The 288358-nt window shown below is 37.5% G+C and overlaps 1 protein-coding gene, 1 non-coding gene and 1 pseudogene across 2 annotated transcripts; 1 reads left to right on the top strand and 2 right to left on the bottom strand.

The window, feature by feature from the left end:
* The first annotated feature begins 23604 nt into the window (after positions 1-23604).
* On the top strand, positions 23605-237936 carry CHM (CHM Rab escort protein). Its single transcript, XM_068963181.1, has 15 exons — positions 23605-23698; positions 28117-28183; positions 77038-77110; positions 82677-82801; positions 100257-100644; positions 102393-102509; positions 105099-105219; positions 108199-108424; positions 157559-157636; positions 167398-167502; positions 167915-167978; positions 176854-176950; positions 215448-215546; positions 224773-224933; positions 237394-237936. Exons 1-15 carry the CDS (start codon positions 23605-23607, stop codon positions 237583-237585), a joined length of 2007 nt encoding a protein of 668 aa, XP_068819282.1. The 3' UTR covers positions 237586-237936.
* On the bottom strand, positions 62767-62839 carry TRNAS-GGA (transfer RNA serine (anticodon GGA)). Its single transcript has one exon. It is a non-coding gene; the product is annotated as a tRNA-Ser (tRNA).
* A 29907-nt stretch (positions 237937-267843) lies between the features above and the next one.
* LOC138071278 (transcription factor BTF3 pseudogene) lies at positions 267844-268143 on the bottom strand (annotated as a pseudogene).
* Between the last annotated feature and the right edge of the window lie 20215 nt (positions 268144-288358).

Below are 288358 nucleotides of genomic sequence, written 5' to 3' on the forward strand. Positions count from 1 at the left end.
AAAAGTGAAAGTGAAGTCGCTTAGTCGTGTCCAAAGCTTAGGGGGTTGTAATTTGTTGAGGTAGCCATTATTCCTGCTTTATGGTGCTGAAAGAAATCATTTTGCTTTCTTCTAGCCACCTATCTACCCACAGCTAAATGAGCTGAAAACAAGTTCTGTGAGTCCAGTTCTGGTGTGTGATCGTTTCTTTCTCTTGTTTGTCCCTGGTTGATTCTTCATGTTTTGGGTGGTGCCAGAACTCCCTCTGCAGTTTCTAGTTGACAAATTACACGTACAACACGTGGCAGAAAACATTTGGAAAAAGTTGTTATTTTGTTTTTCTTAACAGTGTAAAGGGTGAATTTTAGATGGGATGAAATAGTTTGTTGGGTGGGGTTTTGTCCTGTCTACAGAATGTGGTAGGCTGGAAAACCTCTGATGAATGAGACCCTGTCCATTGTGTTAATAAATTCAGCTCATTGTCTTGTCAAACAGTAGGAGCAGCCATGTTTCCAGGTCGGGAGTAAAAATAACTACCTATTTTCGAGTGATTATTTGCTAATCCGTGTGCTAAGCTCTTTTACAAATCGTATGTAATCCTCATAACTTTGTTAGAGTAGGTATTCTCTACACTTTACAGAGGAGGAAAAAGGGCTTAAAAAGGTTGCAGTTTGCTCAAGATCGCACTGCTGGTAAATTTCCAAAAGTCCGTTGTATACTAAAAGGAGAATCAGTAGTTCTGACACTCAGAATTAAACCGTATTAATAGAAATAACTGAGAAAACTTGGTTGTAGACCTTGCTTGGCCATTAACCAGCTGTGTGAATTTCTAGGGTTAGGAACTTAATCTCTCAGAGCCTCAGTTTCCTTGGTTTTGAATATAGGCAGGATAAACTAAATAACCTTTCCAGTGTTGTCTAACAAAAAATTCACTTATTCTAGTTATACATGGGTGATTGTTCTCAAAACAGTAAGGACATGTTTATTCTCAACCTGAGAATTGCATGGCTACAAATTACCTTGCTGTAGTTGCTATGAACAGATCTTGGATGACAGCTAGGAGTCAGTAGACTCTATTTATTCTCTCCAGTCTATCTTAAAACTTAGAACAGTATCCATTTTAGAATAGTTGTTATACCATACTTGGGTCCTGTGTTACTCCCTTTTTTTGTTGTACTTTGGAATTTAGGGCGTTTTAAAAATTACTTTGTATCATTAAAATATTTTTTCTTGATTAAAATTTTAATCGATAAGTGGCAATTCTTATTATTAAGTGCTTTTAATTATTATATAAGAAATATTTTGCTCTCTAGTTCAGTTTGTAATATGGACTATATCCATCTTCCTGGAGTCTGTTATGATAGAGGTAGGAAGATTCTCTGAGTGATCCAGAAAATTGCATCAGGAAACATCTGGTTTATTTGGAAAAAGATTCATTTTAGACTTATTAACACGAGAGTAATGTTACTTCTCAAAGTATGGGAAGAACTTATTTGAGTTAGAGGTTTTCATATCACTTAGTGAACACTGTTTAACTTTTCAAGCATATTGTTTAAATTTATGATTTGAAGCTTTGTATTTAGGTAAAAGTCATTCCCAAATTAATGAATTCAATAATTATAATCATTATTGAATAAGTGATTTTTAATGTGTTTGGAATATTTCTCTTCTGAGATAGTATGCTGAAAGTGGCCTTTAGATGTGTTTGCCTTACTAAGTGTGCTAGCTTGAGTCAATCAGAAAAATCAGTATTTCAAAGATTCAGTTTTGATAACAAAAGCAGAATTAATCATGCATGTATCAGAAACATGAAAATGGGCTTTGAGATGCAGTTTTTCTTTTAGCAGATTTAGTTTTAGTTAAAATGTCATAAAGAAACAGTTGTTTTATCAAGTAAAATAACCTGTGGATAATATTTTAAATCCTTTTGGCCTTGATTAACTTGTTTTTCTTTTCATTCTTCATAATATAACATTTTCATTAAGGTCATGTTTTGAAGAGATTATGGGAAAATAAAGATTTGTATGTATTTTCTTAGTTAAGCCCATTTACTCCTGATTACAAAATACAGGAAATAATCTCTCAAACACCTGAAAACAGAGTTTTCTTAAACCATGCAAAATATAGAAGAAACCGAAATAAGGAAGGAGGGCCAAATGGAGCCTCAAGGGAGAGGACAGAAATGGAATAGTGACTCCAGTATAAAATTAAAAAAAATTTAAAAGTGAAAAAAAATCATGACAATTATCTTAAAAAAATAGATGTAGAGATAAGTGTCTAGAAAGTGGCCTTCAGTTTGGGTGCACGGTTGTAATTTTTAAGACATTCCATTTATAAAGACATTTGAATAATAACTTTGTAGGTTACAGAGAAGTATCATTGGTCACAGGTTAAAAATCGTCCTAGTCACGTAGTAAAATAATAGCACCTCACTGGATGTGACTTATCTGGCATCTTGTATAATCTGTAACCTGAAGCAGAGCCATCAATTCAACATAAGGGCAGGTGGGATGGAAGTTACAAGCATCATGGCATATTATTGACATTCTTCTTACATAGGGGAATCCCTCATTCTCTCACTTAGAGCATATTCATTCTTATTTTAGAAAATTCTAGCATGCTCAGAGCATATTAAGTCTTAGTCACTCAGTCGTGTCCATCTCTGTGACTCCTTGGACTGTAACCCACCAGGCTCCTCTGTTCATGGGATTTTCCAGGCAAGAATATTAGAGTGGGTTGGCATTTCTTCTTCCAGAGAAGACACAGGAGATGTTAACAACTGCTGCAGAAGCTGTGTTTGGAGGGTATCATTAGACCCAAGTGACAGTTTATAGCCTAATGTGAAAGGGGAAAGACAAACACCTAAAATGCAAACCTACATCAGGCAACACAATGACCTGGGACCATTTGGCATAGGGACAGACTACACATTTTTTAGAATATTCAGCCCAGAATTATTGAGAACCTAGTCCTTGCCCTTGTGACGTTTACTGTGTTACCTATTCTGAGGAGCTGTTTGGGGTTCCTGACAGTCACATGCTCAGAGCTGTTCTAAGACAATGTGGGCTTTTCATTGCATCTTTCTTGCTTTCTGAAGACCACATAGAGATTTATTTAGCATCCCTTTCCTTTCTAAAGTACATCACACATATTATATTTTGGAGTTCTTCCCCTAAATGGGCTGTGGAGTAGACTAGCTTAAACATTTTTCCTGCAGAGGATAAACGTGGATCCTTTTCATTTAAGAATTTTATTGCTAAAGATTATGGGGAAATAAATGAAATAAGAAAAATGAAAAACATGGGGGAAATTACAGAGATATTGCTCATAAATCCTGACTGCCTTGCTATATCATGCTCAGCATAGTCCAGAATCAGTCATTGTGGCATCCTGGCATAAAGGGAATCACTTAACCTTCCTTCTAGGTGACTTTGGGCAAGTTGCATAACATCTTGGAACATCAATTTGTTCATTTGTAAAGTGAGAGACTTGAATTAGGTGACCTCTAAGATAGGCATCTCCCAACTCTAAAATTTACCATTGTGTGTGCATAATTATGACACTGGGTCCTTGAGAAAAGACTAAATTTTATGTAGTCCTCATTTGAAGTCAAGTCAGTGTTTTCAGAAATTTTTCTATCAGAGCAGCTTATAAAGAATCATTTTCTTGGAAATGATAAACTGCTTTCATCAGGAATGGTCATGTAGGTAGCACAGCTGAATTTCTTGATGTTCAGTTCAGTCACTCAGTCGTATCTGACTCTTTGCGACCCCATGGACTGCAGCACACCAGGCTTCCCTATCCATCACCAACTCCCAGAGCTTGCTCAGACTCATGTCCATCGAGTCCGTGCTGCCATCCAACCATCTCATCCTCTGTCGTCCCCTTCTCCTCCTGCCTTTAATTTTTCCCAGCATCAAGGTCTTTTCTAATGAGTCAGTTCGTCTCATCAGGTAGCCAAAGTATTGGAGCTTCAGCTTCAGCATGTCCTTCCAATGAATATCCAGGATTGATTTCCTTTAGGATTGACAGGTTTGATCTCCCTGCAGTCCAAGGGACTCTCAAGAGTCTCCTCTAACACCACAGTTCAAAAGCATCAATTCCTCAGTGCTCAGCCTTCTTTATGGTCCAACTCTCACATCCATACATGACTAGTGAAAAAACATAACTTTGACTAGATGGACCTTTATCGGCAAAGTAATGTCTCTGCTTTTTAATATGCTGTCTAGATTTGTCATAGGTTTTTTCCCAAGGAGCAAGGGTCTTATAATTTGATGGCTGTAGTCACCATCCACAGTGATTTTTGAGCCCAAGAAAATAAAGTCCTTCACTGTTTACATTGTTTCCCCATCTATTTGCCATGAGGTGATGGGAGTGGATGCCATGATCTTAGTTTTTTGAATGTTGAGTTTTAAGCCACCTTTTTCACTCTTCTCTTTCACCTTTATCAGAGAGGCTCTTTAGTTCCTCTTTCCTTTCTGCCATAAAGGTGGTGTCATCTGCATATTAGATGTTATTGATGTTTCTCCCGGTAATCTTGATTCCAGCTTGTGCTTCATCTAGCCTGGCATTTCGCATGAGGTACTCTGCATATAAGTTAAATAAACAGGGTGACAATGTACAACCTTGATGTACCTCTTTCCCAATTTTGAACCAGTCCGTTGTTTCGTGTCTGGTTCTAACTATTGCTTCTTGAAACATTGGGGGACAGTAATGTTGTCGGGGGTATAGTTGAAACTGATTTTTACTAAATACCTGTTTGTGCCAGACTTTCTGCCAAGTGATGTCTCATATATGTGTATTATTTAGTCCTTTCCTGGGATGCCAGTATGTGGTTCTAACTTCAGAGGATGTCCATGCTTTTTTTTGCCTGTATTTCCCAAAATCCATGAACCTGTGGTCTAGAGCAGAGTTGTGTGTTTTTTTTTTTTTTCCCAAGATGCCACCTATTTGTGGGCCATGGAATCAATTCCAACATTTAAAAAAAACAGAGGTAGAATAGAATATGTGTTAGAATATATTATATGTAATAAGGATGAATATAGTTTTATGGAACATATTTCATGTGTGTATCACTGAATATTGATTAACTGAATAATTTAGTAGGAATGAAAGTACTATTTTAAACGTCCTTTTGTTTTATAAATGGTATACCATCCGTATGTTCTATTTACTTTGACATGTATGTATCTTATTTGAGAGCATCGTGTAGTGCAGCAGTCCCTGATCTTTTTGGTACCAGGGACCGATTTTGTGGAAAATATTTTTTCCATGGATGGGGGACAGGATGGTTTGGGGATGATACAAGTGCATTACATTTATTGTGCACTTTATTTCAATTATTATTACATCAGCTCCACCTCAGAGCATCAGGCATTAGATCTCAGAGGTGGGATAACCTGATTTAGTGATTCACAGTGTGGCTCTGAAATTGGACAGACTGTGTGTGAATCAGTTATGACTCTTGTGCCACCTTACACATGTTCTTTAATGTCTAAGTTTCTTAGCTCTAAAAGAGAGTAAACTTCAGAGAGTTGTGTTGAGGATTCAGTGGAATAATTATTTACAATGCTTCGTAGGTGTTCAGAAAACGTAGTTGACATTTATAGCCGATAATCTCCTATTGAGGGACTTTTATCACCACTGCTGTCAAGCAGTGAAGCCTTCCTAGGAAAGGCTCATGGTTTCCATGGAGAGCAGTGGAAAGATTCAGGTGTCTGAGTCATTGTCCTGCTCTTCTCATTGGCTGTTTGGTGGGAAAGACCTTTGTGTGTCTATTACCACTATTTCTATCAGACTTATTAACTGATGATTTTCTTTTACTCTGTTTTGTTCACCAGCTTGCATTATTTGTTATTTATTTTGCCTGACGGTTTTGAACACGTTTATCTTGTTTGAGGCATAGTATGAAACTCTTGTCAGTGTAAAATGATGAAGGAACTAAAGAAAGCATACAGATTTTGTTGTTTGAAAAATGCTTTGCAATTCTTCAGCCATTATTGATGGAGAAGTATGTCTTTTCTGTTGTGAATACCTAGAAAAGTAAAGGGAATTATATAACTGTGGAGAAGATTCTTTGGGAGAGGCTTACCCTTCCCTGTAAATCATAAGTTTGAACCAATCCCTCAGAGAGAGCTGCATCTGTAACCAGAGTTCTCTCTGCAGCATCATTTTCATCTCCCATGCCTCATGTCATTTTCTCGTTTCCTTCAGTGTTCTCATGATGTTTTGGGTAATTAAAGCTACAGCAATTAAAATCAAATACGGCTGCTCTCCATCACATTCTCATGTTTAACATAAAATCCCAACACACAGAAACAACTATTATTCCATATAATTGACCTGTATACTCATGTTCTTAAGTTTCAGTGCAATCTTCTAACTGAAAAGTTAGGCTTTGTAACTATGTAAATGGTTTAAAATGGTCTATGTAAATGGTTTAAAACCTAGAACAGCTTAAAAATCACTAACACTTCTCAGTTTATATTCATATGTATATTATAAACTATATATAGGTATATGTACACATATATTATGCATAAATGCTAGAGAGATTGGAAACATTTGGGGGATATTTAGTTGTGACAAACAAAATAGGGATACTTTTGAAAGATTGATTTATTGTCATTTTTGCTTTTCTGATAATCTTATTAAAAGGCAGTGTAAAAGATGAGAATTTATCATGGATATTGACTTCTCCAAGTATGATTATGAGAGCTATTGTGTTATTCATAATGAGACTATTTAAAAACTAGTTTGAAAATAGGTGAAGAGACCAGGGGCAGCTTTGCCTGTGTGGTGCTTCATGAGAGTGTTTGATCTTATATTAGATTTTTACCAAGAGTTTAAGTGAATAATATCATACCGTTTGACTGATTTCATTTATATCACGTTTATAAAAGTACCAGTATCTGCTTTTTCTCCTGAGTAGTGTTCATACATACCTTTTTTGTCCAACCCAGTATTCATGTTGAGTTACAGTGGCTTTTGGTTAATGGTAATTTTAGTCATTTTGTATTGCTTTGAACTATTTTGGGTCATGTATCTGTGATCTGAATTTGCATATTTGTTAAACTGCTTTTCAATATATGCATGGGGAGGGAGGTGGGAGGGGGGTTCAGGATTGGGAACACGTGTACACCTGTGGCGGATTCATGTTGATATATGGCAAAACCAATACAATACTGTAAAGTAATTAGCCTCCAATTAAAATAAATAAATTTAAATTAAAAAAATAATTGTGATAGGAAGCTTGCACAAAATAAAGTGTAGGGATATAACATTTTACATACAGATATCAAGCATATTAGGAAGATGCTGAGTTGTGTTCTAATCTTTAGTTTTCTATGTTACTTTGCCATGAGCTATCTAAGTTAAATAGATGACAGAAAATTAAATTTAGTATATACAACACACTGTTAAACAAATGTATGAAATTATTTCCAGCATTTGTTATATGCTGAGCACTATATTAAGCCTGTAAAGTGCATTATCTTATCTGATTCTCACAGTAACCTTGTCTGTTGATAGATGCTTATTGTTATCTCCATTTTACAAATGTGGAACCCAAGACTTAGTTAAGTTTGACTGACGTCAGACTGTTAAGACTGAAGTTGCTCTGGCTAGGTGTTGTTAGATTGAACTGGTTGTATTTTTCCATGTGAAAAAATACCTTATATTGTCAAGGTTAGATTATTGTATTATAGTTTAGTGGTTGGCAATTGCTTCATTTTGGGGAGTTCCTATTGTTGACATTAAAGTCCTGATGCCAGAGAAGCCTTGTGATGTTAACTCTTATTATTGACAGCATCATGACATCTGTTGTCTTCTTGCAAACCTTTTGAAGAAGGCGAACTGAATGACCTGGTTGTGTTTATCCCTTATAACTGAAAAAATAGAATCAGCCACTGAAGTAATGGCAAGAAATGGGATCAGAGACTACAGTCATATTTCCACTTGAAAATCTGTTTGCCTAGGGATTACTCACTGTTTTCAGTTCAGTCGCTCAGTCGTGTCCAACTCTTTGCGACCCCATGAATTGCAGCACGCCAGGCCTCTCTGTCCATCACCATCTCCCGGAGTTCACTCAGATTCACGTCCATCGAGTCAGTGATGCCATCCAGCCATCTCATCCTCTGTCGTCCCCTTCTCCTCCTGCCCCCAATCCCTCCCAGCATCAGAGTCTTTTCCAATGAGTCAACTCTTCACGTGAGGTGGCCAAAGAACTGGAGTTTCAGCTTTAGCATCATTCCTTCCAAAGAAATCCCAGGGTTGATCTCCTTCAGAATGGACTGGTTGGATCTCCTTGCAGTCCAAGGGACTCTCAAGAGTCTTCTCCAACACCACAGTTCAAACGCATCAATTCTTCGGTGCTCAGCCTTCTTCACAGTCCAACTCTCACATCCATACATGACCACAGGAAAAACCATAGCCTTGACTAGACGGACCTTAGTTGACAAAGTAATGTCTCTGCTTTTGAATATGCTATCTAGGTTGGTCATAACTTTTCTTCCAAGGAGTAAGTGTCTTTTAATTTCATGGCTGCAATCACCATCTGCAGTGATTTTGGAGCCCAAAAAAATACAGTCTGACACTGTTTCTACTGTTTCCCCATCTATTTCCCATGAAGTGATGGGACTGGATGCCATGATCTTCGTTTTCTGAATGTTGAGCTTTAAGCCAACTTTTTTGCTCTCCTCTTTCACTTTCATCAAGAGGCTTCTTAGTTCCTCTTCACTTTCTGCCGTAAGGGTGGTGTCATCTGCATATCTGAGGTTATTGATATTTCTCCTGGCAACCTTGATTCCAGCTTTTGCTTCTTCCAGCCCAGCGTTTCTCTTGTTGTATTCTGCATATAAGTTAAATAAGCAGGGTGACAGTATACAGCCTTGACGTACTCCTTTTTCTATTTGGAACCAGTCTGTTGTTCCATGTCCAGTTCTAACTGTTGCTTCCTGACCTGCATATAGGTTACTCAAGAGACAGGTCAGGTGGTCTGGTATTCCCATCTCTTTCAGAATTTTCCAGTTTCTTGTGATCCACACAGTCAAAGGCTTTGGCATAGCCAATGAAGCAGAAATAGATGTTTTTCTGGAACTCTCTTGCTTTTTCGATGATCCAGAGGATGTTGGCAATTTGATTTCTGGTTCCTCTGCCTTTTCTAAAACCAGCTTGGACATCAGGAAATTCATGGTTCATGTATTGCTGGAGCCTGGCTTGGAGAATTTTGAGCATTACTTCACTAGCATTTGAGATGAGTGCAATTGTGCGGTAGTTTAAGCATTCTTTCGCATTGCCTTTCTTTGGGATTGGAATGAAAACTGCCCTTTTCCAGTCCTGTGGCCACTGCTGAGTTTTCCCAAATTGCTGGCATATTGAGTACAGCACTTTCACAGTATCATCTTTCAGGATTTGAAATAGTTCCACTGGAATTCCATCACCTCCACCAGCTTTGTTCGTAGTGATTCTTTCTAAGGCCCACTTGACTTCACATTCCAGGATGTCTGGCTCTACGTGAGTGATCACACCATCGTGATTATCTTCATCGTGAAGATCTTTTTTGTACAGTTCTTCCGTGTATTCTTGCCACCTCTTCTTCATATCTTCTGCTTCTGTTATGTCCATACAATTTCTGTCCTTTATTGAGCCCATCTTTGCATAAAATGTTCCCTTGGTATCTCTGATTTTCTTGAAGACATCTCTAGTCTTTCGCATTCTGTTGTTTGCCTCTATTTCTTTGCATTGATCGCTGAGGAAGTCTTTTTTTAATCTCTTCTTGCTATCCATTGGAACTCTGCATTTAGATGCTTATATCTTACCTTTTCTCTTTTGCTTTTCACTTGTCTTCTTTTCACAGCTATTTGTAAGACCTTCCCAGACAGCCATTTTGCTTCATTTCTTTTCCATGGGGATGGTCTTGATCCCTGTCTCCTGTACATTGTCACGAACCTCCGTTCATAGTTCATCAGGCACTCTGTCTATCAGATCTAGTCCTTTAAATCTATTTCTCACTTCCACTGTGTAATCATAAAGGATTTTATTTAGTTCATACCTGAATGGTCTAGTGGTTTTCCCTACTTTCTTCAATTTAAGTCTGAATTTGGCAATAAGGAGCTCATCATTTGAGCCAGTCAGCTCCCGGTCTTGTTTTTGCTGCCTGTATAGAGCTTCTCCATCTTTGGCTGCAAAGAATATAATCAATCTGATTTCAGTGTTGACCATCTGGTGATGTCCATGTGTAGAGTCTTCTCTTGTGTTGTTGGAAGAGGGTGTTTGCCAGTGCATTGTCTTGGCAAAATCCTGTTAGCCTTTGCCCTGCTTCATTCCATATTCCAAGGCCAAATTTTCTGTTATTCCAGGTGTTTCTTGACTTCCTGCTTTTGCATTCCAGTCCCCTATAATGAAAAGGACATCTGTTTTGGGTGCTGACAGAATGTTGTCCACTGTAGAAGGGAATGGCAAACCACTTCAGTATTCTTGACTTGAGAACCCCATGAACAGTATGAAAAGCCAAAGTGATAGGATAGTGAAAGAGAAAGTTCCCAGGTCAGTAGGTGCCCAGTATGCTCCTGGAGATCAGTGGAGAAATAACTCCAGAAAGAATGAAGGGATGGAGCCAAAGCAAAAAAAAATACCCAGCTATGGATGTGACTGGTGGTAGAAGCAAGGGCCGATGCTGTAAAGAGCAATATTGCATAGGAATCTGGAATGTTAGGTCCATGAATCAAGGTAAGTTAGAGGTGGTCAAACAAGAGATGGCAAGAGTGAACGTCGATATTCTAGGTATTAGTGAACGAAAATGGACAGGAATGGGTGAATTTAACTCAGATGACCATTATATCTACTACTGCAGGCAGGAATCCTTTAGAGGAAATCGAGTAGCCATCATGGTCAACAAAAGATTGTGAAATGCAGTACTTGGATGCAATCTCATAAACGAAAGAATGATCTCTTTTCGTTTCCAAGGCAAACCATTCAGTATCACAGAAATCCAAGTCTATGCCCCAACCAGTAACGCTGAAGAAGCTGAAGTTGAACGGTTCTATGAAGAACTACAAGACCTTTTAGAACTAACACCCCAAAAAGATGTCACTTCCAAAAGCTTATTAAATGCCATTTCTAGTAGATGATTAGTTAATATACTAGTACTTCTGTAGATATCCTGTCATTTATTTAAGTTAACAACTTTTTTTTGACATTTGTAGTTTTCAGTTTTTCACTTTCATGAAGTGATGCTATGATGAACATGCTGTACCTAAACCTTTTGTATGTATTTAGTCATTTCCTTATGATAAATACCTAGAACTGTACATGTTAAATTGAATTTTAGAGGGTGGTCATGTAAAGATTTTAATTTGTATTGGTTAATTATCTTAAGGAAAGTTTGCTAATCTAGTATCACTAGCAGAGTATGAGAATGCTTACTTTCCCATAGTCTTTCAATATTTTCTATGAATGTCAACATCATAGCCAGAAAATGTTTCCTTGTCTGAATTTACATTTTCAGGTTATAAGTGAGATTATTTAATAGGTATATTGGTCAGTTTTGTTTCTTTTATTCATTTCCTTTATCCATGTTCCTATTGTGCGATTTTTTGCCTTTTCAATATGTAATAAATCTTCATATATTAAAAACAATTCTTTGTTATGCATTTTATAAATTTGCCTTCTATTTTCATGGCAGTTTTTCATGTGCGAAACTTGTTAATTTTTATGTATCTATCTTTTTTTTTTTCCTTTTATGATTCCTGCCTTTGGAGGTATGCATAGAAAGCCTTCCCCTCAAAAATTAAGTAAATATTGACTCTGTTTCTTTTTAATATTTTATATCTTACATTTAAATTTTAATACACCTGAGATTTACTTTATTTTAGAACATGAGGATTTTTCCTCCTAAATCATTAACTTGTAATTCTAACATGATTGATCTATTTTTACTTCACTAATTTAAATACTGCCTTTATTTTTTAATGGTAAGAATAATTTTTGAACTTTCTGCCAGTAATCTGAGTGTCTCTTTGAGTATAGTTGGAACTGTTAAGTGGGAATAGATGGGTCATCTGATCTGTAGAGAAATGATAACTTTTCCTCTTTGAAATCTCAAGAAACACAAGGAAATGTTAGAATATATAAAAAATTATAGCATCTTCTCTGAAAAATAGCAAACTAAAAGAAAAAGGAAAACAAAGTAGGAATATTTGTAATTCATAACAAAGGACTGCTGCTGCTGCTGCTGCTGCTAAGTCACTTCAGTCGTGTCTGACTCTGTGCGACCCCATAGACGGCAGCCCACCAGCCTCCCCCGTCCCTAGGACTCTCCAGGCAAGAAGGCATTTCCTTCTCCAGTGCATGAAAGTGAAAAATGAAAGTGAAGTTGCTCAGTCCTGTCTGACTCTTAGCGACCCCATGGATTGCAGCCTACCAGGCCCCTCCATCCATGGGATTTTCCAGGCAAGAGCATTGGAGTGGGTTGCCAGTGCCTTCTCCAGAACAAAGGACTACTTACATACAAATAATACCTTCAAATTTGTATGAAAAACGTTGAGATCTCTACAGGTAAGATGGGTAGAGAATGTAAACAGACAAGAGGAGTTACAGACAGTTGACAAACTGTGGGCAAAATATTTTTCCTGATCAGTAGTCAAGTGTAAATAACCTAATAGTTAAAAACATTAAGGACACAAAAAGGTTTTACAAATTTAATGTTCTAAGAACATTAACATCAACTAATTGTTGATAAAGTTGTATTCAGTTGAAATGCTGATGATATTATAAATTGAGACAACACTGTAGCAAAGTAATACATCGATTAGTCCTAAGAATTGTGCATATGTTTATTCTATTAGACTCAGTAACTCCAGATCTGAGAATTTATTGTGAGAACATCACTTAATAGAGGTAAAAAGCTACAAGGGTGACAGCATCTATTTTAAAGCTGCTTATCATAGTAAAATTTGTAAATAATCTAATGTTCTATATTGGAGAGCCCCAGTGTCTCAAAGGAATCTGGTGGATGGATGGAGTAGGCAGTTTTACAGTATTTCTCAGGATATTTTTTATTACAAGATACCATACATACAAATGAAATATGTGTGTGTGTATGTGTGTGTGTATATATATATAAATATAATTTCTTTCTTTCAATGAACAATAGCAAAGTGAGTGATATGTATGTATGACCCAGCTGAAGAAAAAGAACATTACCCAAACCTTGGCAGCTCCCTGTATGTATATGTATCACTGTCCATCTTCCCTTCCTTTCCCAGGCTATAACCATTATGACCCACTGCTTTAATTGTTCTCTTGGTTTTTTTTTTGAAGTTTTTTTATTACATGTGTATATCCCCAAACCATATGTTGTTAGTTTTTTCTGTTTTTGACACTTGTCAAAAATTCTGTATATTCTTTCCGTGACATGCTTTCCTTGATAAATATTATGCTTGTGAGATTCATCTGTACAGATGCATTTAGCGGTAACCCCCTCCCCTACCCACAGATATTAGTATTTTGTAGTAGTCTAGGATTGCAAATCTTCAACTTCAGTAGGTCATGCATATTCACCAAGATGATTGTATTTATTTGCCCTTCAGTTTTCAGCTTTTCAAGCCCCTGTCTCCCTTAGGAAATATATGATGTCATAAACGCACTCACACATTCACGACACAATAAGATCATTAAGTACATGTTTTTCTGCAACTTTTCAGTACATAATTCTCACCTTTCTTTTCATTCCAGTAGTTTTATCTTATCTAACACACAGGCTGTATTTAACTTTTGTAAGGTATAGTTCGGGCTGAGGCAGAAAAGGAGAGACTACCTCAAGGGAAGTAGGTTACCTTTATTCAGGCAAGGAGGGCGACAGTCGGCCTAACCACCAGGCTGAGATGATTGAGATGTCAAAGAGAGACTAGGCCTGTGATCCTTCCCTTTTAGATTTAGCTGCTTTCTTGCTCATAGTATCATTTACCTTGTTCCTCTAGACTGTCTTTGCTATAAACTGAAATATATATATATAGGCTTGGTGGGTTCAAGGTTAACATTTTTGGCTAGAACCTCTTTGGTGATACAGATATGTTGAATCATACCAGAAGACACAAAATATCTGGTTGATCCACTATGAGTGTTGCTAACATTGACCCAGGATTGGGATGATGACAATATGATGCCTCCATTGTATGGATGTATTTTTTCCTTGCGTATTGAAAATAATCTGTATGTTGCTTCTGACACTGCAAAAAACATTGTCTGATACCAGCTATTCACAGCATTGTTTTAAAATTGATTGGTAGTCCTTATATGAATAAATATTTTCATTAGGACTTAGAAAATGATGTTTTTGTTTAGGTCTTTGATTTCTTCTATATTTAATAGCTACCACTGAATGCCAATTTCTTAATTTACAAAAAGGAACATACCTTTATAGCATTATTGTTCTCTGCTAAGTTGCTTCAGTTGCGTATGACTCTGCAAACACAGGGACCATAGCTCACCAGGCTTCTCTGTCCATGGGATTCTCCAGGCAAGAATACTGGAGTGAGTTGTCATGACCTTCTCCAAGGGATCTTCCCGACCCAGGGATTGAACCTGCCATTTTATTGTCTCCTGCATTTTCAGGTTGGTTCTTTACCACTAGCGCCACCTGGGAAGCCCTTTATAGCATTATTGGTATCTACCAATAAGTACCTATTTCCAAGATTCAAGTCATTTGGGAAACTGAATTAATTTTAAGATTACTTAATGGAGATGGACAAAGAGATTTAGATGTCCTGAAGCAGGATAGTACTTAAGAGCACAGACTCTGGGCCCAGACTAGATAGGTTTCAATATTAACTTTGCCATTTACTGGGTATGTGACTTTGGGTACAGCCCTGTTGTCTGTTTTTCCATCCTTTACTGCTTAATGTATACCTGTGGACAAAGAATAGTAAGTAAAGGAAAAATGAAAAAAAAATATTAAGGGTTGGGTTATGGGTGAGTAAAATATTTTCCTTAGCATTGTGTCATATTTGCAGTGTAAGAGAGAAATGAAAAAGAAAAGTCATGCTGATTTTTAGATATTTTTAATGTGTATTTTCAAGTGCAAGATCATTGACAAATGACTCACAAACCGTTTACATTGACTTTGGTTTATCTCTCTCATTACAGTGTTTTAGAAATTCTTAATGCAATAAAATTGTTATTTTCATTAGATAAAATTTTATGTTTTATTTTAGTAAACTCAGTGTAATCACTGTTCAGCTTTTTAATAAATAGTATAAAATATTATCCTCAATGTTTTCTTAATGAAATGTAGCCAGTTTTTTCTTAAATACATAATAAGACTACATTTAAAACTTAATTTAAAGTGGTTTACCTCAAGGAATGATATATAGTAACAAATTCATAGACTCTTTCAAGATTTAGTTCACAAGGATCATAAGGTTTTTCTCTCTACTTTTTAAAAAATGGATTTCATGAAAGGATTCATATAAGGAAGAAAGGTTATCTGTTGCATGATTTTGTAACATTCTTGGAATAAGCACAATCTCTCTTATCATCTATTTTAGTCTCATAGCTCTATAAGTAATACACTAAAGGTCATTTTTCTTCTGTGACACCTAAGTAAAATATGTTCTGAACAAGAGACTTTATTTTCCTTATCACAAGTTAAATATTGCTATTAAATTTGAAGAGAGCTCAGTTGGGATATCCTTTGTTGTGAAAGATGGTTTTAGTCATTTAAATTTATAAAATTTAAATTGATTAAAACACAAACACTAGCATTAAGAAAATCAAGTGAAAATTAATTGTAGTTGAGTCTGCTTATTTTATTTCCTGGTATGAAATAGGTCTTTGTCAAATATTACATTACTTAGTAAAACTTCCATTAAGAGATTTGAGTTGATACAGTTTTCTCAGTTTAAAGAACAAAATACTAAATGTCTATTTTCCAAGGGATTATTTTATTTCATAGACCCAGCCTTTCATTATCTCACTAAATTTGGTATTAAATTTTATTTTTTTAAATGTTTTATTATGGCCAGTTTCAAACTTAAAAAAATAGAATAATAAAACTCCTCATGTACCAGTTTCCCCAGTTTCAAACTTAAAAAAATAGAATAATAAAACTCCTCATGTACCAGTTTCCCAGTTTCAACTGTTATTAATTTATGGCCTATCTCTTTCATTTGGTACCATCCACCTTCTCATTTCAGCATCCAATCATGGATTATTTTAATGAAAATCCTATATGTCATATTGTTCCATCTGTAAATATTTCAATATGTATCTAAAAGATAAGGGCTCATCTTTTTAAAAATAACTACAGTTCTTTTGGACTGGGCTTCCCAGGTGGCCTAGTGGCAAAGAATTCACCTGCCAGTGCAAGGGATGCAGATTCAATCCCTGGGTTTGGAAGATCACCTGGAGAAGGAAATGGTAGCCCACTCCAATGTTCTTGCCTGGAAAATTCCATGGAGATAGGAGCCTGGTGGGCTACAGTCTGTGGGGTCACAAAGAGTTGGGCATGCACCAATAGTTACTCCTCCATGCAGGAATTTATCTAGAAGTTTTTCATTTTCCTGAGTTCATAGGGCACAACTCCATCCCCACTTTCTCACCTGTCTAGCATTCCCAGGGGTTCCTTTGCACTCATCCACAGCTTGGAGTCTGTAATGTCCCCTCCCACTTGCTGCTGTTATTCTCAGAATGACTTCCCAAGCTTCCAGTGAGTACCTGATTTGGGGGTTTTCTGGCCATCAATTATGTCACAGATTTCTTTGTCTTCCGGTCATTTTCCTGGTATAGTTTCTGATACCAGGCGGATCTTACAGCTATTAAAGTTTCCTATTGACCCACTTGTATTTTGGAGTTCATCACAATATTTTGTCACCTATCTTTGTTGTAGATCTTGTCCCTGGGTGTTTGGTTTTGGTATCCTGGTTGCATTGTCTATTTTTATGGGGGTCTTAGGGGGAGATTCAGAAACTTCTCTCCTAATGCCATCTTCCCTGAATCCTGTTTTTAAGTTCAAGCCATTTGCATAAGAACAGAGGCCAAGTTGTTGATCTGTCATTAACATTCACCTTTGAGAACTTGCAACAAACCTTACAGATCACTTACTTCCAGTTCTTCATTTTATCTATAAGGATATTTATAAGGAAGCTGAATTCCAGAGAGGCTAAGTGACTTTTCAGCTATTTACTATAAGCCTGAAAACAAGAAGCCAGTTTTCCTAATATTGAAACACTGCTGCTATTCAGTCAGTTCAGTCGCTCAGTCGTGTCTGATTCTTTGTGACCCCATGGACTATAGCAGGCCAGGCTTCCCTGTCCATCAACAACTCACAGAGGTTGGTTAAACTTATGTCCATTGAGTTGATGATGCCATCCAGCCATCTCATCCTCTGTCATCCCCTTTTCCTCCTTGTGGGTCAGCTGGTAAAGACTCCACCTGTAATGCAGGAGACCTGGGTTTGATCCCTGGGTTTGATCCCAGGTTTGGGAAGATGCCCTGGAGAAGGGAAAGGCTGCCTACTCCAGTATTCTGACCTGGAGAATTCCATGGACTGTATAGTTCATGGGGTCACAAAGAGTTGGACACGACTGAGTGAATTTCACTTCACAGTGCTCTTATTAGACATTCCTAAAAATTCACATGAACAAAGCTAGTGGAGGTGATGGAATTCCAGCTGAGCTATTTCAGATCCTGAAAGATGATGCTGTTAAAGTGCTGCAGTCAATATACCAGCAAAATTGGAAAACTCAGCAGTGGGCTAGAAAAGGTCAGTTTTCATTCCAGTCCCAAAGAAAGGCAATGCCAGAGTTTGAGCACAAACTACCACACAATTGCGATAGTTTGAACTTACCTCACACACTAGTAAAGAAATGTGAAAATTCTCGAGGCTAGGCTTCAATAGTAGGTAAACCGAGAACTTCCAGATGTTCAAGCTGGATTTAGAAAAGGCAGAGGAACCAGAGATCAAATTGTCAGCATCTGTTGGATAATCAAAAAAGCAAGAGAATTCCAGAAAAACATCTACTTCTACTTCATTGTCTATGCTAAAGCCTTTGACTGTGTGCATCATAACAAACTGTGGAAAATTCTTCAAAAGATGGGGATACCAGACCACCTTCTTGCCTCCTGAGAAATCTGTATGCAAGTCAAGAAGCAACAGTTAGAACTGGACATGGAACAGTTGATTAGTTCAAAATTGGGAAAAGAGTACTGTAAGGCTCTATGTTGTCACCTTGCTTGTTTAACTTATATGCAGAGTACATCTTGCAGAATGCCAGACTGCATGAAGCACAAGCTGGAATCAAGATTGCTCGGAGATATATCAATAACCTGAGATATACAGATGAAACCACTCTGATGAGAGAAAGCAAAGAGGAACTAAAGAGCTCCTGATGAAAGTGAAAGAGGAGGGTGAAAAAGTTGGCTTAAAATTCAGCATTCAAAGAACTAAGATTATGGCATCCAGTCCCATCACTTCATGGCATATAGGTGGAGAAACAATGGAAACAGTGACATACTTTATTTTCTTGGGCCCTAAAATCACTGCAAATGGTGATTGCAGCCATGAAATTAAAAGATGCTCCTGGAAGAAAAGCTATGACCAACCTAGATAGCATATTAAGAAGCAGAGACAATACTTTGCCTGCATAGTTCCATAGAGTCAAAGTTATGGTTTTTCCAGTAGTCATGTATGGATGTGAGTGTTGGACCATAAACAAAGCTGAGTGCTGAAGAATTGATGCTTTTGAACTGTGGTGTTGGAGAAGACTCTCAAGAGTCCCTTGGACAGCAATGATATCAAACCTGTCAATCCTAAAGGAAATCAACCCCAAATATTCATTAGAAGGACTGATGCTGAAGCTGAAGCTCCAATACTTTGGCCACCTGATGTGAAGAACTGACTTATTAGAAAAGACCTTGGTGCTGGGAAAGATTGAATGCAGGAGGAGAAGGGCATAACAGAGGATGAGATGGTTGGATGGCATCACCAACTCAATGGACATGAGTTTGAGGAAGCTCCAGGAATTGATGATGGACAAGGAAGTCTAGTGTGCTGCAGTCCATGGCATCACCAAGAGTTGGAACCAACTTAGCAACTGAACTGAATTGAAAAGTTCATACTGTATTAAATTTTTAAAGAAAAACTAAATTTTGTGTGTTAATATTTCAATGGATAGTATATTTATCTAAAGTTCTAATAATTGGATATTTATGAATAACAGCCTTTTCTCCCATGAAGAAGAAATCCATAGATACTGAGTTAGTACATTCATTAATATTTTTGGTTGTTTGTGTGGGTCAAAGTGAATTATAATAATTGTCAATTTAAAAACAGCATTTGAATCTGTACTTCTTAGAATTCCCCTACACTGCTTCACTGGCAGGTTTTTTTCTTTTTAAGGTAAACACTAAAATATATAAACCTTTTAATTTATAATTTAATAGGAATTAACAAAACTACTTGAACCTGATTTGAAATTTAATTTCTGTCTAATTTTGTAATGTCACTTTTTTTTGAATGGCTATGACATGAGTTAAGTGGATAGTTTTATGTTTGCCTTGCTCAGTCTAGTCAGTTTTGTACTTGTTTATGCTTTGTTTACTGTGGTATGGAAGGTCTGTACATAGGGTTGTTTGATAGTAAAGGGTGTGGCTCTCTAAAAGCTTCTTGTACTTATGAGTTTTTCCTTGCCAGTAATTCTGTTTCATTCCTTAAAAAAAAAGTTATTCTTTATAACAAACAGTCACAGTAAATTTTCTAGTTCTGTGTAATTTTCTTTCCATTCTGGTCTTCACTAGGTATAAATAACACATGAAGTGACTTCCAAGGTAGAAAGTAAGAATCCATTTTGAAATGTTCTAGAAAATAAATAGTGATTTATAGTTTCATATGATTTGGGCTGAAAGCACTCAGGTTTTGCCAGGTCATCAAAGTCCTGTCAGGGGAATCTATTATTTATTGTTTGATATGCTGGGAGTGGTGTAAGTACTTACTGTTTATCTTATGTAAGTATAGTGTTAGGAAAAATCAATTCCAGGTATAATACAGTTTTAAGAAAGATCATAGGGAACTAACCTAAATAATATAGTTGTAAGGGATGAAGTTCAACATTAAGGATTTGCATTAAAGGGTTTTTGAAAAATGAATGAATAATAGTTGCATTCCTATAAAATATTTTAGGTAAGATTCTTGAAAATACTAATTTCATACCTTTTTGATGCTGATTTTAGCTTAGCCCTGTTTGATGGTGAAACATTTCTATTTTATCTAGATGTATTTTGGAAAATTATAGAAAGTTGGGACTATACATATTTGTTATAGGATCACAGAACATTCTAGAGTTTCTAATATATTTTTTCTAGTTGCCAACTTTATAACAGAACCTCAGCTGAGGAAGAAGTGATGTAAGAAACCTCAGTTTCCCCTGTTACAAGCTGTTATGAAATGCTAATGTAATACCTAATATTTAACTGTGTTTGACAGAATTAACTTGCTGGTAAAAGTTGTTGATCTTGCATCAGATTTATAAATTTTCCTATAACCCTTTGGTAGATTATTTCTTTGAAACAGCCTCACTAATGAATTTAATAATCATATTTAATGTTGTGAAATGTTTAAATGATATTGTGTTTGATGAACTTCTATAGTATAAATCTAGGAAAGGCTTATAGTATACATATAGAAAAGGTTATTGGATTAAAAAAAAACTATTTTAAGTTTGTTAGATCTTTAAGGATAACTTAATAATAAGCAAATGATAGTTTTCTTCCCCCATCAAATATTAGGTTGGTACAAAAAGTAATTGCAGTTTTGGACTGCAAATTTCAAATCATTGTAACTAGGCTCAAACACATCTTTATTAATCAAAATAGGAATCATTACAGTCAACACATTTTTGCCAACAAGAAATAAGTTTGTTTATTCCCGTAGCATAAAAATCTGTGCTTAGGGATTTGACAAACTCTTGGAAAACATTTTCTGTCTCCTGCTGGTTGTGGAAGCATTTTCCCTGCAAAAAGTTGTTGAGATGCTTGAGGAAGTAGTTGTTGGTTGGCGAGAGGTCGGGTGAATATGGCAGATGAGGCAAAACTTTGTAGCCCGTTTTGTTCAACTTGTGAAGCATTGGTTGTGGTGCATGCAGTTGGGTGATGTCATGGAGAAGAATTGGGCCTTTTCTGTTGACCAATGCTGGCTATAGGCATTGCAGTTTTTGGTGCATCTCATCGATTTACTGAGTATACTTCTCAGCTGTAATGGTTTTGCCAGGATTCAGGAAGCTGTAGTTGATCAGATGGGCAGCAGACCACCGAACAGTGACCATGACCTTTTTTTGGTGCAAGTTTGGCTTTTGGAAGTGCTTTGGAGCTTCTCAGTCCAACCACTGAGCTGGTCATTGCTGGTTGTCATATAAAACCCACTTTTTGTTTTACATCACAATCAGATTGAGAAAAGGTTCATCGTTGTTGTGTAGAATAATTTTGATTTTTGGTCAACTCATGAGGCACCCACTTACTGAGCTTTTTCACCTTTCCAGTTTGCTTCGAATGCCACGCGACCATAGAATGGTTGACATTGACTTCTTGGGCAACTTCTTGTGTAGTTCTAAGAGGATCAGCTTCAGTGATGGCTCTTGGTTGTCATCAGCTTCCCATGGCTGACTCCTGTGCTCCTCATCTTCAAGGCTCTTGTTTCCTTTGCAAAACTTCTTGAACCACCGCTCCCTTGTACATTCATTAGCAGTTCCTGGGCCAAATGCCTTGTTAATGTTGCGAATTGTCTCTGCTGCTTTACTACCCATTTTGAACTTGAATAAAAAATTAACTCAAATGTGCTTTTTGTCTAACATTTCTGGAGTTTAAAATAAATACAAAATATACAGCAAGTAATGTCATTAGCAAAAAAAAACATAAAGCGAGAAATGTGTATTAAGATGATGTATAACATAGCCACATTTATTTAAGAATGTATTCCAGTGTCAAACAAGAAAATTCAAGAATGCAAAACTGTAATTACTTTTGTACCAACCTAATAACTCGAACTAGATAACTTCAGGTTTGTTATTGAAGGGATAGGACGAGAAGGGAAGGGAACTGACATTTATTCAATATAAGTAACATGCTTAGAGATCTTGTGTAAGGTATTTTGTATCATTTTTACCCTATTCCTCCCTGTACCCCATGAGATATATTATTAGCCCCATATTATGGTTGAAAACATTGTACTTGTATATTTGTACTCAGTTTTTACAGTGTGTTTCCAGTGTAATGCTGTGTGAGTTGACCCTGATCTAAGGTGTGTGTTAAAGTCGCTCAGTCGTGTCTGACCGTTTGCGATCCCATGGACTATACAGTCCGTGGAATTCTCCAGGCCAGGGTAGCCTTTCCTTTCTCTAGGGGATTGTCCCAAGCCAGGGATTGAAGCCAAATCTCCTGCATTGCAGGCCGATTCTTTACCAGCTGAGCCACCAGGAAAGCTGATCTAAGGTATTTGTTTCTAACTCAAGTTTGGCTTTCCCTTGTGGGAGAGACTGCATAATTCATTGTAAGCATATGTATATTCCATATAAAAATGCCTCACAGGGATGTGTGAATTTGAGTAATGATTCAGAAGTAAGTAGTTCACTTTTTATGGTGCCAAGTCTTAAAAAAAGCATTGTTTTGAAATTATTCAAGGATTTAAAAGCTATTAAAATTGAGCTTATAAATAATAATTTAAACAAAACCAGCAGTTATGTATTTTGCTAAATTGTAAGACCAAAAAGTTTAATTATGTTAACTTTTCCAAAACAGGAATTTAACAAATGTGAAAGCTAAAGCTCCAGTTTTATGCAAATTCATCCTTCATGCTGTGAATAGATGTATTTTTCTGAAACGCTGATTTGATCTTGTTCTTACGGCTAACATCTTAGACTCCCTGTTGCTTACAGGTTCAAGTTCAGATACCACAGTTTGGCTCCAGCTACTCTTTGAGGCATTACTTTTTGATACTCTCCTCCTTCACCCTTTGCCAAGACTATTCCCTTCCACTTTCTTCCACAGTTTTCAGTTGGGTTATTATAGATATGAAAGACCAAGCTGGTTTGTGGCACCTGCTCTTTAGAGCTTTCCATGACTACCCTTTACAGAGGGAATGCTTCTTTCCTTTGTGTTCCTTTAACAGTTGTAATTACATTTATTATTTTAAACCTTTTAAATTCCTGTTGTTTAGACTTTGAGCTTTTTTAGTCTAGAAATTACCTTTATCTATTTTTTTTTCCTCACTATCTATCACAGTCTGTTCTGTCCCTTCCTTTCCCCATTACCTTATCTCTTTCTTTTCTTTCTTCAAACAAATCTACTGTGTGCCTCCTCTGTTCAAGGGACTTGGTGTTTATTGAATGAGTGGGAAGAAGTATGAAATCCTGACCAGGAAAACTTTAGCTGTGTTATTAGCTTGTTGCTTTAATCATTTTAAGCATGAGGATAATAGGCCCTTGCCATTTAACACTGGAATGGTCTATTGCTTTCACCAACTTGAGTGGGACTATTAAGGGAAAACACAAATGATGGTCATTTTGGTTTTGTGTGATTTGGATTCAGATCATGTTCAGTACTGAAATCCATTCTTGGCTTTACTTTGTCAGTAGAGACATGACTTCTGACCATGTTGATTGCAGCGTTGGAAATAACCACATGCCTATTTACCTATCCAAGGTAACAGCTAATTTGAGCCAGATAGAGGAGAGTAATTTTATTACTGTTTGCCATTGGAGTTGGCATCTGGTAAAAGTGGGTATATGTTTGGAGTAGTATTTAGGTGAAAATGTACTGCTTCTAAAATACCTCTCTGAAGAGAATAAAAGTAGGTATTCTTTATAGAGCAAATACCCTCTGCTACAATTAACAATCCTCCAGGGTAGATGGTGGTATTCCCATTGATGGATGAAGTAAAGGCCTGAGGTCACAGAGCTAGTTAAGCAGCAAAACTAAAATTCAAACTTAGCTTTGTCTGACTGGGACCATGCCCGTTTCATTATGTTACCATCCTGCCCGTACATCCTCATTCTCAGACTCAAGTCCAAATTAGAGAGAGTGAATTTATCATGGTAATTTGAATTTGTGATGCCAAATTACTGAATTGCTTGATCTTTGGCAAGTAATTTTACATTTCTCATCCCATTTTTTTCACATGAATAATACTGCTTGCCTCCCAGGGTTATAATGAAGAATAAATGAGCTGATATATATGAAAATACATTGTGAATCATAAAGCCCTGTGCTGATATTTGGTAGTATATTATTAATGCTGTCTTTATTACACACTTAAACATACTAATTCTACTTCCTGAATATTTCTATGCTGTTGTCCTTTTTAACTAAGCCACTTAGTCATTCAGTGTTGGTCGCTCAGTCATGTCCAACTCTTTGAGACCCCATGGACTGTAGCCCACCAGGCTCCTCTGTCCATGGAATTCTCCAGGCAGGAATACTGGACTGGGTAGCCATTCCCTTTTCTAGGGGATCTTCCTGATCCAGGGATCGAACCCAGGTCTCCTGCATTGCGGGCAGATTCTTTCTCATCTGAGCCACCAGGGAAAGCCACTAAATCATTTAGCAGCCTGTAAAGTACCATAGTGACTGCAATTTCTTTATAAAGAAAACTTATTTTTTATGTATAAAGAGTTTATGTATACATGTTTATGTATAAATAGTTAAGATAAAATGTTAGAACAGTACAGTTTTTACCGTCATGAAAAACTAAGCGTACTTAGCTATTTAGAATTTTCATTTCTTCCTCCTATTTCCTTCTACACTACAAACTCTCACTTTTTTCCCTTTGAATTATATCCTAAGTTAAGGTTTCAACTTTATAATGGCTTATTTCCAACAGTTGATATTTAATGGCTATATCAAAGAATAGCAAGAAGAGATAAGAAAGCCTTCTTCAGCGATCAATGCAGAGAAATAGAGGAAAACAACAGAATGGGAAATACTAGAGATGTCTTCAAGAAAATTAGAGATACCAAGGGAACATTTCATGCAAAGATGGGCTCGATAAAGGACAGAAATGGTATGGACCTAACAGAAGCGGAAGATATTAAGAAGAGATGGCAAGTATACACAGAAGAACTGTACAAAAAAGATCTTCATGACCCAGATAATCATGATGGTCTGATCACTCATCTAGAGCCAGACATCCTGGAATGTGAAGTCAAGCGGGCCTTAGAAAGCATCACTAGGAACAAAGCTAGTGGAGGTGATGGAATTCCAGTTGAGCTATTTCAATTCTTGGAAGATGATGCTGTGAAAGTGCTGCACTCAATATGCCAGCAAATTTTGAAAACTCAGCAGTGGCCACAGGACTGGAAAAGGTCAGCTTTCATTCCAATCCCAAAGAAAGGCAATGCCAAGGAATGCTCAAACTACTGCACAATTGCACTCATCTCACATGCTAGTAAAGTAATGCTCAAACTTCTCCAAGCCAGGCATCAGCAATGCGTGAACCATGAACTTCCAGATGTTCAAGCTGGTTTTCGAAAAAGCAGAGGAACCAGAGATCAAATTGCCAACATCCGCTGGATCATGGAAAAAGCAAGAGAGTTCTAGAAAAACATCTATTTCTGCATTATTGACTATGCCAAAGCCTTTGACTGTGTGGATCACAATAAACTGTGGAAAATTCTGAAAGAGATGGGAATCCCAGGCCACCTAACCTGCCTCTTGAGAAATCTGTATCCAGGTCAGGAAGCAACAGTTAGAACTGGACATGGAACACCAGACTGGTTCCAAACAGGAAAAGGAGTACATCAAGGCTGTATATTGTCACCCTGCTTATTTAACTTCTATGCAGAGTACATCATGAGAAACACTGGACTGGAAGAAGCACAGCTGGAATCAAGATTGCTGGGAGAAATATCAATCACCTCAGATATGCAGATGACACCACCCTTATGGCAGAAAGTGAAGAGGAACTAAAAAGCCTCTTGATGAAAGTGAAAGAGAGTGAAAAAGTTGGCTTAAAGCTCAACATTCAGAAAACGAAGATCATGGCTTCTGGTCCCATCACTTCATGGGAAATAGATAGAAACAGTAGAAACAGTGTCAGACTTTATTTTTTGGGGCTCCAAAATCACTGCAGATGGTGACTACAGCCATGAAATTAAAGGACACTTACTCCTTGGAAGAAAAGTTATGAGCAACCTAGATAGAATATTGAAAAGCAGAGACATTACTTTGCCATAAAGTCCGTCTAGTCAAGGCTATGGTTTTTCCAGTAGTCATGTATGGATGTGAGAGTTGGACTGTGAAGAAGGCTGAGTGCCGAAGAATTGATGCTTTTGAACTGTGGTATTAGAGAAGACCCTTGAGAGTCCCTTGGATTGCAAGGAGATCCAACCAGTCCATTCTGAAGATCAACCCTGGGATTTCTTCGGAAGGAATGATTCTAAAGCTGAAACTCCAGTACTTTGACCACCTCATGTGAAGAGTTGACTCATTGGAAAAGACTGATGCTGGGAGGTTTTGGGGGCAGGAGGAGAAGGGGACGACCGAGGATGAGATGGCTGGATGGCATCACTGACTCGATGGACGTGAGTCTGAGTGAACTCTGGGAGTTGGTGATGGACAGGGAGGCCTGGCGTGCTGCAATTCATGGGGTCGCAAAGAGTTGGACACGACTGAGTGACTGAACTGAACTGAACTGAACTGAATGGCTATATCTACTACATTTGGTCAGAACTTCTTTTTTGAACCAAACATTTTATAGCCACAAAGTGCCCAGCACTGGAAAACTAGTTCTTCCATGAATGCAGATGGAGCTTTTGCTTAATGTCATATTTAACTAGAAATTGGCTTCATCAGTTGCTTCCATATGCTTGTTGCTTTTTTACATAAAGAAGATAAGAATTCTCTTTTCATGAAATCTTTGATGGTTAGGGTTTTGTTTAAACCCTTGCCAGAGGATGCTGTTTCTTTTCTGCTAGGTAAAAATCCAAGAGGACCATGGTATCTCATTGTAGTGAAAGAGTCAGTAGCAGCACTATAGAATTACACTAAACTAGCTTTGTTCATCTGACTGATATAAAATATTTTAGCCTCTGTTGAAATCGTAGCTCTTATGATAAAAAGTTATGGAAGAGTCTTGAATTTATAACATAGAGTGTTAACTAGCTGATGTAGCTGAACATCTGGATTTTTTTATTATAAAATTATCTTTGGTAAATATTTTTTGGTATTTGTATTAATAGTAGTAATGTATATTTCCGTTTATGTTCCTCTTTGTTACAAAGAGGCTTCCCTGGTGGCTCTGATGGTAAAGAGTCTGCCTGCAGTGCAGGAAACCCAGGTTCAGTCTCTGGGTCAGGAAGATCCTCTGGAGAAGGAAATGGCCACCCACTCCAGTATTCTTGCCTGGAAAATCCCGTGGACGGAGGAGCCTGGTAGGCTGCAGTCCATGGGGTCACAAAGAGTCGGACACGACTGAGTGGCTTCACTTTCACTTTATGATAACAAGCTTTATGATATGGCTTAATTTAATTTCAAAACAGTAATGTTCTTATCAAACCACTATATTAAGCAGAAGTGAAATAATGTATCATGTAAATGACCTTTTTTAAAATTAGCCTATTGCTTAAACTGAAAAATATATACCATTACCCCTAAGAGACAGTGTGACTTGAAGTCAGATTTATGTTAAAATTTCAACTCTAGAGCTTTATTTTTAAGCATTGGGCAGCACGTTAACCAGTTTGCACCCCAGTTTCTTCTTCATCTCTAAAATGTATATGCAGATTCTTTTCTGTCAGTGCATTTTGGAGAATCCAATCAGCTAGTATGTGAACATAGTTTCTGAAACAAAGTGCTTATATGAACAATATTTTGATAGTTGCTCATTTATGGTATTTGGCAGATAAAAAGAATTTAAGTACTTGAGTTTTAAAAAATCTCCCTTCCACATGATAAAATTTTCTGTATTACTAGTATATGTTTAAGAAGCGTCATTCAAGTATAATATAAACTTTATAATTTTGAATACAAGAATGAGCCTCTTTTGTTAAACTCTTCTATACAACAGTGGTATGAATTGAACATTTTTTTTAATGCTTTATATATATATATTTTTTTTTCCTACATCCTAAATGATATAGGTGTATGTTTTTATAGGTTTGCCTGAATCCATCATTGCAGCTGCATGTTCAAGAAGTGGCCAGAGGGTTCTGCATGTTGATTCGTAAGTTTATCATTGGTAGCATTTGATACTTCCTAAATATCTCTATACAAAATTAAAATTTAAGTATATATATACATATTTGTGTACATATATATGTCCAATATAAACTTTTAAAGTTAGAAAAATTATTAGAATTGTTTAATTTTCACCAAAAACATGTGAAATATATAATGTATGGGTTTTACCTATTATAGTTTGTAAAATAGTGATCTTTCCTTTGAGTATAAACCAAATGTACCAAAATTTTATTTTTAACATGAATGATTTTGTTTTTCTAAATGATAAATAATTTTCCACAAGGCTTGGAAACCTCCTACTTACCCTTTTAATCATATATGTATGTGAGTATGTAAACCCTGTCTATGCTGTTGTATTTTAGATGTGGCATTTGATAGTTGAAGAAATCAGCTAAAAGAGTATGTGGTTTGCTTGAAAAATCTTAACTACAAGTTTTCTAAAATATCTAGAATTTTGTTTTTTCCCCCTTTCCTTAAATGTGATGATAAAAAGGAAGTAAATGGAAAATTCAACTTTAAGGTAAAGTATAAATCTTTCCATTCCTGCTTCCTTCAGAAAAAAACCCTTAACTTTCCACCTATTTAATGCTTTTGACCTTTGTATTTTGGTACTTTAATTGTTCATTAAATTGGAGTAGAAAGGGAACGTGAAATAATGACTTTATATTTTCTGTTTGATAGTAACAGGTTTTTCAAAATGCCAGAATACAAAGAATAACTAGATTTGTTACAGCTTACAGTGCCTTCTCATATATTATCCCATTGTAAGTATGTAGGAATCCAAAAGTGGTATTAGTTCATTTACCCTTTCTAAGCTTATTTTCAAAATATATTAATTCCCCAGTCATTGAATGAAATTTCTAAATTGAATTACTTTCTGTTCTTAAGTCCTGCCCTTGGAATTCTCTTTCACTGTTATATCCACACACACACCCCACAGTGAATCGCTCAGTCGTGTCTGACTCTTTGCAACCATAGCCCGCCAGGCTCCTCTGCCCATGGGGGTTCTCCAGGCAAGAATACTGGAGCGGGTTGCCATGCTCTCCTCCAGGGGATCTTCCCGATCCAGGGCTCAAACCCAGGTCTTTTGCATTGCAGGTGGATTCTTTACCATCTGAGCCACCAGGGAAATCTGTTCCCTGCTGTGTGCAACTGCTGTGTTAATGTCTTAATTCAGTCTTTTTGACATGTGACTTCACATGCCAAAAAAGGTGCTGCCTTGAACGCTGAGGTACTAGACCAGTATGCTTTAAAAAGGCTTAATAAGAACATAAATTCAAATTTATTTCTGATAACATTAATTAACCTAAAACTGAAAATAAAAATCTCAAATTTCCCAGTTATCTGTTGTGTTCGCACTGTAAGCTACTTCCTATATCAGCTTCTTTACACATGTAATTTAATTCCCATCACAGCCAAGTGAGGGTGGTGTTACCCTAATTTAACAAATAGGAAATGTGGAGTATAGTGTGGTTAACTTTACCCAGCTAGTGCATGTCTTTTTCTAAAACCCAATATCTTCCCAGAATTAAGAATATTTTATAAATCACATAGGGTTTACTGATTATATAAAATAAGTTTTGATTAGGAATATAAGAAGTTAAATTTAATTTTGATAAGCAGTGAGTCAGTTAGAAAGACTTGATAATGTTAAAAACTTATACCTTAATAAATAGTATTTCAAACTGACAGAACTTTTTTCTTCTATTTTAGGTCCTCACACTTGATAGCTTTTGAGAGTTTAGATACATCTAGAGATTGATTTATAAGATTGTTTTCTGCTCTATGCCATGCTTAAATATTTTCTCATTTTTATTCATTTTTGCCATTATGGCTCTTCATGTTGTTGTTGCTGTTTGTTGTTCAGTTGCTCAGTCATATCCTACTCTTTGTAACCCCATGGACTGCAGCATGCCAGGCTTCCTTGTCCTTCACCATCTCTTGGAGCTTGCTCAAACTCCTGTCCATTGAGTCGGTGACGCCATCCAACTATCTCTGTCATCCTCTTCTCCTCTTGCCTTCAATCTTTCCCAGCATAAAGGTCTTCCTAATGAGTTGACTCTTTGCATCAGGTGGTAGTATTGGAGCTTCAGCTTCAGCATAAGTCCTTCTAATAAATATTCAGGATTGATTTCCTTCAGGGTTGACTGGTTTGATCTCCTTGCATCCAAGGGACTCTCGAGAGTCTTCTCCAGTACCACAGTTCAAAATCATCAATTCTTTGGTACTCAGCCTTTTTTATGGTCCAACTCTCACATCCATACATGAATACTGGAAAAAACCATAGCTTTGACTATATGGACCTTTGTCAGCAAAGTAGCATCTCTGCTTTTTAATATGCTGTCTAGGTTTGTCATAGCTTTTCTTCCAGGGAATAAGCATCTTTTAATTTCATGGCTACAGCCATTATCTGCAGTGATTTTGTAGCCTCCAAAAATAAAGTCTCTCATTGTTTCCATGGTTTCCCCATTTATTTGCCATGAAGTGATGGGACTGGATGCCATGATCTTAGTTTTTTGAATGCTGATTTTAAGCCAGATTTTTCACTCTCCTCTATCACCTTCATTAAGAGGCTCTCTAGTTCCTCTTTGCTATCTGCCATAAGGTTGGTGTCATCTGCATATCTGAAGTTACTGATATTTTTCTTGGCAATCTTGATTCCAGCTTGTGCTTCATCAAGCCTGGCATTTTCTATGATGTGCTCTGCATATAAATTAAATAAGCAAGGTGATAATATATCTCCTTGATGTACTCCTTTGCCAGTTTGGAGCCAATCTGTTGTTCCATGTCCATTTCTAAATGCTGCTTCTTGACCTGCATATAGGTTTCACAGGAGGCAGGTAAGATTGTCTGGTATTTTCATCTCTTTCAGAATTTTTCAGTTTGTTGTGATCCACACAATCAAAGGCTTTGGCATAGTCAATAAAGCAGAAGTAGATGCTCTTCTGGAATTCTCTTGCTTTTTTGATGATCCAGCGGATGTTGGCAATTTGATCTCTGGTTCCTCTGCCTTTTCGAAAACCAGCTTGAACATCTGGAAGTTCTCAGTTCGTGTACTGTTGAAGCCTAACTTGGAGAATTTTAAGCATTACTTTGCTAGCGTATGAAATGAGTGCAGTTGTGCAGTAGTTTGAGCATTCTTTGGCATTGCCTTTCTTAGGGATTGGAATGAAAGCTGACCTTTTCCAGTCCTATGGCCACTGCTGAGTTTTTCAAATTTGCTGGTGTATTGAATGCAGTACTTTAACAGCATCATCTTTTAGGACTTGAAATAGCTCAGCTGGAATTCCGTCACCTCTACTAGCTTTGTTTATATAGATGCTCCTAAGGCCCACTTGATTTCGTTTTCCAGGATGTCTGGCTCAAGGTGAGTGATCACACCATCATGGTTATCTGGGTCTTGAAGGTCTTTTTTTTGTATAGTTTTTCTTTGTATTCTTGCCGCCTCTTCTTAATAGATTCTGCTTCTCTTAGGTACATACCGTTTCTTACCTTTATTGAGCCCATCTTTGCATGAAGTGTTCCCTTGGTATCTCTAATTTTCTTGAAGAGATCTCTAGTCCTTCCCATTCTATTGTTTTCCTCTATTTCTTTACATTGATTACTGAGGAAGGCCTTCTTATCTCTGCTTGCTATTCTTTGGAATTCTGCATTCAGATGGATTTATCTTCCCTTTTCTCCTTTGCCTTTCAATTCATAGGGAAAGGAGAAGATAAATAGAAGATTCATAGGGAAAGACGATTCAGTCTTTCCCTAGTCCTTTTATTTCCTTTTTTTGTTTTAGTTTTCTCCTTTGAGTTTTATTGTGATAAAATTGACATAAAGTACTGTGTAAGTGTAAGGTATATAGCATAATGATTTGACTTACATCATGAAATGATTAGCACAGTAAGTTCAGTGAGCATTCATCATCTCACATAGGTACAAAATGAAAGAAATAGAAAATTTTCCTTGTAATGAGCAGTCTTAACTTTCATATATAACATAAGGCAGTGTTAAGTTATATTTGTCATGTTGTAGATTATGTCCCTAGTACTTATAAGTATTAAGGATGTAATATCCCTATTGAACCTTTTGACTGCCTTCATATAGTACCCCCTCCTACACCTGCCCCACCTCCAGCCTCTGGCACCAGAAATCTGAGACCTTTTTTTCCTATGCCTACTCCTTTTATTTGTGCTTTACATCTACAATAGTACCATATATCCCTGTTCCATGTACATAGCTTCCCATACTTTATATATATATAAAGAAAAAAACCTTTAAATTGTAGTTAAAAAAAAAGTAACATAAAACTTGCCATCTTAACTATTTCTAAGCATATGCAATTGAATAGTGTTGAGTATATTCCTAATTGTTGTATAGCAGATCTTCAGAACTCTTTTGATGTCACAAACCTGAAACACTATGCCCATTAAACAGTAACTCCTCATTCCTGTTCCCCCCAGTTCCTGGCAACTCTCATTCTACTTTCTGTCTCCATGAATTTTACTTCTCTAGATACCTCATATAGGCTTCCCAAGTGGTGCTAATGGTAGACATGAGACAAGGAGTTCGATCCCTGAGTTGGGAAAATCCCCTGGAGGAGGGCACAGCAACCCACTCCAGTATTCTTGGCTGGAGATTCCCCATGGGAACAGGAGTCTGGCAGGCTACAGTATGTAGAGTCACATAGAGTCAGACCACTGAAATGACTTAGTACACATGCACACAGATACCTCATATAATGGGAATTAGATATTATTTGTCTTTTTGTAACTGGCTTATTTCATACAGTATACTGTCCTCAAGGCTCATCTATTTTGTATCATGTGTTAGAATTCCTTCCTTTTTAAGATTGAATAATATTCCATTGTATGTTTACCCAATACAATGTATTCATTCATCTGTTGATAAACGCTTGACTCACTTCTACCTCTGGCACATAGTAAATAATGCTGCTGTGAGCAAGAATGTGTAAATATATCTTCCAGATCCTTCATTTAGTTCTTTAGGATATATACCCAGAATTGGGATTACTAGATCATATAGTGATTCTATTTTTAAGTTTTTTGAGAAACTGCCATACTATTTTTGATAGCAATGGAAACTTAAAGTTCTTACTATTACCTTTTCCTTTTTTCTGTTTCTCACTGCTCTGTCTTGGTAGAGATTTGTCTATATTATTAGTCTTTTCAAAGAACCAGGTTTTACTTTGTTGTAACCTTCTATGGTATCTTGTTTTTTTATCTAATTAATATCTAAGCTTATCTTTATTGTTTCCATCCTTCTTTCTTTGGCTTGAGATTAGTCTTGTCCTTTTTCTAACTTCTAGAATTGAATTCTTAGTTCTTTGTATTTTAGCTTTATGTTTAGTGTGTTTATGATTTTAGCTCCCTCTTAGGATCACATTAGCTATCTTGTATAAGTTTTAAGTCTTATAGCCATTAAGATCTCTTTTTTGATCCATTAGTTATTTAGAAATATGTTTTTGGATTTCTAGATACATTTTTTTTAATTTCAATATCTTACAGAATTTATAATTTTGAACACTTGTGACAAAACAGGGAAGTGAGAAAGTAAAGTTCTAATGTGCCTATTCATACTTCCTGCCTGCAACCCACTGTTACCTTTTTATGTTTCCTACAGTATGCTTGCCAGAAAAAGGATGAGGAAAAAATATTCAAGTTTTTATCATGTTTAAGTTTGATTCAGTATAGAAAAAATTCAGGATACTGAGTAGTTCCAGCACCATGGATTCCTCATTTTGCCTTTCTATGTCTGAACCTACCTCCTTCTTCTACCTCCCCTATTTCTAGCCTCAGCAACTTGATTTTTAGCTGTATAATTTTGTCATTTTGAGGATGAAACTGTACAGTGTGCATTTTGGCTTTGGCTTTTTTCACTCACCATACTTCATCAAAGTTGTTACTTGGAAATTTATCGATAGTTTTTTTTTTCCTTTTTTTATTACTGAGTAGTATTCTGTATGTATCATAGTTTGTTTAACCATTCACCTGGCTAGTGTGTAGTGATGTCTCATTGGGGTTTTACTTCATACATTGCAATGTATGAGTGTTCCAGTTTCTCTGTTATCTTTGACAGCATTTATTGTTGTTAACTCTTTTTGGTGGGGGAGTGAGAAGGGTTCACTTCTGGCTAGTGTGTAGTGATGTCTCATTGGGGTTTTACTTCATACTTCCCTAGTGTCTAATGATGTTGGCCAGTTTTCAGGTACTTATATGGTATCTGTGTATTCTCTTTGATAAAATGTCTTCATGTCTTTAGACTGTTTTCAAGTTGAATTGTTTTACTGTTGAGTTTTGAGAGTTCTTCATACATTTCTTACCAAATATAATTTTTAATTATTCTTTTTTGAATAATCAATTTCTAATTTAATTACATTAATGTCAGATAATTGGCTCTGCATGATTTCAGTTATTTAGTATTTTTGAGAATTGCTTTATGGTTTATAACTATATGACTCCATGTGACTTAAAAGGTTTTTTTATGTTTTAGTATACTTTGTTTAAAGGAAAAATTGTACATTTTTAGAATGTTTTTATGAGTAAATTTAATGTAGAACTAAAACTAAAAAAGAAAACTTTTGCTGATTGTTGGATATGGAGATCCATCTCTTCATTAGATCAAACTTGTTAATTTTGTTGGTTCAGAATATCTGTATCTGATTGCTCTATTAATTGGGAGGTGTTTATGAGAAATCACTTTTACTGAGTGTGGCATTCTTATTTTTTCTTTATAATTCTATTAATTTTTGCTTTATGTATTCTTGAGTATTCATAAAGCATGTAGATTTAGAATTGATGATATCCTTATGTAGTTTACCTTATGTTTTTTCCCCCTGCTAATGCCTTTTGCCTTAAAGTTTGTTTTTTATATTACACAGCAATGTCCGGTTTCCTTGTTTTTCCCCCCAAGATTTTTTCTCTGCCCTTTTATTTTTAGTCTTTCTGCATCTTAATATGTATGCATCTCACAAATAGCATATAAGTAGATTTTAATTTTGGGGAAGGCAATGGCACCCTACTCCAGTACTCTTGCCTGGGAAATCCCAGGGACGGGGGAGCCTGGTAGGCTGCCGTCTATGGGGTTGCACAGAGTTGGACACGACTGAAGCAACTTCAGCAGCAGCAGCAGATTTTACTTATTACTTCAATCTGGCAATCTGTTTTTTAACTGAATTTAGTATATTTATCATGATTTACTAATATTTGAATGTATTTCTACTATCTTATTTTTGTGTTCTCTTTACTATACCATTCCTTTTTTTTCTTCTCTTAGCTTTCTGCCTTGTATTGAGTAGAGGTATATTTGTACTTTTTCCCTCCTCACAACTGGGTTAGAATTACAGATGAAATTTCTCTTCCTTTGGTCTAGAATATGCTTAAACTTTTGGCATATATATTCAAATTAAACTTTCAGAATCATCAAAGTACTTATTCTTTTCAAGCAATACAATGACCACCCCTCTCATATTTATTGCTACCTAGCATTTTGGTAATACTTTGACCTTGTATTTTTTTTATTAATGGTTGATGGTCTTCCCTGGTGTCTCAGATGGTAAAGAATCTGCCTGCAATGTAGGAGACCCAAGTTCGATCCCTGGATTGGGAAGATCCGCTGGAGAAGGGAATGGCTATCCACTCCAGTATTCTTGTCTGGAGAATCCCACATGGACAGAGAAGTCTGCTGGGCTACACTCCATGGGGTCACAAAGAGTCAGACACAATTGAGTGACTAACACTTCATTTTATTTTTTGTACTTAATACTTGTTTGGATATGCCCTTGTGTTTATCACTCTTCTTTTTTTTTTCTTTGCTTACTCTTCATTCTGGAGACAATATCCTGCTTCCTTAAGTTCCTTCAACCTGAATGTTAGTATTAAGCTCTGTCTTTGTCTGTTAATGCCTTTGTTTCACTCTCAATCTCAAATTATAGTTTAGTTGATTCCGTGATCACACACTGAAGATAATTTTCTTTAGACTTTGTCCTTTAGCTTCTTTTGTTGTTGTTGAGAAATGTCATTCTTTGTTAGATGAATTATCTTTTTTTCTGATTGTTTTAATATTCTTGTTTGTCCTTATAGTTGTATAGTAATTTGTTGAGGTATGGATTTTATTTCTATTTATACTTGTTCAGAAATTGTTTTGTTTCTTGAAATCAGATGATTTATGCCTTTTGTTGGTGGAGAAAACACTCAACTGTTTCTTCAAACATTATTTCTCTCATTCTTTCTTTTAGAAATTCTCCTATGTATTGCATCTTCTCATTCTATCCTTTAGGCCTTTTAAGGGCTTCCCTTGTGGCTCAGCTCGTAAAGAATCCACCTACAATGTGGGAGGACCTGGCTTTGGTCCCTGGGTTGGGAAGATCCTCTGGAGAAGGGAAAGACCTTTTAATATATCATTCATATTTTTCATCTTTTTACCTTTTGATACTACATTCCGAGTAGTTTCCACAGCTTTATCTTCTTGTTCTGGGGTTAACAGCTATGGCACACAGGTTAGCCACTTGTTTTTATTTATTTATTTTTGGTTGTGCTGTGTTGCAGTGCATGGGCTTCTCATTACACTGGCTTCTCTTGTTGCAGAGCATGGGGTCTAGACACACAGGCTCAGTAGTTATGGCTCATGGACTTAGTTGCCCCATGGCATGTGGAATCCTCCCAGAACAGGGATCGAACCTGTGTTCCCTGCATTGGCAGATGGATTCCCATCCACTCTAACAGCAGAGAATTCTCCACTTGTTTTTTAAAATGAAGTCTTATTGGAATACAACCATGATTGTATACTTAACACCTGTTTACATAGTGACATATTGACTGTGGCTGCTTTTACACTACAAAGGCAGAGTTAAGTAGCTTCAACAAAAACTTTATCATCTGCAAAGCCTAAAAATTTACTATCTGGCCCTTTATAGAAAATGTTTGCAGACCTCTAGTTCATTAGTTCTGTCTTGTTATTGTTTAGTTGCTAAAGCATGTCCCACTCTTTTGCAACTGCATGGACCGTAGACCACCAGGCTCCTCTGTCCATGGGATTATCCCATCAAGAATATTGGAGTTGGTTGCTATTTCCTCCTCTAGGGGATCTTCCTGACCCAGGGATCAAACTTGCATAACCCACATCTCCTGCACTGCAGGTGGATTCTTTACTACTGAGCCACCAGGGAATCCCAGTTTTGTGTTGTGTGTGTGCTCAGTTACTCAGTCATGTCCAACTCTTTGTGACTCCATAGATTGTAGCTCACTAGGCTCCTCTGTCCATGGAATTTTCCACGTAAGAATACTGGAGCAAGTTGCCATTTCCTACTCCAGGGGATCTTCCTGACCCACGTCTCTTGTGTCTCCTTAATTGGCACTGTGCCACCTGGAAAGCCCAATTCTGTCTTGAAATATGTCTAATTTTTTATTTAACCTAGCTATTATTTTCTTAAATGACTTTCATTTCTAGGAGTCCTATTGAGTCCTTTTTTTTTTTTTTTTTGAGCTTTAAAATATATCTTTTTAAAAAAAAAATTAAATTATTTTTATTTTTACTTTATTTTACTTTACAATTCTGTATTGGTTTTGCCATACATTGACATGAATCCACCACGGGTGTACATGTGTTCCCAAACATGAACCCCCCCTCCCACCTCCCTTAAAAACTGTCATGTTCTTCCCGTGTGTTTCATTCATTTTTTTAAAAGCATGTGAAGTTTTATGTGAAGTTCTTTGAGGCTTAATAGTCCTGTTTGTCATTTTCTATCTTCATGGTCAGTACTTTTTCTTCTTTTATTTCCCTAAAATGTTTTTCCAGATTTTTTTAGTGGCGCTTTATCCATGAGAATGCTCTTGTGACCTCGCTGATGGGATATATTCGTACTAAGTGGTTTTGCGTTTTCTTTTGCCTGGTCACCTGGTGTTATTACTGACTATATGAGTTTCCTGTTGCCCCTGTAACAAAGTGTCAAATATGTAGTAGCTTGCTGCTGTTGCTCTTTGTCACTAAGTCATGTCCAACTCTTTGTGACTCCATGGACTGTAGTCCACCAGGCTCCTCTGTCCATGGAGTTTCCTAGGCAAGAATAGTGGAGTGGGTTGCCATTTCCTTCTCGAGGGGATCTTCCTAATCCAGAAATCTCCCAGCATCTTCTTTGTCTCTTGAATTGTCAGGTGGATTCTTTACACTATACCACCTGGGATACCCCATGTAGTATCGTATCACAACACAAAATTTATTCTTTTACAATTCTGCATGTCAGAATTACGAAATGAATTTTATGGGTCTGAAATCAGGTCATAGGCAGGCAGTGTTTCATTCCTTTTGGAGGATTCAGGGGAGCATCTGTTTCCTTATCTTTTTCAGCTTCCAGAGGATACCTGCATTCCTTGGCTCTTGTCCCCTTGCTCTGTCTTCAAGAGCCTCTGTTCAACCTCTATCATGCCATCTTGTTTTTCTGCTTTTGACCTTCTTGCTTCCCTCATAAGGAACCTTCTGTTTACACTGGGGCCTACATGGATAATGTAGGATATTCCTCCCACTTATGATACTTAATTTACACGTTAGCAAAGTCCCTTTTGCCATATAAGATGGCAAAAAACAAATAAGCTGTTATTCACAGCTTCTGGGGATTTGGCATATAAGCTGTTATTCACAGCTTCTGGGGATTTGGATATGGACATCTTTGGGGAATAATGGTTCCCCATTATTCTGTCTACTGCACTGGCTCAAAACAATTTGTATGTTAATTGCTCAGCTTGATGATTCTTGGTTTATGTGAGTAGTATGCATTAAAACATCATAGTCACCTGTGGTTCAAATTTGCAATTGTAAAGTCTCAGAGAAAATTTCCCTGCCACCTGCCACCTGCTTCAGCAATATTCCATCATATACTCTCGAAGTATACAGTATTCTCTTATATCTTTATGCCTTTTTTTCATGCTGGCCTCTATTCTATGTGAATACAGTACTCCTCCTTTAGGACATAGCTAGTATACCACTTTCTAGTGATGTCTTCCTTGAGAATCCAAGTAGTATTAATTTTTCTATTTGTCTGTACTTTCAAGTATTCTGCATATCCTTGTAATATTTTCTATACATTATTATTATTATTTATAAATCTGTTGGCCCTGTTAGACTCTAGAAATTAGGGATCAGGTCTTAGTCATCTTTATATCCCCAGTGCTTGAGAGGTCTGGAATATAGCAGTTCTTAAATATTTGATAAATATTATATATGCCAAGCCACTGTTATAGTGGTAGGAATTTAGAGTTACCTCATACATACTCAGTGCAACATTGGTCCTTGCTGATCTACAGGAAATAGATTCACAGTAGTTTGTAAGAGAGTCATCTGTTGATGCGAAAGTTGAGGTTTGCCTGTAGTCAAACAAGCAGATGCCTGGGGCAAAACTCAGATCTTATTCCTATTCCAGGATTCTTCAAAATATACCACACTGTCTTTGTTGTTGATGTACCTGTATATATTTATTAAAAATAAATTAGCTGAATTATTCTAACTAATTCTAATTTAAGACAGTAGAAATCACTACCTTGCATTTTTGCTTATTTCTCAATTAAGTTCTACTGTTGAATAGATTAGAATCATGCTTTTCAAACTGTAGTGGTGTTCTGGCACTTTAGGTGGTGGTGGCATATGAAGCCAAGGGATAGACAGTGGAGCATCTTCCTCTTGTATAAATTTTATAAACATTATAATGCATTAAAGTATTAAGATTTTTTGAACAAATTTTAGATTTGTGGTTAAGTTGCAAAATTAGTACAGAGAGTTTCTCTATACACTTTATTTAGCTCCCCTTAATGTTAATATCTTCTGTAGCCATAGTACCATTGTCAAAACTTAGAAATTAATATTGGTGAATACTAACCACTAAACTGTAGACCTAATTTGAATTTCACTAGTTTTTTTTTCAATAATGTTATCTTTCTGCTTCAGGATCTAGTCCAGGATCCCACTTTGCTTTTAGTTGTTAATAGTCCCAAATTGTCTCCCCCAAGATATACTAATGTTTGCCTAATGGTAATTTTCTATTTTCTTCTTCCTATCTTCATTTATTTATTGCATTTCTTCTATAAATAAGAACTGATTCTTCTTCCTCATTTATTTATTAAATTATATATGTATAACTGTGGGTTAATGGATATTTTATTCTCTAGGTTATAATCTCATGTTGCCATTGTTTATTTTGTTGCTCAAATTGTTCCAGCTTTGGTCACTGTGAGTTCCTTTCAGTTGGTTCCTGTGTCATTGTGAAATATCCAATCCTTGTTTGAGCACTTCCTTACTTTCTGACACTGCAAGATGCTCCAGGCTCATCTTGTGTTTTCCCTGCTCTAGCCCTAGAAACAATCACTCATCCATGAGCCCTCTCTGTGTATTTGAGAATTAGATTTAGAAACAAAGCTCAGAGTACTAGATGCCAGTCTTACTGGAGTGTTAGGATTTCTAGGCTCTTTCAATGGACAGACCTAGTTAATATATTAATGTATATTAAGCCATTCATACATACACATTATATTTCTGTGTCTGTCTACCTGTGCATGCTAAGTAGCTTCAGTCGTGTCTGACTTTGCGAACCTATGGACTGTAGCCCACCAGTCTCCTCTCTCCATGGGGATTCTCCAGGCAGGAATACTGGAGTTGGTTGCCATTACATATAATATGTATATAATACATATATATATATATATATATATATATATATTTAAATACCAATACCTCCCATTGAATGGAGAGCATTTAAAAATATTACTTAAAATGGTTATATAACAGAATAAGATATAAAATGTACCAGAGTTTTTAAAAATGACTTGAAAATTCAGCAGTGTGCTATGTAGGACTACTCTAAGCTATCTCCTGATTTCCCTTAGCATAAACTTTCTCGTAAGCCATGACAGCTGTTTCAAAAGAAATTTCAAGAAGTCTCATGTTACATATTTTATCTGCTCTCAGATGCTTGGTACACAGGTGCTTAGTAAATAATTTTTGGGTAAATGACTCAATATGAGAATGTATGAATGTGACGAGGTCAGGAACATGGTCAGCGTTTGTAACCTAGCCATCTTGCTGGATGTGTATCATTGACTGTACAGGAGATTGGAGATAAAGTAAATTAACCCTTGCAATTCAGCAATAACAAACATCCTACCACATATCCTACCATCATGTCAGCATGTTAAGGACCTTGTCTTTGTATCCTGAACAACATCTTTGTGTAGACCCTGCCATAAATGCTATTTGTTGATTGTTTAGGTTCAGGACAGCTTACTTTTCATTTCTTGAAAGAATAGGATAAGAAAGTTTCTACAGAACATGTTTATTTTGCAGTTTTCACATCTTCAATATTTTGGAAAGATTTTTCCAGTGATGGAGAATGAAAGTTACTATTGCTTTTCTTTAATGTTTAAAAACAATCTAAGTTATGTAATATGATACATTGAGGATCATACTATAGACAGGGGTGCACAAACTATGGTCCACGGGCCAGCTGCCTGTCTTTGTGAATGAAGTTGTATTGGAACACAGACATGCCCATTCATTTATGTATTGTCTATGTTATCCAGTGGCAGAGGTGAGTGGTTGTGATGGAAACCCAATGGCCTGGAAAACCTAAAATGTTTACTGTCAAGCCCTTTAAAGAAAAAGTTTACAGGCTGCCCCCTTGCTATAGAGAATATTTTTAGTCTATATAAATATATACTTTAACTGTTCTGTTCAATAGCTAAATTCTGTATTAAGTGAAAATGGCAAAGATAGGATCAGAGAAGAAATAATGATTTATATTTTAAAATTCATTGAAATCCTGCTTTTACTTTTTTTTTTATCACAAAGGCACTATGTGTACAGTGTATCATGAAAGCAAAAATACAAAAGCACTTGTAATAACTGCTGTCACTTGTTATTTTATATTTGCCATAAACATTAATTATGACATTTTTCTAAGCCATGCTACATTGGTTAGAATGAAAGAATAAGGGGCTATAATAAAGAGACCCAACATCCACTGGCTTGAAAAATCATCCCCTGAGGTATTCCTTGCTTGCATGGTCTAAACAGGGTTGCAGGTTTGCCCAGGTTTCACTTTCCAGAAAGGAGATAGAGCATGTATGATAGACCTTTGTCCTTTTAAGGCTTGGAATGGCATGTATCACATTTGTTCCTATTCCGTGGACACACATCTACATTCCCTTGGACATCTACCTATAGTTATAGAGTTATATGGAGGCATGAAATTCATCTCTAATTTGAGGGCCACATGTCTACTCCCAGCTAGGGGCAGAAGAGGGTGAGATTTTGGTGAACAGGTCATAGCCTCTATAGTTTTCTTACAGAAGATGTATGTTTAAAAACAATTGAAGTATAGTTAAGGTACAGTATTACATGTTACAGGTATACAGTATGGTGACTGGCCATTTTTGAGGTATACTCCACTTACAGGTATTATAAAATATTGGATATATCCCCTGTGTCGTATAATATGTTTTTTGTAGTTTATTTTATACATAATAGTTTGTATCTCTTAATCTCCTACCTCTATATTGCCCCTTCCCACTTTCCTCTCCCACTGGTAACCACTAGTTTGTTCTCAATATCTGTAAGTCTTTTTTATATTCATTTGTTATATTTTTTAGATTTCACATATAAAGTGATACAGTATTTGTCTTTCTTAGTCTGACTTATTCCACTTAGCATAATACCCTCCCAAGTCCATCTATGTTGTTGTAAATGGCAACGATTCTTTCTTTTTTCTGGCTGAGTAATAATTCCATTAAACACATACACACACATACACACGGACATGTGTGCATGCCACATCTTCCTTACCCATTCATCTGTTGATGGCCACTTGGGTTGTTTCCCTAACTTGGCAATTGTAAATAATGCTGTTGCAAGTATTAGGGTGCATGTATCTTTAGAATTAGTGTTTTTGCTTTTTTTTGGATATATACCCAGGAGTGGAATTTATGGTTCATAAAGTAGTTCTCTCTCTCTTTTTTTTTTTAATTATTATTATTATTTTTTTTTACTGAAGGATAACTGCTTTACAGAATTTTGCTGTTTTCTGTCAAACTTCAACATGAATCAGCCATAGGTATAGATATATCCCCTCCCTTTTGAACCTTCCTCCCATCTCCCTCCCCATCCAACCCCTCTAGGTTGATAAAGAGCCCCTGTTTGAGTTTCCTGAGCCATCCCAGCAATTCCCATTGCCTATCTATTTTACATATGGTAATGTAAGTTTCCATGTTACTCTTTCCATACATCTCATCCTCTCCTGCCCTCTCTCCATGTCATAAGTCTATTCTCTATGTCTGTTTCTCCATTGTTGCCCTGTAAATAAATTCTTCAGTACCATTTTTCTAGATTCCGTTAGGCGTTAGAATATGATATTTATCTTTCTCTTTTTGACTCACTTCATTCTGGATAATAGGTTCAAGATTCATCCACCTCATCAGAACTGTCTCAAATGTGTTCCTTTTTATGACTGAGTAATAGTCCATTGTGTATATATACCACAATTTCTTTATCCATTCATCTGTCGATGGACATCTAGGTTGCTTCCATGTTCTATCTGTTGTAAATAGTGCTGCAGTGAACAATGAGATACATGTGTCTCTTTCAATTTTGGTTTCCTTAGGGTGTATGCCTAGGAGTGGGATTGCTGGGTCATATGGTGGTTTTATTCCTAGTTTTTAAAGGAATCTCCATACCATCTTTCATAGCGGTTGTATCAATTTACATTCCCACCCGCAGTGCAAGAGTGTTCCCTTTTCTCCATACCCTCTCCAGCATTTGTTTGTAGACTGTTTGATGGATGGCCATTCTGACCAGTGTGAGGTGATTTAGTTGTAGTTTTGATTTGCATTTCTGTAATAATGAGTGATATTGAGCATCTTTTCATGTGTTTGTGAGCCATCTGTATATTTTCTTTGGAGAAATGTCTGTTTAGGGCTTTTTCCCACTTTTTGACTGGTTTGTTTGTTTTTCTGGTGTTGAGTTGTATGAGCTGATTGTATATTTTGGAAGTGAATCCTTTGTTAGTTGTTTTATTTGCTATTATTTTCTCCCATTCTGAGGGTTGTCTTTTCACCTTGCTTATAGTTTCCTTTGCTTTGCAAAAGCTTTTAAGTTTAATTGGGTCCTACTTGTTTACTTTTGTTTTTATTTCCATTACTCTAGGACATGGGTCATAGAGGATCTTGCTTTCACTTATGTCGTCAAGTGTTCTACCTATGTTTTCCTCTAAGAGTTTTATAGTTTCTGGTTTTACATTTTGGTCTTTAATCTATTTTGAGTTCATCTTTGTGTATGGTGTTAGGAAGTGTTTTAATTTCATTCTTTTACACGTAGCTGTCCAGTTTTCTGAGTACCATTTATTGAAGAGGCTGTCTTTGCCCCATTGTATATTCTTGCTACCTTTGTAAAAAATAAGATACCCATAGGTGCATGATTATATTTCTGGGCTTTCTATCTTATACCATTGGTCTATATTTCTGTTTTTGTGCCAGTATCATTACTGTCTTCATGACTGTAGCTTTGTAGTATAATCTGAAGTCAGGAAGGTTGATTCCTCCAGCTGCATTCTTCTTTCTTGAGATTGCTTTGGCTATTTGGGGACTTTTGTGTTTCCATATGAATTGTGAACTTTTTTGTTCTAGTTCTGTGAAAAATGCAATTGGTAATTTGATAGGGATCTCATTGAATTGGTAGATTGCATTGGGTAGTATAGTCATTTTTACAATATTGATTCTTCCTACCCAGCAAAATGAAATATTTCTTCATCTGTTTAAGTCATCTTTAATTTCTTTCATTAGTGTCTTATACTTTTCTGTGTACAGTTTTTTGTCTCCTTAGGTAAGTTTATTCCTAGATATTTTAAACTTTTTGTTGCAGTGGAGAATTGGATTGATTCCTTAATTGTTCTTTCTGATTTTTCATTGTTAGTATATAGAAATGCACATGATTTCTGTGTATTGATTTTGTATCCTGCGACTTTGCTAAATTCACTGTTTAGCTCTTGTAATTTTCTGATACTATCTTTAGGGCTTTCTATGTATAGTATTTTGTAATCTGCAAACAGTGAGAGCTTTACTTCTATTCTGATCTGGATTCATTTTACTTTTTCTTCTCTGATTGCTATAGTTAGGACTTCCATAACTATGTTGAATAATAGTGGTTAAAGTGGACATCCTTGTCTTGTTCCTGATCTTAGGTGGAATGCTTTCAATTTTTCACCACTGAGAATAATGTTTCCTATAGGCTTATCATATATGGCCATTACTGTGTTGAGCTAGGTTCCTTTTATGCACATTTTTTGAATGTGCATAAATTATTTTAATCATAAGGAATTTTAATTTATTTTAATCACAAATGGGTGCTGAATTTTGTCAAAGGCTTTTTCTGCACCTGTTGAGATTATCATCTGGTTCTGATCTTTCATTTTGTTAATATGGTGTATCACATTGATTGATTGGCATGTATTGGAGAATCCTTGCATTCCTGGAATAAACCCAACTTGATCATGGTTTATGAGCTTTTAGAAGTATTGCTGAATTCTGTTTGCTGAAATTTTGTTGAGGATTTTTGCATCTGGGTTCATCAGAGGTATTGGGCTGTAGTTTTCTTTTTTGTGTGTTGTCTTTGGTTTTGGTATCAGAGTGATGGTGGCCTTGTAGAATGAGTTTGGAAGTGTTCCTTCCTCTGCCATTTTTTGAAAGAATTTTAGAAGGATAGTTGTTAGCTCTTCTATTTCTCCAGTTATTAACTCCAGAAAGAATGAAGACACGGAGCCAAAGCAACAATATCACCCAGTTGTGGATGTGACTGGTGATGGAAGTGAAGTCCAATTTTATAAAGAGCAATATTGCATAGGAGCCTGGAATGTCAATGAATCAACGCAAACTGGAAGTGGTCAAACAGGAGATGGCAAGAGTGAACACTGACATTTTAGGAATCAGCGAACTCAAATGGACTGGAATGGGTGAATTTAACTCAGATGACCATTGTTTCTATTACTGTGGGAAAGAATCCCTTAGAAGAAATGGAGTAGCCATCATAGTCAACAAAAGAGTCTGAAATGCAGTACTTGGATGCAAACTCAAAAATGACAGAATGATCTCTGTTTCCAAGGCAAATCATTCAATATCACAGTAATCCAAGTCTATGCCCCGACCAGTAATGCTGAAGAAGCTGAAGTTGAACGGTTCTATGAAGACCCACAAGACCTTCTAGAACTATACCCCCAAAAGATGTCCTTTTCATTATAGGGGAATGCAAAAGTAGGAAGTCAAGTATACCTCGAATAACAGGCAAATTTGGCCTTGGAGTGCAGAATGAAGCAGGGCAAAGGCTAGTAGAGTTTTGCCAAGAGAATGCACTGGTCATAGCAAACACCCTCTTCCAACAACACAAGAGAAGACTCTACACATGGACATCACCAGAGGGTCAACACCAAAATCAGATTGATTATATTATTTGCAGCCAAAGATGGAGAAGCTCTGTACAGTCAGGAAAACAAGACTGGGAGCTGACTGTGGCTCAGATCATGAGCTCCTTATTGCCGAATTCAGAGTTAAATTCAAGAAAGTAGGGAAAACCACTGGACCATTCAGGTATGACCTGCATCAAATCCCTTACAATTATACAGTGAAAGCGAGAAATAGATTCAAGGGATTAGATCTGATAGACACAGTGACTGAAAAACTGTGGACAGAGACTTGTGACATCGTACAGGAGGCAGTTATCAGGACCATCCCCAAGAAAAAAGAGAGGGATGGGTGGGAAAGTGAAAAAATTGGCTTAAAACTCAACATTCAGAAAACTAAGATCATGGAATCTAGTCCCACCACTTCATGGCAAATAGATGGGGAAACAGTAGAAGCAGTGACAGACTTTATTTTGGCAGGCTTCAAAATCTTTGCAGATGGTGACTTCAGCCATGAAATTAAAAGATGCTTGCTCCTTGGAAGAAAAGTCATGACCAACCTAGTCAGCATATTATAAAGCAGAGACATTACTCTGCCAACAAAGGTTTGTCTAGTCAAAGCTATGGTATTTCCAGTAGTCATGTATGGATGTGAGAGTTGGACCATAAAGAAAGCTGAGCGCTGAAGAATTGATGCTTTTGAACTGTGGTATTGGAGAAGACTCTTGAGAGTCCCTTGGACTGCAAGGAGATCTAACAAGTCCATCCTAGAGGGAGTCAGTCCTGAATATTCATTGGAAGGACTGATGAAGCTGAAACTCCAGTACTTTGGCCACTTAATCGGAAGAACTGACTCATTTGAAAGGACCCTGATGCTGGGAAAGATAGATGGCAGGAGGAGAAGGGGACAACTGAGAGTGAGATGGTTGGATGGTATTACCGACTAAATGGACATGAGTTTGAGTAAACTCAGGGAGGCCTGGCATGCTGCAGTCCATGGGCTCGCAAGAGCTGGACACGACTGAGCTACTGAACTGAACTGAACTTCTCTAACTGTCTGATAATTCTCCTGTGAAGCCATCACAGGATTTTTGCTTTTTGGGAGATTTTGATCACTGCTTCAATTTCAGTACTTGTAATTGGGTTGTTCATAATATCTGTTTCTTCCTGGTTCAATCTTGGAAGGTTGAAGTTTTCTAAGAATATGTCCATTTCTTCCAGGTTATCCATTGTATTACCATATAGTTGTTCAAAACAGTCTCTTATAATCCTTTGTATTTCTGCACTGTCTGTTGTAACCTCTCCTTTTTCATTTCTAATTTTCTTGAGTTTATTCTTCTCTCTTCTTAATTAGTCTGGCTAAAGGTTTGTCAATTTTGTTTATCTTCTGAAAGAACCAACTTTTAGTTTTATTTATCTCTACTATTGTTTCTTTTATTTCCTTTTCATTTATTTCAGCTTGGATCTTTATGATTTCTTTCTTTCTACTTTTTTTTGTGGTTTTTTGTTCTTCTGTTTCCAGTTGTTTTAGGTGTGAAGTTAGGTTGTCTGTTCGATGTTTCTCTTGTTTCTTGAGGTAGGATTGTATTGCTATAAACTTCCCTCTCAGAACTGCTTTAGCTGCATCCCATAGATTTTTGAGTTGTTGTTTTCATTGTCATTTGTTTCTAGGAATTTTGTGATTTCCCTTTTGATTTCTTCAGTAACCTGTTGGTTATTTAGAAATGTATTGTTTGATCTCATTGTGTTTGTGTTTTTTACTTTTTTTTTTTTTTGTAATTGATACCTAGTCTCATAGCATTGTGCTTGGACAACATGCTGGATACAATTTCACTTTTCTTAAATATACTGAGGTTTGATTTGTGACCCAAGATGTAGTCTATCCTGGAGCATGTTCCATGTGCACTTGAAAAGAAAGTGTATTCTTCTGCATTTGGATGGAATGTCCTGAAGATATCAATTGGATCCGTCTCATCTAATGTGTTGTTTAAGACTTGTGTTTCTATATTAATTTTCTGTTTTGATAATCTGTCCATTAATGTGAGTGTGGTGTTAAAGTCTCCTACTGTTATTGTTACCACTGTCAGTTTCTCCTTTTATATCTATTAGTATTTGTCTTCTGTATTGTGGTGCTTCTATGTTGAGTATATAGATATTTACAATCGTTATGTCTTCCTCTTGGATTGATCCCTTGATCATTATGTAGTGTCATTTCTTATCTCTTGTAATCTTCTTTTATTTTAAGGTCTATTTTGTCTGATAGGAGGATTGCTTCTCTAGGTTTCTTTTGCTTCCCGTTTGCACCCATCCTCTCAATTTCAGTCTATATGTGTCTTTGGGTCTGAAGTGGGTTTCTTTTAGGTAGCATATACATGGGTCTTGTTTTTGTATCCATTCAGCACAGTCTGTGTCTTTTGGTTGGAGTGTTTAATCTACCTACATATAAAGTAATTATTGACATATATGTTCCTATTGCCATTTTCTCAATTGTTTGGGGTTGATCTTTTTCTTCTCTTGTATTTCTTGACTATATAAGTCCCTTTAACATTTGTTGTGAAGCTGGTTTGGTGGTACTAAATTCTCTTAACTTTTGCTTGTCTGGAAACCTTTTTATTTCTCCATCAATTTTGAATGAGATCCTTGTCAGGTACAGTAATCTTGGTTGTAGATTTTTCCCTTTCAGTACTTCATATATATCCTGCTGTTCCCTTCTGGCCTGCAGAGTTTCTGCTGAAAGATCAGCTATTAAGTGTATGGGGTTTCTCTTGTATGATACTTGCTGCTTCTCCCTTGCTGATTTTAGTATTCTTTTTTTGTGTTTAGTCTTTGTTAGTTTGATTAGTATGTGTCTTGTTATGTGTCTCCTTGAGTTTATCCTGTATGGGACTCTTTGTGCCTCTTGGACTTGATTAACTATTTTCTTTTCCATGTTGAGGAAATTTTTAACTATAATCTCTTCAAAATTTTCTCATACCCTTTCTTTTTCTCTTCTTCTTCTGGGACCCCTATAATTTCCCCCATAGCTTGAATGTCGGTGCATTTGATGTTGTCTCAGAGGGGTCTGAGACTGTCCTCAGTTATTTTCATTCCTTTTACTTTATTCTGCTCTTCAGAAGTTATTTCCACCATTTTATTGTCAAGCTCACTGAATCGTTCTTCTGCTTCAGATATTCTGCTATTGATTTCTTCTAGAGTATATTTAATTTCAGTAATTCTGTTGTTTGTCTGTATGTTTATTCTTTAATTCTTCTAGGTATTTGTTAATTGATTCCTGTATTTTCTCCATTTTGTATTCAACATTTTTGATCATCTTTACTATCATTATTCTGAATTCTTTTTCAGGTACTTTGCCTATTTCCTCTTCATTTATTTGGACTTCTCTGTTTCTAATTTGTTTCTTCATTTGTGCGAGGACACCCTACTCCAGTACTCTTGCCTGGAAAATCCCACGGACAGAGGAGCCTGGTGGGCTGCAATCCATGGGGTCGCGAAGAGTTGGACAGGACTGAGCAACTTCACTTTCACTTTTCACTTTCATGCATTGGAGAAAGAAATGGCAACCCACTCCAGTGTTCTTGCCTTGAGAATCCCAGGAATGGTGGAGCCTGGTAGGCTGCCGTCTATGGGGTCCCACAGAGTCGGACAGAACTGAAGCGACTTAGCAGCAGCAGCAAGGTTGGTCCAGTGGTTTCTGTAAACTTCCTATAAGGTCAGATTTGTGCTGAGTTTTTGATTTTTTGTTTATTTTTCCTCTGATGGGCAAGGCTGAGTGAGGTGGTAATCCTGTCTGCTGATAATTGGGTTTGTAGTTTTGTTTTGTTTGTTGTTTTGATGAAGAGTCCTGTACAGGGTGCTATTTGTGGTTGGGTGATGCTGGGTCTTGTATTCAGTTGGTTTCTATTTTGTGAGTTCTCAGTATTTGATACTCCCTAGAGTTAGTTCTCTGGTAGTCCAGGGTCTTGTAGTCAGTGCTCCCACTCCAATGGCTCAGGGCTTGATCTCTGGTCAGGAACAACAATTCCGCAAGTGGTTTGTTATGGCATTAATTGAGATTAAAACAAACATCCGAAAACAAGAAACCAGAGATGAACCATAGATAAAATGGCAGTTATAAAATCTGGCAAATAGTAACTAAAATAATTGAAGATACATATACACCCATGAGCAGTGTCAGAACAGTCCAACAAAAATAAAGTACAGTGGATTGACCTGGCCAACAAAGGAACAAAGGATATTAAAATTTTTATTTACAAGTTAAGAAAAATACTAACAAAAACACAAACTGGATAAAAAAACTAAGGCAAGGTGCCAAGTGGGGAATTAAGTAATGAAAACAAAACTAACAAATATTTTGAGAAGAAAGGAAAGCAAGCAAAAAAGGAAAGAATAGATATGCAAAGTTTAATAGAGGTAGATGAAGAAGATTTATATACATTAAAGTTTATAAGGGAACAAGAACAATAGGAAAGGCAAACAAAGGAATGAATGCAGAAAAAATATAATAGGTTTAAAAAAATTAAAAATTTAAAAAACGGAAGAAGAAAGAAAAAAGGGAGAAATAAAAAGAAAAACACCACAGAACTGCAAAAGCCCAACGTAGAGGCAGAGGTTTATAACAACAACAAAAAGTGTAACTGAACATACACACATGCATATGCATGCATAAGCAAAATCAAAATAGTCCAACAAAAATAAAGTATAATAGATTGACCTGGTGAACAAAGGAAACCAAAAATTGTATCTATCAGAACAAAACTAACTAAAGCAGAAACTGGTAAACAAAACTATAGCAAGGTGCCAATTGAGGGATAAAGCAATGAAAATAAAATTAACAAATGTATTGAGAAAAAAACAGAGAAAGAAAAGAAAAGAAAGAATAGATATGCAAAGTTAAATAGAGGTAGATAAAGAAGACTTATGTCTGTTAAAGATTAACTGCAAGGGGAAAAGAACAGTAGGAATAGTAAACAAGGAAATAAATGTAGAAAAAATAATAATAGGTTTAAAAATTTTTTTAAAAAAAGAGAAAAATAAAAAAGGAAAACTCCACAGAACTGCAAAAGCCCAATGTTAGAGGCAGATGTTTATAAGAACAATAAAAATGTGTCTAAAAAAAAGCTTTAAAGCTTATTTGGATTTCTTAGTGCCCATAACATCGTCAACTACAACAGAGGGGGAAAAGGGGGGAAAAAAGAAAAAAAAATCCAAAAGAATCTACAGAACAAGTTAAAACATAAGAATAATAAACGTTTTTCTTGAATCATTGATGTCAGAGTCTTTGCCCTCTCTGGGAATCACAGTCCACCTCACCTCCCTAGGATGCCCTCCAACATTGTGGTGGTCTCTGGATCTGCTGTGGGGGCAGCCCAGATTCTAATATGGTCCTACTTCTGTGTGTTATGCCTCCAATGTCCACAGTAATCAGAACTAGTACATTTTTTTTTTTTTTTGTGGAAGCTCTCAATGTCCTTTTATATATTCCATGGACACAGAGTCTGCCTAGTTGATTGTGTGGATTTAATCTGCAGTTTGTACAGCTAATGGGAAGGTTTTGGGTCTTCTTCCTTAGCCACACTGCCCCTGGGTTTCAATTGTGGTTTTTATTTCCACCTCTTGGAGAAGGAAATGGCAACCTACTCCAGTATTCTTGCCTGAAGAATCCCATGGACAGAGGAGTCTGGTGGGTACAGTCCATGGGGTTGCAAAGAGTTGGACATGACTGATCGACTTTCACTCACTTCACTTCCACCTCTACATATGGGCCTTCACTTAGAGTTTGCTCTTGAAGGTGCCCTGGAGGACTTGGGTTTTCCCTTGTGAGGGCCAAGAGTGGATTTGGTGCAGCTGCTTGGGTCCTAGGGATATGGCAGCGCCAGGTACTCAGGAGTGTTGGCAACTAGGAAAGCAGGAAATATAGTGCTCTAGAAGGGTATGGCAACCAGTATTGGCCAATATGTTCCAGTATTCTTGCCTGCAGAACTCCCCTCCCTGACAGAGAAACCTGGCAGGGCATCGTCCACAGGGTCATAGAGTCAGACAAAACTGAGGCGACCCAGTGCGCATACATATAAGACTTTTTTTGCCTGTGGCTATTTTGCCCTAGTGAGAGTTGAGCATGAAGGTAGTACAGCTGCTTGGCTTGCGGGGACCCTGTTGGCACCAAGTGTGCAGGGATATGGACTGCCTCTGCCATAGGAGTTAAGGCCCTGTCAGAGTCTTTTTTTAGAGCCTCTTGTAGCTGGCTATCAGAAGGCTTCTTTGGCCATTTTCTCTGTAGCTCCGCGTATTCAGGCACTTAGATGGCTCCCTTCGGTCCTTCTCAGTTGTCCAGCATGTCAGGCACATAGAGCCCTGCTGCCGCACCCCACCCCCCTGCCCAGCTGGGGTCCTCCTCTCTAGATTGGCACATCAGGCAATTAAAGGGGCACTCTTGGTGGGGTCCTCCTCTGTAGTTTGGGGTATCAGTCACTTAAAGGAGCACCCTCGGTGGGGTGCTGCTCTGTAGTTCAGTGGGTCAAGTGTTTGATGGGCCAGCCTCTCTTGTCCAACTAGGATGCTGGTGTGTGGGGAGAAAAAGGCTACAGTGGTGGCTCCACCCGCTATGCATGACTCAGCAGTATCACCTTGCTTCCAAGGCTGCCTCTTTCCTCCACAGGCATTTCCCACCACAATCTCCTCGTTCACATTCCCTCAATCCATCTCCGCAGTAAACAGCAACCTTCACCCTGGGATTGCTCCACAATCGCTAACTCCAGCTTCCAGTTGCTCTACCTTCCAGGGGACCAGTGTTCCTGTCCAGGGTATATATTGCTGTGGCAATGACACTCTTCATTCTTATTCCATTTAGGCTGCCAGAGATCAGCTGTTTCACTCTCAGCCTTAATTGTTTCTCCTCTGACTCAGACAATTGCCTCAATGTGGGGATCAGACCCCTGCTTCAGTTCCCCCACATGCTAAGTGCAGGTCCAGTGCTACTAACACTCCTGTTTTTCCCCCTTGTTCCTTCATCCTACCGAGTTTTGCGTGGTTCCGTATATTCTTTTCCACTGGTCAGGTACTCCTGTCTGCTCTTAGCTGGTATTCTGCATGCAGTTCTGCGTCTGAATGGTCCCTTGGGAATGATATATCTGATATATCATTGAAGAGAGATATATCTTTGAAGCGAGATGTACTGATATATCTTTGAAGAGAGATGTACTCCATGTCCACCTCCTCCTCCACCATCTTGTTCTCCGTAGTTCTGTTTTTAATTTATTGAGAAACCTCCATAGTGTTTTCTGCAGTGGCTGTACCAGTTTACATTCTTACTGATAGTGTATGAGGCTTCCTGTTTCTCCACATCCTCTCCATCATTTGTGTTCTTTTAGATGACAGTCATTCTGACAGGTATGAGGTGATATCTTACGGTGATTTTGACTTGTATTTCTCTGATGATTAGGTAGGTTTACTCCTAGGTTTTTTTTTTTTTTATGTGATGGTAAATAGATTGCTTTTTGATGTTAGTGTATAGAAATACAGCAGATTTATGTTTATTAATTTTGAATTCTACAACTTAACCAAATTCATTGATGAGCTCTAATAGTTTCCCAGTGGTGTCTTTAGGCTTTTCTGTGTGTAGTATCATATAATCTGCACACAGATTACAGTTTTACTTCTTTTCTAATTTGAATTCCTTTTATTTCTTTCTGTGTTTGATTGCTATGGCTAGGATTTACAATACTATGTTGAAGGAAATGGTGAAAGTAGACATACTTGTCTTGTTCTTGATCTTAGAAGAAATGCTTTCAACTTTTCATTATTGAGTATAGATTTTAGGTGGGTTTGTTTTGTGTAGCCTTTATTATGTGGAGATGTGTTCCGTCCATGTTCACTTTTTGCAGGGCTTTCGTTGAACGTGGATGCTGAATTTTGTCAAAAGGTTTTTCTGCATTTACTGAGATGCTCATACGATTTTTAATCTTCAATTTGTCAATGTGTGTATCACATTGGTTGATTTGTGGATATTGAAAAATCTTTGCATCCTTGGGAAGATGTACTTTTTTATGGTTTTTACTTGAACAACATTTTAACTTGCCAAAAATACAATTTTCCAACTAATTGTAATGGGATACATATTTTTTTCAATCAAACACTGTAATTTATTTATTCAGATCACTACTGCTGTATTTGAGACTGTTTCCAGTTTCCTATTATAAACAAAATGTAGTCATCCATATACATATAGCTTCTGGTTTTAAATATCTAATATTTTGGGGGAAAGATAGTGTTCCAAATTTTTACCATGTTTGAAAAATCACCTTATGATCTTTTTCTTTTTCTCTAATTTAAAAGTTCACAATTTCAGTGACTTTAATGTGCTTGTATAACTTCTGTGCCTTGACAAACTGAAGTTTTATGATAAGGAATTAGGTAAGATTTTCTCTTTTTTGCAGGAAGATTTATGTAGTTAGCCAGCAGAATAAGTGACATGATCTGGTTATTTCATCGTGATGAACTGTTGAGTAGTATTGCTTTTCTAATCTTGATTATAGTTTTTCTTACAGACAGCAGCAGGCAAAAATGTACTTTGAGTTTTTCTATGTGTATGGATTTCATCCATGATTTTGTGAAGATCAACTTAGTACTTTATTGGCCTGCTACTGTTTATATTTATATACCATTTAAGTGATGATAGTTCTGAAATGACCCATTGTAAATCCTAAGTACAACCTCTGTTGATTTATAAACTCTATCCAAGCATTATTTCTATCAACAGCAGCTAATCTCATTTAAAATAGTTCTTTCATTGCTCTTGTCGTAAATTTTGCAGGGAGATTTTTAAGCCAAAGTTAATGTCTGCCAAATTGTAATTGAAGGAGCTGTATTTTTGTGTGTCAGTTATCTGTGTAAGTAAATGTAAAATCTGTGGTTCTTTTTAGAGAACTACATTTACTGTAGATATTTATGAGCTCTTGACATGTGAAATTTCAAGAATAGATGTTGTGATTTAGAAAAGCAGTTTGCAGTTCAAAATGTGGAGATTGGCATTTACTTTAATCTTGAAGTTATTTGAAGAGGTGCAAGAAAACCAAAAGTTTATACTTACTATTTCTACCAATAATTGTTCATCTGCACAGCCTCAGTAGTTTTCTCTAATAGATATATCATTGCTTAGTTTTGTTTCCTATATATCTTTACTTTCTACTATAACTGCTTCAGACAAAAAGAGATAAACAAAATAAATTGAAAATGATGATGTTACCTCACTGCATTAATTTAAATTCATGATTTTTTAGAATCTTTTTTAAAAATGAGTATTCAGTGTCTTTATGCCTCATGCTATTAAGTATTTAGTGGATACCTGATGTCAACCCAAATGAATGTCACAGATACAGCTATTGATGTTTTAGTCTTATGTAATGACCATATTCTTATTCCTCAAAGTTAAATACATTGTTATATTTTACCAGTTTGACCAAAGAAGTATGTTAATCTAAATAGTATTACCTTGTGTGATTAAAAACTGATGTCATCATACATGTCTATTAGTTTGTGGGCTAGGTTTGTCTTTGGCTTGACAAATGAAAATGTTTTTTGTATTTAGAAACTGTGTCTAGTTAAGAATTATTTAGGAATTGTAATAAAGAGAAGTAAGCAATTATTTTGTCCCTGGTTTAAACGTTTTTCTTTTGTTTGAAGAAAACTTTTGCCCTTAATCATAAAAATTTACATATGCTTGTCAGAAAAATTCAAGCAATGTGTATGCCTGTATATTATATGCACATATACATGAAAATAGACATGTTGGTTTGTCTACATATCATTCCCAAGGGGCCACCGTTGGTGTGTTACATTCTATCTGGTGGAATTAAAGATAGTTTTATGAGAATTAATAAATGCATGAGTGAAAGGATAAAATGAATTGACTTTGATGAGGTGAAAATATGCAGTAATAGTGTCTCATCATCGTGTCTATTTGCACATTTTTTTCCTCATTTAAGGGTATTTTTTAGTAATATTATATTGTAGTGGTAATAGTGGGAAAAAACAAATTAAAAACAAGTTTAAACAGATAAATAGTTGATCAAAACTAAGTGAGATCACATAGGATTATATCAGGGCTTCCCTGATAGCTCAGTTGGTAAAGAATCCTCCTGCAATGCAGGAGACCCCAGTTTGATTCCTGGGTCGGGAAGATCTGCTGGAGAAAATATACGCTACCCACTCCAGTATTCTTGGGCTTCCCTTGTGGCTCAGCTGCCACAGGGAAAGTAAGGTGTCTGCCTGCGATGTGGGAGACCTGGGTTCAGTCCCTAGGTTGGGAAGATCCCCTGAAGAAGGGAAAGGCTACCTACTGCAGTATTCTGGCCTAGAGAATTCCATGGACTATACCCATGGAGTCGCAAAAGTCAGACAGGACTGAGAGACTTTCACTTTCAGGAAAATTCATCCCAGTAAGTTTCTTGAGAGTTGTAGATCTATGACTGACCATGATGTCAAAGGAAACTTCTGTGTTCACTGTTTCTCCACCACTGACTTGACATTATTTTGGCATCACCTTTTCCTGTATATCATTGTCCATCTTTATGTTTTGGCACTGAGGTGGGAGACACTAGAATTTGTCAAGAACTGTTACTTCTCAAGGAAATACACACTTCCAACAACACAAGAGAAGACTCTACACATGGACAACACCCGATGGTCAATACAGAAATCAGACTGATTATATTCTTTGCAGCCAAAGATGGAGAAGCTCTATATAGTCAGCAAAAATAAGACTGGGAGCTCACTGTGGCTCAGATCATGAGCTTCTTATTGCGGAATTCAGACTTAAATTCAAGAAAGTAGGGAAAACCAGTGGACCATTCAGGTATGACCTGAATCAAATCCCTTACAATTATACAGTGGAAGTGAGAAATAGAGTCAAGGGATTAGATCTGATAGAGTGCCTGAAGAACTATGGATGGAGGTTAATGGTATTGTACAGGAGGCAGGGATCAAGACCATCCCCAAAAAAAGAAATGTAAAAAGACAAATGGTTGTTTGAGGAGGCCTTACAAATAGCTGTGAAAAGAAGAGAAGTGAAAGGCAAAGGAGGAAATGAAAGATATACCCATTTGAATGCAGAGTTCCAAAGAATAGCAAAGAGAGATAAGAAAGCCTTCCTCAGTGATCAGTGCAAAGAAATAGAGGAAAACAATGGAATGGGAAAGACTAGAGATCTCTTCAAGAAAATTAGAGATACTAAGGGAACATTTCATGCAAAGGTGGACATAATAAAGGACAGAAGTGGTATGGACCTAACAGAAGCAGAAGATCTTAAAAAGAGGTGGCAAGAATACACAGAAGAACTTTACAAAAAGATCTTTACAACCCAGATAATCACGATGGTATGATCATTCACCTAGAGCCAGACATCCTGGAATGCAAAGTCAAGTAGGCCTTAGGAAGCATCACTACGAACAAAGCTTAGTGGAGATGATGGAATTCCAGTTGAGCTATTTCAGGTCTTAAAAGATGATGCAGTGAAAGTACTGCACTAATATGCCAGCAAATTTGGAAAACTCAGCAGTGGCCACAGGACTGGAAAAGGTCAGTTTTCACTTCAATCTGAAAGAAAGGCAATGCCGAAGAATGCTCAAACTACTGCACAGTTGCGCTCATCTCACACACTAGCAAAGTAATGCTCAAAATTCTCCAAGCCAGGCTTCAGCAATACGTGAACTATAAACTTCCAGATGTTCACACTGGATTTAGAAAAGGCAGAGGAACCAGAAATCAAACTGCCAACATCCGTTGGATCATCGAAAAAGCAAAAGAGTTCCAGAAAAACATCTACTTCTGCTTTATTGATTATGTCAAAGCCTTTGACTGTGTGATCACAACAAATGTGGAAAATTCTTCAAGAGATGGGAATACCTGACCCTCTGACTTGCCTCTTGAGAAATCTGTATGCAAGTCAGGAAGCAACCGTTAGAACTGGACATGGAACAACAGACTGGTTCCAAAAAGGGAAAGGAGTACGTCAAGGCTGTATATTGTCACCCTGCTTATTTAACTTATATGCAGAGCACATCATGTGAAACCCTGGGCTGGATGAAGCACAAGCTGGAATCAAGATTGCGGGCAGAGATATCAATAACATCTAATATGCAGATGACACCACCCTTATGGCAGAAAGCAAAGAAGAGCTAAAGTGCCTCTTGATGAAATTGAAAGAGGAGAGTAAAAAAGCTGGCTTAAAATTCAACATTCAGTAAACTAAGATCATGGCATCCAGTCCCATCACTCATGGCAAATAGATGGAGAAACAGTGGCAGACTTTATTTTTTTTAGTTCCAAAATCACTGCAGATTGTGACTGCAGACATGAAATTAAAAGACGTTTGCTCCTTGTAAGAAAAGCTATGACCAACCTAGGCAGTATATTAGAAAGCAGAGACATTACTTTGCCAACAAAGGTCCATCTAGTGAAGGCTATGTTTTTTCCAGTAGTCATGTATGGATATGAGAGTTTGACTATAAAGAAACCTGAGCACTGAAGAATTGATGCTTTTGGACTGTGTTGTTGGAGAAGAGTCTTGAGAGTCCCTTGGACTGCTAGGAGATCCAACTCGTCCATCCTAGAGGAAATCAGTCCTGAATATTCATTGGAAGGACTGACATTGAAGCTGAAACTCCAATACTTTGGCCACCTTATGCAAAGAGCTGACTCATTGGAAAAGACCCTGATGCTGGGAACAGTTGAAGGCGGGAGGAGAGGGGGATGACAGAGGATGAGATGGTTGGATGGCCATCACCAACTCAATGGGTATGAGTTTTAGTAAACTCCAGGAGTTGGTGGTGGACAGGGAGGCCTGGCGTGCCATAGTCTATGAAGTCACAAATAGTCAGACACAACTGAGTGACTGAACTGAACTGAACTGAACTGAAGAAATACATACATTACAATTAGAAACCGGTTCTAAAACCACATGAGATTATGGGTATTGTTGGTCCCCGAGTGTTGAGAAGTTAACAGCAAAACAGACTGATGCCTGCCTTCATGGTAACCTGGAAACCTAGTAGTGGGAAATAAGCATTCACCATGCTTTGATTTTATAAACTGTGCTCATGAAGAGAAGGAAATCGCAACCCTCTCCAGTATTCTTGCCTGGAAAATCCCATGGACAGAGGAGCCTGGTAGGCTGCAGTCCATGGGGTTGCTAAGAGTTGGGCATGACTGAGTGACTTCACTTTCACTTTTCACTTTCATGCATTTGAGAAGGAAATGGAAACCCACTCCAGTATTCTTGCCTGGAGAATCCCAGGGACAGAGGAGCCTAGTGGCCTGCCATCTATGGGGTGGCACAGAGTCGAACATGACTGAAGTGACTTAGCAGCAGCAGCAGCAGCTCATGAAGAAAAAAAGGGTAGTGCTATAAGAGTAATGTGGATTACTTAGATTATTTAAATTTGGTGATAGGAGGGTGGCTTAAATGGAAGTGGTTATAATAACTTCTTAGTCGTTATACTGTGAATATGGGACTATAAAGATCTTTGAGAACTGATGTCATTTTTCTTTTAAAGAGATATTTAAATTGATTTCTTCTTAGAGGCTTTTTTTTTTTTTTTTGGTGTGGCTCTATAAAGCTGTACCTCATTGAGTTACCTCAGAAATTGTATCCGCAGTTGTGTGGCAAATCAATTTTATGATATTTTTCTGCCCTGGAAATTAACTTTACATCCATGGAGTTGAGTAAAAAATTTTGTCTGATGCCTTGCTTTTGCAGTGGAAAAACAAAAATACTCTGTTCAGATGTTTAGTAATTATGGCTCTTGACAAAGAAGAAACCATTATTGATTCATTAGCTACTCCTATTGTGAAGTTTCTTTTTAGTTTAGTTTAGTTTTTGTGTGTGCAAAGTTAGATCTGTTTATGTTTTGTTTAACACAAAAATATAACAACATAGCTCTTTCTTGTACACTGGAATACTTGCTCGTATGTGAATAAGGTAGCTCAAAGATAAGTATTTGAAAGGTTTCAGGTTTAAGACTGCCATAAAGGGATAGGGAAACAAAAGAAAATGTAACCTCACTTAGAAGAACATTTTTATTTATCTTTACCTTCCAATATCCAGATGAAAGGAAGAAAACCTTGTTCTGTCTCCTGTATGATAAGAAAAATGTATCAAAGAAGCAAGTGTTACCCTAGCTTTCCCCTCTCTGTATTTCACCATGTTAAAGACATTTCATTAGGTTTACCACACTAAATGAGTGAAAGTAGTTTTAAGTTGCTTAACATAATCTAGTATTCAGGACAGTGTATGCTGTTACAAACAGTATGATGTAAAAATATCTACCATTTATTGAATATTTGCTCATGAAAGGTTGCTGAACCATGAAAAGATGCTGGGATTCTTGGCCTCTGGAGGAGAAGAATTCAATCTGGGGCCAGGGACGAGGCTTGATCACTCAGAGCTTTTGTGTAATAAAGTTTTATTAAAGTATAAAGGAGATAGAAAAAGCTTCTGACATAGGCTTTAGAAGGGGACAGAAAGAGTACCTCCTTGGTAGTGTTAGCAATGGAGTTATATACTCTCCAGTTAGTCATTACAGTGAATCAAAAGAATGTCTGGAGGTTGTAAAGACCTCAGCAGACCTACTGCCATAATTTACATTTTAAGATATCAGGATTAGCCAGAAGGTTTAATCCAGAGACTGTCATCAAGCAGGATACATTATTGTTATATAATAATAAGAAATGTAGAGGGAAAAAAAGTTTGTCCTTTCTTCCTCCTTGAGAATTCCAGACCCCTCTCTCCTTGGGGACCCCTAGACTTATCAACCTGCCTAGGAAATGACTCTCACTCATTACTCTGTTAGATATTTTGAAAATATTAAGCTATTTAATTCCTATTATGTTTCTCTAAAAGAAATATAAATTCTCTCCTTTTGCAGATGAGGACACAAATTCAGAATTGAAATCACTTGTCAAATGTCACATGTCTATTCAAGGAATGAACCAAGATTTGTAGCCAGGTTCGTTTGACTGCAGAGCCTTTGTTCTTTCACTAAGATAAGCTGTGTGTAGGGTTGGAAGACAAAGAAATCCTGAGTTTGATGGTCAGGAGACCCAATTCACACTGTTACTCTGTCACTGATTAGTTATGTGACTTATGTTGTTTTTTTCAACTGTAAAATGGGCATAGTGTACAACCTACCTTGAAGAGTCCCTGTGTGGGACCAGTTAGATACATATAAAATGTTGAGGTGTGGCCAGAAGGTCTGACAGTTATGTAGCAGGTTCACTAAAAGACTTTTACTTTGGAATCACTGGGAATACATTAAGCCTTTGTTTTGGAGGGCAGTGTGTGTGTGGGGGAATCCTTGGAAGCAATTTGTGAATTTTTATGGGTTTGAGACAAAAATGTCATTTTGTCTTTAGGTCACTGAAATCTGTATGACGGGAGCTTTATTTGCAAATAACTATTCTTGCACAAGGAGGAATTTTGCCCATAGTGCTCAAACAGAGGCTGGATTGATTGAGACAGCTCCTCGCAGAAATCATAATGTATCAGCATTTCTCTAGGTATTACTAACTGCATTTCTCTAGGTATTACTAACTTTGACTTTTTTTAGTCAGTGGGTTTGAATGAGGATAGCTTTCACATAAACCAGAAAAACTACAAGCAAAGATAATTGAATGTACATATGCATTTTTTCCACTGCATTTCCCTCCTCCCCTCACTTTCTTTGTCTTGACCAATTTCTGTATCATTCATCCACCTCCAAAAGATTTCTCTTATATTTTCTTCCTCCTTGTTTTTTTTTTTTTTTTTTTTGTGTGTGTGTGTGTGTGTGTGTGTTTGAAATGGCAACTATCCTTACCAGCTCCTTGGCACTTTGGAGACTATGAATCAGCTTGATAGCTAGAATCAGAGTGATCGACAGCAACAAAACTTAAAGCTTTTTCCTGTCTCTCCAACTTCCCTTCTCCCACCCCCGCCCCCAAAATGAAACTGGAGTTTGATTTGCCTTTCCATGGCAAAAGTGAAGTCGCTCAGTCGTGTCCGACTCCTTGCGACCCCATGGACTGTAGCCTACCAGGCTCCTCCGTCCATGGGATTTTCCAGGCAAGAGTACTGGAGTGGGTTGCCATTTCCTTCTCCAGGGAATCTTCCTGACCCAGGGATCGAACCCGGGTCTTCCGCATTCCAGGCAGACGCTTTAACCTCTGAGCCACCAGGGAAGCCCTTCCATGGCAAGGCAAGGCAAGGGTTAAATTTTAGGAGCTGTGACTACTCTGAAGCAGAAGATAGGGGAAAAGGGAGAGGGAGTCAGCAATCCTCAGTCCTGTAATCTGTCAGTTTTGCTGTTCTCTCAGCAGCGTCTGCATTCTTGTCTCTCTTCTACCTTCCCAGGGTTGTCAGTGAACCTAGCTATTCCTGGCTGGCTCTGGACTCTGGTAGTTGCCAATGAAAAGGGCACTGGGGACTCCTGTGGACATGTTCTCCTGTGTCCACACTTGGCATAGAAGAGGGGAGGAGGATGATAACTTACTGTGTGCTAGCCATTGCTGTAAGTGCTTTCATTCCTGTTTTAATGATAAACTGAAGCTTAAAAGAGTAACTATAAGGTTATTGGCTGAGGTTGCACAGCTAGTAAAAGGCACAGCTGGAATTTGAACCCAGGTCCATCTGATCCTGAAGCCTTTGGCTAATAGCAGTACATTTAATTCTCTTAGTATTAAAGGTTCCAAGGTGACCAAACTGCTGCTGTTGCCCTTAAGTTTCTCCTGGTTTAGTCAGAGGAAACACTCATGCAATTTAATGACAGGACAATATGACAGATAAAAATTGTGGCTAGGCTATGGTGAAGCAATTGTATTGGTTATACTGGGCAATCATAAAGCGATCATATTACTGCCTCTTCATTATCGATGCGTGTGTTATACCTGTAAATAAATGTGTTTCTTCCACATAAAAAAGACAATATGACAGCTCTTACAGAAGTATATGCAGAACTCTTGAAACACAGAGATCAGTTCTGATTATGTATTGGAGAGCTGAAGACTTCTCAGGGAAAATGATGCTGGATTTGAGTGACTCTGACTGGTTTGACTAGTTCCCATATGGGCTTCCCTGGTGGTTCAGACTGTAAAGAGTCTGCCTGCAGTGCTGGAGACCTGGGTTCAGGAAGATCCCCTAGAGAAGGAAATGGAAACCCACTCCAGTACTCTTGCCTGGAAAATCTCAGGGACAGCAGAGCCTGGCAGGCTGTAGTCCATGTTGTTGCAAAGAGTTGGACCCAACTGAGCAACTTCACACAAGAAAAGCATTGGGTATAGGGAATAGTATTAATAAAAGCAGAGAGACATGCAGACACTTGACTCACTCAGGCAATGTTGACTGCGTGGGTGTGGCTGATGCATGACAGAGAAGAATGATGTCCAGAGATAAAGCTGGAGAATTAAGTTGGAAGTAAGTTTTGACTTTGGCCACCTGATGTGAAAAGCTGACTCATTTGAAAAGACCCTGATGCTGGGAAAGGTTGAGGGCAGGAGGAGAAGGGGACATCAGAGGATGGGATGGTTGGATGGTATCACTGATTCAATGGACATGAGTTTGGGTAAACTCCAGGAGTTGGTGATGGACAGGGAGGCATGGCGTTCTGTGGTTCATGGGGTCGCAGAGAGTCGGACACAACTGAATGACTGAACTGAACTGAACTGAAGTTTTCAAGGGTCTTAGAGTGATGCTAAGATTTTAGACAGTACTCTAGAGGCATTAATAAGCCATTAAACATCTTTATGCTAGGGAATGACATAATGTTGTCTGCCAAGACCTGATCACAATGGCAGTAATGTGGAGGTGAGATTGGAAGGGGAGAAACTAGAGGCAGGGAAACCTTTGAGGAGGCTAATTAAAAAAAAAAAAAAGAGAGAGAATAAGAGAGAGGATGTGAAATAAGGCAGCATTGGTAAGGATGGCCAAGGTAGAAGGGGTTTGAGAAATTAGAATTGAAAAATGAGAGGAGGATTATGAGAGAGTTCAAGGTTTTCTAGCATTGGCAGCTGTAAGAATGGTGTTGTTATTTACTGAAATGGGGAAACCAAGAGGGAAAACCAAATTGGGGGTTTGGGACAGATAATAAATTTGTCTTTTGGACATGTATAGATTGAAGTTAATCTGGGATATTTAGTGGATGGAGATGTCCAATAAACTAAGTGACTCATGATACCTGTCTTCAGTATTGTATGAGTCTGGAGCTCTCCTCAGAGGGCCCAGATTGGAAAGAGCGATTTGAGAGTTATTGGTAGGAGGTTAGTAATTGAGTCAGTAAGAATAGATGATAGGACAACCTTTATACATTACCCACTCATCTACCTGGCTTGGTTGTCAAAAATGGATTTGAATGGGTGGACTAATGTGGAATGACTAATAACTCTAAACATAGGAAGGTCTCTTCTCCAGCCCTAACAACTGGGAACACACCATGCCATTTCATTCTGGTAGATTGATCTGATTGCCAAAGGAGCTTTCTCTAGGTATATAGGACTCTAAAAATCAAGTTAAGGGCTTGGTATTTCTCTCTCACATTAGAATTTCACCTGCATACTCTATCAAAGAGACTGACCTTCCTTGATCTAAGGATGAGGGTATAGTGAAAAGAGCTCAACTTTCTTGTGTATCAAATATGTGGTGTGTGCATCTGTGCTCAGTTGCTCAGTCATATCTGACTCTTTGCAGCCCCGTGGACTGTAGCCCATCAGGCTTCTCTGTTGATGGAATTTTCTAGGCAAGAATACTGGAGTAGGTTACCATTTCCTCCTCTAAGGGATCTTTCCAACCCAAGGATTGAACTTGAATAACCCACATCTCCTGCAGTGCAGAAGGATTCTTCACCACTGAGCCACCAGGGAATCCCAATTCTGTCTTCTGTGTGTGTGCTCAGTCACTCAGTCATGTTCAAATCTTTGTGACTCCACAGAATGTAGCTTGCCAGGCTCCTCTGTTCATGGAATTTTCCAGGCAAGAATACTGGAATAGGTTGCCATTTCCTCCTCCAGGGGATCTTGCTGACCCAGTAATTGAACCTGCATCTCCTGGGTTGCCTGCATTGGCAGGCGGATTCTTTACCACTGAGCCACCTGGAAAGCCCCATTAAGTATGTGGGGCTTTTAGTAAATGAGAATTTGTATAGGGGTAAGTCTGTTATATTCCCTAGCCTGTTCTGTTATTTGTCAAGCAGGAAGACAGAAAGATGTCATGGTTCTTTGTAATACCCCAGCCAAAATTAAATAGAATAGTGCCTCTTTCAGTGTGCAAATTGATATAAGTAGACCTGCCACACTATTATTTTCCTACTCCCAGCATATAGAGAAAGGTATCTGTACACATTAATATGTTGTTTGTTGTTGTTCAGTCACTCATTCATGTCTGACTCTTTTTGACCCCATGGGCTGTAGCATGCCAGGTTTCCCTGTCCTTCATCTCCTGGAGTTTGCTCAAACTCATGTCCATTGAGTTGATGATGCCATCCAACCATCTCATCCTCTGTCGTCCCCTTCTACTTCTGCCTTCAATCTTTCCCAACAACAGGGTCTTTTCCAGATAGTCAGTTATTTGCATCCGGTGGCCAAAGTATTGGAGCTTCAGCTTCATCATCAGTCTTTCCAGGGAATATTTAGGGTTGATTTCCTATATGATTGACTGGTTTGATCTCCTTGCTGTCCAAGGGACTCTCAAGTCTTCTCTAGCACCACAGTTCAGAAGCATCAATTCTTCAGTGCTCAGCCTTCTTTATGGTCCAACTCTCACATCCGTACGTGACTACTGGAAAAACAATAGCTTTGACTATATGGACCTTTGTTAACATAGTGATGTCTCTGTTTAAATATGCTGTCTAGGTTTGTCAAAGCTTTTCTTCCAAGGAGCAAGCATGTTTTAATTTTATGTGTGCACATTCAATATGAGATATGTAATAAAATTGATTATATTTTGGATCCTAGAAATGAATAATCCTTCCAGGTTTGGCACTGAAGTAGATGTAGTCATGAAATTATTCAATTTTCATTATCCAAATGAGTTGGAGAAGTGAAACAAAAATTAAACTTCATTCCATATAGTGTCTGTAAATATATCCCATTGCCTTTACTTATATCAGATTCTAAGATTTGTATTATGTGCTTATGTTTATAACTTTAAATGTTCCAGTATTGTTTATTATAGCAGACAGTGTTATGATAATGGAAAGAGCATAGGCTTAGGGGCCTTAAGTGCTAGGCTTAATTAGGTGCAGGCTTTGCCATTTCCTAGCTATATGGGTCAGAGAAGGCAATGGCACCCCACTCAAGTACTCTTGCCTGGAAAATCCCACGAATGGAGGAGCCTGGTGGGCTGTAGTCCATGGGGTCACTGAGAGTTGGACATAACTCAGTGACTTCACTTTCACTTTTCACTTTCATGTATTGGAGAAGGAAATGGCAACCCACTCCAGTGTTCTTGCCTGGAAAATCCTGGGGATGGTGGAGTCTGGTGGGCTGCAGTCTATGGTGTCGCAGAGTCAGGCACGACTGAAGCCACTTAGCAGCAGCAGCAGCAGCAGCAGCAGCAGCAGCAGCAGCAGCAGCAGCAGCAGCAGCAGCAGCAGCAGCAGCAGCAGCAGCAGCTATATGAGTAAAACAAAACACTGACCTTCATGGTTGTTATTATTTCCTTCTAATTTTAAAATGGTGATAATTATAGCACCAGTCTGTCAGGATTGTTATGAAGATTAAATGAGAGTGAATTGAAAATGATAAGCTCAACATATCAAGTATCCTATTTTTCTTTTTCCCCTGAATGTAATTTAAACCAGCATTTCTCAAAATATGTTCTGTTGAACCAAATGCTGTTTACAAAAAAATGCTCACTAGTTAACTGAAATTATTACTTCTTGGAAAGAACAGGTATTAACATATTTAATGGTGCTGAGGAACTCTGTCTTAAACCATTTTCTGGTGGTTTTACTTTCTCACACCTAGCATTTTTCTAAATTTATTGTGTCATTGCAACTTTTTGGTATGCCTGTTAACAGTAGATTTTATTGATGGGATACAGTTTGGAAAAGGTGAATTTAGTAATTAGGTCCAGATGCTGTTTGATATCTAAGTGTTTGGCTTCATTGAACCACAGCTACCATTATAATATCCTATGTTCTCATTGATGCTAGGCCAGCTTAGAAGTTTGGGATTGTTTATGTCACAGTGGACAGGATTAGGGTTTGGAAGGCCAAGTTTCAGTGGCAGTCCTGCCAGTTGTAGCGGTATGGCCCTGAATGGACTTAATCTCTACATAGACCATTCTCAGGTTCTTCATCTATAAAATAACACCTGATCTGCCTGACAAGATTTCTGGAAGAATCCATGTGAAAACAGTTTTGAAAATGAAAAATGTTGTCAGTGGAAGATTACTATCCCAGGAAAAATAATTTAGGAGCAGTGAATATAGAATAGGGGTTTTTTGAGTTATGCTGCTTCTTTTTTGAGCAGGTTTGGACCCCATCTGCTACCTGCCTGAAAACATTTCAACTGCTCAGTTTCTTAATAATAAAAATGATTCCCAGATGAATGTGCCTGTATATCAGTAACTCTATCTTTTGTCAGTGTTTTTGTACCTGTTCAGAGATGCCATTTCCCAATACATGATGTAATTTAGCATCATGTAACTATGGCTGTTGCTAAATATTCAATACTGACTTGTAATTATGATGCAAAGGAGAAAAGATTGTTGGGATTTAATTAATATTCTCTAATTAATAGATTTAATCCTTAGCCTTCTATTACTTCATTTCCACCTGTTATGTTTTTCTTTTCTGTTAGTAGGCATTAAACAAAATAATGTTGCTTTAGCATTAAACACTATGTAAATGAAGAAAAGTCTTATTAATAACTTTTAATACTATTTTTTTCTGTTGTTTTATTGGTTGGTGTTAATGGAGACAGTTGTATAACTCATTTCCTTTCTGTGTCTGGAAAAACTTAGCTGGTACTTTGAGTAAGGTTTGTGAACCTTTAGAAAGATTGAAACATGTTTTCTATGATTGTAAAGTCAACATTTCACACAGTGCCAAGCTGTATCTCAGTATTGTGATATTTGGGCTTTTTTGTCTTTGAAAATAAAAATGTCCATTTGTGATTTTTACTATCCTAGCTGAAAACTGTGGGTCACTTTTCCTTCATGAAACTTGAGAGGGCTATTGATAATAGTTTTATATTTGCTGTCTAAAATATTATGAGTACTCACTCTCCAGTTTCACAGAGACTCTAATTTTAAGGAAGTATTTTCATCATATAAAATAGTGTTCCTGGCAATAAAGATAAACATCATCCTTCGTCATAAACTTTTTTCCTTTACTTGATGTACAGAGACAGTTGTGACACAAGATTGGCAGAAAATGTTCCATTCCTGTTTTTTGTCAGTCAGGAATTTCTCACTTTGTCCGTAAAATAAATTGTATCTGTGAGTTTTAAAAGCAAAACCAGTAACCTAACCTTGTTATTCATTACAGAAACAGTTTTAAAGAGTATAGAAGTAGTATTTTATAATTTGAATTTCATTGTCAGAATTCTGAATCTATATCTTTAAAAACAAAATTTAAGGAAATATTTGGTAAGCTTTAATTATTACTATTTCTATTGCAGAATTGTTCTAGAGTGTATATTATAATGTTTTTATTTTTTATTTTTCTTTTTGTCATATTGATTTTGATACTTAAAGTCTTTGGCTTTCTCCTTAGGGTATTATAAAACATATTTAAAACCATGTAAACACCAAAATGAATTTAGTTAAAATCTGCTTTGTTTTTATAGTGAGTTTATTAATAATTGTGTTACCTTCTTTTGTTAGCAAGACTACATTAGTGAAAACCATATTTCACCTTTTACATGCATAATTGGATGATGTCACCAGATACTGATATTAAAGAGCACATCCAAAGGAAAAGTTGAAAATAGGTGCTGCATGGAAAAATACTAGAACCAGTTACCTCTGTCAAAAACTATATGACCAAATACAGGGGACAGAAAAGTAGATTTTGACTGTGAACTGACCGCAAGTGATTTATTAGTGGAAAGAAACAGCAGGATGGCCCTTTTTATTTTTTATTTTTTTTGACTTTTAATAATAGCAGAAGATATTTTGGAAATTGGCTCATTATGGTCAGTGTTGGGTTACTTTTGTTTTTCAATATTTTATTATGATAATTTTCATATATAGAGAAAAGGTGAAAAAATTGCACTATGAATACCTATGTCTTCACTACCCAGATTCTACCCCTAACATTTTGCTGTATTTGCTTTATTATATAATTATCCATTTATTAATTTTTTAATCTACTATTGCATCTTATTGTTTTAGACATTTCACAGTAAGTTGTATATGTCCAGTACCTTCAGTCTGAAACCCTTCAGCATGCATTATCATTAGCTAGTTATTTATAGTTCTTTTTTTGAGATAAAATTACAGTAAAATGCATAGATCTTAAGTGTATCATTTAATAAGTTCTTAGCAAATGCATTTACTTGTGTAATTAAGAACCTTATCAAGATAAAGAATATTGCCATCACTTCAGAAAGTTCCCTCCTGCCTCTTCAAAGTCAGTTTCTGCCATTACTCCCACCCTCAAAAGCAACCACTCTTAGGATGTTTTTCACCATAGATCAATTAACTTTGCTTGTTCTAAAACTTTATATAAAAGTAGTCATCCTGAATGCACTCTTTTGGGGCAAAACTTCTTTCACTTATTATAATGTTGTTTGAAATTCATTTATGTTGTTATATATATATATCAGTAGTTTATTCCTTTAATTGGTGAATAGTATCTATCATATGGCTATACCACAACTTATTTATCTAGTCTCCTATTGATGGATATTTGAATTGTTACTAGTTTGAAGCTATTAACAAATGAAGATGCTATGAAAAAACTTGTACAAGTCTTTTGTGAACATGTGCTTTCCTGTGTGAAAATACCTAAGAATGGAATCATTGGATCATAGGATAAGTACACATTTAGTTTTATAAAAAAGTTCAAGACAGTTTTCCAAGTTTTTGTACCATTATTTACTCCCACCAAAATGCCAGAGCATTCTGCCCATCCATCTCCACACCTGGTTTTGTAAATCTTTTTCCTTTTAACCATTCTAGTGTGTGTGTAGTGGTATTTCATCATGTTCAGCATCTTTTCATGTGTTCATTAAGCACGTGGGTATTCCTTTGTGAAATGTCTGTTCAATCTCTTTGGTCAGTTTAAAATTTGAATAGTTGTCTTATTTTTAAGTTGAGAGAGTTCTTTTATACATCATAAATACTAGTCCTTTGTCAGATATGTTTTGTGAATATTTCTTCTACTTTGTACCTGGCCCATTCATTTTTTTAAACTGATGTATTTTGTGGAGAAGTTGTTCACTTTGATTAATTCTAATTTATTGAAAGTTTTTATTGCTTTCTGTGCCCTTTCTGAAAAACCTTTGTCTACCCTGATTGTCAAATTTCTGGTATATATTTATTACTTATAAATTGATGTAGCCATTAAAAAATTTACTTCCCTCTTAAAGCTTTCACCCAGTAGCCAGAGCTTCTCACTTAGGACTTATGCTGTCTTAAAAGAAGTCTCTTTCCCATCAGGAAGCTTGCCAGAGCCTCTTTTCCTCATCTATCAGAGGGCAGACAGAAGAAGCAAAAACAACAATCTCACAGCATTTAGAACAAAACCCACAATCACAGAAAGCTAACCAAAATGATTTCATGGATCACAGCCTTGTGTAACTCAATGAAGATATGAGGCATGTGGTGCGGGGCCACCCGGGATTAATGGGTCATGGTGGAGAGTTCTAACAAAATGTGGTCCAGTGGAGGAGGAAATGGCAACACACTGCAGTATTCTTGCCTCAGGAACCCCATGAACAGTATGAACAGGCAAAAAGAGATGACACCAGAAGATGAGCACCCAGGTCTTTAGGTATGGTACTGAGGAAAAGCAGAGAAATACCTCCAGAAAGAATGAAGAGGCTAGGCCAAAGAGGAAACAATACTCAGTTGTGGATGTGTCTGCTGGTGAAAGTAAGTTCAGTTCATTTCAGTCACTCAGTCGTGTCCAACTCTTTGTGACCCCGTGAACCGCAGCACGCCAGGCCTCCCTGTGCATCACCAACTTCCAGAGTTTACCCAAACTCTTGTCCATTGAGTCGGTGATACCATCCAACCATCCCATCCTCTGTCATCCCCTTCTCCTGCCCTCAACCTTTCCGAGCATCAGGGTCTTTTCAAATGAGTCAGCTCTTCGCATCAGGTGGCCAAAGTATTGGAGTTTCAGCTTCAACATCAGTTCTACCAATGAACACCCAGGACTGGTCTCCTTTAGGATGGACTGGTTGGATATCCTTGCAGTCCAAGGGACTCTCAAGAGTCTTCCAAAACCACAGTTCAAAAGCATCAATTCTTCGGTGCTCAGTTTTCTTTATAGTCCAACTCTCACATCCATACATGACCACTGGAAAAACCATAGCCTTGACTAGACAGACCTTTGTTGACAAAGTAATGTCTCTGCTTTTTAATATTCTGTTTAGGTTGGTCATAACTTTCCTTCCAAGGAGTAAGCATCTTTTAATTTCATGGCTGCAGTCAACATCTGCAGTGATTTTGGAGCACAAAAAAATAAAGTCAGCCACTGTTTCCACTGTTTCCCCATCTATTTCCCATGAAGTGATAGGACTGGATGCCATGATCTTAGTTTTCTGAATGTTGAGCTTTAAGCCACATGTTTCACTCTCCTCTTTCACTTTCATCAAGAGGCCTTTTAGTTCCTCTTCACTTTCTGCCATGAGGGTGGTGTTATCTGCATCTCTAATGTTATTGATATTTCTCCTGGGAATCTTGATTCCAGCTTGTGCTTCCTCCAGCCCAGCGTTTCTCATGATGTACTCTGCATATAAGTTAAATAAGCAGGGTGACAATATACAGCCTTGACATACTCCTTTTTCTATTTGGAACCAGTCTGTTGTTCCTTGTCCAGTTCTAACTGTTGCTTCCTAACCTGCATATAGGTTTCTCAAGAGGCAGGTCAGGTGGTCTGGTATTCCCATCTCTTTAAGTTTGATACTATAAAGAACAATGCTGCATAGGAACCTGGAGCATCAGGTCCATGGATCAAGGTAAGTTGGAAGTGGTCAAATAGGAGATGGCAAGAGTGAACACTGACATTTTACGAATCTGAACTAATATGGACGGGAATGAACAAATTTAGTCTAGATGACTATTATGTCTACTACTGTGGGCAAGAATCCCTTAGAAGAAATGGAGTATCCCTCATAGTCAACAAAGGAGTCCAAATGCAGTGTTTGGGTGCAGTCTCAAAAATGACAGAATGATCTTGGTTTGTTTTCAAGGCACACTGCTCAACATCACAGTAATCTAAGTCTATGTCCCAACCACTAATGCCAAAGAAACTGAAATTGAACAGTTCTATGAAGACCTACAAGACCTTCTTGAATTAACACAGAAAAAAAGATGTTCTTTTCATTATAGGGGATTGGAATGCAAAAGTAGGTTAAGAGATACCTGGAGTAACAAGCAAGTTTGGCCTTGGCATATAAGATGAAGCACGGCAAAGGCTAACAGTTTTGCCAAGAGAACACATTGATCATAGCAAATACCCTCTTCCAACAACATAAGAGATGACTCTGCAGGTGAACCTCACCAGATGGTCAGTAACGAAATCAGACTGATTATATTCTTTGCAGCTGAAGATAAACAAGACCTGGAGCTGACTGTGGCTCAGATCTTGAGCTCCTTATTGCAAAGTTCAGGCTTAAATTACAGAAAGCAGGGAAAACCACTGGACCATTCAGATATGCATATGTACTCATTTGCTTCAGTCATGTCTAACTCTGTGCAACTCTATAGACTGTAGCCCACCATGCCCCTCTATCCATGGGATTCTCCAGGCAAGAATACTGGAGTGGGTTGCCATCCCCTCCTCCAGTAGATCTTCCCAACCCAACGATCAAACACCCATCTCCTACATTGCAGGCAGATTCTTTCAGTTGAGTCACTTAGGAAGCCCAGACAATTCAGATATGACCTAAATCAAATCCCTTATGATTATACAGTGGACATGATGAATAGATTGAAGGGATTAGATCTGGTAGACAGAGTGCCTAAAGAACTATGGACAGAAGTTCACAACATTGTACATTAGGCTGTGACCAAAACCATCCCAAAGAAAAAGAAATGCAAGAAGACAAAATAGTTGTCTCAGGAGGCCTTACAGATAGCTGAGAAGAGAAGTGAAAAGTAAAGGAGAAAGGGAAAGACATACCCAACTGAATGCAGAGATCCAGAGAATAGCATGGAGAGACAAGAAAGCCTTAAGTGAACAGTGCAAAGAAATAGAGGGAAACAATAGAATGGGAAAGACTAGAGATATATCCAAGAAAATTAGAGATACCAAGGGAACATTTGATGCAAAGATGGACACAATAAAGGACAGAAATTGCAAATACCTAACAGAAGCAGAGTAGATTAAGAAGAGGTGGCAAGAATACACAGAAGAACTATACAAAAGTGGTCTTAATGACTGAGATAACCATGATGGTGTGGTCACTCACTTAGAACCAGACATCCTGGAGTGTGAAGTCAAGTAGACCTTAGGATTAGTATGAACAAAGCTAGTAGAGGTGATGGGATTCTAGCTGAGCTATTTCAAAAGATAAAAGATGGTGCTGTTATAGCACTGCACTCAATATTACAGCAAATTTGGAAAACTCAGCAGGGGCCACAGGACTGGAAAAGGTCAGTTTTCATTTTAATTCCAAAGAAAGGCAATGCCAAAAAATGTTCAAACTACATTATAAGTTCACTCATTTCACATACCAGCAATGTAATGCTCAGAATCCTTCAAGCTAGCCTTCAGCAGTACGTGAACTGAGAACTTCCAGATGTACAGGGTGGATTAAGAAAAGGCAGAGAAACCAAGATCAAATTGCCAATATCCATTGGATCATAGAAAAATCAAGGGAATTCCTGAAAAATATCTGCTTCATTGACTACACTAAAACCTTTGACTGCAATGTCACAACAAACTATGGAAAATTCTTAAAGAGATGGGAATACCTGCAGCCATGAAATTAAAAGATATTTGCTACTTGAAAGAAAAGCTATGACCAACCTAGATAGCATATTAAAAAGCAGAGTCATTACTTTGCCGACAGGTTCTGTTAGTCAAAGCTGTGGTTTTTCCAGTAGTCACACACGAATGTGAGAGTTGGAACATAAAGAAAGCTGAGCACCGAAGAACTGGTGCGTTTGAATTGTGGTGTTAGAGAAGACTCTTGAGAGTCCTTTGGACTGCAAGGAGATCCAACCAGTCCATCCTAAAGGAAATCAGTCATGAATATAATTGGAAGGACTGATGCTGAAGCTCCAATACTTTGGCCACCTGATGCAGAGAGCCAACTCACTGGAAATGACCCTGATGCTTGGAATGATTGAAGGCAGGAGGAAAAGGAGGTGACAGAGGATGAGATGGTTAGATGGCACTACCGACTCAATGGACATGAGTTTGAGTAAACTCTGGGAGATAGTGAAGCACAGGGAAGCCTGGCGTGCTGTAGTCCATGAGGTCACAAAGAGTTGGGCACAACTTAGCAACTGAAGAATAACAATGAAAAGAAATCTAAATATCTCAGCAAAATATATAAAGACAGTGGGTTTTTTTTTTTTTATCACTGCTTCAGGGGTTTGTTTGTTTGTCAATACTTAGGGCATTTTATAATTTTGTTGAGTATTATAGTGATGTTTAGATGACAGGAAGGGATGGCAGAAGTGTATTATTATCAGGCAAGGGAGAAGAGAGTATAAAGTTGCTTTGGAAAATCTAAATCTAACATCCTTCTCTTTCCCTCCTTCTCTTCTGTACTGGCGACTGCCCACCTTTTTCTTCCCCTGTTGTTTCTGATCCAAGGTATCACTGCTTCTAGGCTTTCTTGATTCCAACAACTGGAATTGAGAATATAGTTGAAATTCTATCTAAATTTCAACGTTTTCTCAGGATATGGACAGTGTATGAATATGCATTATCCCCAAGAGAACTATCAGATTATAAGTAGTAATCTGTTATTAGGTCTACTTTCACAGTTGTTTGGTTTAATCATTTTCTCTCTTAGAGCAAGCATTGATTTTTGGTAAAAAATTTGAGGGTAAAAGTGATTGTTCTTAAGACCAATCAAGAGTTGATTGAAGAGAAATCTATATTGGGATTTTGAGAGGCTATTCAGTAGTATTATGGATGAGTAATTTTAGATATCCTATTAAAAGTTTGAGTTTTTGTTTTAAAAAGGCCTTTTATAAATTTTTATTTCTTTAGAGAAGGATCTAGTGAAGCAAAAATGAAAACAAAACCAACAATCTCTCAGAACTAAAGTGAATATTATAGGTGGATTTTAGTGTACTTGGGGGCTCATCATACAAAGAATCAGTGCAACATGATGAATTTTGTAAGGATATGGAAGCCCAGTATATAGTGCTGAGAGTTCTAGTTACCAGAAGTCTCCTACTGTGTGCGTATGTATTTGTGTGTTAGTCGCTCAGTCGTGTCCAACTCTCTGCGACCCCATAGACTGTAGTCTGCCAGGGATTTTCCCAAAAGAATACTGGAGTGGGTTGCCATTTCCTTCTCTAGGGGAAATTTGCTACTAACAGAAATTAATTAGGAGTCCAGTGTCTACAGGGTTTATCTGATCCTAGGTAGATGATCTCTGGGTTTTATGAAATGGAATGATTTTCACAGCGCTGTGGAGTGAAGAATAGTTCAGTTATCAGTAGAAATATTGTTCTTCTTATACTTATCACAGAAGTCTTGATGTGAATAACCGTGTCTCAGGATCTACTTTTATTTTTGGCCCTGGAGGCTTAGAATGGCACAGGGCCTACCACTAGAGTAGCCAGTAATATGTGTATGTATAAATAAATTTATTTATGTATTTATGCTTGTGAGATGAGTTCTCTGGTGGTGCTGGCAGTGGATATTTACTGCTTGTGGAAAATTAGCAGTTTTTCCCAGTGGCCTTCTTTGAGATCTACCAAGATTTTCTTTCCAGCCATTTTTATTAACTCAGAAGTAAAATTTGTTCATTATAACCTGCTCAGAGACACTTGAGCAGTACAGAATGTTCCAAGGAAGCCAAAGAGATTTTTTAACTCCTTATATAATGAAAAGTTACCTTTGAGGCCTGAAAGTCCCACTTCCATTTATTTTGTTCTGTTACCTCCTCTGATTCTCCACATCCCAATTATGTGTGCTTTTGAAGTCTGAGGTAGCAGTGTTTAAAATGAAACGGGATGAAGATCAGTGATTAGATTTTTTATACCCTTTCATTTACTCTTTTTTTTTTTTTTATTGTTACAGAAGAAGCTACTATGGAGGAAACTGGGCCAGTTTTAGCTTTTCAGGTCTGTTGTCCTGGCTAAAGGAACACCAGGTAAAATTCTTATCTTATTTTTTTTTAGTTAATTATCCTTCAATTAAAACATAATTGATTTACAGAATTTTGTTGTTTTCTGTCAAACCTCAACATGAATTAGTTATAGGTATACATATATCCCCTCCCTTTTGAGCCTTCCTCCCATCTCCCTCCCCATCCCACAGAACTGCAAAACCCGAACAGGTAGAGATTTATAACAACGATAAAAACTGTGACTGAATAAATGCATATACATATACACCCATAAGCATAATTAAAACAGTCCAACAAAAATAAAGTACAATAGATTGACCTGGCGAACAAAGGGAACCAAAAATTATATCTTCCAGTTAAGAACGAAACTAACTAAAGCACAAACTGGAAAACAAAATTGAAGCAAGGTGCCAAGTGGGGAATAAAGCAATATAAACATAACTAACAAATAGGTTGAGAGGAAAGGAACAAAAGAAAGGGTAGATATACAAAGTTAAATAGAGGAAGATAAAGATTTATATACATTAAAGATTAATTGCAAGAGGAAAAGAACAGTAGGAAAAGCAAACAAAGGAATAAATGTAGAAAACATAATAATAGGTTTTTAAAAATTAAAAGTAAAAAAGGAGAGGAAAAAAAAAGGAAGAAGAAAGAAGAAAATAAGGAAAATTCCACAGAACTGCAAAAGCCCAACATAGAGGCAGAGGTTTATAATAACAATAAAAATGTGACTGAGAAAATAAAAAAGCTCAGGAACTTACTTAGATTTCATAGTGCCAGTAAAACTGACAACTACAACAGGGGGCGGGGGAAAGAAACCGAAAAAAAAAAAAAAGTAAAACGTAAAAATCTGTAAGATTCTACAGAACAAGTAAAAACATAAGAATAATAAGTGTTTTTATTGAATCACTGCTGTCAGAGTCCTTTCCCTCACTGGGAAAAGTCCACCTCACCTCCCTAGGGTGCCCTCCATCACTGTGCCAACCTCTGAACCTGTTGTGGGGGCAGCTCAGATTCTAATCTGGTCCTACTTCTGTGTGTTCTTGCCGCCAGTGTCCATAGATATCAGAATTAGTGTGTTTTCTTTTGTGAAAGCTCTCAATGTCCTTTTATATATTCCTGGACATAGCGTCTGCCTAGTTGATCGTGTAGAGTTAATCTGCAGCTTGTACAGCTGGTGGGAAGGTTTTGCGTCTTCTACCTTAGCCACACTGCCCCTGGGTTTCAGTTGTGGTTTTACTTCCACCTCTGCATGTGCATTGTCCACTGGGGTTTGCTCCTGAGGCTGCCCTGGAGGACTTGGGTCTGCACCAGTGAGGACCAGGTGTGGAGGTGGTGCGACTTCTTGGGTCACAGGTTCTGGCAGCATCAGGTACTCAGGGGAGTTGGCGGCTAGGGCAACAGGAAATATAGTGCTCTAGAAGGTTGTGGCAATCAGTATTGGCCAATACGCTCCAGTATTCTTGCCGGGAGAATCCCCCTCTCCGACAGAGAAGCCTGGCAGGCCACAGTCCACAGGGTCACAAAGAGTTAGACGTGACCAAAGTGACCCTGTGTGCATAGACACAAGAAGTTTTTCTTTTCTTTTCTTTTTTTTTTTTTTTTTTTTTACCTGTGGCAGCTCTGCCCCAGTTCCGTTTGTGTGTGAAGGTGGCACAGCTGGTTGGCTTGTGGAGACCCTGGCAGTGCAAGTATTCAGGGACATGGACTGCCTCCGCCAGAGGAGTTATGGCCCTATCAGAGTCTTTTTCCGAGCCTCTTGTAGCTGGCAATCAGAAGACCTCTTTGGCCAGTCTTTCTCCATTTCTCTGACTGTTCAGGCACTTACATGGCTTCCTTTCCTGGGGTCCTTCTCTGTTGTTTGCTGTGTCAAGCACATAGAGGGGCCCCACTGCCTGGGGTCCTACTTTTTAGATCCGCCTGTCAGGCTCTTAAAGGAGCACCCTGTGTGGGGTCCTACTCTGTAGTTCAGTGTGTCAGGCGTTTGATGGATCAGCCTCTGTATCCTTCAGCTGCTGGATCCTGGCATGGAGAGAGAGAGGCTTTGGTGATAGCCCCACCCCCTACGTGTGACTCGGCAATATCGCCTTGCTTACATGGCTGCCTGGCTTTCTTCCACAGGCATTTCCCACCACAGTCTCCTCCCTTACATCCCCTCGATCTGTTTCTTCCACAGTCAACAGCAGCCCTCGACCTGGGGTTGCTCCACAATCCCTAAACTCCAGCTCCCAGTGGCTGCACCTTCTAGGGGACCTGCGTCACTGTCTGGGGTATGTATGACTGTGGCAAGGACTGTCTGATTCTCATTCCATTTAGGCTGCCACAGATCAGTTGTTTCACTCTCAGCCTTAAATGTTTCTCCTCTGACTCAGACAATTGCCCCAGTGTGGGAATCGGACCCCTGCTTCAGTTCCCCTACCCACTGAGGGGAGGTTCAGTCCTACTAACACTCCTGATGTTTCCCCTAGTTCCTTCCTTCTGCTGAGTTTTGTGTGGTTCTATATATTCTTTTCTGCTGGTCAGGTACTCCTGTCTGCTCTCAGCTGGTGTTCTGCATGCACTTCTGTGTCTGAAGGTATATTCATGAAGTATCCATGGAGAGATGTACTCCATGTCCACCTACTCCTCCACCATCTTGTTCTCCCTTATCTTCTTTTTTAATTTACTAGATTGTATTTTGTGTCATACAATTACTCTGTGTTGAAGAAGACACGGTTGATAATTTTTATTTACTTATTTAACAAAAATTCTGTAGTCACCTTTTCAGCTGATATTATCCCAATGCTACTAAAATATAGTAGCATCCCTTTTTAAGTATAAATAAATATGTTGACTGAAGAATAAATCATATATGTTTGATACCATGTTGTAATTATTCTGTATACACAAAATGAGGCAAGTATTTTTCTCCAAAATATTCTTTCAAAAAAATATCTCTATCCTTAAAAAATCTCACATGTTACTAGTTCTTTCAGTTAGTATGTTTTGGGGGAAAAATCTAAGTATTTTGGAAAGATACGTTAATTTGAAATGATGTGTCATTGGTGATTTTGCTTATATATGTCACCTGATAGAATAATTAAAAACAAAAAACAAGGAAAGAAATTTCATATATATTTAGTAATCCCCCCCCAGAATAGAATTTCACTACTCCAATGTTAGACATCATTCTAAAGTAATTTTTATAATATCATTTACAGCATACATTTTACATGCGGAGTTGGTTATGTCTTGGAGTTTACCAATTTTTATGAGACATTAAAAACTGTCCTAATTTTCTATAAATGGTACATGTAGCTTGACATGGAATTCCTTCTGAGAGCATCATACATAGACTAAGAAACTGCTGTATCTCTAAAGTGTTTAGACATTTGGGGAAGAAGGGTGATAGATTCTAGAACATTATATTCAGTTAACTAAGAATAATACAGCTAAGACTTATTAAGCACTTACCATTTACCAAGTATCAAACTAAGCATTTAATTTTCTTGATTAATTTAATAAGTGACTCAAAAAGTACCTGTAGTGATGACAAAAATTGATGTTGAAAATGTACTGAAGATTCAGTTTGAATGCAATTCAGTATATAGTTAGACTGTGGAAAAACAAGCAATATTTGTGAAGTAACATTTCATGTAATAATTCAAGCTATGTATAAATCAAGAAAGTAAATGATACAAATAGATTCATTTAGCTATTTTTTTATCAATATACCTCAATTATTTTATGTTGATCAGGAACCATTTTTTGAATGTAATCCTTGGCAAGTGTGTGTGAGGGTCACCTTATATTGAAGCATATTCAGTCCTTCCATGAGAAAATTTAGCCTAGATTCTCAGAACAACAGCAACCTAAATATAAACATCTTAATTGTCTGAATGGAAAATTTTGGGTGAGTGAAGGGAATTTTTAAAAAATAAATTTTGGTAATGGATTAGATTTATTAAAACATGGTATTTTTGTAGACATTTATTTTAATGCTTCTTTTACTACTCCAGCATCTTGACTTTGTCATCTTATCCTTTTTCCCTTCACATGCTTCTTTTTCTCAGGTTGGTAACCCTGTTCAAAGCTCCTATACTTCACCTCCTCTTCTTTTGTGTTGGGATGTTTAATGACTATCTAATAATTATACTTGATAATAAGAACTGTCTGCTGCTACTTTTTGTCAGTTTAAAATGTTAAATTCAAGACAGTAGAGCCTTTTAAAAATAATTATTGCCTACTTTGTGAAATCTGTAAGTTTTGAAATTTTCTGAGGTGAGTTTACTTTAAACAAAGGCTATTATAGTTATATCTCACTACTAGTTTATTGAGCATTTATAATACATTAAATATTGTTTTTTTCTCTGAGAGATGTATATCAAGTAGAATAAAATTTTGAACAGATTAAAAATTGGCCCTTGAGATTTGGAAAGGTTTTTTGACATCTTAAGAAATCCCCTGTATTTGAATATTGTATGATGTGATTTTCTCCATAGCATATAATTGGAAATTATTGAAAAATTTAAAAGGCCACTTTCAATCCTTAGTAAGAATTTGAAAGTGTGTTAGCTCCTCAGTTGTGTCCAACTCTTTGTGACCCCATGGACTGTAGTCTGCCAGGCTCCTCTGTTCATGGGTTTCCCAGGCAAGAATACTGGAGAGGGTTGCCATTTCCTTCTCCAGGAGATCTTCCCAACCCAAGTATTGAACCCAGGTCTTCCACATTGCAGTCAGATTCTTTACCATCTGAGCCACCAGGGAAGCCCTACTAAGAGTTTATATACTTTATTATGCATTCCTAATTTTAGAGTACTTCTAAGTATGAAATATTTAGGTTGATTATTATAAAGTCTTTAGTTATACTAGGCTGAATACTTTTCAAAAATACTTTTACGTATAATCAAGATTTGACACAGCTACCGACCAACCTTCAAAAATCTGAAATTAAGTAGAATGAAGTAATTTTGGGCCTGCTGTTTTGACAACAAAATTTTAAAACTTTTTTAGTAACAAGTAATATTTGGACAAGGCTTCACAGTTAGTGCTAGTGATAAAGAACCTGCCTTTCTATGCAGGAGACATAAAAGACATGAGTTTGATCCCTGAGTTGGGATGATCCCCTGGAGGAAGGCATTGCAACCCACTCTAATATTCTTGCCTGGAGAATTCCATGGACAGAGTAGCCTGGAGGGCTACAGTTCTTAGTGTCACAAATAATCAGACACAACTGAAGTGACTTAGCCCGCACAATATGTGCATCAGATATGGCTGAGTCTTAGCAGATGGAGGGTTTGTTGTCCCAGTTCTTAAGCAGTGTCACAACAGCCATATCCAAATGACTGCATCAAAACGTCACATATCCTGATAGAAATTGGTAAACCAGAATTAGCTTTTGATAGGATAGATTTTTACACATTATTTTCCTTTCCTTCCTTTAAAGTTACACACTATGCTGGAGTTGTTTCAATGACTCTGAAGTAATATCCTTTGAGTTTTGATGGGTTGGAAGGAAAGGCATGAATTTAGAAAGATATAAATTTTCTCAGAAAAGTAGAAGTTCAGATTACCCAATTTAATTAGAATTTCTCATCCGTATTTTGTTTAGGAAAACACTGATATTGTGAATGAATGCCCAGCATGGCAAGAGAAGATCCTTGAAAATGAAGAAGCTATTGCTCTTAGCAGGACAGACAAAACCATTCAACATGTGGAAGTGTTTTGTTATGCAAGGTATGATAAGTATTTATTTACAATAAGTGACATTAATGACTTCATATTCACATCTTTTCAGAAGAAGCCGACAGTAAGAATTTACATGGCATTGGTTGCTACAAGTCTCCTTGATATGCTTGCCGTCTAAAAAATATAACTTTCAGTTTTGTTATGTTTGTTCATTTGTATTATTTTTTTAGATTTCACTTGTAAGTGGTATACAGTATTTATCTTTCTCTGTCTGACTTAATTCATTTAGCATAATATCCTCTAGGTTCATCAGTGTCATTGTAATTAAACTTCAAAAACAAGCAAACTCATAGAAAAGAGAGAAAGAAATCATATTTGTGGTTACCAGTAACATTGTAGTAAGGGGTGGCAACGGGGTACAGGGAGGATTGGATGAAGACAATCAAAAGGTAAAACTTTCAGTTATAACTAAGTACTAGAGAGGTAATTTACAACATGATTAATATAATAAACACTGCTGCTGCTGCTGCTGCTGCTGCTAAGTCGCTTCAGTCTTGTCCGACTCTGTGCGACCCCATAGATGGCAGCCCACCAGGCTCTGCCGTCCCTGGGATTCTCCAGGCAAGAACACTGGAGATAATAAACACTGCTTTGTATTATATATGAAAGTTGTTGAGAGAGTAAATCCCAGGAATTCTCAACACAAGAAAAAATACTTTTTTCTATTTATTTAATTTTGTGTCTGTATGAGATGATGAATGTTCACTAAACTTATTGTGATAGTCACTTCATGATGTATGTAGTAAATCAATCATTATGCTCTACAGCTTAAGCTTATACAGTAATGTATGTCAGTTATATTGCAGTAAAACTGGAAGAAAACACTAAACTGTAACTTTAAGTTTTCTTTGTTTAGATAATCTTACATTAATAATTTGTAATTTACCAAGCTCTTTAAATATATTTTCTTGTTTCATCCTTACAACAGTCCTATGCTAGTATAGAGCAAATAGTGTTAGTTAGATTTTTTAGAGTCCTCAGTGAAGCTCAAACAGTTTAATTTGCTGAAGTTCATCAGGCTTGATAAATGTCAAATCCATATCTAAGCTAGTTAGCAGTGGCATGCATGCATACTCAGTCGTGTCTGACTCTTTTGCAACCCCACAGACTGTAGCCCACAAGGCTCCTCTGTTCTTGAGATTTCCCAGGCAATAGTACTGGAGTGGGCTGCCATTTCCTTCTCTAGGGCATCTTCCCGACTCAGGGATTGAACCCACGTCTCCTGCATTGGTGGGCAGATTCTTTACCACTGAGCCACCAGGGAAACCCTAAGTAACAGTGGAGTCTTAGATTAAAAACCCAGGGTTTTGTAATCCTAGTTTGATGTTCTTCTAACCCTTCTTAGATAATATTCAGTATAGCAAAATGCAAAATTATAATTTTGAATTAAAAAACAAATTCAGTGGTGATGACATTTTGGGGCATATTTTTTTAAATCATGAGAGAATGGCAAAAGTAATGCTTTCAGTGTCTCCTTCTAAGTGAAATAATTCATTGTTTTAAAACAATTAGAATAGTTTATTTTTTCAGATTACATGGTTAATGGGCTAAAAGGTAACCATGAAATAGTTCAGTGCAATTTTTGAAGTAGTGATAAAGTCAAGGGATTTAAAACATCAATGTCAAGCTCTATAATAGTAATTAAAACTTAAAATCCAAGATACTAGAGATTTTTTAGGATGTGTACTGTCATCATACATAGCCTTGTTGTGGCACAGTGACCTGAGCCCTTTAAAAGTTGAGGTACTTGTCACTGATTTTTTAACCTATATTCATATCTGTCAGGTAACTAGCATTTTCTGTCATTAATACACAGTTAATTTTCTATGATTTTATGTAAAAGGACAGCCTTTGAAATGTCAGATACAGATTATAATTTGCATATGCTAAATGGCATTCAGTAAGACAAGTATAACTCTGATACTGTTCAGAGCCAGTGTAGGCTGATTTAGAACAAAAGATGATCTCAGCTGTAAAGTCATATGCTTTAGCAAAAGCAGGAATAAATATTTCGTAACTATTGTGTGTCTATGAATACTGCTTGACTAGAATATAGTGACAGTCATACTCGGGCCCTTTGAGAGATACTTTTGCTGTTTCAAGGCCTCTGATTTCTTTACTCTTCATGACAATTAGTGTTTATAATTCCTAATGACTGATATGATACATTTTTTTTAATTTTTTAAAATTTTTTTACTTTACAATACTGTATTGGTTTTGCCATACATTGACATGAATCCACCACAGGTGTACATGAGTTCCCAACCCTGGACCCCCCTCCCACCTCCCTCCCCATATCATCTCTCTGGGTCATCCCAGTGCACCAGCCCCAAGCATCCTGTATCCTGTATCGAACCTAGACTAGCGATTTGTTTCTTACATGATAGTAATGATATGATACATTTTGAATGCAGAGGAAATCATCTTGTTTTTGATTCCTGGTCTCTTCGGTTTCACTTTTGGAACTTCCCAAAGTGATTATTTTGTGAAAAAGTAGTTGTAGTTTCAGACTGTGAATTTTATATCATTGTGACTAGGATTCAACACATATCTTTATTTGGAGAAGGAAATGGCGACCCACTCCAGTATTCTTGCCTGGAGAATCCTGTGGACAGAGGAGCCTGGAGGGCTGCTGTCCATAGGGTCGGTCGCACAGAGTCAGACATGACTGAAGTGACTTAGTATGCATGCATTGGAGAAGGAAATGGCAATCCACTCCAGTATTCTTGCCTGGAGAATCCCAGGGATAGGGGAGCCTGGTGGGCTGCCGTCTGTGGGATCACACGGAGTCAGACACAACTTAAGTGACTTAGCAGCAGCAGCAGCACGTATCTTTATTAATCAAAATAGGAACAATTACCTTTCAACACATTTTTACCAATGAGAAATAAGTTTATTTATTTCTATAGCATAAAAATTCATGCTTTGGGATTTGACAAACTCTTGGAAAGCATTTTCTACCTCCTGCTGGTTTTGGAAGCATTTTTCCCTGCAAAAAGTTGTCAAGATGCTTGAAGAAGTGGTAGTCGGCTGGCAAGAGGTCAGGTGAATATGGCAGATGAGGCAAAACTTTGTAGCCCAGTTCATTCAACTTCTGAAGCATTGGTTGTGTGATGCCATGATCTTAGTATTTTGAACATTGAGTTTTAAGCCAACTTTTTCACTCTCCTCTTTCACCTTCATCAAGAAGCTCTTTAGTTCATTTTCACTATCTGCCATAAGGGTGATATTATCTGCATATCTGAGGTGGTTGATATATCTCCTAACAGTCTTGATTCCAGCTTGTAATTCATCAAGCCTGGCATTTTGCATGATGGACTGTGCATAGAAGTTAAATAAACCAGTGACAGTATACAGCCTTTTAGAACTCCTTTCCCAATTTTGAATCAGTCATTTGTTCTAAGTCCAGTTCTAACTGTTGATTCTTGACCTGCATACAGGTTTCTCAAGAAGCAGGTAAGGTGGTCTGGTATTTTCCGTAGTTTGTTGTGATCCATATAGTCAAAGGCTTTAGCATAGTCAATGAAGCAGAAGTAGTTGTTTTTCTGGAATTCTTTTGCTTTTTCTATAATCCTACATATATTGGCAATTTGAGAAGCTGTACCATTTTACATTCCCATTAGGCATGTGTGAGTGACTGTTTTTCCGTATCTTCACCATCATTTGATGCTATAACTTCTTCAGTGTAGCCAGTGTTTATAGGTGTGTAGTAGTGATATCTCATTGCAGTTTTATTTTGCATTTCCCTGGTGCTTGATTTTCAATATCTTTTCATGTGCTTATTTGCCATCCATATATCTTTTTTGGTGAGATATCTGTTCATATCTTTTGCTTATTTTTTAATTGGGTGGATTTTTTTTTCCTGTGGAGATTTAAGAGTTCTTTAGTTTGCAGATATTTCCCCCCAGTCTTTAGCTTGTCTTTCATCCTTTTTACACATGGTATTTTGTAGAACAAATGTTTTAAACTTTGATGAGGTCTGATTTACCAGTTTTTTCTTTTGACTCTTGGACTAGCTATAGAGCCAGGAGATGTTTTTTCTGTTTAAAAAAACAGTTTCATAGATTTATGTTTTATATGTTAAGTACATGATCCACTTTAAATTTTTGTTTGTGGTATGAGGTTTAGATCCATGTTTGCTTTCCCTTATTGATATCCAGTTCCTTCAGTACTATTTGTTGAAAAGGCTGTTTTTCCTCCATTGAGTTACTTTTGCAAGTTTGTCAAAAATCAATTGGCTGTACTTGGATGTGTCTCTTTCTGGATTCTGTTTTCTTTTCCATTGATTTCTGTCTTTGCCCATACCAATGTATCACACTGCCTTGATTACTGAAGCTGTAAGTTGGACTTAATATCTGTTAGAATGATTTCCCCAAACTTATTTTTCTTTATCAAGATTGTTTTAGCTTTCTGCAGTTTGTGCCGTTCTATATAAATGTTTTAATAAGCTTGACCATGTCTAGAAAATTTTGCTGGATTTGATAGGAATTGCATTAAAGTTACTGATCAACTTGGGGTGAATTGACATCTTTATTATTTTGAGTTTCCCAATCTGTTGACAAGTTATGCCTCTCCATTAAGGGAGGTCATCTTGATTTCTTTCTATAGGATTGTATAATTTTCAACATACCAGTTCTATACATCTTTTTTTAATTGTGTACTTAAGTATTTAATTTTCTTTGAAGCAAATACTATTGTAAGTGGTATTGCCTTTTTCATTTTGGTTCCTTTTTAGTATCTAGAAATACAATTGGATTTTATGCATTCATCTTGTATCCCAAAATCTTGATCAACTTGCTTATTCTAGGAATTTTTCTGTAGATTCCTTGGTATTTTTGCATAGACAGCTATGTTTTCTGCAAAGAGGACAGTTCTATGTCTTTTTTTCCATTGGCTTTTTGTTTTAAGAGAGTCTGTTTTCTATTGAGAGTCATGTGTTTTCTGTCCGTAGCCATATACCACAAGTTAATTGTAATTTTCTACTTATCCTTAGGCTCACTTAATGAGCATTTTTTTTTCCATAAAGGAAGTTATTATCACTTCTGAGTATCTTGTAGTTATATGCAAATGCTGGGCAGTCATTTAGTTTCTGTTACTAATTATCTTGATCTTGTACACTACTCTCTCAGCATATGCGTATCAAACTCACGGTCTGACCAAATGTCAAAATATTGAAAATCTTATACTTAAATGGTCACTGACACCAAGAGATTATTGTAGTTAGCTACATGAAGCATATAGAGAGAAGTCAAACCTCAATCCCTGGTATATTTCCTATGTAGAGTATTATTTTTAATATTTTGGTAAATTTTCAAAATACCATGTAAAGATAGCTTTGTAATGACACAAATGCTGAAGTGTTATGACTTCTCTTCCCATTTTAGACCAGATGAGTAGGCTTATAGAGTTGACGTTTATTAGGCCAAAATCGATGATTTGATTCTCACATATGTTGCTTGATATTTCAGCAAGGAAGAACAGTGGCTGTCTCTTGGCTACAAACAGTATTATATCTATAACCAGTAGCCTTTTGATTTTTAATCTTTGATTACAAGGAGGACAGGGCAAGGATGCAAGTAGATCAGTGCAAACTCATCACCACTTTTTGGAAAATACCTCAAAGTATTGATACATGGCAAGTCAGTAACACAATATTCTAATGTAAACATACTGGATAGCATATTATTTTTCATTGTTGACTTTACTTTCAGAAATAATTCTTAAGTATTCAGTCTAAGAGTTTTAGTGATCTTTTGACTATGAAAGTTAGTACTTTTTCATTATTGCATAGTTGGGCTTCCCTGGTGGTTCAGTGGTAAAGAATCTGCCTGCTAATTCAGGAGACACAGGTTTGATCCCTGGGTTGGGAAGATCCTCTGAAGTAGGAAATGGCAACCCACTCTAGTATTCTTGCCAGGAAAATCTCATGGACAGAGGAGCCTGGCAGGCTACAGTCCATAGAGTTGCCAAAGAGTTGGACATGACTTAGTGACTAAACAACAATAACAACAACATAGCTAGGCTGAATATTAAAATAAAATAGCATAAGTCCAATTCTCACAAATTCTATAAAGAACTACCCCGATTGTTTTGCTTTATGAGTGCTTTGTTACCTTGGATGCTGCTAGTAATAAATGAGATAACCTGTAGTTTGGGCCAGAAATACTTCTGCTATACATAGATTATTTTTCTTTGAAACAAATATTATGATTATTACAGTTGACTTATGGAAGGGAAGAGTAAAAGGACTATAGCATTTATTGGATATTATCTTTTTGGCAACTGCTGTAACTGTGTTCCTTACATATTTTATTTCATTCAGTTTCACTTAATCTGTGCTACATCAGGGAGAGCCAGAGATGGGACAGGCAGGATTTCAACCCACATCTATCTAACTCAAAAGTTTGTGCTGTTTCCATTGTATCACAGTGTATTTCAGGCATCAGATAAATAAATATATGTGTGTGCATTAAGGGAACCATTAAACCAAGTGAATAAAGTATTTTCTTTGTGAAGATTAGCACGTACAGAAGTACATTTACTTACTTAACTTACTAGAATATTATTTAGTAGTATAAAGTAGTTACATCTATAATGGGGAATTAAAGTGCCTAACTCCCAGTGTACAGAAGATGAGGGATAAATCCAGTATCCTTTAGTTGTTGTGATTGTAGTTAGGACCCCACAGGATATTTTTGTAGTTTATGTGAGAGAATAAAAACAACTACTATTTCTGGTTTTAAACATTCAACAGACTATGAAAAAGCACAATACATTAATTCACACTCAATTCACAAAAATCCAAAGAGTTCTTAGGTGAAAGATGTTGTTGTTGTTCAGACTCTCAGTTGTGTCCAACTCTTAGTGACCCCATGAACTCCAGGCTTCCCTGTCCTTTACCATCTCCTGGAGTTTGCTCAAGGTGAAAGATGGTTGCTTATTAATGGCATAATGTCATGTAGTTTCTTTAGTGAGAAGAGATTTTATGTTTCTAAAATATTGGGAAGAACTCGTGCTTTTTCTGCCCTGTTTCATTTTTGCATAATACTGAACATGATTTCCCCTTTTCTGATATGATAATATTAAAGCAGGATGAAAACTTGCTTCTTAGACTTATAAACGAACCAACTCTTTCATGGATTGATACTAAAATAAAGACATTGTTATAGGCATCTAAAATTCTACTTATTTAATTTATTTTAGATTCTAGAATTTTATAAAGGTAGCATGAGCCTCTTTGACAAAAATGTAATAATACCAGTAAGAAGAAAGAAATACAAAATTTTAAAAACTGAAAAATCACTTGTAAGTTACAGGAATCTATGGTTTACCACTATATAACAGCAAGTTTGTTTTAGGCTACAAGTGACACAGTGTCCAATTAAAAGTGGTTTAAAAGTAGATGTATGGGTAGGTGGGATGGTAGGCTGGTAGGTGGGTTGGTTGGTTGTTACATAATTTGCTAATTGAAAATCTTAATCACATCAATCTTGGGGTAGTTGCCCAGCACTTTTCTTAGCTTTCCATCCAGAGTTACAAGATGATTGCCATGATACGAACAGGTTTTCACACAACAGAAACCTCTAAATGTGAAACAAGGGGAGAGAGGTTTTTTTTCCTATCATGTGTGTGCTTTTTTTTTTTTCTGTTATAATTTATACTGGGGAGTCTTTACCAAAGCCCCAAGTTCTCTCTTATCTCATTGGCTTAAACGAGATAACCTGCTCACTTTTAAATCAGTCACTAACAAAGGACAATAAAATTACTAAAGTTGGTTTTAATCAGCCATGATCCATCCCCTAGTTCTGGAAATTGCAACTCTTATGGTGCTGAGGAATAGGATATGGTTGTTAAAAAGACAGCCAATAGTATCTGCTCTGCTGCTGCTGCTGCTGCTAAGTCGCTTCAGTTGTGTCCGACTCTGTGCGACCCCATAGACGGCAGCCCACCAGGCTCCCCCATCCCTGGGATTCTCTAGGCAAGAATACTGAAGTGTGTTGCTGTTTCCTTCTCCAATACATGAAAGTGAAAAGTCAAAGTGAAGTCACTCAGTAATCTGACTCTTAGCAACCTCATGGACTGCAGCCTACCAGACTCCTCCATCCATGGGATTTTCCAGGCAAGAGTACTGGAGTGGGGTGCCATTGCCTTCTCCAAGTATCTGCTCTACATCACCTTATATTTTTTCCTTGGAGAAATATGACAAGAGATTGACATTTCAGCTATATTCTAATGTGCATGTTAACGTTTTAAGTTGTTTACAAATTAGGGAATAAATCTATCAATATGTTATATTGCATCAATTTAAAATTGATTACAGTAGATTTTTTATACATTCCTGGTTTTTGGAACAGCAACTTTTGAACAGTCTGATTTTTTGTAAATCTTATTCATAATCATTAAACATTTATTTGCAGAAATTAACAGATGGGTAACTGTGTAGTATATACTGTGCAATCAAAAGTAAATGGCTTGGGATTTCCCTGACAGTCCAGTGGTTAAGACTCCATGCTTCCAATGGAAAAGACAGAAGTTGGATCCCTGTCAGGGAACTGAGATTCCACGTGCCATGTGATGTGGCCAAAAACTTAAAACAAGAAAAAAGTGAATGGCCTTAGAATAAAGTGCATATATCAAAGTAAAGAGTATAATTTCTGCAACAAGCTGTGCTGCGAAGAGGAAAGGTGCAAATAACTGAAAAATAGTGAGCACCTGTGCTGAATACATTAACCGGTTGGTTGACAATTTTTCATTTGACTTATCTGAAAGTGTGACTGTTACAAGGCATTAATAACACATATTCAATTTGAGGCATTCCCTTGTTGCTACCATTAATTGGTAACAATACTAGATAATATCAGAATTTATACCCCTAAAACTCCCCTAAATTCAGATTGTGCCTAATGCATTAATATAAGCTCTTATTCAGTTGAAATTAGGTAAAACTATCTAAAAAATATTGTTATACTGTATTGTAAATGTCCCTTGAAATTCAAATTATCAATATAAATGACACTGGATTTCATTTGTCAATTTATTTTCATATTGAAAATTTTGATAAGAGCTAATGGTGCATATTTTTTTAAATTTATATGTTAAAATCAGTAGTGTTTTAGAACTCAAAAATTTTTTTGAAAATTCATAATCCAGCCACAGTCATGTACAACTGGCAATTGTGTTTTTATACTTTTTAGATACTTTAAAGTTAAGAAAATTGAGTTATTGTTCGGGAGTGTTCTTCAAAAGGTTGAATTATTTTATTTTTAATTTTTTTAATTGGAGACTAATTACAGTATTGTGGTGGTTTTTGCCATACATTCACATGAATCAGCCATGGGTGTACATGTGTCCCCTCTCCTGAACCCCCCTCCCACCTCCCTCCCAATCCCATCCCTCAGCGTTGTCCCAGTGCACTGGATTTGAGTGCTCTGTTTCATGCATAGAACTTGGACTGGTGATCTCTTTCACATATGGTAATATACATGTTTCAGTGCTGTTCTCTCAAATCATCCCACCCTTGTGTTCTCCCACAGATCCACAAGTTTGTACTTTATATCTGTGTCTCTTTTGCTATCTCACATATAGGGTCATCATTACCATCTTTCTAAATTGCATATATATGCATTAATATACTGTATTGGTGTTTTTCTTTCTGACTTCACTCTGTATAATAGGCTCCAGTTTCATCCACCTCATTAGAACTGAGTCAAATGTATTCTTTTTAATAGCTGAGTAATACTCCATTGTGTATATGTACCACAACTTTCTTATCCATTCATCTGCTGATATTTAGGTTGCTTCCAAGTCCTGGCTATTGTAAACAGTGTTGCAATGAACATTGGGGTACACGTGTCTCTTTCAATTCTGGTTTCCTCAGTGTGTATGCCCTGCACTGGAATTGCTGGGTTGCATGGCATTTCTGTTTCCAGTTTTTAAAGGAATCTCCACACTGTTCTCCATAGTGGCTGTACTAGTTTGCATTCCCACCAACAGTGTAAGAGGGTTCCTTTTTCTCTGCACCCTCTCCAGCATTTATTGTTTCCAGACATTTTGATAGCAGCCATTCTGACCAGTGTGAGATGGTACCTCATTGTGGTTTTGATGTGCGTTTTCTCTGATAATGAGTGATGTTGAGCATCTTTTCATGTGTTTGTTAGCCATCTGTATGTCTTCTTTGGAGAAATGTCTGTTTAGTTCTTTGGCCCACTTTTTGGTTGGGTCGTTTATTTCTCCAGAATTGAGCTGCAGGAGCTGCTTGTATATTTTTGAGATTAATTCTTTGTCAGGTGCTTCATTTGCTGTTATTTTCTCCCATTCTGAAGGCTGTCTTTTCACCTTGCTTATAGTTTCCTTTGTTGTGCAAAAGCTTTTAAGTTTAATTCGGTCCCATTTGTTTATTTCTGCTTTTATTTCCAATATTCTGGGAGGTGGGTTATAGAGGATCCTGCTGTGATTTATGTTGGAGAGTGTTTTGCCTAAGTTCTCCTCTAGGAGTTTTATAGTTTCTGGTCTTACATTTAGATCTTTAATCCATTTTTGTTTTATTTTGTGTATGATGTTAGGAAGTGTTCTAGTTTGATTCTTTCAAAGGTCATGGACCAGTTTTCCCAGCACAACTTGTTAAAGAGATTGTCTTTTCTCTGTTGTATATTCTTGCCTCCTTTATCAAAGATAAAGTGTCCATATGTGCATGGATTTATATCTGGGCTTTCTATTTTGTTCCGTTGATCTATATTTCTGTCTTTGTGCCAGTACCATACTGTCTTGATGACTGTAGCTTTGTAGTATCGTGTGAAGTCAGGCAGGTTGATGTTGGAGCCTTTGACATTGTCCCAGAGGTTTCTGGGGTTGTCCTCATTTCTTTTAATTCTTTTTTCTGTTTTCCTCTCTGCTTCATTTATTTCCACCATTCTATCTTCCACCTCACTTATCTTCTCTTCTCCCTAGTTATTCTACTGTTGGTTCCCTCCAGAGTGCTTTTGATCTCAGTTATTGCATTACTCATTATTGATTGGCTCTTTATTTCTTCTAGGTCGTTGTTAAACATTTCTTGCATCTTCTCAATCCTTGTCTCTAGTCTAAATCTGTAACTCCATTTTGTTTTCAATATTTTAAATCATGTTAACTATCATTATTCTGAATTATTTTTTAGGTAGACTCCCTATTTCCTCCTCTTTTGTTTGTTTTTGTGGGCATTTATCATGTTCCTTTACCTGCTGAATATTTCTCTGCCTTTTCATTTTGTTTAGATTGCTGTGTTTGGGGTACTCTTTCTGTATGTTGGAAGTTTGTGGTTCCTCTTTGTGGAGGTTGTTCCCTGTGAGTGGGGTTGGACGAGTGGCTTGTCAGGGTTTCCTGGTTAGGGGAGCTTGTTCTGGTGGGTGGAGCTGAATCTCTTCTTTCTGGAGTGCAGTGAAGTATCCAGTAGTGAGTTTTGGAGTGTCTATGTGTTTGGCATGTCTTTGGACAGCCTGCACTTTAATGCTCAGGGCTGTGTTCCTGTGTTGCTGGAGAATTATCATGGTATGTCTTGCTGTGGAACTTGTTGGCTCTTGGGTGGAGCTTGGTTTCAGGGTAGGTATGGAGGCTTTTAGATGAGCTCTTGTCTCTTAATTTTCCCTGGAATCAAGAGTTCTCTGATGTTCTCAAGTTTGGATTTAAGTCTCCTGCCTCTGGTTTTTAGTCTTATTCTTACAGTAGCCTCAAGACTTCTCCATCTATACAGGACAGATGATAAAACGTCTAGGTTAATGGTGAAAAAATTCTCCACAGTGAGGGACATCCACAGAGGTTCACAGAGTTACATGTAGAAGAGAAGAGGGTGGAGGGAGATAGAGGTGACCAGGAGGAGAAGAGGGGAAGTCAAATGGAAAGAGAACAATCAAGCCAATAATCACACCCCTAAGTGAAAATGGATACTGAAGATTAGATCCTTAAAGGTACAAAATTGATAACAAATACCAAAAGCAAAGATTAAAAAATCTAGAGTAGATGTTAGCCTCTCAAAAATATAATATTAAAAGTACAAAACAAAATGAATCAAAAAAATAATAAAATATATATATGAAATTTGTTTTAAAAATAGGATCTTTTTTTGGAAGCTAATAGTAGGTTATAAAAATGAAAATTAAAGGAGTAATAAATTACTTGTTTCACCTTGTACTTGTTATCAAGGTCTATAGGCCTCTTCCAAATCTTGTCAATGTTAACTACAAGGTTTTAGTCTCTTGCACCTGTCACTTCCAGAGCTTTTCTATGTTCTTTTTTTTTATTTTAGCTTCCTCTGTTTGCAAGTCACTTCAGTGACTAATTTCTGCCCTGATACAAGGGGGTGAAGGTGGTCATTTATTTAGGTTCACTCGTTCAGTTGTGTTGTGGGGAGGGAGGAACACTGTATTTGCAAACAAATATCGCTGCCGTGTGTGGGGAGTGCTCGCAGTGTATGGACCACACTGGGTTTGCCCCAGCTCACAGCAGCCTGTGCTTTTGGGTCTGCAACAGCTTAGGCTCTAGGTTCTCTGCAGAGTACTGTCCAAAACAGACCTTGTGTTTCATGCACTTCCCATGTCTAAGCTGCTCAGGTACAGGTTCTCAAGTACCCTGCAAGGGCACAGACTTGGTTCAGCTTGTGTTTTGTGCCCTTCCCAGGTTCAAGCAGCTCAGGTGATCAGGTGCTTGGTGAGCACACTGTCCCAGGTGGACTGTGCATCTTAATCACCTCCCCTGTCCTGTCTGCTCAGTTTCCCAGGTTTGCTGTGAGAGCACTGTCTCAGGTGTGCTGTGTGTCTCCTCTAGGGAGCTGATCTCAGGCTGTGACCCTCTTGGCAGATGTCAGCCGTCCAGGATCCTGGAAAGATGTGGTTAGCAATGGGAGCCTGCTCACAGTTTGGTGGAGGATGCAGGTCTCTGGGTGCCCCTTGCCTTCATGCTCTGGCTGTGGCATGACTGCCTCTCTGCCTCCTGCAGGGGGAGGGGCCTATACACAGCGGGCTAGCTCTCTTTTCGTTTTCGCTCAATCCTCTGTTCTGTGAGTCTTTTGAGGAAAGTTCTTTCTCTCTCTCTCTCTTTTTTTTTTTATTCTGGCTATCCCACAGTTTGGGTTGCTTTCTGACCTTAGCTTCCTCAGATTGTCCTCAGGGCATTCAGGCCTGGTCCTTACCCTAAACATGTAGCCTGCGCCTCCCTGTCCAAACCCTGCTCACTGGTGGCAGACACGAGTATCTGGGCTGCTTCTCCACTGGCAGTTGTGGTTAGGTGCGTATTTTGTGGGTTTTTTTGTTTTTTTTTCCTCCCGGTTATGTTGCCCTCTGAGATTCCAAAACTCCCCACACATCTGCTGGTGAGAGGGTTTCCTGGTGTTTGGAAACTTCTCCTCCTTCATGACTCCCTCCCCGTGGTGGGTCTCCATCACTAACTCTTTTGTCTCTCTTTTTGTCTTTTATATTTTGCCCTATCTCCTTTTGAAGAGAATGGAATGCCTTTCTGGGTGCCTGGTATCCTCTGCCAACATTCAGAAGTTGTTTTGTGGAAGTTGCTCAGCATTTAAATGATCTTTTGATGAATTTGTGGGGGAGAAAGTGGTCTCTCTGTACCATTCCTCTCCCATCTTGGGTGAAACCAAGGTTGAATTATTTTAAGAAAACTTTTTTTTAACCAAAGTACAAAGTTTTTTTTTTCCTTTCTTAATTTTTATTTTTACTTTATTTTACTTTACAATACTGTATTGATTTTGCCACACATTGACATGAATCCACCACAGGTGTACATGAGTACAAAGTTTTTAATTTGAGGGAAGCTAAGTCTTTTTGATGAATAGAAGTTTGTATGATGAGAAATTAAATGGAGTTTGGAGAGTTTTCTAGTGTCTTTATAACTTCTAGTTAGGTATTAAATTCAGTGTTGACAGAACTCTAAAAATATTGTAGTTGTTGTTGAAAAGTAAGGATGGTATTGTGTTTCTGTTGCATATGTTTTTCATAGTGTTAGGTATTTCACTAGATTATGATGTTCAGAATAGTAAAACTTAATAACTTATGGATATGGAACATATTTACAAAGAACAACTCCTTTTCTGAAACTTATACCCTTAAGTATTTGGACTTCTGTTTTCCAGATTGTCCAGTACTGGTTAATGCATTTCATTCCCTCTAGAAAGCTCTCTTTCTGAGAATATAATTGAGAGCCACTAACCAGATCAATTGGTGTGCTCAATTTCCATGTTGTCATCATCATTCTGTCTTATCTATAAAGTATAATTAACTATCCTATCATTTCATAGTTTAATGTTTAGGCATGTAACATTTTGCTGCTAGTTGTCACCTCATGCAACACACTTTGGTTTCCTGGTTTTCAAAAAAATGAATGTGAATACAAAGCATGAACAATTCTGTAGAAAATACACAAATCCCATTTCATATTATCACTCTTCATTTTTAATGTTGCTTAATGGCAATTGTGCTGTTACTTGGTTATGTGGCCAAAGAGCTTTCAACATGTGATGTCAGAAAAACCTAAGGACACATGTTTTGAATTGCCTGTTTACCTGTGGGAAATTTAACAGTATCTTATATTTTATTAATATCTTATATTTGATTAACCTTTTAGCACTCATGAGGCTTCCCTTGTTGCTCAGCTGGTAAAGAGTCCACCTACAATGCAAGAGACTTGGGTTCAGTCCCTGGGTTGGGAAGATCCCCTGGAGAAGGGAAAGGCTTCCCACTCCAGTATTCTGGCTTAGAGAATTCCATGGACTATAGAGTCCATGGGGTCACAAAGAGTTGGACACAACTGAGTGACATTCACTTTCACTTTGGCGCTCATGGGAAATACTCTTCATATATGTTAGGTCATTTATCTTACAATAGCCTCATGAAAGTTAAGGTAAATGAATGATCTTCCATTTCATAGATGGGGAATCTCAGGGATTAAATGACTTGCCTAATATCTACTAAGTAATGCATCCAGAACTACAACTTTACCCACTACAGTTTCCTAAATCTGAAAATCTTGACATTAATGATATCATCCTTTTTTCATTATATTTAATTGAAATTACTAGATTATAACAAGTAGCATGATATTTTCTTTCTTTTTTTATTTTTTATTTATATTTTTGTGTTACTTTACAATACTGTATTGGTTTTGCTGTACATTTACATGAATCAGCCACGGGTGTACATGTGTTCCCCATCCTGAATCCCCCTCCCACCTGCCTCCCCATCCCATCCCTCTGGGTCATAACGGTGCACCAGCCCCGAGCACCCTGTATCATTCATCAAACCTGGACTGGTGATCCGTTTTACATATGATAATATACATGTTTCAATGCTATTCCGCCAAATCATCCCACCCTCGCCCACTCCCACAGAGTCCAAAAGACTGTTCTATACATCTGTGTCTCTTTTGCTGCCTTGCTATAGGGTTATTGTACCATCTAATCCTCTGTCGTCCCCTTCTCCTCCTGCCTTCAGTCTTTCCCAGCATAAGGTTGTTCCCACTGTGTCAGTTCTCCACATCAGATGGTGAAAGTATTGGAGCTTCAGCCTCAGCATCAGTCCTGCCAATGAATATTCAGGACTGATTTCCTTTAGGATTGACAAGTTTGATCTCTTTACAGTGCAAGGGACTCTCAAGACTTCTCCAACACCACCGTTCAAAAGCATCAATTTTTTGGCATTGAGTCTTCTCTGTGGTCCAACTCTCACATCCATATGTGACTACTGGAAAAACCATAGCTTTGTCTAGATGGACCTTTGTCGGCAAAGGAGTGTCTCTGCTTTTTAATATGCTGTCTAGGTTGGTCATAGCTCCTCTTCCAAGGAGCAAGTGTCTTAATTTCATGGCTGAAGTCACCGTTTGCAGTGACTTTTGAGCACAAGAAAATAGTCTTTTGCTGTTTCCATTGTTTCCCCATCTATTTGCCATGAAGTGATGGGACCAGATGCCATGATCTTCGTTTTTAGAATGTTGAGTTTAAGCCAGCTTTTTTTACTCTCCTCTTTCACTTTGATCAAGAGGCTGTTTAGTTCCTCTTCAGTTTCTGCCATAAGGGTGGTGTCATCTGCATACTGGAGATTATTGATATTTCTCCCTGCAATCTTGAAGAAACAGTTAACATAAGCCTAATTATGGAGACTTTGACTTGACAAATTACGATTTAAGCGATGCCATGTTGGAAAGTAGGTGAGATGAGACAAAAGTTAGTAAATAAAAAAGGTGATTTTGTTTAGAGACTGATAGAGAAAGATTTTATAGGGGTAGAGTTGAGATTTGATTTAAGAACTGCTCTTAGGTCTCAAGCAATCAATTAGCAGATGGTTATTTCCCACAGCCTATCATGTATGAGGTAATTTTAGTGTTGAATAGTAGCGCAACTCAATGAAAATGAAGGATCTGTAGAGGATAAAACACATCATGGAGAGATAATGGTGCATGCTGAACAGGAACTTTTTGTGTCAATCAAAGCAGTAATGGACTGAGAATATGAACTCTAGTGGTAATATTGAAAGTGGGGCTTCCAGTAAAGTAATAGACATTAATATTGAAAACAGCGAGAATCAGTTCAGAAAGATCCTGTTAGATACCACATTGTGATATGTCAATGTACACTTTTATAGCAGCTTTTTAGCTTTGTCACACCTCATATAATGGTAATAATCTTTGATACTTACTGTTGAGCATTTATGTGCCAGGCTCTGTACCAGATTCTTCACTTGTGTTACCTCATTTAGTCTTCAGAACAACCTGGTGAGGTAGTTGGTATTATCTCTATGTTATAGACGGATAATTTGCATCAGAGAGGATTAAAAAACTTGTCTACATTCACAGAGTTATCTAGTCATAGAGTCTGGGTTTGAACCTCAATCTATTTATTCTGAAGGATGAGCTTGTAAGCACTGTGTTGATTTGTTTCTAAAGTGCAATTCCTCTGTCTGCCTTAACTTCTTAAAAAATGCACGTGATTAATATATACATGCATACTGTATAGCACTCAGTATTCTGTAATATGGGGAAAATATCTGAAGAAATGAATATATGTACATGTATAACTGAATCACTTTGTTGTACACCTGAAATTGATACAATATTGTAAATCAACGATACCCCAAGACAAACAGAAATAAATTATAAAAATAAAAATCTGCTTTTCAGATACACACACACACACACACACACACACACACATGACATGCCTGCTAAACCCTGAAATCTTTATGTATATTTTTTCAGATGTTAATTATGTTTCATATTGTGTTAAAACCTAAACAGATGAATGTTTAATGTGTATGTCACATAAAGCAAGACATCCACTGAATTTGATAAAATAAATGAGGTAAAGAAATAAAAATTGCCATTAAAAGTTAAATGATATATATAAAAACGTACCCACGTATAATTACCACTTTGATTATTGGTGTGGATTATTATTGTAATTTCTCATCAGTCAGGATTTGCATGAAGATGTCGAAGAAGCTGGTGCACTACAGAAAAATCACGCTTCTGTGACATCTGTGAACTGCACTGAAGCTGCAGATTCTGCCTGCCTGCCTATAGAAGATGAGTCATTAAGAAGTACAAGCTGTGAAATACCGGCAGAACAAACTCCAAGCAGTGATCCAGAGAGAACCCTAGAAGTAAATGATGTTCAAGTGACAGGGGAAAAAGAAAACGATTGTGATGATAACACTTGTGTGCCCTCAACTGCAGAAAAGGAAACAAGTGAAAATGTGCCTGTGTCCAAAGACACAGCAGAACAGCCAAAGAAAAATCGGATTACTTACTCTCAAATCATTAAAGAAGGCAGGAGGTTTAATATCGATTTGGTATCAAAGGTAAGTAACAGTTTTACCCATCTTATCATGGAACTGTACTAATTTCTAATTGATTGAATAAAGCATCTGAGTCCATAAACCCAATTTTCATTATTTTATTCTTTGAAATGTAGAGTGTTTATTTTATAAAGAGATAGTATCTGAAATTTATAGTTCTATTAAAATATTCTTTAGACCTAAGTTAAAAACACAAGAATGCTCAGTACTGTATCACATGGTTACTTCTGTATTGGAGCATGTACTCCACCCAAATATTCTCCTATTACATGGACACTTTGAATTCTATCAAGAAAACATGTCTAATGAATCTAATTACGGGTCCATGTTATTATAGTCAATCTATTAAATAAACTTCTTTTTAGCCCTTATTTATATAGTAACTATTTTGGCATCTGTATAATGATGAACATTTTGAATAAACTGATGCATTTCAAAAATAATTGGCTCAGATGTGAGGGCTTTGGAAGATAATTTAATAGTAATTTGGGCAGGGAGGTTGGGAAGGATGCAACTGCCTTCAGTTTGTTTTTTTTTTTTTTAATTCCCATTCTTACCTCTAATGTTAGTCAACATGAATTCAAAGGTGGTCCCCAAATCTTTGGAGCATGCAGTGTTGCACTGGATTTATAGGAAGCAAGACAAATTTAGTGCAAAAGAATAGAAAACACTAGTAAGATAAAATAGTGGCTATAAAATGTTATAATATAGGGCTGGGTGAAAGTAGAGAGACCAAATACCATAAGTTGAGGGCAAATGATGAGAAATTGCAAAGAAGTTGGAGAGGGTAGTGAATAATATCAGACTAGGATTTTTTATTTAATGTGCTCTCTTGAAGTTCCATGTTATAAAGAAAGGAAGTAATGCTCCTCCTATTTTGCTGATCTAATCATACATCCATCTTGCTGGTCTTTTTGAACCTGATGCTTGAAAATATATCTTTTTACTACTCATTGTTTCTTCCTGATGTAGGTCGCTGTGCCTGATTCTGCCTTGGTCTGAGTTGGCTACTGTCTTGGTCCTTCCTCATATTTCTGAGCTATCTATTCCACCTAATTTGATCCTGGCATGCTTTGAAATTTACCATTCTTTCCATGTTACCTTGGCAGTTAGTTTCTGGGTAGAAGTTTAATCATAGCCCACCCATAGTTTTCTTGTCCTCATGAGAAGAAAAGAATTTTTTTAAAAAAGAAGAACACTGAAGTAGTCAAGTGAGAAATAGGTTTTGTACTGAAAATTTCATTTTGAATTAGTTAACTTGGATTTTAGAAATTAATACAGTATATATGCTGGATGATACTTTATATATGATGTAATGTTCTTACCAGAGTCTGAAGAGGTGCTCTATAATTAAACATATTAATATCCTTCTCCAGGAGATCTTCCCAACCCAGGGATCGAACCCAGGTCTCCCACATTGTAGGCAGACGCTTTACCATCTGAGCCACCAGGGAAGAGCCCAATGTGTATGGATATTCACACTAACTAGGACAAACAGGTGTAAGAGCCCTGTATCAGTTTGGGTCAGTTGTGAAAAAGCTTTAGATTCCAGAATTATTTGGATTCTTGAATTTCAGATAATCAGTTGTGAACCTGTAATAAATTGTGTTATATATTATAATATTAATAGGTATAATACTTTTTGTAAATAATTTTAAATATAACAAAATTATATATCTTTATTCTGTTTTTATCAGTTTTTCCAATATTTCACCTTTTATTTCATTCTCTGAAATATTTTCTTTGTGCAGCTATTATATTCTCGAGGATTGCTGATTGATCTTCTAATCAAATCTAATGTTAGTCGATATGCAGAGTTCAAAAATATTACCAGGATTCTTGCATTTCGAGAAGGAAGAGTGAAACAGGTACTGTGCTGAGCAAGGATGGTAACTGAGTATGAGTTTAAGTTGCTATGTTGTGTTTGGGAAACTAGTAGTGAAAATGTTAGTTGCTTAGTAGTGTCTGACTCTTTGTGACCTCTTGGTGTAGCCTGCAAGGCTCCTCTGTCCATGGGATTCTCCAGACAAGAATACTGGAGTGAGTAGCCATTCCCTTCTCTGGAGGATGTTCCCCACCCAGAGATCAAATCCGAGTCCTTCAGCATTGCAGATGGGTTCTTTACCATCTGAGCCATCAAGGAAGCCCCATTTTGTTTAGGAAGGATAGACAAATAAGATTGTTATTTTCCTGGTGAAGCAGCAAACTTAAATGCAGAGTTCCAAAGAATAGCAAGGAGAGATAAGAAAGCCTTCCTCGGTGATTAATGCAAAGAAATAGAGGAAAAGAATAGAATGGGAAAGACTAGAGATCTTTTCAGGAAAATTAGAGATAACAAGGGAACATTTCATGCAAAGATGGGCTCAATAAAGGAGAGAAATGGTATGGACCTAACGGAAGCAGAAGATATTAAGAAGAGGTGGCGAGAATACACAGAAGAACTGTACAAAAAAGATTTCCATGACCCAGATAATCACGATGGTGTGATCACTCACCTAGAGCTAGACATCCTGGAATGTGAAGTCAAGTGGACTTTAGGAAGCATCACTACAAACAAAGCTAGTGGAGGTGATGGAATTCCAGTGGAGCTATTTCAAATCATGAAAGATGACACTATGAAAGTGCTGCACTCAATATGCCAGTAAATTGGGAAAACTCAGCAGTGGCCACAGGACTGGAAAAGGTCAATATTCATTCTAATCGCAAAGAAAGGCAATCTCAAAGAATGCTCAAACACACAATTGCACTCATCTCACACGCTAGTAAAGTAATGCATAAAATTCTCCAAGCCAGGCTTTATCAATATGTGAACCGTGAACTTTCAGATGTTCAAGCTGGTTTTAGAAAAGGCAGAGGAACCAGAGATCAAATTGCCAACATCCGCTGGATCACGGAAAAAGCAAGAGAGTTCCAGAAAAACATCTATTTCTGTTTTATTGACTATGCCAAAACCTTTGACTGTATGGATCACAATAAACTGTGGAATATTTTGAAAGAGATGGGAATACCAGACCACCTGACATGCCTCTTCAGAAACGTGTTTGCAGGTCAGGAAGCAACAGAACTGGACGTGGAACAACAGACTGGTTCCAAATAGGAAAAGTAGTACCTCAAGGCTGTATATTGTTATCCTGATTATTTAACTTATGTGCAAAGTGTTTAATGCAGAGTATATCATGAGTAACGCTGGCCTAGAGGAAAAACAAGCTGAAATCAAGATTGTAGGAGAAATATCAATAACCTCAGATATGCAGATGACACCACCCTTATGGCAGAAAGTGAAGAAGAACTAAAGAGCCTCTTGATGAAAGTGCAAGAGGAGAGTGAAAAAGTTGGCTTAAAGCTCAACATTCAGAAAACTAAGATTGTGGCATCTGGTCCCATCACTCCATGGCAAATAGATGGGGAAACAGTGGAAACAGTGGCTGACTTTATTTTCTTGGGCTCCAAAATCACTGCAGATGGTGATTGCAACCATGAAATTAAAAGACGCTTCCTCCTTGGAATGAAAGCTATGACCAACTGAAAAGCAGAGACATTGCTTTGTCAACAAAGGTCTATCTAGTCAAGACTATGGTTTTTCCTGTGGTCATGTATGGATGTGAGAGTTGGACTATAAAGAAAGCTGAGTGCAGAAGAATTGATGCTTTTGAACTATGGTGTTGGAGAAGACTCTTGAGAGTCCCTTGGACTGCAAGGAGATCCAATTAGTCCATCTTAAAGGAAATCAGTACTGAATATTCATTGGAAGCTCTGATGCTGAAGGTGAAACGCCAATACTTTGGCCACCTGATGCAAAGAGCTGACTTATTTGAAAAGACCCTGATGCTCTCATTTGTGGAATTCCATCACCTCCACCTCTCATTTGAAAGGACCCTAGGAAAGATTGAGGGCGGGAGGAGAAGGGGACAAAAGAAGTTGAGATGGTTGGATGGTATCACCAACTGGATGGACATGGGTTTTGGTGGACAGCGGGAGTTGGTGATGGACAGGGAGGACTGGCGTGCTGTGGTTCATTGGGTCGCAAGGATTTGACTTAGCAATTGAACTGAACTGAACTGATTATTTTTAACAAATGCAAATAGTAAGAGATTGCCAATTAAAATGTCTAATGTTAATTTTCTGATGATTTATTCTGTAGCTTGATGCTCATGTTGAGAAAATGTTAATTTTAGACAGCATTGCTAGACTGAGCTGTCATTTCTTCCCAGTTAGGGTTCACATGCTGGTGGCTTTTAATAGCATCGGGAGCAACTTGGAGTAATTAAGTAAGGGAACTCACAAGTTAATTAACTCTGAAGTCAACAGAGATGCCAGTAGAACTGGTGGAAGGTTACATGAAACAGCCTGATAGAAAGGAAATAATAATCTTTGTATACTTAAAAGGAAAAAAATGTCATTTGGAATACTTGTATCAGTAGGAAGCAGTTTCTTAACTTTAAAATCATATATTTTAGGTTCCTTGCTCCAGAGCAGATGTCTTTAATAGCAAACAACTTACTATGGTAGAAAAGCGAATGCTAATGAAGTTTCTCACATTTTGTATGGAGTATGAGGAACATCCTGATGAATATAAAGGTACTGTTTTTCATTAAATTTGTGTTCTCACATTTTTTGAGATTCTTATTATTTTAATATGCTTTCTCTGATTTATTGAGCCACTTGCTATAGTTTTAAAATATTTTTATTTTGAATGATCCAGTAGGTTGGCCTCTAGCAAGAAGTACCTACTTAATTAAAATTAAAATTTAGTTACAGTACCCACACATTCAAGTGTTCAGTGGCCACACATGGCTAGTGGCTACTATGGGTACTATGCAAACTATGAGATGTTTTCATAATAACATCAGTCTATGATAGATGTTAATTTTTATTCTTGCTAATTAAACATTGTTATCAACTGATTCTTCATAGATAATACTCCTTTTTCATTATCCAGTTTTTTAACCATTTTTAAAAATAGAAGTTCTCTAAGCCAGGCTTCAGCAGTACGTGAACTGTGAGCTTCCAGAAGTTCATGCTGGTTTTAGAAAAGGCAGAGGAACCAGAGATCAAATTGCCAACATCCGCTGGATCATTGAAAAAGCAAGAGAGTTCCAGAAAAACATCTATTTCTGCTTTATTGACTATGCCAAAGCCTTTGACTGTGTGGATCACAATAAACTGTGGAAAACTCTGAAACAGGTGAGAATACCAGACCACCTGACCTGCCTCTTGAGAAATCTGTATGCAGGTCAGGAAGCAACAGTTAGAACTGGACATGGAAAAACAGACTGGTTCCAAATAGGAAAAGGAGTACGTCAAGGCTGTATATTGTCACACTGCTTATTTAACTTCTATGCAGAGTATATCATGAGAAATGCTGGGCTGGAAGAAGCACAGGCTGGAAGCAAGATTGCTGGGAGAAATATCAATAACCTCAGATATGCAGATGACACCACCCTTATGGCAGAAAGTGAAGAGGAACTAAAAAGCCTCTTGATGAAAGTGAAAGAGGAGCGTGAAAAAGTTGGCCTAAAGCTCAACATTCAGAAAAAGAAGATCATGGCATCTGGTTCCATCACTTAATGGGAAATAGATGGGGAAACAGTGTAAACAGTGTCAGACTTTATTTCTTGGGGCTCCAAAATCACTGCAGATGGTGACTGCAGCCATGAAATTAAAAGATGCTTCCTTCTTGGAAGGAAAGTTATGACCAACCTAGATACCATATTGAAAAGCAGAGGCATTACTTTGCCAACAAAGTCCATCGAGTCAAGGCTATGGTTTTTCCAGTAGTCATGTATGGATGTGAGAATTGAACTGTGAAGAAAGCTGAGCACCGAAGAACTGATGCTTTTGAACTGTGGTGTTGGAGAAGACTCTTGAGAGTCCCTTGGACTGCAAGGAGATCCAACCAGTACATTCTAAAGGAGACCAGTCCCAGGTGTTCTTTGGAAGGAATGATGCTAAAGCTGAAGCTCCAGCACTTTGGCCACTTGATGTGAAGAATTGACTCATTGGAAAAGACCCCCAATACTGGGAGGTATCGGGGGCAGGAAGAAAAGGGGACAACAGAGGATGAGATGGCTGGATGGCATCACCGACACGATGGATGTGAATTTGAGTGAACTCTGGGAGTTGGTGATGGACAGGGAGGCCTAGCGTGCTGCAGTTCATGGGGTTGCAGAGTCGAACATGACTGAGTGACTGAACTATACTGAAAAATAGAAGTATAGTTAATTTACAATGTTATATTAGCTTCAGGTGTACAGGAAAGTGATTCAGTTTTTTTTATATATATACACACACACACATACGCATATATAGTTTTTCAGATTCTTTTCCATTATAGGTTATTGAAGGATATTGCATATATTTCCCTGTGCTATACACTATATCCTTGTTGTTTATCTTTTTTACATATAGTGGCACATATATTTTACTGTCTCTGACCCTCATCTATTAATTTATCTGTCATTTAAAGATTTATATATTCATTTCTCAAGGATCACTTTTGCTTGGAATATTGAATTATTTATTTTGTCTGGTTAAAAGGAAGCTAGAAGGTGTGGGTGGGATCTCCTGGATTAGGTGAAGATATAGTTTCTAATCTTGGCTTTGCCCCACCTCGCTGTGTGATCTGGGGCCAGTTACTTACTTCAAAGTTTGTTGAAAGTTGAATACACCACTTTAGTATCAAGTGTTTTGCACTTAAAAGTGCATTGAGCTGCAAAAGTTATCCAAAATAGGGATATACTGACAATTCACTTACAAAATTGAGAAATATGGCAATTTTTTTTTACTATGTGGAATACTGAAAGTCTGACTCTTGTTCTTAAAGTTTTAAGTCCATTTCTTACTGCCAGATTGTTTCTCCATAGTAGCATAAACTTATATTCTCTGTAAATTTTTATAGTTTTTATTTGTTTATATTAATCTTAAAAGTTTTTCTGTTCCAGTAACAGTCCAGTTACATTTTTTTCTGTTCGTGGTTTAAAGAAATAGTATTTAGGGGATCCTTATATTTTGAGATGAAATTATAAGTCAGTTGGATTGATAGCTCTAGCCATACAGAAATTAGTTTCTTTACTTTTTAGTCATAGTTCATTGTTCCAAGGTTTAGGAAGGAATAGCAATTCAAAAAAATCAAGTGCTACTATATCCTTATTTTAACCAAAAATTTACCATTAGTCATATTTGATATTTCAAAGTGTAATCATTGACATTAGTCTGCAGTTGATAGTAAAGTAAGATTATTGCCAACGATGGAAAACTGTTGTGATGGTTAATGAATTATGTAATGCTTTTCTAATTTTTTGAATCCATAAAATACTAAACAGAGAATCATTTTTTAAAGCTTAAAAATTGTGTCATTAGTCCAGTTAGGATAGTGAGGTTGTTCCTAGTTTTTTCCCTCTAAAATCAATGGTCTCGGTCCAAAATGTAGTAATACTACCACCAACTGTGTCCTTTGCTAAGTGTTTTAAGCAAACTTGATCTCATTTTTGTACAGTGGTTTTAAATGGAAATTTGGTTCTGATTTTAACTAATAAATTTTCCTCTTTCTTTTCATAGCCTATGAGGAAATTAAATTTTCTGAATATTTAAAAACTCAAAAATTAACCCCCAACCTCCAATATTTTGTCCTGCACTCAATGGCAATGACATCAGAGACAGGCAGCAGTACCATAGATGGTCTCAAAGCTACCAAAAACTTTCTTCAGTGTCTTGGACGATATGGCAACACTCCATTTTTGTTTCCTTTATATGGTCAAGGAGAACTCCCTCAGTGTTTCTGCAGGTAAGACGGGCATTGGTTTTCTTATCTCTTCTTAAAATGATACTTGAATAACATGAAAATTAGAAAGACAAAAACGAAATTTAGTCAAGATTTAGTATATGCAGACATACTATTTGTTATTCAACTCACCCCTCCCGTCTTCCGCCGTTGCTAATTCTTAGGCTGAAGCCTAATGAGTTCATGTTAATCTTTGTTTTTTATTAAATTAATTAATTAATTTTAATTGGAGGATGATTACTTTTTTTTTTTTTTAGTTTTTGCCGTACATTGACATGAATCAGCCATGGGCGTACCTGTGTTCCCCATCCTGAATTCCTCTCCCACCTCCCTCCCCATCCCATCCCTCAGGGTCATCCCAGTGCACTGGCCCCATTGACCCTGTCTCATGCATCGAACCTTGACTGGCGATCTATTTTGCATATGGTAATATATATGTTTCAGTGCTGTTCTCTCAAATCATCCCACCCTTGCCTTCTCCCACAGAGTCCAAAAGTCTGTTCTTTACATCTGTGTCTCCTTTGCTGTCTGGCATATAGCGTCATCATTATAATCGTTCTAAATTCCATAGATATGCGTTAATATACTCTATTGGTGTTTTTCTTTAACTTACTTCAGTCTATATAATAGATTCCAATTTCATCCACTTCATTAGAACTGAGTCAAATGTATTCTTTTTAATAGCTGAGTAATATTCCTTTGTGTATATGTACCACAGCTTTCTTATCCATTCGTCTGCTGATGACCACCTAGGTTGCTTCCATGTCCTGGCTATTGTAAACAGTGCTGCGATGAATATTGTGGTACATGTGTCTTTTTCAATTCTGGTTTCCTTGGTTTGTATGCCCAGCACTGGTATTGCTGGGTCGTACGGCAGTTCTATTTCCAGTTTTTTAAGGAATCTCCACATTTATCCCTAGTGGATGTACTAGTTTGCATTCCCACCAACAGTGTGAGAGGGTTCCCTTTTCTCCACACCCTCTCGAGCATTATTATTTATAGACTTTTTGATAGCAGCCATTCTGACCGGCATGAGATGGTACCTCATTGTGGTTTTGATTTGCATTTCTCTGATAATGAGTGATGTTGAGCATCTTTTCATGTGTTTGTTAGCCATCTGTATGTCTTCTTTGGAGAAATGTCTGTTTAGATCTTTGGCCCAATTTTTGATTGGGTTGTTTATTTTTCTGGAGTTGAGCTACAGGAGCTGCTTGTATATTTTTGAGATTAATTCTTTGTCAGTTGCTTCATTTGCTGTTATGTTCTCCCATTCTGAAGGCTGTCTTTTTACCTTGCCTATACTTTCGTTCATTGTGCATAAGCTTTTGAGTTTAATTAGGTCCCATTTGTTTATTTTTGCTTTTATTTCCATTACTCTGGGGGATGGGTCATAGAGTATCCTGCTGTGATTTATGTCAGAGTGTTTTGCTATGTTTTCTTCTAGGAGTTTTATAGTTTCTGGTCTTACATTTAGATCTTTAATCCATTTTGAGTTTTATTTTGTGTATGGTGTTAGAAAGTGTCCTAGTTTAATTCTTTTACAGGTCATTGACCAGTTTTCAGAAGTCTGTTCTGGCATGTATGTCTCTTTTGCTGTATTGCGTATATGGTTGTCGTTACTATCTTTCTAAATTCCAAATATATGCATTAATATACTATATTGGTGTTTCTCTTTCTCACTTCACTTTGTAAAACAGGCTCCAGTACATACACATCATTAGAATTGAATCAAATGCATTCCTTTATTTTATAGCTGAGTAGTATACCATTGTGTGTATGTACCACCACTTCCTTATCCATTAGTATGCTGATGGACATCTAGGTTGCTTCCATGTCCTAGCTATTGTAAATAGTGCTGCAGTGAACACAGTGTGTCTCTTTTAATTCTGATTTACGTAGTGTGTATGCCCAGCAATTGGATTACTGGGTTGTATGGCAGTTCTATTTCCAATTTTTTAAGGAATCTCCACCCTGTTCTCCATAGTGGCTGTACTAGTTTGCATTCCCAGCAACAGTGTAAGAGGGTTCCCTTTTCTCCAGCATTTATTGTTTTTATACTTTTTGATGGTAGCCATTCTGACTGGTATGAGATGGTCAGTCAGTTAGTCAGTTCAGTTGCTCAGTCGTGTCTGACTCTTTGCGACCCCATGAATCGCAGCACGCCAGGCCTCCCTGTCCATCACCCACTCCCAGAGTTCACTCAGACTCTCATCCATCGAGTCAGTGATACCATCCAGCCATCTCATCCTCTGTCATCCCCTTCTCCTCCTGCCCCCAATCCCTCCCAGCATCAGAGTCTTTTCCAATGAGTCAACTCTTCGCATGAGGTGGCCAAAGTACCGGAGTTTCAGCTTTAGCATTATTCTTTCCAAAGAAATCCCAGGGATGATCTCCTTCAGAATGGACTGATTGGATCTCCTTGCAGTCCAAGGGACTCTCAAGAGTCTTCTCCAACACCACAGTTGAAAAGCATCAGTTCTTCAGCACTTAGCCTTCTTCACAGTCCAACTCTCACATCCATACATGACCACAGGAAAAACCATAGCCTTGACTGGATGGACCTTAGTCGGCAAAGTAGGTACCGCATTTTTGTTTTGATTTCCATTTCTATGATAATGAGTGATGTTGAGAATATTTTCATGTGTTTATTAGCCATGTGTATGTCTTCAGACACATGTTTAGTTAGTTCTTTGGCCCACTTTTTGATTGGGTCATTTATTTTTCTGGTATTGAGCTGCAGGAGCTGCTTGTATATTTTTGAGATTAATTCTTTGTTAGTTGTTTTGTTTTCTATTATTTTCTCCCATTGTGAAGGATACCTTTTCACCATGCTTATAGTTTCCTTCATTGTGCAAAAGCTTTTGCATTTAATTAGGTGCCATTTGTTTATTTTTGTTTTTATTTCCATTACTCTGGGAGATAGGGCATAGAGGATCTTGCTGTGATTCATGTCACAGCATGTTTTGCCTATGTGTTCCTCTAAGAGTTTTATAGTTCCGGTCTTATATTCAGATCTTTAATCCATTTTTGAGTTTATTTTTCTGTATAGTTTTAGAAAGTGTTTTAGTGACTTTCTTTTACAAGTGGTTGTCTAGTTTTCCCAGCACCGCTTGTTAAAGAGATTGTCTTTTCTCCATTGTATATTCTTGCTTCCTTTATCAAAGATAATGTGTCCATAGGGTCATAGATTTATCTCTGGGTTTTCTATTTTGTTCCATTGATCTATATGTCTTCCTTGTGCCAGTACCATACTGGCTGATGACTGTAGCTTTGTATTATAGTCTAAAGTCAGGCAGGTTGATTCCTCCGGTTTCATTCTTGTTTCTCAAGATTGCTTTGGCTATTTGAGGGTTTTTGTGTTTCCATAGAAATTGTGAAATTGTTTCTTGTAGTTCTGTGAAAAATACCGTTGGTAGCTGGATAGGGATTGCGTTAAATCTATAGATTGCTTTGGGCAGTATACTCATTTTCACTATATTTATTCTTCCAATGCACAAGCATGGTATCTTTCTCCATATATTTGTGTCATATTTGATTTCTTTCATCTGTGTTTTATAGTTCTCTATATACAGGTCTTTTTTTTTTTAGTTAAATTTATTCCTAAATATTTCATTCTTTTTCTTGTAAGGTGAATGGGATTGTTTATTAATTTCACTTTATATTTTCTCATTATTATTATATAGGAATGCAAGGGATTTCTCTGTGTTAATTTTACATCCCACAAGTTTACTATATTCATTCATTAGGTTTAGTAATTTTCTCGCTGTGTCTTTAGGGTTTTCAATGTAGAAGATCATGTCATCTGCAGACAGTGAGAGTTTTTCTTCTTCTTTTCCATTCTGGGTTCCTTTATTTTTTTTCCTTCTCTGATTGCTGTGACTCAAACTTCCAAAACTCTGTTGAATAGTAGTAGTGAGAATGGGAAACCTTGTCTTGTTCCTGATTTTAGAGGAAATGCTTTCAGTTTTTCCCCACTGAGGATAATGTTTGCTATTGGTTTGTCATATATGGCTTTTATTATGTTAAGGTCTGTGACTTCTATGCCTGCTTTCTGGAGATTTTTCATCATAAATGGGTGTTCAGTTCTGTTAAAGGCTTTGTCTGCATCTGTTCAATTTATCATATGGTTTTTATCTTTCAATTTGTTAATATGATGTAACAGATTGATTTGCGAATATTGATGAATCCTTGCATCTTTGGAATAAAGCCCACTTTATCATAATGTATGATCTTTTTAATATGGTTTTGGTTCTGTAGGCTAGAATTTTGTTGAAGATTTTTGCATGTATGTTTATCAGTGATATTGACCTTTAGTGTTCTTATTTGATGTTTCTCTTCTGTCTTGAGGTAGGCATGTATAGCTATGAACACCCCTCTTAACACTGCTTTTACTGAAACCATTAGGATTTTGGATTGTCGTGTTTTCATTTTCATTTGTTTCTATGAATATTTTGATTTCTTTTGTAATCTGTTGGGTATTCAAAAGCGTGTTGTTTATCCTCCATATATATTTATTTTAGTAGTATTCTTTTCCTGTAGTTGATGTCTAATCTTACTGCATTGTGATCAGAAAAGATGCTTGAAATAATTTCCATGTTTTCAAACTTACCAATGCTAGATTTATGGTCCAGGATGTAATCTATCCTGGAGAATGTCCCATGTGCATTTGAAAAAAGGTGAGATCCATATTTGGGGGATGAAATGCCCTGTATGTAAGTATATATATATTATTATATATATATTTATTAACATGTGTTTTATATTTATTAATATATATTATATTAGGTAATATATATTAATGTTATATATATAGGTCTAACTGGTCTACTTTATCATTTAAAGCTTGTGTTTCCTTGCTAATTTTCTGTTTGGTTGATCTAACCATAGGTGTGAGTGGGGTATATAGTTCAGTTCAGTCGCTCAGTCATATCTGACTCTTTGTGACCCCATGAACTGCAGCATGCCAGGCCTCCCTGTCCATCACCAACTCCCAGAGTTCACTCAAACTCATGCCCATTGAGTCGGTGATACTATCCAGCTATCTCATCCTCTGTCGTCCCCTTCTCCTCCTGCCCACAATCCCTCCCAGCATCAGGGTCTTTTCCAATGAATCAGCTGTTTGCATGAGCTGGCCAAAGTATTGGAGTTTCAGCTTTAGCATCAGTCCTTCCATTGAACACCCAGGACTGGTCTCCTTTAGAATGGACTGATTGGATCTCCTTGCAGTCCAAGGGACTCTCGAGTCTTCTCCAACAACCCAGTTCAAACGCATCAATTTTTCAGTACTCAGCTTTCTCACAGTCCAAACTCACATCAATACATGACCACTGGAAAAACCATAGCCTTGACTCGATAGACCTTTGTTGGCAAAGTAATGTCTCTGCTTTTGAATATGCTATCTAGGTTGGTCATAACTTTCCTTCCAAGGAGTAAGCATCTTTTAATTTCATGGCTGCAATCAGCTTTAGCATCAGTCCTTCCATTGAACACCCAGGACTGGTCTCCTTTAGAATGGACTGGTTGGATCTCCTTGCAGTCCAAGGGACTCTCAAGAGTCTTCTCCAACACCACAGTTCAAAAACATCAATTCTTCAGTACTCAGCTTTCTTCACAGTCCAACTCTGACATCAATACATGACCACTGGAAAAACCATAGCCTTGACTCGATGGACCTTTGTTGGCAAAGTAATGTCTCTGCTTTTGAATATGTTGTCTAGGTTGGTCATAACTTTCCTTCCAAGGAGTAAGCGTCTTTTAATTTCATGGCTGCAGTCACCATCTGCAGTGATTTAGGGGCCCCCCAAAATAAAGGCTGACACTGTTTCCACTTTTTCCTCATCTATTTCCCATGAAGTGATAGGACCAGATGCCATGATCTTCGTTTTCTGAATGTTGGGCTTTAAGCCAACTTTTTCATTCTCCTCTTTCACTTTCATCAAGAGGCTTTTTAGTTCCTCTTCACTTTCTGTCATAATGGTGATGCCGTCTGCATATTTGAGGTTATTGATATTTCTTCTGCCAGTCTTGATTCCAGCTTGTGCTTCTTTCAGCCCAGAGTTTCTCATGATGCATTCTGCATATAAGTTAAATAAGCTGGGTGACAATATACAGCCTTGATGTACTCTTTTTCCTATTTGGAACCAGACTGTTGTTCCATGTCCAGTTCTAACTGTTGCTTCCTGACCTGCATGTAGGGTTCTCAGGAGGCAGATCAGGTGGTCTGGTATTCCCATCTCTTGAAGAATTTTCCACAGTTTTTGTGATCCACACAGTCAAAGGCTTTGGCATAGTGAATAAAGCAGAAATAGATGTTTTTCTGGAACTCTCTTGCTTTTTCGACTATCCAGAGGATGTTTGCAATTTGATCTCTGGTTCCTTTGCCTTTTCTAAAACCAGCTTGAACATTTGGAAGTTCATGGTTCACATATTGTTGAAGGCTGGCTTGGAGAATTTTAAGCATTACTTTACTAGTGTGTGAGATGAGTGCAATTGTGCAGTAGTTTGAGTATTCTTTGGCATTGCCTTTCTTTGGGATTGGAATGAAAACTGACCTTTTCCAGTCCTGTGGCCCCTGCTGAGTTTTCTAAATTTGCTGCCATATTGAATGCAGCACTTTCACAGCATCATCTTTCAGGATTTGAAATAGCTCAACTGGAATTCTGTCACCTCCCCTAGGTTGGTTCATAGTGATGCTTTCTAAGGCCCACTTGACTTCAAGTTCCAGAATGTCTGGCTCTAGGTGAATGATCACTCCATCGAGTTCTCTACTATTATCTTGTTATCATTCATTTCCCCTTTCATACTTGTTAAGCATACGTCTTATGTATTGTGCTGATCCTGTGTGGTGAGCACATATATTTATAAGTGTAATATCTTCTTGGATTGTACCTTTGATCATTCGTTCGTGTCTTTCTTTGTCTCTTATCACGATCTTTATTTCAAAGTCTCTTTTATCTGATATAAGGATTGCTGCTCCTGCTTTCCTTTGGTCTCCATTTGAATGAAATATCTTTCTTCAGCCCTTCCCTTTCAGTTTGTATGTGTCCCTAGGTTTGAGTTGAGTCTCTTGTAGACAGCATATATTAAAGTCTTGTTTTTGTATCCATTTCGCCAGTCTTTGTCTTTTGGTTGGAGCATTTAACCCATTTACTTTTAAGGCAATCATTGATAAGTCTGATTCTGTTACCATTTACTTTGTTGTTTTGGGTTCGTTTTTATAAACCTTTACTATGTTTCCTGTCTAGAAAAGATCCTTTAGCATTTGTTGAAGAGCTTAATTGGTGATGCTGAATTCTTATTTTTTGCTTTTTATTAAAGGTTTTGATTTCTCCTTCATATCTGAATTCGATCCTTGCTGGGTATAGTAATGTTGGTTGTAGATTTTTCTCTTTATGTATGTCCTGCCATTTCTCTTAAGTATCACTTTTAAGTATGTCCTGCCATTCTCTTCTGGCATGAAGTGTTTCTGTTGAAAGATCAACTGTTATCCTTATGAGGATCCACTTCTGTATTACTTGTTGGTTTTTCCTTGCTGCTTTTAATATTTGCTCTTTGTGTTTGATCATTGTTAATTTGATTAATACGTATCTTGGGGTGTTTCACCTTGAGTTTGTCTTGTTTGTGATTCTCTGAGTTTGTTGAACTTGGGTAGCTATTTCTTTCCCCATTTTAAGGAAGTTTTCAAATATTATCTCCTCAAGTATTTTCTGATTCCCTTTCCTTTTGTCTTCTTCTTTTGGGAGACCTATCATTTGAATGTTGGGGTTTTTATCATTGTCCCAGAGGTCCCTGAGGTTGTCCTCATTTCTTTTAATTTTTTTTTCCTCTCTGCTTCATTTATTCTGACATTCTATCCTCCACCTCAGTTATCCCGTCTTTTGCTTCAGTCCTTCTGATGGTTCCCTCCAAACTGTTTTTAATCTCAGTTATTCCATTGTTCATTATTGACTCTTATTTATTTCTTCTACAACCTTTTTAAACATTTCTTGCATCTTTCAATCCTTGTCTCTGGTATGTTTGTCTGTAATCCATTTTGTTTTCAAGATTTGGGATCATCTTTACTATTATTATTCTGAGCTTTTTTTTCAGGTAGACTCCCTATCGCTTCTCTTTTGTTTGTTTTGATAGGTTTTTATCATGTTCCTTCACCTGCTGAAAGTTTCTCTGCCTTTTCATTTTGTTTAGATTACTGTGTTTGGGATGCCCTTTCTGAAGGCTGGAAGTTCATGGTTCCTCTTAACTGTGAAGTCTCCTCCCTGTGGGTAGGATTGGACTAATGGCTTGTCAGGGTTTCCTGGTTGGGCGAGCTTGTGTCTGTGTTCTGGTGGGTTGACCTGGATCTCTTCTCTCTGTAGGGGATTGAAATGTCCAGTAGTGAGTTTTGGGCTGTTTATGGGTTTGGCATGGCTTTGGGCAGCCAGTCTTTTAATGTTCAGGGTTGTGTTCCTGTTTTTCTGGAGAATTAGCTTGCTGTGTCTTTCACTGGAGCTTGCTGGCTCTTTGGTGGAGCTTTGTTTCAGTGTAGGGATGGATACTTTTGGGTGAGCTCTTATCTTTTAATGTCCCCAGGAGTAGCAAATTCTTTGGTGTTCCAAAGTTTTTGAATTAAGCCTCCTGCCTCTGGCTTTCCATCTTACTCTTACAGCAGCTCTAAGACTTCTCCATCTATACAGCACAGGAGATAAAACCCCTAGGTTACTGGTGAAAGAATTCTCCATATCCAGGAGCACCCAGAGAGATTCACAGAGTTAATAGAGAAGAGAAGATGGAGGAGTGAGATAGAGGTGTCTAGGAGGAGAAAAAGAGGAGTCAAAAGGGGAGAGAGCAATGAAGCCAGTAATTGATCCCTAAGTGAAAATGGATACTGAAGAACTAGATTCTAAAAGATACAAATTTGATAACAAATATCAAAAAAGATTAAAAACCTAGAATAGAGGTTAGAGTCTCAAAAATACAATATAAGAAATACAGAACAAAATCAGTCACAAAAAATAAGATATATATGTTTGCTGCTGCTGCTAAATTGCTTCAGTCATGTCTGACTCTGTACACCTCCAAAGAGGGCAGCCCACCAGGCTCCCCTGTCCCTGGGATTCTCTAGGCAAGAACACTGGAGTGGGTTGCCATTTCCTTCTCCAATACATGAAAGTGAAAATTGAAAGTGAAGTCGCTCAGTTGTGTCTGACTCCTTGTGACCCCATGGACTGCAGCCTACCAGGCTCCTCCTTCGATGGGGTTTTCCAGGCGAGAGTACTGAAGTGAGTTGCCATTGCCTTTTTAAAAGAAAATAATGATTTTTTTGAATGGTAATAGTAAGCTATAATAATGAATGTTAAAGGAGTAATAACCAAAATTTTTAAAAAACTAAAAAGTCATAATAGTAAAAATATATCTAGGAATTTCTCTGAAGCTGTTGTGGGCAGTGTTGGGTCAGTTCAGTGTCAGATAGTCCCTTGTTCTGGCTTGTACTTGTTCTCAAGGTCTATAGGCACCCCCCAAATGCAGTCTCAGTATCAGTTGCTGGGTTTCAGTCTGTTACAACTGTCACTTCGAGAGCAGTTCCCCCTTCTTTATTTTGGCTTCCTCTGTTTGCAAGTATCTTTAGTGTCCTGACACAAGGGGGCAAAGGTGGCTGCTTATTTAGGCTTGCTTGTTCTGTTGTGTTGTGGATAGTGAGGAACACTTCAAACAAATATCAGTGGCATATGTGAGCAGTGCTTGGAGTGGATGGATCACACTGGGTTTGTCACAGCTCAAGTCTTCGTGTACTTCCTGGATCCACACTGCTCAGGCTCCAAGGTGCTCTGCAAGGACACTATCGCAAATGGACCCTGTGTTTTGTGCGCTTCTCAGATCTAAGCCATTCAGGTTCTCGGGTGTTCTGCAGGGGCAGAGACCCAGGTGGGCTTGCATTTTGTACCCTTCCCAGGTCTGAGCAGCTCAGGTGACCGGGTGCTTGGCAAGTGCATTGTCCCAGGTGGGCCATGATTCCTATTCACCTCCCCGGTCTTTTGCCAGTTGGTTTTCTGGGTGAGCAGCAGGAGCACAGTCCCAGGTGGGCCCTGTGTCTCCTCTGAGAAGCTAATCTCAGGCTGTGACACTCCTGGCAGATGTCAACTGTCCAGGATCCCCGGAAGACCTGGGTGGCAACTGAGAGCCTGTTCACAGTTTGGTGGAAGAAGTAGTCTCTGGGGTCTAGATTGCAGCAGCCCCTTGCCTTCCAGCTCTGGCTGTCACATGCCTGCTTCTCTGCCTCCAGGGAGGAAGGGCCCTGTATGGCAGCTGTCTTGATTTTCTTTGGTATTCACTCAATCCTTTGTTTTGTGAGAGTGACAGGGGTCACTGTGCAGCATTAGAGCGTTTTGTGGGAAAGGTCTTTTTTTGTCTCTCTGGGGATCCCATGGCTTTTTTTGCTATCTCATGTTAGTTTCCTCAGATTGTCCTCAGGGCATTCAGGTCTGGTCCTTACACTAAGGACTGCTGATGCAGCCTGCTCCTCCCTGCACAACCCCCATTCACTGGTACTGGATGCCAGCGACTGGGCCACTTCTCCATCCCCGCTTGTAGTTGCAGTTAGGTGCATATTTTGTGGTTTAATTTTTTTTCCTCCTGCTTATGTTGCCCTCTGAGATTCCAAATCTCCCCACAGACAAGGCTGTGAGAGGGTTTCCTACTGTGTGGAAACTCCTTCTTCAAAACTCCCTCCCCAGGACAGGTCTCCCTCCCTAAACTTTGGACTCTTTCTGTCTGCTATATTTTGTCTTACTTCCTTTGGGCTGCCTTTCTGGGTGCCCGGTGTCCTTCACCAATGTTCAGAAGTTGTTATGTGGAAGGTGCTCAACATTCAAATGATCTTTTGATGAATTTATGGGGGAGAAAGTGGTCTCCCCGTCCTATTCCTCCACCATCTTAGAACTGCCTCCTCATGTTCATGGTTTTAATTTTCTAATATAAGCATTAATATGGTAAAGTTCAAACTATTGTTTTGTTGTTTTTTGTTTTTTTGTATTTCCATTTCATTTATTTTTTATAATATAAATTTATTTATTAATTGGAGGCTAGTTACTTTATAATATTGTATCGATTTTGCCATACATCAACATGAATCCACCACCAGTGCACACGTATTCCCTATACTGAACCCCCCTCCCACCTCCCTCCCCATACCATCCCTCTGGGTCATCCCAGTGCACCAGCCGCAAGCATCCTGTATCATGCATTGAACCTGGACTGGCAATTCGTTTCACATATGATATTATACATATTTCAATGCACAGTTATTGCATATTATTTTTATTATCTTTCAGTCCTAACTATCTTACTTTCCACTGTGTATTCTTCATTGACCCATGAGTTATGTGTTTTAAAATAGCTAATATGGTTGATTCTTCTGCTCTTACCATCTAATTTAATTCTATTCTGTTTACAAAATATATATTTATGGTACAGACTTTTTGAATTTTATTTCATGACTTAGTGCATCATCAATTTTGTCATTTTTCCACAAGAAGAATGTGCTCAAGAAGAATGTGTTTATCTAGTCTTTAGGTACAGTTAAGTTCAGTTACTCAGTCATGTCTGATTCTTTGCAACCACATAAACCACAGCATGCCAGGCCTCCCTGTCCATCACCAACTCCCAGAGTCCACCCAAACCCATGTCCATCGAGTTGGTGATGCTATCCCACCATCTCATCCTGTCTTGTCCCCTTCTCCTCCTGCCCTCAATCTTTCCCAGCACAGGGTCTTTTACAATGAGTCAGCTCTTCGCATCAGGTGGCCAAAGTATTGGAGCTTCAGCTTCAACATCAGTCCTACCAGTGAACACCCAGGACTGATCTCCTTTAAGATGGAGTGGTTGGATCTCTTTGCAGTCCAAGGGACTCTCAAGAGTCTTCTCCAACACCACAGTTCACAAGCATCAGTTCTTCTGCACTCAGCTTTCTTTATAGTCCAACTCTCACATCCATACATGACCACTGGAAAAACCATAGCCTTGACTAAACGGACCTTTGTTGACAGAGTAATGTCTCTGCTTTTGAATATGCTATGTAGGTTGGTCATAACTTTCCTTCTAAGGAGGAAGCGTCTTTTAATTTCATGGCTGCAATCACCATCTGAAGTGATTTTGGAGCCCAAAATAAAGTCAGCCACTGTTTCCACTGTTTCCCCATCTATTTCCCATGAAGTGATGGGACCGGATGCCATGATCTTAGTTTTCCGAATGTTGAGCTTTAAGCCAACTTTTTCACTCTCCTCTTTCACTTTCATCAAGAGGCTCTTTAGTTCGTCTTTACTTTCTGCCATAAGGGTGGTGTCATCTGCATGTCTGAGGTTATTGATATCTGTTCTGGCAATCTTGATTCCAGCTTGTGCATCCTCCATCCCAGCATTTCTCATGATGTACTCTGCATATAAGTTAAATAAGCAGGGTGACACTATACAGCCTTGATGTACTCCTTTTCCTATTTGGAACCAGGCTGTTGTTCCATGTCCAGTTCTAACTGTTGCTTCCTGACTTGCATACAGCTTTCTCAAGAGGCAGGTCAGGTGGTCAAGTATTCCCTTCTCTTTCAGAATTTTCCACAGTTTTTGTGATCCACACATTCAAAGGCTTTGGCATAGTCAATAAGGCAGAAATATATGTTTTTCTGGAACTCTCTTGCTTTCTCGATGATCCAGCAGATGTTGGCAATTTGATCTCTGGTTCCTCTGCCTTTTCTAAAACCAGCTTGAGCATCTGGAAGTTCATGGTTCACTAATTGCTGAAGCCTGGCTTGGAGAATTTTGAGCATTACTTTACTAGCATGTGAGATGAGTGCAGTTGTGCAGTAGTTTGAGCATTCTTTGCGATTGCCTTTCTTTGGGATTGGAATGAAAACTGACCTTTTCCATTCCTGTGGCCACTGCTGCATTTTCCAAATTTGCTGGCGCATTGAGTGCAGTATTTTCTCAGCATCATCTTTCAGGATTTAACATAACTCAGCTGAAATTCCATCACCTCCACCAGCTTTGTTCATAGTGATGCTTTCTAAGGCCCACTTGACTTCACATTCCAGGATCACTCTAGGTGAGTGATCACACCATCATGATTTTCTGGGTTGTGAAGATCTTTTTTGTACAGTTCTTCTGTGTATTCTTTCCACCTCTTCTTAATATATTCTGGTTACAGGGTTCTCTAATTATTGGTTTTGAAGTCTGACAATAAAGCTTTGAGTTGTAATTTTCAAACATTACTTTATTGAAGTGTTTACCTTTGATCTATCAATAATAGAGTGAAATGTTTCAAAAGGTCCCATTATGATTTTTGATTTGTCAGTTTCTCCCTATAATTCTATCAGTTTTTTTATATTTATTTTGAGTTAATTTATTAAGATCATATATGTTTCCAGTTTAATATTTCTGATGAATTTAATATTTTGCATAGTCTGGTTTCTCCATCCCTAATATTAAATTTTTCATTAAAGTCTATTTTGCCTAATATCAAGTAGCTACTCCAACTTTTTAGTACTTGCCTATTATATCTTTCTCCATCCCTTCATTTTTCAACTAAATTTAGAGCTTTTAATAGGAGACTATTAACATTTTTTAAAAATTCCACCAGACAGTCTCTGTCTTTTATCAAGCAGGGTAAATGTGATTAACAGGTGTGTATTCCTTTCTTCTGAAGTATATAATTTAAAAAATTCTTCTAGTTTAGGCTCTGAGTAGTTAATGCTTTCTAGTTTGTGTGCACATGAAAATAACTTTTTTTTCCCCCTTTTTGTCTTGAGTGAATATTTGTTAGGTAAAGAGTTCTAGGTTGGCTCTCAGTACTTTAAAACTTGAGTTCCTTTTTTGCCATTGAGAGGTTTGATGTAGCTTAATTGTCGTTTCTTTATAAATGGTATCTATTTTCTCTTAGGTTATTAAAACTTTTTAACCTATAATTCCACATGTTCAAACAACTGTATTTATTTCCTCCGTCTGTGAATTGTCATTTATTATTGTAGAAAGCTATCAGTCAGTATCTTGAAAAAGTGGTTTTGTCCACTGTCTCTATTCTCATCTTTTTGGAACCACAAATAGATATGTGTTAAAACCTAGCATTATCCTTTCCATATTGTTTAATTTCTCTTTCATATTTTCTATTTCTTATCTTTCCTGCTACATTCTGAGTACCTTATACAGGTCTATTTTCCATTTTATTAGTTCTCTTCACTTGTAACTAATCTGCAATTTAACTCTTTTTTTTACTTCAATATTTTTATCCTTCATTTTTTGAAGTTCTGCTTCTCCCCCACAAAGTCTTCCTTGTCATTGTTTGATATTCTCTTTTGCTTATTCATTTCTTTCATATACAGATATTTTATATTCTGCCATGTGTTGTTTCTATTGGTTTATATTAATGATTTATTTCCTTTTGTCACGCTTATTTTTGATTGAGAATTTGTATTTGATTTTAATCTGTGGAAATCTGGGGGCCCAAATTAAGGATGCTTTCCTTTAAGAATTATTTGTCTTGATTCAGCCAGAAGGCAGTAAGACTTGAGACCATTCTGACTCCCTTCAAGGGGTCTTTGCTTAATAAAGGAACTGCAGATACAGCTCTCATACTGATACAGGCAATGTGACATTTTTTTAAAATTGTAGTGTTTGTTGCTCACAACTTTGAGTTCAGCTCAAGATTTGTACTGTGCCTATGTATGTTTGGGGTTGGGGATTTCCTCTGGATATTTCTCTTATTTCCTTTACTCTCAGCAGTGCAATAAAAATTATATTTAATGTAAGAAATAGTTTTTTGTTAGTAATAGAGGTCCCTTCACAGTATCCAGTTGAATATACTACTGGAAGTAGGTATTCTCAAATCTTCATTTCTTAACTGTGTGATTTTGTTTATGGTGGTAAGAAGGTTATGAATCTGAAAGTAACTTCATTCTGAAAGAGAGGTCTGTGTATTTCCAGACAAGTTCTTCCTCCTCCAGTTGCTTGCCAAAATAGGAATGAACGGGGTGTGTCATGTCCCCCAGGACCAGAGTTCCTCCTATCAGTTAAAACTAATGAGGGAATTCCGTGGGTTTCTTGGGCTTCCTTTGTAGCTGAGCTGGTAAAGAATCCACCTGGTATGCAAGAGACCCCGGTTCAATTCCTGGGTCAGGAAGATCCTCTGGAGAAGGGATAGGCTACTCACTCCAGTATTCTTGGGCTTCCCTGGTTCAGATGATAAAGAATCCGCCTGCAGTGTGATAGACCTGGGTTTGATCCCTGCGTTGGGAAGATCCCCTCAAGGTGGGCATGGCAACTTACTCCAGTATTCTTGCCTGGAGAATCCCCATGGATAGAATAGCCTGGCAGTCTACAGTCCATGGGATCACAAGGAGTCAGACATGACTGAGCTACTAAGGACAGACACACATGAGTTTCTTAGTCATTCTTTTCCTCGTCCTATGGCATTGCCTAGTTCAAAAGGAGAGATGATACTTTGTCTTGTGTTCCTACTTGCCACTTATTCCTACACAACTTTAGAATAAGGAATAGGGTCAGAATGAACAGATCACTGGGGAGTGAGCGGAAGCTCACTGGCTTCCTTAGCAGCACTTTATGAAAATAGAATATTTAACCTCATTCTTATTTTATCACAGAATCCCTGTATTTTATTTCCTAATTTATATATTTATAAATCTATATGTAGTATTTCTTTACTTGTTGTTTTTAAGAGAAAAGACATTTAAAAGTTTCATTTGTTTGTCTGTACTGATAAAAAATTTGAATGAGATTCTTATGTGTTGAATTCAAGCCAAAACATTTTTCCCCAAAGATGACTGTAATCTTCTCAATATATATATTTTTCAGCCCTCTATATCTTTTTACCCTCTGCAGAGCCTAGCTCAGAATTTTGTATGTGGTTCATATTTAATGTTTGTTGTAAAAATTATATCTCACTCTCTCCAATTTGAAGTGAATTCAGATTTCAAAGAATGATATAATTAAGTGTATACGATATTAACGACAACAACAAAAGACTTATGTTTGAAGTGGTGTATTAAACTTTTGGGTGATTCTGTGGTAATCAAGGCAACTCTGAGTTCTTCTTACATATTATATATATGAATCTGTGTGGTTATAAATTTAAAAATACATTTACTTGGCTTGGGGATATTAACTTTTATATTTGATTCCTTGCATAATGCTTTATAATTTCATATAAATATTGTTCTGTACTAACACTATCACCATCTATACATCATAGTCAGCACTTTTTATCACTAGGTTACCAGAATTAGGTGTCACCTGTTCTGTGATTTCTAACCACCATTCTGTATTCTGTTTTAATATAACCCTCTTCAGTATTTCTCACAGCCAGTTACAGTGTGTTCTCATCAAGGCTACTGTTATAAATGACATACATGCATATTTATGTGAAGGATTCAAAGACTTTTGTAAGTCATATCCTTGCATTTTGAATGTATTCTGCATAAACATATAACATTTTAACTACTGGAGATAACTTTCATGAATAAATGCCCTTTGAGGTTTTTATCAATTTAAATCAGTAGTTGTTTTTTTTTTTCAGCAAAGAAAATGAAGCTTATTTATTGTACTACCTGCTACCCATTAATGTGTCAAGATACATAAATTGGACCATAGTAGAAGAAAAGTCATTGAAACCTATATATTTTTTTAGTCTAGCAAGCCATAGAATTTCTCCCACTGTATATTAGTTGGTTGATAATGTTTTTGGCACATTGGGCAGGATATGTATGCAGTATACAGGTTTTTAAACTCTCACACACTTTATCTTCCAGACAGAAGTCCTTTTTAAGCCCTAATCAACTAATTTATTTCTGTTATCTGTGTGGTTGGTAGCATAATAGCCTTTAGCACTACTTTCTAGCTCCAAATAGGTTTCATATACTGTGTCATGTTTTTATAATGTATGAAATAAAGCAGTATCTGTGGGACCTAAAAAACTCTACATTTTTTTTTTTTAAATAAATAAACCTAGACGGCCCGGAGATTGTTACTGTTTTTTCTAAAGAGAGAGTATTTAACTTATAGTTACTGGATAATTCAGCCTTCAGTTCTTCAGGTTTCAGCCTAGATTTTATTTTTTTATTTCTTTTTCCCCTTTAATGTAGTGAGATAGTTAAAACATAAAGAATGAGTCCATTTTACTTTTAACGTGTAATATAAATTGTGTGTGTGTGTGTGTGTAAAATCACCACTGAATACTTGGTACCACGTATTTGGATTCAAATGGCATTTTCCTGAATATTGTATGTGGAAAATTGAATAGAGGTACTGTCTACCTCAGGAAATTTTCAGCACACCTTGATTAACTTATGGCTTTTTTTTTAATAAAAAGAGAATAACAAAACACCAAAGGTCCAAAACATAAGTAGCTTGCTCAAGATTATAGCAATAGCACGGAATGACATGAAAGGAAATCTCCCATTTGATACATTCAGTCAGTAATGGCAGAAAGAATGATGCCCCAAATGGGCCATATAGATGCTACTATGATTTTATTGTAAACATGGAATTTGTTTTTTAATACACAATGTAAGACATTTTATATTGCTTTGTCTTTTTCTTCTGCTTTAAGAAAATATCTTCTTTAGTCTAAAGTCAAAGATCAAATATATGCTTTACTGAATATCATATTGTTCCATTTGGAGAACTACTCATAATACAAAACATCTTTCAGACCAAAGTAACCTGCTTATTTTATTCTGTAATAACCAATTTTTTTTTTGTTCCGAGAATTTTCAGAAATCTAAGAGATGTTGCTAAACTGGGTCAACATATTGAAAACAGGAGATGGTGATGGACAGGGAGGCCTGGCATGCTGCTATTCATGGGGTCACAAAGAGTTGGACACAACTGAGCGACTGAACTAACTAACTAAGAGAAGCCTTAAAATTGACCAAAGATTATACTGATGGAAAATTTTTTGAGTTTATGACTTAAACTGCATGTTGTCAGAAAGAGCAACATTTGAGATGCTTTTTAGTGTCTGCTTCCAATGTTCTTTCCCTTTCACCAAAGTGTGGACTAGGTTATAGATCTAGGATCTTTAACAGTACATTTTTTGCTCCTCAACAGCATTCTCCTTAATCTATCTTCTTGTAAAAATCTCCCTACTATTCTGCTAGTTATGAGACAGAAAAAATTAAAGTTAGAAGAATGCTTTTAAATTGTTTTGACTGGTTGTCTAATTTTATAGTTGAGGAAAGTTAACATAAAAAGAGGCTGAGGATAGAATCCAAATGTCCTGATATGCATTCTTCACAATTATCTTCTTATATAGTGTTTCTTCAAACAACATTTTCTGAAAAAAAATTAAGAGAAAGTTAATACAAACATTATTTTGGGGAATTTTTAAATATTCATTGTTTAACAAGTAGTAAGTTGCTATGATTTCTCCTCTCACTGTCAGTACATGGTCACTACCCCTTCAAAAAAAGGCAGACGGGAATAAGGGCAATTCTTACATTGTTCTAGAGATATGTTCCAATTCTATGCCCAGTAGATAATACCAGTTTAGATGAATAAAGCAATTATTTCAACTTCCCAAATTTACCCAATTGATAAAGGAAAAACAGACCATGAACAAATCGATCTCCCTCACACCTCTATAACTTGTATGCATACATTTGATAAATACTAATGCAGATAAGCCTGGTAGCTGCTGAGGTCCTTTAATGGACTGAAACCTGATGGTCCAGAGTTGACGCTAAGAAAGTAAGAGAGAGAAAGAGGCTGGTATTCCTTGGTTTACGCAGGAAACCAATAAAGGTCTTGACACAGAGTTTGCACTGCTTCACGTAGGCACCAGGTGCCCTCTTGAGGGGTTGAAGGCACAGTGTGGTTTGTTGAGAGGGTCTTAGAAGCCCTAGCAAGAAAGTGAAATCAGTGGGCTTCTACGCTCCAAAGAATTAACTTGAGAGAGAGAGAGAAAGACAGACACAGGGACCCAAGCTCTGATGGAGCAAAGGTGTTTTATTCAAAATAGTGTGGATATATATATATATATAGTCTTACAAGGTACCTATTTTCAGCAAAGATAAAAATCAAAAGTCCAGACTTGCAAATTATCATAAGGCAATCCATATCAAAAAGACAGTTGCAAATAAATCACTTTTAGTGTATGGTTCATAAAAAGGAAGAGGATTATAAATAGTTACTTATCACCGTATGGAAAAACTAAGGAAGGAAATGCATGCATTCCTCAGCCCTGGGAGCGGTTTGCCAACTCCTCTTAATTTCTGTATTAATAAGGGACAGAGGGTTGCTGACAGATCCAAAACAGCACACAGGAAGCCTCCTGTTAAATGCTTCCTGACAGGTAGCCATTGTGTTTTACACATTTTTGGGACTAGTTAGCATTGATCTGTTTTATGCTCCAAATCCTGTTGATTTCCTCCTGCAGTGTCACAAGTAGAACTCCATGATACAACTAGGTGCAAAATCTGGCCCTGTGTCTAACTGGTATATTTGACAAGTGCAGTGTGTGTATGTGTGTGTTTGTGTAAAGCTTGATTATTGAATCAAGCCTTCAATATTTGAAGTTAAATGTTCAAAAATGGCCAGAGTGAATTAAAATGAAATGGATTAATTAATTGAACATTGATTATATAGATCCTATGGTTAAGTAAGAAATATTTTCATAGTGGATCACTGCACATTTTTCATTTTGCAACACTGCAGCTGAACTGCATTGAAATATGATAAGGTTCTTAACCTAAAGTGCACTGAACTTTGGAATTTATACATAGCAGATTATACATATATCTTTATAAAATATAAAGTATGCATAATTTCATCGAATTTTCATAGGCATCTGTAACCTTAATAACAAGGGCTGAGAACCATTGTTCGGAGTTTTGTAGAAAAGATAGTCTTTTTTTTTTTTTTTTTACTCAGATAATCATTCCTTAAGAGCTTATAAAAAGAAGAGGCTCTAAAGAGTGAATAGCCAAGGTGCTTCTCGGCTCTAAAGACCAGAGAGATATGGGAAAACTTGGAAAATACTGCTATTGGAACTGTTATTTACAGGTACCTCTTTGGGTAGATGAAAGCAGATATCTGTGTTCTAGTGGTGTGAAGGAGAGGTAAGTTTAGTGCACTGAACCAGAGTGTACATTTTAGAGCCAGACCAATGGGGCCAAATCCTGGTTTCACCATTTACTAGCCGTGTATAATTGGGAAAGTTCTTTAACCTCTCTGTGCTTCCATTTCTTCATTTTTTTCCATGGGGATAATAATGATAGTATCTACTTCATAAATTGTGAGGTTTAAAATGTATTAGTATCTAGAAAGTGCTTAAACTAGTCTTAGTAAATACTACGGAAGTATTAGGTGTTATTACTCTTACTTTGATTATGATAATTATCACTGCTGTTGCTATTGCTGCTGTTTTAGAATGCCACGAGGGCAAATATGAAACCAAGTTAGTGACTGAGCCAGATTTGTGTTCTAATCCAGTGGGTCAGCAAACTTTTTCTGTAAAGGGTCAGATAGTAAATAGTTTAGGCTTTGCAAGCCATATGGTTTTGGTCAAAATTATTTGTAGTCTTAGACAATATGTAAAAGAAGGGACATGGCTGTGTTCCAAAAAAAGTTTATTTACAGAAGTAGGTGGCATGTTTTCTGACCCTAGTGTAATCAACTGGGTAGACTTGTGCCTACAAAAACATAATAATGATTTTTTAAAACCCTGATATTAGGAAGTTATACAAAATTGCCTCAGTGCAATGCCTGGTATGCATTAGTCATTCATTAAGTATTTGATGGATAAGTTGAGTGAATAGGTAGTATATATGAATTGCTGCAAAAATTGCATATTAAAGGACTCATAGAGCTCAGTTTCTCAAGCTTTCACTTATGTCAGAATTTAAAAGATAACTGTGTCTTATACCTAGAGTTTCTGACTTGCAGATCTGAAATGGGCCCTGGAAATTTGCATTCTAACATATAGCCAGATGCTGATGCTGCTTGTTTAGGGAACACTGCTAAAGAGGAAGCAACTAGGTGAATTGCTCTCTGTGCCTAATTCTAATCAACAAGAAAGATTTAGTTAAAGTGACAGAAAGTTTGTGATGAAGCATCTGTATCATTTGTTGTAAGTTTGATTATTTTCATTTCTTTCCATTTAATTCAACAACTAGTTTTAAGCATCTGTTCTCTGCTTAGTAATCTCCTAGGTGTAATGGATATACACAAAAAAAGAATATGACATAGACTTTGATGGCAGTGTCAGTAGTGTTTACTGTAGTTGAGGAAAGAAAAGAAAATGCACACTTATGGACTAACGAATAAGAAAATATATTTCATCAGGTTCCAGAATGTGCAATGTAAGAATGAATGCCATCAGTACCCAGAAATTATTTGAAGGAACCTAAAGAGATATGATGTGAAATTAATTTAATCAGGGCACACAGATGACACTTAGGAAGTTACAGAAATCTCAGACTGCTCTGTTAACCCATCTAGAAAAGATCAAGAAGATTTGGCTTCAATCTGTGCCAAGAACCATTAGTGGTCTGACCCTACCTTGTCATTGAACATGGTCCATTTCTGTGAGATACATAATTATTCCAGAGGCTGTTGGTTTAGGCCAGAGTTTCTTAATCAAAGTACTGTTGACATTTTTGACAAGATAATTCTTGCTGTGATGTAAGAGCTGACTTGTGCATTTTAGGATGTATAGCAGCGTCTCTGGCTTCTACGCACTGGATGCCACCACCTTCACCTACCTACTTGTGACAGATGAAAATATCTCCAGACGTTGCCAAATGTCCCTGAGGGCAAAATAATGCCTATTTGAGAAGTACTGATTTAATCCAACTCAGTATATAATTTGGAGTAGTCTACTCTAGCTAAATGTTGATAAACAGGGAGAATAAATCTTACTTCCCAATTTTTGATTGTATGATCTGGCACTATGTAAAAATTCTTCAAAGAACAGAGCAGTTCAAAATCTCTTGGCACTTGGATCAGTGGAGTAATTCATGTAGGTAATTTAGCAAAGTACCTGTCAGGAGATGTTAGATATCCACTGAAAAACAAATTGTTGGGTAACATATAACATTTTTATTAGTTAGGGAAATAAAAAAAGAAAATACTGAAAAAAAGAAAGAAAACACACATGCACTCACTTTTATAAAAAAATGGAAGTCCTGTTTCCTACCTTGAATTCCACCATTGTTAAGTTAGTTGCATATCTTCCCAAATGTCTGTGTATGAACATGTATGTATATGTATACTTAAAATGTAAAGGACTGAATAGTTCTCTGGTATATGGACCTATGTGCCATAATTCATTTTCCTGTTGTTGGTGTCAGTATACTTAATGAAATTATGTCTTTATTATTTAAGAAATGTAATTTTATGTACAGAATTTTTGGAAAACAGAAACAGAAGTATTACTATTTATTATTATAATTAACTAAATCCCATCATCTGTTAACAATAATCACACTGTATTTTCTTTCCCCTTTTTTCAATCTACATGTTTAAAGAATACAAGTAATAACAATCCTGTTATTTTTTCTTAATTTGGCTATCTTGAATTATAACATAAGACAACTTATAGCCATCATCTTAAAAATATGTAGCTTAGTTTAAATAGACAGCAGTGGAAGGCTGGGTATAATAATAAGAGTTCTTCAAATTCATGGGTCCTTAACCTGGCACCAAGTGCCTGGAATAAATCACTTAGGTTTCAGGAATTTTGGGGTAAACAACCTGAAATTGCATGCCAAATATTGTGTGTAATGTGCATAGCTGCATTTTTAGGGGGTTCCTAGTTTCTGTCAGTGTCTCAAGGAGTATATCACCCCTTAAAAAGGTTAGGAACCACTGAAATGTACAATTTATTTTATTTTTTATTTATTTGTTATTGTTTTTACTTTAAAATATTGTATTGGTTTTGCCGCACATCAACATGAATCCACCATGGGTGTACACGTGTTCCCAATCCCGAACCCCACCTCCCACCTCCCCTGCCACACCATCCCTCCGGGTTATCCCAGTGCACCAGCCCCAAGCATCCTGCACCCTGCATTGAACCTAGACTGGTGATTTGTTTCTTACATGATATTATACATGTTTCAATGCCATTCTCCCAAATCATCCCACCCTGTCCCTCTCCCTCTCCCACAGAGTCCAAAATACATCTGTGTCTCTTTTGCTGTCTTGCATACAGGTTTATAGTTACCATCTTTCTAAATTCCATATATATGCATGAGTATACTGTATTGGTGTTTTTCTTTCTGGCTTACTTCACTCTGTATAATTGGCTCCAGTTTCATCCACTTCATTAGAACTGAATCAAATGTATTCTTTTTAATGGCTGAGAAATACTCCATTGTGTATATGTACCACAGCTTTCTTATCCATTCATCTGCTGATGGACGTCTAGGTTGCTTCCATGGCCTGGCTATTATAAACAGTGCTGTGATGAACATTGGGGTACACGTGTCTCTTTCAATTCTGCTTTCCTTGGTGTGTATGCCCAGCAGTAGGATTGCTGGCTCAAAAGGCATTTCTATTTCCAGTTTTCTGAGGAATCTCCACACTGTTCTCCATAGTGGCTGTACTCTCCACACTCTCTCCAGCATTTATTGCTTGTAGACTTTTGGATCCCAGCCATTCTGACTGACGTGAAATGGTACCTCATTGTGGTTTTGATTTACATTTCTCTGATAATGAGTGATGTTGAGCATCTTTTCATGTGTTTGTTACCCATCTGTATGTTTTCTTTGGAGAAATGTCTATTTAGTTCTTTGGCCCATTTTTTGATTGGGTCGTTTATTTTTCTGAAATTGAGCTGTAGGAGTTGCTTGTATATTTTTGAGATTAGTTGTTTATCAGTTGCTTCATTTGCTATTATTTTCTCCCATTTCAATTGAGAGCTGTCCTTATTAGAATAGCATTGTGGAGTAGATTAACTAGACAAGAAAGCTTGTCTCTATGAAATTTGAGAACTATTATTTGAACAGAATTTTTATAAACTTTAAAATACTAGAGGGTAAAATAAACAGTGACATATCTCATTTTCTGAATCTTTTGTATGTGGTTTTCAAAACAGTTTCCCCTCTAGTTAATAGTTGATATTGGCATGGAGATGATACATAAAGTATAGTGTAAGTGTGATGATGTTTGTATGATCACCTCTTTGTTTTTCCCTTGAGGAGAGAATGTTGTGTGGGATAAACTGCAAGGTGATGATATAATCCATCATTTTGAAACCTGTTCTCTGGTGATGGATGGGTAGATTGGTAAAATAACTCAATACTCTTCATTTTTTTTCCATGTTATTCACAGATCAGTGAGCATTGTTGTTAATAAAACAATGGAATGCTTTTGTGTCCTTGCCTTCATTATTTCTTAGGTTTTGACAGGAAAACTCTTTTAATTTGAGATTAAGGTGATTAAGGTGAAGTCGCTCAGTCGTGTCCGACTCTTTGTGACCCCGTGGACTGTACCCTACTAGGCTTCTCTGTCCATGGGATTCTCCAGGCAAGAATACTGGAGTGGATTGCCATTTCCTTCTCCAGGGGATCTTCCCGACCCAGGGATCGAACCCGGGTTTCCCACATTGGAGGCAGATGCTTTAACCTCTGAGCCACCAGGGAAGTACAATTTGAGATTAACCTCTTACTAAAACTTACATTACACTTAAGCATGTGGTGCTAGAGGATTTATTGTCACTCTCATGAATATATTAGTATTATATTGGCTACCCAAATTATACAGCTGGAGTTTCTAATTTAATAATAGCACCCTTCCATGCTAACTATGGGCTTCCATTGTGGCTCAGAGGGTAAAGCATCTGCCTGCAATGTAGGAGACCCAGGTTTGATCCTCAGGTTAGAAAGATCCCCTGGAGAAGGAAATGGCAACCCATTCCAGTACTCTTGCCTGGAAAGTTCCATGGATGGAGGAGCCTGGTAAGCTACAGTCCATGGAATCGCAAAGAGTCGCACACAACTGAGCACCTTCACTTTTCCCATGCTAACTAATTCAGATACTAGATTATCTTCATAGGTAGGTACAGAAACTCACCCAATCATTTTCTCCTCAAATAACTATTCCAGATCTATATGTACTATTCCAAGTCTTAAAATAATTCTAATAACTTGTATTAGAGTGAAAGGTGACTGACTACATATAGGGCAAGAGTGATATTCAAGTTAAGTCCAGTGATATTTGAAATAGGTCCATGTATAGAACTGAAATTTTAGCTTGATTACATTGAAAGGTAACACTGTGTCATTGTATAAACTAACTTTAAGGAGCATTCAAAACCCATCTCTTTGGAACCAATATATTAACATTGGTGAAAAAGTAATTGCAATTTCCGACTGTGAATTTTAAGCCAGTTATAACTAGGCTCAAACACATCTTTATTCATCAAAATAGGAACCATTACAATCAATACATTGTTACAAATGAGAAATAAGTTTGTTTATTCCTGTAGTGTAAAAATATATGCTTCAGGATTCCATGAACTCTTGGAAAGCATTTTCTGCCTCCTGCTGGTTATGGAAGCGTTTCCCCCAAAAAAGTTGTTGAGATGCTTGAAACAGTAGTAGTCTGTTGGCGAGAGGTCAGGTGAATATGGCAGATGAGGCAAAACTTTGTAGCCCAATTTGTTCAAATTTGAAGCATAGGGCGATGTTGTGAAGAATTGGGCCCTTTCTGTTCACCAATGCCTGCTGCAGGCGTTGCAGTTTTTGGTGCATCTCATTGATTTGCTGAGCATACTTCTCAGATGTAATGGTTTTGCTGGAATTCAGAAAGCTGTAGTGGATCAGACTGGCAGCGGACCACCAAACAGTGACCGTGACCTTTTTTTGGTGGAAGTTTGGCTGTGAGAAGTGCTTTGGAGTTTCATCTCTGTCCAGCCACTTAGCTGATCATTGCTGGTCGTTGTATAAAACCCACTTTTTGCTGCACGGCACAATCCTATGGAGAAATGGTTTGTTGATGCGTTGAGTAAGAGAAGACAACACTTGAAAGCAATTTTTTTTTAATTTTCAGTCAGCTCATGAGGCACTGGCTTATTGAAGATTTTTACCTTTCCAATTTGCTTTAAATGCTAAATGACTGTGGAATGGTCCATGTTGATTTCTTCAAGAACTCCTCATGCAGTTGTATGAGGATGACCAATGAGGCTCTGAGTTGGTCATTGTCAACTTCCAATGGCTGGCCACTGTGCTCCTCATCTTCAAGGCTCTCATCTCCTTTACAAAACTTCTTGAACCACCACTGCCCTGTATGTTTGTTAGCAGTTCCTGGGCCATATGTGTTGTTGATGTTGTGAGTTGTCTCTGCTGCTTTATTACCCATTTTGAACTTGAATAAGAAAAGAGGGAGGGGACATATATACAGCTATTGCTGATTCATGTTGACGTTGGACAGAAAACAGCAAAATTCTGTAAAGCAATCATCCTTCAGTTAAAAAGTAAATACATTTTAAAAAATTGCTCGAATTTGCTTTTTTCTAACATCATTTCAATATTCTAAAATATGTATAAAATAAACAGCAAGTAATAAGTCATTGGGCTTCTGTTATAGCTCAGTTGGTAAACCAAAAAAAAACAAAAACCAAAAAACATAAAGCAGGAAATATGCCCTAAAATGATGTATAACATAAGCACGTTTATTTAAGAATGTATTCCAGTATCAAACAGTAAAGTTCAACAATGCAAAACCACAGTTACTTTTGCACCAACCTTATATTATTATGGAACTGTAATAGATACAATATGTGAAATGTGTTTTATTTTCAAGCCAGTTCAAACAGCAAACCAGATTATAAAGATCTGAGGCTTTATTCAAGAAAATTAGAGATACCAAGGGAACATTTCATGCAAAGATGGGCTCGATAAAAGACAGAAATGGTATGGACCTAACAGAAGCAGAAGATATTAAGAAGTAGCAAGAATACACAGAAGAACTGTACAAAAAAGAGCTTCACGACCAAGATAATCACGATGGTGTGATCACTCACCTAGAGCCAGACATCCTGGAATGTGAAGTCAAGTGGGCCTTAGAAAGCATCACTAGGAACAAAGCTAATGGAGGTGTTGGAATTCCAGTGGAGCTATTTCAAATCCTGAAAGATGATGCTATGAAAGTGCTGCACTCAGTAAGCCACAAATTTGGAAAACGCAGCAGTGGCCACAGGACTGGAAAAGGTCAGTTTTCATTCCAGTCCCAAAGAAAGGCAATGCCAAAGAATACTCAGACTACTGCACAATTGCACTCATCTCACACGCTAGTAAAGTAGTGCTCAAAATTTTCCAAGCCAGGCTCCAGGAGTATGTGAACCGTGAACTTCCCGATGTTCATGCTGGATTTAGAAAAGGCAGACAAACCAGAGATCAATTTGCCAACATCTGCTGGATCATGGGGAAAGGAAGAGAGTTCCAGAAAAACATCTATTTCTGCTTTATTGACTATGCCAAAGCCTTTGACTGTATGGATCACAATAAACTGTTGGAAATTCTGAAAGAGATGGGAATACCAGACCACCTGACCTGCCTCTTGAGAAACCTATATGCAGGTCAGGAAGCAAGAGTTAGGACTCAACATGGAACAACAGACTGGTTCCAAATAGGAAAAGGAGTATGTCAAGGCTGTATATTGTCACCCTGCTTATTTAACTATTATGCAGAGTACATCATGAGAAACGCTGGGCTGGAAGAAGCACAAGCTGGAAGCAAGTTTGCTGGGAGAGATATCAATAACCTCAGATATGCAGATGACACTACCCTTATGACAGAAAGTGAAGAGGAGCTAAAAAGCCTCTTGATGCAAGTGAAAGAGGAGAGTGAAAAAGTTGGCTTAAAGCTCAACATTCAGAAAACAAATATCATGGCATCTGGTCCCATCACTTCATGGGAAATAGATGGGGAAACAGTGGAAAGTGTTAGACTTTATTTTTGTGGGCTCCAAAATCACTGCAGATGGTGATTGCAGTCATGAAATTAAAAGATGCTTCCTCCTTGGAAGGAAAGTTATGACCAACCTAGATAGCATATTCAAAAGCAGAGACATGACTTTGTCAAGAATGTTCCATCTAGTCAAGGCTATGGTTTTTACAGTGGTCATGTATGGATGTGAGAGTTGGACTGTGTGAAGAAGGCTGACCACCAAAGAATTGATGCTTTTGAACTGTGGTGTTGGAGAAGACTCTTGAGAGTCCCTTGGACTGCAAGGATATCCAACCAGTCAATTCTAAAGGAGATCAGTCCTGGGTGTTCTTTGGAAGGAATGATGTTAAAGCTGAAATTCCAGAACTTTGGCCACCTCATGCGAAGAGTTAACTCATTGGAAAAGACTCTGATGCTGGGAGGGATTGAGGGCAGGAGGAAAAGGAGACGACAGAGGATGAGATGGCTGGATGGCATCACTGACTCGATGGACGTGAGTTTGAGTGAACTCCGGGAGTTGGTGATGGACAGGGAGGCCTGGCGTGCTGCGATTCATGGGGTTGCAAAGAGTCAGACACAATTGAGCGACTGAACTGAACTGAAGTGAAGAAATAAACTTGAGTCCATATATTGGGAAATTGAGTTATAGAAGAAGATTACACACACCCTGTATTTTTTAAAATTGTTTTCATAAGTTTCCAGTGAGGATTGGGAAGAAGAGATTATATTTCAGAGGTCAAATTACCAAAGTTGAAGTGTTTTTCAACTTCAGTATGGGAACAGTATAGAAACTAGTTCAGTGTTTATACGTTTATGTATTACTCTTTTACAAGATGAAAGAATACTAGTTGTTATGATTATTAAACTAGAAACTAGAAGTTTCACTAAAATCAGCTTTTTCTACATTAGAAAGTTTTATAAATAAACCAATAAAATACAAAAAGTTTCTGAGATCTTGGAAACTTAAAGTGGTTCTGATCTCAATTTTTTTCTTCTTTTCCACTGAACATGTCCTCTTTGAAACGTATATCTTCCATGGCCAAAGATCGAGCCACTAAACCTGTCTTGCAAATGTATACTCTTGATCATAAGAGGAACCTAGTAAAATTATTCATTGTGTTTGTTACTATCAATACACTTGCAAGTTTTGTGCATTCTTTGATTTCCATATGCATTTTGTCTAAACATCCATGTACTCAAGCACAGTCAAACACACACACAGACACACACACACACTTACTCACTCACTCACTCACTCACTCACTGGATCACACTACTAGTTTTTTACTAAAGACCTAAAATGAATACGTTTTTATGTGAAAAGTTAGGAGAGCATTGACTGTAAACTTGGGCTCTCTGTTTTATCATATGCATATTTAAAAGAAAAGTTAGAATTCATTTAATAAATACATGTATTGGATGTATTATACTGGCTCTTCTGTGGGTGCTCGACATACATTGTTGAAAAGAGAGAAAGTCTCTGATTGAGGCTTGGGGATAAGAGTGTTACAGATGGAGAGACAGTAGACAAAATTTAAGAGAATTATATGGCAATTGAGTGCCACCAGAGATGGCACTGCTTAATCTTTTGATGATTTGAGCAAAGAGCCTAGGCAGCTGGAACTGTGTCAGTGGTCTAAGGTGGGATCTTTTGAAATATAGGAAGGTTAATATGACTGGGATGTAGTGAGCAAGTTAATCAGGATTGGCGATTGTGACAGTACCGCTACCTGCTCTTTGTAACATCTCTGCATCCTAATAATTTCTTTTATGTAAACTTTGTATCTTTTGAAATATGATTTCCTTTTGAGGATTACTTTTTTACTTCTGTGGAAAAAATCAAATCATGTTTATTTTTCTTTATTAGTTTGATGTTCTTGTATGATTCAACAGCTTTGATGATAGGACCTCAGCTGAAGGTCTAGAAAACTTTTTAAAAAATAATAAAATGAATTAAATCCAGGGCACAGAATGTTCTGTGTGTAAAAATAGATTAAATAAGACTAATATATTAATTTGAGCTCTTGCCATTTTCCTCCCTGATCTCTCTGCAAAGCTGTCAGGGCCTTATTTATCTTCAGAAGGCAGAGAAGGTCTCTTGCCACCTTCAGGAAAAACTGGTTAAGGCAAAGACCTACTGTTCATTTTTCATATATAGAATCCCAAATGTATAATTTTAGAAATGAAAACAGTGCCTTGTATTTTATATTTCAGAATGTGAGGAATATTTTCAGAGATTCACTTCTTTGTGTTTTCAAATTCTAAAGCAAATACAGTTCAGATTTTATTCTTGCAGTTTCAGAATTAGTACAAATGAATAAGTTTAAAATAGTTCTTCCATTTTGAAAGTAAAGAAATTGGATGAAGAGATACTTTCTGTTCTGTTGGATTTGTCTTGGGAACAAAGACAAATGTTATATCCACACAGTACATTTCTCTTATAGCAACAGATGCAGTAACCCTGAAGTCTGTTTTCTTTCTTGTTACATCAGTTTTTAATTAAACAAAACAACTACTTGGAGGCAGTTACCTTCTGTGAAGATTTATTTTGGAAGTGACCTTCACTTTTATTAGCTGAGGCAGTAATCAGCAGAATTAATAGAATAATTAAATTATATATAAATTCATAAATCAGTAATAGTGCTATCAAAAAGTTCACCTAAAATGGGTCCTATTGTATTGCAGGTACATTAAAAAATATTACAACTGTTAATTCCTACCTACCTTGATAGGCGCTGAAATTGCTTTCTTAAAGACTATGTAGGATATGGGCTCCCAGCCTCAGATTTTCACAACTGTTAATTTATCTGTAATGCAACTCGATGTCACTGGGGCAAAGTCAAAGGCGAGCGCAGTGTTGGTGTGTCCTCTTTCAGTAAAATATGAATCATTGTTAGAAGCAGTACTCAACTAACTTGAGTTCTGTCAGTTTAAAATGTATATTGCTTGGGGTTAATGGCATCAAAAAGTTAGATTATACTACAGATACACACAATTATCTGAATAATATATTGGATAGATACTATGTTGCTTTTGTGAATTTTACTTGAGCTTGTTATAAAGAAGTAATTAAAGTGGCAGTTTAATATTTGAAACAAAAAAGGTATGTCATTGGACTCAGTGCTTCTTATTTCTCAGAAACTTTTTACTTGGATTTGCATGTTCTTTTTAACTTAATTACAGTGGGACACATGGAAAATTTCTTGCTACTGAGCTTTGTACTTTTTACAGTTGCATGTATGGGAATGGTAGATCTCCATCACTCATTTCCTATACCTGATGATAGTTAAATTTTCAGTGCAGCTTTATGCAGTCAGGCATTACATCTGTCAGAGCCTATTAAAATAGAGTAAATTTATCTTGGAAAAAAATCCAAGACTGTGAATTTAGAAAGCAAGTTGTCATTTTTTTAATTAAAATTCAGTATGCACTATAATTGTTTTGTTTCTTTGAAAGTGGCATTGTTTTTTTTCCTCAAACTTTGACAAAAGGAAGACAAGTTCATAAATGAGGAAAATTGTCTTTACTCTCAGTCATTAAACAGACCTGATATTAATTTCACATGAATGACCATTGCTTATTTTTCAAGTTTATATTTTCATTGTGATAATTAAAGTATCTGAAAAATATTAGGAATATATCTATATTATTAAATTGTAAATGACCAAAGTATAATGTGTTAACATTCTAACTAAGAGAAATTCAAAATAAGGTTTAATCTTTGATTTATCACTGACTCATCTCATAGGTAGATGTTTTTTTCAATCTAAAGAAAGAAGTTGAGATAAATCTATATTCACAAGCTTTCCCAAGATGCCTTAATTATTTTTACAGTCAATTTGAAATGGAAACCCTCTGCTTAATTGTGGTCACTTAGCGGCATCAAATACCTTTCTCTCTTTCACTATTTTGTATAGCAAAATAAAAAATGGATACTGTTGGAATTCTACCAGTTCTATTAACATTTGCATTTTGCTGTGTCTTGAACTGATTTCTTTTTAATTTAGACGATCCCTATTTTATTTTTTCTTTTAAGATCTTTAGACCATTTATTTCTAAAGAAGAATTAAGAGGAAACTTGAACATTATGCCTTTTGTTGCCATCAATCTTATTCTAGTTCCTAATAGTCCATACTTTTGCTGGTTTTTCTGTATGATAATCTTAAACTTTTATAGCTTATAATTCACAACCTGTCTTCATCTTTATCAGATCATCACAACAATCTTTTGAGGGAAAAAAGTGTGGTTATTTTTTTTTAATTAATTAATTTATGTTAAAGAAAGAAAGCGAAGTCGCTCAGTCGTGTCCGACTCTTTGCAACCCTGTGGACTGTAGCCTACCAGGCTTCTCCGTCCATGGGATTCTCCAGGCAAGAATGCTGGAGTGGGTTACCATTTCCTTCTCCAGGGGATCTCCCCAACCCAGGGATCGAACCCAGGTCTCCCGCATTGAAGACAGACACTTTAACCTCTGAGCCATGTTTTAATCAGAGGCCAATTACTTTACGGTATTTTAGTGGTTTTTGCCATACATTCACATGAATCAGCCATGGATGTGCATGAGTCCCCCATCTTGAACCCCCATCCCATCACAGATCATCCCACCATTGCCTTCTCTCCCAGAGTCCAAAAGACTGTTCTTTACATCTGTGTCTCTTTTGCTGTCTCGCATATAAGGTCATTGTTACCATCTTTCTAAATTCCATATATATGCGTTAATATACTCTATTGGTGTTTTTCTTTCTGACTTACTTCACTCTGTATAAGAAGCTCCAGTTTCATCCACCTCATTAGAACTGATTCAAATGCATTCTTTTTAATGGCTGAGTAATATTCCATTGTGTATATATACCACAGCTTTCTTATCCATTCATCTGCCGATGACTATCTAGATTGTTTCCATGTCCTGGCTATTGTAAACAGTGCTGTGATGAAAATTTGGGTACACGTGTCTCTTTCGATTCTGGTTTCCTTGGTGTGTATGCCCAGCAGTGGGATTGCTGGGTCTTATGGCAGTTCTATTTCCAGTTTTTTAAGGAATCTGCACACTGTTCTTCATAGTGGCTGGACCAGTTTGCATTCCCACCAACAGTGTAAGAGGGTTCCCTTTTCTCTGTACCTTCTCCAGCATTTATTGTTTGTAAACATTTTGATGGCAGCCATTCTGACTGGTGTGAGATGGTACCTAATTGTGGTTTTGATTTACATTTCTCTGATAATGAGTGATGTTGAGCATCTTTTCATTTATTTGTTAGCCATCTGTATGTCTTCTTTGGAGAAATGTCTGTTTAGTTCTTTGGCCCATTTTTTGATTGGGTCGTTTATTTTTCTGGAATTGAGCTGCAGGAGTTGCTTGTATAGTTTTGAGATTCATTCTCTGTCAGTTGCTTCATTTGCTATTATTTTCTCCCATTGTGAATGCTATCTTTTCACCTTGCTTATAGTTTCCTTCGTTGTGCAAAAGCTTTTAAGTTTAGTTAGGTCCCATTTGTTTATTTTTGCTTTTATTTACAGTATTCTGGGAGGTGGGTCATAGAGGATCCTGCTGTGATTTATGTCAGAGTGTTTTGCCTGTGTTTTCCTCTAGGAGTTTTATAGTTTCTGGTCTTATATTTAGATTTTTAATTCATTTTGAGTTTATTTTTGTGAATGGTGTTAGAAAGTGTTCTAGTTTTATTCTTTTACAAGTGGTTGACTAGATTTCCCAGCAATACTTGTTAGAGATTGTCTTTTCTCCATTGTATATTCTTGCCTACTTTGTCAAACATAAGGTGTCCATAGGTTCATGGATTTATCTCTGGGCTTTGTATTGTGTTCCATTGATCTATATTTCTGTCTTTGTGCCAGTACCATAGTGTCTTGATGACTATAGCTTTGTAGTATAGTCTGAAGTCAGGCAGGTTGATTCCTCCAGTTCCATTCTTCTTTCTCAAGATTGCTTTGGCTATTTGAAGTTTTTTGTATTTCCATACAAATTGTGAAATCCCCGTACACCAGCCTCAAGCATCCTGCACCCTGCATCGAACCTTTGTTGATGTGTGGCAAAACCAATACTGTATTGTAAAGTAAAATAATAATAATAAATAAATAAAATTAAAAAAATTGTGAAATCATTTGTTTTAGTTCTCTGAAAAATACCTTTGGTAGCTTGATAGGGATTGCATTGAATTTATAGATTGCTTTAGGTAGTATACTCAAGAAGATCCGTGTTTTAAATTGTAATGCACAACATCTTGAATAATAGTTGTTTAACATAGAACATTTATAACAAGGTAAATAAAAATATCAAAAGAAGACTTAGTGAATAACTGAGGCATAGGAATTGCAATGACAAATGTCTCCAGTGACCAGTCAAGTCATAGAAAGGAAGCCAACTAGGGGAGGAGATGGAGGGAATGGTAGGGACCACAGTGAACTCTTAAGCACAGGGCACATTTAAAGGAAGTAGCTGCTATATGACAACTAGTCTTGATTGCAAACTCAGTGTTGGCAAATTTTCTCTTATGCAAAGAAGCCAAGGGTCCAGATTGTGTATGCCAAGGAAATTTTTTTTAATTGTGAGGTCATTCAAAACTTATCTATACATGGATTTATCCCATGGACTTCCAGGTGGCAACTCCTTGTTGTAGATAAATGACAATTTTTATATATACATTTAAGAGGATGATATTTTTCACCAAACTGAGATTTTTCAAAACTTATTATTGCTGTTGTTATTATAGCTATTCCAAAATTCTTCTTCATTGCATCATCTTCATTGCAATTCTTCGTGGTATCATTATAGTTAACAACTGTGGTAGGTAATGTATTTGTACCATGCACATACCATTCCCTAAGTCTAGACTTGGATTTTATTGTGGCTGTTGTTGTTTAGTCACTAATCACGTCCAGCTCTTTGCGACCCCATGGGCTGCAGTACATCAGACTTCCCTGTCCTTCACTATCTCCTGTAGTTTGCTCAAACTCATGTCCATTGAATCATTGTTGCCATCCAACCATCTCATCCTCTGTATTTTGAGTTACTATATAAATTGAGCACCCCTTAAGGAAACCACAAGTGTTCCAGTGGAATTTTTCTTGTCACAAATCGACAGCCTAGAAATACTGGGGTTAACCTTTGACTCTGTCCTAATTACTGTTATTTCTTCTCAATTTCTTGGAGATATGCTTTCCTAAGTTTGCACTCTTCTGTCCTGATCCACAACTTATCACTTAACTGAATTCCTGCTGTAACTCCTACCAGCTTTCCTGTTCCCAGTATCTACCACCTTCTTTGAGGTGACATGTCACTTCCGGTGGCATTCTGTTGTCTGCCACATCAAATCTGAAGGCTTCTATAACCATATTCTATGAACTGTGGTGTTGGAGAAGACTCTTGAGAGTCCCTTGGACTGCAAGGAGATCCAACCAGTCCATTCTGAAGGAGATCAACCCTGGGATTTCTTTGGAAGAAATGATGCTGAAGCTGACGCTCCAGTACTTTGGCCACCTCATGTGAAGAGTTGACTCATTGGAAAAGACTCTGATGTTGGGAGGGATTGGGGACAGGAGGAGAAGAGGACGACTGAGGATGAGATGGCTGGATGGCATCACTGACTCGATGGACGTGAGTCTGAGTGAACTCTGGGAGATGGTGATGGACAGGGAGGCCTGGCGTGCTGCGATTCATGGGGTCACAAAGAGTCGGACACGACTGAGCAACTGAACTGAACTGATGATCATGTGATCATTCAGCTCCTTCTTGTCTTTTCTGAATTTGTCTGTCCATTCAGTTATTGGGCTTCCCTGGTAGCTCAGCTGATAAAGTATCTGCCTGCAATGTAGGAAAACCCATTCAATTGCTGGGTCAGGAACTGAGATCCCCTGGAGAAGGGATAGGCTACCCACTCCAGTATTCTTGGGCTTCCCTAGTCACTCCTATGGTAATGAATCCGTATGCAGTGTGGGAGACTTGGGTTCCATCCCTGGGTTTGGAAGATCCCCTGGAGAAGGGAATGACTACTCTCTTCTGTATTCTAGCCTAAAAAATTCCATGGACAAAGGAGCCTGGCGGGCTATAGTCCATGGGGTCACAAAGAGTCAGACATGACTGAGCGACTATCACTTTACTTTCAGTTACTTAGATATCTATGTGCATTGTCACCTTTCCTTATATTTTCTCATGTTTTAGAGAGAAACATTCCTTCATCCTCAGCAGCCTAACCTACTCCTCTTCAAGGCTTGATTCAGGGTTAGCCATCAGATCTCCCTCCACTACCTCTGACTGCAAGAGCTCTGTGCTTTACAGCAAGTAATTTAACTTCTCGGATTCTATAACAGGGAATTGGTCCAGCTCTTGTAGAGATTTTCTCTGGTTGTGACATTCTTTAACCCCATCTCTTTAAACAGGTTGACTTCTTTCTTCTCTAAACTCCTTTATAATGCTTTTAGTCTCTACCATATAATCTTCAGTTTTTCTCTGGTTATTACACTTAATAATGTCATTTGTCTCACATGCTTAACAGAGGGCTAAGTCCATACCTTATACTTCTGTGTCTATTGTAAATTAATGCAGTGCAGGTGACTAGTTATTTAATTTGAACACTTTCAGTCTTTTAAACAGCCTGAGGTGAATCATAGCTGATAGCTCTACCTTCAGGTCCCAGGCCAGTACTGTTAAACTTTGCACTGAAAAGGTTTGCAAGCCTTTTCTAGGATTTGTCTAACAGAAGTGACTATCCTTTGTTTTATTTTACTATATGAATTGCTGTGTGCCAACAAAGGGAAAAAGTGACTATCTGGGATTGCAGAGGCCTGGGTCACTTTTGTGTGAAACTTCTCAGTTTAAAATGTGAGAGATTTGAGCAGAGGTTCTCTTTGGGAAGGGCAGTTGAAGAAAATCAGTTGCCTTGGGGTATCAAGAAGGTGTAGAGCAAACATAGTTTAAAGAAGGAGCCCAAGGAACCACAGAGAAATAAGGCTAACTATTTGACCTGAGAGTCAATTTTTTAATAAATAGCTTAAGGGTGAAGTTATTAAATATATAACCCACAGGAGGAAAGAATATGCTTTTGTGAGGTAATTATACCTCAGCATCTAACAGGGTTCTTTGACAGAGGTAAAAAAGGTGTGCACAAGAGGGAACCAGTGAACATTCAAATTTTCAAAAAGCCTTTGATAGATTTTGTATCAAAGACTGCTTTAAGAAATGTCCTCTCAAACCAGAATTGAAAGAGACACGTGTACACCAATGTTCATTGCAGCACTGTTTACAATAGCCAGGACATGGAAACAACCTAGGTTGCCATCAGCAGACGAATGGCTAAGAAAGCTGTGGTACATATAACAATGGAATATTAGTGAGCCATTAAAAAGAATCCATTTGAATCAGTTCTGAGGTGGATAAAACTGGAGCCTATTATACAGAGTGAAGTAAGTCAAAGAAAAACACGAATAGAGTATCAGTTCAGTTCAGTCACTCAGTCATGTCCGACTCTTTGTGACCCCATGAATTGCAGCATGCCAGGCCTCCCTGTCCATCACCAGCTCCCAGAGTTCACTCAGACTCACGTCCATCGAGTCAGTAATGCCATTCAGCCATCTCATCCTCTGTCGTCCTCTTCTCCTGGCCCCAATCCCTCCCAGCATCAAAGTCTTTTCCAATGAGTCAACTCTTCGCATGAGGTGGCCAAAGTACTGGAGTTTCAGCTTTAGCATCATTCTTCCAAAGAAATCCCAGGGTTGATCTCCTTCAGAATGGACTGGTTGGATCTCCTTGCAGTCCAAGGGACTCTCAAGAGTCTTCTTCAACACCACAGTTAAAAAGCATCAATTCTTTGGTGCTCTGCCTTCATCACAGTCCAACTCTCACATTCATACATGGCCACAGGAAAAACCATAGCCTTGACTAGACGGATCTTAGTTGGCAAAGTAATGTCTCTGCTTTTGAATATGCTATCTAGGTTGGTCATAACTTTTCTTCCAAGGAGTAAGTGTCTTTTAAATTCATGGCTGCCATCACCATCTGCAGTGATTTTGGAGCCCCCCAAAATAAACTCTGACACTGCTTCCACTGTTTCCCCATCTATTTCCTATGAAGTGATGGAACCAGATGCCATAATCTTCGTTTTCTGAATGTTGAGCTTTAGGCCAACTTTTTCACGCTCCACTTTCAATTTCATCAAGAGGCTTTTAAGTTCCTCTTCACTTTCTGCCGTAAGGGTGGTACCATCTGCATATCTGAGGTTATTGATATTTCTTCCGTCAATCTTGATTCCAGCTTGTGTTTCTTCCAGCCCAGCGTTTCTCATGATGTACTCTGCATATAAGTTAAATAAGCAGGGTGACAATATACAGCCTTGACGTACTCCTTTTCCTATTTGGAACCAGTCTGTTGTTCCATGTCCAGCTCTAACTGCTGCTTCCTGACCTGCATACAGATTTCTCAAGAGGCAGTCAGGTGGTCTGGGATTCCCATCTATCTCAGAATTTTCCACAGTTTATTGTGATCCACACATTCAAAAGCTTTGGCATAATCAATAAAGCAGAAATACATGTTTTTCTGGAACTCTCTTGCTTTTTCCATGATCCAGCGGATATTGGCAATTTGATCTCTGGTTCCTGTGCCTTTTCTGAATCCAGCTTGAACATCTGGAAGTTCATATTTCACATATTGCTGAAGCCTGGCTTGGAGAATTTTGAGCATTACTTTACTAGCATGTGAGATGAGTGCAATTGCGCAGTAGTTTGAGCATTCTTTGGCATTGCCTTTCTTTGGAATTGGAATGAAAATTGACCTTTTCCAGTCCTGTGGCCACTGCTGAGTTTTCCAAATTTGCTGGCATATTGAATGTAGCACTTTCACAGCATCATCTTTCAGGGTTTGAAACAGCTCCCCTGGAATTCCATCACCTCCACTAGCTTTGTTCATAGTGTTGCTTTCCAAGACCCACTTGACTTCACATTCCAGGATGTCTGGCTCTAGATGAGTGATCACACCATCATGATTATCTGGGTCGTGAAGATCTTTTTTCTACAGTTCTTCCGTGTATTCTTGCCACCTCTTCTTAATATCTTCTGCTTCTGTTAGGTCCATACCATTTCTGTCTTTTATTCAGCCCATCTTTGCAAGAAATGTTCCCTTGGTATCTCTAATTTTCTTGAAGAGATCTCTAGTCTTTCCCATTCTGTTGTTTTCCTCTATTTCTTTGCATTGATCGCTGAAGAAGGCTTTCTTATCTCTCCTTGCTGTTCTCTGGAACTCTGCATTCAGATGCTTATATCTTTCCTTTTCTCCTTTGCTTTTCGCCTCTCTTCTTTTCACAGCTATTTGTAAGGCCTCCTCAGACAGCCATTTTGCTTTTTTGCCTTTCTTTTCCGTGGGGATGGTCTTGATCCCTGTCTCCTGGACAATGTCACGAACCTCATTCCATAGTTCATCAGGCACTCTATCTCTCAGATCTAGGCCCTTAAATCTATTTCTCACTTCCACTGTATAATCATAAGGGATTTGATTTAGGTCATACCTGAATGGTCTAGCGGTTTTCCCTACTTTCTTCAATTTGAGTCTGAATTTGGTAATAAGGAGCTCATGATCTGAGCCACAGTCAGCTCCTGGTCTTGTTTTTGTTGACTGTATAGAGCTTCTCCATCTTTGGCTGCAAAGAATATAATCAGTCTGATTTCAGTGTTGACCATCTGGTGATGTCCATGTGTGGAATCTTCTCTTGTGTGGTTGGAAGAGGGTGTTTGCTATGACCAGTGCATTATCTTGGCAAAATTCTATTAGTCTTTGCCCTGCTTCATTCTGTATTCCAAGGCCAAATTTTCCTGTTACTCCAGGTGTTTCTTGACTTCCTACTTTTGCATTCCAGTCCCCTATAATGAAAAGGACATCTTTTTTGGGTGTTAGTTCTAAAAGGTCTTGTAATTCTTCATAGAACTGTTCAACTTCAGCTTCTTCAGCATTACTGGTTGGGGCATAGACTTGGATAACTGTGAAGCTGAATGGTTTGCCTTGGAGATGAACAGAGATCATTCTGTCGCTTTTGAAATTGCATCCAAGTACTGCATTTTGGACTGTTTTGTTGACCATGATAGCTACTCCATTTCTTCTGAGGGATTCCTGCCCGCAGTAGTAGATATAATGGTCATCTGAGTCAAATTCACCCATTCCAGTCCATTTTAGTTCGCTGATTCCTAGAATGTCGACATTCACCCTTGCCATCTCTTGTTTGACCACTTCCAATTTGCCTTGATTCATGGACCTGACATTCCAGGTTCCTATGTAATATTGCTCTTCACAGCATTGGACCTTGCTTCTACCACCAGTCAGATCCACAGCTGGGTATTGTTTTTGCTTTGGCTCCATCCCTTCATTCTTTCTGGAATTATACTAACACATATATATGGAATTTGGAAAGATGGTAACAATGACCCTGTATGCAAGACAGCAAAAGAGACACAGATGTAAAGAACAGTCTTTTGGACTCTGTGGGAGAAATTGAGGGTGGGATGATTTGAGAGAATAACATTGGAACATATATATTATCATATGTGAAACAGATCTCCAATCTAGGTTCGATGAATGAAACAGTGTGCTCAGGGCTTTTGCCCTTGGATGACCCTGAGGCATGGGATGGGGAGGGAGGTGGGAGGAGGGGTTCAGGATGGGGAACACATGTATACCCATGGCTGATTCATGTCAGTGTGGGAAACACCACTACAGTATTGTAAAGTAATTAGCTTCCAATTAAAATAAATAAATTAAAGAAAAAGAAATGTCCTCTCACCATGGGGTTGGGGATAATGTTTAGTCATGTGTAGACACCTAGTTTAAATAGAAGGAAGGAACAAATGTGTAGTTTAAAATAAGCTCTTACATTCATGGAGAGATTTTTACAGTAGGCTTTCTTTGTTTTTAGCATTTTTATAAATAATTGAAGAGTCAGCATAGTAACTCCGAGTTGCTTCCCAATTTATAGTTGACATTGAGAGCTTGTAGATAGTAAAATATAATACTAAGCTAAAGAGTATTATCTGAAGGACTGTTTTAGAAGGCAGAAAAATGGAATACAAGACTATATCTCTAAGAAGATGGCTGCACACATATATTTCAACTCATTGAAGAGATCCAGGAGTCATTATGTAGGGTTCTCTGAAGATACTTGCCTTGAATATTCATGTATCTGCATTCAGAAGGATCTACATAATTCTGGATGTAATCAGAAAAATCTGTTATTGCCTGATTCACAATTGATACCTCTTTACCTGTGTTATTTGTACAATTTGAGTTTTGAAGATTAGGTGGCAAATGGATCAAGGATTTGAAAGAGGATTATTTAAATAAGAGATGAGTACATCATATCAAGTCTAGCTCAGTTGCTCAGTCATGTCTGACTCTTTGTGACCCCATAGACCCCATAGGGTCCAGCCTGCCATGCTCCTCTGTCTGTGGGATTGTCCTGGCTAGAATACTGGAGTGGATTGTCATTTCCTCCTCCAGGGCATCTTCCTGACCCAGGGATCGAACCTGTTAACCCATGTCTCCTGCGTCTCCTGCAGCGGAAAGCAGTGAGCCACCTGGGAAGCCCGAGGATATCAACAGAGAAAGTCTGAGAAAGGAAATTAAAGGAAATCTCATGAAGAGCATAAGTTGGTTTACTGTAGACTTGTTTGCTACATCCCAAAAGTGAACAAAAGGCTTTCTTTTGAATTTGAAATATCTGTATTTTTTATTTTTTTTGAATTTAAAATATCTGTTTTTAAATGAATTTGCTTTTGCAGGCATGTGGCAAATAAGAAACATGAGGCTATTAGCCTGCATGTTCAGACTGAAAAGTTCAATTTTATCAACAACTTAGTTTAAATTATAGTTTGTTTAAAGAGTAGTCAGTAAATACCAGTGCTTTCTCATCAAAAGCTCTGTGGATATCATTGTGATAGGCTATACTGAAGAATCGTTGAATTGACAAAGTGATTCTGACACTTATATAACCCAGGGAGCCATTTTACACAAGAACTGTAGCTACAGAACCTAGGTCGTGACCCCAGCATGTAAATTGACCCCCAATACTTTGGGAAGACTTTATTTTTAAAAAATTGAATTATGACTTGTACTCTATAATTTGTGCTAATTTATTCTGGGCCCCTGGTGCAGTTATTAATACAGATCTGTTTCTGTCATCCAATACATAGTTTTATTGTGACTTTTCCTATAGAAGGTTAAATTACAGGTGGAAAAGCTGGGGAAATAAAAGAGAATATATCATCCACAGAATGTCACCAAGAACAGAGAAAGCTAGATATATGGCTGAGATCTATAAAATAGGGACAGTTTCTGGGAGTGAGCTTTATGAAGGCTATACATTGCTTTTTGACAGCTTTTCCTAAGTTAAGCATGATGATAATGCCTTCCCAGAGTGATACCAGTGCCTAAAGGGCAGTCCATCTGCCCACAACTTTTTCAGTGAGTGTGATACTTGCATCAAAAGATCCACTGCACTCAGATACTTGTATCATATAATTTCTTGAATTATCAACAGTGTTGTACCCTTCCAAGTACATGGTAACTCCTTGAAAGCACAGAAACTAATCTCTTCATCATGTCCTCCCATGTAGAAATTAGTATGAAATAGTAATTTTAAAGGATGGTCAGGAGTTATGGTCACTGAGTTGGTAAGACTTAGCTGACCCTAATAACCACAGCCCAGGTGAAAGAAGAGCGTTTCTGCAGAAGCCCTTCAAAGCACTTATTGTACAGCAATACTGTTATCAGACTTGAGCAGTAACATTTGATTGTCACATATTTCAGAGGGGAGACTGCTCTCATGGATAGGTGTATTACCTTAAATTTGTCTTCAGGAAGACATCTTCCTGCTACATCTAGTCCATCAGCAATTCTTATCAGATTTATGTCTTAACTATGTCCCCAGTCTCTCCACTTCATCTCTCTTGCCATGACCCTGCTTCAGACCAGCATCATCTCTCGCTGGTCTACTGCAGACATAACTGGCCTCCCCTTTTCTACTCTTGCCCCATTGACAATTCTCTCAACAGCAGCCAGGCTCATTTTTTTTTTTTTTTAATAAAAATCTGATTATGTCACCGTCCTACTCAAAATCTTCTGGTGGTTTCTCATTGTAAAATTTAAAGTCTTCACTCTAACCTTTGAAGCCCTGCATGGTCAAGCCCCTGCAGGGGGTCTGTGACCCCATTTCATGTGATATTTCTCACTAGTCACTATGTTCAGCCCTGCTGGCTCTCTCTGTCTCTTTCCCTCAAATACACCGAGCTACTCTGCACTTCTACATTTTCAAATTTGCTGTTTCTTCTGCTAAGTATATTCTTCCTCCAGATCTCCACATGGTTCATTTCTACTTGTCACCTAGGTCTTTACTCAAATGTCAGTGCCTCAAAGAAGAATTATCCTGTGTAATCCTGATTATCCTGTCTAATGTTCAAACCCGTGCATCACCCTCACATTATCCTGTTTTATTGTTTCAGAACATGTCACTATCTTCTATTACCTTATTTCTTGTTTACTGTCTCTGTTGTACACTAGATAAGTTGTGTGTCAACAGGGACAGCATTTGTCTTGTTGACTTTTGTATCCCTGATATCCAGAACTACAGTTGATACATAGTAGGCCTAGTTTCATAAATATTGGGGAATGAAGAGGTAAATCTCAGTGCTTATGAGGATCAGCAGTTCTCTTGCAACTGTCACAGTTTCCTCTGGGGAAGGTAGTTGACTTCACCAGGTACCCAAGTTGCTTAAATTGTATTAGAAGAAACTACAGGCCTTGAACACCCAGAGGCAGATTGTCACACTCAGTATCAACAACTTCAGATACACAGATGATACCACCTCTAATGGCAGAAAGCAAAGAGGAACTAAAGAGCTTCTTGATGAAGATGAAAGAGGAGACTGATAAAGCTGGCTTAAAACCCAGAAAACTAAGAAAACTCAGAAAACTAAGATCATGGCATCTGGTCACATCTCTGTATGGCAAATAGAAGGGGAAAAAGTATAAACTTTCAGATTTTATTTTCTTGGGCTCCAAAATCACTGTGGACAGTGACTGCAGCCATAAAATTAAAAGATGCTTGCTTCTTAAGAGGAAAGCTATGTCTAATTTAAACAACCTATTAAAAAGTAGAGACATCACTTTGCCAACATCATTTTGTCTGTATAGTCAAAGCTGTGGTTTTTGCAGTAGTTATGTACAATTGTGAGAGTTGGACCATAAAGTATGCTGAGCATCGAAGAATTGAAGCTTTCGAACTGTGATGCTGAAGAAGACTCTTGAGAGTCCCTTGGACAGCAAGGAGATCAAACCAATAAATCGTAAAGAAAATCAATGCTGAATATTCATTGGAAGTACTGATGCTGAATCTCCAATACTTTGGCCACCTGATGGGAAGAGCTGACTCATTGAAAAAGACCCTGCTGCTGGGAAAGATTGAGGGCAGGAGGAAAAAGGGGTAACAGAGGATGGTTGGATGGCATCACTGACTCAATGGACATGAGTTTGAGAAAACTCCGGGGGATAGTGAAGGACAGGGAAGTCTGATGTGCTGCAGTCCATGAAGTTGAAGAGTTGGACACGACTTAGTGGCTGAACAGTAACATTCCAACAATGTAAGAGATTAAGTCAACTGTACAGTTAGATGTTGTAGTCCTTGTAAGACCACCCATACTTCTGACACTGTCTACACATTTGGGGTATTCACAAAACCAGTCTCAGTTTTGGTGGTTCATTAGAAGGACTCCCAGAACTCACTAAAAGCTATTAACCCACAGTTATGCTTTATTGCAGGGAATGGGTATAAATTGAGATCAGTCAAGGGAAGAAGTGTATAAGATAGAGTTCAGGGTGGCTCCAAATGTCGGGCTTTCGGTTGTCCTCTCCCCATGGAGTTAGGGCAGTATTACTCTCCTGGTATTGTTGTATAGAAGTATTCACAAAGGATGGCTAAACAGGGAAGCTCAGCTGAGCTTCATCTGTCCAGAACTTTCATTGGAGCTCCATCATTCAAGTGTGACTGATTTACCCATGGAGCTGATTTCAGTCTCCAGCCCCACCAGAGGTTAACTGATATCACAGTTCCCAAAGTCTCCATCCTAAATCAAACTTTGATCTTTCTTAGTCTTAGGCTAGTCCTTACTCTAAGACTCTGTGGTATGGCCAGTCCCCACCATAAGTCATATTGTTAAGACTGTCTGGTGACCCAAAGCCTACGGACAAACAAGGACATGTCTTTCAGGCTTGGCATTTCAAGGGCTTAGAAACCACTTCTGAGAGGACAAAGACAAAGGCTAGATGTCTTTATGGGCCAGGTTAAATTATTTATCACACATATGAATATACTATATTTTCTTTGGTTCATTCTCCTCTTGATGGATATTTGGGTTAAATGTGATGTATATCAAATAGTACCTATTTATTTAATGAATGAATGCTTTATGTAATACTGTGTGCCAAGCACTGTGTAGCTTCTTTTCAAATATTAACTCATTTAATTTCCAGAAGAATCCTATATGAGATAAATACTATTATTCTCATTATACAGATGAAGAAAATAGGATACTGAAAGGTCACATAACTGCAAGATAGACTAGCTGGGATATAAACTCAGACAGTCAGAATACTTTCTCATAACCACTATGATTTGCTGTCTAAGAAACAATACAGAAAAAATATATATTTATGCACATCTTTTGTATATATATCTGAGAGTCTGTAAGATTTATACCTAATAGTCAAAATGTTGCACTCTTGATGAAAGTGAAAGAGGAGAGTGAAAAAGTTGGCTTAAAGCTCAACATTCAGAAAACGAAGATCATGGCATCTGGTCCCATCACTTCATGGGAAATAGATGGGGAAACAATGGAAACAGTTTCAGACTTTATTTTTTTGGGCTCCAAAATTAATGCAGATGGTGACTGCAGCCATGAAATTAAAAGACACTTCCTCCTTGGAAGGAAAGTTATGACCAACCTAGATAGCACATTGAAAAGCAGAGACATTACTTTGCCAACAAAGGTCCATCGAGTCAAGGCTATGGTTTTTCCAGTGGTCATGTATGAACGTGAGAGTTGGACTGTGAAGGAAAGGTCCATCGAGTCAAGGCTATGGTTTTTCCAGTGGTCATGTATGAACGTGAGAGTTGGACTGTGTAGGAAGCTGAGTGCTGAAGAACTGATACTTTTGAACTGTGGTGTTGGAGAAGACTCTTGAGAGTCCTTTAGACTGCAAGGAGATCCAACCAGTCCATTCTGAAGGAGATCATCCCTGGGATTTCTTTGGAAGGAATGATGCTAAAGCCGAGACTCCAGTACTTTGGCCACCTGATGCGAAGAGTTGACTCATTGGAAAAGACTCTGATGCTGGGAGGAATTGGGGGCAGGAGGAGAAGGGAACGACAGAGGATGAGATGGCTAGATGGCATCACTGACTCGATGGATGTGAATCTGAGTGAACTCTGGGAGTTGGTGATGGACAGGGAGGCCTGGCGTGCTGCAATTCATGGGGTCGCAAAGAGTCAGACACCATTGAGCAACTGAACTGAACTGAACAGAGACATATGCATCTTTGACTTTATTAGACATGGCCAAAGTATTATCCAAACTGATATTATTATTATTATTATTATTATTATTATTATTTTTACTTTACAATATTGTATTGGTTTTGCCAAACTGATATTTTTAAAATAATTTGTAAGATATTTTTTATATCTTTCCTAGTCCATGGCTTTTCACTTTCTTTTTTTGTCCAGATGTTTATCATTAAAAAATGCTTTTTGTCAACATTTTCTCTACAATTTAGCCTTTTGTATCTTATTTAAGAAATATTTCTTTCCCCTGAACTCAAATATATATGCTCATATATTCTAGAAGCTTTGTCTTTTATATTTATACTTTCATCTACCTGGGATTGATTCTGTATATGGTATAAATCAGTTGTCTCAAAACCACTTGTTCAGTGATCCATTCTTTCCCCACTGGTCTGTAATGCCACCTCTGTCATAATCATTTTCACATACTTATGGCTTTTATATTAAGAGACACCCTGCTGGCTCAGACAGTAAAGCATCTGCCTACAATGTCAGAGACCCAGGTTCAATCCCTGGGTTGGGAAGATCTCCTGGAGAAGAAAATGGCAACGCACTCCAGTATTCTTGCCTGGAAAATCCCATGGACAGAGGAACCTGGCCGGCTATAATCCATGGGGTCACAAAGAGTTAGACACGACTGAACGACTTCACTTTCACTTTCATTGGTCTTATATTAGTTTGCTATCACTGCCATAATAAATCGCCATAAGCTTATTAGCTTAAAACAATGCAAGTGTGTTGTCTCACAGTCCTGGGTGTCTGAAGCCTAAAATGAATAGGCTGGGCTCCTTCTATCTTGGGGCTGTAGGAGAGAATCTATTTCTTGTCTTTTCCAGCTTATAAAAGCCCCCTGCATTCCTTGACTTGTGACCCCCTTTCAGCAGTGGTATGATTCTGACCTCTGCTTCCATCTGTAAATCTTCACTGACTTTGACCTTTCTGCTTCCTCTTTTAAGATACCTTTCTGATGACATTGCATCCACTGGGATAATCTAGGATAATTTCTTCATCTCATGATCTTTAATTTAATCACATCTTCAGAGATCCTCTTGCTTTGTAAGAGAACATATCCACCGGTTCCAGGGATTAGGATGTGGACATCTGTGATGGGAGCATTATTCAGTCTACCACAGTCTTCTTCCTGGGCTTTCCATCATTCTTAATGTTTTTAATCCATCCCTTTTTAGTATACTCATTATAACTATCTGAATAAGGTTTAGTGGGAATCTATTCCTTCTATTTGTTATGTCCGTTAATTCTCACTTAGGATAAGATGCATTTCTTCATCTGTTATTTTAGATTATAGGCTCATCATAAGGGAACTCTGTTTTTGATAATTTCATGTAGCCTGGATTGAGGTCATATTGTTCTAGAAAGTTTTAGCAGTTGCTTCCACAAAATTTCCCAGGGTACTACTGACCCAGGTGGGGCCAGTGGTAAAGATTCAGCCTGCGAATGCATAAGACACAAGAGACGTGGGTTCGATCCCTGGGTCAGGAAGATCCCCTGGAGTAGGAAGTGGCAACCCACTCCATTATTCTTGCATGGAGAATTCCATGGACAGAGGAGCCTAGCAGGTTAGTCTTTGGGGCTGCAAAGAGTCAGACACAGCTGAGCTGTTGAGCACACACATTGGCACAGAGCCATTTTTCATGATGTTTTATTGGTTAGTGAGTGAAGTTGCTCAGTCAGAGTTTCTCAAATCATGTAATAGTGTAATTTCAGATTTCCAGTCTATGTGAGAGAAGACCACTGGTTATAAATACAGAAGAATATACATCCTTGCAGATGGATTCTTTACCGCTGAGCCATCATGGACACCTACATAGGGCTTTAGATAAAACCATTTAATGTTTTCTCTTTTGTAGTCACTGGATTTTCCCCCTTGATCACCTTTTCACTAAAGTATAGTCCTTTAAGGATCCAGATATTATTAGAGTATATCTCACTACTCTGCTCTCTACTCTACTTTCTCACTACTCTACTCTCTATTCTCTACAGCGAGTAGAGAATTCTGTACTCCCTGCTTTGTTTGAATCCTAAGGCCTCTCCTTTCCCTACATGGGCATTAAAACTCCAGCCCCTAGATTCATGAGTTAGACAAACTCCTTAGAGCTTCTGTAGCATTAACTCCTGTGCTTATTGCTCTGATTTTCAGTTCCTGATTTAGTTTGTGCTTACTTTTATGGTAAGTAAAATTTCCAGAGCCTTCCCAGCTTGTTTTTCCCTTAGCATTTCTTTGTGGTCACTTCTGTTGTGGAGGGGTCTCATCCATCACCTCCTGAGGTTATTTGTAGCCTATATACCTTAGGTAGTCAGTAGCTGGTTTGGGAATGGGGGATAACTGAGCTTTGCTTATTGATACTTTCAGCTTGGTCACAATTCTAGGTTTTCATGTTGTATTATTAGCACTAATACCTCTGCTGCATTAAAATATTAATCTTATCTCTGAGATATTCTTAATACCATGATAGAAAAGATAATAAATTATCAATATCTTTTTTTCTCTAAGACCAGTTAAATTTATTAGATGTTAAATATTTTAAAAAACTTTATGTTACCTTAATTTTCAACTCAAGAATTCTAATCCTCATTTTCCTATTCTCTTCCTAGAATGTGTGCAGTGTTTGGTGGAATCTATTGTCTTCGCCACTCAGTACAGTGCCTTGTTGTGGACAAAGAATCTGGAAAGTAAGGATGATATAAGTTACCTTCCTATATTTACACCCCCAAGCACAAGTGAAAAGTGCTAAAGTCGATTTTTAAAAAAATGATTCTTCAAAGATCCTCCTTGGTATTAATAACATATCAACCTTGATTAAAAGTAATTTGTGTTTAGATCCTCCAGAACAAGGAAAGTGAGTTCAGAATATAGAAACTAAATTAATTTCCCTGCAATATGACTATAGGTCCTGATCATCCAAGCTCAGAAGACAAATCATTTCAGCTGCCGGGGGTGAGTGATGAGTGATGTTAGTTTTCCTTGTGGCCTTACCTCCTCTAATTGATTTTCATCAGATGACAACAAAGCCCTCTGTTATTGCATTTTTAAAAATGGATCTCACCTAAAGACTCATCAGATTAATCTCTGCTGATAATGCATGTCACTCCAAGAGAAAAGACTTTAATGATTTTTAGGTAGATTGTTGTCATAAACTATGCTGCCCTGTTATCTGAGGATGAATTTCTTTACAACCGTATCAGGCCTGCAGGCTGGTTTAGGACTGAAATAAGAATGTACCTACTTTTAAACAAAGCTGAACATGATCTCTTTATCTGTTCATTTTTATATTTAAGATTTATTTTTCTAGGATTTATTATTCAGTTACTAAAATGTGTTATTGTCTAAATTACACTAAGTAGTATTTTTTTTTTTTTTATTTCTGGGCTTTACATTTAAATGTAAATGGGTTAACTGCATCAAATTTTAGGAGCTGTTTATTTATTTATTTTTTTATTTTATTTTATTTTTTATTTATGTTTAGGAGCTGTTTAAATTGCTATGTATTTTTATTTTTTTAAGGATTTACTGATCCATATCTCTTGTGTGACTGTTTTTAGGGATATATAAAGAAGTAGTATTGTTCAGGTCATAAAATGCCTTAATATCTAGACCTAGAATCTTAAAAATATAAAATTTATTTTTTGTTTTTTCATTTTACAATAATTTTGTATAATCTAAGTAGCATAAAGTGTTAATTTCTTATAGACCAGTTATAGTGCAATAACTAGTATTTTGAGATATGGTGGAGAACAAATTCAACTAGAATATGTAATATTTAGACAAGCAAAGTAATTATCTAGTATAAGATAAAATAGACACATGGTTTAAAAGCATATAATTATCTTTAGCACTTTAACAGAAAGGTACTACATAAGTGAAACATTAATAATCTACAGTGAAAAATCTATCCCACAGGCCCAAGATATATTGATACATGAGGGCTCTCTAGAGGTTCATGAAGGAATAGTTGTCTTTATGATTCTTAGAGTCATTTTCCCTTATGCATTCATTTTGAAGCATGAGTATGTATCCATGATGGAAAGCTAGATAATGAATTGCTTGTTTGGTGCTTATTTACTTAGATCCTTTCACTTTTTGGAGGTCTCATTCCAGTCCTACAGGTTACTCTTAGTGACATGAAGAATTCTGTTAGTACAGTAAAAAGGATCTGTTGTACTAAAGGCTGCATTTACCTTAACTTTGACTTAGTTCTTATTACAAACTCTAAATAGAGGAACTCTTCTTTGTGGTCTGCTGCAGATTTCGGACTGCAATAGATAGCTGAGGGCTCAGGCTCTAAAGACCAAAGTTTGGTAGTCAAATTTTAATGTGTCTGTAAATCACTAGGTAATAGGTAAACTTCTAAAACAAAATGCCCATTTCTGTGCCTCATGCTGGCAGAGTGAAATTGGATACTGTGCTTAGAGTGGACCCAGGAAATTTGCAGTTTTAAGGAACACCTCCAGCTGAATATTATGTAGGTACTCCTTAGATGAAACTGAGAAACACTGATCTGTAAGGTAAAGTTCAAGATTTAGCCACTGGTACTATGTTCCATGATGGACTAGGCACTCTAGGTCTTAATTCATTTCTTTTGTATCTTTGTAGAAAGACCTTAAACATAGTAATTATTCTTTAACAACTCTTAAGGCATGCAATGGTCAGGTAACCCTGGAGTAAAAGGAGACCGGGAACTCTGTCACTGCCATGAGGGACAGTGGGCAAGTCACTTGTCTCTGGGCCAGTTCCTTTGGCTATGAGTTAGATGGACTCTGTGGTAGTTTTCAGGTCTCCTCCCAGATATGACATGCTTTAGTTGAGTTACTGAAAGTACTTAGAAAGTACTTAATTTTTCCTTAGTACTTAGAAATAAATTATCTTAAAATGTTTTATATGCCCAAATATAGTCCATTCTCACATATTGGGTAATCTTCAGTCCAGTGAAAAATTTAAAAAAATGTTAGAACAGGTTGTATGTGTCTATTTTAATGAATGTAAATGAAATCGCAAAATGGCTACTGATACTGTTTATTATTACTTTACTAGAATGTCAGTTTTCCAATGACTATCTTTTTATTGTCCATCTTGGGGTGTTTACGATATAGCCATTTTGTATTCTGTGTATGATTCTCATATTGGAAAACTTATTCCAAGCCATAAATATTTATTTCGTTAATAGTGGGACAGTTAAAAATTTGACCTGCATTTATAATATTCATGATATGTAGAGTATTCTCACTATACTAAATTGTATAAGTGATCTTTAAAAAGTTTCTTTTTAAGAAACAACCAGTACTTCAAAACTGTAAATTCATATCTTCACTAAAAATCCATTGTATCAAGTTAAAGATTCTCTATAAGCATCTAAAGCAAGTATAGACTGAAGTTGACTCAGGCTAATTTATCTTTCCCAAATACTATTACTTTGTCATTCAAAATCAAATAATTGAGAGACCTACCAGTAATAGATATTTTGTCAGGATTTGAATATAAATAAGGGATAATTTTTTGAGGGAAAATCCTTGAGTTTATATTTGGGCATATCCAGCATACATTTCTTTTTAAGCAATCCAGGTTGACTCAAACAATTGTTTATTCTGAATTTTATAGGCTTATTAATCAAGGAATTTGCAAACGTTTGCATTTGTCTCATTTGCCTCCGTATGGTTTTAGATTGTCTTGTCTCCCCTATTTTTCTGTATGGAACACTTGGCATCCTCTTTCCTCTTTGGTGTGGTTAAGAGCTACCCATGCTTCAGGTGCTTAGACCTCATGCTTAGACCTCAGAGGTCTAAGTTTATTTTCTGATCCCACAGACTAGATCAGGAGCCTCTGCCAGCCCCGCAACTCAGGTCCCCCCATAGGATTGTAAATTACCTGTAAGAAAAGGCAGGATCTCACTGCTATGGTATCCCCAGAATCAAGGCAGGTTCCTATCATCCATTATACTCAATAGATTTAAGTTAAAAAAATGAAGATTAAAACTTGATGATATCTTTTTTGTGCTTTTCTTTTCACCTTTCATTGAGGAAAGCAAATAGAAGCATAAATGATCATAGCATTGAGTTTAGCATGGTGATTATACATCAAAGTGTTGTACAAACTTTGAGAGGAGAAATATGAAATATGTAACTAAATTCATACTTATTTTGAGCTATATCTTATTTTTTGTTTTTGTTTAATGTACTTTCCTGAGATACGCTTTGACTGTGCTCTCTTGGCTGTGTTATCCTTGACTCTGCTTTCTTAATTTTTAGAGGACATATGTTTCAGGAGTTCTTTTCTATACACTCTCATTAAATTCTAATACTGAAGCCCTCTGTTGACTGTTTTGGGAAACACTGAATGCTGTTGAGCAGCTTTCTTTTCCTTTGTAGGAATGCTGACCATGTAAAACTCCTGTAAATTTGATTTCACCATTTAGCAATGCAGTATTTGATACTAGCGTAGGGTATGGATGACCTCAGCCAGACATGTCTGTAACCAATAGTCTGAATCTAATTACTTCAGCTAGTGTTCTTGTGAACTTCAGCTGTCTCTCTTACTAGATTTCCTGCTATTACTATTTCTTGAAGATATCTTTTTTTTTTTTTTTCTGATGTCAGGAATAACTGTACCTTTCCCAGGTATTTGGAAGTTAGTAATAAATAGTATGTTAGACTCAGGGTGAGGTGACTGATTCTTAACACCATTTTTCATTAAATAAGAAAATCGCTGAATTTCGTATTTTATTATGTCCCATTTGCAAGATGGTAGTGGTAATATTCTAGATATTTAACCTCTACCAATCACATGCTAGTTGCTATGGGGATAAAGAGATGAATAAAACATGAATCTTGCCCTTGTGTATAAAGATTATAGGCTCTGAAGTCATGTAGGCCTAGATCTGTGCCCTGGCTTCCCCACTTACTAGTTGAGTGAACTTTAGCAAGTTGTTTAACTTCTCTTTGCTTCAGTTTCTTAATCTTTAAAGTGGGACACAACAGTACTTATCTCATTTGGTTATTATGAGTATTAATTGAACAGATAAAGTGTGTAGAATCCATATAGCAAGAGCTTAGTACCTGTTAGCTAATAGTAGTTTTTAATGTAATTGAATACTTTGGAATCCCATAGAGGAGATATATTGGAAAGATCCTTCTGTGCTATGTTAAGGAGTTCAGATTATAATTAATGGTATTTCAGATTATAATGTAGTTTTTTTTAATTTATTTTTTTATTGAAGAATAATTTCTTTACAGAATTTTGTTTTCTATCAAACCTGAACATGAATCAGCCATAGATATACATATATCCCCTCCCTTTTGAACTTCCCTCCCCATCCCACCCCTCTAGGTTGATACAGAGCCCCTATTTGAGTTTCCTGAGCTGTACAGCAAATTCCCGTTGGCTATCTATTTTACATATGGTAATATAGTTATAAATGGGTGAATAACAAGATTAGATTTGTTACTTTTACATTCCATTTCTGTAATTAGAAGTGATTTGGATGAAGCACTGTGATGGAAAGAGATTCTTTACCTGCAAAATCAGAGATTCTGTAATCTTTGTTTCTGTTTCTGCACTATTCACATACATTGAATACTTCCATCATCCATCATGTATTCAGTCATCCATGCACAGTTGTCATCTGTGTGCCAGGCACTGGAGTTATAGCACAATACAAGATAATCATGGTCTTTGTTCTCATGGAGCTTAGAGTCTACCGGGGTACATTAAAGAACAAATAAATTAATTAGATAATTATACATTAAAATCTGTTCAATATGCAGATCTGGCTCTGTCCTTCCCTATGTAAAAAGCTTCAGTGACTTTATATCACTTCAGAATGAAGTCTAAGACCCTTTAACATGACACGTGAGACTCTGGGGTCTGACCTTTGCCTGCCTCTCTCAGTTCATCTGTCTTCTCTCCCTATTTGGTTCCTTGTACTTCTCTTACTTGCCTCTGTTCCCCTGCAAGTGCTGAGCTTCTATTGAAATGTTCTTATTTGCTTGCTTTAACTGGTTTTAACTGCTTTTAAAGCAGCTAATGTATCACTTCCTCCAAAGAACATTCCCTAATACTCTGCTGCTCCCCCCACCACCAAGCTTTCACCTCTTAGAACAGTGCTTGGTACATAGTTGTTATGCCACACACATATGGCATAAACATTATGTTTAACAAATAAACTACCAGCATGCTAACAATCCATTCATTATCTTATTAATTTTAACAAGAGTCTAGGGCAGTGTCAGTGGAGATGTTGAGGAAAGGCTAGTTTCAAGAAGTCTTTATAAGGTGAAATCAAAATTGAGTAGCAGATTAGATGTGGGAAAAGAGATTTCTAAGCTAAGGAAACTCTAGTAACTGCTGGTCATGCCATTAACTGAGACAGGGTTTCCAAGAAGGGAAGCAGGTGAGGAACCATGAAGAATTCAGGTTTGGGGCATGCTGGGTTAAAAAGGCATTTGGAGTCTCTCCAGAAAAAAAGTAGATAATAGTTTAAAATATGAATACAGAGCTTGGGATTGATTACAACAAAGAGCCAAGCCATAGGTTTGGAGTTATAATCATGTTTGAGACTGTTGGAGTAGATATTTACCAAAGAAAAATGAGTAATAGGCGTTTTGGAATGGTTTCATTGAAAAGGTGGCATTTGAAATAATATGTTTGAGAAAGCTTGAAAGGGCATAGTGAGCAGGGGGGATTATTTTGTTTCCTTAAGTTACTGGGAATCTTCTAATCCCTTTAATTAACGTATTATAGAGAATGGATACCTGTTTTAATATTTTTATCTCCTGGACCAAATTCCAGATAAAGAGTTTGCATCTTGCTGATTCTTTTCTTTCTTACCATAATTTTGCTATTTGTGCCCTCATGTTATTGAACCAAGAACTGCATAACTGTTGTGATTTAGAAAGCTCAACTCTAGAAATGTTCTGTCTGGCTTCACTGATTCTTATGATCAGCTTGGTCATTGCACCCTGTAACTGGGAACTCCTATCATGTTCCTCCTCAATTTACTATTTATGGGGCTCAGCAAGGTCCTCAACTAAATTCAGAATGCTGTTAATCTTTAATGGCTTCATCAAGTTCATGTTGGAGGGGTGAACAGAGGCTATTTTAATGTCTTTTTGTTGTTTCCCATTACTTGAATGTCATAATTTTTATATTAATCTTTATAATGCAAAGTCTAAGTCTAGGTCCCAAATCTGTATTTCTTTCCTCATTGTTCTCCCAATTAGGCCTAATATATGACAGTAAGTATCTGAGGGGAAAACAGATCTTATCACTTACTTAAATGTGTCTTGGTTTGAACAGCTTTGCTCAGGCCTAGAGCCTTAGTACTTTAGCATGAGACTATCAGGTAAGTTGTATTGTTATCATCTATCAGGCTGACTAGGCATATGTGACTGTCACCTCAATTTCTGCAGAAATCAGTATTTTTTTCTATAGCAATAATCTTGACTTTCCACCTAGGATAGTGTAAAGATACAATAGTAGCTGTGACACACTCCATGGTGATTCTTCCCTGGGATTTGGGAGCTTATCAGAATCTCCAGGGGTACTTATAATTTGAAAAAGTCCCCCAGGTGTGATTCTGATTTGCTTCCTTCTCCTCCTCCTCCTCCTGTGAGAATCACTTTTTAATCCAGAAGCTCCAGCATAGATAGGCACATTTATTGGCATATTATCCTTGCATAGTTGAGCTCCCCAGTCTCCATACCCATCCTTCCCTTCTGAATGATCCCCAGTAGTGCTAATACCATAACTTATGAAATCACTGTCTGCCTTTCACCAAAGCTATAGCTATCACAAAAGCAGCCCAGTTAGTGTTTGGAAACCTATAAGCAAGGAGGTCTCCACAAGCTTCAGGGCCAGGTTTAATTATGTGGTTTACTTAAATGGGAGCCCTTTGCAAAGACTTAGATTGGAGTCCAGGGTTTATACTAATATCACTCCCTCTTCCAATTTATGGTGAAAATGTTAAACTCTACACTAAAATGGAAAGAATTTCAGGGTGATCACCTGTATATCCACAACTTCGATTCTACAATTAACATTTTAACATGCTTGCTTAATCATATGTCTACCCAAATATTTATCCCTCTGTTCACCTATTCACCATTTCACAGTAAATTTCACAGTAAATTCCAGATAGCAGTACAATTTCCCCTAAATACTTCAGTATGTGTATCATTAACTAGAGTTTAATATTTGTTTATAGCTTTTTCTTCTGATATAAAATTTACATGTGGTAAAGTACCCAAATATTAAGTGCTCGTTACCTGAGTGTTGACAAATGATAAATCTGTATAACCTGAATCCTTGTCAAAATACAGAAGATTTTAACAGCCTCTTTTTTTCTGCCCAGATCATTCCCTCTTGACTTTCTGTAGTCTCTGAGTTAAAGGTAAGAAAGAGGCTTGTCAGTGTTTGCAGGACAAATAGGGATTGATGCTTCATGATGGATCAACAGATTTCTCTTTTCCCTTGCCAAAGTGGCTTGTGTTTTAAATTGTGTATGAATGTTTTAAAACAGAAGACTTGAAGGAATTCTCTGGCAGTCCAGTGGTTAGGGCTTGCGGTTTTCACAGCAGAGGCCCTGGTTCGATCCCTGCTTGGGGAACTAAGATCTCACAAGCCACATGTCATGGTCCAGAAAAAGAAAAAAAAAATTAATAAAAACAAACCAGGAGACTAACTTGCCTTTCTGATTTTGCTGCTAAGTCACTTCAGTCATGTCCGACTCTGTGTGACCCCATAGACAGCAGTCCATCAGGCTCCCCCGTCCCTGGGATTCTCTAGGCAAGAACACTGGAGTGGGTTGCTATTTCCTTCTCCAATGCATGAAAGTGAAAAGTGAAAGAGAAGTCGCTCAGTCGTGTCCGATTCTTCGCGACCCCATGGACCACAGCCTACCAGGCTCCTGTGTCCATGGGATTTTCCAGGCAAGAGTACTGGAGTGGGGTGCCATTGCTAAGTACTTATTTTTTAAAATAGATATAAATACTTTAGTTAGTTAAGTATTTTATAAAGCAGGAGCTCTAGTTTGATGAAATGTGAGGTGATATGCATAGAAATATAATTGAGGAAGAGAAAGGAAGTAGAAGTGATATGGGAAAAAATCACATAAATATTGATATATTTGCTAATATATAGCCAATTGATTAAAAATATATGTATCTAACATCACAAGATATAGTTCAGCCTGATGGCAGTGTCATGCCATTTATTCAAGAATATCAGCATATCATGATCTACCTTTAGGAAAATACACATTAAATTCCTTTCACTATTGGTCTTGGGTATTTGTCATTTTACTGTTAATGCCTTTATGCCTGTTATATAGCTCTTTTTAAAAAATAGATCTTATTTAGGGTAGCATATTTTAATTTATGCTAATATATTTTAAATATGGCATCAGTTTGAAATTACTTGTTTGCATTTTATGAGGAGTAACACATAAGTGTTTTTCAAATAAAATAATTCTAGTCTCAAAAGGAAAGCTATGACAAAGTAAATTGTGTTATTTCCATAATAAAAATATATAGGAAACATGCAGACATTTGCATATAGTTCCTGAAATATTGCATACTGTCTTTGTCAGTGCTGGTAAATCCATTTCAAGGATGTTGCCCTTAGTCCATTAGTTTGGATAATGAACCCTATAAAGTACATTTATAACTTGTGGCACTGCAAGGAGATGGATTCTAATTTTCATCATTTTATCTAGACACACTGAGAGAAGGTCAATGGAGGGTTCTATATGATTCATGGTCCCAACACATATCAGATGACAGAGACCTGGTAATGTCCATGCATAAGTGTTTTCTTTATTTGGAAATAGCACTTGAAAACAGTCTTTCTATGATCATCCTCTGAAGTAAAGTGGAAACAGATATTAAAAAAGCTCTATCCCTCCCCCCCATTTTTTTTGGTTTAAAACATTATCACACTTGTTGCAAAATAGCTATTCTTGAACAAAAGTGAAAGCGACACTTAACAGAAAAACAAGCCTTTAGTGGCTTTTATAGGCTGTAAATAATATAACAAGATACTTAATCATCTTTTCCTCCCCCTTTTCTTAGATCTGTTAGAAAAAAAAGCCTAAACAAAGAAAAATCTTCTATGTTCTAAACAAAGAAAATTCTTCTATGTTCTTAAACATTAGAAAAGCTTATAGCATAATAGTTGTCCTAACTTTCCTCTTACTATTAATAGCATTCAGAATAAATATTTAAGTTCTAGTCCACACTTAATAGTTTAAAATGATTCAAAATAGCAACAAGAATATATATTCTGCAGTTTAAGTTTTGTGTCAAAAATGTGTACTTGTGGGCAATTTTAAAATCTTTTCACAAATTAGTTTTAGATTCAGGATTGGTAGCTAGCTGATTATGTTCGTTTTCTTTATTATGTAATCATCAATGATAACTTTTTTCTGTGCTTATCTTCTTTGTAGATGTAAAGCAATCATAGATCAGTATGGTCAGAGAATAATCTCTAAGCATTTCCTTGTGGAAGACAGTTATTTGTCTGAGAACACATGCTCACATGTGCAATACAGGTAAGGCACCCCTCCAGTCACTCTGCAAGGGAAGGTAAAACTTAGGGAAATTCATCTGTGTGGTTACATTGACAGTTCTATATGGTTTTGTTCTTTAAGTAAGATGCAAATGTATACCAAACCAAAGATATATTCAGTGTGTTACCACTGTTTTCTTATAAGGTTTCTTTCTGGTTTGAAGGGAACCTAGCCTAATGTTGACTCCATTGCATCAGCTGGGGTCTGTCTGCAGGTCACACATCCTCCTTTCCTGAGCCAAAAAAAGATTAAAGCAGAACTTGACTTGGTTTGGGGAGGTGACACTTTTATCATGACTTAAATCTTTCAAACATACCTTATGGTGGTCATATAGCTATATAAATGAGATTTATCCATGGAATCTGAGTCATTGATTAACTTTTCTGCATTACAGGCAGATCTCCAGGGCAGTCTTGATTACAGATAGATCTGTTCTCAAAACAGATTCAGATCAACAGGTAATTCTAGTCCTGTACTTGTTGGTAACATGTTGCTAACTTAATCTACATGGTAATATGTTGTAAATTAATACAGGTGAAATAAAATATATTTAAAAATATGTGCTAATAATACATTTAATGCATTTTAAAAATACATAATGGCAATTATGTAATAATTTTGGTTTCTTAAAGATATCCTTCCAGTGGAACAACTAACTGCATTTTATGTAACAGATTTATTCTAGGAATATTGAAATCATCCTAGTTTTTTTTTTTTTTAAACTATGAAATTGAAATTATATTATTATGGGAAGAAAAGCATTTAGAAACATTTAAAAATCTTGGATGAGATGAGGATGATATGGTTAGATAGCATCACTAACTCAGTTAACGTGAATTTGACCAAACTCTGGGAGATAGTGAAGGACAGGGAAGCCTGGCATGCTGCAGTCCATGGGGTTGCAAAGAGTTGTACATGACTTAGCAACTGAACAACAACAAAAATCTTGAAGGAAAAGGCTTAATGGTAACCAGTCCTATAGCAGTGGTGGTAAGTTCACTGTTAGAGGCCTAGTGTGAATGAGCATCAGCATGCATTTTCAATTCAGGCTTTCATCATCACCATGGTTCATTTTGGTACCCTCTTCCTCCTCATAACCACTGATTCCATCAGCGGAATGTTTATACCTTTGGTTTTTCCTTAATCTGAACACCTAAATTCCAAACGAATGCCCCCTTCTCCTTCTGACAACAGTTTACAGGACTGATAAAATCAGCTTACTCAGTAAGCATGAATGTTAGATCTAACCTGTATGCTACTGCTTAAGATAGGTTCTGAAATTTCCTTAAGTTGGAAACTTTCTATTTTATTAAACAAATATGTTAGTTTTAAGTGTGGGTGCAAATTATTTCATTTAATCATTCAACAGAGAGTGAGTACTTTTCACATGTCAGCTGGTGTGCTAGATTCTGAGGAGATAGTGCTGACCATGATACCATCTGTCCCCTCTGTAGGATAGAGATTGTCTTTTGTTGTTAAGTTGCTAAGTCATGTTCAAGTCTTTTTCAACCCCATGGACTGTATCCCACCAGGCTCCTCTCCATGGGATTCTCCAGGCAAGACTACTGCAGTGGGTTGCCATGCCCTCCTCTAGGGTATCTTCCTGACCCAAGGATCAAACCTGTGTCTCCTGCTTGGCAGCAGATTCTTTACCACTGATTACTCCTTAAGAGTAAGGGTGTAGATCCTTCAGGGGGAATGAGACAAGCTGAGATGTGGGACCCTTTGCTGCAGTGCTTGCACCTGGACACACCTCTTCTTGATCAGCACAAATTGCTATCACTGGGGGAAAACTAAATTAAGCACATGCTCTCTCTGTATTATTTCTTAAAACTGCAAGTAAATCTACAATGATCTCAATGAAAATGTCAATTAAAAACAAAACATCAAAAGAAAACAAAACAAAAAATATACTTCAGATGGTGTCTTTTCTGCTTAAAATCCTTTTGTGATTTCCTATTATGCCCAGAATAAAATTCAGACTTCTCTCTTAAAAAAAAAAAAATACAGAGAGACTATATGGGGCTAAACTGTGTTCATACACAGTTGGGACAATTTCTGGACCCAAAAGATACAAAGAAACCAAAAAACCCAACTGCCACTTTTGAAGAGCCTGGAGCAAACACAAGGTGTTGGGAGCAAAAGCAGGGTACTGAGCATGCCCGATGCATACAACGGAACATAGAGATGGACAGTTCAGTTCAGTTCAGTCACTCAGTCGTGTCTGACTCTTTGCGACCCCATGAATCGCAGCACGCCAGGCCTCCCTGTCCATCACCAACTCCCGGAGTTCACTCAGACTCACGTCCATTGAGTCAGTAATGCCATCCAGCCATCTCATCCTCTGTTGTCCCCTTCTCCTCCTGCCCTCAATCCCTCCCAGCATCAGAGTCTTTTCCAATGAGTCAACTCTTCACATGAGGTGGCCAAAGTACTGGAGTTTCAGCTTTATCATCATTCCTTCCAAAGAAATCCCAGGGCTGATCTCCTTCAGAATGGACTGGTTGGATCTCCTTGCAGTCCAAGGGACTCTCAAGAGTCTTCTCCAACACCACAGTTCAAAAGCATCAATTCTTCGGTGCTCAGCCTTCTTCACAGTCCAAGCAAAACACCTAAGCCACTTTTCTGGCCACGTCTCCTGCATTGCAGGTGGATTCATTACCACTGAACCACCAGGGAAGCCTGCGGATACAGATACAGACAGATAAATAGGAAGGACAGTTCAGCATGGCAAGTGTGAACAAGAAGTTGTAAAATCGTATCACTCATCATACTGTCCTGTAATTGCCAGTTTACTTGTCTATCTCCCAGTAAACCATAAGCTTTGTGAATGGGTTGAAGAGTGACAGAGGCAGAAAAGTGAAGAGAGAAAACAAAGACACTTCTGAAGAAGCTAAGCTGGGAAGAGCAAGAGAGAGGACAGTGATCTCTGCTGAGGGATGTGGAAGTGAAGAGAGCATTTCTTTGAAGTGTTAACAGTGTATTTCAGCTGATGAGAATGGGGTCAGCAGAGGAGAGGTTGAAGATTCCCAGAAGAAAAGGAAGATAACTGATGCAGCACGGTCCAGATAAAGGCTAGGGGAGATGAGATTCAGAGAATAGGTGAGAAACATTGTCCTTAGATGGGATATGTGACACTTTGAAATAAGAGGGTTAATGCATGAACACCTTGAACTGCATGCATAAATTCTGGTAATTCATTTTTCATTTTTGTTCTGTTACAGATATTTTCTAATTTTCCTTTTTATGGCTTCTTAGATATACCCATCATTTAAAAATGGACATTTAGTTTCCAAATATGTGTTTTTTTAATTTTATGTATTTATTCATTTATTTTTCGCTGTGCTGGGTCTTTGTTGCTGCATGTGGTCTTTCTCTAGTTTCAGTGAGTGAGGGCTGCTTTCTAGTTTTGGTGCATGGGTTTCTCATGGCTGTGGCTTCTCTTGTTGTGGGCCACAGGCTCTAGGGTACAGGCTCAGTAGTTATGGTGCATGGGCTTAGTTATCCTGCAGCATGTGGAATCTTCCAAGACCAGGGATCGAACCTTTGTCCCCTGCATTGGCAGACGGATTCTTAACCACTGGACCACCAGGGAGGTCCTACATGGTGTTTTTTAAGTATCTTTGATATTAATTTCTCATTTATTCTCTGCTTTATATCTGCTTTATTCTCTGCAATCACCGTGTGTGTTTTTTCAGTCTTTTAACTTCATTGAGGCTTTCAATGGCTAAGTCAAAGATCTCTCTTGGTAAATGTCACACTGTGCTTAAAAATATGTGGCTTATTTCCAAATATCTTTTGGTATTGATTTCTGGCCTATTTTCACAGTGATAAGAAAACAGACTCTGTGTGATTTTAATACCTTTAGACTATAAAATTTTTGCACCTTGTTTCATGTCCCTGGATATGTTTCAGTGTCTCCTAGTTTATAGTCTGAGGGAACTTGAATAGAATTTGTGTCTTGCTGTTGTGTGAAAATTGTATAAATGTTAATTATGGTGAATTAGTTCATGGTGCTTTTCCTTCTACTTTTCTGTATATTTATTTTCTTAATTTTTGAGATTTTGATATTGAAACTCCAACCAAAAATCTTAATTTATCTACTTAAATATTTGTAATATAAAGTAGAACTGTATGTAACTTTCTATTTTCCGTATCTCCTATAAATGTGTTATCATTCTTTCATAATTTAAAAAATAAAGAGAAAAAATCAAACTAACACTGAATTAAAATTTTTTTAAAAAGGGGAAAAAAAGAGTGAATCTGGGAACATTTGTAAACTTGGGAGTTCCTATCCAGTGGGTTCTATTTTCTTTTAAAAGTTGCAAGTTGAGGTCGTCTCCTGAGAATAGGGGTGTGAGTATGGGAATGGGTCAGAGCTCAAGGAAAGGAGTAAAATAATCACTGTGGAAAGTGACCTATCTCATGGTCAGATGACTGGGCAGTGTTGAGGGGTCCAGCTGAGTCTGGAGGTCATAGGTTTACAGTAACATTAATCTGCTCTGATCCTTTCAGCTCTTTCATTCTTTTACCCCCACCCAGCCTTCGCATTGACAGGTGAAGAGAGACCTACAGTTCCTTGTTCCCTCTGTTTCCTCCCAGATTACCAGCTCCCTTCTGCCCTCTTCTTTTTCCATGTCCTAGATCACATGGTAGATCTTACGAACTGCTCTTCCTTCAAAACCTTCAATTCCCATGTAATGTTCTTCTGTACCCACAGAGGAAAGTCCCATCCCTGGATGAAGCTCAGATCTACACTTGGAACACTAAGGGCTGATTGGTAAAACTATACAACCAGATAGACTGGCACTACCACAGTGTTGGTGGCACCAACCTCATCTAGCAGAACCCTGAGTACCTACCAACAGCTGGCTCCTCACTGGCCTTAGACAGCTCTCTCTCCCCTCAGAGCTAGTCTTAAGTTTTCACTATTTTTACCCACCCTTAGCCCTCTAACTTCTCCCCCATCACTTTGCTGAAGAAAGTAAGGACACCTTCAAAGCACAGTGGCCCTTGATCTCCTGCCTCACCACCCACAACTTACATACACAAGCATAGAGACTAATGAGGGAGCTCCCCTCCTTATCCATTGCCAATCCCTTTTACAAGCACCCTTGGCACACGCATGTGCCCACACCACCCTGTATGCCTGCTCTGTCTCCTACATCTTCAGCCTCTCCCCACTATTGGCACCTTCCCCTCAACCTGTACACGTGTATTAGCATTTTCTGTTCCAAAAACTTAAAAAAAAAAAAAAAAGAAAAATGCTCTTTGTGTCTGTACCTATTTGTAGCTAATATCCAATCTCTCCCTTGCCCTTATCAATATTTTTGAGATGGTATCTCTGCTTGCTGCCTTCAGCTCCTTACCTCTCATTATTTCTAGACCAACCTGGCTCCTACTATCAAATTCCTACTACAGCTTCTCTTTGTAAGTTTATTAATAACTTAATACTAGTCAGGACCACAGGACATTTTTGGGTTTTGTTTCCTAAGTATTTTCTGGTATGTTTGACAGTGTTGACAGTTCCCTTTCTCTTGAAACTCTACTCGTTTGGCTATCATTGACACTTTGTTCTCCTGGTTCTCCTCATAACTGTCTGGCTATTTCCTCTTGGCTTCCTCTGTGGGCTCTATCCTCCTCTTAAATATCAGGCCACCTCAGAGTTCTGAGTACAGTCTACCATACCTCTTATTCTGCATGCTTACCACTTGACTCCATGTACTTTTATGATTTCCAACTCTGCATAGCCTTCCATGTCTATATCTCCTGGGACTGTTAGCCCAAAGGCCAAATTTCCTACTGGACATCTATTCCCAAGGACCCCTGAAACTGAACATACTCAGAGCTGAACTCACCATCTTCCCTCTCAAAACTGCTCATCCAGTGCTTCCTAGTTCCATGAAAGCTCTGACGTCCTTCCAACATCTGCTCCCATCTCAGACATGTTGTGACCCTCCAGGTCCTTGTCAGTATACTTCCTAGAAGTTGCACCAGTCTGCTTTCCTCTTGGTCCTTCTTCTCACTGCTCTGGTTTCAGAATGCATCACCTCTTCCTTCTAACTGATTGCCCTACCTCTCATCTTGTCTCCTTTAAATCTGTTCTCTTACACAGACATCAGAGAGATCAGTCTAAAATGTATATCTGGTCTGCCGTTTTTTGTTTCCTATATGTTTTCTTTTTTTCTCTTTTTAAATTTTTGAATCATAAATAAATTGATGAGACTTAGAGGAAAGAGTGGTGTGATCACTCACCTAGAGCCAGACATCCTAGAATATGAAGTCAAGTGGGCCTAGGTAGCGTCACTACAAACAAAGCTAGTGGAGGTGATGGGATTCCAGTTGAGCTATTACAAATCCTAAAAGATGATGCTGTGAAAGTGCTACACTCAATATGCCAGCAAAATTAGAAAACTCAGCAGTGGTCACAGGACTGGAAAAGGTCAGCTTTCATTCCAATCCCAAAGAAAGGCAATGCCAAAGAATGCTCAAACTACCGCACAATTGCACTCATGTCACACGCTAGTAAAGTAATGCTCAAAATTCTCCAAGCCAGGCTACAGCAATATATGAACCGTGAACTTCCAGATGTTCAGGCTGGTTTTAGAAAAGGCAGAGGAACCAGAGATCAAATTGCCAACATCCACTGGATCATGGAAAAAGCAAGAGAGTTCCAGAAAAACATCTATTTCTGCTTTATTGACTATGCCAAAGCCTTTGACTGTGGATCACAACAAACATTGGAAAAGTCTTCAAGAGATGGGAATACCAGACCACCTTACCTGCCTCCTGAGAAATCTGTATGCAGGTCAAGAAGTAACAGTTAGAACTGAACATGGAACAACAGACTGGTTCCAAATTGGGAAAGGAGTACTTCAAGGCTGTATATTGTCACCCTGCTTATTTAACTTATGTGCAGAGTATATCATGTTAAATGCCGGGCTGGATGAAGCACAAGTTGGAATCAAGATTGCCAGGAGAAATATCAATAACCTCAGATACACAGACCACCCTTATGGCAGAAAGTGAAGAAGAACTAAAGAGCCTCTTGATGAAAGTGAGAGCAGAGTGAAAAACCCAGCTTAAAACTCAACATTCACAAAATGGATATCATAGCATCTGGTCCCATCACTTCATGACAAATAGATGGGGAAACAGTGGAAATGGTGACAGACTTTATTTTTTGGGCTCCAAAATCACTGAAGATGGTGATTGCAATTATGAAATTAAAAGATGCTTGTTCCGTGGAAGAAAAGCTTTGACCAACCTAGACAGCAAATTAAAAAAGAGAGACATCACTTTACTGATAAAGTGATAAAGGTCCATCTAGTCAAGGCTATGGCTTTTCCAGTGGTCATGTATGGATGTGAGAGTTGGACTATAAAGAAAGCTGAGCACTGAAGAATTGATTTTTTTTTTGAATTGTGATATTGGAGAAGACTTGAGAGTCCCTTGGACTGCAAGGAGATCAAACTAGTCAATCCTGAAGGAAATCTGTCCTGAATATTCATTGGAAGGACTGATGCTGAGGGTAAAACTCCAATACTTTGGCCACTTGATGTAAAGAAGTGACTCATTGGAAAAACCCTGATGCTGGGAAAGACTGAAGGCAGGAGAAGGGAATGACAGAGGATGAGATGTTTGGATGGCATCACCAACTCAATGGACATGAGTTTGAGCAAGGTCTGGAGTCGGTGATAGACAGGGAAGCCTGGCATGTTGCAGTCCTTAGGGTCGCAAAGAGTTGGACACGACTGAGTGACTGAACTGAACTGAGAGGAAAGAGTAGTTGTTGGTTTAGGTACATTTTATGAAAGGGTTATTCAAGGATTGAAGGAATTACCTTTTGATGGCTTTTATAATCTCTCTGTGATTTAAGATATTTACCTTTTCAAGAGTTGAGACAGAAGACACTGTGGTAAGGGGTCACTGATTATACATGATAGTTGTCAGAAACAAAAGAAGTACTTAAATGTTTGTCCAATCCTTAAGATACCTTTTCAGTTATATACATGTTTTTAGTCATAATTGTTTGATAATAATTATGCAACATTAGGGGCTTCCCACATGGCATGGTGGTAAAGAATCCTCCTGCAGTGCAGGAGATATAGGAGATGTGAGTTGGATCCCTGGGTTGGGAAAATCCTGAAGGAGGAAATGACAATGCATTCCAGTATTCTTACCTGAAAAATCCCAGGGACAGAAGAATCTGGTGGACTACAGTCCAGAGTCTCAGAGTCGGGCATGACTGAGCACACATGTACACAACATTACATCCATGTTTTACTGGCTCCTCTCTCTTTAATGCTTCAGTATGACATTTTTTATCATAGCAGCAAAAGGAGTTGAGGAATATGGAGAACACAGTTTTTGAGACATTGTAAATCTCCAAATGTATATACAGGTAGTGATAGTAAGAAGGTCATGATTGTCAAAAAAATTTTATTTTTAGAACTTAAAAGCATTTCCTCTGTTGGCTATCAATATGATGTTGCCAGTTAAAATCTAAATGCTCACAGGTAAAATTACAAGTAAGGCTTTATTTTTTGGCAGTATTTCCTATACAAAACAATATATTTTCCTCAGATTGAAGATTAAATTGAGTATTGGTATTGAAGTTTTGGTTCTGTAGAGAAATGTTTACCTGATGGTAATTTAAAGTTTTTTAAATATAAAGCTGTATAGCATATTAGTGGTTCCTAGCACAGCATACTGCATATTAATGGAGTCCTTAAATTAATTTGAAGCTATTCATTTTGAAATATTTTGGTATTTGTTTAGCTGTACTTTGGTATATGTTGACATATGCTTTGCTTGTTTTAGTATCTTTGCATTTTTTTTTAGGTAACATTTCAAATTTTTAGTACTCTATAACTTCTATTTTTAGCCATTATGAATAATCAAAATTAATTTAATGTGCTGTGATTGAAACAATGAAGTGCATACAATTCAGAATAATGAATTGTCCCTTTATTGTGCCTTTTGGGGGGGGGGCACAATAAATTGTTTAAACCTTTGGAACAAATGAAGTAATTAATCACATCTTTTGAAAATATGTAGTAAGTGAAAGACTTAATAAATATTAAAGATAATTTGAAATATTTATTGTCCATGAATTTTAGGACTGTAATATAGATCATGTGTAAATATATCAATAATTTGACACATGTGCATGCTTTATGTTTCAAATTTTGTTCTAAAATTCAATCCCACCAGCTAAAGTTTTGCAAACATCAGTGAGTGTTTGAAAAAAGACACTCAGTTTGCTCTAATGATAAAAGAATGAAAATGAGATCTAACAGCTATGTCTGATATTTTGTTTCTGCTTTTTAGATTTCCATTTTGACAGTGCCAGCAGAGGAACCAGGAACTTTTGCTGTTCGAGTCATTGAGTTATGTTCATCAACAATGACATGCATGAAAGGCTCATGTAAGCACAGTAGAGTCTGGTAGTTGTCTTCTGTGTTTGTTTAGAAAGTAAAGGGGGACAGCTATTCTTATGGTTGTCAGGATTTAATACAGTTTTGCTACATATATATATTTTTTAATTCATAGTATTTGTTCATATCATGTAAGTCATACAGTAAGTCATTTCACACCTTCCCCTTGCCTCTGAACATTTCTAAAACTAAATCTTCACATGCACTGTTGTTAAACTATCTATCTGTTCTTCTACCTGTGTGTATCAAAATTTCTGTCTCAACACTGTCAGTTATCATGCTGCCTACAACATATTTCTTAAAGATGTTTCAGTAAGTAAAATAAGCAAGTGTACATTGGCCATCACTATGCCTAGACCTAAACTGCGTATTCATAGGGATTATTAAGGAACAGTTGACATTCCTGATCTGAAGTATTCATAATCTTACTGCACATCCAATGAAACAAGACAATATTAGCTGAGTGCAGTGTGCTCTGGTAGGCATATCAGGGTAGCTAAAGATGAATACAACATAGGCCCTGAATTTGGGGGACTCTCAGTCTAGTGGGACAGATATGACAAATACTGAAGTAGCTGTAAGAGGCAGATTATTAAAATATCACAAGAGAGGTACTGACAAATTAGGCTCTAGATAGTCTTAGAAGGAAAACATAACAGTATCATTAGCTACGATTATTTTAAATTCTGTAAACTTATATTGAGTTTTACTACAACTGTTAACATGAATTATGAAAAGCTGAAGACTAATCTGATTTGACTATGCTTACAAGTGTAGGACTATTGCTTCCTAAAAGAAGGTAAAAACATGGTCAAACAAAGAGAAGTGGGAGCGTGATGCCAACAGGGAGAAGCAAGCAAACTTACCCAATATTGCTATAATCCTAAACTTCCATTTGAAAAAGTAGCTCAAGTTTTTCTCCTTTTATAGTGATATAGGTAAATCTTTACCATATTATTTTCACCCTATTACTTTAGCCAGTTTTTTTGTGTGTGTCAGTTTATCTGTGTTAGCATATAAAATATGCAACTGCACTCATTTTGGATTTTATAAATTGCATTTATTTTATGTTTCTGACTATTTTTTAAAATTTACTTTTATAGATTATTTTTCTATGTGAAATATTTTATATTCCCAGTCTTAATAATATATATTCACTGCTGACAATTTGGAAGATGTAAAAAAGAAAAGTAAAATTACTGTAATCCTTCTCCTTAGGAATGATAAACACTTGATTATATTTGTCTTTTTTTAGATGTATATGCATATATATTTTCAGTAAAATGCAATGCTATTTATATACTGTTTATAACCTGCCTTTTAAAAAGACTTTAATACAGCAAAACTCTTTTTGTAATTCTGTGATATAATTTTCAATGATTATGGATATGCCATTTTTATTTAATCCCATGATGTTGAGATTGTTTTGAAAAATTTTACTTAATAGTCCTATAAAAACCAGCCATTTTTATAAGTAAATATTTATGAGCATCAATTATTTTTTGTAAGATTTTTTGGAGTGGAATTATTGGGTCAAAGTAGATTTTTTTTAATTTTCAAATAATTATGGATTCATAGAATTTGCAAAGATAATACACAGAGGTCCCATGTATCCTTCATCTAATTTTTTCCATTAGTTACATTTTACCAAATTATAGTACAATATCAAAACCAGGAATTTGACATTGGTACAATGTGTGTATGCTTTTGCCACGTAGATAATGGTTTTTGGCTTACAAGTATACATCCAAGATTTTTCTCCTTAGTCTTTGAGTTTTAGAATTTTGATTATGATGGGTCTTGGCATTTATTTCTTTGGATTTATTCTATTTGAAATTTGTGCAGCTTCTTAAATCTGCAGGATTGTATCTTTTTTTCAAATTTGTGTAATTTTGTCCTTTATTTCTTTGAGTATTTTTCAACAAACACTCTTTCTCCTTCTGGGACTTCTATGCCATGACTATTGGATCTTTTCTTTTTTTTAATTAATTTATTTATTTTATTGGAGGCTAATTACTTTACAGTATTGTAGTGGTTTTTGCCATACATTGACATGAATCAGCCATGGGTGTACATGTGTTCCCCATCCTGAAGACCCTCCCACATCCCTTCCCATCCCATCCCTCAGGGTCATCCCAGTGCACCAGCCCTGAACACCCTGTCTCATGCATGGAACCTGGACTGGTGATCTATTTCACATGTGGTAATATACATGTTTCAGTGCTATACTTTCAAATCATCCCACCCTCACCTTCTCCCACAGAGTCCAAAAGTCTGTTCTTTATATCTGTGTCTTTTTTGCTGTCTCATATATAGGATCATCGTACCATCTTTATAATTCCATATATATGTGTTAATATACTTCATGGGAGATAGATGGGGAAACAGTGGAAACAGTGTCAGGCTTTATTTTTGGGGGCTCCAAAATCACTGCAGATGGTGATTGCAGCCATGAAATTAAAAGATGCTTACTGCTTGGAAGAAAAGTTATGTCCAACCTAGATAGCATATTCAAAAGCAGAGACATTACTTTGCTGACTAAGGTCTGTCTAGTCAAGGCTATGGTTTTTCCTGTGGTCATGTATGGATGTGAGAGTTGGACTGTGAAGAAGGCTGAGCACCAAAGAATTGATGCTTTTGAACTGTGGTGTTGGAGAAGACTCTTGAGAGTCCGTTGGACTGCAAGGAGATCCAACCAATCTACTCTGAAGGAGATCAGCCCTGGGATTTCTTTGGAAGGAATGATGCTAAAGCTGAAACTCCAGTACTTTGGCCACCTCATGCGAAGAGTTGACTCATTGGAAAAGACTGTGATGCTGGGAGGGATTGAGGGCAGGAGGAGAAGGGGATGACAGAGGATGAGATGGCTGGATGGCATCACTGACTCGATGGACGTGAATCTGAGTGAACTCCGGGAGTTGGTGATGGACAGGGAGGCCTGGCATGCTGCGATTCATGGGGTCACAAAGAGTCAGACTCGACTGAGCGACTGAACTGAACTGAACTGATACGGTATTGGTGTTTTTCTTTCTGACTTACTTTACTCTGTGTAATAGGCTCCAGTTTCATCCACTTCATTAGAACTGATTCAAATGCACTCTTTTTAATAGCTGAGTAATATTTCATTGTGTATATATACCACAGCTTTCTTATCCATCCATCTGCCGATGACCATCTAGGTTGCTTCCCGTGTCCTAGCTATTGTAAACAGTGCTGCGATGAACACTGGGGTGCATTTGTCTCTTTCAATTGTTGTTTCCTCGGTGTGTATGCCCAGCAGTGGGATTGCTGGGTCATATGGCAGTTCTGTTTCCAGTTTTTTAAGGAATCTCCACACTGTTCTCCATAGTGGCTGGACCAGTTTGCATTCCCACCAACAGTGTAAGAGGATTCCCTTTTCTCCGCACCCTCTCCAGCGTTTATTGCATGTAGACTTTTTGATAGCAGCCATTCTGACTGGTGTGAGATGGTACCTCATTGTGGTTTTGATGTGCATTTCACTGATAATGAGTGATGTTGAGCATTGTTTCATGTTTGTTAGCCATCTGTATGTCTTCTTTGGAGAAATCTCTGTTTAGTTCTTTGGCCCATTTTTTGATTGGGCCATTTATTTTTCTGGAATTTAGCTGCAGGAGCTGCTTGTATATTTTTGAGATTGATTCTTTGTCAGTTGGTTCATTTCCTATTCTCCTATTCTGTATGCTGTCTTTTCACCTTGCTTATAATTTCCTTCATTGTGCAAAAGCTTTTAAGTTTAATTAGGTCCTATTTGTTTATTTTTGCTTTTTTTTCCATTACTCTGGGAGATGAGTCATAGAGGATCCTGCTGTGATTTATGTTAGAGTGTTTTGCCTATGTTTTCCTCTAAGGAGTTTTATTTTTTCTTGTCTTACATTTAGATCTTTAATCTATTTTCAGTTTATTTTTGCTTGTCAGTAAAGCTTTTGATTTCTCCTTCCCATCTGAATGAGATCCTTGCTGGGTATAGTATTCTGGGTTGTAGGTTTTTCTCTTTCATCACTTTAAGTATGTCCTTACATTCCCTTCTAACATGAAGAGTTTCTGTTGAAAGATCAGCTGTTATCCTCATGGGGATCCCCTTGTGTGTTATTTGTTGGTTTTACCTTGCTGCTTCTAATATTTTTTTCTTTGTACTTGATCTTCATTAAATTGATTAATATGTGGCTTCGGGTGTTTCACCTTGGGTTTATCCAGTTTGGAACTCTCTGGGTTTCTTGGACTTGGTTGGCTATTTTCTTCCCCATTTTAGGGAAGTTTTCAACTATTGTTTCCTCAAGTATATTTTCTTGGCCTTTCTTTTTGTCTTCTTCTTCTTGGATTCCTATGATACGAACATTCCTATGAATGTTGGGGCATTTAACATTGTCCCAGAGGTATCTGAGGTTGTCCTCATTTCTTTTAATTCCTTTTTCGTTTCTCCTCTCTGCTTCATTTATTTCCACCATTGTATCTTCCACATCACTTTTCATATCTTCTGCCTCAGTTATTCTACTGTTGGTTCCCTCCAGAGTCCTTTTGATCTCAGCTACTGCATTATTCATTATTGATTGACTCTTTTATTTCTTCTAGGTCCTTGTTAAACATTTCTTGCATCTTCTCAATCCTTATCTCTAGTCTATTTATCTGCAACTCCATTCTATTTTCAAGATTTCGGATCATCTTTACTATCATTATTCTGAATTCTTTTTCATGTAGACTCCCTATGTCCTCCTCTTTTGTTTGTTTTTGTAGTCGTTTATCATGTTCCTTTACCTGCTGAATATTTCTCTGCCTTTTCATTTTGTTTAGATTGCTGTGTTTGGGGTACTCTTTCTGTATGTTGGAAGTTTGTGGTTCCTCTTTGTGGAGGTTGCTCCCTGTGGATGGGGTTGGACGAGTGGCTTGTCAGGGTTTCCTGGTTAGGGGAGCTTGCGTCTGTGTTCTTATGGGTGGAGCTGAATCTCTTCTCTCTGGAGTGCAATGAAGTATCCAGTAGTGAGTTTTGGAGTGTCTATGTGTTTGGCATGTCTTTGGACAGCCTGTACTTTAATGCTCAGGGCTGTGTTCCTGTGTTGCTGGAGAATTATCATGGTATGTCTTGCTGTGGAACTTGTTGGCTCTTGGGTGGAGCTTGGTTTCAGGGTAGGTATGGAGGCTTTGGGATGAGCTCTTGTCTCTTAATTTTCCCTGGAATCGAGTTCTCTGATGTTCTCGAGTTTGGATTTAAGCTTCCTGCCTCTGTCTTTCAGTCTTATTCTTACAGTAGCCTCAGGACCTCTCCATCAATACAGTGCAGATGATAAAACATCTAGGTTAATGGTGAAAAAATTATCCACAGTGAGGGACATCCAGAGAGGTTCACAGAGTTACATAGAGAAGAGAAGAGGGAGGAGGGAGATAGAGGTGACCAGGAGGAGAAGAGGGGGAATCAAAAGGGGAGAGAACAATCAAGCCAGTAATCACACTCCTAAAGGAAAATGGATACTGAAGATTAGATTCTTAAAGGTTCAGTTTGGTTCAGTCACTCAGTCGTGTCCGACTCTTTGCGACCCCATGAACTGCAGTACACCAGGCCTCCCTGTCCATCACTAACTTCCAGTGTCCACCGAAACCCATGTCCATTGGGTCTGTGATGCCATCCAACCATCTCATCCTCTTGTTCCCTTCTCCTCCTGCCCTCAATCTTTCCCAGCATCAGGGTCTTTTCAAATGAGTCAGCTCTTTGCATCAGGTGGCCAAAGTATTGGAGTTTCAGCTTCAACATCAGTCCCTCCAATGAACACCCAGGACTGATCTCCTTTAGGATGGACTGATTGGATCTCCTTGCAGTCCAAGGGACTCTCAAGAGTCTTCTCCAATACCACACTTCAAAAGTATCAATTCTTTAGCACTCAGCTTTCTTTATAGTCCAACTCTCACATCCATACATGACCACTGGAAAAACCATAGCCTTGACTAGATGGACCTTTGTTGGCAAAGTGATGTCTCTGCTTTTTAATATGCTGTCTAGGTTGGTCATATAAGTTTCCTTCCAATAAGGTATCATCTTTTAATTTTCATGGCTGCAATCCCCATCTGCAGTGATTTTGGAGCCCAGAAAAATAAAGTCAGCCACTGTTTCCACTGTTTCCCCATCTATTTGCCATGAAGTGATGGGACCAGTTGCCATGATCTTCGTTTTCTGAATGTTGAGCTTTAAGCCACCTTTTTCACTCCCCTCTTTAAAGGTACAAAATTGATACAAATACCAAAAAGCAAAGATTAAAAATCTAGAGTAGAGGTTAGACTGTAAAAAATACAATAATGAAAATACAAAACAAAATCAGAAAAATTATTAAAAAACATGAAATTTGTTTTAAAAATAGGGTTTTTTTTTCAGTGTAATAGTAGATTATGAAAATTAAATGAGTAATAAAGAACTTAAAAGTTACAAAAAAATTTTTTAAATTAAAAAATAATAATTAAAATATATCTAGAAATTTCTCTGGAGTTGTTGAGGGCAATGTGGGCTCAGTTCAGTTTCAGATAGTTCTTTGTTACAGCTTATACTTCTCAAGGTCTGTAGGTCCCTTTCAATGGTTAGTCAGTACTAACTACAGGGTTTTTATCTCTTGCACCTGTCAATTCCAGAGTGGTTCCCTCTTCTTTGTTTATTTTGGCTTTCTCTGTTTGCAAGTCTCTTCAGTGTCTAATTTCTACCCTGACACAAGGGGGTGAAGATGGTCACTTATTTATGCTGACTTATTTGGTTGTATTGTGGGGAGGGAGGAACCCTGCAAACATATATCACTGGCATGTGTGGCGAGTGCTCCCAATGTATGGACCACACTGGGTTTGCCCCACTCACGGTGTGTGTGCTTTCCCGGTCTACACTGCTCAGCCTCCAGGTTGCTCTGCAGAGAATGTGTCCAAAGCAGGCCCTGGGTTGTATGCACTTCCCAGGTCTAAGCTGTTCAGGTTCAGGTTCTCGGGTTCTCTGTTCTGTTCAGTTCAGTTCAGTTCAGTTCAGTTCAGTCACTCAGTCGTGTCTGACTCTTTGCGACCCCATGAATTGCAGCACGCCGGGCCTCCCTGTCCATCACCAACTCCCAGAGGTCACTCAGACTCATGTCCATCGAGTCAGTGATGCCATCCAGCCATCTCATCCTCTGTCGTCGCCGTCTCCTCCTGCCCCCAGTCCCTCCCAGCATCAGAGTCTTTTCCAATGAGTCAACTCTTTGCATGAGGTGGCCAAAGTACTGGAGTTTCAGCTTTAGCATCATTCCTTCCAAAGAAATCCCAGGGTTGATCTCCTTCAGAATGGACTGGTTGGATCTCCTTGCAGTCCAAGGGACTCTCAAGAGTCTTCTCCAACACCACAGTTCAAAAGCATCAATTCTTTGGCGCTCAGCCTTCTTCACAGTCCAACTCTCACAACCATACATGACCACAGGAAAAACCATAGCCTGTTCTGTTCAGGTTCTCCACAAAGGCACAGACTTGGTTAGGAATGCATTTTGTCCCCTTTCCAGGTCCAAGCAGCTCAGGCGACCAGGTACTTGGCCTACGCACTGTACCAGGTGGGCTGTGCATCTTAATCACCTCCGGGGCCCCAGCCCCTCCATTTCCTGGGTGCAGAGCAAGGGCTCTGTCTCAGGTGTGCTATGTGTCTCCTCTGGAGAGCTGATCTCTGGCTGCAACCCTCCTGGCAGATATCAAGAGTCCAGGAACCCAGGAAGACTTGGGAGCAACTGGGAGCCCTCTCACAGGTTGGTGGAGGATGCTGTCTCTAGGGCCAAGATTGTCGCTTGCCTTCCAGCTCTGGCTGTAGCCCGCCTGCCTCTCTGCCTCTGTCAGTAGGGGCGGGGCTGGTCTGCAGTTGGCTAGCTCTCCTTCGGTATTTGCTCAATCCTTTGTTCTGTGTTTGGGCCAGACTGTGCCTTAGGTTAGAGCATTCAGAAGTTGTTTCATGAAGTTGGTCAGCATTCAGATGATCTTTTGATGAATTTGTGGGGGAGAAAGTGATCTCCCCATCCTGTTCATCTGCTATCTTAGGACTGCTCTTGTCTATTAGATCTTTTCATTATACTTCCACATGTCTCTGAGGCTCTGTTCATTTTTTTTTAATTCAAAAATATTTTGATATCTATTGAGAGCAATGTACCCTGCTAGACACAGTGAATTATAGGAAGGAATATAGCCAAAGTGGTAGCAGTGCTAACATAGTACAAAAGCAAAAAGAATGCAAAATACATGTATTTCTGTTCATGTTCATATGGTCTATTTTCTCTGTTTTGTTCATATTGTGCCATTTCTACAGTTCTACTTTTAAGTTCAATGATTCTTTCCTCTGTGCATTCCATTCTGCTGTTGAACCTATTCAGTATGTTTTAAGGTTTTAATTACTATATTTTTTAGTTTAAAATTTTATGTTTGATTCTTCTTTAAATCTACTTGGTGCTTGTGGAATGCATCAGGATTTTCAGAACTCTAATCAAAAAAGAGATATCAGGAGACTACTAATCCAAGATAGGTTAAAACAATCATTATCGTTACCAAGATGAACTGATGAGTGATGGTTGTGACTTTTATTTTTATTTTTTTAGAATACTATTGATGTTTTAATGTTCTTTTTTTCTGGATTGAAGGAATCCTTTTTTTATTTAAATTTATTTATTTTAGTATATATTGTGCTTTTGTAAACAGATATGAACAATTTATCTTTTCTCAAAAAAAAAAACCACAAAACTTTTCTACTTGCTTCCTAACGCTTTCTCTTTCTTTGTTGACACTGTCTGTCATCTCATTTGTTTCCTGCATGTTTATAATCAATCACTGATGGATGCATTTTTATGATGGCTACATTAAATCTTCAGACAAATACAGTAGCTGTGTTGTTCTGATTGCCTTTTCTTATTGAAGCTGAGGTTGTCCTGGCTTTTGGTATAATGAATAATTTTTTATTGCTACCCAGAAATTTTTGTTATATAATGGGACTTAGATCTTATTCTTTGGCTTCCTCTGACACTGTTCTGGTAGTAAAAGAGAGTATTCCCTTGTTACTGCCAGCTGATAATGGAAGTCTTGGTTCCCTGCTTGGCCCCTGCTGGCATGCAGAAATTGGAGCACTTCCTTATTACTGCTCAGTGATTGTAACCTCCAGTAGGCCTCACTGATTCCACTCTTGGTAGGAGGAGCAGCAGTGCCTCGATACTGCTCCACATGACCTCAATGACACCATGGGGACAGAATGTGGCTTTATTACTAGGGCATTGGTGGCCTCTTCTGACACCACCCCAGTGGGGCTGAGGAGCTGTCTTCTTTATTGCTGGATAAGGGTGAAAATCCAGGATCTCATCATGGTCTCAGCTGATATGGTAAAGGATGTGGGGACTGTTTCTCCTGGTAAATCCTGGTTCCCTACTTGGCCTTCTTTGACACCACACTACCAGGGATGTTGGGACACCTCATTATAACCCGGTGAAGAATGGAAGTCTACTTACACTCCCCATTCAGGCACTAATGGTGAGTGTAGAGGTGGGGCCTTTTTTTTTTTTTTTCTGCAGTGTTCAGTTGGGGTAGAAAAATTACTGTCTAAAAGTTTTCTGTCTTGCTAAGTTGCCCCTTTCTTGATCTTTTGACTTGAGAGAGGCAGGCTTTTGTTGGGGCTTTGTTTGTCTGAGTCCACTAATGTTTCTGGGTTGCCAGTTTTTCTGCTAACTACTCTGGGATATATGAGGCAAAAAGAAAACTCAGGGAACTCTGCCATTTTGTTCCTTTGGTGTCAAGGTCCCTTGCTGCTCTGCTTTATTTCTTTACTTCAGAATTTTCTTATGTTCATTTTATATATTATATCCAAGATTTTTAACTCCACTTACCAAGAACCATAGAGAAAGGTACCTTTACTCCATCTTTCTATAAATGAATGTCCCAAAGTTTCTGAAAGTTCCTGGAGATTTTAGAGCTTTTGCCCCTCTTCCAAAAAAATATCAAATTACACATCCAATGGTAGTTTATAAGCAAACATGTCTGTTTCTCCAAACATACAAGAGCATTGCATATTATCTTACCAAATCTCCATTACCAGTTTGAAAGTAGAAAATGATATTTTGTTTAAATGTGTATTTAATAAATCATAAAGTTGACCATCCTTTAATAGTGTTTACTGGGTATTTATCCTTTTTCTGTGAATTACATATTCATCTAATTTGTCTATTGAATTGATTATTTTCTTATCACCTTATAAAAACAATATAAACATTAAGGGTAAAACAGAAAAATAATAAAAATAAACATTCATGAAAAGATTATCAACATTGCTAATTATTTAAAAAAATGCAAATCACGACTACAGTGAGGTATCATTTCACACTGGTCAGAATGGCTATCATCAAAAATCTATAAACAGTAAGTGCTGGAGAGGGTATGGAGAAAAGGGGACCCCTCTTATACTGTTGATAGGAATGTAAACTAGTACAGCTACTATGGAGAGCAGTATGGAAGTTCCTTAAAATACTAAAAATAGAGATACCACATAAAACAAGACCGGGAGCTGACTGTGGCTCAGATCATGAACTCCTTATTGCCAAATTCAGACTTAAATTGAAGAAAGTAGGGAAAACCACTAGACCATTCAGCTATGACCTAAATCAAATCCCTTATGATTATACAGTGGAAGTGAGAAATAGATTTAAGGGCCTAGATCTGATAGATAGACTGCCTGATGAACTATGGATGGAGGTTCATGACATTGTACAGGAGACAGGGATCAAGACCTTCCCCATGGAAAAGAAATGCAAAACAGCAGAATGGCTGTCTGGGGAGGACTTACAAATAGCTGTGAAAAGAAGAGAAGTGAAAAGCAAAGGAGAAAAGGAAAGATATAAGCATCTGAATGCAGAGTTCCAACGAATAGCAAGAAGAGATAAGAAAGCCTTCTTCAGCGATCAATGCAAAGAAATAGAGGAAAACAACAGAATGGAAAAGACTAGAGATGTCTTCACGAAAATTAGAGATACCAAGGGAACATTTCATGCAAAGATGGGCTCGATAAAGGACAGAAATGGTATGGACCTAACAGAAGCAGAAGATATTAAGAAGAGGTGGCAAGAATACACAGAAGAACTGTACAAAAAAGATCTTCATGACCCGGATAATCACGATGGTGTGATCACTCATCTAGAGCCAGACATCCTGGAATGTGAAGTCAAGCGGGCCTTAGAAAGCATCACTAGGAACAAAGCTAGTGGAGGTGATGGAATTCCAGTTGAGCTATTTCAAATCCTGAAAGAGGATGCTGTGAAAGTGCTGCACTCAATATGTCAGCAAATTTGGAAAACTCAGCAGTGGCCACAGGACTGGAAAAGGTCAATTTTCATTCCAATCCCAAAGAAAGGCAATCCCAAAGAATGCTCAAACAACCTCACAATTGCACTCATATCACACGCTAGTAAAGTAACGCTGAAAATTCTCCAAGCCAGGCTTCAGCAATATGTGAAGCATGAACTTCCAGATATTCAAGCTGGTTTTAGAAAAGGCAGAGGAATCAGAGATCAAATCGCTGGATCATCAAAAAAGCAAGAGAGTTCCAGAAGAACATCTATTTCTACTTTATTGACGATGCCAAAGCCTTTGACTGTGTGTATCACAACAAACTGTGGAAAATTCTTCAAGAGATGGGAATACCAGACGACCTGACCTGCCTCTTGAGAAACCTATATGCAGGTCAGGAAGCAACAGTTAGAACTGCACATGGAACAACAGACTGGTTCCAAATAGGAAAAGGATTACGTCAAGGCTGTATACTGTCATCCTGCTTATTTAACTTATATGCAGAGTACATCATGAGAAACGCTGGGCTGGAAGAAGCACAAGCTGGAAGCAAGTTTGCTGGGAGAAGTATCAAAAACCTCAGATATGCAGATGACACCACCCTTATGGCAGAAAGTGAAGAGGAACTAAAAAGCCTCTTGATGAAAGTGAAAGAGGAGAGTGAAAAAGTTGGCTTAAAGCTCAACATTCAGAAAACGAATATCATGGCATCTGGTCCCATCACTTCATGGGAAATAGATGGGGAAACAGTGGAAACAGTGTCAGACTCTATTTTTGTGGGCTCCAAAATCACTGCAGATGGTGATTGCAGTGATGCTTACTCCTGGAAGGAAAGTTATGACCAACCTAGATAGCATATTAAAAACCAGACACATTAATTTGCCAACCAAGGTCTGTCTAGTCAAGGCTTTAGTTTTTCCAGTAGTCATATATGGATGTGAGAGTTGGGCTGTGAAGAAAGCTGAGTGCTAAAGAATTGATGCTTTTGAACTGTCGTATTGGAGAAGGCTCTTGAGAGTCCCTTGGACTGCAAGGAGATCCAACCAGTCCTTCTAAAGGAGATCAGTCCTGGGTGTTCTTTGGAAGGACTGATGCTAAAGCTGAAACTCCAATACTTTGGCCACCTCATGCGAAGAGTTGACTCATTGGAAAAGACTCTGATGCTGGGAGGCATTGGGGGCAGGGGGAGAAGGGGACAACAGAGAATGAGATGGCTGGATGACATCACCAACTCGATGGACGTGAGTTTGAGTGAACTCCAGGAGTTGGTGATGGACAGGGAGACCTGGCGTGATGCAATTCATCAGGTAGCAAAGAGTCAGACAATACTGAGTGACTGAACTGACCGTATAATCTAGGAATCCCACTCCTGGGCATACCTGGAGAGAACCACAGTTCGAAAGGATAGATGTGCCCCAGTGTTCATTGCACTGCTGTTTATAAAAGCTAGATCGTGGAAGCAATCTAAATGTCCATTGCTGGAGAAAGGGACAAAGAAGGTGTGGTACATATATACAGTGGCATATTAAGCAACCATAGAAAAAGAATGAAATAATTCCATTTGAAGTGATATGGATGGACCTAGAGATTGTCATGCTGAGTAAAGTAAGTCACATAAAGGAAGACAAGTATCATACGGTTTCACTTAAATGTGGAATGTAAATAAATGGTACAGTTAAACCTATTTACAAAACAGAAGTTAAGCCCTGAAAGGTTGTTCCTGAACCATGAAAGACACCGGTATTCTTGGCCTCCGGAGGAGAAGAATTAAATCTGGGGCCAGAGACAAGGCTTGATAGCTCAGAGCTTTTTGTGTAATACAGTTTTATTAAAATATAAAAGAGGCAGAGAAAGCTTCTGACATAGACATCAGAAGGAAGCTGAAAGAATAGCCCCTTGCTAGTGTTAGTAATGGAGTTATATACCTTTTAATTAGTTATTACAGTGAATCAAAAGACTGTCTCAAGTTTATGAAAATTTTACCAGATCCACTCCCATAATATATATTCTGAGATGTTAGGAATAGTCAGAAGGTTTTCAGGAAGGAGAATCTGTCCTCAAGCAGGATACATTGTTGGTGTATAATCCCTAGTACAGAGTTTTAAACTGAGTTGTGTAATTGACTAAGACTAAGGAATGTAGACAAAAAAAGTTTGTCCTTTCCTCCTCCTTGAGAATTCCAGACCTCTATCTCCACTTCAAGACTCTCAGACCCCATTCTCCTCCTTGGGGACTCTGGACTTCTTATCTATCTGCCTAGTAATTGATTCTCTGTCTCGGATGTAGAAAACAAACGTGGGGCAGTAGTGGAAGTGAATGTCACTCAGTCATGTCCAACTCTTTGTGACCCTATGGACTATACACTCCATGGAATTCTCCAGGGCAGAATACTGGAGTGGGTAACCTTTCCTTTCTCCAGGGGATCTTCACAACCCAGGTATTGGACCCAGGTCTCCCACATTGCAGGCAGATTCTTTACCAGCTGAGCCACAGGGGAAGCCCCTTGGGGCAGGGCAGAAGGGAGAGGTTAAATTGGGAGATTGAGAGTAACATACACCTATTGCTATATATAGAATAAATAACTAATAAGGACCTACTCTATAGCACATATCAATACTGTTAATGCCCTATATGGGAGTAGAATTTATAAAAGAGTAGATATATGTCTATGTATAACTCACTTGGCTATACCCCAGAAACTAACACAATGTAGGGAAGAGGGAAGGGGGTTCAGGATGGGGAACACGTGTATACCTGTGGCGGATTCATGTTGATGTATGACAAAACCAATACAATATTGTAAAGTAATGAACCTCCAATTAAAATAAATAAATGTATATTAATTAAAAAAATTGTTTAATTAAGTTAAAAACTAAAAAGTAAGCCTGATAATTTCACCATAGAAAATTAAAATAAATAAACATTAAGGGTATCAACCCTTTGTTCTATGTATTGCAAGTATGTTTCCTGGTTCACTAAGCATTTTTTAAAACATAGGTTAGGTAGAGGGCATTACCCTAAGTCTTGGGAATAAGGCAGAAAGTGATAAATAGTTCATAATCTCCAGAAGTTTTAATTTTATGGGGGAAGAGCAAAGCAACAACAAATAAGCTAAAAATGAAAACAAAAACAAAGTAAGCAAAGCACATTAGAGTAAACTAAGAATGCAAGCAATGAATATTAAAGGGAGGATAAGCCATTGTGGTCTAAAATGATCTAGGAGTTCTTCAAGAAAATTACAGAACATGATCCTAACCTTAAAAATGGTATATAAGAAACTTTGTGGTTTCATGTTAAGTATGATAATATAAAGTTTGCTTATATAAGTTTTATGTTATGAACTAATTTTGTATTGTGAGAGATGAGCATATTTGTATGTGTTTATATATACACATGCACACACATATATGTGTATTTATAGGTACATCAGTATATTTGTAGGTAACAAATTCCAGAGAGTATATGCCAAATAGTGGTTATCCACTAAATGACGTTTAGTGAATGTTTAGTGGATGAGTGGTTATCCCTAAATGATGGGAAGACAGGTAAACTAACTTTTAGGTTTTTTGTTTTTTTTACCTTGATTTTCTGATTTTTCTACAGTATGAATTAAAAACAGATTTAACTGATTATGCCACAAGAATAAAGGATCATATAGTAGTATGACCAAAATTTAACATACTATACCAGATGTTCATTATAATTTTGATTGTGTACAATTGAATCCACAGTTTGAAGTATTTATTTCCAGTCTGCTACAATACAAATTGAACACCCTCAATGGTCCAGATTTCACACATATAATGAAAAAGCTGCCTTTATAGCTTAGTTGTTTAAACAGTTGTTTAACATTGCTGATGAGCAAATTAGCTTGTTTGTAAGATATACTTATAAAAAAATTATGGCTTCTAGAGAAAAAATAGAAATTATATAGTAAAAATTTAAGTCTTTTTTGAATTAAAATATAGTTAGAAAAGGCAATGGCACCCCACTCCAGTACTCTTGCCTGGGAAATCCCATGGATGGAGGAGCCTGGTAGGCTGCAGTCCATGGGGTCACTAAGAGTCTGACCCGACTGAGTGACTTCACTTCGACTTTTCACTTTCATGCATTGGAGAAGGAAATGGCAACCCATTCCAATATTCTTGCCTAAAGAATCCCAGGGATGAGGGAGCCTGGTGGGCTGCCGTCTATGGGGTTGCACAGAGTTGGACACGACTGAAGTGACTTAGCAGCAGTAGCAGCATAGTTGATTTACAGTGTTTCATAAGTTCAGCAAAGAGATTCAGTGATTCTTTTTCAGATTCTTTTCCAGTATGGGTTATTACAAAATATTTAATATAGTTCCCTGTATGATATAGTTGGTCATTGTTAAGTCTTTTTTACTTTAAATTCTGGGTTTTATTAAAGTCTTACTCTAGTGTAATCAACTCTTCATTAACCATTGCAATCTATATATGAAGACTTATTTTCCTTTTAATGATGTTATTGATTTCAAAAGTGTTTTTCTCCATTTAAGTAAACATGAGAAGACAAAGGAATTTAAATTTGCCACAGATACTCTTCTCTTAGCTAAGAAAGATTTCATGTTATTTGTGAGCACATACTAAGTACTTGTTGACTGATTCTGCTACTGAATTCATTGTTACCTCTGTTCAGTATCTATTGCTCAAACTCTCATTGTTTTTGTTTTTTTTTTTTACTACTACAATATTATAAAGTAATTAACCTCCAATTAAAATAAATAAATTAAATTTTAAAAAAGCAAAACCAATACAATATTGTAATTAGCCTCCAATTAAAATAAATATATTAAAAAATAAAGTAGGGGGAATCAAACTCTCATTCTTGAATTAGCACTAGCTTTCACTTCCCACTGAGAACAGGATAGACATTTTAGACCTTTTATAGTATAATTCATGGTTGACCAATACTATGGTTTTCTGTTGTTCAGTTGCTTTGTACTTTATATTATTAGGTTGGTACGAAAGTAATTGCAGTTTTACATTGTTGAACTTTGCCACTTGAGTTTGGAATACATTCTTAAATAAGTGTGGTTATGTTACACGTCATTTTAGTGTGCATTTCTTACTTTATGTTTTTTTGCTAATGACTTACTACTTGCTGTGTATTTTATATTTATTTTATTTTTTCTTTTTTTAAATTTTTATTTTTACTTTATTTTGCTTTACAATACTATATTGGTTTTGCCATACATTGACATGAATCAGCCACGGGTGTACATGAGTTCCCAATCCTGAACCCCCCTCCCACCTCCCACCCCATATCATCTCTCTGGATCATCCCTGTGCACCAGCCCCAAGCATCCTGTATCCTGTATCGAGCATAGACTGGTGATTCGTTTCTTACATGATAGTATACATCTTTCAATGCCATTCTCCCAAATCATCCCACCCTCTCCCTCTCAGAGTCCAAAAGTCCATTCTATACATCTGTGTCTCTTTTGCTGTCTCGCATACAGGGTTATCATTACCATCTTTCTAAATTCCATATATATGTGTTAGTATACTGTATTGGTGTTTTTCTTTCTGGCTTACTTCACTCTGTATAATCGGCTCCAGTTTCATCCACCTCATTAGAACTGATTCAAATGTATTCTTTTTAATGGCTGAGGAATACTCCATTGTGTATATGTACCACAGCTTTCTTATCCATTCATCTGCTGATGGACATCTAGGTTGTTTCCATGTCCTGGCTATTATAAACAGTGCTGCAATGAACGTTGACTAGAGCTAATCAATGAATATAGTAAAGTTGCAGGATATAAAATCAACACACAGAAATCCCTTGCATTCCTATACACTAATAATGAGAAAGTAGAAAAAGAAATTAAGGAAACAATTCCATTCACCATTGCAACGAAAAGTATTTTATATTTATTTTAGAATAGGGAAATGATGTTAGACAAAAAGCAAATTCAAATGATTTTCTTATTCAAGTTCAAAATGGGTTGTAAAGCAGCAGAGATAACTCACATCAACAATGCATTTGGCCCGGGAACTACTAACAAACATATAGTGCAGTGGTGGTTCAGTAAGTTTTGCAAACAAAACAAGAGCCTTGAAGATGAGGAGCACAGTGGCTGGCCATTAGGGGTTGACAGCAACCAATTGAGAGCAGTCATCAAAGCTGATCCTCTTACAGCTATATGAGAAATTGCCAAAGAACTCAGTGTCAACCATTCTATGATGGTTTGATATTTGAAGCAAATTGGAAAGGTGAAAAAGCTTGACACGTGGGTATCTCATGAGCTGACTGCAAATAAAAAAAGTGACATTTTGAAGTGTTCTTTTATTCTATGCAACAACAATCAACCATTTCTTGATTGGATTGTGACATGCAACAAAAACTGGATTTTATACAACCAGTGATGACCAGCTCAGTGGTTGGAATGCACAGAAGCTCCAAAGCTCTTCCCCAAACCAAACTTGCACCAAAATAAGGTCATGGTCACTGTTTGGTGGTCTGCTATCTGTCTGATCTACTGCAGCTTTCTGAATCCTGGCAAAACCATTACATCTGAGAAGTATGCTCAGCAAATCGATGAGATGCACCAAAAACTGCAATGCCTGCTGCTGGCATTGGTGAACAGAAAGGGCCCAATTCTGCTCCATGACAATGCCCGACTGCACGTTGCACAACCAACGCTTTACCAGTTGAAAGAATTGGAGTACAAAGTTTTGCCTCATCTGCTATATTCACATGACCTCTCATCAACCAACTAACACTTCTTGAAGCATCTTGACAACTTTTTGCAGGGAAAATGCTTCCACAACCAGCAGGAGGCAGAAAATTCTTTCCAGGAGTTCGTCAAATCCTGAAACATGGATTTTTACGCTACAGAAAATAAGTTAAAGAAATGTGAAGATTGTAATGGTTCCTGATTTCATTAATAAAGATGTATTTGAATCTAGTTCAGTTCAGTTCAGTCATGCAGTCATGTCCGACTCTTTGTGACCCCACGGACTGCAGCACATCAGGTCTCCATGTCCATCACCAACTCCCGGAGATTACTCAAACTTATTTGAGTCTAGTTATAATGATTTAAAATTCACAGTCCAAAACCGCAATTACATCTGCACCAACCTAATAAATAGTATTCAGTTGCTATATTGCATTCAGTGAAGTAGACACAAAATTCATTTTGGTATTTTTGTTAAAGACAGTCTTAATATTTTAGGCATTGTGTAATAAGCTAGAATATATAATTTTCTCACTGTTTTCAATTTGTATTTTAGTTTTTATTTTTTATAAATCACATGCTTTAGACTTTTTAATTCTTCATCTAATGCTGTGTCAGTACTGTAGCAACACCATAGTCCTAAGTATGTGGCAAATATTGTAAATTCACTTTCACCTTTTAGTCTCCTTAATTTTACTTTTTTTTTTCATGGCTTATATTTAGCTTGATTTAGAATTTGTAAAACCATAAGTGTGCAATTGAAGTTAACCCTCATACGGTATGGGTATGGTGTATATGAAAGGTACTTGCAAGGCAACTAAATAGTTCAGTTAACAAGAAAGATGCATTCTAATGATACAGTATTATATTGCAGTTAAGAACAATCTAGGTTTAAATCCTGGCTCTTTCTAGTTCGGTTGACTTTAGGCAAGTTACTTAAACTCTCTTTACTTCAGCTTCCTTATCTATAAAATAGATATGGTGGAAGTACCTACCTCTGGATTGTTATCAGAATCAAATTCATATGAATAGTGCATGGAACTTATAGGTCCTCAATACATACTGCTTTTCACTTAAATACTGATAACCAGAGTTAGAGACAACTCTAGGAACCATAGAGATGTGTTCCAAAATTTGGACACATGTCTTGGTGAGCTGAGCCAGTGATTATCTTATATTTATTTCAGAATAATTTTCTACCCGAGGCTTCCTAAGTGGCACTATTGGTTAAAAAAAAAAAAAAAACACATGCCAGTGCAGAAGACGTAAGAGATGAGGGTTCAATCCCTGGGTCAAGAAGATCTCCTGGAGAAGGAAATGGCAACCTGTTCCGGTATCCTTGCCTGGAGAATCCCATGGCCAGAGAAGCCTGGTGGGCTATAGTCCACAGGGTTGCAACAAGTTGGGTATGACTGAAGTGACAGCACAGTACAATATCCTAGTCAAAAAGTAGACTTCTGCTCTGTGTACAGACCAGAAATGGCTAGCAGAGATACCATCTAAGGAAACTGGGAATACCTTTTGTTCAAAATGAAAATACTTTAAATGATTTGTTAAATGAATTTTCATTACAATGAAATTGATGCTAAATAGGAAAAATTTGAGAGCCAGTTAGAAATATCCATTAGCTTGTAAATGCTGGTCAATATTACGTTATTTATTTAGTCCCCAGTAGGGTGCTGTAGTCTCCACAAATACTTTCTTTTGAAATGTATCCTTTTAGGATTGAAATTTATTGGGTTGGAGTTTTCAAATAATTAACCTTCCTAGCATGTTTCACTGGAGAAGGCAGTGGCAACCCACTCCAGTACTCTTGCCTGGAAAATCTCATGAACAGAGGAGCCTGGTAAGCTGCAGTCCCTGGGGTCCCTGCGAGTTGGACACAACTGAGCGACTTCGCTTTCACTTTTCACTTTCATGCATTGGAGAAGGAAATGGCAACCCAGTCCAGTGTTCTTGCCTGGAGAATCCCAGGGACAGGGGAGCCTGGTGGGCTGCCGTCTCTGGGGTCGCACAGAGTCGAACACGACTGAAGCGGCTCAGCAGCAGCAGCATGTTTCACACATTTCCTTCACCATACTATACTGAATATATGAAACATTTTAACCTTTTTCTTTTCTCTTTTTTGGTTTTCTGGTCCCAACTGTTTTCTTTTTCTAAGTTTTTATTGGAGTATAGTTAATTTACAATGTTGTGTTATTTTCAGTTGTACAGCAGAGTAAATGAGTTACATATATATATAAACATATATTCACTCTTCTTTAGATTATTGTCCCATATAGGCCATTACAGAATACTGAGTAGTATTCTCAGTAAGTCCTTATTAGTTATCTATTTTACATATAGTTGACCTTTATCTTATAATTAAGAATATTATGAACATTATTTATTGTATTTCCTTGTAATCTAGCAATGCCCTTAAGGCCTGTTGAAGTGTTTAGATCTACTTGTTCCTATACTAAATGCCTCTGTTCTGTCAAGCGTTTCATTTCTTGCATCTACATTTTGTATGTCTTCCTCCAGCTGTTTTCATGCAGCTGTCAGGATGTTCTTTCTGGCAGCTCTTTCCACTGACTTCCCTCCCCTCTTATTTCCTACTTGGAATCTGCAGAGGGCCAGAAAAGTTAGCCAAACTGGTCGTGTTAATCTGTGTGTATTGTAACATCTACCTTGGGTGCTGAAGCCTTTTTCTTTTTTTTTCTTTTAATGGGGGTGCATACTTCTTCTTTTCTTGATGGTAAATAAAAGACTTCTGAATAAATGAGGTATTACTGTAATTGTTATATAAACAGAGGTCAGTATTGGCTAAGTGTATTTGATACACTGATAGCAAATCTAGGTTAGTCTAGTTATTTTATCTTTTTAAAGTAGTAGCATTACATTTTTCTAAAATCTATAAGTCAACTTAACTTCCCTTCCCTACAGATAATTTGGTTAAAGTTTTAAGTTTGTTAAATATTTGAAATTTACTTATTGTGTTTTTCAAAGTTAATTTTTTGTATACATAGTGCATCTTTCAGAACATACCTTACATCTTTATTTTCTACTCATCCTTCCTTATATCCTAAATGAATCTAATTATTTTCTTTTAAAATAATTTGTAAATGTGTGAAACATTATCTCTGTAGCCCTTCCATTTGACAGTTTCACACTCTTTACAGTGCTTATTTGTATTCTAAGCTGCTTGAAGTCTCTTTTTTATAAATATTCCATCAGTAGCAGCTGTCTTATTCTGATATTTGATGTTACAGGGTGTTATTTATCTGTGACATTATTATATATTTATGAATATATAGTCTGAATATATATACACATATGTATTTGATATATATGTATACTTGATAATCAAGAATTTTATGTAGGTAGTTACTTGTTCAGTTGTGTCGGATCCTTTGCCACCTCATGGATTGTAGCCCATCAAACTCCTCTGGGATTCTCCAGGCAAGAATACTGGAGTGGGTTGCCACTCCCTTCTCCAGGGGATCTTCCCTACCTGGAGATCGAACCCAGGTCTCCTGCATTGCAGTCAGATTCAGTGTAACCTGAAACTTATTACTCACTTGACAATACTTCATATGTAATTCTGTGTTCAAAATTAACCTAAGTAGTGTAATATCTCTCTTTGGGATTTTTCTTTTTTTTTTTTTTTGTCCCCTAGCTGATTCCTGGCAGTCTTTATTTATTTTTTTTTAATTATTTTTTTAATTTTTATTTTTACTTTATTTTACTTTACAATACTGTATTGGTTTTGCCATACATTGACATGAATCCACCACGGGTGTACATGCGTTCCCAAACATGAACCCCCCTCCCACCTCCCTCCCCATAACATCTCTCTGGGTCATCACCGTGCACCAGCCCCAAGCATGCTGTATCCTGCGTCGGACATAAAGCATCCCAAAGTTAGCTAGAAGTCAAAAGTGCTTCATTAGAATGATTTACGAAAATTTTCAACAAATATCAAAAAGATTTAGAACACTCCGTCAGATAGGATTATAGGTCATTGTGAAACAATAGCTATTCACTTAACCAAAGTAACAATAAAGGATTTCAGAACAGATCATTTAAGAGATAAAGAAACTTAAATCTATTATCAAAGACAGTTCAACATCTGAAGAAAAGATGTCTTCTTCACAGAGAGAAAAGCCAAATTCAAGTTTTTGCACCTGCTTGCTTTTAGGATTCCCTGTTGGCTCAGATGGTAAAGTGTCTGCCCACAATGAGGGACACCCAGGTTCAATCCCTGGGTCGGGAAGATCCCCTGGAGAAGGAAATGGCAACCCACTCCAGTATTCTTGCCTAGAAAATCCCATGGATGAAGGAGCCTAGTGGGCTACAGTCCATGGTGTCACAAAGAGTCAGACACGACTGAGCAACTTCATGGAAAGATAAACTTAATTAAATTTATTTTAAACTTAGTCAGTCCTGACCATACACAGAACTCTTTTCTCAGGGTCTACTTTGCACAAACCTTCTTACCACTTTCTGTACCCATTACTTTGTTCTCCCATCCTGAAAGAGCCACCTGTGAGTCAGACCTACTTCTTTTCCCCTCCTAAAATCCAATTCCATTCCTCATACCTTTTTAACTGAAAACATACATTCTATTTTCCTTAAGCAACCAAGAACTGACATTTATATTAGCATTCTTTAGATTGGTGAGCATAAATACCAGTGATAATTTCTAAAAATATTTGCTTTCTTATAGAGAAAATCTCAAGATGGCACCAAACATTATTCATTAATAGTCCTAAATCTCTTTAGATTTTCTGTAATAGAAATTTAATGTTTACTAATAAATATTTCAAACTCTTATTTTACTTGGATATGACCTAGCTATTCAATAGACTTCTGATCACTTAGTTTACCACAACTCTTAGAAATTCAAGTTACCTCAATCTAGAGAGACTGTTTTAGACAGACATTCCTAATTATTTTTAATAGAGCTTATCTATCTAAAAGTTCATATCTTATTTGCATTTTTTAGAAGTTTCTGAACTTGAGGTACTTTCTTTGTTGACAGTCTTATAACAGATATAATAATATTTAACATATTAAACCTAGGCACAATGAAAATATTCTGCCTAATGTTAATGATTCTTAGATATGTTTATATTAGATCAACAAACAAACATTAATACCAAGTATTTAATACTAAATATTCCCTAGTTCACATGAACCTGAAATACATTTAGGTTAATTTCTCTTGTGTTTAGAATTATTAGATTTAAAAGCACTTAATTTTCTTTAGGCCAGTTAGATTACAGCTCATTTACAAACTGATCTCAGCAATATTATCCAAAAACAAAGACACACACTGAGACATATGTAATTACACACAGAGATCTCTTAGTTTTCTCTTTGAGATTTAAAATGTCTCTTTACCCTCTCCCCACTCTTTTTTAGCTTGAATCTCTAATTTGCCCAAGAGTAAGGTCTCAGGCAGACTGGGCTGTGTATTTCAAGGACATGACAAGGGTTAACTTCAAGCTTTTCCCTAGGCAGGCCTTTTTAACAAGCTAACTATTTTTAATTGCATATGCAATTAAGAACTGGTTCTGCAGTTTCCAAGAAATAAAAAAAAATCATTTTAATCAGTTTTCTCTGAAGTCTAATATGGTGATACTGTCTTTTTCTTTCTGTGGTCATGGTCTCATCAGTCAGTCAGTTAAGTCACTCAGCTGTGTCTGACTCTTTGTGACCCCATGGACTGTAGCACACCAGACTTCTCTGTCCATCACCAACTCCCGAAGCTTGCTCAAATTCATGTCCTTCAAGTTGGTGATGCCATCCAACCATCTCATCCTCTGTCGTCCCCTTCTCCTCCTGTCTTCAATCTTTCCCAGCATCAGGGTCTTTTCAAATGTGTCAGTTCTTCGCATCAGGTGGCCAAAGTATTGGAGTTTCAGCTTCAGCATCAGTTCTTCCAGTGAATACTCAGGACCGATTTCCTTTAGGATTGACTGGTTAGATCTCCTTGCAGTCTAAGGGACTCTCAAGATTCTTCACCAACACCACAGTTCAAAAGCATCAATTCTTTGGTGCTCAGCTTTCTTTATAGTCCCATGCAAGACTACTGGAAAAACCATAGCTTTGACTAGACAGCCTTTTGTTGGCAAAGTAGTGTCTCTGTTTTTTAATATGCTGTCTAGTTTGGTCATAGCTTTTCCTCCAAGGAGCAAGCGTCTTTTAATTTCATGGCTACAGTTACCATCTGCAGTGGCTTTGGAGCCCAAGAAAATAGTCTGTCACTGTTTCCATTGTTTCCTCATCTATTTGCCATAAAGTGATGAGACTGTATGCCATGATCTTTGTTTAATAAATGTTGAGTTTTAAGCCAGCTTTTTCACTTTCCTCTTTCACTTTCATCAAGAGGCTGTTTAGTTCCTCTTCACTTTCTGCCATAAGGGTTGTGTTGTCTGGGTATCTGAGGTTATTGATGTTTCTTTCTCCTGGCAATCTTGATTCCAGCTTGAGCTAAAATTTAAATTAGAGAGTGCTCAAACCAGCTCTGATAACAGGGGCAGATTGACGAATAAGTGTTGTCCCAGCAGGGATTGTCCCTCTGGGAAAGTGAAGGTCTCAGTTTGATTAATGCCAGGCTATTGATTATAGGAGAAAGTCCTGGACATAATAAACTTCAGTCCATTTTCCTATCCTGTGTCAATAAAGATCTAATGTTTTAGGCTGTTTTTCTTGTCATTGGATCATAGCTACAGGTTGGCCAGTCATTTACAAATTTTTCCAGTGACTTCCCAGGTGGGACGTGAAAACTTAAGAGGAAATATTTCCCATATTAGCTCGAGCAGTTTGTACCAGATGTCTAGAGTGCTCAAACCAAACCAACAATACCAAACCGAACCAGAACCTCACCAGCTGGTAGTCACACTCCAAATAAAACAAAATGCAAAGAGATAACCAGAAATCAAAAGTCAAGTGACAAGAATGCCCCAAAAGAGATGGCAAAGTGATACCCAGCTATCAAAAGCCAAATGGCATAAATGCAAAACATTACTTCTCAGTCCCACTAGACCTGCAACCTGGCAGAGTCAGTGCTAGCAGCCTTTTTCAGTCCTGATATAGTTTGAAGCAATTTCTTGTTGGTTTTCTACAAAGAAGTTACTCTATTGTTTCCTCTTTTAGAAGCTTCTAGATACCAATCAAAGCAAGCACAGCTGGCCTTTTCTAATTGTGCACACAAAAATATCAATTTTGAAATATCAAAAAGAGTCCCAACTTTGCCATTTTAGGTTGAGATCTCCTTTAGTTTAATTTCTTCAATGAACTAGGTACTTGCAAGTATGAGCTCCATACCTATTGTACATGAATCTTGCTGGAGTGTTAAAGGCTGACTTTCTGATACCCCTTTGTTTCTATTCTTGATATTCTGTTTCCCATTTTAAGTTGAATTTGCCTGGGATAAAAATCACTAGTGAAATTGTGTAGTGGGCCAGTGTGCTGCTTGCGAGCTTAACTCCTCTAGGAGTCATCTCAGAGTTTTTCAGCCCATCTTACGTGTTTCAGATTCTGCCTCTGGCAATCTAAACCATCATGGCTGATCAAGTCGCTGAATGGCTAGTTATGTGCAACCCCTGGACAAGCAAGTATTTTATTTAATGAGTGGGTTTCCCTATGGGACCACCACATGGTATGAGGACTAGACCTCCACCACTCCCGTATATTTCTCAGTCACCTGAGAAAACCAAAAACTGGCCTGGAGGAGACATCCCTTTTCTTCAGAGTAAAGCTCTCATATATTCTCCTTTTATTCCAACAAAGTCTATAAAGGCAGTCGAATGAGGGAAATTGTCAGATCAGCTTCTTACTTAACCACTCAGCAAAGACCATTGAGTCCCCTACAATGGAGTGACCTCAGCATCTTTCAGCTGAGCTCCAGGTATTCCTCGATTTTTTTTTTTCAATTGACCCCCCCCCCCCCCGCCCCTGCCCAGTACCCGAATACCTTTCCACTGGTTGGGTAATTCCCCTGGCATCTTTCAGCCAGCCCCCACCCAATATCTTTTGACTGGGTGGGAATTTCTCAGTATCTTTCAACCAAGCCCCACTCAGTGTCTAGACCATGAATGGGTATACCCTGGATGAAAAGTTTCACTTGGGCCCTGCCCCAGTATCCTTCTAACTGGAAGGGGGGCAGGTAACCTGCTCCACCGTCAAATACAACTCAGAATCTCAACCAATATGGGAGATTTGAGAACCAGGAGAGACTTACCTAAATTTGTCTGCACTCCCCAAGGAGGCAAATGGGAACAAGGGGCCACTGCTGGCACCAAATCTCCAGTTCCTTGTGGAGTTCAGGCAAAGGAAAGTAGTCCGATCTAGGTCGCTTTGTCAGTCACCATAACTATCAACTAAAAAAGATGTACAATTTGACAGTTGCAAGGTAAGTTTTCTTTGGGACAAAATGTGGACTGCAGCTTAGGAGGCAGCAACTCAGATAGCTCTGAGACACTGCTCCAAAGAAGCAGTGGGAGGAAGGTCAATATATAAGGTTTTGGTGAAGGCAGAATTCAATACCATCAAGCACTCATTGTGATGATTTATATAATCTTTTCTGCTTTATTATCCCTTCAAGCAATTGTTAAACATTTCATAAAAAATGATTTTAGGTAATGATTTAAAACAATCATTGGTGTCTTTTTTCTTTTCTCTTTTGTTAGTATTATCATTATGAAGCACAGATTTAATCTTATAAAGAAACTGATTTTTCTTAGTGATCTTAAGTTGACATTAAAGGGTTTGTTATTTTGTTTTGTTTTGTTTTGTTTTCCATTAAATTCTATTGAGAAAATGGAGTTACTATGGAGTTTTTCATGGTTGAATTAAAAAACCAAATTGTGTGCCATGTGTCATCGAACTTAGTTCCTTACTTGGTATCATAAAGAAAATGTATTTCTGACATTTTCTATCTTATTGACACAGTCATATATTCTTAATTGGACTATATTACATAAACGACATTTGGCCTTTATGCCTGTATGAAAGATAAGGTATGAGGCACATCAGTCCCTATGTACATAAATTATTTAGTCCTACTTGAGTTGCACAGCAAAATGCTCTTGTTGACTAGCCCATGCATAAAGTTTCTATAAATACACTTGGAAAAATTTTGTCTACTTGCATAGAGTGAATGATGCTGTGTGTGATAATCTCAGAAGCTTAAGGAATTTCTTTTTTCAGCAAGCAGATTTTCAATGTAAAATTTAGATTTTTACATTTATATTTGTAATGTCAGTTTTTGGCTTAAGATCTGTCATCATTGAAAGAATCATGGCTGATTAGTATGAAGATAGATTCATAAAACCTTAGAACTAGAATAAGTCTTGTAGATGGAACTAATTCCACCCCTTCCACTTAATCAAAAAAATGCTGAGGCCAGAGAGATTAAACTGACTTGGTCAAGTGGATACAAAGAGAAGTAATACCAGACCTGCATAACCATCCTCTATTGTGTCACCCTGCTACTTTACATTAGACTTGTCACTTTTAAGTGTGTACATTTTTATTGATGTACAAATTCTGAGTAAAAATCCCACTTTTCCTGTGTTTCAAAACAACAACTTGTAAGAAGGCAGTATCTTATGTGAGAAATGGGTATTCCAAACCCAATTTTATTATTTTTTATTTTTTAATTAAAATTCAATTTTTTTTAGATTTTCATATAACCATTAAATTTATTATTATTATTATTTACTTTACAATATTGTATTGGCTTTGCCATACGTCAACATGAATCTGCCACGGGTGTACACGTGTTCCCCATCCTGAACCCCCCTCCCACCTCCCTCCTCATACCATCCCTCTGGGTAATCCCAGTATACCAGCCCTGAGCATCCTGTATTGTGCATCGAACCTGGACTGGAGATTCGTTTCACATATGATATTATACATGTTTCAATGCCATTCTCCCAAATTATCCCACCCTCGCCTTCTCCCACAGAGTCCAAAAGACTGTTATATACATCTGTGTTTCTTTTGCTGTCTCACATACAGGGTTATCGTTACCATCTTTCTAAATTCCGTATATATGTGTTAGTATACTGTATTGGTGTTTCTCTTTCTGGCTTACTTCACTCTGTAATAGGCTCCAGTTTCATCCACCTAATTAGAACTAATTCAAATGTATTCTTTTTAATGGCTGAGGAATACTCCATTGTGTATATGTACCACAACTTTCTTATCCGTTCATCTGCTGATGGACATCTAGGTTGCTTCCATGTCCTGGCTATTATAAACAGTGCTGCAGTGAACATTGGGGTACACGTGTCTCTTTCAATTCTGGTTTCCTCAGTGTGTGTGCCCAGCAGTGGGATTGCTGGGTCTTATGGCAGTTCTATTTCCAGTTTTTTAAGGAATCTCCACACTGTTCTCCATAGTGGCTGTACTAGTTTGCATTCCCACCAACAGTGTAAGAGGGTTCCCTTTTCTCCACACCCTCTCCAGCATTTATTGCTTGTTGACTTTTGAATCGCAGCCATTCTGACTGGTGTGAAATGGTACCTCATTGTGGTTTTGATTTGCATTTCTCTGATAATGAGTGATGTTGAGCATCTTTTCATGTGTTTGTTAGCCATCTGTAATGTCTTCTTTGGAGAAATGTCTGTTTAGTTCTTTGGCCCATTTTTTGATTGGGTCATTTATTTTTCTGGAATTGAGCTATAGGAGTTGCTTGTATATTTTTGAGATTAATTCTTCTTTCAGTTGCTTCATTTGCTATTATTTTCTCCCATTCTGAAGGCTGACTTTTCACCTTGCTTATAGTCTCCTTCATTGTGCAGAAGCTTTTAATTTTAATTAGGTCCCATTTGTTTATTTTTGCTTTTATTTCCCGTATTCTGGGAGGGGGGTCATAGAGGATCCTGTTGTGATTCATGTCGGAGAGTGTTTTGCCTGTGTTCTCCTCTAGGAGTTTTATAGTTTCTGGTCTTAATTAGATCTTTAATCCATTTTGAGTTTATTTTTGTGTATGGTGTTAGAAAGTGTTCTAGTTTCACTTTTTTACAGGTGCTTGACCAGTTTTCCCAGCACCACTTGTTAAAGAGATTGTCTTTTCTCCATTGTATATTCTTGCCTCCTTTGTCAAACATAAGATGTCCATAGGTGTGTGGGTTTATATCTGGGCTTTCTATTTTGTTCCATTGATCTATATTTCTGTCTTTGTGCCAGTACCATACTGTCTTGATGATTGTGGCTTTGTAGTAGAGCCTGAAGTCAGGCAGGTTGATTCCTCCAGTTCCATTTTCACTATATTGATTCTTCCCATCCATGAACACGCAAACTCAATTTTAGAGTACCAAAAGTGTGTTGTTATTTCTACTTTTGTGTTGAGTAACATCTGACTTATGAGTTTCAGATGCTCTTGTTTCAATAGTGCTGGTTGTGACTTGCACTTGATTCACTAAAGTTTTTCAGTTATTACTTTTATGAATTAAATGAATTAAAGCTTATTTTGCAGCTTCTTTTTTTGATTAAAGGATAGTTGGTTTATAATGTGTTCATTTCTGGGGTCGAAGAAGGCAATGGCAACCCACCTCAGTACTCTTGCCTAGAAAATCCCATGGACGGAGGAGCCTGGTAGGCTGCAGTCCATGGGGTTGCTAAGAGTCAGACACAACTGAGTGTCTTCACTTTCACTTTTCACTTTTATGCATTGGAGAATGAAATGGCAACCCACTCCAGTTGTTCTTGCCTGGAGAATCCCAGGGACAGGGGAGCCTCATAGGCTGCCATCTATGGGGTCGCACAGAGTCAGACATGACTGAAATGACTTAGCAGCAGCAGCATTTCTGGGGTACAACAAAATGATTTAGTTTTAAATGTGTGTGTACACACACACACACACACACACACACATAAACACATATATACACATTTGTCAGATTCTTTTCCCTTATAGGTTATTGCAAACTATTAAATATAGTTAACTATGCTATACAGGAAGACCTTGTCATTTATCTTTCTTATAATTCATAGTGTGTTATCTGTTAATTCTAAGCTCCTAATTCATCCCTCCCCCACCTTTCCCCTTTGGTTTGTTTAAGTTTGTTTTCCATGTTGTTTGTGAGTCTGTTTCTGTTTTGTAAATGAGTTGCTTTTGTCATTATTAATTCCTCTATTAAATGATATCATATGGTATTTGTATTTTTCTGACTACTTCACTTAGAATGATGATCTCCAAGAACATCCATGTTGTTTCCAATGGCATGGTTTCATTCTTTTTCATGGCCAAGTAATATTGCATGGTGTATATATAGCACAGCTTCTTTATCCATTCATCTGCTGATTAAAATTTAGGTTGCTTCCATGTCCTAGCTATTGTAAATAGTGCTGTAGTGTACATTGTGATGCATGTATCTTTTCTCCAGGTACATGCCCAGGCGTGAGATTCCTGGATCATATGTGTGGTATAGCTCTGTATTAGTTTTTTAACGAACCTCCATACTGTTCTCCATAGTGGCTATACCAATGTACATTCCCACCAACACTGTAGAATTCTCTCCAGAATTTGCTGTTTGTAGATTTTTTTGATGACAGCCATTCTGACCAGTGTGGCGTGATATCCCATTGTAGTTTTGAATTGCATTTCTCTCATAATTAGTGACATTGAGCATCTTTTCATGTACAGTTTGGCCATCTATATACCTTCTTTGGAGAAATGTCTGTTTATATATTCCATCAATTTTTGATTGGGTGTTTTGTGTGCTTCTTTTGTTATTTAGCTGCATGTGTTGTTTGTATATTTTAGAGGTTAATCCCTCATCAATTGCTTTATTTGGAAATATTTTCTCCCATTCTGATGGTTGTCTTTTTATCTTGTTTCTGGTTTTCTTTGCTGTGCAAAAGCTTTTCAGTTTAATTAGGTCCAATTTGTTTGTTTTTGTGTTATGTTCATTACTCTGAAAAGTGAATCAAAAAAGATCTTCTGCAATTTATGTCAGAGAGTGCCTATGTTTTCCTTTAAGAGTTGTATGTATGTATCATTACATTTAGGTCTTTAACCTATTTTGAGTTTGTTTTTGTGTATAATGTTAGAGAATGTTCCTATTTCATTCTTTTACATGTAGCTATTCAGTTTTTCCAGCACTACTTCTTAAAAAGACTGTCTTCTCCATTGTATATTCTTGTTTTCTTTGTCATGGATTCGTTGGCCATAGGTGTATGAGTTTATCTCTGGGCTTTCTATGCTGTTCCATTGATCTATATTTCTGTTTTTGTGACAGTGCCATACTGTTTTGTTGACTGTAGCTTTGCAATATAGTCTGAAGTCAGGGAGTCGGATTCCTCCCACTTCATTTTTCTTTCTCAAGATTGCATTAGCTATTCAGATTCATTTGTGTTTCCTTACAAAATTTAACATTTTTTTGTTGTAGACATGCAAAAAATGCCATTGGTAGTTTGATAGGGATTGCATTGAATCTGTAGATTGCTTGTGGTGGTATAGTCATTTTCACAATATTAATTCTCCTGTCCAGGACATAGTATATCTCTCCATCTGTTTGTGTCATTTTTTTATTTCTTTCATCAGGTTCTTATAGTTTTCGGAGTACAATTCTTTTGTCTCCTTGCTGCTACTGCTGCTAAGTCGCTTCAGTTGTGTCCGACTCTGTGCGACCCCATAGACCCCATAGGCTCCCCTGTCCCTGGGATTCTCCAGGCAAGAACACTGGAGAGGGTTGCCATTTCCTTCTCCAATGCATAAAAGTGAAAGTGAAGTCGCTCAGTCGTGTCCGACTCTGTGCGACCCCATGGACTGCAGCCTACCAGGGTCCTCTGCCCACAGGATTTTCCAGGCAAGATTACTGAAGTGGGTTGCCATTGCCTTCTCCGTTTGTCTCCTTAGGTAGGTTTAATCATAGATATTTTATTTTTGATGCAGTGATTAATAGGATTGTTTTCTTAATTTCTCTTTCTGATCATTCATTGTTAGTGTATAAGAATGCAGGAGATTTCTGTGTATTAATTTTATATCCTGCAACTTTACAAAATTTGCTGAGGAGCTCTCATATTCTGGTAGCATCTCTAAGGTCTTCTATGTATAGTATTATGTCATGTGAAAATAGTGACAGTTTTATTTCTTTTTATATTTGAATTCCTTTTATTTATTTTTCTTCTCTGTTTGCTATAGCTAGTACTTCCAAAAATACATTGAATAAATTGATGAGTGTTGACATCCTTGTCTTGTTCCTGATCTTAGAGGAAATGCTTTCATCTTTTCAGCATTGAGTATGATATCACCTGTAGGTTTGTCATGCTGATGCTGCTGCTAAGTTCCTTCAGTCATGTCCCACTCTGTGTTACCCCATAGACGGCAGCCACCAGCCTCCTCCATCCCTGGGATTCTCCAGACAAGAATACTGGAGTAGGTTGCCATTTCCTTCTCCAAGGTTTGTCATATATCATGCTCATTATGTTGAGGTAGGTTCCCTCTATGCCAACTTTATGGAGAGTTTGTCACAAATGAGTATTGAATTTTGTCAGAAGCTTTTTCTGAATCTATTGAGATGATCATATGATTTTTATTCTTCAATTTGTTAATGTGGTATATCACATTGATTTGCATATATTGAAGAATCCTTTAATCCCTGGGATAAAGCCCACTTCATCATGGTGTGTGATCCTTTTAATATGTTGTTGGATTTGATCTGCTAGTATTCTTTGAGAATTTTATGTCTGTGTTCATCAGTGATATTGGCCTGTAATTTTCTTTGTTTCTAATATCTTTGTCTGATTTTGTTGTCAGAGTGATGGTGGCCTTGTAGAATGAGCTTGGGAGTTTTCCTTCCTCAGAAAATTTTTGGAAGAGTTTTAGAAGGATAAAAGTTAAATTTTCTCTAAATATCTCATAGAAATCACCTGTGAAGCCATCCGGTCCTGAATTTTTGTTTGTTGGAAGTTTTTAAATCACAGTTTCAATTTCAGTACTTGTTAGTCTGTTCATATTTTCTGTTTCTTCTTGGTTCAGTCTTGGAAGATTGTACCTTTCTAAGAATTTGTCAGTGTTTTCTAGGTTATCCATTTTATTGACATAAAGTTGCTTGAAGTAGTCTCTTACGATCCTTTGTATTTCTATGGTGTCTTTTGTAACTTCTCCATTTTTATTTCTAGTTTTATAGATTTTAGCCCTTTCCCTTTTTTCTTGAGGAGTCTGGCTAGAGGTTCATCATTTAAAAAAAAAAATATTTTCAAAGAACCAGCTTTTACTTTTCATTGATCTTTTCTATTATTTTCTTTGTCTCTATTTCATTTATTTCTGCTCTGATCATTATGATTTCTCTCCTACTAATTTTGGATTTTTCTGGTTGCTTTAGGTATAAGGTTAGGTTGTTTGAGTTTTTTTTGTTTGTTTGTTTCCTGAGGTTGTATTGTATTGCTGTAAATTTTACTCTTAGAACTGCTTTTGCTACATCCCGTAGGTTTTGGGTTATTGTGTTTTCATTGTCATTTGTCTCTAGGTATTTTTTATTTCCTCTTTGATTTATTCAGTGATCCATTGGTTGTTTAGTCTCAACATGTGTGTTTTTTACAGTTTATGATTTCCTATAATTTGTTTCTAATCTCAATGTTGTGGTCAGAATCCTGATACAATCTCAGTTTTCTTAGATTACTGCAGCTTGATTTGTGGCCTAATGTGTGATACATTCTGGAGAAGTCTTATGTGCACTTGAGAAGTGTACTCTCTGTTTGTATATGAAATGATGTAAAAATATCAATTAAGTCCATCTGATGTAATGTGTCATTTAAAGCTAGTGTTTCATTATTGGTTTTCTGTCTGGGTTATCTGTCCATTGGTGTAAATGGGTCATTAAAAAGTCATCCACTATTGTGTTACTGTCGATTTTCCCTTTTATGGTTATTAATATTTGGCTTATATATCAAGGTGATCCTCAATTTCTCTAGGTAGTAATATTGAGAATTTTTTCATGTGCCTGTTGACCATTTGTATGTCTTTGGAGAAATAGGTCTGCCCATTTTTGATTGTTTGTGGGTTTTTTTGATATTGAGCTGTTTGAGCTTTTCATATATTTTGGAAATTAAGCCCTTATTGGTTACATCATTTCAAATATTTTCTCCCATTCCATAGGTTGTCTTTTCAATTTGCTTGTCATTTTCTTTGCTGTGAAAAATTTTATGTTTTATTAGGATATTTTGCAGTTTCTTTAATTCCAATACAAAGGTAAACATATTGCCAAGAGAGGAATTTGTGACAGAGAACACATTTTGTCATCTTTTATGCCATTAAGACTTTATTCCTATGCTGAGCTGTGCTCAATCATGTCCTACTCTTTTGCAACCCCATGGACTGTAGCTGGCCAGGCTCCTCTGTCCATGGGATTTTCCAGGCAAGAATACTAGAGTAGATTGATGTTGCCTTCTCCAAAGGATCTTCCTGGCCCAGAGATCAAACCCAAGTCTCTTGTGTCTCCTGCAATGGCAGGTGGATTCTTCACCACTGAGCCACTTGGCCAATGAAAGTAAAAAGGAACTTAGTTTATAAAAGGTAGATTCAGGATTTAAACCAATTTTCAAGTCAATTATAATCTCACATGATGCCAGTGGACAACATTTCCAGTCCTATTGCATCTTCCAAAATCTTAAGTTATATTTGTTAATTGGTACTAATGAATGTAATACTTTTAGGAAAACAGTTGGCCCACTGATCTAATTTGTGATCATTTTTAGCATTTATTCAGCAAGTTAGTTTGACGGAAAGAAATTAGAATTGGTCACAGAATAGGAAGGAGCATTTTACATAGAGATTCAAATTTTAATAGAAATATGACATGTTCTGGGTATGGTTTTGTGATTACTTTAACCCCTTAAGGTCTTGAAGCCTTTTTGTTCATGTACCCCTCAAACACTTAGAAGTTGGCTTATATAATTTTTCATCATAAGATTCAAATAATTACCAAGAATATAGTTTCTAACAGTACAAATGTTGATGTGGCATAATAAAACAATAACATCACCCCTTTAAATATATTCAATGGAATTTAAGTATCAGAAATATTTGATCACCGCTATCACCCATTTCAAATAATTAATGGAAATAGATTTTTTAAAAATTTCTTAAGACAGTAAGCTTGTCAGTATTAAAAATAACTATCTTCTAGATTTAGTAATTCAAATTATTATTTGTGTAAAATTAAACTATCATAAATACATTACAGTTTTGATAAATGATTAAACACAAATTAAATTTCTTGAAATGCATTGCTTAATAAAGTGGAAGGAGAGGAAGTTGAGCATCTAGACAATGACTTGCTTGGAGTTATTTTTGTTGTTGTTCAGTCACTCAGTTGTGTCCAGTTCTTTGCGACCCCATAGACTGCAGCACAACAAGCTTACCTGTCCTTCACCATCTCCTGGAGTTTACTCAAATTCATGTCCATTGAGTCAGTGATGCCATCCAACCATCTCATCCTCTGTCATCCCCTTCTCCTCCTGTCTTCAATCTTTCCCAGCATCAGGGTCTTTTCCAATGAGTCAGCTCTTTGTATCAGGTAGCCAAAGTATTGGGGCTTCAGCATCAGTCCTTCCAATGAATATTAAGGGTTGATTTTAGGATTGACTAGTTTGATCTCCTTGCAGTCCAAGGGACTCTCAAGAGTCTTCTCCAGAACCACGGGAGTTATTTTACCTTGTGAAAAGTCCTCTTGTATCTTTATACATATACCAGTTTAAAGATTGCTGCCTTAAGTGACTTGCAGCACCTTCTACAAGAGATTATTACATTTACTCAACACCATTTAGTGACTAAGAGTGGGCATTCCAGAGGCAGACCGTGTGGTCTTAAATTTCAGCTCTAAGCCTCAGCTGTTCCTTTTAATAATTGCATGACTTTGGGAGATCTGCTTAACTCCACTGTTAACTCTTACCTGTAAAATGAAAATAGTGATTGGCTGTTGCATGGGTAAAATGAAATAATACATCAGACATGCTTAGGGTAGTGTCTGACATATGAAAGTTTGCTATACAATAAATTCTAGATAATCTTGTCAATTCTTTTGAGAATTTAATATAAGTATCTTAAGGTGTCTGTGAGCATTTCTCAGGCAGATTTAAATAATTTAAGGATTATCCACTAATACTTTCCTTACTTCTACCCTGGTCAGTCAAATAATTTTCCACATTTTGTACAAGAAGCTAGTAAAGTTTTCCTATGCATGTGTATGCATACATATATTTGTATGCACACATATGTCTTCTTAAGACTGTGAATACTTAGTGTCTACTCATGGCAGGGAAGCAAATTGTCTTTACCCACAAATATTTGTTAAACACCCATTGAAAAGTAAAAGTTATATTTAACAAAGAAGAGGAAAACTGACTCTAAAACTTGCCCTTGCTAAAGACTTATGAGATGTATGAAGATTAATAAGCCAATTTTGAAAGTAATTTGAATTAAAAACAAAAACAAAAGCACAACCTCTCTGATTTGAAAAGAAGCAGTAAATTCAAAGTGACCTAAACAAGAAAGTAATATAGATAACAGGGAAAGCAGGTAACAGGAAAAGCAGGTAACAAGGAGCAGAAAGAAAAAAACAGTTGTTCATACCTTAAAATTGTAAATCAATTATTAATAATAATGTCGAATCTAAGCATAATCAAGGTATATATATTAGCATTCAAGTTATGGGTATCTTTAATTTTTTCTTCTAAGAATTGTAATAAAACTTGTTAAGTACAAAATGCTAATCTGACTTTATTACTAGAAAATTTTGATATCATTGCATGAACTGAACTCTCTTACATTGTTAGGAAACATAAGGGTATAGTTACTTGTTGTATTTCTTTTATATATCCTGATTTATAGAACTAGTATTTTACTATTAAGATTTTTTTTAAATATACTTTTTAATTTATATTCACATTCACCTGCTTTTTCTCTAGTACACATTAATTGAATAGGAAAGAATTGGAAAATTGAGAACTTTGATGTGAATGTTAGTATTTTGTGAGACTGAGATGAGAGACAGGACAATTTCTGTCAAGTGTTACATCAGAGATTTCTACAGTTATATACTCTGTTTAATTCAGAATTTATCTAGGGACTTTAAACTTCCCACCAAAGTTATATAACAGTTGAAAATCTTTATTTCATTAGGAAATAAAATATTTCATTATTTTCATTAGGAATAATTTTGTTGTGAAAGTTGTTTACATTTTGAAGTAATTAGTACCATATATCCTTCAATATCCCAGAACCAATGGGAATCATTATTACATTCATATAAAAACATTGCTTAAATAGGATGGGTATTTTATTGGCCATACATAAGACAGGAACTTCCTTAGAATATCACTTAAGTTGGTAAACCTGGAAAAAATACTACAATTTTGATTTTAGCTCACATGGTTATTAAAAGTCCCTCTATGCTTAGATATATTTAAAGAGAATTCAATTCTGATGTTACATTTCTGTTGTAAACTTTGAACTATCTTCCTGAGGTTTAAAAATGTCTACTAACCTAAAATAAATTTATAGCAAAGAAGCACATGTACTTCTCTACTGGGGTTTTAGGAGCAGGAATATCTCAGTTCTTATACTTTTCTCTAATATGTATTTTTTTCTTCCATAATTCTGTTCTGCCCTAAGCCCTTTACAGAACCACAAAAATTACTCCCATTTAGGGATCCTCTTAGTTCTTCCTTTCAATACATAGACCCTTTTGTCCTTCTTTTACCCTATGTATTAATATGTAGGCCTTTAGGAATTCTGAGTTCCTTAGACTGCAGTATTTCACTTCCATGAAGGGCCCTTTTGTACATGATATTCTAACCCAAACATTCTTTGAAGTCCAGGCCTCATGAATCTGTAAATGCAAAACAAAATTATTTGGAAATCCTGAAAATATTACAGACTGTTTTGACTTGTGCCATATTATAGACTTTTAAGTATATGTATGATTTAAACTAAGCTAACAGTATTCCCCAAAAGCTTTCTTAGAGAACCCTATAATGAATAGATGATTTGTTTTTAACTTACCAGTAAAGTTTGCATAAATGGTCTTTTCAGTCTGAAGAATATGAAGTGTAGTCTCTAAAGTAAATGGATAGTCCACTTTTAGTCTTTTTCTTTATACAATATTTTGCTTAGCAATCCTTTATCCACCTTCTCTGGGAATGTTTTCAGAATAGCTTAAGCTCTTTCTATGAACACATGGTTTCCTAAGCTTTTTTCTGTACTGATTTGACAAAACCATACACTGGTACTTCTTGAGTCTCAATATGTTCCCTCTTAGTTAACATGTATTTTTGCTATACAGTTAACACACATAGCCTATTGCTTTGGTTTTTACATGCCACCATCACTAGATTATAAACTTCTTAAAGGCAGGGGCCATGACTTACTTGACTCTCTTCCCCCATGGCACCAGCTTCGTGCCTTGAATATTAGTACACAGTGAAATTTGTGATATGCAGGAACTCAAAATGTTTTTTTTTTTTTAAAACAGATTTGGTTCATTTGACTTGTACATCTTCTAAAACAGCAAGAGAAGATTTAGAACCAGTTGTGCAGAAATTGTTTACTCCATATACCGAAACGGAGATAGGTAAGAACCATAATCAGTGATTCATGATGTAAAGGTAATTTGACCACTTTTCTTAGAGATGTCTTGAAGGTTTCTGTAGCCTGAACTAGAATCTGTTATATTCAGCACCAGTACTTACATGTTTTCCTAGGATGATTAAGCGATTAAGCGCATTCTCTTCCTAAAAATGGGGTAGTGTCTGTAAGGATAAAGGAAAATATACATCTGACACACAATGTATATATTAAGTGCAAAACTATACATTTATATGTGTACATACTTGCATAGAAAAAGACTATCAGGAAATCTGTCAATCTTGGTGAAATTATAGGTAATATTTTTTTTAATTTTCTTTATTTTATATATGTTGTACAACAAGCATATATTCCTTTATCAGAAAAAGTTTTCTTCATTTATTAAGGAAAAAAAACTTGGTTCGACTGAGAGATTAAACTATTAATTGGAAAATTCAGGAATCCTTCCTGACCAATAATTGTCTTTTAATGCATAGTATGTTAGTGATGTGATATTTAGCTTTCAAGATATATATATATATATATATCACTTTGCTACTTACTCATGGTGGAAAAATGCTTTTCAGCCATAAATTGTGTAACTTTTATCCCCACATCATAGGGTAGTTCTTATAGATATGAATGGAGCAAATTGTAGTGAATGTTGTGTATAATTGATCAAAACATAGCCTAATGGATCTTATTCATTTATATGAAGTGATGGTGATTTTCATTATAGGATTAGCATGTCCAGTTGAATTCTGGCCAGTTTCCTCATTGATTCATATGTCTTCATTTTCTTTGAATGCTGTGTTTGTTCAGGCAACAATTTATTTACTCCCTACTTATTGTGTTTCCTTTTAGTTCATCTCCTGTGTGTCTTGCTTGTTTTCTTTGCAGAGACAGTGCATAAAGGGGCATTTACATAGGAAAACAAATATAATTAATTTCATTTTGAGCTGCCTGAATCAAATCCTGCAACCTGAAAATTTATTTCACTTTAGTTTAGAATTTAATTTGTTCCATATGGTTAGCAGTTCTAATGTAACATTCTTTAAGCATATCTTAATACAGTATTTAAGTAAATGGTGTAATTTCTACATAATTATTGTATTGAACTGTCTTTTTTTTTTAAGGTGTCTAAATAAGCTTGTTAATTTAGACACTAGCTAGTTGTGCATCAGAGTGCTTGAATTCAGGAGCTTACAGCATTATTTATGAAGGAAAAATATATAAATATGAAGTACCTCATGTTGAATGTTATTGTACTTGTATTTTTAACAGTGCAGATCTGGTTAGACACATGAATGTGTATAATCATGTTAAATGCAAATAAAATAAAACCGGTTCATAAAAAATCATAAAAAAATTTTTATAATACATTAAAAATTTGATTGCAGATTTATGGTACACAACAATATTCTTAACTGTAATGTGAAATCAGTTTTATCTTTGGCTTTAATTACCTTGCTTATAAAAACTCTGAATTCCTTCTTTTTTCTGAAGTTTTTCATAATTTTTTTGTAATTTCATTGTGTGGTAGTCTCAAATAATACACTAAATTTTAGTCTTGTATCATTGCTCTTCATTTTTTAAATGCATATAATTTTCTTTTTTAAAAGTCAAAATGGGGAAATTACATATCCATTCCTTAGCATCTTCTAGCCATTTTAGATTTTTAAGCATTAATCTTAATGGTTAATGTGATCCCATTTTGAAATGATGTATTGTTCAGAACATGAGTGAAATTCTTTAGTAAGAACTATGTGCTCAGAGGGGTCATCAGGTGCACTGAGGCACTGAAAAGCTAGTTTTCACTGACACATAGGCCTTTTTATCATCAGGATGAGGTAGTGGTCATATTTTAATTAAAATGTCAGAACAAATACTGTTGGAGTTATTGAAAATGAATCACCAGATAAAGTGAGCACTGGGCCATGGCAGGTCAAAGAGGCAAAGTCACCTGGAGAAGAGAACTCCATTCATTTTCCTGCCTAAATGAGGAAGAAGGAACTTTATGAACAATATGAACTTTTAATACATTAAAGCACATTCTCCTCTATAGCAAAAGCCCCTGTTTTCACGGATTGGTGGCTTGTACTGTTAATGTTCTAGTTATCTAACAGTGATATGAAACCTTATGCTTTAGAGCTTTATAAATATTTTCTCTTAAAGTTCATGCCAGAAGAATAACATTATTTAAGCTTATTTTCTTTTTATTCGAATTCTATGTTTTGTGTAGTGCTGTGCTTCATAAGCTTCCATGAAAGTCAGCCTAGTCACTTTAATGAAGTTTATTTATTGTAAAAGGTAATGTTCTCTTCTCAAACACAGTACTACTTTTCCTTTGTATCTGAGAAATTCAATGTCCTTGCCTTCTGTTCTCTCTCCTTCCTTGTTCATGTTTAAGGTATCAGCTGGAGCTCTTATCATATGCTATGCCTTAAAGAAGCAGTTGTACTAATACTTCCAAGAGCCCTACTTCCCAGGCCCTTTTAAGCACATCAGAAATCTCTAAATTATTCCCTGCTTCACAATGCAAGGACATTTCAGACGTTTTATGCCTAATAAACCTGATTCTATGAGTGAGAAAATGAGGTGATTGCTCACCATTCATAGGTGCGTTAATTCCTCAAAAATCTATGCATGCGTGCATGCTCAGTCACTCAGTCGTTTCTGACTCTTTGTGACCACATGGACTATAGCCCACCTGGCTTCTCTGTCCATGGAAGTTTCCAGGAAAGAATACTGGAATGGGTTGGCATTTCCTTCTCCAGAGGATCTTCTCAACCCAGGGATCAAACCCACATCTTCTACATCTCCTGCATTGGCAGGCAGATTCTTTACCACTAGCACCACTTGGGAAGTCCCTAGATTCCATAACATCCTTCTAAGCACTGGTAGACTTTCCCTAAGTATTACTTATTTTACTCAGGAATTTAAGATTTTTCTGTACAAACTGAAGCAGGAATTTCATTAGTACAGTATCTTCAAATGTGTGCAATGTAGTATCATGACTTGTACCATCTTCTTTCTCTTTTTCCCTCCATTGGGCACAACACGTGAAGTTACCTCATTCCATCTCATTCAGTTCCTATGTCAAAAAGTAGCACTGCCTAAAAATAGGAATTCCCCTTATAGATGTCATTTTGAAAAAGGTGGCTGATAAGGGTATTCAGAATTGCTGGACTGAGAAGTCAAATGCCTTATCTTAATTCCTTTTTGCATTTGCTGTGTTCAGTCTAGGTGGTATCTGTAGTAGTTTCCTACTCTCTTGGTCTCATGTTAGCTATGTTGCTAAAGTAGTTCACTCTCTCCCTAGACATGACATGCAACTGTAGACTATTTGTTGCTTTTATTTGGTGCGCCATTGTTGATTTTCTTTGGGCTACTTTGTTCTGTACTTGCCTCAGTTTAATTTGTGCAAGATTTTATTCTAAATTACCTATTCCTTGTTTAGTCTTTGCACAATCTAATTGAATGAAATGAGCTTTTACAGAAAACCAATTCTGTTTCTGGCCAAGTGATGTATTCCTATCCAAACCTTGGAAACTTTAATATTTTTTGACAATTGTGCACTACACAACTGCATGTTATTTTTCCAGCTCTCTACCTTCAAGCTGGCCTCAAAGAAAGATGAAGCAATTATATGTTCTTTCAGGCTTTTAGGGTCAAAGCCCGATAACTCCCTTGTATCTAGACCATTTATCTTCAGCCTGTGTTAACTTTTCATTTTCTTGGTTTCCTTTCAAAGCCTCAACCTCTATGAAATTTCTTTCCTAAATTGATAGGATTATTCATTTTCCCCAACTTGTATTGAGTGAAGGCCCTCCTCTAAGCTGGAACTTTCATAAAATATAAGATAAGCTCTCTTCAGTTCAGTTCAGTCACTCAGTTGTGTCCAACTCTTTGCGACCCCATGAATTGCAGCACGCCAGGCCTCCGTGTCCATCACCATCTCCCGGAGTTCACTCAGATTCACGTCCATCGAGTCAGTGATGCCATCCAGCCATCTCATCTTCTGTCGTCCCCTTCCCCTCCTGCCCACAATCCCTCCCAGCATCAGAGTCTTTTCCAAGGAGTCAACTCTTTGCATGAGGTGGCCAAAGTACTGGAGTTTCAGCTTTAGCATCATTCCTTCCAAAGAAATCCCAGGGTTGATCTTCAGAATGGACTGGTTGGATCTCCTTGCAGTCCAAGGGACTCTCAAGAGTCTTCTCCAACACCACTGTTCAAAAGCTTCAATTCAGCGCTCAGCCTTCTTCATGGTCCAACTCTCACATCCATACATGACCACAGGAAAAACCATAGCCTTGACTAGACATGATATGCTTAGAAATGGAATGAGCAATATTAAGGGACTTCCAGATCTTAGCCCACTTTTCTGCAATGCTCCTAGAGTCTGGTTTCACAAGTGATAGGCACTATGTTTAATTGTCTTCCTGTAACATTTAATGAAACCAGACTCACCAATAAACTTACTAAGAGCCATATAGTTTTAGCTATGAAATACGAGTATCTTATGTTCCTTAATTTTGTTAGTAAGTAGTCTTTGCCATCTATTGTGTGGTTACACAAAGCTGGTGATACCTTAGACTCATAGATCTTGGCATTAGAAAGGGACGTCTTAAAGAATCACTTCATCCAGAGTTTCTGTGTCCTATCACATTAATAATTATAAATTATTCAGGATGAACAAGGAAAAGAACATATTTGGTATTCTTTAGTGGAGATATTTTGAGTTAAGTATAATAAATGCCTGTTTGTCCTGAATTGGGGGATAGGGCATTCTTTTTAACTGAATACTACAATTAGCTAACTTTTCTACACTGATTATAAATTAACAAATAAGATTTAATTAACTAGATAATTATAACTTTACAATTTTCTTTATGATTCCTATAGTGCTTCATGCTCTTGGGTAATTGTCATGTACATCCATTGTTACTAATATATAAAATTTGAGGTTTTCTTCAAATTCAGGCTAAGAAAACATTGTAGTCAATAAATATATTAACAGTAATGTTTTCTGTTTTCAACCAAAGAAAATGTAATTATAACATTTCCAAGGAGGAGAGGCATAAAAATAATTATTAAGATAGCAAGGAATGTTGCTGTTCTGTTATCAAGTCATATATGACTTTTCACAACCCCATAGACTGCAGCACACCAGGCTTCCCTATCCCTTACCATCTCCTGGAGTATGCCCAAGTTCATGTCCATTGAGTCAGTGATGCCATCCAGCCATCTAATCTTCTGCCCCCTCTTCTCCTTCTGCCTTCAGTCTTGAACGGCATCAAGGTCTTTTCCAATTAGTCATTTGTTCACATCAGGTGGCCAAAGTATGGGAGCTTCACCTTCAGCATCATCAGGGTTGATTTCCTTTAAGATTGACTGGTTTGATCTCCTTGCTGTCCATGAACTCTCAAGAGTCTTCTCCAGCACCACAGTTTGGAAGCATCACTTCACAGTTTGAAAGCAAGGAATAGGCTTTAGTTATTGAGATTAATAACTTTTTATAGCATATCATACTACCTGAAAACAGAATTAAAATTAGTTCAAGAATTACTCATTGAGCATCTGTTGTATACTATGCTCTGTATTAGGGAACATGAAAATTCAAGAGAATAGGGACTAAGTCTACTCAATCTTTGTATCCCCAGCTCCTAGCCTGATACCTAACATATATAATAAATGCTTGCTGTAAATGAGAGAATGTGTACTGAAAACAACTTACAGTCTCATAATCGTATTTTTCTTGTTGGTTGGCATTACTTTGGTAATCTAGTAGGACAGAGTGTTAGTGAGTGAGGATATCCAAGTTTTAATCTTGTATATACTATTTTTAATCAGCTTTATTGAGATTCACATACCATACAGTTTACCCATTTAAAGTGTAAAATCCACTGTTTTTTAATTTGTTGTTGAAACATCACCACAGTCAGTTTTAGAATATTTCCATCACCCTTTAGCCATTAACCTGTTCAGTTCAGTTCAGTGGCTCAGTCGTATCTGACTCTTTGCGACTCCATGAACCGCAGCATGCCAGGCCTCCCTGTCCATCACCTACTGCCAGAGTCCACACAAATCCATGTCCATTGAGTCGGGGATGCCATCCAACCATCTCATCCTCCATCGTCCCCTTCTCCTCCCGTCCTCAATCCTTCCCAGCATCAAGGTCTTTTCAAATGAGTCACTTCTTCGCATTAGGTGGCCAAAGTATTGGAGTTTCAGCTTCAACATCAGTCCTTCCAATGAACACCCAGGACTGATCTCTTTTAGGATGGACTGGTTGGATCTCCTTGCAGTCCAAGGGATTCTCAAGAGTCTTCTCCAACACCACAGTTCAAAAGCATCAATTCTTCTGTGCTCAGCTTTCTTTATAGTCCAAATCTCACATCCATACATAACTACTGGAAAAACAATAGCCGTGACTAGACGGACTTTGTTGGCAAAGTAATGTCTCTGCTTTTTAATATGCTGTCTAGATTGGTCATAAGTTTCCTTCCAAGGAGTAAGCATCTTTTAATTTCATGGCTGCAATACCCATCTGCAGTGATTTTGGAGCCTAGAAAAATAAAGTCAGCCACTGTTTCCACTGTTTCCCCATCTATTTGCCATGGATTGATGGGACCAGATGCCATGATCTTAGTTTTCTGAATGTTGAGTTTTAAGCCAACTTTTTCACTCTCCTCTTTCACTTTCATCAAGAGGCTTTTTAGTTCCTCTTCACTTTCTGCCATAAGGGTAGTGTCATCTGCATATCTGAGGTTACTGATATTTCTCCCAGCAATCTTGATTCCAGCTTGTGCTTCCTCTACCCCAGCATTTCTCATGATGTACTCTGCATATAAGTTAAGTAAGAAGGGTGACAATATACAGCCTTGACGTACTCCTTTTCCTATTTAGAACCAGTCTGTTGTTCCATGTCCAGTTCTAACTGTTGCTTCCTGACCTGCATATAGGTTTCTCAAGAGGCAGGTCAGGTGGTCTGATATTCCCATCTCTTTCAGAATTTAACACAGTTTATTGGGACGCACACAGTCAAAGGCTTTGGCACAGTCCATAAAGCAAAAATAGATATTTTTTCTGGAACTCTCTTGCTTCTTCAGTGATCCACCGGATGTTGGCAATTTGATCTCTGGTTCCTCTGCCTTTTCGAAAACCAGCATGAACATCGGGAAGTTTACAGTTCACGTATTGTTGAAGCCTGGCTTGGAGAATTTTGAGCATTACTTCACTAGCGTGTGAGATGAGTGCAATTGTGTGGTATTTTGAGCATTCTTTGGCATTGCCTTTCTTTGGGATTGGAATGAAAGCTGACCTTTTCCAGTCCTGTGGCCACTGCTGAGTTTTCCAAATTTGCTGGCATATTGAGTGCGGCACTTTCACAGCATCATCTTTTAGGATTTGAAATAGCTCAGTTGGAATTCCATCACCTCCACTACCTTTGTTCATAGTGATGCTTCCTCAGGCCCACTTGACTTCACATTCCAGGATGTCTGGCTCTAGGTGAGTGTGAGTGATCACACCATCGTGATTATCTGGGTCGTGAAGATCTTTTTTGTACAGTTCTTCTGTGTATTCTTGCCACCTCTTCTTAATATCTTCTGCTTCTGTTAGGTCCATACCATTTCTGTCCTTTATCAAGCCCATCTTTCCATGAAATGTTCCCTTGTTATCTCTAATTTTCTTGAAGAGATCTCTAGTCTTTCCCATTCTGTTGTTTGCCTCTATTTCTTTGCATTGATCGCTGAAGAAGGCTTTCTTATGTCTCCTTGCTATTCTTTGGAACTCTGCATTCAAATGGGTATATCTTTCTTTTCTACTTTGCTTTTCACTTCTCTTCTTTTCACAACTATTTGTAAGGCCTCCTAGACAGCAATTTTGCTTTTCTGCATTTCTTTTTCTTGGGGATGGTCTTGATTCCTCTCTCTTGTACAATGCCATTAACCTGCTCAGTTCAGTCACTCAATTGTTTCCGACTCTCTGCAACCCTGTGAATCGCAGCATGCCAGGCCTCCCTGTCCATCACCAACTCCCGGAGTTTACCCAAACTCATGTCCATCGAGTCGGTGATGCCATGCAGCCATCTCATCCTCTGTCATCCCCTTCTCCTCCTTCCCTCAATCTCCCAGCATCACGATATTTTCCAATGAGTCAACCTTTTGCATCAGGTGGCCAAAGTATTGGAATATCAGCTTCAACATCAGTCCTTCCAATAAACACCCAGGACTGATCTCCTTTAGGATGGACTGGTTCGATCTCCTTGCAGTCCAAGGGACTCTCAAGAGTCTTCTCCAACACCACAGTTCAAAAGCATCAATTCTTCAGCTCTCAGCTTTCTTCACTGTCCAACTCTCACTTCCATACGTGACCACTAGAAAAACCATAGCCTTGATTATATGGACCTTTGTTGGCAAAGTAATGTCTCTGCTTTTGAATATGCTATCTAGGTTGGTCATAACTTTCCTTCCAAGGAGTAAGCCTCTTTTAATTTCATGGCTGCAATCACCATCTGCAGTGATTTTGAAGCTCCAAAAAGTAAAGTCTGACACTGTTTCCACTGTTTTGGGGGGCCATTAACCTGTACTTTCCCTCAGTTCCTCCCTAACTGAAGGTAACTGTAGTCTACTTCATATTTTTTCTTTATTAGCTAAATGCCATATACTTATCGGATCTTAGTTCCCCAACTGGGAATTGAACCTGGGCCACAGCAGTGAAAGCACCAAGTCTTAACCACCAGACTTTCAGGGAATTTCCCTACTCCCTGTCTACAGATTTTTCTATTCTGGTCCTCTCATAATCCTATGTATAGTATTGACTTTATAATTGAAGTTGGTTTATCCATGTGAAATATAAGATAATCAGTTTATGTTAACTTCTTACTTCACTAGCATAATTTAAAGATGAATATGATCATAAGCACTTTGATACTGGTGATGAGAAATAAGAAAAGTCCAAGAAAATGTGATTGGAGTTAAATCTAAGTAACTTACTGATAATCAAAATAATTTTTAAATCTAACTTGTCTTAGGTTGAAAAGCCATCATTGCTTGAAATATCATATACATGTATTAGAGTATGTGTATGCAGATATATTTTTGTTGAAATACAAAGCTCTGATTTACTATAATGTATAGTTATGACTTTGTTAGTAATTGGCTACATATTATAGTAATTGAGAGGTATACTGTACATTAGATATACATAAAATTTATGTTTACATTTAGAAAATGAAGAAATTGAAAAGCCAAGACTTCTATGGGGTCTTTACTTCAATATGAGAGATTCTTCAGATGTCAGCAGGAACTCTTATAATGATTTACCATCAAACGTTTATGTCTGCTCTGGCCCAGACTGTGCTTTAGGAAATGATAATGCAGTCAAACAGGTAAGGCTGTTGGTCTTTCTCAGTTTTAGATTAAGAAGTTGGTGTGGTAGGGAAAGTGAATTCTTTTTTCCTCTGAGAGGTGGACTAAAAGAGCATCTCTCTCATTTAATACCATCTCTGTAATTTGCTCCTAAACATTTTCTCTCTGAACAACAAAGCCGCATTAAATATATTTTAAATGTAGTATTAAATATTGTCCTGGTCTTGAATATAATGATGAAATATAAGAGATTGTTTATGAGTTCCATTGTGGGGATAAGGATAGAAGATCTTAGAAATACATATCCAGAAAATGAATTTATAATGCCAATATTCTAAAGAGACATTGCTTCTAATTTAAATTGTGGTCTATCAGTGTATTTTGAAATACATGTACTTTTTTCCTCTTTAAACTTGAGTCATTTCAAAAGGCGTGTAACTGGTAAGGCACACAAGATGTATTTTTTAAATGGCATCTTTAAGGCACATTCTTATCATGGAAAAGAACATACAGCTTTTCACAGTGAACATGATTCCTTTAATGTTTTGACACAAGCTGGTGTCTCAAAGCTACTATAATAACTGCTGAGGAGTATGTTAAATCAAGGTTGAATTTGTGACAGCACTCCTGGGCAGGGCTATAAAGGTACAAGATAGGTGACACAAAATGCCAAAAGTAAATTAAGACTCTACTAAGCTGAAAATTCATATGCATGTACAAATATACTTTTCTGCACTTTACCAAAAGAGAAGAGCAGAAAATACTGTTTTTGAGGCATAAGTCTAACCTTTTCAGCAGTATAGTTAGTACATCTATCTTTTGAATCAATAAATGGATAATTTAACATTTTTCCAAGACTACAGGTGGAAATTTCATTCCCACTAGTAGCAAGGATCTTATAGGAACAAATGGCTTCTTTGAGCCTTTAATCTAATTTTTCAGCATAGCAGCAAAGCCGTGACCCATACATTTACAGTTGTTTGCCAGATTCTTTGTTTTTAATCCTCAGAGTCTAATGGTAATCCAGGATAATCATATTTAGTCAGTGATAAGAAACAGAAACAAGAAGTCACATCTCTCATCCATTTTTTGTTCTGTTAGTTTAATAGGAACCCAGAATAGTTCAGTATCTACATTTATGGCTTAAAATGGCCAGGTCGTTTTTGCTTTGATGTTCCAGTTTTTCCCAAGCAGAAATTACCAACAAGTTATCAGCCAGATAACTTTATTTATCAGTGAACTTTAATGTTTTTTAACCAAAATGAAAGGCCTTAAATAAGGACTTAGTATACAAGTGCTAATGTGATCTAAGCTGTAAGCTAGAAATTATAATTAAAGGATAATTTTATCATGAGTTAATTTGCTTCCCAAGAAGATAGACTTGAGTACAGTGTTACCACAGAAGAAAACAATAATGCTAGTTTGGGTGCTAATTATTATATGCTATTAATTATAAGTAAGCTTATATTTGTTATATAGCTTTTAACCTCAAATAAGTTTTAGGAGAAATATTATAATGCCTACGTTAAAGGGCATCAATAATAACTTTTAAAAATAGCCAGTTTATTCAGATAAACTGTGTTCTAATTCTAGTATATTACACTGTGTTCATCCCAAATGCTAAGTGATGATTCCTGTCTTCCAAATTGTCTATAAAACCCTCAGAATATCACCTAAGTTTTGCCCATGTAGGAACATAAGCACTTGGAGATTTCCATTTTCCTTTTTTTAAGTAAAATGCTTCATTTTACTATTTGTCAAGTTTGCATCTGCTGTTCTTATTTGTAAATGTATAGATGTTGAATAACATAGACCTGTCTCCCTTGTGTTCATTTGAAACTATGATTTGAAGACATTAAAAATAAGAAGTAATCTTTGTTTGATACTCACAAGTTAAAGTTGTATGCAGGAGCATACCAAGACATTCCCGATTATGTAATTCTTTCTGTGACTTGCTAGTTTTGTGGTCTGTGTTCTATTTTTTTTTTTCTGAACCTCACATAGATACTTCTTTTCTTATATGAGGAATGTTTCATTAACCCACGCATACTGATAAATAGACTGGTCTGTAGTCCCTACTGGTCTATACTCCCAAGGCAGTGATAGCTCACTCCTCTTTCAGGTGTCCCCATTGCCTTTGAGCTGCCACTGCCTTGGGAACAAGAATAGTTAAATAGTGCTGTACTCTGTATTATATTTCAGGTATGAAATGGGATAAATTGGCTGATGCTGGACTGGTAGTATAACCACCATTAGAATTTTGTTTATATGGAGAGATCAGCAAATTGCTTATGACTTTTGGTACATAATTTGTAAGTTGAAGATGAACTTTCTTGGTTGTAAGAACTGTCAGGTTGCTCACATAGTGCAGTAGCATTTACTTTCTCAAGCTATTGAAGGAGAGGGCAATTTTAGGTGTCATATTTCCTGAAGCTTCCATTTACTGTGCATTTTCTATATGCCAAGCACTGTCTTAAGCATCTTATATATATATATTATCTTATTTAGTCCTCAAACAACCCTATGAGGTAAGTATCTGTTGCATCCCCATTTTACAGATGAGGAAATTAAAGCCCAAAGAGGCTAAATAACTTGGCCAAAGATCACATAGCTGGTAATTTTGACCCAAGATTTAACCTCAGGTCTGTTGCACCGCACTGCTAGTACACATGTGTAGTGTACAGTACTTTCATCTTGTTAATGTAGATGCATCCTAAATACATTAAACTGCTAGATGGGTCTGCTATTCCCATCTCTCTCAGAATTTTCCACAGTTTATTGTGATGCACAGTCAAAATATTTCTGTTTTTAGACTTCCTTGTAGCTCAAATGGTAAAGAATCTGCCTACAATACAGGAGACCAAGGTTTGATCACTGGGTCTGGAAGATATTCTGGAGAAGGGAATGGCAATCCACTCCAGTATTCTTACCTGGAAAATCCCATAGACATAGAAGCCTGGTGAGCTACAGTCCATGGGGTCACAAAGAGTTGGACATGACTTAGAGACTAACAGACACAATGTTAAGTAAACATTCAGTTCAGTTCAGTTCAGTCGCTCAGTCGTGTCTGACTCTTTGCAACCCCATGAGTCCCAGCACGCCAGGCCTCCCTGTCCATCACCAACTCTTGGAGGTCACTCAGACTCACATCCATCGAGTCTGTGATGCCATCCAGCCATCTCATCCTCTTTTGTCCCCTTCTCTTCCTGCCCAAAATCCATCCCAGCATCAGAATCTTTTCCAATAAGTCAACTCTTTGCATGAGGTGGCAAAAGTACTGGAGTTTCAGCTTTAGCATCATTCCTTCCGAAGAAATCCGAGGGCTGATCTCCTTCAGAATGGACTGGTTGGATCTCCTTGCAGTCCAAGGGACTCTCAAGAATCTTCTCCAACACCACAGTTGAAAAGCGTCAATTCTTCGGCGCTCAGCTTTCTTCACAGTCCAAATCTCACATCCATACATGACCACAGGAAAAACCATAGCCTTGACTAGACGGACCTTCGTCAGCAAAGTAATGTCTCTGCTTTTGAATATGCTATCTAGGTTGGTCATAACTTTCCTTCCAAGGAGTAAGTGCCTTTTAATTTCATGGCTGCAGTCACCATCTGCAGTGATTTTGGAGCCCAAAAAAATAAAGTCTGACACTGTTTCCACTGTTTCCCTGTCTATTTTCAATGAAGTGATGGGACCGGATGCCATGATCTTAGTTTTCTCAGTGTTGAGCTTTAAGCCAACTTTTTTGCTCTCCTCTTTCACTTTCATCAAGAGGCTTTTTAGCTCCTCTTCACTTTCTGCCATAAGGGTGGTGTCATCTGCATATCTGAGGTTATTGATATTTCTCCCGGCAATCTTGATTCCAGCTTGTGTTTCTTCCAGTGCAGCATTTCTCATGATGTACTCTGCATATAAGTTAAATAAGAAGGGTGACAGTACACAGCCTTGACATACTCCTTTTCCTATTTGGAACTGGTCTGTTGTTCCATGTCCAGTTCTAACTGTTGCTTCCTGACTTACATACAGATTTCGCAAGAGGCAGCTCAGGTGGTCTGCTATTCCCATCTCTCTCAGAATTTTCCACAGTTTATTGTGATGCACAGTCAAAGGCATTAGCGTAGTCAATAAAGCAGAAATAGATGTTTTTCTGGAACTCTCTTGCTTTTTCCATGATCCAGCAGATGTTGGCAATTTGATCTCTGGTTCCTCTGCCTTTTCTAAAACCAGCTTGAACATCTGGAAGTTCACGGTTCACATATTTTTGAAGCCTGGCTTGGAGAATTTTGAGCATGACTTTACTAGCGTGCGAGATGAGTGCAATTGTGTGGTAGTTTGAGCATTCTTTGGCATTGCCTTTCTTTGGGATTGGAATGAAAACTGACCTTTTCCAGTCCTGTGGCCACTGCTGAGTTTTCCAAATTTGCTGGCATATTGAGTGTAGCACTTTCACAGCATCCTCTTTCAGGGTTTGAAACAGCTCCACTGGAATTCCATCACCTCCACTAGCTTTGTTTGTAGTGATGCTTTCTATGGCCCACTTGACTTCTCATTCCAGGATGTCTGGCTCTAGGTGAGTGATCACACCATCGTGATTATCTGGGTCGTGAAGATCTTTTTTGTACAGTTCTTCCATGTATTCTTGCCACCTCTTCTTTATATCTTCTGCTTCTGTTAGGTCCATACCATTTCTGTTCTTTATCGAGCCCATCTTTGCATGAAATGTTCCCTTGGTATCTCTCATTTTCTTGAAGAGATCTCTAGACTTTCCCATTCTGTTGTTTTCCTCTATTTCTTTGCATTGATCGCTGAAGAAGGCTTTCTTATCTCTTCTTGCTATTCTTTGGCACTCTGAATTCAGATGCTTATATCTTTCCTTTTCTCCTTTGCTTTTCGCTTCTCTTCTTTTCACAGCTATTTGTAAGGCCTCCCCAGACAGCCATTTTGCTTTTTTGCATTTCTTTTCCATGAGGAAGATCTTGATCCCTGTCTCCTGTACAATGTCATGAACCTCATTCCATAGTTCATTAGGCACTCTATCTATCAGATCTAGGCCCTTAAATCTATTTCTCACTTTCACTGTATAATCATAAGGGATTTGATTTAGGTCATACCTAAATGCTCTAGTGGTTTTCCCTACTTTCTTCAATTTAAATCTGAATTTGGCAATAAGGACTTCATGATCTGAGCCACAGTCAGCTCCTGGTCTTGTTCTTGCTGACTGTATAGAGCTTCTCCATCTTTGGCTGCAAAGAATATAATCAATCTGATTTTGGTGTTGACCATCTGGTGATGTCCATGTGTAGAGTCTTCACTTGTGTTGTTGGAAGAGGGTGTTTGCTATGACCAGTGCATTTTCTTGGCAAAACTCTATTAGTCTTTGCCCTGCTTCATTCTGCATTCCAAGGCCAAATTTTCCTGTTACTCCAGGTGTTTCTTGACTTCCTGCTTTTGCATTCCAGTCCCCTATAATGAAAAGGGATTCTTTTTTGGGTGTAGTTCTACAAGGTCTTGTAGGTCTTCATAGAACCATTCAACTTCAGCTTCTTCAGCATTACTGGTTGGGGCATAGACTTGGATACGGTGATATTGAATGGTTTGCCTTGGAAACGAACAGAGATCATTCTGTCGTTTTTGAGATTGCATCCAAGTACTGCATTTCGGACTCTTTTGTTGACCATGATGGCTACTCCATTTCTTCTCAGGGATTCCTGCCCACAGTAGTAGTATATTGGTCATCTGAGTTAAATTCACCCATTCCAGTCCATTTTAGTTTGCTGATTCCTAGAATGTCAATGTTCACTCTTGCCATCTCTTGTTTGACCACTTCCATTTTGCCTTGATTCATGGACCTGACATTCCAGGTTCCTGTGCAATATTGCTCTTTACAGCATCGGACTTGTTTCTATCACCTCAGCTTTTTTTCTCTGTACTTCCCAGTATAAGGAAACTTAGTCACAATATAATTAGCCCTTTTAAATTGTTTTAACTACATGAAAGCCTTTACCCTTTAAGCTTACTTCTAGTTTTAAAAGGACGAAGATTAAAAGTTGACAAGTACTCTGAACCAACCTCTTTGTATAAGTCTCAGAGCTGTGGCTTAGTTGGCAAATGAAATGAAACACACCAAGAAGTTTCCAGAAAGACCTTCCAGAAAGTGATGGTGCTAAAATGTTCCAGCAGTTGGAAAGAGAGGAGAGACTTGGGAAAGGCCAGAGTCTGGCTTTGGGAAATTGGCAACAGCAGGGGTCAGTGGCAGATGGGCTAAAGGGGGATTTCCACATCAGGTAGAGTACAAATAAGGGCAGGACAGCAAAACGTGCAGTTGGTTGGCAGTCTTAGGACACACATTGTTTATGACAGGAATATACAGAAACAGATTGAGAGGGATCCAGCCACGGATATTGGGGTTCAGGGGAATCTATCCTGTAGAGAGGTGGCAAGAGAGAGATAAGGTGTAAGATACAGAGGAACTGGAGTAGAAGTAAAAGAAAGAGTAATAATAATTATAGTATTTATATTCAATATTTGCACAATATACAGTTTCTAAAATTCTTCCATTTATATATATCCTTGGACTGCAAGGAGATCCAACCAGTTCATTCTGAAGGAGATCAACCCTGGGATTTCTTTGGAAGGAATGATGCTAAAGCTGAAACTCCAGTACTTTGGCCACCTCATGTGAAGAGTTGACTCATTGGAAAAGAGTCTGATGCTGGGAGGGATTGGGGGCAGGAGGAGAAGGGGACAACCAAGGATGAGATAGCTGGATGGCATCACGGACTCAATGGATTGAGTCTGCGTGAACTCTGGGAGATGGTGATGGACAGGGGGGCCTGGCGTGCTGGGATTCATGGGGTCGCAAAGAGTCGGACACGACTGAGTGACTGAACTGAACTAAACTTACATGTATAGCTACGTGTGTGTGTGTGTGTGTGTGTGTGTGTGTGTAAACTGTATTGTAGAGATGTTGGATATAAATATTACAACATACATTACATATATGTACATACATATGCATATATCATATATATATATATAGAGAGAGAGATTCTATTCCATGCCTGGCACTAAGGATTCAGAGTTAACTAAAACCTAGTCATCATTCCTGGGTGAATCACTGTCTAGTAAAGGAGAAAATACTTTGGCCACCTCATGTGAAGAGTTGACTCACTGGAAAAGACTCTGATGCTGGGAGGGATTGGGGGCAGGAGGAAAAAGGGATGACAGAGGATGAGATGGCTGGACTCAATGGACATGAGTTTGGGTTAACTCTGGGAGCTGGTGATGGACAGGGAGGTCTGGTACGCTGCAATTCATGGGGTCACAAAGAGTCGGACACGACCGAGCAGCTGAACTGAACTGAACTGAAAGGAGAAAAACATAGAAACAAATGACATTGCAGTGTGGTATCTGCAAAAAAAATATTGGGACTTCTCTGATGGTCCAGTGGTTAAGACTGGATTTCCAGTGCAGGGAGTGCAGGTTCAATCCCTGGTTCGAGAACCATCCTACATGCTGTATGGTGAGGCCATAAACAAATAAAAGAATAGATTTAAAAAACAAGAAGAATGATATTGAAAGTATAAAGGTAATATGGAGGAGCCACAAGTTCTATCTGGGAGTCAGAGAACCTTACACAGAAAGATATAAAAGATGAGTAGCAATTCTTCATCCAAATGGAAGACAATCAGATTGAAACATTCCATACATTATAGCATTTGCACCAGCCTAGGCTGTAAACATCATAGTTGAAGAAGTCAGTCAGTCAGTTCAGTCACTCTGTTGTGTCCGACTCTTTCTGACTCCATGGACTGCAACACACCAGGGCTCCCTGTCCATCACCAACTCCCAGAGTTTTTTCAAACTCATGTCCATTGAGTCGGTGATGCCATCCAGCCATCTCATCCTCTGTCATCCCCTTCTCCTCCCGCCTTCAATCTTTCCCAGCATCAGGGTCTTTTCCAGTGAGTCTGTTCTTTGTATCAGGTGACCAAAGTATTGGAGCTTCTTCAGCATCGGTCCTACAAGTGAATATTCAAGACTGCTTTCCTCTAGGATGGACTGGTTGGATCCCCTTGCAGTCCAAGGGACCCTCAAGAATCCTTTCCAACACCACAATTCAAAAGCATCAATTCTTTGGCACTCAGCTTTCTTTATAGTCCCAATTCTCACATCCATACATGACTACTGGAAAAACCATAGCTTTGACTAGATGGACTGTTGTTGACAAAGTAGTTTCTCTGCTTTTTAATATGATGTCTGGGTTGGTCATACCTTTTCTTCCAAGAAGTAAGCATCTTTTAATTTCATGGCTGTAGTCACTATCTGCAGTGATTTTGGAGCCCAAAAAGTGAAGTTTGTCACTCTTTCCACTGTTCCCCATCTATTTGCCATGAATTGATGGGACCAGATGCCATGATATTAGTTTTCTGAATATTGAGGTTTAAGCCAACTTTTTCACTCTCTTCTTTCACTTTCATCAAGAAACTCTTTAGTTCTTCTTCACTTTCTGCCGTAAGGGTGGTGTCATCTGCATATCTGAGGTTATTGATATTTCTCCCAATAATCTTGATTCCATATTGTGCTTCCTCTAGCCCAGTGTTTCTCATGATGTACTCTGCATATAAGTTAAATAAGCAGGGTGACAATATACAGCCTTGACGTACTCCTTTTCCTATTTGGAACCAGTCTGTTGTTCCATGTCCGGTTCTAACTGTTGCTTCCCAACCTGCATAGAGATTTCTCAAGAGGCAGGTCAGGTGGTCTGGTATTTCCATCCCTTGAAGAATTTTCCACAGTTTATTGTGATCTACAAAGTCAAAGGCTTTGGCATAGTCAATAAAGCAGAAATAGATGTTTTTCTGAAACTCTTGCTTTTTCCATGATCCAACGGATGTTGGCAATTTCATCTCTGGTTCCTCTGCCTATTCTAAAACCAGCTTGAACATCTGGAAGTTCACGGTGCCTTGACTAGACGGACCTTTGTTGGCAAAGTAATCTCTCTGCTTTTAAATATGCTATCTAGGTTGGTCATAACTTTCCTTCCAAGGAGGAAGCGTCTTTTAATTTCATGGCTGCAGTCACCATCTGCAGTACTTTAGAAGCCCAAAAAAATAAAGTCTGACACGGTTTTCACTGTTTCCCCATTATTTCGCATGAAGTGATGGGACCAGATGCCATGGTCTTAGTTTTCTGAATGTTGACTTTTAAGCCAACTTTTTCACTCTCCTCTTTCACTTTCAACAAGAGGCTTTTTAGTTCCTCTTCACTTTCTGCCATAAAGGTGGGGTCATCTGCATATCTGAGGTTATTGATATTTCTCCCGGCAATCTTGCTTCCAGCTTGTGCTTCTTCCAGCCCAGCGTTTCTCATGATGTACTCTGCATATGAGTTAAATAAGAAGGGTGATAGTTTACAGCCTTGACGTACTCCTTTTCCTATTTGGAACCAGTCTGTTGTTCCATGTGCAGTTCTAACTGTTGCTTCCTGACCTGCATATAGGTTTCTCAAGAGGCAGGTCAGGTTGTCTGGTATTCTCATCTCTTTCAGAATTTTCCAGTTTATTGGGATCCATACAGTCAAAGGCTTAGGCATAGTCAATAAAGCAGAAATAGATGTTTTTCTGGAACTCTCTTGCTTTTTTGATGATCCAGCGGATGTTGGCAATTTGATCTCTGGTTCCTCTGCCTTTTCTAAAACCAGCTTGAACACCTGGAAGTTCATGGTGCATGTATTGCTGAAGCCTGGCTTGGAGAATTTTGAGCATGACTTTACTAGCATGTGAGATGAGTGCAGTTGTTCAGTAGTTTGTGCATTCTTTGGCATTGCCTTTCTTTGGGATTGGAGTGAAACCTGACCTTTTCTAGTCCTGTGGCCACTGCTGAGTTTTCCAAATTTGCTGGCATATTGAGTGTAGCACTTTCACAGCATCATCTTTCAGGATTTGAAATAGCTCCACTGGAATTCCATCACCTCCACTAGCTTTGTTCATAGCGATGCTTCCTAAGGCCCACTTGACTTCTCATTCCAGGATGTCTGGCTCTAGATTAGTGATCACACCATTGTGATTGTCTGGGTCGTGAAGATCTGTTTTGTACAGTTCTTCTGTGTATTCTTGCCACCTCTTCTTAATATCTTTTGCTTCTGTTAGGTCCATACCATTTCTGTCCTTTATCGAGCCCATCTTTCCATACAATGTTCCCTTGGTATGTCTCATTTTCTTGAAGAGATCTCTCATCTTTCCCATTCTGTTGTTTCCCTCTATTTCTTTGCATTGATTGCTGAAGAAGGCTTTCTTATCTCTCCTTGCTATTCTCTGGAACTCTGCATTCAGATGCTTATATCTTTCCTTTTCTCCTTTGCTTTTTTCTTCTCTTCTTTTCACAGCTATTTTAAGGCCTCCTCAAACAGCCATTTTGCTTTTTTGCATTTCTTTTCCATGGGAATGGTCTTGATCCCTGTCTCCTGTACCATATCACGAACCTCCGTCCATAGTTAATCAGGCACTCTACCTATCTGATCTAGCCCCTTAAATCTATTTATCACTTCCACTGTTTAATCATAAGGGATTTGATTTAGGTCCAGAAGAGTTTTAAGCCAGAACACGATTTCTTAGCAGGTAAAGAATCTGTCTGCAATGCAGGAGACAAAGGAGACATGAGTTCCATACCTGGGTTTGGAAGATCCCTTGGAGGAGGGCATGGTTACCCTTTCCAGTGTTCTTGTCTGGAAGTTCCCGTGTCAGAGAAGCCTGGCGGGTCACAGTCCATGGGGTTGCAAAGAGTCGGAGACTACTGAGTAACTAAGCACAAGGCATAAACAGAATTTCATTTTCCATTGACCCCTCTGAGGGCAGCATAAAGAATGATTACACAGGAAAATCCTAGAGGCAAATTGACTAGTCCAGTTCTGAGATGTTGCAGTTGTTCCAGTGAAAGATGGTGCATGTCTGAGCTGTGTCTCTAGGCGTCTGTGTCTCTAAGAACAGATGGAGTCAAGAACTAAGAGATAAAATCAATAGGATGTGGTGGTTGCATCCAGAGAGTGAAGGGGAAGAAGAACTTTTTCAGGTAGACTAGGTAGAGATAAAAGACAAAATGACCACTAGAGTAACTAAAATGTGAGTTAGAGGCTCTGTCTGACACCAGTCCTCCTGTTTCTAGAGACTAAATGTCTCCTTCAAAGATGTATATAGTGTGATCCCTGGGTGGAAGCAAGCAAAGCAGGCATTTCAAATATTTAATTTGAAAATAACCATAGTTAAATGGCAGGTCCAAAAATATGCCCTTGAATTTTACTTATGAAGGAAAGAAACTGTTCTATTTACTGGATGCAGGAGTATGCAATTATAGATGGCCATCTAGCAAATAGTTTTGATTTTGCAACCCATATAATGTATTTTGCAGCTGCTTGACTCCACCATTGCAATGCAAAAGCAGCTATAGATGGATAAATGAGAGTGACTGTTCCAATAAAGCTTTATTTATGAAAACAGACAACAGGCTGGATCTGGCCTGTGGGCCGTAGTTGTCAACTCCTGGCCTAATGGATGACCTTGTGTGTACATTAGGACAGAGGGTTGAAGTGGTACAGACAGACATTGTAAACTTTAAAGCAAAACATGCATATATCTTAAAACCCTTTAATGACTTTCTTTTACCAGTAGGGTAGCATGCAACCTACCTAACTTGGCAGGGACCCCTATATAACAAAGAAGTATATTCATCTAAATAAAACTAGGAATATGTTTAGAATAGAATAACAATGCTACTTGCCATATTTACTTTCTTGTATGTGTGTATGTGTTTGTTGTTTTTAATTAAGATCACGTTTACTTTCTTATTCTCTTACCCTGCCAGACTAAGCTCAGCTTAAATCTTGACATTTCAATTTCTGTTATTATTAATAACAGTCATAACAGTTACCATATAAAGAAGCTTACTCTCTTCTATGCTGTAGACAAAGAGAGCAAGGCTCAGATGCTAATTAAACATTCCCTAGATCATGTCACTACTGCATTTGGCATGGTTTTCTATTCAGAGTCCATAGTCTTGGATTATGTAATACTCCTCAAAGCAGAGGGAAGAAAACTAGAAAAGCAAATAGTTGAACAATGAACAATGTTCTTGATTTGAACAGTTGTTAAAATTGGTATATGCTAAATTTGACTACAGATATCACAGATAAGATCTATTAAGAAATTATATAAAGAATATTAAAAGAAATTTTATTTCTGTTGACACGTAGAATAAATGACCTTAAAGTCTTGACTAGGCACCTGATCAAGTACTCATATACTTGAAGGGTGTGTCTGAATGAATGTATTTGAGTTCTGAAAGCAGATTTTAGAAGGCTATGTATGCTGTATAAAGTTCCGTAACTTAATGATTATAAGGATGATACTTCATTTTTTAAATTGTTCCAGAAAGGTTCGTATATTTTATGTTAGTGTTCAAAAACTATTGTGCCCTTTCTTCCCTGGCCAGGCTGAAGCACTTTTCCAACAAATCTGCCCCAACGAAGACTTCTGTCCTCCCCCACCGAATCCTGAAGACATTATCCTTGATGGAGACAATTTACAACCAGAGGCTTCAGAATCCAGTGCCTTACCAGAGGCCAACTCAGAGACTCCCAAAGAAAGCTCAAATCTGAAAAACCCAGAGGAGCCCTCTAAATAATGAGTATATGCCAAACTGGATACCACACTGTGGAAAATCCTCCTAGCCTGAGAGTCTTCTTGATGGAAGAACTGTTTGAAAAATGTTACAAAACAGCAGCCAGTTAACATGCAGAATTACCAAGAAAAACAATAAAAGATATCCAAAAGGGGATTTTCCTTAAAGAGGACATTCTAAGACCACAAAACACTTTGTAAAGCACATTGACTTGCCTGCTTTAAGATACCAAACCTGTGGAATTAGCAGATAAAAATTATAAAGTGGATTGATTCCCAGAAATACAGCTATGTTTATGAAAGTGATCCTATGCCTTGTTAGTAATTCTGTGGTATTAGGACAGCTTTTGCCTGCCACTTTGCTTGAAAGCCACATATTTTGAATTGGCTCAAAAATTTCCTTTGATTATTTGAGTTATATTTTCTTTATGGGTGTGAGCATTCTGACACAAATGATGAAAGTATATGAGTTTATGTAGCTGAAAAAAATTAAAGTGTTGTAATCCAAGCAGGAGCCTATCTTTGAAATAGAGGTTTGTTTTGTTCTCTATCTTGAAGAGAATTGAAGATACTATATTAAAGTAGACACTTTTACAAGCAAGGCACGAGTCCCTTACTGGTTTTTTTTTTTTTAATGTTAATAGTATTTGTATTTGAGTCCTGAACATTCTACGAAAGCTCAGTACTGGAAAAATGAAAGGAAAGATTTGAATAGGCTTCTTTGGTGTTTGGAAATTCTTTCTAGTTGAGTACCTAGAGCACTAACCTGATTGTCTATGGACCTAATTTTGTCCTAGCTATACTGATATTAGGCAAATATGATGATGATATTTGCAAATTGCCTAATATGATATTAGGGAAAATGTTTACTTTCTGCACCTCAGTTTCTCTACATGTCTACTGTATAAGAATTATTTTGAAGATATATGAAGCGCTATCCTTAGAATGATTTTTCTGGAATAAAAGTTCTTTCAGAATTTTCTCATTGACTTGGGGGTGAATATCAGATCTCATGCAGCAAATAATTGCTTGCTGTCACTTCCCCCAACACAATAAATCATAGTGTTTTTATTGCATTAAGCTTTTAAAATAAAAATCTATTTCTTAAATTAGTATTTAATAGTCTTATAGAAGAGTAAACATAGTAACATATAGAATTGTGGTTTTAAATCTTAATAAGGAAAACATTCTATAAACTCTTCATATTCCTTTTCTAGTAATTAGACCTGAAACCACCAATGACTCTAAACAGAATATGACAATTGATAAACCCTAATATGCACTTAACATAAAAATATAAGGGCTGTGAATAGACAGCAAATCTAGGTACAGTGAGTGCCTGTATTAAAATCTTTCCAAATGCTGAGCTCTGATGGTTTATCTTCTTTGAGCAATAGTTTGGACTTAACAACTTATTTGAATAAATAAATTCATTGAAAGTGTATTGTCATGCTGTCTGGCCGGTATTGCTGATCAGAGAGCCATGGCTACAGTAGAAAGCACATAGTTCTTACATTCTTCAGCTGTAGCAGGGCTTTGACCTCTCCAGATTTCAGCCAGCTCTTTACGGTCACAGACTCATGAGAAATGGAAAGAATGTAGCTCTTGCCTCACCTTTTAACCCCCCAGCAGGGTTTAAATTCAGCAGATATAGCTGAATCCAGAGGAAAACCTTCCAAGCCTTTCAGGCTACTCCTAACCTCTCTCCCCATTGCACAGCCTTTCCCCTATCTCTTTAATCCCCTCTATCCCTCTCTTCCCTTTTTATAATGTTATACAAATCAGGGACAATAGAATTACATTATAACCTACTTTGTTATGTGGATTCAGATCTGTCTTAAATTATATTTCCTGAAACCCAACTATGGTATGCACTGAATGCAAAATAGATACCTATAAGCACTGGGTATTGGTCCTGCCCTGCAGTACCAGGAATATAAAAGGTTCCACTATATGAGAGCATTGAGTTTGGATACAAATGCAGTAAGCTGCACCAATTAAAATATTGTACTTTGTTATAGCTTAGAGTTAAGGCTTCTTGATACATCATGCACACTTATGTAAACAGCCAATCAGGGTAGACCTAGAATAACTAGAAAAATTCTGATAGCTTTACTACAGTTCTCTGAACAATGAAGGAGATATTCTGTAGTCTCATGGCCCAATCTATACTGTACCCTATTTCATCCATTAGCCAGTATCAGAATTTCTCTTCTGGATTATTTATTAATACTGTTGAAATGTTTAAAAGCTCCTGAATATCATTAGTGATGATTAAGATAATACACAGCTGTTTAAAACTTTGTGTTAGAAAACTTTAGATACTTCCTCTTGCCTCAGAATGTAATAGAAATTATTCTAAGAACATTCTTTTCAGCTGTCTTACTGCAAATACTTGTTTTCAGAGCTTTAAAGAAAAGTCTTTCGGTTTTATTGTAAAACCGTAAGCATGAAGTCATATGAATAAAATTTAGATGTTTGTACATGATGCAGAAATTTCATTAGCTAATTTTAAATTTTGAAAATTGCTGTTATCAAAGAATTGTTATTCCTATGTTTAAAATGTATTATGCATGCTTCTTATTAGCCAAAGTGATAATACCATTCAGTTTAGTCATCAATATGAAAACAGATTACTAACCCTATGTTGCTACTGTATTTTTGTCTATGCCTGCCCAGAAAAACATACATTATATATATATATATATATATATATATATATATATATATATAATAAACATATATTTTTCTACAGGAAAACTGAGTTATAATTTTCCCATCTACTATTATACTTAGCTGCTTATAGAAAAATGGTCATGTTAATGATTAACTTCTGGAATAGTAATTTCTGAGATTGGCAGCCCTCTGCCCAAAATAATGGGCATGCTAATGATTAACTTCTGTCACAGCTATAGTTCTGGAGAAAGCAAAGTATGTCTAAAGTCCTAAAAACCTCAAAAAAAATTTTTGTTGAAATTTTATCACTAAATAGTAATGATCCTTTAAAGCAATTTTCTTACAGATAAGTATTTACTGCCATTAGGATAATTTCTCTCAACTCTTGACTGATTTTCTTAAGTGCATTTCAGAAAGCATGAATATATGGTTATTCATAATTTGCACACTGTAACAGTAAGTTTTCAGAGAAAATAAAGTCTGTTTTAATGCCTTTCAGGTGTGGTATCCTATTTTTTAATATTAAAATTTTGTATATATGCCAAGAAATGAAAGAGTGTCTTGAAACTGATTTATTTGTTGATATTGGTCTATTATTTAACCTCTCAGTTAATTTTCCAGCTATATATTTGATTTTATTTCTAGGCATCTGCCGACTGTGTCAGGCTTTTGAAAAAGGCAATCAAATGATACATGGGTATGATTTACTTAGCAAACTGTTCTAGATGCCAGCATCAAGCTTCATTCTGTTTGAAATCAGTGTTCTGAGGCATGGGGTATGGCATTACAATACACTACCTGCAAACTGTTTTCCCATCTCACTTAGTGTATGAGACTCTGACATGTTTTTCTTATTTACTTCATGAATGAGAATCTGAAATGTTTTTCTTTGTGGTGGTTGAGTCCCCAGTAGCTTACAACAGATAAGAGACTGTTGATGTTCTTTTCATGCAGAAATCACTCACTGAACTGATTTGTTCTTGAATCAAATAATTATAGCAGAGTGACATTTTCTGTGAATTCCAGGTAGTTTCTAAATCTTCTCAGACAGGATGTATTCAAAAGATAACATCAGTATTTCTAAACTGGCAATTTATCTGTGTTATTAATAAATCAAGTTTAAAAAAGATAAGGTTAATTGAATTTTTTAAACAAGTAGCTAGATTATCCTTCAAGCACATTGAAGCTCAGAGTATTCACACTTTTTTAAACAAGTGCTTTGATATGTTTGAATTCTTTAATGATGGCTTTTTAAAAATGCAAGAGGTTTAACCCTTAACATCCTAGGTCACACTTTGAAAACCACTTTTTTTTTTTTTTTTTCCTATTATAGTTTAGCTATGGGGCTACAATGAGATGCCCTTCCCATACAAGTTGCCACGTCTGCTCTTTGTCATGATGATGACTCTTAGGACCATTTGACAGATAATCAATAGAACTTGGATTCTAGTAGACTGGAGGGTCTTATCGCCTATCACTACAGGGCAATTTATGTTGCTAACACCTATTAATGTTAATAGGACTTGCATGTGTAAGTCCTCTTCCTGTCAGTGAGACAGTTGACCCCTGAAAGAAATATTCTTTAAAGATGGACAGTTTTACTCTAGAAACATTAGTGAATTGTCCTATTCAAATTGTTCATGTGTGGAAAAAATAGTATTTCAGCAGAGGATTTGTAGAGCTTGAAAAGATGACAAGTACTAGCTCATAGTTTCTATTCACAGTCTAATATACATTAGACACTATTACTCTTCATCTTATCAACATAGCATTTTTCTCTTATTTTCACTTATTTTTATTTTGTAATTGAAGTATAGTTGACATTCAGCACTATGTTAGCTCCAGGTATGCAACATGTGATTCGATATTTCTATACAATACAAAATGATTACCGTAGTAAGTCTACTTATCAACTGTCACCATACAAAGTTATTACAATATTGACTATATTCCCCATGCTATACATCACATCCCCATGATTCATTTTTTTACTGGAAATTGTACCTCTTAATCTCCCTCACTGATTTCATTCATCCTCCCCACACTCCTCCTCTCTGGCAATCTATTTTTTCTCTATCTACAAACCTATTTGTTATGTTCATTTGATTTGTGTTTTAGATTCCACATATAAGTGAAATAAAATAGTATTTGTATTTCCCACCTCCCTTATTTCATTGAGTGTCATGCACTGTAGGTGCAATCCCTTTCAAACCACCAGTAGCATTTTTCACAGAACTAGAACAAATAATATAAAAATTTGTATGGAAACACAAAAGACCCCAAAAAGTCAAGACAGTCTTGAGAAAGAAAAACAAAGCTAGAAGTATCACACACCCTGGTTTCAAACTATATTACAAAACTACTGTAATCAAAACAACACAGTGGCACAAAAACATAGATCAATGAAACAGAATAGAGAGCCCAGAAATAAGTCCACACTTACATGGTCAATTAATCTATGACAAAGGAGGCAAGAATATGCAATGGGGGAAAGAGATCCTCTAATAAATAATATTGGGAAGATTGGGCAGCATTCTCACACTATATACAAAAATAAGCTACAACTGGATTAAGGACTTAAATGTAAGACCTAAAAATATAAAACCCTTAGAAGACAACATAGGTAAAACAAACTTTGACATCGGTCTTAGCAATATTTCTTTGGATCTGTCTCAAGCAAGAAAAACAAAAGCAAACAAATGAGCTATCAAACAAAAAAGTTGCACATCTAAGGAAACTATTGACAAAATGAAAAGACAACCTATGGAATGGGAGAAAATATGTGCAAATAATATGACCAAGAGGTCAATATTCAAAATACATAGACCATAAAAAATTTAAGTATCAAAACCCAATTTATAAGTGGGCAGAAGTTCTGTATTGATATTTTTCCAAGAAGGATATGCAAATGGCCAACAGGCACGCACACACACACAAATACTCAACATCACCAATCAGAGAAATGCAAATCAAAACAACAGTTAGAGTATTACCTCACACCAGTCAAAATGACTATCATCAAAAAGTCTACTAATAACAAATGATAAGAATGTGAAGAAAAGAGAATTCTAGTACATTGTTAGTAGGATTGTAAATTGGTGCAGCCATTATGGAAAACAATATAGAGGTTCCTCAAAAAAGCAAAATAGAAGGATCATATGATCCAGCAATTTCACTACAAGGTATTAACATATATCCAAAGCAAATGAAAATGCTAGTTCAAAAATATGCATGCATCACAATGTTCATAGCAGAACTATTTATTTCAATACAGTAGCCAAGACATGGAAGCAACCTAAGTGTCCATCAACAGATGAATGGATAAAGAAGATGTGATATATATAGATATACATACACAATGAAATATTACTGAGTCATAAAAATGAATGAAATTCTGCCATTTGCAACAATATGGTTGGACCTAGAGGGTATTATGCTTAGTGAAATAAGACAAAGAAAGAAAGGAATGTGGGGCTTCTCTGGTGGTCCAGTGGTTAAGAATCCGCCTGCTAATGCAGGGGATCCGAGTTTGATCCCTCGTCCAGGGATCAACGACCCCACATGCCACAGAGCAACTAAGCCTGTGTGCCACAACTATTGAGCCAAAGTGCTGTGACTACTGAAGCCTGCATGCTTAGAGCCCATTCTCTGCAACAAGAGAAACCACCATGAGAAGCCCAGGCAACACAATGAAAAGTAGCCCTCATTTGCCACAACTAGAGAATACCCACACACATCAATGAAAACCCAGTGCAGACAAATATAAAATAAATAATTCTTGAAAAAAAAGAAGAAGAAATGAACGTATATAATGAAAGGGAAACGGGCTCTTAGGTATAGAAAACAAACTTGGTTACCAATGGAGAGAGGGATCAGGTGTGGAGCAAGATAGGAATATGGAACAAACTACTATGTATAAAATAGATAAGCAACAAGGATATATTGTGTGGCACAGGGAAATACAGCCATTATTTTATAATGATTTCAAATAGACTCATTATTCATCTGTAAAAATATTGAATCACTATATAGTACACTTGAAACTGTTATAGTATTGCAAATCAACTATACTTCAATTAAAAAAAAAAAAAAACTACTAATGAGTGGAGATCATGCCAGTGGTTTTTATCCAAATAGAGCTACTGATGGAACAAATGAATATGTAAATTGAAATGTGGACTTATTTTTTATTCGAAGAATTAAAAGAATCAGTAGATTCAAAAGATCTATTTGCTTTGCTTACATACATGTTAAATTACGACTCTGCATTTCCTCAACTCCCTCATTCAGTTGAGCACAGCATCTTATTGATTTTATCTCAGAACATCTTCCCAGGTGGCGCTAGTGGTGAACCCACCTGCCAATGCAGCAGACATGAGACACAGGTTAGATCCCTGGATTGGGAAGATCCCCTGGAGGAGGCCATGGCAACCCACTCCAGGATTCTTGCTTGGAGAATCCCATGGACAGAGGAGCCTGGCGGGCTACACTCCATAGGGTCACAAAGAGTTGGATACGACTGAAGTGACTTATCACACTACATTTTACTGATCACAACCTCCTCTCTATTTCCACAACCCTCTATTCTCATTCTCTTTCAGATTGTTATAATCAGTCTTCCTGACACCAAGCTCCTCATTCTATTCCAACTACCCACTGAGGCAGAAACCATTGCATGGATTCCTTCTCCTGCTTAAATATCATGAAAAGAGACCCATTTAGCACAATAACACACCAAAGTTAAGGAAGAATAAAGCCCTTGAGGGGGCATTCATTCCCAGCCTACACCAAATGTGTCAGGGGTAGCTTGGGCAGAGAAAAGAGTAGAAAACAAACTGACAGGTAACATGTGTAGTGCCTATTATGTACCAGGCACTATTCAATTATTAATAAAACTTTTAACTATGGGTACTATTATCATTCTCCATTTTACAGTTGAGAACTTGTCAAGAAAACTGAAGCACAGAGATAAAATTACTTGCCCAATACTGCACAGTTAGAAAGGCTTTGATTGTTTCTCCTAATTCAGGATACACTGAAACATGTTTGTAATCTACTAGTAGTAAGATTATATTCTTTTTCATCGTAATGAGCTGTATGTGCTTGCCCTACTAGTGGTAGACTTTCTCCTAAAAAATAAATACAAATAAAATCCCTGATCTTGTCATTTTTCTCCTTAAAATCTTTTCCATATTAAATACAGTCTGACTTCTTTAGTATAGCATATGAAACCACACCCTTCAAAAACCAAAATATTCCTCTTTGGCTTCATCTATCATTCTACCTCCCTCCCCAACTCACATGGTGAACTTCTCAGTATCTTCAAACTCTGTGACCCCTTGAATATACCACTTCTGTTTTTGAATTTCCAGGCATCTCTGTGCTACCATCACACCCCTTTCACCTTACCTTTCTTTTCATACTTTTAAACCCATCTCTAATGCCACTTCAACTGCTAACACTTGGGCAGCTCCATGAGACAAAGTTACTTTTCCCTTTGTGCTCCCCACCCAGAACTGATCATAAAGCCCTTATCTCATAAGAATCCAAGTTTTTTTTTTTTAATTTTGTTTCTGTCTCCTAGATAGTAAGCAACCTGAGGGCAGGTGCCCTCCTTGCATCTATACCACCTAACAACACCTGGCTATGGCCATACATCTCCTGTGTAACCCTGCTTCTATGACTACAGTGGTTTCCATTTTGGATAGAGACATGCTCCTGCTCCTCTTTGGAACTGAGACCCATAAAGAGCTTGACTTTCTGAGTGGCTGACCCATAACACAAAATCTCTTCAGTTATTTGCTGTTGTTTAGTCGCTAAGTCATTTCCAACTCTTTACCACCCCATGGACTGTAGCCCTCCAGGCTCCTCGATTTTCCAGGCAAGAATACTGGAGTAAGTTGTTGTTTCCTTCTCCAAGGGATCTTCCTGACCCATGGATCGAACCCATGTCTCCTGAATTGGCAGGCAGATTCTTTACCACTGAACCACCTGGGAAGCCCTCTGTTTAGCTCTCAGTTCAGTTCAGTTCAGTTGCTCAGTCGCATCGAACTCTTTGTGACACCATGGACTGTAGCATGCCAGGCTTCCCATCACCAACTCCTGGAGTTTCCTCAAACTCATGTCCATTGAGTTGCTGATGCCATCCAACCATCTCATCCTCTGCTGTCCCCTTCTCCTCCTGCCTTCAATCTTTCCCAGCATCAGAGTCTTTCCGAGTGAGTCAGTTCTTCACATCAGGTGGCCAAAGTATTGGAGCTTCAGCTTCAGCATCAGTCCTTCCAATGAATATTCAGGACTGATTTCCTTCAGGATTGACTCATTTGATCTCCTTGCAGTCCAAGGGACTCTCAAGAGTCTTCTCCAGTACCACAGTTCAAAAGCATCAGTTCTTTGCTGCTCAACTTTCTTTATGGTCCACAGCCTTGTCTGACTCAATGAAACTATGAGCCACGCTGTGTAGGGCCACCCAAGACAGACGGGTCATGGTGGAGAGTTCTGACAAAACGTGGTCCACTGGAGAAGGGAATGGCAAACCACTTCAGTATTCTTGCCTTGAGAACCTCATGAACAATATGAAAAGGCATATATATATACATATATATATATATATATATATATATATATAGTTATAGTTATAGTTATAGTTATGTTTAGTTATGAAGAGCTACATTTTCTACTGTGTGGCTAGGAAAGCCAAGACAGTTTGCAAAGAAAGAAGCAGTGATGAGACACAGAACTGACAGATGAACCTAAAATTTGTTTCTGAGAGCTTTCTAAATCCACAATCAGGTCCCCCCTGAGGCCCAGTATCATTCTTGCCATTGGGTTTTTTTTTTTTTTTTTGAGACATTCCTTTCTCATAATCAGATTTCTTTTGATGTTCAAGATATACATGTTGAATTCTGATACTTACAAAAACTAAATTATAAATCTTTATTTTAATTCTGAATTAATATTTTAAATAAATATACCTGGAAAATTTTCTTATAAGAGCCTTCCAAACTACCTGTATCTCTGTAATTCTGTGTATAAGTTTGTGAATGCATTTGTGTACCATGGGAATTTAGATTTTTACTGATTAGGAAATGTCATAAAATGTTCAGGTCTAAGGTTCTACACAGAAAGGAGAGTAAATTAAGGAAGAAAGAAAAATATTATCTACACTTGGGAACTTCAGCAAAGGATTATCTTGGTAACTTCTAACCACTACCTAACTACTTCTAACCACTATTTTTATTCTGAGAAAAACCGCAGGAGAGGCAATACTCACTAACAAGTATGTGCTGTAAAAAGCAACTGTTGTTCCAATTGAAGTCAACTATGGGTACCTAAACCTTTAGCACATGTGATGTGAAGTTGTCCTCTTTGATTTGGATTTATCTTATAAATATGTTTCCAAAATAATAATTTGGAATAAGACTCTTAAGTTCAAATATGGTCTACAGTTTTGCAAAAGTTCACCTTTATTTGGTATGGAAGCTATTTGCTTAATATATAAACATTTAAGTTTTACAGATAATTAAATTCTCAAAGCATTAGATATAAGCTATACCCTAAGGAGCTTAGAATTTTTAAGTCAGAAATGGGCAAAGTGCCATAAAGTGATTTCCTTTGGTTGAGCTTACGTAATAGGAACAAAAAAATTTGTGCAGAACTTGAAACTTCTTTCTATATATCTTTATTATGACTGGAAAAAAATGCCTACAGGTAATGTTTTTCCTTTTATAAATCTAGATTTGAAAATTATAGGGACAGATAAACCGAACCTTGAACATCATTTGTCTTTCAGATATTCTGAAAGTAATTTTTGACTGCTAGATTTGAGATGCTAACAGGTGGTGCTGGTGGTAAAGAACTCTCCTGCCAATTCAGGATACATAAGAGACGTGGGTTCAATCCCTGGGTCAGGAAGAGGAAGATACCGTGGAGGAGGGCACAGCAACCCACTCCAGTATTCTTGCCTGGGGAATTCCGTGGGCAGTGGAGCTTGGTGGGCTATCGTCCATAGGGTAGCAAAGAGTCAGAAACAACTGAAGTGATTTAGCATACAATCCATACTCAGATACATCCTGTTTTCAGAGAACAGTCTTTAAAAATATCTAGATTTATAATGCACATTTTGGAGGGTGACTGTGCCCATTACAAAGTACTTTTTTGCTTTACCAACAAATTCAAACTGCTTTTAAATAGGAGTTCCTAGGAGTTCCCTGATGGTATATATCAATATTGCATAAGCTATTAACTTCTAGACAGAAAGAGGTAGGTGTGGTAGGTAGAACCACTGCCAACTGAAGATAAAACTGAGAATAAAGCAATTCTAAAATGATTGTGGAAGTAAAGGAGAAGATATGAACTGACAGAAATCTGGTTTGAGAACAACTTTGTAGGAATACATGTGTGGTATAACATATGTTGCACTTAAAGTGAAGATTATTTGGGGACTACAGTTCCCTCCTAATAGTAGAACCCATCAATCAGTTTGCCCCCAGTAAGTCTACATGAAACTGCCATTCAAAAATACTCCTTACACTTGGTTCATATTTTTCATTAATAATGCATGGCCAAAATATTCTTGACCAAAAGATTATATGGTGAATAGTTTTTTTCCCCTCATTTTCTTAGATGTCTAAGAGTAATTTGTAAAATCATGTAATTTTCAATGTGGTTCAGGCCTTACAAATAAGCAAATGTTGATCTTCTTCAGTAAAACCTGGGAAGTCTGCCTGTGTAAGCCTACCTCACAAATGGAAAAAGGAATACTATCCTCTGGAAATGTGAAATATAATGTGTTCAATATATACTTTAACCCTGTATGTGAGACAGCAAAAGAGACACAGATGTATAGAAGTCTTTTGGACTTTGGGAGAGGGCGAGGGTGGGATGATTTGGGAGAACGGCATTGAAACATGTATAATATCATATATGAAACGAATAGCCAGTCCAGGTTCTATGCATGATACTGGATGCTTGGGGCTGGTGCACTGAGACGACCCAGAGGGATGGTACGGGGAGGGAGGAGGGAGGAGGTTTCAGGATGGGGAACACGTGTATACCTGTGGCAGATTCATGTTGATGTATGGCAAAACCAATACAATATTGTAAAGTAATTAACCTCCAGTTAAAATAAATAAATTTATTAAAAAAAAAAAAAAACAAAAAAAAGATTGAGGGGGCTAAGCAGAGCTGGGGGTAGGATCTTAAAGTTATGGCTCAGGCCATATGATTCTAAGTAGCCACTCTTGATGGAGTATTGGGGTGGCTTCTGCTGCCCCCGCCATATCCCTTCTTTTGTCACCTTCACCTTCTGGGTGATAAGTAGTGTGAGGGTGCAATGGCAGGAACACCTTGGCAGTATCAATGAAAAAAAAAATGTTGCCTGACATATCGGTAAGCAAAGGGTGTTGTAGCCATCAAGCCACCATATTACAGCTGCCTTGAGAGCAAGCCCTGAAGGAACCTGGGATAGAAACAGGATACCCACTATCAAGCAGTCAATGGCTGCATCCACCCCCTGGACAGTGCAACCTGAGGAGACTCAGGATGAGAAGTCACAGATACTGACCCCTGGTAGCTGGCATTCATATCAAAGGAATGATTTCAATGAGCTGTGACTTTTGCAATGACTGGCTCAGCAGTAAAGAATTGGCTGCAATGTAGGAGACTCAGGTTGGATCCCTGGGTCAGGAAGATCCCCTGGAGGAGGGCATGGCAACCCACTCCAGTATTCTTGCCTGTAGAATTCAATGGACAGAGGAGCCTGGTAGGCTACGGTCCATGGAGTCACAAAGAGTTCGACACGATTAAGCGACTAACACTTTCACTTCAATTTTTCTCCACTTATTTGTTAACACTTGGCAAACTATTCTTTTCTCTCTCATCATCCATTTCCTTGTTTGTTCATTGGTAATGACGATAGTACCTACTGCATTGGCTTTTTGTAAGAATGAATATGAGAAAAATCATGTAAGCACTCAACAAAGTGCCTGGCACATAGAAAAGCCCCCAATAAGTGGTAGCATTGCTGCTGTGTGATTAATGAGAGTCAGATTTAGGACCCAGGTTTCCTAATTGCCACTGTTCTCTTCACCATGACTGCAATGGCATAACTGCTAGAGAATCTTTAGTAAACTTGAACATATATTTTATAGATGTACCCCATTAATCAGACCAGAGTTCCTCTCATTACCAGTTAGTGGGTTTAGATATTTTCACCTACAAGATAAAAAGTGACATGTATAATTCCATTAAAAAGATACAATTAAATCTAAATATTCAGTTTCAGTCCCAAGAGAAACAGCACAATGTACTCTCCAAGTTGCATTTTATAAACTAAACTGCTTCTGAATACCTAAAATTTAGTCCTGAGACACAGGAAACTCAGGAGGGATGCAACATTCAAGCTTTTGTTGTTGGAAAAACATTTGTTATGGATTCCATCACTAGCTTTATTTACAGGTCTTTTACCCATATTCTAACAGTGATTGGTGCATCACAAGCTGAAAAGGAAATTTCATGGAGATACTGTAAATCTCTGCAGCAATTGGGACTTAGAACTTGACAAGAGAGATCCAAACAGATGCACTGGCTGTCTGCATAGGAGGTCTGATCAAAGGGAACTGGAATAGAAAGCACTACATGTGCCATAACTCGGACAGACAATAAATATTCAACTAACAATACTATTTGTGGTAAGAATATCTACTTGGATGCATATCAGGAATGTGGTATATATTTAAATAAAGTTTTGTAACAAGGGTCATTGACTTGTTTTTCTGCTCATGTTGCAGTCCAGACCAAAGAAACATTTTACAGGTTTTTCTATAAAAACTTCAACCTCTGCATAGAAAGTTCTTTGAAAAATATCTCAGTTTGAGCACACTAATGGACATTCTTTCCCTCCTGCTTCTTCAAATATCACAATACTTTTCTGAATGAGCAACGCTGATATTGTATACACAAAAGTTAATGCTTCTGCAGCAATAAAAATAATCTTAAAAGAACATTAAAAGAATATAGATGTATATATAAGCAAGGGATCTAGGAATGTTCCTGAAATGTAGTAATCCCTATAAATGTTTTATAAATAGGTAATTAATGTCATGGGGAAAATCCACAATATATGGTTAAACAACAACAAAAAAGCAAGCAAGTTATAGCTATACATCTGGAACTGACTCAAAATTGTTAAACTATATTTCAATTTTTAATTTAAAAATTAAAAAAAGCAGGTTACAGAAATAGAATGTAGAGCACATCTCATTTTGTGTAAAGAATAGAGAGCAGTCTACATGCATATGTGTATGTTTGTGTGAACTCTAAAAGAATGTACACAGAATGGTGACATTAGTTATTTTTGAATTGTGCAAATATAGGAATAATGTTTTCCCTTTATAATTTTTGAATTTTCTACATTTTTGACATATTCATTCATCAGCACTTCTAATATCACTCCTCACCAGATGTGTAACTGTTCTTTCAGATATTTTTCTATGCACACACATGCACACACTGACTGACACACTCAGTATAAGGTACACAACCTTTGTAAAAAAATTTCAAAATAAATTGGCTTATATCATAGTTCTGTAATAGCTTTTTACAAAACAATGTATCTTGGACACCATAAAATCCAATAAATAAAAAATTGCTTACCCCTTTTTCATTGCTGCTTAGTGTTCCATGGTATGAAATTCATTTAACCAGTCATTATTATTGAACATTTAGGTGTTTCTAGTTTTATTGCTACTGCAAGCAGTGATTCAATGAACATTTTATACACATATTTCTGTTCACATGCATATTTCTGATGAGTGAATTCTTAGAGATTAAATTCCTGGGTTAAAGAATATGTACATTTAAAACTTTGATAGAAACGGACAAATGGTACTCCAAAAAGACTTTATCAATTTGCACTCTCATTTGTACTAGATGTTATTATTCCTTTACTGTCTGCCAATCAGATGGGCAAAGACATGGCATCATATTTTTATGCTTTGCATTTCTCTGATTACTTTTACATCTGAACATATATTTATTGATGATTTTGAATCACCTCTTCTGTGATTTACCAATCCATGCCCTTGCCACTTTTATGATTTGTTAACAGTTCTTTTTATATTCTGTGTACTTACTTTTGTTATATACATTGTAAATATTTCCCTCCAATTCTGGATTTTAAAATTTTTGATGGGTTGATTTGTTACACAGAAACTTTAAATTTTGATGTAGTCAAATCACTCAATATTTACCCTTATGACTTCCGGGCTTAGCATCTCGTTTAGGAAAGTCTTCCCCAATTTGATATTATGAAAATAAATCCTATATGTTGTTTAAATACTGTTATGACATTGTTTAACATTTAGCTCTTTGTATGTGTGCCCAGTCACTCAGTCATGTCCAATCCTTTGCATCCCTATGGACGGTATAGCCCTTCAGGCTCTTCTATCCATGGGATTCTCCAGGCAAGAATACTGGAGTGGGTTTCCATGCCCTCCTCCAGAGGATCTTCCCAACCCAGGGCTTGAACCCAGGTCTCCCACATTGCACGCAGATTATTTACCCCCTGAGCCACCAGGGAAGCCCAAGAATACTAGAGGAGGTAGCCTATCCCTTCTCCAGGAAATCTTCCTGACCCAGAAATCGAACTGGGGTCTCCTGCATTGCAGGCAGATCTTTACCAGCTGAGCTATGAGGGAAGCCTGGTAACCAGAAATCTGATACCTTTTTCTACAAGTTTGTTTGTTAATTGTCCTACAACACTACGTTAGTTCCTGGTGGACAAAATGGTGACTCATTATTTTTATACATTCCAAAATGTTCACCACAACAACTCCAATTTACTTTATATTTCATTATTATTGATTGTATTCCCCATACTGTATATTTCATACCCATGACTTGTTTACTTTGTAACTGGAAGTTTGTACCTCTAATCTGACTCACCTGTTTTTCTCCTCCTCTTACCCTCACTTCCCTTTGGCAACCATCTGTTTGTTTCCTGTATCTATGACTATTTGTCTTTTGTTTATTTGTTTTGGTTTTTAGATTCCATATATAAGTAAAATCATACAGTATTTGTCTTTATTTGTCTGGATTATTTCACTTAGCATAATACCCTGTAGGTCTATCCATGTTGGTGCAAATGGCAGAATTTCATTCTTTTTATAGCTTAATAATATTTAAATATTATATTATTATAATAGAATATTATTTACTCCACACATCTTCTTTATCCACTCACCTATCCATGGACACTTGGGCTTCCCAGGTGGTTCAGTGGTAAAGAATTTGCTTGCCACTGCAGGAGACATAAGAGACATGGGTTCAATCACTCTGTCAGGAAGATCACCTGGAGGGGGGCATGGCAACTCACTTCAGCTTTCTTGCTTGGAGAGTCCCACAGACAAAGGAGCCTGGCAGACCACAGTCCATAGGGTTGCACAGAGTTGGATATGACTGTAGCGATATAGCACACATGCATCCATGGTCACTTAGGTTGATTCCCTATCTTGGATATTGTAAATAATGCTGCAGTGAACATAAGGTTGCATATACCTTTTCAACTAGTGTTTTCATTCTCTTCAGATAAATATCCAGAAGTAGAGTTGCTGTATTGTTTGGTAGTTCTCTATTTGATTTTTTTGAGGAATGTCGTACTGTCTTCTATAGTGGCTGCACCAATTTACATTCCCATCAAAAATGCATGAGGGTTCCCTTTTCTCCTTGCCAACAATTGTTATTTGTAATCTTTTTTTCTTGAAATATATTTGATTTACAATATTTATGTTAGTTTCAAGTGTACAGCGTAGTGGTTTGATATTTTTTGTACATACTCCATTATAGCTTATTTCAAGATAATGGCTCAAATTTCCTGTGTTATATGGTATATCCTTGTTACTTATCTATTTTATATATAGTAGTTTGTATCTGTTAATCTCATACCCCTAGTTTGTCCCTCTCCCCTTCTCTCTCTGTTAACCACAAGTTTGTTTTCATATTTGCGAGTTTGTTTCTGTTTTGCATTATACATTCATTTGTATTATTTTAGATTCTGCATATAAGTGATACCATGCAGCATTTGCCTTTCTCTGTCTGGCTTAATAAACTAAGCATAACAATCTCAAGGTCCATCCATGGTGCTGCAAATGGCATTATATCATTCTTTTTTATAACCGAGTAATATTCCATGGGTATATACACCATATCTTCTTAATCTAATCATCTGTTTACGGGCACATGGATTGCTTCTGTTATGGCTATTGTAAATAGTGCTGCTATGAAAATTGGGGCGTGTGTATCTTTTCAAATTAGGGTTTTGATTTTTTTCTGATATAACTGGAGTTGTTGGATGATATGGTAGTTCTACCTTTAGTTTTTGAGGAACCTCCATACTGTTTTCTATAGCAGCTGCACCAATTTATAATTTCACCAACAATATACAAGTATTTCATTTTCCCCCCATCCTCACCAACAATTTTTATTTATGGTCTCTTTGATAAATAGCCATTCTGACAGGTGTGAGGTGATACTCATTGTGGTTTTGATTTACATTTCTCTGTTGAATAATAATAAGCATCTTTTCATGTGTCTGTTGGCCATCTGTTTGTCTTCTTTGAAAAAATCTCCATTCAGATCTTCTGCCCATTTTTCAATTGAGTTTTTTTGGGGGGTTTGATGTTGAATGTTATGAATTTTTATACTTTGGATATTAACCTTGTATCAGATATATCATTTTTAAATATCTTCTCCCATTCAGTAATCTGCCTTTTTATTTTGTGGACAGTGTCTTTTGCTGTGCAAAACATTTTCATTTGATATAGTCCCATTTGTTGATTTTTGCTTTTGTTTCCATAGCCTGAGGAGGCATATCCAAAAAACAATTCTGAGACTGATGGCAAGAGTGTACTGCCTATGTTTTCCAGTTAAATTGGGTCAATGAGCTGAGGGCAGTTCAGTTCAGTTCAGTTGCTCAGTCATGTCAGACTCTTTACAACCCATGGAATGCAGCACATCAGGCCTCCCTGCCCATCACCAACTCCCATACTTTACTCAAACTCATGTCCATTGAGTCAGAGAGTCCATCCAACCATCTCAGTCTCTTTTGTCCCCTTCTCCTCTTGCCTTCAATCTTCCCCAACATCAGGGTCTTTTCAAATGAGTCAGCTCTTCACATCAGGTGGCCAAAGTATTGGAGTTTCAGCTTCAGTATAAGTCCTTCAAATGAACATTCAGGACTGATTTCTTTTAGGATGGACTGGTTGGATCTCCCTGAAGTCCAATAGTCTCTCAAGAGTCTTCTCCAACACCACAGTTCTAAAGCATCAGTTCTTCGGTGCTCAGCTTTCTTTATAGTCCAACTCTCACATCCATACATGACTACTGGAAAAAACATAGCCTTGACTAGATGGGCATTCGTTGGCAAAGTAATATCTCTGCTTTTTAAATGATGTCTAGGTTGGCCATAACTTTTCTTCCAAAGAGTAATCATCTTTTAATTTCATGGCTCCAGTCATCATCTGCAGTGATTTTGGAGCCCCCCAAAATAAAGATTGACACTGTTTCCACTGTTTCACCATCTATTTCCCATGAAGTGATGGGACCAGATGCCATGATCTTAGTTTTCTGAATGTTGAGCTTTAAGCCAACTTTTTCACTCTCCTCTATCACTTTCATCAAGAGGTGCTTTAGTTCTTCTTCATTTTCTGCCATGACGGTGGTGTCATCTGCATATCTGAGGTTATTGATATTTCTCCAGGCAATCTTGTTTCCAGCTTGTGCTTCATCCAGCCCAGCATTTCTCATGATGTACTCTGCACATAAGTTAAATAAGCAGGGTGACAATATACAGCCTTGATGTACTCCTTTTCCTATTTGGAACCAGTCTGTTGTTCCATGTCCAGTTCTAACTGTTGCTTCCTGGCCTGCATACAGATTTCTCAAGAGACAGGTCAGGTGGTCTGCTATTCTCAACTCTTTCAGAATTTTCCACAGTTTATTGTGATCCACACAGTCAAAGGCTTTGGCATAGACAATAAAGCAGAAATAAATGTTTTCTGGAACTCTCTTGCTTCTTTGATGATCCAGAGGATGTTGGCAATTTAATCTCGGGTTCCTCTGCCTTTTCTAAAACCAGCTCGAACATCTAGAAGTGTGCAGCTCACATATTGTTGAAGCCTGGCTTGGAAAATTTTGAGCATTACTTTAATAGCATGTGAGATGAGTGCAATTGTGCAGTAGTTTCAACATGCTTTAGCATTGCCTTTCTTAGGGATTAGAATAAAGTCTGACCTTTTCTAGTCCTGTGGCCACTGCTGAGTTTTCCAAATTTGCAGGCATATTGAGTGCAGCACTTTCAAAGCATCAACTTTCAGGATTTGAAATAGCTCAACTGGAATTCCATCACCTCCACTAGCTTTGTTCATAGTAATGCGTCCTAAGGCCCACTGACTTCACAGTCCAGGATGCCTGTCTCTCACCATCGTGATTATCTGGGTCATGAAGATCTTTTTTGTACAGTTCTTCTGTGTATTCTTGCCACCTCTTCTTAATATCTTCTGCTTCTGTTAGGTCCATAATATTTCTGTCCTTTATTGAGCCCATGTTTGCATGAAATGTTTCCTTGGTATCTCTCATTTTCTTGAAGAGATCTCTAGTCTTTTCCATTCTAAGGTTTTCTTCTATTTCTTTGCACTGATCCCTGAGGAAGCCTTTATAATCTCTCCTTGCTATTCTTTGGAACTCTGCATACAAATGAGTATATCTTTCCTTTTCTCCTTTGCTTTTCACTTCCCTTCTTCACAGCTTTTTGTAAGTCCTCCTCAGGCAGCCATTTTACTTTTTTGCATTTCTTTTTCTTGGGGATGGTCTTGATTCCTGTCTCCTGTACAGTGTCACAAACCTCCATTCATAGATCATCAGGCACTCTATCTATCAGATCTAGGCCCTTAAATCTATTTCTCACTTCCATTGTATAATCGTTAGGTATTTGATTTAAGTCATACCTGAATGGTCTAGCAGTTTTCCCTACTTTCTTCAATTTAAGTCTGAATTTAGCAATAAGGAGTTCATGATCTGAGCCACAGTCAGCTCCCAGCCTTGTTTTTTCTGACTGTATAGAGCTTCTCCATCCTTGGCTGCAAATAATATAATCAATCTGATTTTGGTGTTGACCATCAGGTGATGTCCATGTGTAGAGTCTTCTCTTGTGTTGTTGGAAGAGGGTGTTTGTTATGACCATTGCATTCTCTTGGCAGAACTCTATTAGCCTTTGCCCTGCTTCAATCTGTACCCCAAGGCCAAATTTGCCTGTTACTCCAGGTGTTTCTTGACTTCCTACTTTTGCATTCCAGTCCCCTCTAATGAAAAAGACGTCTTTTGGGGGTGTTAGTTCTTGAAGGTCTTGTAGGTCTTCATAGAACCTTCAGTGTCAGCTTCTTCTGCATTACTGGTCGAGGCATAGACTTCGATTACCATGATATTGAATGGTTTGCCTTGGAAATGAAAAGAGATCATTCTGTCATTTTTGAGACTCAGCATCCAAGTACTGAGGGCAGTATGTTACAAATGCTGCACTCATTCTGCTTGAGCATGCTGAGAGATATTTATGATAAGCTTGCTAAAGTGGATTTTGATTTTGATTTTGATTTCTGGGGGATCTCAACATATCAGGAGAAAGGTCAGAGAAGATGTAAATAAATGAGATCAAAGAAAAAACACAACAAGTAAAGCAATCTTCTCTTTAGAATGAAAAATGTTTTTAAAGCCAAGTTTAACTTTTATTAATTAGATTTTATAATACTAAAACTAATACATAGCTATTAGCTAACCTGTAGCACATACACTGTAACAGACATTTTTTAGGTGTTTCATATATATTAATCCAAATCAATGGACACTATTATTATCCCCATTTTTATAGATGAGGAAACTGAGACAAAGACAGATTAAGTAACTTGCCCAATACCAACACAACTAAGTGGAAAAGCCACAGTTTGAACCCAAACAATCTTTTTCCAAAGCCAAGACAATGATAACATATGTGTAAATGTGGTAATTTGGATTTTGGAGGGGTAATTTGGATTTTATGAAAGCAACAGATAAATCTAAATGTAGGGTATGCACATTCCATGCCCCCTTTCCCCTATCACCCTGGTATTGTCTCCTTCATTTGGCGGTAGCTCATGTAGTTAAACTAAAAATAGAGCACTAGTCAAATGCTTGAATTTGTTGCAAATCTCTTTCACTTATTTAAACACAACATACTGGAAAATTTTAGTAGCCCAATTTATGTAGCATTTTTTACCCAAAAACTGGAGAGTAGAAATGCCACAATAGCCATCTATAACCACACTGTGGCAAAGTTCTCTTATTTGACCTCCATCAGAAGGGGCGGTGGTGAGGAGATACCTCTCGTCCAAGGTAAGAGAAACCCAAATAAGATGGTAAGTGTTGCGCGAGGGCATTGGAGGGCAGAAACACTGAAACCAAAATCACATAAAACTAGTCAATCTAATCACACGGACCACAGCCTTGTCTAACTCAATGAAACTAAGCCATGCCATGTGGGGCCACCCAAGACAGGTGGGTCATGGTGGAGAGGTCTGACAGAATGTGGTCCACTGGAAAAGGAAATGGCAAACCACTTCAGTATTTTTGCCTTGAGAACCCCATGAACAGTATGAAAAGGCAAAATGATAGGATACTGAAAGAGGAACTCCCCAGGTCTGTAGGTGCTCAATATGCTCCTGGAGATCAGTGGAGAAATAACTCCAGAAAGAATGAAGGGATGGAGTCAAAGCAAAAACAATACCCAGCTGTGGATGTGACTGGTGATAGTAGCAAGGTCCGATGCTGTAAAGAGCAATATTGCATAGGAACCTGGAATGTCAGGTCCATGAATCAAGGCAAATTGGAAGTGGTCAAACAGGAGATGGCAAGAGTGAATGTCGACATTCTAGGAATCAGTGAACTAAAATGGACTGGAAAGGGTGAATTTAACTCAGATGACCATTATATCTACTACTGTGGGCAAGAATCCCTTAGAAGAAATGGAGTAGCCATCATGGTCAACAAAAGAGTCCGAAATTGAAGTACTTGGATGCAATCTCAAAAACGACAGAATGATCTCTGTTCCTTTCCAAGGCAAACCATTCAATGTCACGGTAATCCAAGTCTATGCCCCAACCAGTAACACTGAAGAAGCTGAAGTTGAACGGTTCTATAAAGACCTACAAGACCTTTTAGAACTAACACCCCCACCCCCCAAAAAAAATGTCCTTTTCATTCTAGGGGACTGGAATGCAAAAGTAGGAAGTCAAGAAACACCTGGAGTAACAGGCAAATTTGGCCATGGAGTACAGCATGAAGCAGGGCATAAGCTAATAGAGTTTTGCCAAAAAAACGCACTGGTATAGCAAACACCCTCTTCCAACAACACAAGAGAAGACTCTACACATGGACGTCACCAGATGGTCAACACCAAAATCAGATTGATTATATTATTTGCAGCCAAGGATGGAGAAGCTCTATACAGTCAGAAAAAACAAGACTGGGAACTGACTGTGGCTCAGATCATGAACTCCTTATTGCTAAATTCAGACTTAAATAGAAGAAAGTAGGGAAAAACACTAGGCCATTCATATATGACCTAAATCAAATCCCTTATGATTATACAATGGAAGTGAGAAATAGATTTAAGGGCCTAGATCTGATAGATAGAGTGCTTGATGAACTATGGACAGAGGTTCATGATATTGTACAGGAGACAGGGATCAAGACCATCCCCATGGAAAAGAAATGAAAAACAGCAAAATGGCTGTCTGAGGAGGCCTTACAAATAGCTGTGAAAAGAAGAGAAGTGAAAAGCAAAGGAGAAAAGGAAAGATATAAGCATCTGAGTGCAGAGTTCCAAAGGATAGCAAGGAGAGATAAGAAAGCCTTTCTTAGCAATCAATGCAAAAAAATAGAGGGAAACAACAAAATGGTAAAGACTAGAGATCTCTTCAAGAAAATTAGAGATACCAAGGGAACATTTCATGCAAAGATGGGCCCGAGAAAGGACAGAAATGGTATGGACCTAACAGAAGCAGAAGATATTAAGAAGAGCTGGCAAGAATATACGGAAGAACTGTACAAAAAAGATCTTCATGACCCGGATAATCATGATGGTGTGATCACTCACCTAGAGCCAGACATCCTGGAATGAAAAGTCAGTGGGCCTTAGAAAGCATCACTATGAACAAAGCTAGTGGAGGTGATGGAATTCCAGTGGAGCTATTTCAAATCCTGAAAGAGGATGCTGTGAAAGTGCTGCACTCAGTATGCCAGCAAATTTGCAAAACTCAGCAGTGGCCACAGGACTGGAAAAGGTCAGTTTTCATTTCAGTCACAGAGAAAGGCAATGCCAAAAAATGCTCAAAGTTCTGCACAATTGCACTCATCTCACATGCTAGTAAAGTAATGCTCAAAATTCTCCAAGCCAGGCTTCAGCAATACGTGAACCGTGAACTTCCTGATGTTCAAGCTGGTTTTAGAAAAGGCAGAGGAACCAGAGATCAAATTGCCAACATCTGCTGGATCATCAAAAAAGCAAGAGAGTTCCAGAAGAACATCTATTTCTGCTTTATTGACTATGCCAAAGCCTTTGACTGTGTGGATCCCAATAAACTGGAAAATTCTGAAAGAGAAGGGAATAGCAGACCACCTGACCTGTCTCTTGAGAAACCTATATGCAGGCAGGAAGCAACAGTTAGAACTGGACATGGAACAACAGACTGGTTCCAAATAGGAAAAGGAGTACATCAAGGCTGTATATTGTCACCCTGTTCATTTAACTTATATGCAGAGTACATCATGAGAAACGCTGGACTTGAAGAAACACAAGCTGGAAACAAGATTGCCTGGAGAAATATCAATCACCTCAGATATGCAGATGACACCACCCTTATGGCAGAAAGTGAAGAGGAGCTAAAAAGCCTCTTGATGAAAGTGAAAGAGGAGAGTGAAAAAGTTGGCTTAAAGCTCAACATTCAGGAAACGAAGATCATGGCATCTGGTTCCATCCCTTCATTGGAAATAGATGGGGAAACAGTGGAAACAGTGTCAGACTTTATTTTGGGGGGCTCCAGAATCACTGAAGATGGTGACTGCAGCCATGAAATTAAAAGACGCTTCCTCCTTGGAAGGAAAGCTATGACAAACCTAGATAGCAGATTCACAAGCAGAGACATTACTTTGGCAACAAAGGTCCATCTAGTCAAGGCTATGGTTTTTCCAGTAGTCATGCATGGATGTGAGAGTTGGACTGTGAAGAAAGTTGAGCGCCAAAGAATTGATGCTTTTGAACTGTGGTGTTGGAGAAGACTCTTGAGAGTTCCTTGAACTGCAAGGAGATCCAACCAGTCCATTGTAAAAGAGATCAGTCCTGAGTGTTCTTTGGAAGAAATGATGCTAAAGCTGAAACTCCAATACTTGGCCACCTCATGCGAAGAGTTGACTCATTGGAAAAGACTCTGATGCTGGGAGGGATTGTGGGCAGGAGGAGAAGGGGACGACAGAGAATGAGATGGCTGGATGGCATCACCAACTCGATGGACGTGAGTTTGAGTGAACTCCAGGAGTTGGTGATGGACAGGGAAGCTTGGCGTGCTGCAATTTATGGTGTCATTAAGAATCGGACGCGACTGACCGACTGAACTGAACTGAAGTGAAGAGAATGTAACATATATCATATTTAGAATCTTTCAGTCTAGTATTGTAGGCTGCTGAGTAAGAAATGTAGTCTTATGTGCATAGTTTTCACTAGCACAGCCTAGTAGAGTATACTACACCATCAAATAAATACATGCTCAGTCTAAAATTTCAACAGAATTAAATGAGTCCCATCTTAAGTGGGCCATCTTGCCCATGAAACCTGGACCCTGACTGGAAAACTGAATAAATTAGGCCTAGGTTGCTTGCTAAGTAGGCTGGATTATATCCAGGAATTGAGAGACAGATCACATCCCTCTTCACTTAATGAAAGATATACGGCCCTGTTCAATCTTTAAAAATACTGAGAGGTGAGAAAAAGATGAGATTTGAGCTAAGTGACATTTTCATTATTGTTGCTGTTTAGTCACTCAGTCCTGTCCATTTTCAATTCTTTGCAACCCCATGGACTGTAGCCCACCTGGCTGCCCTGTACATGGGGTTTCCCAGGCAAGAATGCTGGAGTGGGTTGTCATTTCCTTCTCTAGGGGATCTTCCTGACCTAGGGGTTGAACCCATGTCTCTTGCTTGGCAGGTGGATTCTTTACCACTGAGCCACCTGGGAAGTGCAAGTGGCACTACTTGATCTTAATTGGAGATGTCAAAACAAGCATATGAAGATCATATTTCCCAAAGGTTCTTTCATCTGTTATAACATGATAATAGAAAACAACCAATGGTACCAGTGTATTCTTCAGAGTGTATGCTCTCACTATGCGACTCAAACTATTTCTTCTGCCTGGTTTATTTATACAGCATGGTTTACAACACTTAGTGCAAACAGTGTATTTTATTTTTTTAATATAAATTTATTTATTTTAGTTGGAGGTTAATTACTTTCCAATATTGTATTGGTTTTGCCATACATCAACATGAATCTGCCACAGGTATACACGTGTTCCCCATCCTGACCCCCCCCCCTCCTCCCTCCCCGTACCATCCCTCTGGGTCGTCCCAGTGCACCAGCCCCAAGCATCCAGTATCATGTATCAAACCTGGACTTAACCCTGTATGCGAGACAGCAAAAGAGACACAGATGTATACAGTGTATTTTAATGCCTTCTGAAGAGAGTACCTGAGTCTGGACACCTAAATGCTGCCAGGATAATGATAAATGGCTAAATCATCTTCTTCTGACATGAATAGCAGCACTGATTCAACAGTGTGAAGTGTTGTTTAGCAGAGGAAACAGTGAATGTTAACAATATGCTGTAAATATGTCCTGGAAAAAATACTGACGACAGGTGCAAGCAATTTGCTGCGTGGAAATTCAAATATAGCTGTAATGACATGTGATAGAACAGCAGATGTTTCCCAGAACAAGTACCACTTCCATCACTAATGCTTTCCTTATTTTTAAGCCACTTTCACTGACTCACAGAAACATTTATTTGTTTAGGGTTTAAAAACAGATGTAATTAAAATGCAATGCAAAATGATCTTTTATTGAAATATGTTTAATTTCTGCACATGATTTGCTAGCAAAGGGAAAACTGCTTTATTCTTTAATTAGGTCCAAATGCTAATGTCGTTATACTCTTGCTTGGTAAAGCTTTGAGCTTTCTTGTTTTTGACCAAATGATTTAAAAAGTTATATTATTCTACTACTACAAGAGTTATGACTATGAAAATTAGGTTTTTAAAAATATTCACTATATATTTGACATGAACTGACATTTTTATGAGAATTAATGCCATTGAGCCTCATATACTTTTATATTATTAGGACCATGCAAAAGATTTCAGTTCACAGACATCCTTATTTATAGACCTTTGTACCTATAAGAAGGGATGGGGGAATATTTTCCAGTTTCTGGGACTAGGAAGGAGTCATGTCTTTTTAAAGAAGAAATAATACAGGAAGAAAGAAATTACAACTTGGTTGCTTTTCCTCCTCCGGAGTTAGGGTACTGTGAATAAGATAGTGTCAAGCAATTTGAGGAGCTCAGAATATAGATGAAGATGTGCCAGAATACAGAAAGATATCCTCAGGTTTTGAAACAGATGGGAGAAACAAAGTGAGAAAAGTCAGGGTACTAAGAACAGCATAAGGTGGTGAGGAAGCTGAAACAAGTGTATTCTTAAATCTTTAGTTAGTTTTTAAAGAAATTTGTTTATTTTTCATTGGAGGATAATTTCCTTACAATGTTATGTTTGTTTCTGCCAAATATCAACATGAATCAGCCATAGGTATACATATATCCCCTCCCTTATGAACCTCCCTCCCACCTCCCACCCCTCTAGATTGTCATAGAGCATCAGGTTTGAGTTCCCTGCATCATACAGCAAATTCCCACTGAATATCTATTTTACATATTGTAATGTGTATGTTTCAATTTTACTCTTTCAATTCATCCCTCACTCTTCTTTGTTGTGTTCACAAGTTTGTTCTCTATGTCTGTATCTCCATTGTTGCCCTGCAAACAGGTTCATCAGTATCGTTATTCCAGATTCCATTAGTTCAGTTCAGTCGCTCAGTCGTGTCCGACTCTGGGACCCCATGAATCGCAGCACGCCAGGCCTCCCTGTCCATCACCAACTCCCAGAGTTCACTCAGACTCGCTTCCATCGAGTCCGTGATGCCATCCAGCCATCTCATCCTCTGTCGTCCCCTTCTCCTCCTGCCCCCAATCCCTCCCATCATCAAAGTTCTTTTCCAATGAGTCAACTCTTCACATGAGGTGGCCAAAGTATTGGAGTTTCAGCTTTAGCATCATTCCTTCCAAAGAAATCCCAGGACTGATCTCCTTCAGAATGGACTGGTTGGATCTCCTTGCAGTCCAAGGGACTCTCAAGAGTCTTCTCCAACACCACAGTTCAAAAGCATCAATTCTTCGGCGCTCAGCCTTCTTCACAGTCCAACTCTCACATCCATACATGACTACTGGAAAAATCATAGCCTTGACTGGATGGACCTTAGTCAGCAAAGTAATGTTTCTGCTTTTGAATATGCTATCTAGGTTGGTCATAACTTTTCTTCCAAGGAGTAAGTGTCTTTTAATTCCATATATATATATTAATATATGATATTTGTTTTTCTCTTTGTGATTTACTTTGGTCTGTATAATAGGATCTAGGTTCATCCACCTCATTAGAATGGACTCAAATGCATTCCTTTTTATGACTAACATTCCATTGTATATTTGAACCACAACTTCTTTATCCATTGATCTATTGATGGATATCTAGGTTGCTTCCATTTCCTAGCTATTGTAAATAGTACTGCAATGAACATTGTGGTTCACATGTAATGTTTAATTATATTTTCCTCGGGGTATGTGCCCAGTAGTTGGATTGTTGGGTCATATAGTAGTTTTATTCCCAGTTTTTAAAGGAATCTCCATGATGTTCTCTACAGTAGTTGTATCAACTTATATTCACACCAACAATGCAAGAGGGTTGCCTTTTCTCTACATCCTCTCCAACATTTATTGTTTGTAGATTTTTTGTTTTGACTAGTGTGAGATTATACATCATTGTAGATTTGATTTTCATTTCTCTAGTAATGAGTGATGTTGAGCATTTTTTCATGTGTTTATTAGCCATCTCTAGGTATTCTTTGGAGAAATATATGTTTATGATTGGATTGTTTGTGTTTCTGTTATCAAGCTGTGTGCGATGCTTGTTTATTTTGGAGATTCACCTTTTGTCAGCTGTTTCATTTGCTATTATTTTCTCCCATTCTGAGGGTTGTCTTTTCACCTTGGTTATAGTTTCCTTTGCTGTGCAAAAGATTTTAAGTTTAATTAGGTCCCATTTGTTTATTTTTGTTTTTATTTCTGTTATTCTAGGAGGTGGGTCATAGAGGATCTTGCTGTGATTTATATCAGGAGTGTACTGCCTATGTTTTCCTCTAGGAGCTTTGTACTTTCTGGCCTTACATTTGAGTCTTTATTCCATTTTGAGTTTATTTTTGTGTACGGTGTTAGGAAACAGTTCTAACTTTATTCTTTTACATGTAGCTGTTCAGCTTTCTCAGCACCACTTATGGAAGAGGCTGTCTTTTCACCATTGTATATTCTTGCCTCCTTTGTCAAAGATAAGGTGCCCATAAGTGTATGGGTTTATCTTGGGGGTTTCTGTCTTGTTCCCTTGGTCTATATTTCTGTTTTTGTGCCAGTACCATACTGTAACTTTTTAATACAGTCTGAATTCAGGAAGATTGATTCTTCCAGCTCCATTTTTCTTTCTCAAGATTGCTTTAGCTATTTGGAATCTTTATGTTTCCATAAAAATTGTGAAATTTTTTGCTCTAGTTCGCTAAAAAAAAAAATCATTGGTAGTTTGATAGGGATTGCATTGAATCTGTAGATTGCTTTGTGTAGTACAGTCATTTTCATGCTATTGCTTCTTCCAGTCCAAGAACTATATATATATATATATATATATATATATATATATATATATATATATCCGTCTGTTTGTGTCCTCATTGATTTCTTCCATTAATATCTTATAGTTTTCTCCATGCAGATTTTTCATCTCTTTTGGTAGGTTTATTCCTAGGTATTTTATTCCTTTTATTACAATGGTGAATGGGATTGTTTCCTTAATTCCTATTCCTGATTTTTAACTGTTAGTATATAGGAATGCAAGGGATTTCTGTTCATTAGTTTTATATCCTGCAACTTTACTATTTTCATTGATTCGCTCTACTAATTTTCTGGTAGCATCATTAGGCTTTTCTAGTATAGTATCATGTCATCTGCAAACAATGAGAGTTTTACTTCTTTTCCAGTCTGGAGTCATTTTTATCACTTTTACTCTCTGACTGCTGTGTTTAGGACTTCCAACATTATGTTGAATAATAGTGGTAAGAGTGGGCACCTTCTCTTGTCCCTGATCTTAGGAGAAATGCTTATTGTTTTTTCACCATTGAGAATAATGTTTGCTGTGGGTTTGTCAAAGATGGCCTTTATTAGGTTTAGCTATGTTCTTCAATGCCTACTCTCTGGAGAGTTTTTTTTTTTTTATCATAAATGGATGTTAAATTTTGTCAAAAGCTTCCTCTGTATCTATAGAGATGACTGTATGGTTTTTATATTTCAATTTGTTAATATGGTATATCACATTGACTGATTTGTGTATATTGATGAATTCTTGCATCCTTGAGGGAAAGCCCACTTGATCATGATGCATAATCCTTTTAATGTGTTGTTGAATTCTGTTTCCCAGAATTTTGTTGAGGATTTTTTCATCTAAGTTCATCAGTGATGAACTGTAATTTTCTTTTTTTGTGGCATCTTTGTCAGGTTTTATTATCAGGGTGATGGTGCCCTTGTAGAATGAATTAATGAGTTTTTGTTTGAAATTTTCTGGAAGATTTTGAGCAGGATCAGTGTTTGTCCTTCCCTATACTATTGGTAGAATTCACATATGAAACCATCTGACCTTGGGCTTTTGTTTGCTGGCAGATTTTTTTTAAATTACAGTTTTGACTTTTGTGATTGGTCTCTTTACATTTTCTATTTCTCCGGGTTCAGTTTTGGAAGGGTATACTTTTCTAAGAATTGATCCATTTCTTCCAGATTGTTCATTTTATTGACAAATAGTTACTCATAGTAGTTTCTTTTTTTTTTTAACTAGGCAAAGAATTTTATTTATCTTTGTCCCAAACTTTATTCTTAGGCTTCTTCAGCTTCATAAGCTGTAAAGGATGAATTGTATATAAGCAAAAACTGAAAAGAGCTGCAGTGTCCAGGGGCTTAGGCTTAAAAATATTAGAGATCTAGATTTTATCAGATCCATAAGTAAAATTTTAAAAAGCAGTCATAATATAAAATAGCAGCTCCCAGTAACTTCTTCAAGATTTATCTTCTTCAGAAGTTAACTCAATTCAGTTTGCTTCATTCTTGGAAGCCTCATCAAAATTCTCCACAAGATCTGGAACTTCATCATCATCCTCCCCTCCAGTGGCAAGTGATGCTTTTCCATCCACAGATCGTTTGGGCAGAGCTTCAGCCAGTCTCCTTAAACTGGTGAGACTGTCGGCACCAAGCTGGTTAAAGATGCTGACGAGCATTTCTGTCAGTTGTTTTGTCTCAGCGTGGCCCATAATGGTGAAAGTGTTTGCTGCCAGAGATGCCTGAACTTTAGGGTTGTTAAAGTGGATCACTGTTCCTTGATTTGTGAACATATTCACCTCTTCAATACCAGAAATATTATTTACCCCTAACTTCTTTAAAGAGAACTGAAGTTTTTTGTCATCTGCTGTAGCTGTTCTATGAATCACCTTCTTCTTTCTACGAGCAGTTCCCTTGTTGGAGCAGAAATGGGGCCGCGTGGGGGACTAGGGTTGGTGCTCAGGTGGTCTCAGGCAGACCAGCTGAGGTCCTCATAGTAGTTTCTTACGACCCTTTGTATTTCTGTGTTGTCTGTTGTAACTTCTGCTTTTTTATTTCTAATTTTATTGACTTGAGTCATCTTCCTTTCTCTCTTGATGAGTGTGGCTAATGGTTTGTCAATTTTATCTTATTAAAGAAACAGCTTTTAGTTTTATTGATCTTTGCTATTGTATCCTTCATTTCTTTTTCATTTATTTCTGCTCTGATCTTTATGATTTCCTTCCTTCTACTAACTTTGGGGTTTTGTTCTTCTTTTTCTAGTTGCTTTAGGTGTAAGGTTAGATTATTTATTTGATATTTTTCTTGTTTCTTGAGGTAGGCTTGTATTGCTATAAACTTCCCTCTTAGTACTGTTTTTAGTGCATCCCATAAGTTTTGAGTTGTCTTGTTTTCACTATCATTTGCTTCTAGGTATTTTTTATTTCTTCTTTGATTTCTTCAGTGAACTATTGATTATTCAAAAGCATATTGTTCAGCCTCCATGTGTTTGTGGGGGTTTTTTAAATAGTTTCTTTCACCCTATACCTGATATTTGATTTAGGTCATGCCTGAAGAAAGGCAATGCTGAAGAATGTTCAAACTACTGCACAATTGCACTCATCTCACATGCTAGTAAAGTAATGCTCAAAATTCTCCAAGCCAGGCTTCAGCAATACGTGAACCGTGAATTCCGTGATGTTCAAGCTGGTTTTAGAAAAGGCAGAGGAACCAGAGATCAAATTGCCAACATCCGCTGGGTCATCAAAAAAGCAAGAGAGTTCCAGAAAAACATCTATTTCTGCTTTATTGACTATGCCAAAGCCTTTGACTGTGTGGATCCCAATAAACTGTGGTAAATTCTGAAAGAGATGGGAATACCAGACCACCTGACCTGCTTCTTGAGAAATCTGTATGCAGGTCAGGAAGCAACAGTTAGAACTGGACATGGAACAACAGACTGGTTCCAAATAGGAAAAGGAGTATGTCAAGGCTGTATATTGTCACCCTGTTCATTTAACTTCTATGCAGAGTACATCATGAGAAACACTGGACTGGAAGAAACACAAGCTGGAATCAAGATTGCCGGGAGAAATATCAATCACCTCAGATATGCAGATGACACCACCCTTATGGCAGAAAGTGAAGAGGAGCTAAAAAGCCTCTTGATGAAAGTGAAAGAGGAGAGCAAAAAAGTTGGCCTAAAGCTCAACATTCAGAAAACAAAGATCATGGCATCCGGTCCCATTACTTCATGGGAAATAGGTGGGGAAACAGTGGAAGAAGTGCCAGACTTTATTTTTTTGGGCTCCAGAATCACTGCACATGGTGATTGCAGCCATGAAATTAAAAGACGCTTACTCCTTGGAAGAAAAGTTATGACCAACCTAGATAGTATATTCAAAAGCAGAAACATTACTTTGCTGACTAAGGTCCATCTAGTCAAGGCTATGGTTTTTCCTGTGGTCATGTATGGATGTGAGAGTTGGACTGTGAAGAAGGCTGAGTGCCGAAGAATTGATGCTTCTGAACTGTGGTGTTGGAGAAGACTCTTGAGAGTCCCTTGGACTGCAAGGAGATCCAACCATTCCATTCTGAAGGAGATCAACCCTGGGATTTCTTTGAAGGGAATGATGCTAAAGCTGAATCTCCAGTACTTTGGCCACCTCGTGTGAAGTGTTGACTCATTGGAAAAGACTCTGATGCTGGGAGGGATTGGGGGCAGGAGGAGAAGGGGATGACCGAGGATGAGATGGCTGGATGGCATCACTGACTTGATGGACGTGAGTCTGAGTGAACTCCGGGAGATGGTGATGAACAGGGAGGCCTGGTGTGCTGCGATTCATGGGGTCGCAAAGAGTCGGACATGACTGAGTGACTGAACTGAACTGAACTGAACTGAACTGATACCTGATATTTAATCTTGCAGCATCATGGTTAGAAAAGATGCTTGAAATGATTTCAAAATTTACCAATATTTCAAAATTTACCAAGGTTTGATTTGCGACCTAAGATGTGATCTATCATGGAGAATGTTCCATCTGCACATCAGAAAAAGCTGAAATCTATCATTTTCACATGATATACCCTGTAAATATCAATTAGGTCCTACATCCCCAATGTATAATTTTGTGCTTGTGTTTTTTTTATTAATTTTCTGTCTGGATAATCTGTCTATTGGTGTGAGTAGGTTACTAAAGACCCTCCCCCAACTCTTATTGTATTCCTGTAGATTTTCCCTTGAATTGTCATTAGCATTTGCCTTATGTATTGAGGTGCTGTTATGTTGGGTGCATATATATTTATAATTGTTATATCTTATTGGACTTATACCTTGATCATTATGTAGTGTCCTTCCTTGTCTCTTGTAAAAGTCTTAACTTTAAAGTCTATTTTATCTGATATGAGTTTTGATACTACTGCTTTCTTTTTTTTTCCATTTAAGTGGAATATCTTTTTCTAGCCCCTCACTTTCAGTTTGTATGTGTCTCTAGGTCCGAGGTGTGTCTCGTGTAGAAAGCGTATATAGCGTCTTGTTTTGTATCCATTCATCCAGTCTGACTTTTGGTTGGAGCATTTGATTCATTTACATTTAAGGTAATTATTGGCATGTATGATTCTATTACTATTTCCTTTATTCTTTTGAGTTTTATTTTGTAGACCTTTTCTTTCTCATGTGTTTCTGTCTAGAGAAGTTCCTTTAGTCTTTGTTTTAAAGCTAGTTTGGTGTTGCTCTAATCTCTATAGTTTTCTTGTCTGTAAAGCTTTTGATTTCTCCCTCAGATATGAATGATATCCTTGCTGGTTAAAGTAATCTGGGTTGCGGGTTTTCCTTTCATTACTTTAAATATATCCTGCCACTCCTTTCTGGCCTTCAGTGTTTCTCTTGAAAGATCAGCTGGTAGCCTTATGGGGATCCATATGCTATGCTATTTGTTGCTTTTCTTGCTGATTTTAATGTTTGTTACTTTGTTTAATTAGTTTGATTAATATGTGTCTTTACATGTTTCTCCTAGGGTTTATCCTATTTGGGACTCTCTGGGATTCCTGGACTTGAGTGGCTAGTTTCCCATGTTAGGGAATTTTTTTTGGCTATAATCTCCCCAAATATTTTCTCATACCATTTTTCTCTTTTTCTTTGAGGACCCCTATAATTTGAATATTGGTGAGCTTAATGTTGTCCCATAAGTCTCTGAGACTGTCCCTGTTTCTTTTTACTCTTTTTTTCTTTATTCTGCTCTGCTTCAGTTATTTCCACCATTCTGTCCTCCAGCTCACTTATCCATTCTTCTGTCTCAGTTACTCTTCTATTGGTTCATTCTAGTATATTTTTAATCTCAGTTTTTATGTTGTTCATTGCTGATTGTCTATTCTTTATTTTTTCTGGGTCCTTGTTAAACATTTCTTAAATCTTCTCAATCTGTACTTCCAGCCTATTTATCTGTGCCTGTATTTTATTTTAAAGATTTTATATTATATTTATTATCAGTACTCTAATTTCTTTTTCAGGTAGATTGCCTATTTTCTCTTCATTTTTTTGGTCTTGTGGGTTTTTACCATGTTCCTTCATCTGCTTCATGTTTCTCTGTCTTTTCATTTTGGTTAACTTACTGTGTTTGTGGTTTCCTTTCTGCAGGCTCGTAGGCCATAGTTCCTCTTAATTGTGAAGTCTCACCCCCACGAGTGAAGTTGGGCCAGTGCCTTGTGAAGATTTCCTGGCTGGGGGGACTCATACTTGTGTTCTGATAGATGGGGCTGGATTTTTTCTCTCTGAAGGAGAGTGCCATATTCAGTAGCGTGTTTTGGGGTGTCTATGGGTTTGGTATGGCTTTAGGCAGCTTGTCTGCTAATATTCAATGTTATGTTCCTATTTTGCTGAAGGATAGGCAAAGGGCATCTGACACTGGAGCTTGCTGGCCTTTAGGTAGGGCTTGGTCTTAGTGTTGAGATGGAGGCCTTTGGGAGAGCTCCTGCTGATTAATATTCCATGGGGTTGGGATTTCTCTGGTCCAAAGTCCTCAAATCAGTTCTCTCACCTTGGGGCTTCAGGCTAAACGCTTTACTGTAGCACCAAGACTTCTTTGGCTACATATCACAGAAGACAAAACCCCAAGATGATTGGTGAAAGCAACACTCAATAGTCTAGAACACCCAAGAAATTCACACTCTCAAAGATAAGAGAGAAAAGATGGTAAAAACAGGAGCCAAAAAAGAAGAGAGCAAACAAACCAATAAATAAACCCATACATAAAAATGAATACTAAAAACTAGACTTTCAAAAACACAAAATTTAGAACATAGAAAAAATGCAATATAGCTAAAGGGTACTATAAAAGGTAAATAAAATAAAATGAATTTGTTTAAACTAAGATGCTTTAAAAAAGGAAAAAGTAGGTTATAGAAAATAAAAATTAAGGGAATAATATAGAAAGAGCAAACTTAGAACAATATGAAAAAGAAAAAAGGGGGGAAATTATATACAGAGTGGTGGTAAGAAGAAGGTCCTCATGATTCCTCTTTTTTTCCATTCCACACAGTGGGTTCCAGTCAATCTGCCTACTCAGAAAGTCCTCCAATATTTCTAGGAAGGTCTCTGGACCTGTTGTGGGCAGTGTGGAGTTTGCTCAGTCTCAGATCTGGCCTTACTCCAGCTTGTACTTGCTCCCAAAGTCCACAGTCGTACCCAAAGTCCACAGTCGTACCCAAAGTCCACAGTTGTACCCAAAGTCCACAGTTGTACCCAAAGACCACAGTCTCAAGGTAATTGTGGGGATTCAATCCACTGCACCTGTGGCTGCAGGTGTTAATACCCTTTATCTTCTTCGGTCACAGCCCCTGGTGTTCCACTTTGGTTTTGGACCGAGCTCTGCTTGTAGGCTGCCCTCTACTGTCTGCTGCCCATCCAGGCAAGAGGGGGTAAAAGGCTGAGACTTATTAGGGCTCACTTGCTCAGTTGGGCTGGGGAGAGGGAAGGGTATGGCAGCCACAATTGGGATCTAACAGGGAGTGCCTGAGGTCGTAGAAACCTGATGAATGTTGTTATAGTCAGGTGGGCTGTGTACTCTCCCAGAAGAATTGGCCCCAGGTCATGGGTCCCTAGAAAGGGCCAAGTTGCTTAGGCTCCCAGTAAGGTGTGGGCAGTAACCTGTGCCTGCTCACAGCCTGGTGGTAGCTGCTTTGTCAGTGGCTAATGGCTTACATTTCCTCCTCTGGGATCATAAATTGCAGTCATGTCCAATTCTGCTGGTGGTGCTCCTAGCAGTTTTGCTGGTTTTGGTGGCCACTGGTGAAGTCAGAGTGTCCTGGTGATTACAATCTCCTGCCTCTCTGAAATACCCAGTCCCCACCCTAGACTCCCTCAGCTGCATCTCACCAGCCCCCTCAGAGTATCCTTGCGGCTGCCAACCCCGGTCCTCTCCTTGGGGTCAGACACCTGAACCTGATTGAGCCTCAGCACTCTGCCCCTATTCTCTGCTGCTGGCGCAGGCATGTGAGCCACTTCTCTTCTGGGAAGTGCTGTTCAGCAATGATCTCTGTGGTGAATTCTCTCCGTTTTGTCTTCTGAGCATCTGTTGCTGAACTCCCCTCAGAAGTTCCAAAGCTCCCTCCTGCCCCCAACCCTGATGGGGCTTCTGAGTGTGTGGAAACTTTTACTTCCTCACAACTCCCTCACTGAAGTGCAGGTTCCCATCCTGAAATCCTTTGTCTCATTTTTTATCTTCATCTTTTGACCTACCTTCTTCTAAGGAGATTGGCATGCCTTTCTGAAAGTCTGGGGGTCTTCTGCCAGATTTCAGAAGATGTTCTGTAGGATTTGTTCCATATGGAGATGAATTTCTGATGTATTTGTAGGGAGAGAGGTGTTCTCCCCATCCTATTTATCCACTGTCTTGGACGCCTCCACATTTTCATTTATTAAGGGTGAAATATTGAGCATTCAAAAGAGTGGAGTTTGGGTTAAATTGGGGAATTAAAATCTTTTATATATCTATGGCATTAGTTATTAGTATTTATTTTTATTAAAATTATATCTTTGTAAATTTGTATTAAGACCTGAGAAACAGAGATTTGGTATGTCTTTAAAACAGAAACTAGTCCCAGAACTTCTGAAAAAAGGAGAATAGGTATGTATGTGTATCTGTGTGTGATCAGAAGCAGGGGATTGATGGTATAATTGGAGAAATTCTACTCAAAGGCAAGTTTTGTTTTGACAATTTCGGTTTCAGGTGAAGGATATCTCAACTCAAACTAGTTCAAACAAGAGAAATCTATTGGTTTGTACAAACAGAAGTCTGAAAGTCCAGATCTTTAGGCAGATCTGGTTCCAGACACTGAAAGGATGGCTCTCACTTTCCCTCTTTGACTCTGATTTCCTGTGTGTGTATGTCATCTTTTGGAAAATCTCCTATGGTAGCAACAAGTATAGGTTTCTACCATCTTTATCTCTCTCAACTGCAGAGATAGAATTTCTTACTCAAGTTCCAGTAAAAGTTCTAAAAATTGCCCTCAGTGACTGGCTAAGATCACTTGCCCATTTCTGAACTAAACATTTGGGTCAAGGGAATGAAATACTATTGGAAATGCCCATTGTCTTACCACTCCTGTGGTCAGTTAGAGGAGTCAGTCTGACCCCCCAAAAAGGTTCTAGTACTAGAGGAGGAAAGGGGTGGGAGAAAGTCATATTGAGAAGACAAAACCATAGCTAACACAATATACTACCAGCAGTATGATCAAACTGTTGATGTGATAAGGGCACATATGATATGAGTGTAACAAAAAGCAAAGTAAAATACTTCAGTCTCAATTACCTGGATATATTAATGAAAGTATAGGAAGAATACATGCCCATTTTTTAAATTCAGGTATGATTCTTAATTAGTATTTCTTGAGTACTGTCCTTGGACCGATTGCACCAGAATTATTTTGGAATCTTGTTTAAAATATAGCTTCCTGAGTTCTATCCTAAATCTGCTAAATATGAACCTACAAATAAATTCCTGTTGTCCAGGAATCTACATTTTTAACAGGTGATCTGGGTGATTCATAAGAACATTAAAGCTCAAGAACCATGATTCTATTTTATTTAGACACTTTTAATTATAATACTAGGAGAAGTTATTATGTTTGGACTTGTAATTAGTGATGTAAATCTAGTCAAACCCATTTTTTGTGCTCAACAAATATTTGATGCATTGAAATCTTACTGGTATCTTACTGCTGCTTCTGCTGCTAAGTCACTTCAGTCATGTCCAACTCTGTGTGACCCCATAGATGGCAGCCCACCAGGCTCCGCCGCCCCTGGGATTCTCCAGGCAAGAACACTGGAGTGGGTTGCCATTTCCTTCTCCAATGCATGAAAGTGAAACGTGAAAGTGAAGTCGCTCAGTTGTGTCCGACTCTTCGCTACCCCATGCATGGCAGCCCACCAGGCTCCTCCATCCATGGGATTTGCCAGGCAAGAGTACTGGAGTGGGGTACTAGTTTGGACTAATTAGGTAGAAGCCATCTGAACTAATGAAAGCTCAAAACCATAGGTTATTTTACAAAGGTAACATGGAGACTTCTGGCTATGATGTAGTGATGAAGACAACACAGTTCCTTTGCCCCAAAACAACGTAAAACTCAACAACATTGTTCAAAAAACCAGTCATCAAAGTGCACTTCTTGGTCCCATAGATCTGTGTCTTGCTTCAAAAGTGCTTGGACAGAACAGACCCAGGGATGCCCCCTGCTCCAGCAGCGGACCAGCCTTAAACCTTTTTTCTAGTTGCAACCTTCAGAATCAGCCACATAGCTGCCCGTGATCACCAGGGCCAGCCATCACTTTTTGAGCTTAACTCCTTATTACCATGAACTCCAAGATTTGTCAGAATTACTCCACCGAGGTAGAGGCCGCCATCAACTGCCTGCTCAACACGCACCTGCAGGCTTCCTATACCTACCTTTCTCTGGACTTCTATTTTGACCACAACAATGTGGCTCTGGAGGGTGTGGGCCACTTTTTTTCACAAATTGGCCAAGGAGAAGCGCTAGGGTGTAGAGTGGTCTCTTGAATATGCAAAACCAGAGTGGCAGCCTTGCCCTCTTCCTGGATGTACAGAAGCCATCCCAAGATGAGTGGGGTAAAACCCAGGACACTATGGAAGCCTCCCTTCTCATAGAGAAGAGGCTGAACTAGGCCGTTTTGGGTTGGCATGGCCTGGGTTCTGCCCTTGCAGACCCCCACATCTGTGACTTCCTGGAGAACCACTTCCTAGATGAGGAGGTGAAACTCATCAAGAAGATGGAGCCATTTCTCAAGTCTCGGACACAATGGAAACAATGAAGCTTTTTGCAGCCAAAATAATAATAATAATAATAAAATACTAATAATAAATAAAAAGAAAGAAAGGAAAAGAAAAAGAAATCACCATTTCAGAGCTTGAACAGAAGCAAATAGAAAAAAAGAAAGAAATATTAATTCATGAAAAACTGAATTTCAGGTATGAACAGTGAAAGTCTATGGTGTTCTTTACTGAAACTACTTCCATCCTACCTCCATATCAGGTGAGGTAGGTGAGGTTGTTCTACCACAATGGGGCTGGCAGTGAAAAATCAGCAGATTTACTGGTAGAAGGGACTAATTTGGTTTGGAATAGATGATGAAAAACCTATGTCCAATGGTATTGTTGATAAAGTACCAAATTTGGCAGCAATGAGCAAGGAAAGCCAGGAAGAATGCTAGCCTCAAGGTGAAGTCCTGGTTGGAGTCGGTGGCAGACAAACTAATAAGCTGAGATTTAATAGGGAAATTCTGGTTATGAGAGAAGCATAGAGGAACTATCCTTGGCTATCCAGGAGGCTGAATGAATGCATGGGGAGACCTGAGAAGACCTGGTAAAAATTAATAGCTGAAAATGGCCTGAATTTGTACACATACATAAAATCACATGCAAATCCATCAGCAGTGGGTGGATACCTTACTGACTCAACTTGGTTGAGCACAGCTTCTAACCAATCATTAGCTGACCATTAAAATAAGAAAACACAGAGGTGACTCCTAGGAAGCCAAATTCAAAAGGAAAAATGAAATTCAAAAAAATAAGCAGAACAGTTAGAGACCAGAAAGCAGGAACAGACAAATTCTACAGATTAAGCCCAGGAAGGCTACAAATAAATGAAACAAACAAAATGAGCAACACTCTCAGTGGAATAAAGAATCCAGAACTGCTACAATACATTGTATAAAATGTCTATTTTTCAAAGATAAAATGACAAGACACGAAATGGGAAAGAGTGACCCAAACTCAGGGAAAAAGTCAATAGAAACTGCCCGAGTGAGCCCAGATGTTGGATTTAGCAGACAAGGACTTCAAAACACTGATAAATATGTTCAAAGAATTAAAGGAACCATTGTTTATGAATTAAGGGAAAATGTGATGACAACAGCTGCCTCATTGGAAAAGTTCCAGATGCTGGGAAAGATTGAGGGCAGAAGGAGAAGAAGGTGTCAGAGGATGAAATGGATGGCATCACTGATGTAATGAACATGAACTTGGGCAAACTTTGGAGGTGGTGAGGGACAGAAAGGCCTGGCATGCTGCAATCCATGGGTTTGCAAACAGTTGGACACGACTGGGTGACTGAACAACAACAACAACAACATGATGACAACCCAATGGCTCAGCAGGTAAAGAATCCACCTACAATGCAGGAGACGCAGGTTCTATCCCTGATTTGGGGAAATCCCCTGGAGAAGGAAATGGTAACCCACTCCAGTATTCTTGTGTGAAAAAAATCCCATCCCATGGACAGAGGATCCTAACTGACTACAGTCCACAGGGTCATAAAGAGTCAGACCCAACTGAGTGACTAAGTACAAACACATGATGACAATGATACAATAAAAGAGCAAGTCTCAATTTAAAAAAGGAACTTTAGAAAGAACCAAATGGAAACTGTTCAGTTGAAATTACAATAACTGATATGAAAGTTTACTATATTTACTCAAACATCATATTTGAAATGGCAGAGAGAAGAGTCATCCAGTCTAAAAAACAAAGAGAAAAAAATGGAAGAAAATGAACAGAACCTTCTGTGATTACTTCTAGCATGCCAACTTACATGTAATAGGAATCTAAGAAGAGGAGACAAGAAAGAAAAAAAATTTGAAGAAATACTCAAAAACTTTTCAAGTTTGGTGAAAAACATTAATTGGCAGGTCAGTGAAGCTCAATTCCAAGTAGGATAAACACAAAAGGGTGCATGTGTAGTCATATTGTAGTCCAACTTTTGAAAGCCAAGAACAAAATCTTGAACAAGAGACAAATGACTCCTCATATACAGAGAAAAAATATGTTTACCCTATGGTTAACATTATACTTAATGATCAAAGACTGAATGCTTCCCCCTTAAATCAGGAACGAGGAAAAAATTTACATTCTTCATCACTTCCATTCAATACTTGCTGGATGTTCTAGCCAGAGCAATAAGGACAGGAAATTAAGTAACAGGCATCTAAATTTGAAAAGAAGTGAAACTAACTCTATTTGTAGGTGGCAAGATCTTACATGTAGTCTACCAAAAAAATTTAGAACTAAAAGCATACAAAATGATCATAGGATACAAGATATAAAATTCAATTGTGTTTCTATACATGAGCAGCGAACATTTGAAAATGAAAGTAAGATGTTATTCTATTCATTATAACATCAAAAAGAATAAACTAAAAATAACTAACAAAAGAAGTATATGACATATATACATTGAAAACTACACAATATTGCAAAGAAAACTTAAAGACTTAAATCCCCCACATTGACCAATATATCCAACACAATTCCTATCAAAATCTCAGCAGGTGCTTCTTCTTCTTCTTTTTTTTTTTTAAGAAATTGATGACCTGATCCAAAATTTTATATGGGAACACAAAGTACCCAGACCCAGAAATCCAAGCAATTTTGGAAAGAAGAGGAGCTGGAGGACTTAAGGTATCCAACTTCAACTTACTATAAAACTACTGTAATGAAGACAGTGTGGTATTGGCCTAAAAATAAATATATAGATTAATGGAACAAAAATAAAGTCCAGAAATAAACCCTTAACTTTATGGTCAATTGATTTTTTCCAAAGGTTGCAAGGCAATTAAATGAAGAAAAAAATAATTTTTTCTAAGCAAATGATTCTGGATATCCACATACAAAAAATTAACTTCTACCTTTACCTCATATCATACACAAAAATTAAACTGTAAATGGATCATGGACTTAAATGTAGTAGCTAAAACTATTAAAAGTTTGAAGAAAACATTAGGACAATTTTTAATTCTCTCTCTCTATATATATTATATCTCAAAAAGTTGTTAGCAAATATTATTTTATGATTGTTTTTCTATGACTACATAGAAAATCACCCCCAAACTTAATTTGTACAGGTTATTTTGCCCATGGATTCTATGTAACGTGACATTCAGCATATAGAGGAGATGGTTTGTTTCTGTTCCACAGTTCCTGGAAACAGCTGAAATTCTAGAATTCTGGAGGCTGGAATCATTGCAAGGCTTGTTTATTCTCATGTCTAGTGGTTAATGCTGCTGCTGCTGCTGCTGCTGCTACTGCTGCGTCGTTTCAGTCGTGTCCGACTCTGTGCGACCCAAGAGATGGCAGCCCACTAGGCTCCCACGTACCTGGGATTCTCCAGGCAAGAACATTGGAGTGGGTTGCCATTTCCTTCTCCAATGCATGAAAGTGAAACGTGAAAGTGAAGTCGCTCAGTCGTGTCCAACTCTTAGCGACCCCATGGACCGCAGCCTACCAGGCTCCTCCATCCATGGGATTTTCCAGGCAAGAGTACTGGAGTGGGGTGCCATTGCCTTCTCCACGTTAATGCTGGCCATCAGTCAATACCTTAATTAAGACTGTCAACTTAAATATGCACATGTGGTCTTTGTTTTGGTATGGGACACCTTACAACATGGTGTGTTTGTCTGATGTTTTTCTCATGATTAGACTGGGTTTATAGTTTTGGGGAAGATGATCACAGAAGTGAAGTGCCATTCTCATCACATCATATCAAAGGTATACATTTATCTATTACTTATTACTGATGATGTTAATAATCTGGCCAAGGTTGTGTTTGTCAGAGTTCTCCACTGTAAGGTTACTTTCTCTCCTCTCCCCTTTTAATACTCTAATTTTTGGAAGCAAGTCACAGTAACAACCTCCTTAAGGAATGAAGAGTTATGGTTCATCTCCTTGAAGACAGTATATAAGTCATTTAGAATTCTTATACAGAAAAGACTTGTGTATTCTTTACTTATTCAATCATTCATTTATATCAGTATGGATTCATGGATATTTATTTTGTAGTTTGGGTTATAATCCAATACTACTTTCTTTTATTTTTCCTGTATTTCAAGTTTTAGCCATTGGAAGCTGTTTCAGTTGGCCCCACTACCCCTTTGTGAGTGTGTTGAGAACTTCCTTACTTTATGGTGTTACAAAATGCTTCAGGCTCATCTTGTATATTCCCTACTTCAGCCTATGAATCAATCAGTCATTTTTTTTCAAAGACTCATGGTTATTTTTATTGAAGAATGATATTAAGTGTGAACTTTTAGACACTGTGTTCACAGGGGTGTCATTGCTTCTAGGCACTTTCAGCTATCAGAGCAAGAAAATGTAGGTGTACATATTAGCCCAGTTATGCATACAGATCTATAAATATGCATAATGCATCCATATGTATCTATTAAGCAAAGCATGAGTTCATACTGAGATCTCTAACTCTAATCCAACAGCATGGAGCTTCCCAGATGGCTTGGTGGGTAAAGAATCTGCCTGCAATGCAGAAGATGTGGGTTCGATCTCTGGGTCAGGAAAATCCCCTGGAGGAGGGCTTGGAAACCCACTCCAGTATTCTTGCCTGGAGAATCCCATGGAGAGAGGAGCCTGGTGGGCTACAATCCATGGGATCACAAAGAGTCAGACATGACTGAAGTGACTTAGCATTCAGACATGCACAGTCCAATAGCACATGGATCACTCTGGGCTTCTCCTTTTGCTTCCTTTTAAAACCCCTTGTCAACAGTGGGAAACCTAACTCTCACTATTCATCATTCATTTATGCTTATTTGTTCAATCACAGTATACTTCTACAGCAGTTTCAGAGTTGTTATCTGTCTATTTCTTAATAACATATGTCCATTTTCCATTTTCAGCTCAGCAGTGGAACTGTATCCACAAATGCCAAGGTACAATGAAATAAATTCATTAGGAATCAGCATTTTATTATTATTATTATTATTATTGGCCTCATGGAATGGCATGCAGGATCTTAGTTCCTTCACCAGGGACTGAATTTATGCTCCCTGGAGTGGAAGCATGGAGTCTTAACTGCTAGAGTACCAGGGAACTTCTGAAATCAGCATTTTAGATATTTTAACTTTTATACCACATAACATCAAAGCCAAACATCAGAGATTGCTTAAAAGAAAATTTAAAAATATAATTTAAAAATAATTCCTCTCCCTTTAAAAATTTTTCTTTTTTACTGTGGTAAAAAATATGCAATGTGTACAATTTTAACTATTTTTAGTGTGTAATTACATGGCACTAAGTACATTAACAATATATACGACCATCACTAGTATCCATTTCCAGAATTTTCATCGTTCCTTACTGGAATTCTGTACCCATTAAACAAGAAGTCCTTACTTCCTTTTCTTTCTCTTCTGATAACCTCTGTTCCACTTTCTGTCTCTATGAATTTGCCCATTCTGTGTAACTCCTATAAGTGGAATCATAAAATAGTTGTCTTTTTGTATCTGCTTCTTTCACTTAACATAATGCTTTCAAGGTTCAGCCATGTTGCACCATGTATTAGAACATCCTTCCATTTTAAGCCTGAATAATATTTGATTATATGTTTATATCACATTTTATTTAATCCATTCATCTGTTGGTGGACATTTTGCTGTTTTAGCCTTTTGTCTATTGTGATCAATGATGTTAGGAACATGGATGTTCATGTATCTGAGTCTCTGTGTTCAATTCTTTGTATTTATATTTAGAAATGGAATTGATGGGTCATATGGTAATTCTATGTTTATGTTTTGTTTTGAAGCCACCAAACTTTATCACAACAGCTATGCAATTTTACATTTTCAACAGCAATGCATGAGGGCTTTGATTTCCCTACATCTTCACCAACACTGGTTATTGTCCTATTTTCTTAAATAATAGTGACCTAAATGGATAGTGTCCTAGTCTAATCAGGCTGCTATAACCAAATTACGTAGAAGTGACATCAGCAAAATGGCTGGACAAGATGTCCTTTGCAAGTATCTACCCCTCAAGAACAAAATTTGGCATCCACTTACAAGCAAAAGTACCTTTGAGGGAGCTGTGGGATCTAGTACCATACATAAGGAACATGGAAGGATTCTTACTTACCTACACATTAGGTGATAGGTATGCAGACCATGGTGCCAGATGTGGACCCTAAAGTGGTCCATGAGCCAACTCCAGCCCTTCTTAGCCATGATCTAGGAACCTCCAGAGGACACTAATTTAGACAATAAACCACAAATGAAAGGACATTTGTGGAAATCTAGGAGTCCAGTGGATAAGTTCCAGCATACCACAGGAGTAAAATAAAAATCCAAGATGTGATACATTGGAAATGGTAAAAGGAATATTTTGATCTACCCCTCCCCCAGGGTGGCACATCTCAGTGAAAGAGAGCTTTTGTTGGCTTGTAATTTCCTCTACAAGGGAACATGAGAGCATGGGAATGAGTACTTGGCTACCTCAGCCATGTGGAATGCTGCCAAAGGGGCCCATTTCTCTCTTGCCCTTCCAGAGTACTGAGTCATGAGCTGTGCAACTTGGGGGCAGTGAGAAGCTGGGGAACAGAAGCCAGTACTCTGAATGAAACATTTGTATCAAAGGGACATGGTTCCTACTAGCCACATCACAGCCTCCATTGAGAGCCTTCCCAAAGCCACTCAGATCACCTCACCTGCAAATCACCACCCCCCCAAACTGGTATAAAGGCAATCCCAAGACCCTGTTAGGCTCATCCCTACACTCCCCAACCTGTGATCAGACCCCTGTGTGCACTCTTGATGGAAATAAGATTGAGCTTTTTCTAGACAGCAAATATTGCACGTGCAGATATCAGGCCTGAATCTGGGGGACAGAGAGAGGTCACAAACTTGAGCATTTAACATCAACCTTGGGAGAACAAAAGGGAAGCAATCAGTGCTTAGGCTTGGCTTTGCAGGTTCAAGAAAAGGCACACAAGCTTAAGAATTCTGACACAGGAAGGAGCCAAGAGTGTGGAGCAGGCCTATCCACAGAAGATCTGAGAAAGCCTCAGAATCCTTAGCAGAGCTGATGAAAGGCATTTCTCTCTTGAAGTCAGTCAGGTAGGACTAGAGGAGGTGATTGCTGCATCAAATGAGAAGACAACAAGGTAAGACTTCATGTTCTTACATGAAAAATCAAGAAAATAGGGCACAACCAAAGAAACACAATGAGTTTCCAGTACTGACTCCAAAGATATAAAGTACTAAAAATAACTATAGCTAAAATAATTAGTTAATGCAAGTAATATACTAAAAGAATAGATTGTAATATCAAAAACATAAAAGGGGTAGTAAAAGGGCAGAGATTTTGTATGCAATTGAAATCATTATTATTATTATTTTGGGTATGCCACATGGTTTGCACGATCTTAGTTTGCCAACCAGGGGTTGAACAGGCTCCATGCAATGAAAGTGTGGAATCCTAACCACTGGAGCACCAAGAAATTCCCAGAATTAAGTTCTGATCAGCCAAAAATTAGACTATTAGATGTAAAAGATGCTTTATATGAGCCTTGTGCTAACCACAAAACAAAAACCTACAGTAGATACACAAAAGATAGAGAGAAGGGAATCAAAGCATACCACTATGAAAAACAAATTCACGAAAGAAGGCAGGAAGAGAGGAAGAAGAGGACAAGGGAAAAACAAAACTATCACAAAACAATAAAATGGCGCTAATAACTTCCCACCTATCAATAATTACTGTAAATATAAATTGATTCAATACTCCAATTAAAAGGCATAGAATGGCTAAGTGGATAGAAAAAATGAGACCCAACTATATGCTGCCTATAAGAGACTCACATGGGCTCAAAAGGAATTAATAGAAATACCAAAAGAAAAAAAATGTAACAATACTTATATAAGACTTCACCTCAAAAGCTGTAACAAGTGACAAAGAAGGTTATTATATAATGATAAAATAGTCAGTTCATCAAGAGGATAATAACAATTGTAAATACATGTATACCCAAAATAATAGCACCTAAACATTAAGGAAATACTAAGAAATATGAAGGGAGAAATAGACAACAATACAATAATAGAAGGGCACTTCAATACTTCACTTTCAACAATGGATAGGTTATCATTTCGTAAAAACTGGAGTTGAGCAATACTTAGAGCAAATGGCCTTAACAGATATATACAGAACTTTCCACTTATCAGCAACAGAATACACATTTTTGTTGAGTACTAATGGAACATTCTCTGAGATATATCACACGTTAGGTCACAAAACAAGTCCTAACGAATTTAGGAAGACTGAAAATATACCAAATATCTTCTTGACCACAATGGTATGAAACTAGAAATTGATAATGGGAGAAAAACTGGAAAATTCACAAATATACAAAAATTAAACAGCAAAATCTTGAACGACTAATGGGCCAAAAGAGAAATCAAGAGTGAAATTGAAAAATATCATGAAACAAATGAAAATGGAAACACAACATACCAAAACTTACAGGATAGAGCAAAAACATTTCTCAGAGGGAGTTTATAGCAAGAAATGCCTACATTAAGAAAAAAGAAAGCTCTCAAATAAACCTAATACTACCACTAGAAAAAGGACAAAGAAAACCCAAAGTTAGAAAAAAAAGAAAATAAAAAATATCAAAGAATAAATAAATGGAACAGAGGCCTGAAAAACACTAGAGAAGATCAGTGAAACTGAGAACTTAAGAAACAAAATTGTAAAACCTTTTAGCTAGACTAAGGAAAATGACAGAACACTTAAATAAAATCAGAAATGAATGAGGAGTCATTACAACAGATAGCACATAAAAAGGATTATAAGAGACTGCTATGAACAATTATATGTCAATAAATGGGATAACTTAGAAAAATGGATGCACTTAAGAAACATGTAACCTACAAGATGAATCATAAACAAAGAGAAAATCTGAACAGACCAATAATGAGAAAGGAAGTTAGCAATAATGAGCAAGGAAATGAGCAAGGAAATAGTAAAAAACCACCCAACAAAGTAAAGTCCAAGACCAGATGATTTCCCTGGTAAATTACAATTTACATTTAAATAACAATTTAATTTACATTTAATGTAAACTGAACTGAACTGAATTTAATTTATATTTAAATAACAATTAGTGGAAATTCTCCTTAAACTCTTCCAAAATACTGAAGGTTAGAGAACATTTCCAAATTCATTTTTAAGGCCAGCATTCTACCCTGATACCAGAGCCAGATAAGGACACTATATGCTTGATGAAATTAAATGCAAAAATCTCAACCAAATATTAGCAAACTAATCAAAATCACATTAAAATGATTATTCACAATGGTCATTGAGATTTATCCCTGGAATGCAAGGAAACTTCAACATATGTAAATCAATAAATGTGATACACCACACCACATTAGTATAATGAAAGATTAAAATAATATGATCATTTTAGTAGATGCAGAAATAGAATTTGAGAAAATACAACAGCCTTTCATGACAAAAACTGCTAACAAAGAGAGTATAGAGAGAATGTACATTAAAATAATAAAAGCTATATATGTCAAACCCATAGCTAACATCATACTCCACAGTGACATGTTAAATTTTTTCTTCTAAGATTGGGAATAGAAAAGGATGCCCACTCTAACCACTCCTATCCAAAAGAGTACTGAAAGTCCTAGTCAGAGAAATTAGTACTAAAAGGAAAGACGTTAAAGTTGAGAAATAAGAAGCAAAATTTATTTGTTTGAAGATGAATATATATAAAGTCTCCACTTAAAAAAAAAAAACTGCTAGAACTTATCAACAAATTCAAACTTCTGGATTCAAAATCAGGATTCAGAAATCAGTTGCAATTCTATACACTAAACAAAATGTCTGAAAAAGAAATAAAAAGAACAATCTCATTTAAAGTAACATCAAAACTGAACTGAACTGAAAATTAATAAAATACGAGGATTAAAATTAACCTTGAGGATTGACTAATTTGACTTTGCTGTCCAAGGGACTCTCAAGAGTCTTCTCTAACACCACAGTTCAAAAGTATCAGTTCTTTGGTGCTCAGTCTTCTTTATGGTCGAACTCTCATATCCGTACATGACTACTGGAAAAACCATAGCTTTGACTAGAGAAACGTTTGTTGGCAAAGTGATGTCTCTGATTGTTAATACACTGTCTAGATTTGTCACAGCTTTTCTTTCAAGGAGCAAGCGTATTTTAATTTCATGGCTGCAGTCACCATCTGCAGTGACTTTAGAGCCCAAGAAAATAAAGTCTGTCTCTGTTTCCATTGTTTCCCTATCTATTTGCCATGAAGTAATGGGACTGCATGCCATGATCTCAGTTTTTTGAATGTTGAGTTTTAAGCCAGCTTTTTCACTCTCTTCTTTCACTTTTATCAAGAGGCTGTTTAGTTCCTCTTCACTTTCTGCCATAAGGGTGGTGTCATCTGCATATCTGAGGTTATTGATATTTTTCCTGGCAATCTTGATTCCAGCTTGTGCTTCATCAAGCCTGGCATTTCCCATGATGTACTCTGTTGGTGGAAATGTAAATTGATACAGCTGCTATGGAAGATGGTATGGAGATTCCTTAAAAAAACTAGGAATAAGACCACCATATGACCCAGCAATCCAACTCTTAGGCATATACCCTGAGGGAACCAAAATTGAGAAGTACACATGTATCCCATTGTTCATTGCAGCACTATTTACAACAGCTAGAACATGGAAGCAACCTAGATGTCCATCAAGAGATGAATGGATAAAGAAGTTGTGGTACATATACACCATGGAATATTACTCATCCATAAAAAGGAACATATTTGAGTCAGTTCTGACGAGGTGAATGAACCTAGAACCTATCATACAGAGTGAAGTGAGTCAGAAAGAGAAAGATAACTATAGTATTCTGAAGCATACATACAGAATCTAGAAAAATGGTACTGAAAAAATTATTCACAGGGCAGCAGTGGAGAAACAGACATAGAGAATAGACTTATAGACATGGGGAGAGGGGAGGAGAGGGTGAGAGGTATGGAAAGAGTAACATGGAAGCTTACATTATCATATGTAAAATAGATAGCCAACAGCACTTTGCTGTATGACTCAGGAAACTCAAACAAGGGCTCTGTATCAACCTAGAGGGGTGGGATGGGAGGGAGATGGGAGAGAGTTTCAAAAAGGAGGGAATATATGTATACATATGGCTGATTCATGTTGAGGTTTGGTAGAAAACAGCAAAATTCTGTAAAGCAATTATCTTTAAAAAATAGATTAAAAAAATACAATGGATGGAACAAACAGTAAAGTAACTGAAGCAGAATAATGGATAAATGAGCTGGAAGATAAAATGGTGGAAATAACTGAAGTGGAACACAGCAAAGGAAAAAAGAATAAAAAGTAATAAGAACAGTCTCAGAGACCTCTAGGACAACATTCAGTGTAACAATATTTGAATCATAGGGGTCTCAGAAGAAGAAGAAAAAAGGAAAGGACATGAGAAAATATTTGAGGAGATTACAATAGAAAACATCCCTAAAATGGGAAAGGAAATAGCTACCCAAGTCCCAGTAAGCCCAGAGAGTTCCATACAGGATAAACCCAAGGAGAAACATCCCAAGAGGCATACTAATCAAACTAACAAAAGTTAAACACGAAGAACAAACATTAAAAGCAATAAGAGAAGAGCAACAAATAACATGCGAAATGATCCCCAT

Source organism: Capricornis sumatraensis, chromosome X, assembly GCF_032405125.1.
Source record: "Capricornis sumatraensis isolate serow.1 chromosome X, serow.2, whole genome shotgun sequence".
Lineage (NCBI taxonomy): Eukaryota > Metazoa > Chordata > Mammalia > Artiodactyla > Bovidae > Capricornis > Capricornis sumatraensis.

Excerpts from the sequence above, each read along its gene's own strand:
- CHM (XM_068963181.1), top strand. The coding sequence starts at position 23,605 with ATGACTTCTGACCATGTTGATTGCAGCGTTGGAAATAACCACATGCCT. Across the intron at positions 82,802-100,256 it reads GAAGTGTTTTGTTATGCAAG|TCAGGATTTGCATGAAGATG; the intron begins GTATGATAAGTA and ends ATTTCTCATCAG. Across the intron at positions 100,645-102,392 it reads ATATCGATTTGGTATCAAAG|CTATTATATTCTCGAGGATT; the intron begins GTAAGTAACAGT and ends TTCTTTGTGCAG.